General features: G+C 32.4%; 10 protein-coding genes across 21 annotated transcripts; 4 read left to right on the top strand and 6 right to left on the bottom strand.

Moving 5' to 3' along the window:
• Window positions 1-3,862: 3,862 nt before the first annotated feature.
• On the bottom strand, window positions 3,863-10,289 carry LOC140060074 (retinol dehydrogenase 8-like). Of its 2 annotated transcripts, none has more exons than XM_072106133.1 (6): window positions 10,068-10,289; window positions 8,342-8,445; window positions 7,168-7,336; window positions 6,015-6,194; window positions 5,522-5,615; window positions 3,863-5,321 (listed from the first exon to the last, which is right to left on the bottom strand). In XM_072106133.1, the coding sequence occupies exons 2-6, from the start codon at window positions 8,435-8,437 to the stop codon at window positions 4,994-4,996; spliced, it is 867 nt and encodes a 288-aa protein (XP_071962234.1). In that variant the 5' UTR covers window positions 8,438-8,445; window positions 10,068-10,289; the 3' UTR covers window positions 3,863-4,993. The 2 variants fall into 2 exon arrangements, with proteins under 2 accessions (XP_071962234.1, XP_071962233.1); XM_072106132.1 differs by lacking the exon at window positions 10,068-10,289 and adding an exon at window positions 9,633-9,878.
• Window positions 10,290-10,912: 623 nt separating this feature from the next.
• LOC140060721 (MAP/microtubule affinity-regulating kinase 3-like) lies at window positions 10,913-84,228 on the bottom strand. Of its 10 annotated transcripts, none has more exons than XM_072107051.1 (18): window positions 83,623-84,228; window positions 81,134-81,169; window positions 80,643-80,804; window positions 66,534-66,587; window positions 63,525-63,573; window positions 62,312-62,448; window positions 50,743-50,799; window positions 38,568-38,804; window positions 37,631-37,750; window positions 33,654-33,866; window positions 33,174-33,276; window positions 29,049-29,063; window positions 25,493-25,719; window positions 24,939-25,030; window positions 21,800-21,934; window positions 20,760-20,996; window positions 17,881-17,922; window positions 10,913-15,589 (listed from the first exon to the last, which is right to left on the bottom strand). In XM_072107051.1, the coding sequence occupies exons 1-18, from the start codon at window positions 83,692-83,694 to the stop codon at window positions 15,259-15,261; spliced, it is 2,319 nt and encodes a 772-aa protein (XP_071963152.1). In that variant the 5' UTR covers window positions 83,695-84,228; the 3' UTR covers window positions 10,913-15,258. The 10 variants fall into 10 exon arrangements, with proteins under 10 accessions (XP_071963152.1, XP_071963145.1, XP_071963149.1 ...); XM_072107044.1 differs by having other exon boundaries at window positions 33,099-33,276; XM_072107048.1 differs by lacking the exon at window positions 17,881-17,922 and adding an exon at window positions 19,620-19,634 and having other exon boundaries at window positions 33,099-33,276.
• On the top strand, window positions 68,231-70,487 carry LOC140060444 (uncharacterized). Its single transcript, XM_072106658.1, has 2 exons — window positions 68,231-68,897; window positions 69,258-70,487. The coding sequence occupies exons 1-2, from the start codon at window positions 68,651-68,653 to the stop codon at window positions 70,337-70,339; spliced, it is 1,329 nt and encodes a 442-aa protein (XP_071962759.1). The 5' UTR covers window positions 68,231-68,650; the 3' UTR covers window positions 70,340-70,487.
• On the bottom strand, window positions 70,699-73,467 carry LOC140060583 (uncharacterized). Its single transcript, XM_072106862.1, has 4 exons — window positions 72,188-73,467; window positions 71,880-72,062; window positions 71,629-71,763; window positions 70,699-71,529 (listed from the first exon to the last, which is right to left on the bottom strand). The coding sequence occupies exons 1-4, from the start codon at window positions 72,507-72,509 to the stop codon at window positions 71,111-71,113; spliced, it is 1,059 nt and encodes a 352-aa protein (XP_071962963.1). The 5' UTR covers window positions 72,510-73,467; the 3' UTR covers window positions 70,699-71,110.
• Window positions 84,229-99,793: 15,565 nt separating the features above from the next.
• On the top strand, window positions 99,794-100,282 carry LOC140061271 (transmembrane protein 229B-like). The gene has a single exon (XM_072107779.1). It carries the CDS (start codon window positions 99,794-99,796, stop codon window positions 100,280-100,282), a length of 489 nt encoding a protein of 162 aa, XP_071963880.1.
• Window positions 100,283-110,286: 10,004 nt separating this feature from the next.
• Window positions 110,287-177,070, bottom strand: LOC140060852 (uncharacterized). The gene is made up of 27 exons (XM_072107212.1): window positions 176,925-177,070; window positions 175,970-176,039; window positions 175,322-175,438; window positions 149,846-149,962; window positions 147,019-147,110; window positions 146,400-146,509; window positions 145,921-146,063; window positions 145,237-145,304; window positions 144,014-144,111; window positions 142,983-143,003; window positions 140,173-140,343; window positions 138,864-138,961; window positions 136,251-136,328; window positions 134,793-134,921; window positions 133,897-134,016; window positions 132,018-132,069; window positions 131,549-131,686; window positions 129,955-130,037; window positions 127,702-127,731; window positions 126,003-126,041; window positions 124,308-124,459; window positions 123,800-123,829; window positions 122,228-122,281; window positions 121,856-122,076; window positions 112,869-121,480; window positions 111,855-112,653; window positions 110,287-110,825 (listed from the first exon to the last, which is right to left on the bottom strand). The coding sequence occupies exons 1-27, from the start codon at window positions 176,969-176,971 to the stop codon at window positions 110,803-110,805; spliced, it is 11,712 nt and encodes a 3,903-aa protein (XP_071963313.1). The 5' UTR covers window positions 176,972-177,070; the 3' UTR covers window positions 110,287-110,802.
• Window positions 177,071-179,408: 2,338 nt separating this feature from the next.
• Window positions 179,409-187,843, bottom strand: LOC140060044 (lysophosphatidylserine lipase ABHD12-like). The gene is made up of 12 exons (XM_072106089.1): window positions 187,708-187,843; window positions 186,680-186,801; window positions 186,446-186,551; window positions 185,172-185,288; window positions 184,708-184,784; window positions 184,226-184,355; window positions 183,353-183,390; window positions 182,049-182,128; window positions 181,615-181,697; window positions 180,684-180,762; window positions 180,256-180,377; window positions 179,409-179,816 (listed from the first exon to the last, which is right to left on the bottom strand). Exons 1-12 carry the CDS (start codon window positions 187,794-187,796, stop codon window positions 179,801-179,803), a joined length of 1,059 nt encoding a protein of 352 aa, XP_071962190.1. The 5' UTR covers window positions 187,797-187,843; the 3' UTR covers window positions 179,409-179,800.
• Window positions 187,844-198,563: 10,720 nt separating this feature from the next.
• Window positions 198,564-208,553, bottom strand: LOC140060349 (monocarboxylate transporter 12-like). Its single transcript, XM_072106511.1, has 6 exons — window positions 208,483-208,553; window positions 204,802-204,880; window positions 203,742-203,971; window positions 202,999-203,142; window positions 200,381-201,274; window positions 198,564-199,751 (listed from the first exon to the last, which is right to left on the bottom strand). Exons 3-6 carry the CDS (start codon window positions 203,962-203,964, stop codon window positions 199,585-199,587), a joined length of 1,428 nt encoding a protein of 475 aa, XP_071962612.1. The 5' UTR covers window positions 203,965-203,971; window positions 204,802-204,880; window positions 208,483-208,553; the 3' UTR covers window positions 198,564-199,584.
• A 187-nt stretch (window positions 208,554-208,740) lies between these two features.
• On the top strand, window positions 208,741-227,590 carry LOC140060226 (vacuolar protein sorting-associated protein 54-like). Of its 2 annotated transcripts, XM_072106345.1 has the most exons (26): window positions 208,741-208,758; window positions 209,053-209,380; window positions 210,581-210,858; window positions 211,427-211,490; window positions 212,157-212,191; window positions 212,532-212,648; window positions 214,142-214,284; window positions 214,806-214,905; window positions 215,359-215,501; window positions 216,138-216,261; window positions 216,756-216,863; window positions 217,296-217,354; window positions 217,748-217,844; window positions 220,179-220,324; window positions 220,717-220,846; window positions 221,716-221,847; window positions 222,379-222,428; window positions 222,537-222,616; window positions 223,751-223,789; window positions 224,074-224,137; window positions 224,694-224,799; window positions 225,551-225,638; window positions 225,894-226,015; window positions 226,406-226,486; window positions 226,795-226,997; window positions 227,108-227,590. In XM_072106345.1, exons 2-26 carry the CDS (start codon window positions 209,053-209,055, stop codon window positions 227,205-227,207), a joined length of 2,937 nt encoding a protein of 978 aa, XP_071962446.1. In that variant the 5' UTR covers window positions 208,741-208,758; the 3' UTR covers window positions 227,208-227,590. The 2 variants fall into 2 exon arrangements, with proteins under 2 accessions (XP_071962446.1, XP_071962445.1); XM_072106344.1 differs by lacking the exon at window positions 208,741-208,758 and having other exon boundaries at window positions 208,771-209,380.
• A 2,328-nt stretch (window positions 227,591-229,918) lies between these two features.
• On the top strand, window positions 229,919-241,684 carry LOC140060744 (steroid hormone receptor ERR1-like). Its single transcript, XM_072107080.1, has 7 exons — window positions 229,919-230,181; window positions 231,049-231,480; window positions 231,713-231,829; window positions 234,057-234,164; window positions 235,925-236,092; window positions 238,511-238,786; window positions 239,402-241,684. Exons 2-7 carry the CDS (start codon window positions 231,069-231,071, stop codon window positions 239,656-239,658), a joined length of 1,338 nt encoding a protein of 445 aa, XP_071963181.1. The 5' UTR covers window positions 229,919-230,181; window positions 231,049-231,068; the 3' UTR covers window positions 239,659-241,684.
• Window positions 241,685-242,005: the final 321 nt, after the last annotated feature.

The raw sequence follows: 242,005 nt of genomic DNA on the forward strand, positions 1-242,005 counted from the left end.
ATGGCCCATTTTCGAAAATTTCCCTGTACTATAGTACAGGAAAATATTCATGCGCAGAACACAAATTCGACCCTTTTATTTTTCGATAAAACTGGTTTCTATAGCATAATTGACATGCGCAGAACCCAATATTCCACTCTGCCCATGTTTATTATGCTATAGTAACCATTTATGTCAAAATATAAAAGGGTCGTAAAATGGCCCATTTTCGAAAATTTCCCTGTACTATAGTACAGGAAAATATTCATGCGCAGAACACAAATTCGACCCTTTTATTTTTCGATAAAACAGGTTACTATAGCATAATTAACATGCGCAGAACCCAATATTCCACTCTGCGCATGTTTATTATGCTATAGTAACCATTTATGTCAAAATATAAAAGGGTCGTAAAATGGCCCATTTTCGAAAATTTCCCTGTACTATAGTACAGGAATTTTTTCCAAAAATGGCCAAATTTCAACCTTTTTATTTTTTCGAAAAAAATGGTTACTATAGCATAATTGACATGCGCAGAACCCAATTTTCGACTCTGCGCATGTTTATTATGCTATAGTAACCATTTATGTCAAACAATTAAAGGGTCGAAAAACGGCCCTTTTCCGAAAATTTCCATGTACTATAGTACAGGAAAATTTTCATGCGCAGAACACAAATTCGACCTTTTTATTTTTCAATAAAACTGGTTACTATAGCATAATTGACATGCCCAGAACCCAATATTCCACTCTGCACATGTTTATTATGCTATAGTAACCATTTACGTCAAAATATAAAAGGGTCGTAAAATGGCCCATTTTCGAAAATTTCCCTGTACTATAGTACAGGGATTTTTTCCAAAAATGGCCAAATTTCAATCTTTTTATTTTTCGAAAAAATGGTTACTATAGCATAATTGACATGCGCAGAACCCAATATTCGACTCTGCGCATGTTTATTATGCTATAGTAACCATTTATCTCAAAATATAAAAGGGTCGTAAAATGGCCCATTTTCGAAAATTTCACTGTACTATAGTACAGGAAAATATTCATGTGCAGAACACAAATTCGGCCTTTTTATTTTTCGATAAAACTGGTTTCTATAGCATAATTGACATGCGCAGAACCCAATATTCCACTCTGCCCATGTTTATTATGCTATAGTAACCATTTATGTCAAAATATAAAAGGGTCGTAAAATGGCCCATTTTCGAAAATTTCCCTGTACTATAGTACAGGAAAATATTCATGCGCAGAACACAAATTCGACCCTTTTATTTTTCGATAAAACTGGTTTCTATAGCATAATTGACATGCGCAAAACCCAATTTTCGACTCTGCGCATGTTTATTATGCTATAGTAACCATTTATGTCAAAATATAAAAGGGTCGTAAGATGGCCATTTTTGGAAAAAATCCCTGTACTATAGTACAGGAAAATATTCATGCGCAGAACACAAATTCGACCATTTTATTTTTCGATAAAACTGCTTTCTATAGCATAATTGACATGCGCAGAACCCAATATTCCACTCTGCACATGTTTATTATGCTATAGTAACCATTTATGTCAAAATATAAAAGGGTCGTAAAATGGCCCATTTTTGAAAATTTCCCTGTACTATAGTACAGGAAAATTTTCATGCGCAGAACACAAATTCGACCTTTTTATTTTTCGATAAAACTGGTTACTATAGCATAATTGACATGCGCAGAACCCAATATTCGACTCTGCGCATGTTTATTATGCTATAGTAACCATTTATGTCAAAATATAAAAGGGTCGTAAAATGGCCCATTTTCGAAAATTTCCCTGTACTATAGTACAGGGATTTTTTCCAAAAATGGCCAAATTTCAACCTTTTTATTTTTTCGAAAAAAATGGTTACTATAGCATAATTGACATGCGCAGAACCCAATTTTCGACTCTGCGCATGTTTATTATGCTATAGTAACCATTTATGTCAAAAAATTAAAGGGTCGAAAAACGGCCCTTTTCCGAAAATGTCCATGTACTATAGTACAGGAAAATTTTCATGCGCAGAACACAAATTCGACCTTTTTATTTTTCAATAAAACTGGTTACTATAGCATAATTGACATGCGCAGAACCCAATATTCCACTCTGCACATGTTTATTATGCTATAGTAACCATTTACGTCAAAATATAAAAGGGTCGTAAAATGGCCCATTTTCGAAAATTTCCCTGTACTATAGTACAAGGATTTTTTCCAAAAATGGCCAAATTTCAACCTTTTTATTTTTCGAAAAAATGGTTACTATAGCATAATTGACATGCGCAGAACCCAATATTCGACTCTGCGCATGTTTATTATGCTATAGTAACCATTTATGTCAAAAAATAAAAGGGTCGAAAAACGGCCCTTTTCCGAAAATTTCCCTGTACTAGTAACTAGTTACTATATCATAAATTGGCATGCGTAGACACACATAATGAGTTCAACGCATTTTACCTCAATACTATATGCATTTTTAAAAATGTCGATATTTGGCAAATTTTTGAACATTTTCCTGTACAGGAAAATTGTCAATTATGATATAGTAACCAGTTATGTCGAAAAATAAAAGGGTCAACATTTTAGGTAAAATGCGAAGAACACATTATGTGCGTCTGCGCATGCCAATATAGTAACCAGTTATGTCGAAAAATAGAAGGGTCTAAATGTTGCTATTTTTGTTTTTAAAAAAACCTGTGTACTCAATTGTACAGGGACATTTTTGAAAGATGGCAAAAATGTCAACCTTTCCATTTTTTTGGTACGTTTGTTACATTTTGTTATATTACGTTTGTTACATTTTGTTATATTACGTTTTTTACATTTTGTTATATTACGTTTGTTACATTTTCTTATATTACGTTTGTTACATTTTGTTATATTACGTTTGTTACATTTTGTTATATTACGTTTGTTACATTTTGTTATATTACGTTTGTTACATTTTGTTATATTACGTTTGTTACATTTTGTTATATTACGTTTGTTACATTTTGTTACATTACGTTTGTTACATTTTGTTATATTACGTTTGTTACATTTTGTTATATTACGTTTGTTAAATTTTGTTATGTTACGTTTGTTACATTTTGTTATATTACGTTTGTTAAATTTTGTTCTATTACGTTTGTTACATTTTGTTATATTTACGTTTGTAACATTTTTTTATATTACGTTCGTTACAATTTAATTTACGTTCGTTACAATTCAAGTTACGTTTGTTACACTTTAAGTTACGTTCGATACAATTTGTGTTACGTTCGTTACAGTTTGTGTTACGTTCGATACAATTTGTGTTACGTTCGTTACTGTTTGTGTTACGTTCGTTACAATTTAAGTTACGTCCGTTTACAATTTAAGTTACGTTTGTTACAATTTAGGTTACGTTCGATACAATTTGTGTTACCTTCGTTACAGTTTGTGTTACGTTCGATACAATTTGTGTTACGTTCGTTACAGTTTGTGTTACGTTCGATACAATTTGTGTTACGTTCGTTACAGTTTGTGTTACGTTCGTTACAATTTAATTTACGTTCGTTACAATTCAATTTACGTACGTTACAATTTGTGTTACGTTTGTTACAGTTTGTGTTACGTTCGTTACAATTTATGTTACGTTCGTTACAGTTTGTGTTACGTTCGTTACAGTTTGTGTTGCGTTCGTTACAATTTGTGTTACGTTCGTTACAGTTTGTGTTACGTTCGTTACAATTTGTGTTACGTTCGTTACAGTTTGTGTTACGTTCGTTACAATTGAAGTTACGTTCGTTACAGTTGTGTTACTTTAGTTACAGTTTGTATTCAATCTAAACTCGATAGACTAAAATGTAACTATAATATAATGTATTTCCATAGAACTAATATAATAATTTAGAGTTACAAAAGGGCTTTAAGTAGGCTAAACTAGACTGACCGACTACAGTAGTAAGTGAAAACAATACCAAGTACAGTATACAAATTAAACTCAGTAATGTTTCAGTTGCTATTCAATAGACAACATTCATTAATGAACTTTATTCCACAATACTTGCAGACTATATAATTATGCATTTCGTTTGACATATCTGATGATAAATGAAATAATCAAACTACAAACACATTATGTACTTATTGTACTGTTTGTAATCTTTTTATGTCATGTTTGTTTTGTAGCTGTATTTATTATTGGTTATCCGCACTTGGCGGATAACCCCTTGTTATTGTCAGGATCTTTTTTTTTTTTGTCTTGAATTTTATACCCAGGAAACCGCATATCATGTATGTATTTATATGACGATGAATAAAGAATCTTAAATCTTGAATCTTATGGGCCTGCTCAGAGTTAGTTAAGCGTGGTTCCCACTAGCGACGCAACACAAGGACGTAACGCAACGCAAGTGAATTGACCTATCACAAGCGATGGCTTATTCGCTTGTGATTGCTTACTGTATATAACTTCGCTTGTCATTGGTTAAAACGCTTGCGTTGCGTTTACGTCCTTGCGTTACGTTCTAGTGGGAACCAAGCTTTATTTACCCGGGTAAGTTGGTTCCTACCCGCCAATAACCAATAACTAACCTAGGCAGGTAAATAAGCCTGAACGGGACCCTTGGGACCTTTCTCGTCATGGGGATTTCGGAATGGCTCGGCAAGCATGTGGGGTACCTCAGAATTTGGCCTAATAGAAATACTAACATAATACTTACAATATTTACATTAAAAACAATATTATAAGAAAGAAAATAAAGTTATTGATAGTCGATGGTAGGTTCAACTTACTCAATACAGGGTACACATGAGGTAACGAAGATGACGTATGTGCTGCTATGTGTACAGTACCCAACCTCTCTTCAATCCCACCTTCAATTTAAAAGAGGTTATAAGCTTAATAATAATGAAAGTTTACTTTGGTAATGAATGTTTTGTATTTTGTTAAAAGCCTGACTCGAATTCTCCAATATTAAACAAAGTCTCCCCCATTCTTTATTTATATATTAATCTATCACTACGAGTGCCTAGCTTTTAAAATGTTTTTCCATTAAATTTAATGTTGAGTCCCCGGTGATATCAACAAACTTTTGAGTAGCAATTGACTCTTGGTATTTACTAGTCTGGTACCTCATGTGAGGTTTCTCGTCCGTGATTGCCTTTAGAATAACGTTGGTTATGTCTTCAGCCGGTTGTACAACTTCGTGAAACCGGGCTGTTATTGACGTCAGGTAACCTGTGAAGCGTTTTTTGGTTGCGTCGTCAATTTTGTCGGAGGCGATCGCTATTCGGTATTCGGCGGCTACCTTCTTGGAGAGGTCTGTCAGGACTGGACCGGGTTCAATTATGCTAAAACTAAATAGAAAAAAGGAACAAAATACTATGTCAAACAAGCATAGGATTGCAATTTTGATCATAAATTTAAAATGTTTCTTTAAAAAAAACCAGTAAAACATTCATGCGACTCCAAAACGTTATGACGGAGTGAAAGTTAAATAAATCGTTTGTTTAGCCTTATACGACGGATAGAAAACAACAAAAAATTAAAAACTCACTGAACATTATCGAGGCCCAGAACAGCAGCCTGACACTCGGCAAAACCTTCCATTCCAAATTTACTTGCAGAATAAATGTCGTGGTATGGCATTCCTAAAATGTTAAAACTTAGTTAGTTCAACTGAATGGGTCGTTTCAAGTTTGGTGCATTGCCTACAACTTTATTTTCAGTTACGGTGTCGTCACAAACAGAAAAAGGTGCGCAGTCAGTCAGTATGTACGTAAGTTGCTAGCTCCGTCTCGTATTGGATTGTCATAAATATTACATCACAAAAGTTTGACTACGGATGTTCAGATAATGTATTTAGGTCTATATTTTAAGCATGAACGGCACGACACAAATAAAAGTGGATGAAATGTCGGTACAGTACGGTATATTATTTGAATTTACGTTGATGTAACATACACTAATCTTTTTAGATGAGTACAAGATAATCTAAATATCATTATTGGAATAACACTAAAATCTTAAATAAAAGTTAGCCTACTCACCAATATAACCAGCTTGGCTTGATATTGCGATCAAATGGCCTGATTTTTGTTTTTGCATAATTGGTATAATAAGTTGTGAAAGCAATATCGGACCAATTACATTGGTATCAAAAACACTTCGTATTGCCGCCTCGGATAGGGATTCAAGCAACGTAATGCACGGGATACCGGCGTTGTGAACTAGTGGCGGTTGAAAAAGTATAACAGAATAAAATAGTATTAATACAGTAGCACAAATGATCTAATATATATTTATTCTGTGCACGATGTCGATACTGGTTCCCTGGAGAGCATTGTACATTGTCACCATTTTAGAGAAAGTCTCATATCATCGTTTTTTCGTTGGTCGGTCGGTAAACACAAACTCAAATTTGCGCACGCGATTGCAGCTAGCTACGTATAATAATGTTTAGTTCATGGTCAGACTGACACAATGTTATAATGATTTGCACTGGCCCGATACATTATATGACGTATACATAAGTATGTGTACACATTTAAGCCCTAAACAAATTAAGTATCCTCTATAATTGAAAAACCTGAATTATTGGGAATACAATTGTAAGCCTAATTAAGAATAGCACGCAGCACACAAACTATAATATAAAAGTGAATCCCGGATCTGGAATAGAAATCAATATCCTTTGGGGCACAGCGTTTTTGAAAAATCATAATTTAGCATTGTTATTCTAATTAACGACATACTAGTGGCGTCTATCTATGGCTTGCTAAGGAAGTTATTTAACAATAAATAGGTCAAGCTGAATAAAGAAGATATTTTTATATAATGCTAAATGAGAGTTACGCAAAGGTTAATTGTAAAACATAGGTAGCAAGCCCGTAGTTTAAGGGAGACTGGGGTGTAATATAGGGACTCTGGGACTCGGACAACATTGGAATGGGTGGCAGCCCCTTAAAAAATACAATCGATACAATACTACTGAAGAATGAGAAGATGAATATGTTACCTAATAACGACGAACAAAAAAAAACGTAAAAAATTGAAATCATTTAAGTTTTATTAGACAAGGTAAGTTGTGTTGATAAGGAATAATTACAGTAATGATGACGTAAAACTTTTCAGAAGAGACCCCTGAAAAACAACAATAACGAACTGTTAGGCTTTTTTTTATAATAATAACGAATAACTCACTAACTATATCGATTGTTCCCTCTACCTTGACGATTTCATCTACAACTGGTTCAAATGTAGATACTTTGCAAACATCCAGTTCCCGTATGAACAGGGTCTTGTTCAACGCGTCACCAGACTTGATTTCAAGATCTGCTTTCTTGGAAATGTTCCTCATAGTAGCGTAAACCTGCATAAAATAATTGTTTGTGTTTAACGATATTTTTTTAAAATTTGTTATTAATGTATGAGCAGGCCTAACGTAGACTAATTAAAACAGGGCCTACGCATGAAATAAAATGAAGTCTATCTTTTGCTGTAACTTTCTAATATAAATTTGAACCAGGGAGGTTTATACCTCTCTGTTTGAACACTGAAGTTTGAACATGCATTGCAATGCATACGTCTGAATTGTACTTAAGTAAAATATCATAAATTAAAATTCAATATAAATCAATCTAACCTAATATAATAAGTTAAGTAAATTGCATCATAGTTAAGTAAAACTAGTTTCATTTAAGATTCATGTACATTTACACAAGTACTTACAGTAAATAAAATCAAAATAAACTTATATGAAATGTATTCAACATAATTGAATTTTACTAAAGTAGAATGTACAATATTTTACTTAAGTACCTACATTAAGTAAAATGCATTCTAGTAAGTCAAAACAGATGTAACTTAAGTGGAGTGTATTCAACATAAGTAAAATAGGTTGGATAGAATGTACATCATTTTACTTAAGTACTTAGACGTAAGTAAAATTAATTCCAGAAAAAAAAATGGGATGTATTTAAGTAAAATTCATTTCAGATAAGTTGACTTTGTACAGTACAGTATTACTTAAGTAAAATGCATTATAGTTACCATGGTAACATAATTCTACTTGACTTGAATTAAATTTTACTTAAGTGGAATTTACAATATTTTACCTTCCAGAGGTAAAATGTTATAATATATTCTACCGGACCTGTTGATATTCTGTGACGTCGGCTAGATAATTTTTTTTTCGTTAACAAATTATATCCAAAAGCTGACACTAAAAGAAAGGTCAGAGACCCGTAACAGATTGCATTGTCATCATACAATATGTAGATTTGAACAGGTAGTATTAATAACAGGCAGTGCTGTGTTTTCACGTTCTGAATAAAGTGCCCTGTGTGTTTTATGCCTTTAATAATAATTGTAATACCTTGAATTTTGGTTCAGGTAAGGTTGCCAAGTGCAGGGCTGTCGTAAGGCCTATGCCTGATGAACATCCCGTGATAAGAACAGAACGAGTTGCCATATTGAAATCTATAATAAACAAACACACAATTCTTTGAATGAAGGTAATTATCAATCAATCTATCAATCAATACAATGTTATTTATAAATATGCCTATATGGATTAACAACCCTCATCGATGGAAAGCCAAACGGGCCTCACCACTTAGACCTACTAAAGACTTACCACTTGAAAAAGTGACAAGACCTGTTTGAATGTATGTTAAACAACATTATCAGTTATCAAGTCAGCAATATCAAACGTAGTAGGCAAAAAAAAATGAATATTTGTGTATAGTGCCAAGCAAAATGTGTGGAGTTTGTTCAACCACAAACTCGACAACACAGCCTCAAACACGGTGAGAAACGATACAGTAACTCATTGCTTGGTATATAAGGTCCAGTCAAATCTCGTGCAAATTTGACTACAGAAAACGCAATTATAGATAGGCATATTCGTCTTTGATTCAGCTCATATACCGCCATACGCTTTTTTTTCGCGTCACACGTAAACAGCAATTGCCGCACGCGACGTGCTGTGAGTAAACGTGATCTATAGAGGTAGTAGGGTGCCTTAAGGGAGAAAAAGGCCAGAATCGTTACACTGATGACAAAGTTTTCAAATTTTGCTTAATTTTCACTTGGGCATATAGACTCGAGAATCACTGTAGCCAAAATTCTTACCCTAAGGCATGACAATGACAATGACAATGATTCTTTATTTCTTTATCGACCCTTTTTCAGGGTATGAAAGAACATTCTTTCAATATAATACAAAAACAAACTAAACACTTTCAGACATAAATAGTTCTTATACATAAATGACATATCGAAAAGCAACATCTACTAAAACAAATACAAAATGTCATGAATTTAGCTAAGTTTGATAGCTTTTTTTGGATCTGGCATTAAGTAATTGGTGCCAAAACTGGCATAATTATGCTATCTGGCATTATTTGACTTATCTGGCATCTAGCATTTATGCTAGGCATCATTTTAGAAAATCTGGCATAATTTGGAAAAAAACAATTTTAGAAAATCTGGCATAATAATCTGAAAAACACAATTCTACAGCATAATTATTTTACCGCACCTTTCAGAAAAGAATCAATCGCATTATTTCAATCCTTTATATACGCTTGCTTTTATATATTTTATAAAACTAAATTCAACAATAAAACCAAAAAAAATCACAAAAATAGTATTACAGTACTTACCAATATTCTAAAGTGCAAAAAAATGAACATAAAACGTCAACACCAACCATAAATAAACGCTTAACAGGAAGGATAGGTGCGACTCTTTACGGAAGTACCACAAGAAAATATTGCGAGATATTTTGTACGTACGTCAGTGCAAACTGGGCGGCCCTGAATTCCCTCGTTAAATATTAAAGCTAATATTACCAACCACAGGTGGATTAAAATGGTACAGGTTACATAGCGATATCGATATGTATTATAGTTTGACAGTTATTCGTTCACAATACCACAACTTTCGAGGTCAGCAAAGTCGTATAAATTAATAGTGAATTGAGTATTTGTTGATGCGAATATTCCATTACTGGTTGTTGCAAGGGGCCTAAACAATAGGAAGAATACCCTATATGACCTTTAAAAGTAGGACAACACTGGTATTAGGCATACACCTACCTATGCAATTATCCAAACTTATCTGCGATTATCAGAACCTTTCAAAGAAACACTAAAGTAGCTTCTTCCTCGGTGTTAACTGCACTAGTAGTACTGCATTCGTTCGCTAGAGTCGACCAGTTTGTACGCATGTGCAGTGCGAGAGGGTACTTAGACTGGTAAGATCACTAAGGAAATTCACTTTTTGAACGCCTTCATAATAATCTCGGTTATAAAAAGAATTTAATAGTAGGTGCATGCGAACAACATCCTGTTTTGTTTCGTTTGATTTGTAAGCTTTCGGTTTCTACTCGGAAATCACGTTCGTTTTACTTTCGGAGTTTTAAAAAACCCATTCAATTGTATCGCCGCATAATTGATATATAATCGAATCGCAGGGAAATTACCGAACGATTAAGTTTTCAGATTTATTTACAGACATATTTTAGACGCAAACAAATGTTTCGGGTACGGGTACATGCTTTAAGCTTGGTTTGTAACGACATCGGCGCAAGGCAAGTGAGTTTACCAATCAAAAGCTACAGTTCGGATGATCCATCGTGTATTGATTACTTACAGCGTGCGACGATTATTACAATGTCCGACGTAACATACGTCCTTGCGTTGAGTCCAAGTGAGACCCAAGCGTTAGAAGGACGACGCACAATGCAAGTTTCTAATTGGTCAGAAGTTTTGCCGCACTGTTGCTCATTACAATTTGACCAATCACAAACAACAGTTCATAAGACCTCTCGCTTGTGATCGGCCAAATTCCATTTGCAAACTTTACCTAGACAGTGGTACACTGTTTTAATAGACATTGTTGACATTTAAACAATGTAATAAAACAATATTTTTAAATGTGGTATATTTTGTCTTCTTTAATCTGATCCTTCGGACACTAGTATATCTAAAACAGAGTGCCTTTTTAGCACAATTACAATGTTTGGAAGCAACCGCAGATTTGTGTTGCTGCACGAGGCATGGTTCGCACGGTTCTTACATTATAATCACCCATGTTAATAATGATACAGTTCATGCATGTAGAAAATGCACCAACAGTGCAAATAATATTATTAATATTTGTAATTAAAATCGACCATGGTACATAGTAAAACGTTACTTTTCATTGGTGTTTTGTCTTTGGCAAAAGACAAACTACAATATTGGTTTCGGATCAGCCACGCTCAGCTGTGACGACAGAGGGCGCTATTAAGCAATTTCCTAAAATCATTATTCGAACAGTGATGTGCAATTGAAAAAAATAAAATTTAGTGAATGCAATAATTATACGTTTTGTTTATAACGAAATAATAAAAGAACAAAATAAAAAGATAAAAAAACGTGATAAATAATAGTGGGAATAGGTAGATAACGATAAAATAACTAATAACTCGTTCCTTCATTACTGTTCTTCAGCGGTAAAACAAAAAAACCTGTGTGCATCAACTGTTGTTTGACGCCAGGGGCGCACCATGGCTGATCCAAAAACAATTGGACGTGCAAAATGCGTATTTTACACATATATTCATTTACTACCACTGTGATAAACCCTAATGTCACAAAGTAATAGATATACCAGTACACTAACTGGTCATTAATATATCAACATCTTTAGGTAACCGTGTCATTTACTGCAGTTACTGCAGTAATTGTTCAACAGTTACTGCAGTAGTAAGATTACCTAGTATCTTATAATTTAATTAAGATCCCACTATATCATGTTGTATAAATGTATTGTTATTAGCTACTAAACTTTCAAATATAACTGCAGTAACTGCAGTAACTGCATATATTGACACGGTTCTAATGGGTGGGGAGGTTTTGGACAATTGTTATTCATTTTTTTAGAAAATAACACAAATAAAATAATAGTAGACTAAATGCATTTCAACTCACAGTACATTATTTTGACTATGATGTAAATATACATGTTTTAGCAGTAAATTCTTAATAAAGCGGACTGTATGTACATATTGTTTACCTTCCCTTAAAAACAAAACAAAAAAACAGCAATATATATGATTTTTGTTTGTGACAAGCAGGAACGCTGTTCTACTATTTCCTAATCCCTGATAAAAAATACTAATTAGAAATTAGAAAATGGCCGAGGCGAACGGACGTAAAGTTCACACTACGTACGTACACACACGCAAACACAAGCATGTATTTGTATTTTACAGTTTATGCAATAGGTATTAACATAACTTGGTCCACTCACTTACAAATAAAACAATTGTGTGGTAGGGAGACAGACAGACAAGTATTTGGGTACCACCAACAGCATAAAACAAGTTAAAAAGACTAATTTATTAATTTTATATATTTAAACTTAATATTGCCTAAATAAAAATATAATAAGTGCAGTATTTCATTAAGGAATTAACTATGGTTGCCCAATCGCCAATCTATTTTAAACCCTTTAAACTAATCTTTGCCAAAATTTATTAACACTTGTTCAGGATTTAAAACTAATAAATAATGCAATTATTCTATACCACATTATTCAAATAACAAAAACTTACCTGAAAAAAGTGTTATTATTTGCTGGCAAGAAATTTTGGATTACATTAAAGGGATTTTTACTCAGGGAAACCATCTAATTTTGGAATAGAAAAGGGTATTGTTGTTTTCTTAAAATATGGGATAGTTTTATCCTAAACACAGCCCTTTAATACACAAACACCAATTAAAAAGATATTTTTAGAACCCCATATCTAAGTAGCATCATATCATTTACTCTTTATTTCTCATTGGAATATAGCAAACCTAAAATATTGCAGTTTGATTAACAGTCAATTTTTAATTGGGAAAGTCCACCAATGATTTGCTAATAGAACAAGCTCAAAATATATATTAGTCTATACTTTCAACAAATAAATAACTTTGTTAGATACATAAGCCAAACTGAAGTTTATAATTTAAAACACAGAAACTGTTCATACAACATAGATTGTAGGAAAATGGGTTTCACAGGTGTTCAAGTTACACCTGTACAGGTGACAGGTGTTCAAGATGAACCAGTACAGGTGTACGAGTTGCACCTGTACAGGTGTTAGAGTTGCACCAGTGAAGCTATTTGCGTTGCACCTGTACAGGTGGTAGGTGTTCAAGTTAAACCTGTACAGGTGACAGGTGTTCAAGATGAACCAGTACAGGTGTACGAGTTGCACCTGTACAGGTGAAAGCTACTCAAGTTGCACCTGTACAGGTGACAGGTACTTAAGTTGCACATGTACAGCTACTTAAGTTGCACATGTACAGTTGATATTCATAGTTTCATGTAAATGTTATTTGTGAAAAGTGACATCTGATCACAAGGAAGTGACAACTAATATCTGATAAACTCACAAACTGTGTTATTTGTACAAGTCACATTTGAACACATGTAACAAAATGTCATTTGCATGCAAGTGACAATCTGTTCAAATGAAGGTCACAGTCATAAATGCTACTTGTAAAAATGTAATTTATTCAAGTGTCATCTGACCAAATCACACGTCCGTCACAAATGCCACTTGCATACAAGTGACATCAATGTACAAGTGATCTTGTTGAAATGCATTGACACTGACAACAGTTGGAATAACATGCAAATGATGACAAACTGCATCAGTTCCATATGCCACTTGTACAAATCTCATTTGCATACAAGTGTCATCAATGCCAGTGACAAATTACATACCAAACTAGTGACATTTGTACCCCAAACATCTGTACTGAATTTGGATCAATTACACTAATACATGATAAACTTGTAATAGTGAAACCTGGAAAATTTACATAATATGTAAATTTACAAATGTACAAGTCACACCCTCAAAGTAACAAATGTTAAGTGACAACAGCAGTAGCTGTGTGTTGTTTTTCTATACAGGTGAAATTTTGTTTTGAAAATGTTGTTAGTAGATAAACATTGTGTTTTGCAACTCCTACCAAGGACCAGAAGAACAGTACTTATTTTCAATCAAATGTAGACTGTATTTCAATCCCCATAGACTAAAATGTAGATGCCATTCAATGGAACCTTAATATCATAGTCAGTACTACAATGTATTTTGTGAAACTAAAAACCTGTGCATTTTAAATAAATGATTTTATATACGAGCTTTCACGTTGGGTGTAAACAAGCTTGTTGAAATCTTCAAATATGTTTGTACTCATTACAATTGGAATCTATTAAACTCTGTAGCTTTTTTCTTGAAAAAATTGATATGTCCATATAAGGCAATAAAGTCTTTATATTGACTTAATATGGTTATATCATGACTTTATATGGGTATATTATAACTTTATATGGGTGTAAACCTGACTATATTATGGCATGAATGTATGTATTAATACCACACATGAACATATTATTACATGGACATATTACTGTATGACAATGGGGATATTATGGCTATATATGGACATATCAGTTATTTGTGTGGTAGAGTCACACAGAAATAAAACTTCATAATATTTTCATATAAAATTAAAACTAAACCCATCTGTTGTAATTAACTCATTAAGTTTAGTGATCGATACATTTTCTCTCGCTTCCATGCATTTTACAAAACAGAAATTTAACCGTAATTGTAATTCTGCTGATTTGAATAAAAAAAATAAATGATTTTGTTTAATCTCAAGGTAGCTTGCTAATCATGTTTTATTATATATTTACATATTGCAAATAGTTAGCATTGTCCATTTCCACCATATCCGAACAGAACTAAAATTAAGGAACTGTATTGTTAAAAATGGTAGCAGATTGGAGTATATCAATTGACGAGTCAAAACTTCTGTTTTGGAATTGATACTTGGCTTGGATTGGACAATCTGTTTAAGAATCATCCAATCACCACATAAAAAAGTATCTTACACATATATGCGAGATAATTACCGATACTCATGAAACACTAATGCAAAATAGAGGGCGACAAACAAGAAAATTATACAAAAAAAAAGTACAAAAAATGACATATAAGACTATTTGTATAGGAGATATCATATTAGGGTGTCAATACTATTGAAACTTATTTCTTCATTTGGATTCGTCAGATTAGCTCTTCTTAGTTGGCTGGTCTTCTTGATTGGAAGCCATCCCGCTGGACTGTTATCGTTGATAGATCACACATCCAAACTGATTATAACACCAGTTTATCAGTTGGGTAACTATAACCACTGTCCATACATACATACATACATACAACTGGTAATTGCAACAACTTTACAAGCACAATTCATTTGATATTTTTGATGCAATGTTTTTAAACGCAATAGACGTCCCCGATATCCGCTTGAAACGTACACCGTTGAGAGATAACCGGGGCAGTTTACACACCTCCATTTCCCATTGGATAAGGTTCTCACTCGAACCATCGCCATTAACGCAGAACACGAGAAATTTCTCTCGTTGTTCAAAGTCGATATTCAAATGTTCAAGAACTCGTTGAATTTCCATCATAATCTGTTCTGGGTCTTTTGAACTGGTTGTTTTCATACTAAACGTGAATCGTAAAGATCTTGGCTTGACAGCGTCCTCTAGCCTTTCACGCTCACTGAATGATCTACGCAACAAAGAATAGGCATGTATTATTGATACAGTATTATTCATATAAACAGTACTATCACCAACATTATGACTTCTACTCAATAACGTATTCCCAATAATAGTAAGCTTTTTTTGGAGACAGTAGACGAAAGAGCATGTAAATTGATGGACCATGACAAGTTGACTGTTCCACACCTATCATGGTCTATTAAATCACCATCTTCTCTGTCTACCATCCCAAAACGAAAGCTAACCAGTTACACTTGGTATTAATGTTAAAATTTCACTGCATAAATGTATGCATGCAAAATCTGTACCTACAGTAACTTTCAAAATTTATCAAGAATTTGGCACACCTAATCCTAATCAACTCCTTATCGTAAAAAAAATATCATCATTTAAATAATCAGGCTCAAAATTATAGATTTTACCTTTATTTCAAAAGTTTTTGTTCATAATTTTATTGTTTTCAAAAAATATATGCAATATCTAAACATAAATATGACTTTTTACATAGTAATTGAATATATTTATGAGCATTCTAGAGGAATAAAAAAGATTTGCAAACTGTTAAATTATCTAGCTATATTAGACAGACAAATACAATTATATTATTTTCTTTAAAAATTACATAATTGCATCTAAAGAATATTATATAAATTAACAGAGAATTATATTATTTATCTAAGTACTATTTCATAGATATACATATATATACACTCACGTTATTAAGACATTGTCCAGTAGCAGGAAAATAGCAGGAGAGATATAAAAATATAAAAAAAGAGAATGCAAATGGTAAAAATATACACTGAAAGCACACACATATATCATTAACTATAGCATGCGGTTAGTAGCAAATGTTGTTACATATTTCATAATCAGTTAAATAGCATTATGTGTGTAATTTATTGTATTATGGTTTAAAGACAGTGTTTGAAAAAAAATGAAATATAGTGTATATATTTATTAAGAATTGATATATTTTCTCATTTCAGTGTGCAAGTAAAACTAAATGGCTTTATCCGATTTAAGGGAAACTATTTTTCCATGGTCACACAACAAAAAGATTATAGAATAGTAAAATAGGGTTTTATAGTCATTTTATTGAGCAAGAAACTATTTTTACAGCAAAAGAATAAAATAGTAAAATAGTGTTTGTATTTATTAGGCAGTTAAATATTTTACAATTTTAGAAACAAAAAAGATTATAGAATAGTAAAATACTATGTTTAAAATATCAAAATCTATTTTGTCAATTTAGTTTTTGTTTTATTGTCTGATAAACACAATAGAAAGACTACAGAATAGTAAAATAGTGTATACTATTTAATAATAATTTATATTTTCTCATTTTATCAGCCATTCAGTATTAATTTTATTAATTGTCTTATAAACACAATAGAAAAACTACAGAATGGTAAAATTAATATAGTATTTTAGGAATTCATATGATTTTTTTTTTCAGTGCGTCAGTGCAACACATTTTCAAAGGGTATGGAAAAACAAAATTATTTATTATAACAATTTAATGCATTGATTATTTTTTAGTTTATCTTTATTTTATTGTGTATTTAGGACTGGATGTGTTATGTGTGTGTGTTGCCAATGTATTGTTAGTATTTATGCAATAGTTTTCATATTAATTGTTTTATGCTTGAATGAATATAAAAAGCATATATTGTAATTAATATGTTTATAATTAATGTTTAAATGGTGAATATTTATATTGAGTAGAACCCCTCCATTTGGCCCCCCCTTTTAAGGGGACACTTTCTTGTGAAATGGAAGGAGATGTCTCCTATTCAGGAGACATTTCTATTAAGTGAGTTCTTTGATGTCCAAAAGATGTCCCCATAAGAGGAGTTCTACAGTGTACCGATATGTGTTAAATGATGAGTTCTAAATAAAGAATGATAGAATTGAGTGTGTGATTATTACATGCATTGATGCTATACTGAAATGTCATTTTTATAATTTCTAAAATACTAAATACAACAAATATATTCATTAAAATAATTAGATATGATAAATATACATATAAAATGAAATTATGGCATTGCATGCAGTAGTTATCTTCATATTGTTAAATATGATAAAAAATCAAAGGATATTAGAACATACAGAAGCATATAAAGAAAAGAGAATTAATAAATGTGATTATTATTACACACTGCTATACACAAAACAAGTGATTCACAATTATAAAAATATATGATTAAACTGTGTCGAAGGTCATTCAAAAAAATGTAACTATTTTATAGTTATTATTATTTAAGATATGTAGTTGTATCTAACCTGGATCTCATGCCCGCCATTGGGGCCATAACGGTGTTGCTACTGTAATTTTACAGGAGTATGAAAAAAAAGCAGTTTGTAAAGTTATATATTTTTTTTTTCATAGGTAACTTTTAAAATTTAATATTAGATTATAACATTAAACAAGTTTTAATTTTAAAAAGTGTGATTATTAATAATTAAAATAATTTTTGAAAAACGTAAATATATAATTTTTTTTATGGTTTAAAATCATTATATAACACTTTTTCATTTTGTTTATTTTTCATTTTATTTACAATATCTGCTCCTTATACCCCTTTCACACCAAAAGCAAAACTCCGGAGACACTCCGGAGACACCCCGGAGTTGACGTCCCGCTGTTTGGTGTGAAAGGTAAAATCAAGCAACTCCGGAGTTTAAAACTGCGGGGTTGAACAGCTGAACATTCTCCGGAGAGCGAACTCCGGGGACACCCCGGAGTTTTGGTGTGAAAGGTACCAACATCAAACTCCGGAGTGTTTCGGGTCAAAAGGTCATCCTCACACGATCACTCATTGCTTTAGTTTTATTTCAAAATACTTTAAATATTTGTCAAAAATATATAGCGGGTCTAGAAAATAATAAGTAGTATCAATAAAATATTATATTACTTCTGAGACTTTTGAAAGTAATTATTAAATTAAACATATTATTAATTAAAATGATTCTAATGATCGTCGCTATGTAAACAAACAAAATAGAGGGCGACATTTACAATTTTATTTTATAAACCCCGGAGTTGCTAGGTTGGTGTGAAAGGGGTATCTCCGGAGTTTCTCGACGTTTTGAATGGTCATAAACCCCGGGGTGTCTCCGGAGACACTCCGGAGTTTTGGTGTGAAAGGGGTATTATTAGGCTTCGAGTTGTAAAAAAAAGAAGTTAAAATAGCCAAACCTGATGGTCTAGAGGCATAATCAATCGCCAAGAAGATCAATTTAAACAGAGAAAAATTTGTGATTTTGTTTGCAAGAATAATATTTAATAATGAATGTTTTCACTAAAAACAAAGATATAAAACACTTTTTAAATTTGACATGATAGCATTTAAATGACAAAACAGCTGACTAGACCAGATTGAAACAATTCTAGAACTGACATGGCCACCAATGTTAACATTAGCAGTACACTCATACAGGCCTTTGCACAAAAAATTTAAATTGGAGGTGCCTAAACTGCACAGTATATGATATCATAAGGTATGCTATATCCATTTTATTCACATTAACCAGTTTTAGTATTATATATTTATAATAACAAGCATAGGTGGATTGAATAATAATGGACAAATGTTGTTTAGTAAATATTTACATTTTTGAGAATTCTACAAATCCTATGGTGGGCTTTTGGGCAAGCATAAAATCCTCAGAACAGGCTTTCGGGCAAACATAAAATTCTCAGGATGGGTTTTTGGGCAATGCTAAAAAAACCTTTGTAATGGGCTTTTGGGCAACCTTAAAATCCTCAGAATGGGCTTAAAATTGTCAAAATCCTCAACTTCATTCTCGTTGCATAGACTTCATGAAAGCTGACAACAAAATGTTATTTATAGAACCAAGCATAACTGAGAACAACTTGGCGATTACAAAAGCGACAATCAAACAACATATAGCAGTTTTAAGAAAAGGCGTAATTTTTCAGAAGTGTGTAAAGGCCTGTAAATTTTACAACATTGCGTTTTCCGCTAAAGAATAAAATGTCCTGATATGGAATAATTTACCTCAGCATATTGCCACTGCTATCCAACATGGACACACAAAATAAAAAGGCAAAAATATGTTGAGATATTTCATTCAATTGGCAAACATGAATACACCAAATTCAAAAACACAATGTAAAGTTAATATGTAAAATAAAATAATCGCTTAAATGTAAAAAAAAATATAAAATAAACCACTTGCGTAACCCAAAGTGAATTAAAAACGTTCCAATTGTACGACACAAGAACTACAAAGCATTTGACATTAGAATTGTCTATGAATCAGTCAGGACTATAATTACAGTTCGTTTGTTTTTCTACAACAGGAAAAAAATAATCATGCTTTGTACCATCACTTTCGCAGATGGTCTCAAGGGCTCTTATTATAAAGGGGGTTGGTTCAAATCCTAAATTCCACTAGCTACGTGCTTGCCTACAACCCATTGGCATTGTGAAAGGCTCTTAACTGTGATGACCCCAAATTAGGAAATTGTTAAAATCGATAGGGAAGCTCTCATTCTTAAAACATGAAAACTTATGCAGACAATCACAACATTGCTTTGTAAGGTCGGGTGTCGTTCAATCAGAAAATCTCTATTGTAGGACCAGTATACGGTAATAAAGCAATGAAGTGAGACGCGACTTGAACACGAATAAAAGATGACAATACAACACATATGATGGATATTGACAAAAGCATGTACTATAAAACACACAAAAATATACATTGAATTATCAGAAATTTAACATGAAAATGATATGGAATTAGTGATTAATTAATTAATAATTTCAAGCTAATTATTTAGTAGTAATGTTGCAATTGCATCATTATTTAATTACAATTTTGAAAATGTTTAGCACCATTGCTAAAAAAATAAACTTATTATTCAACTAAAATATCATTTAAATTATGATGCTATGATGGTGTAAAATGGAATTCTAACAAGCGTAGTATTAAAAAATTTTAAAAATGCATTTCTTTGTTTTATTTAAAAACTAAAGTTTTAGTCAACTTCTTTATGAATCCTTTATGTGAGCTAAGATTAGAAATTATCAAATTCTAAAAAATTATTGCAGAAACTTTAAGATGTGGAAATTTATCAGGGAAAAATTCTTCATGCCAAATCACTATTAATGATAATAAAAAGTAAACATACATACCTTCTGCTAAATTTGGATGATAATTTGCTAAAGAAAGAAACATTTCTAGCCCTGTCCATGGTATTGGTATCATGCGCAGGCCCAGTAGGTGGACCGTTGTACATTTGTCTTTTATCACGTCCTTCCCTTCCGTGAAACGTGCGCCGATTTACATGAGCACGAGGAAAAGGAACGTTGCCGGGTTGTGCGTTGACAAGCGGTGACGGATAGAATGGATGCCTATTACCAGGAGCCGTACTGTAATTATTATTCAGAGAAATAACTTTTGTTATAAGAGTTCTAAAATAATAATTCAAAATAATTATGTCATAATTCATTTATCAAACATAGCCAATTTTTAAATGGCAGACACATCTGCCATACTATACTAAATCTTTCTAAAAACACAAAAACTTCTATACTAAATATGTTTTTGTATTTATTTATATAAAGCATGTAGAGTTAGTAAAGCTATTATGATTCCATTATTTTATATATATATTATATTTATTATTATTATTAATGTTAGTAAAAACTACATTTAAATTAAAAGCATTCAACTAACTGTAGTGTATGCAAAGATTATGATTATTTTATTGGGAAATAAGAGGAAGAGCCAGTCCCACAATGAATGTAAATACGTCTGAAGTTTATAGTTTATTCAGTATTTTAGATTTGCCCAACACGCCATACCACCACCTCGCCCATCCCAAACTCAGTAACTTTTTGTAAACAAACTATCTGCATCACTGCAACCAATAATGTAGTCACTCTCCCAAAATCGGAGACCATTTGGGCTGTGCCAAAATTCCTTTTTAGAACACATTTTAGTGCGTAAAACAAATGGCTCATTTGGAGGGCTCAGAAAAGTCTAATAATGAACGCATTGAGTCTAGTGTTCTGTATGGGGCAAAGTTGGGACAACTTAATCACAATTTATTTAATGTTTCCCCATAACAAAAAGACATACACACCTACATACCACAAGCAAACCCAGACAGCACCAGAATACCAAAAAAGGGCACAAAACAGTCAAAACAATTAGTACTAGACACGCTTACCTAGGCCTATCAAGCGGGTCATCGATAGGAGGAAAGGTAGTCTTGCCCGTTGGATGTCCGGAAGTGGACGCTGATTTCTGATGCCTATGACGAGTAGAGGAGGAGGAAGGTTGGGATGTTGGCGTCGTTTGCTCTCTGATTTTGGCAAGGGGTACGTACGTAGATAAAAAATGCGAAAGGAAAGAGCTAGTGTTAGACTTAGTATAGCAAGCATCATGCAATTCAATTAGTTATAAGTTTGTCAGTAGGTGAGTTTGTAGAAATACAACACATCAATAATGGTAGGTTCCAACTACCAATCAAGTGAAGAGGACCTGGTTCGAATCATTTGATGGGTCAGGGTCTAACTTGCTCGGCATAGTCAACAACATTAGTAAATTTTAGTAGCGCCGATCTAATTAGCTGATTTGTTGATCTAGAGTGGGAACTTATCATTAAAGATAGTTTGCAAATCCTCTAGGCTAAGTTTGTGAATGTTCAATATAATTACAACGTCTTGCTTAAAAATAAACTCTTTGATTTCAATTAAGCAAGTTAAAACAATGTGATGTTTAGCATTGTGTGTAATGAAATGAGCAAGTACAGAGAGAACAAGTGATTTGTATATTAATCACAAAGCTTGGAATAAAATGTTTAAATCAACAATAAATCTTCATTTGTATGTATTAGTATTGATGTTGATAAAATAATGGATTTAATATTAAATGTTAAAATACAGTCACTTAAAGATGTATTGTCCCCCTGAAAAAATATTTCTAAAAAAATTTTGTTGAATATTCCATTTTAATGTAACATAATAGTTATCCACTTTGACCAAAAATTAGATCGGAAAAAAATGTATTTACCTGAAAAAAATGTAATTTAAAGCAAAAAATGGTCAAATTGGCTGCCAGCCAATGGATTTTTGGTTGAATTTAACAGTTTATTTTGTCATTTTACAAGTGAAAACATAATTTTTTTTCGTTTTTTTTCTATGGAAATGATTAAATTTATTAAAACTACAAAATAACATATTCATAGTCTGATTTAATTAATCTTAATTGTTCATGTTTTTGGGGGACAATACTTTTTTTTTTTTGATTGAATTTATTTGATGCTCAACATTAAAATAACAAACAGACAAAAGACAAAATAACGAGCATCAGGAACACCCATTAGGCCGGAAAAACCAGCCCATTTCCAATGGGGTCCAAATTGCACATAACAAACAAGAGAAAATACAACATTAATAAAACTATAAATATATAAATATACATTAAAATAAAGCCCAGTAAAACAGAAAAATTAAAAGAGAAAGCAAACAAGAAATGAGAAAAATTGCACGTAATCAAGACCATTATAGTTATCAAAATTATTCTAAATATAAAATATTGCGTTCAAAATGTTTTTTAATATGAGATTTGAAGGTAGTTAAGTTGGAAATTAATTTTAAGTTTGATGGAAGAGCGTTCCAGTCTTTGATAGCAGAGAAGAAAAAAGTAGAATGAGACTGTTTATTTCCTTTAAGTAGAGGTAAAACCAGATTAACATTACGTTGGCGTGTGTTATGTGTGTGGATTGTGGATGTCCGTGAGAAATGTTCAGATAGATATGGAGCTGCATTGTTATTGACAATTTTATGAACATTACAAAGCCTGAGAAATTTTACTCTACTTTCCACCTTAAGCATGCCAATGTCTGATAACTCCTTCTGACCAATATGAGATCGTGGTCCGAAACCGTAAATAAAACGCACAAATTTGTTCTGAGTGGTCTGTAGTTTTTGCTTCAAAACTTTGTCAATACCTTCATACCAAGTCGAAGCACAGTAATCAAACAAGCATTGAATTAAGGCAGAGCATAACAGTTTTTTCGTGTTTTTGTCCAAGCAACTACAACTACATCTTTAACAAAATGTCTAACTATGAAGCATATAGCAAAATAATAAATATTGGTTCATGACACCAATGGCAATATGACGGCTACTACAACTATATCAATTGGGGTAGTTGCAGAAGCTATCACTATGCCATTGAGGTTGTAAGCATGTGTATTGTGAAGAATATTATTTTTGTTGCATTATTCTCTTTGGTTGCTCTTTCATTTTTCCATAAAATCCGAGAATAAAATCAAGAATGGAAAATGCCCATTGTGGATTGCTTCTTGTGCAATATAGAAAATTTGAGAATTTCACAGCAGTTATTGGCAATATTTGAATACGAAGGACGATTAAGGCCAATTTACACAGGCGAACCGTATTGAAAGTGGAAGACTGCATAGATTGCTCTAAATAGAATCTCTACCTATACTGAGCGGAAAACGCCCGTTCACTCCACGTTGTGTGTAAATGGTCATAAGGAATAACATAGATTCTACATGTTATTACTGTTACCGCTTGTCTGTGTAAATTTGCCTTTAGGAGTATTATATTTATTACGCGAACATCTCTACCAATGATTCCTCAAGGTGCAGAAAAAATAAATACCAGTTTAGTTTAATAAGTTGTAAAATAAAAAATTTATTTAAAAAAAATGTGGGTTCTATTTAGAGACCATGTCAAAGGTATTTTACTGCAGTAACTGCATTTTGTTTTCTCTTTAAATAATTTGTTTCCAATTATTTGGTAAGCCCCTTTTTGGTGGATCATAAACACTGTTTTATTTTGGTAAATTCTACATTAAAACAAACCTAAAAAATATGTTATTACAGTGAAAAATGTAGTTTCTGCAGTAACTGACATAATACCTTACAACACGATAATCAAAAGGCTGATAAGACCACAAACAAAAGTATAAACATTCTCTTTATGAAGAAAACTATTGTTTATTTAAAAGAAATTAAATAAATAGTTTTCTTTGCTTTTGTTTGTTTTTTTTTTAATTTTGTTTTTCAAAAAATTAATGTTTATATTCCTCTTTGTAGCAACCTTGGGGGAAAAATCATAGAAACCAGGTAAAACAAAAATAACCAAACCCAACCTATAATCCAATTAGATAACATAACAAACATTAAAATAAAAACAACCATTGTGGGATTATGTAGTTATGCATTTCTAAAACAATTCCTATAATCAAGCATTGTTATCAAATATTTATTAATGTTTCCTTTTTATAAAATTAACCTTAATAGCATCCCTACAAGAGAATTATTTTTAGCATACCTATCTGTTTTTCCATTGGTTGTTCTTGATGGTGAGGCATGCGCCTTCTCGCCCATAACGTATGTATTTCTCCTACTCATTTGTACATTGTTCTGTTTAAAAAAAATTGCGAAATAAAAGTTTTAAAACAAATTATATTTCAAAAATTGGTAAAAAGGACTGGTAGGTAAAACAATTACTTGGGAATCTCTCAGATTTAATTTTTCAAAACATAAAAAAATTATTATTTTGTCCATACCCAATTAATAACCCAATATTCTAGACTTAGTCTTCATTTTTTTCTTCGTAATTAAGGCATTACACTTTTCATTTGAAATTGCATCAATGAGTGAATATCTATTCATTTTAGATTTGGCCAAGTACAGTACTGTATATCCTCTAGTATAATCCCACCCATTTAGAACACAAAATTAGGCTGAATTTAGGGGTGGGACTATACCATGCATTTTTTAAAGTAAATCTCAACTCCAACATCATTCCATATGACCCAGCTACTGAGGTATTCCTGGCTGATTTCTAAACTGTTCATGGTGCATTGTGTTAATATAACTTACCTGTTGTTGTCTGGACTTCCTAGGTTCTGAATTGCTAGGATTAATAGCCTGGCCTATACCAGTAGTCGAGTGAGACGCTTTCGTTCCAGGGACAGGTGTAGAGCGAACAGGTTTCCTAGAGCCACTGCCATCTATTGTTGACGCACTGGATCGACTTGTTCTATCGTGTAAACCATTATCTATAGGATGTCTCTTATAGCCTGACGCGGAAGTTCCAATATGCTGACCTGTTATAAAGAAGAAAAGAAGAAAAAGAGAATATTTAAAAATTGGATTTTTATTTCTCATTTCCGAAAATCTGTTTAACCATAAAATATATTATAAAACAAAATAAGACCTTGCGCACTTTTTTCATTAAAAATACAAATATATCGTGTCACTGAACATTAAACATCAATTTTAAAATATATGATATACAGGAAGTTTCTGCATTGTTTTACATATTTATAGCAAAAACATTGGAAAAAAGCCTTAAATAAAAGTAAACTGTAATTAAATAGCTAAAAGTGATGTTATCATCACTACATTTTTTTGGCAAAACTTTTTCTCCGACATATTTAAGTTTGGTGGATAAATTTAAATTGATCTGATTTTGAATATGTATAGAATATACATTTATATTATATAAATATCGGCAGCCATACTGGAAGATGAAAAAAAAAACAAATATAAAATGTGTTATTTTTTTTTATCAATGAATTAATATAAAAAAGTCTGGCCTATGAATATAAAATCTTTGATTGATTGATTGATTGACTGTTAGTACTATATATTATATCTATAACCTTAAAATGTGATGTGGATCAGATGAAATCATAATATAATAGCAATAAAAAAAAATAAAATACTTTTTTCCCCTGAATGATATCCACAACAATTAATCTTAAAATTAAAAACATCATTAAACTTAGTAGATGGTTAATAAAGCGCTTTGAAACTAACATTCAATTTCAGAAATCTGACTGTTGCAAAACGTTATTTTTTTGTTAATAATCTGGATTTACACAACTCATTATCTTTAAGAAGCTGATTAAACGACTTCAGCCATTAGTTAATAGCAAGGTATGTTACTGAACATACCCTGGCTAGTTAGTTAGCCTGAGCTTTCGATTTGCCACAACTGATGACTGATGACTAAACTAGTTCATTGTACACATGCAAAATATTGGGAGGCGTGTACTCACTATTCGACACAGGTTCAATGGTTTCTATGTCCAGACACATTTGATTGACCAGACCTAATTGGTCATCGGTCATCACATTTTGAAAGCTCCCTCCCATGAGGAAGGCCTTTATGGGTTCCGGTATTATTTACAAATTAACCAACTTTATTATGAGTGATATAATTATTATGAAAAATAGCAAGCCCATATAAAAATTGTAATGAAAAGCTTAAATGCTCAGCAGAAAGCACTATTTTATAACCAAAAAATTTTTTAACACTGCTTCAAATGTATTATTGGTTAAAAAAACTTATTTATTTTGTCACAAAATCTAGTTAGTACTATCAACGGCTACAGTACACACACAGCACACTATCCATCCGAGAAGACAACAATTGACAAAGTATCGAAAAAGATGACCATAAAAGCGCAAGCTAACGGAAAGACTCCAGAAATGAAGCAGAAATTGATTGTCAGGCTTTAAAAGTAACAAAAATGGGTATGTGCATTCTGCCAACAGGAACAAATACACCATTGATAAAGCCAAATAAAATACCTGTTCCGTGCATCGACATGCTGGAAAATTGCCACATAAAATCTCTGGGCACCATGCACTCAGGGAGAACTTTTAATGAGATAAATAAAAATCAACATCTTATATAACCTTAGTCATCTCTGCATTATTGTAATCACAATAACCATTATCACAATTATGATCATTATCATCACAATATTGCCAATAACATGATCACAATCCCCATCACCATTATCCTTATCTCTACCAATACTATCACAATCGCAATGACTAACATAATGACCGCAATCACAATTATACTCTCAATCACAAGTATCAATGTCACCAACACCATTACATTCAGAATTACCATTACACAATAATTCACAACCGTGATTATTAACACAACCACTAATGTTACACACCCACTATTATCCAACTACAATCAGGATCACAATATCACCATGATTACATTATCACCATGATCACAATAACACCATAATCACAATATCACCATGATCACAATATCACCATGATCACAATATCACCATGATCACAATATCACCATGATCACAATATCACCATGATCACAATATCACCATGATCACAATATCAACATGATCACAATAACACCATGATCACAATATCACCATGATCACAATATCACCATGATCACAATAACACCATGATCACAATAACACCATGATCACAATAACACCATGATCACAATAACACCATGATCACTATTTACCATTATAGCCATCATGATTGCAATCACAACAATGATCACAATCGGCTTTATCACTATTACAATAAACCGTGATCACAACTACTCACCACAATGATCCCAATCATTATTATTACCTTCATACCTACAACAACTATGATCACAATCACCACCACAATCACCATTATCACAATGATCACAATTATTACAATGATCACCATTATCAAAATGATCATTATTACAATCATAATCACCATAATCACAATGATCACCATCATCACAATGATCGAAATCAAAAACAATCACAAAAACACACTATCACAACACTAAACATAACCACCATAACCAAATATCATCACAATAGCATCACCAATGACAACATAATATAGCTATACAATAATAGTTTGACAACATCCGGCTAGGTGGCATTTCAAACTGGCCGCATGATTTCAAATGGATTACATACATGGTGGTATATTTTTTTAAATAAAACTTTATCCAAAAAATTATCACAGCTTAATATTTGAAATAATAAATGAAACATTTAGTGGATTGTTATTATAATGTGGTGCATTGAAAATGACAATGTGCAATATAAATACATAGATTATTATTTTAAAAAATTTAAATAAATTGTTACATGGATCATATATTGGAAAAAAAAATCTTTTTAAATAATGAGGATAATTGAACATCTTAAATTATGATAGAAAGATAAATGAGAGAAACCTTGAACACTGTATAATATATCTCATTTTATTATATTCAATAAAAAAGTACCATACTCGCAAGAATAAGTACTCAATTTAAATATGCAAATGCTCCTGTTTGTTTGTTTGTGCATCCTCGTAATTACTGTAGGCCCATTTCAAACAAGCAATCTGTTAGATTGCTTACTGCAATATTGCAGCAACTGTGTGTGAAAGGGGCTCAAGTACCTAGTTGCTTATTCGTGAGAGTATGGTACAATTTTATGATGCATTTGCCTTTCTTTTAGGCAAACTTGTTGAATACCCTGAATTATGGCACATAAAAGCTTTGTTTGTGGGCGCTGTGAAAACAAAAATGGTATTAGGAAACATGCAAGCAGTTTAATATTGTTGAATCACTTCAAAATGAGATTGGTTAGTAAATAAAAACACAATGAATTACCTCGTTTGCGGACGCCTGTGGTTATCAGCATACAAGTATAAATAAAACGGGAAGAACAAGATAAACGAACATTGTATTAGATACAATTAAAAACTTATTTATACAATTACAACCCGATGGATAGAATTTAAAGCCCAACCTCACTAGACAAGGCATATTTATCCCCAGAGCAACTAATAATAACAACCATTTTTAAATAATTTTAATCAATTAAGGCAAAACAGAATAGAATTTTAGACATTGAAAGGGAAATAGGATATATACAAAGAATACAAGAATACAAAGGAAGAAAATAATAATTCATAATTAAACAAAATCATTATCACTAATTATATAAATAATAATATATAATATTTCTATTTTAATCAATATCATGCATATAATAAAATTACTATATAATTGTAATATAATTCATAACTATGCTACACAAGTGTACCATGTATATATTGTGTGAAATTAGGAAAGCAAGATGATGTTAAAAACAAAATTGGTAAATAAGGTTAAATGATGAAAGTAAATGATTTTTGAGATAAATAAATTATATTATATAATTATAATTTTGTGATTATTAGAAATAATTAAGAATGCTGACTCGATATTCACATCTTGTAGTGAAAAAATTCTGATGACTTTCTGTAAAAGGGTCAATAAAATTTGATTCAAATCAATCAATATTGCTATAAATTGTTGCATATATTTCTAAATTTTCTGTGATAATTTGAGAAAATTGTATCAATTTGTTTACAATAGGTTTAATTCCTTTACTTTGAGTAGTCTTCTGACTGCTCTGACTACTTTGGTAAGGTTTTAGGTGAAATCTTTCCAAGATGACCTATTTTATGCAATTTTGTTATGGTATAAAAGTTTTAAATTATAAATGTGTATAAAGCGACATAATGTTGGATTTCTTTTTCAAGTAATTTGTAAAGTATAAATTTGTTTATAAATTCAATAAAAATTAAATAAAAAATAAAAACTACTTCTGTAGCCTTAATTTCATTTAATTTTTTGGTGATGAAAAAATTACTACAGACAACTATTATTTCAACATGGTTTTCATTCAAAATTTAAATAGTGTTTTCTTTTTCTGTGCATCTATGACGGCCTAACACCCTATCCGAAGGATAAAGCATAAAGAGTAAGGCATCTTGCCTTAGGACACAAGATGGAAATGGTTAATCTCAGACCCACGCCTTCTCGTACCATTACATCAGCTTGTTTTCTTTAACAGCGATGTATATTACTATGTTGGCAGTGATCAGTGTTATGGCGATGATTATCAGAACATTACGTTTTAATGTGACTTTTTACAAATACCAATTAGATAAAAAAATAGATTAATGAATATTGATGAGAGATGATGAATATTCAAAATAAAAATGTTATTGTTAATATCCCAGTGCAAGTACCTCTAAACTAATTAATTATATTTAAACTGTTTACTAAGAAACAGTTTTGTGGGCCTACAGTAATCTCAATTTCTATTCTAATCACTGCAAAAGAGTTTTCATGCATGTGTCCGTAAACGCACACTCTGGCAACCTTTATTGTAACTATAAAGGGTAAACATTTTAATAAAATTTTTCTTTAATATCAAATTTATAATCATCATTATGGGCAATCTAATAATATATTCTATTATTATTTAATCTATTCATAAATTTCTTTCAATCTGTTAAAATTGGTTGGTTGATTGGTACAAACATAAATAGGTTTTAGTTTCAATATTATTTCAACTATTCTAAATAAAATTCTTCTATCTTTAAAAATCTTCATTAAATTTGTGAACATTTTTTATTATGTATATGCTAAATAATTTTTGTCAAAAATTATTTGAATAAAAAATACAGAGAAGACGATACAAATGAAGTAAAGAAAGAACCCAAATGAAAAACAGATAGAATGGAGTGCAGTAAAACAAAAAAGGAAACAGTCTAATATTAGTAATCTCTGAATGATAATTATGCCTTGTTTGCTCATAAACAGTGGAAAGGTAAGTTAGTAAAAATAGTGGTCCAATATTAAATATCCTAGAATGCAATGCAAGCAGTTATTGTTTGTTTAGTGATCAATGTTGGGATGAACAGAGATAGACAAGATGGGCAGAAGGAACAGAAAGGATAAAGAGTGAATTTCCAATGGTTTCGTGGAAAAGACGAAGCAGTCCAGATTGAAATGAAATAGAGAAATTAAAACAATTACAAATAATTAGCGAATATGAATGCAATGTCTTAAGAAAGCACAATTATGCTTTATTTAGATTTCACATTCAATATTACATAATACAGTTATACTGCTGAATCCCAACATAATGTTACGTCAGTTTTACATCAGTCAATTATTATGCCTTAAACATTCAAATTTTAAAGGCAAAGATTGTTATGGCGGCTGTTTACGAAAACATGCTGAATAAACCTATCAATTTGATTGGCTTGCTTGTATGAATTTGAATAGCTTACGCCTTTTTTGCCCCAAAAATGTAGAAATGCCCTTTAACGCTACAATGAAATAGAGATTTGATATAAATTTGTGAAAAGCAAAAAGCACATGCTTAAGCTTTAAAAAATTGCGAAAAATGTACAAATCTGAAGACGATGTATATTGAAAAGCAGTGGAAATTGTAAAATGTTTTATACATTAAAGATGTATTGTCCTCCAAAAACTCAAGATTTTGAATAGGTCATTTTTCAGTTTTAATAAAGTTAACCCAAAAAATAGTTCATTTATAAAGACAAAATAAACAGTTAAATTGAACCAAAAATCGATTGACTGGCACCCAATTTGACTATTGTTTTAAATTACAGTTTTTTCAGGTTTTTTTAAAAATCCAATTTCGATTTAATTTTTAGTTAAGTGAATAACTATGACGCGACAAAAAATGGCATATTCAACAAAAACAATCTTTCAGGGACAATATATCTTAATATCCTAAAGACAATTCTCGGTCAGCCAATTCTGTTCTCTAAAGTCTCATGGTGGGTTACTGTTCCTTTTGCCTCAAATTGTGATTAGTGTTAAATGTTAGTATACATGGAAAATGATGTTATACCTGTTCACATACTGTAGTGCTAAATTAATCAATTAACTATTCCTACATTGTACATATTAAAATAATGGGACAATGGTTGAAATATTTCCGCCTATAGCAATATAATTTAATGTTAATTCTCTTTCAGAGTAGGACTACTTTACTTTTCCGCTGTAAACTTTGACCTTCTTAAAGACTGTCTGAAATAGCCATAGATTGAGATATGTATGCACATCAAGCAAGTATTTATACCTATTAATTTTTGGGATCTAGTCAAAATTTTGTATATATTTTTGTAATGAGGTAAATTAAATTAATTTTTGTGCTAATTCAACCAGCTAATTAAATACATTATTTTATTAGGTCCAATTATTGTATTATTTCGATACAGTAATTCAAGTTGTATATATTTGCCAAGATTCATCCAAAATTATTATGATATATTAAAGAATAATAGTTAATTCTGAATGTCCCAGGGCTTGCAGAATAAAGATTTTTTTTTCCTGAGGACATCCAGTGTCTGAGATTTGGTTGCCCTCTCAATTCTCAAATTGTGACAGCCAAAAATGTCAAACATCTGATTGAGCAACTGTGTATACTGTAGTATTCCACAGCCAATGCAAAACATTGTATTTTACTTGGTTTCCCATTGGGACCGAACATTTTAGTTTTTAGTTTCCCTAGAGGGCAACCGATTCTGATAGTAAAGGCGAAGTAAAAATAATATTTATTTTTTACCATTTATTTATTTATGAATATAAGAATTTTGGACAGAACTGTTTGATTTAAATATTATTTTGATTTCTATGTGAACAGGTTTTGTATTATTACATTAGATTATTAATATTATTATAAATGTGTGTTATTAGTAGCTGTATATATTATTGTATATATAGTTTGAATTCAGTTGCAGGACAGTTGTTACAGCCTTTCCACACAGAGCAGGTGAGATGATGGGCTTTGAATGCTAGCCACACGAGGGCGCACAAATGCAAAATGGAAATGTACGACGGGAGACTGACCGAGATTTTCACCTCCATGACTAAAGCGCCTTTGTTTCTGATTGGATGATGTGGACACGCTTCGTTGTTTCTTACCATGCGTTACGGGTGATTGTTTGGCGCTGGAAGTAGATAGATCATTGACCCGATGTGTGGTTAGTGAAATGCTGCTACCTGGATTAGACTCTCCACCGTCAAGCTGAAATTAAATGCAAACAAAAAAAATGTTGAAGATAAGATCTTTTCATCATAATTAATTAATTGTGGAAATTCATATTCACAAAAATACATGAAAATTACCTATTAAGGGGACACCTTTGGGTCCCCAACAAAGTATCGATTTTACATATATTTTATATATTCTATTTTCACATTTTGATGAATACTAATTTTTTATATTCTTTGTATTATTCTTTTCTTTATTAGTACAGTAAACCTCTTATTTGGAACACCTCTATTTAGGTGACGCCACTATATTAGGAACAATCCTCATGGGGCACCCTAAAAGGGGACACTTTCCACTAAAAGAAACATAATGAGTTAAATGAGCTCAATTGTTTTCCTCTTAAGACAAACCTCTTTCTGTCTTCTACCCAATAGTAAGTACGTGGCAAATGCAGCGTCGTATTTCCTCGATTTTAGTGATTCCTCAATTTCTTCCCGACTGAACGTCATCCGCATCATCATTTCTATCCTTCGTTTGTCGCAAAAGTCTGTCTCAGGCTCTTTGTATGGCTTTAACTCATCCTCTTCAAAACCTAGATTGATCCATTTATCTCTCATTATTGCCTGCAAAAAACAAAACAAAATTTCAAATTAGTGATAGCAATATGGCATAATATGCCAATATTATTGGACTAGCATGTGAGAAGCATTGGTTCGAGACATGTCTATACTTGTATCCTTTGGCAAGATAATTTACTCCCTATGCCTAGTACTTTGGATAGGATGTAATGCTGTTGGTCCAGTGTACACAACACACAAAAGTAGGCGCACTTTTTGAAAGGTTGGAGGATCGTTTATTTCGAATCTGTCATGTCGCCTAGCTTCTACGTACGGGACCTACGTAAAACTAGGAGATTTGTATTAAACATGATTTTACACGAAAAGTATAAAATAAATGCCAGCACGTTCCTTTAAAAATATTGTCAATGCATATTTTTTGTTCCTGTATTTTGTATTTAATTCTTGACAATACAGTACAGTAAAAACCACCTTTTTTTCTGGCACCTATAGATCGTTTCGTTTTGTTTGTTATGCCCACAAAAAGAGCGAACCGAAAAAAAGGACCGATAGGATATGTGACGTCAAGTGGAAATGATCTATTGGGTTCTGAAGATGTCCCCTTAATAGATTTTGTACTGTATGTTGTATTCTCAACATAACACGTTTATTGTGAAGAATCCTAAAAAAACACTTCATTAGTGGCAGAATTTAATTACCAAGAATAAGCGGTAATTTTCAACTCATCTGAACAGGCCCTAATTGTTTTATCCAGGTTAAACATAATTAATATACCAATTTCTATTCTTCAGGTTTTAATTTATTAAAAGTTAATCAATCAACCAATGTTTTTTTTTTTCCAATTTCATCAATTCAGTAGTAGTGTACTTAAGTATATTACCCTTGATTCTCTCTTCATGCACCGAATCTAATCAGTAATTTACATTACCATTTAAAAGTGTGCTTTATTTGAAATTACAGTATTTTTCCACTTTCAAGAAACATAGCTGTTTACATCAAGGTCACTGCACTAACATTTGGGATGTTTATATTAAAGCCATGGATAATACATTAATGTTTTTCGCTGGCGTTCGTGTGTTAAATTCAGCCGACATCGCATGTTAAATTCGGCCAGAATCAACAAAGTTGCGTATTTGTTTTTTCCAGAAACTAAATTTACCGATATTGACAGTTGATTTGAAAACTAGGCTAGAATTGTAAGGAACGGTTAAATTAATTAATCAAACAATTTAATAATTTTAATGCATTTATTACAAATTTGAGGTCGGGTTAAAAAGGTATCGTAACAGTTGGCTTGGGTGTAATGGCAAAAATATTGACAAAGAGTTTAGGGTTAAAATACCTTATTTTTTAAAAGCATTAATTTATCCTACCAATACCACATCTAATTTTTTAACTCAATGTACAATTTCATCATTTAGCTAAATTCACATATCATAACAGTATCATTTAAAATGTCTAAAGCTTTTCAATCAGTATATAATACAAAACATTACTTCCTGAACATACAAAACCCAAAAACAAAACTTTCTAAGCTGATCCCTGAGGTTGCCTAGGAATATTAGAGTAGCTTGTACATTGCATCAGCAAGATGTATGTTACAAGTTAAGTTGGCGATTTAAAGTGCAATTTTGTTTTCATTTATTAAAAAAAAAACATCTTAAAAGATTTATTTTCCTAAAAAAAAATCCAAATACAAATTGCATACCTCAAATATTACTGATTTGGCAAATTTATAATTAAAATGTCAAAATCAAGAGAAAAAATATATGGCCATATAAAAGGGTGACTGTGATAATAGTGTCACCCACATGTCATAATGTTAGTGTTTACTCAAAATTGGTGGTCACGTACATAGCAATAGTTGGTTTTTTTTAAACAATATTTAGCCATTACCACTACACAAGTGGTGATATTTACCTGTCACCCAAGTGGTGATTTTCTAATATCCGAAATAATCAATTTTGTTGCCTGATAATAGAATAATTTCGCCAGTGTGAATTACCTTTTATACCATTTTAAATGCAATTTTTCCCAGAACAATTACAGTAAAGGCACTGGAAATTAAATTTAAATATTCCTATATTTTGATGAACTTGAACATTAATAAATGCAATTTGTAGTCGTTTTGTTTCAAAATCCGAATCCAAGTAAAATATTTTCAATTGACTTCCTTAATCTTATTTTCACAGACATAGATTTTATGTACTGGCTTTCTGTACGACACATTAACTGTAACAATTAAATCTCAATATGGTATATTAATTTATGTTTTAAAGGAGCATTGTTATGATTATTATGTATTTTTATAAAATGAAATAGTCTTGTGGACGAATAAAGTTATCTTATGTTATAACTTATTATTATTCATGTACTGTAATAATTCAAGAGTTTGTGTTTGCCCTCTTGGGTAGTTTTACTCAATTTGTTTAATAAATACTTAGAATCAGGGCTAGAAAAATAAAAAGAAATTGATTTTCCCCCCAATAGTAAACCTTTGCTAGTTGTAAAAAATCTAACAAAATGAGCCACCAAACTAGCAAGCCAGCAAATTTGTTGGTAAATTGATTCATTCTACAAAAAGTGGATATTTACAGAAATTAGAAGATCAAATATTTTTTTTTTCAAATTACAACCAGCTAACATTAGCTAGAAATTTACAAAACTTTCAAGAAATCATGAAAAGTCTACTAGAAAATTGATATTTGCTGAGTATAATAACATCATTCTCCGATTGTATAATTTTAATTCTTATTCTTGATTCAGATTAATCTTAATAATTGACATAAACTCACAGTGATGTTTATAATTTTCCTTTGGATTTATTCGCTAATTTACTACTAATTGCAAGTGGAAACTACAAATAAATTATTCTAATCATTTGTAAATATTACCTAGTTAGTATCACTGCAATGATCATAAATCCGTAAGGAACTCAAACTGCTCATTGATTTTGACAAAATCTGATTAGTCAAGCAAATGGTTAGCAGGCTGCTACAGCATGACCCATATACTCAACGACCAATCTTGAAAAATTCATGATGAATACCGAATATTACTTGTCACTCGTTGATAAAATACCTCGGCCTTGAACTCCCCGATACTCTAGCTATATCATCGACCATTATAATATGCTATTCGGTTTCATTAAATTATCCCCTGTTAATTCAATTACACACCGCGGCGAATCTTGAGGGATTTGGTCTTTCTAAGGTGCGCACCGTTACAGCGTTTGTTGGCCGTGTTTCCTGCTCATCGTTAATCGACGATGACAGCACGGGTGTATTGGCCAGATGGTCATGTCTACTAACGGATATTGAAATAACGTGTTCATTTGGTGTTGGTGGTAGCGATTACATTGTATTCGTGTAATAAAAATCAAAACCACAATCTATATTAGACAGAGCAATATGGCGTAATGGTGAGAGATACCCGACTAGCATGTGATAGAGGCATTGGTTCGAGATCTGTTTGTGCCATATTGCTTAAAATAGCCATAGTAATAGTCAAATTGTCTCATCTTTCGAATGGGACGTAAAGCTGTTGGTCCTGTACATTGCAAAAGTAGGGGATCATCTCATGTTGCACTGAAAATGACAACGTTATTATGTGGTTTGTGTAAGTATAACCAATTGTCTTTACCTTTTGAAGATCATAAACTCTTCTACAAATTCAATTTCAGTTAAAATAGCCAACCTACAAAAATGTTTTGCTGCCCAAATGTATTCTGCAGAACATCATTCTAGCGCACTAGTTATATCACATTTGTAATGATTTCAATAAACAATATTTCTATTCCTAATACTTACTTCTAAACTAGCCCTTTTGCCTGGATTCAACATCAAGAACCGTTTCAATAAATTTTCACAATCTGTTGACATATAAAATGGAATTCTATACTTTCCTCGTAAAACCCGCTCCCTCAATTCCTGGAAAAGACAAAATATGGAAAAAGATTATGAATAATCAATTTACTTTCTATAAATATTTATACTAGTATGTTTCAAATCAACCTTTGCAATTCTGTAACAAAAAAAAATCTCGAAAACACATAATACCATTTTTGTAATCTTTGTGCAGGAGAGAAATACAATCTCTAGGCTCTTTTAGACGACGAGACGATGCTTATTCATGTAATGCATTGTGGGAGTAACACATCGCAGAAATTTATGATATGGCAAAAGGGGATAGATAGGATACAGTGTTATAAGCAGCATGGATTCAATTAATGTTGAGCATACATTTAGAACAGTTTCAAGTATCTTGACAATTTGATAATTTCAATTAGTCGGCTGTACTAAGCTATACCAAACACAAACCAAACTAGAGTAGAGATTGGCGGTTGACATGCCTGCCTACACATTCCTCCAGTCCAGTGTCCAATCTTGACCTAGTGGCAAGGTTGGCGGTTGACATGCATGCCTACACATTCCTCCAGTCCAGTGTCCAATCTTGACCTAGTGGCAAGGTTGGCGGTTGACATGCATGCCTACACATTCCTCCAGTCCAGTGTCCAATCTTGACCTAGTGGCAAGGTTGTAACTCATGACTGTCTCCACTCCACTACCTGTTGCCGGAAGTCTTTCGCAGTGCAATTGACATACACATTGATACAGTAGTTTAACCAGTCTTCCGGTTATCATGTGTTGAAAATTCTCAAGGTTGACAGGTCTGCGTAATTAGTGAATTGCTTGCTGTTTGATGTGAATTGAAATAAAGTCTAGAAAACAAATTAATTCTACATACCTTAAGATTCTGACCATCAAATGGTAATGAACCACTGACTAAGGTATAAAGTATAACTCCTAAACTCCATACATCTACTTCCGGGCCGTCGTACTTCTTTCCCTGGAATAGCTCCGGAGCTGCGTACGGCGGACTTCCACAAAACGTATCTAGCTTTGTTCCTGGCGTAAATTCATTACTAAAACCAAAGTCTGCTATTTTTATATTTAAGTCTTTATCAAGAAGAAGATTTTCCGCCTGAGGATAACAAGAAAAAATTTAAAATAAGTGAATCGTCAATTTTTCATATAACAAAAGATTTGCTTCCTAATTTGGCAAAATATTGGAAGCAAGTTATATCTCGTAAAACACCAGAACAATTTAAGAGTAGGGGACTGACTCAAAAGTTAAGAAGATATAAAATGGCCATCATATTCAGAAATACAGTAATGAGTAATCATCATAAATAAGGATCTGTATAATCGGTAAATCAGCAAATATCCCAAAAGATTTTGAATCAGAATATCGTCTTTCATATATTGTTATTTTTTTGTTAATGAATTATTACATTTTTATAAATTTTTATAACAAATTTATAACAAAAAATCCTATAAAAGCCTTCAGTAAAGCCCCTCCTTTAGGAAACCCCTATGAAGGTGACACTTTCATGAGATATAAACTAGGAAAATATGGCCAATTCCTATTCAGGGTGAAACTTTGTTTGGGCTTTAACCCTTTCACTGCGTATACCCGGTACTACCGGGTATAAACAAACGTCGTTGAAGTGCGTATACCCGGTAATACCGGGTATGGGCAAAACAATGATTTAATCGTATTTGCCTATAATATATAGCACCCTCTATATTTGTTCGATGAACTTGAATATTTTTGCAAGTCATTAAAAAAATTTTCCAGCAAAAAAAACGACCCTCTATAGCTGTATTATTGTCTTGAAAATCATGCGCCCTCTATAGTTATATTATATATAGTATAGTGTATATAATAGTATTCTATTTTGGAAAGTTGTTTTGAGTAGCGTAATGGCGGCCATTTTGAAAGTAACCAAAATTTACCAGCCCCAATAGGGCAACATTGTGTTTATCACAACACGCAAAAAAAAAAAATTCTGAAACAATAGTTAGTTTTGTACTATAGTGAATTTTTGGGAAATGTCATTATTTTCACGATTTTGCCCCAAAACTTTGATTTGTGCATAATTTTTATAAAATAATAAAAATAATTCAATTTTTTTTTATATTTTTATTTGTTATACGTATCTTTATCAATATTCTGTTGGAAAAACGTATTCCATAAGAATTTCTTATAGAAAATATAGTTTTTATCATTGATTCGATAAAAAACACGAAATCCAAAATACCTGTAATGACGTCACATGACGTCATCAATATGCAAATTACATTTTTTTTTATACCTAACTGTAGACTAACCCTTTGCCCATCACACACCACAAAAATAATTACACAATTATCTCAATTAGTATTTTTTTGCAATTTTTTAAAATACCATATGTTTTTCTTAAATATACATTACGCACAGAGGTGGGAATAATGCTCCGCAGTGAAAGGGTTAAAAAGGAATCTGTTAAGGTACTGTTAATTGAAGATGCACCATAAGCAAAATATTATCATAAAAATCACTATGATGATAATAAATAATCAATAATCAATTGTCTTCCTGCTGCCAAACCAAGACAATGCTATTGTGATTGAGAATATCTTATTATATAATTTTGCAACACAGTCATGATCGAATCTTATATCTTAACATTGCTATTGTTATAATCTATAACATCATAATTCTATTCTCGATCTGATATTAACATCATTAGTATATTATTATTTTAAAAATCTTAATAAAATATCATGTACAATGATTTAATAATAACTGCATAATATAATCCACAGTACAAATTAAATTTAAATACATGGAGCAAACAAATTACAACAAATCGGTTCTCGTCATACTCTTCGTAAATTATATGTTGCGAACACATTTAAGTCAACTACGATAGAGTCTAGTCCTTGTAATCTATTAACATAAATGTCAGTGAATTTCATTTATTTGATTGTACTCAAGGTACAACCTATAAGTTTGATTCTAAATGTCAAATGGTCACGCGTTATGAAAGCGCAAGACAGTGATCAATACGACCAAGGCTAACTGTTAATTCTATTCTATCTATTGTGATTGATACTATCAGAAATTAGAAAGTGGTCATGTAACTAGCCCACAATGCCGTGTTTACGGGCTAGCAACTTCATTGATTTCACTTGACTATTGATACTACAGTTAGAAAGTGGCCATGTAACTAGCCAACAATGTCATGTTTACGGGCTAGCAATTCATTGATTTTACTGGCTATTGATAGCATCAGTTATTATTAGAAAGTGACCATGTAATAACTAGCCCACAATGCCGTGTTTACGGGCTAGCAACTTCATTGATTTCACTTGACTATTGATACTACAGTTAGAAAGTGGCCATGTAACTAGCCAACAATGTCATGTTTATGGGCTAGCAATTCATTGATTTTACTGGCTATTGATAGCATCAGTTATTATTAGAAAGTGACCATGTAATAACTAGCCCACAATGCCGTGTTTACGGGATAGAAACTTCATTGATTTCACTGGCTATTGATAGTATCAATTATTAGAAAGGTTGCCATTTAAGTAGCCCACAAAGTTTGTGGGCTACTTAAATAAAGTCATGTTTATTAGGGCTAGCAACTTCATTTATTTCACTGGCTATTGATAGCATCAGTTATTAGAAAGTTGCCATGTAACTTGCTCATAATGCCGACTGTTACTTAGAGCACATCATACTATGTGCATTGTTAGATGGTTAGATCATGAATTCTAACAAAACTGTTTGACCTATCATACTTAAAATATTACTGTACATTGTGAAACTATTATTAGTTATCCGCACTTGGCGGATAACTCCTTGTTATTGTATGGGATCAATATTTTTTTCTGTATTATTCTTCTTTCTTTCTCGCTATTTTTGTGTAGAGCGTTTCTCTAAAATGTGTAAACATAACATTTTATAACTTTGACAACATGTGGGCATTTACGTGAAGTTGTGCACCTCCTATTTTTGAATTACGTCAGAGTTGCGCAACGTGACTTACGCGCGATTTTATGATTTTTTATGATTGATCATAGATTAAAAACTAAAAGTGATTTTTAATTGACACTTTGTGAAAGTTTAATTTATATCATGCGCTAACTTTCTGTTTGAAAAAAATTGCGTGTTTTACACAAAGTTACGCGCGCACGCGCATTTAAAATTTCAAAATGCGCAAAAATAATTTCTAATCAACTTTCTACGCGTTTCATGTCATTTTAAGCATGTACAAAATTACCGCGCGCGCGAAAAATATTACGCGCACGGTGCGCATAGAGCATGAAAATCATGTTTTTTTCTCTTGAATTGTGATTTTCCAGCCTTTCCTAGTCATTTTCAAAAAGATTGACATCATTTCAAATTAAAATTACGTCATACGAACACGTTGATTTAGCCCATTTGCGCGCGTTTTAGTTGAAAAAGTTACAAAATGTTGTCAAAATTATGCCTATTTTGAATGTTTTATAGCTTCTCAGGATCAACGATTACCCCTAATTTTTTTAAATTAATATGTAAGCAGATATGTTGTAGATATGAATTCATGCAGAATTTTTACCTCACGGATGTTGTGACGTCATCATATGGCCACACGAATGTAAAATATAGGATTTTTTTGTCTTTCGTTATTGCTCATCACATTCAATGGAGCGCATCACGCTTATACGTATTTCTTTTTCTCCGAGATTTTAATATTGTCTAGGTCAATCAACTATCTTTCGCATGAGATAAAAATATTTTAATTTTTATGACGTCATCATGCCTAAAAATTTTAATTACGTGGGTCATTAATTTCATCTTTACAGTAAATTTTAATCTGTAATAGCCCGTCAAAATAAAATGTGATAATCACGATTAAAACATTTTCTGGAAGCTCTTGGATTGTAGATATGAAATCATGTGAACATTTTGCCAATCAGATGCTGTGACGTCATCATATTGCAAGTTAAATAAAAAAAGTCGTATTTTCATCTTTTGCATCATAGTTCATTATATTTAAAAGAGCGCGCATCAATATTAAACGTATTCAAATTTCTTCTACACGTTAATATGTTGTTGCTGAGATAATTTGCTTCCGAAATTGCTATCTTAGTGTTTCATCTTGATACCGTCGCCATGTTACAAATTTGAATAAATGGCGGGTCCCGTAATTTCACCTATTCTACACTGTATGTAACATGTATACAGATTATACTGTTTGCATGTATATACTATATGACACAAAATTGACAGAATTCAGCACTAACAACATATCATATTCTTCAGATCAGGTCATAATGCCATAATTTTTTCTGTGTGCAATATTCTAACGTATGACGTGCACGTGGCGTTTGTCGTGCGGATAACTAACTCGTCAAAGTGACGAGTTACATGTCTAGTTATAATTTATAGCTATTGCTAGCCTACCAATCATAAATTATGTGTGCATGAATGTATTATTTGTTGTTGTATAGAAAATAAATCCATTACATTTACATACATACAAATACAATTTTTAAGACTGTTAGATAAATACGCAACAAACTGACCGGCCTATCATATTTCATAAGTAACAAATATTAACAAGACTATTGGATAATCACAAGGTGTAATAGTCTATTCTAACAACAGTTAAATTCTAATTAATAATCGTACTTCAATTAATATTCGTGGTTATGAGTAAGAGTGCCTTCCTGTTTTTTTATAATTCTCTACTGATCTTGTTAATAGTGTTACATCATGTAGGTGAGACGATTTCCTGTAATAAGAGCACTGCTACAGACACAACTTGCTTATTTAAGACCTACGAACAAAACCCAAACTTAAACAAAACTAGACATGAAACTCGTCACTTTGACGAGTTAGTTATCCGCACCACGACAAACGCCACGTGCACGTCTTACGTTGGAATATTGCACACAGGTAAAGATTATGGCATTATGACAAGAACTGAAGAATATGATATGCTGTTAGTGCTGAATTCTGTCAATTTTGTGTCATATAGTATACATGCAAACAGTATAATCTGTATACATATTACATGCAGTGTAGAATAGGTGAAATTACGGGACCCGCCATTTATTCCAATTTTTAACATGGCGACGGTATCAAAATGAAACACTTAGATAGCAATTTCAGAAGGAAATTATCTCAGGAACAACATATTAACGTGTAGAAGAAATTTGAATACGTAAAATATAGATGCGCACCCTTTTAAATGTGATGAACTATTACGCAAAATATGAAAATACGACTTTTTTTATTCAACTGGCCATATGATGACGTCACAACATCCGATTGGCAAAATGTTTACATGAATTCGTATCTACAATCCAATAGCTTCCATAAAACGTTTTAATCGTGATTATCACATTTTATTCTTACGAGCTATTACAGATTAAAATTTACTGTAAAGATGAAATTAATGACCCACGTAATTAAAATTTTTTGGCATGATGACGTCATAAAAATTAAAATATTTTTATCTCATGCTAAAGAAAGTTGATTGACCTACACAATATATAAATGTAGGAGAAAAAGGAATACAGATAAGCGTGATGCGCTCCATTGAATGTGATGAGCAATAACGAAAGAGACAAAAATCCTATATTTTACATTCGTGTGGCCATACGATGACGTCACAATGTTTTTTTAGCCTTATCGATGCATGATCCGATATCTACAACTCATCAACTTCTAGATTTTGTAATAAAAATAAACGGTTCACGGTTTACTTTAGAAACTATGACTGTTTAAAAAAAGACATAATTTTGACGATTTTTTAAGCTTTTTCATAAAAAACGCGCATGAAATGTTTAATTCAACGTGTTCGTATGGCGTTATTTAAATTGGAAAAGGTCTAAATTGTTTTCAAAATTACTAGGAAAGGCTTGAAAAATATGATTCAAGGGAAAAAAATATGTTTTTAACGCTACGTGCGCACCGCGTGCGTAAAAAATTGCGCGCCCGTGGGAATTTTTGACATGCTCAAAATGACAAGAAACGCATAAAAAGTTGATTAGAAATTAATTTTGCGCATTTTGAAATTTTAAATGCGCGTGCGCGCGTAACTTCTTGTGAAACATGCCATTTTTAATCCGTAGAAAGTTTGCCCCTGATATGACTTAAATTTTGTCAAAGTGTCAATACTAAATGACTTTTAGTTTTTAATCTATGATCAATCATTGAAATTCATAAAATTGCGCGTAAGTTACGTTGCGCAACTATGACGTCATTCAAAAATAGGAGGTGCACAACTTCACGTAAATACCCATATGTTGTCAAAGTTATGAAATGTTATGTTTACACATTTTAGAGAAACGCGATCCACAAAAAAGAAGGATGGAAAGAAGAACTAGACATGAAACTCGTCACTTTGACGAGTTAGTTATCCGCTCGACAAACGCCACGTGCACGTCATACGTTAGAATATTGCACACAGAAAAATATTAAGGCATTATGACCTGAACTGAAGAATATGATTATGTTGTTATTTCTGAATTCTGTTATTTTGTGTCATATAGTATACACAGTACAATCTGTATACATATCACAAACAGTGTAAAATAGGTGAAATTACGGGACCGGTATTTTATTGTAATTTTTAACATCTTGACGGTTTCAAAATGAAATGCAAAAGTAGAAATTTCAGAATGAAATTATCTCAGCAACAACATATTAACGTGTAGAAGAAATTTGAATACGTGAAATATTGATGCGCGCTCTTTTAAATGTAATGAAATATAACGCAAAAGATGAAAATACGACTTTTTTTATTTAACTGGCCATATGATGATGTCGCAACATTCAATTGGCACAATTTTCACATGATTTTGTATCTACAATACAATAGCTTCCTGAAAACGTTTTAATCGTGATTATCACATTTTATTCTTACGAGCTATAACAGATTAAAATTTACTGTAAAGATGAAATTAATGACCAACGTAATTTAAATTTTTAGGCATGATGACGTTAAAAAAATTAAAAAAATTTTAATTCATGCAAAAGATAGTTGATTGACCTAGAATATATTAAAATCGGGGTGAAAATGGACAACGAATAAGTGGAGATGCGCTCTATTAAATGTGATGAGCTATGACGAAAGAGACAAAAATCCTATATTTTATATTCGCGTGGCCATACGATGACGTCACAATGTCCGGTTAGCCATATTGATTAATGATCCGATATCTACAGCTCATCACCTTCCAGAATATGTAAGTAAAAAAAAGTTCTCCACGTAGTTTAGAATCTATGATTGTTTAAAAAAAGGCATAATTTTGACGAATTTTTGAATATTTTCTTTAAAAACACGCACAAATTGTATAATTCGACGTGCTCGTATGACGTAATTTTTAGTCTAAATTGTTTTAAAATTTAATAAAATTACTATAAAAGGCTGGAAAGACATAATTCACGCAAAAAAAGATGTTTTTAGCGCTACGTGCGGACCACGCGCGTAAAATTGTTTGCGCGCGTGGGAATTTTTGACATGCTCAAAATGTCATGATCAGCGTAGAAAGTTGATTAGAAATTAATTTTGCGCATTTTAAATTTTAAATGCGCGTGCGCGCGTAACTTCGTTTAAAAAATGCCATTTTTAGTGCACAAAAAGTTAGCGCAAGATATAAATTAAACTTTTGCTAAGTTTCAACTTACATAGTTATATGGTTTTCAATCTATGTTGAATACGGGAAATTCATAAAATTACGCGTAAGTCACGTTACGCATTTCTGACGTCATTCACAATAGTAGGTGCACAACTTCACATGAATGCCCATATGTTGACAAAGTTATGAAATGTTATGTTTACACATTTTTTATATAAGTGAGACACAAAAATAGAGGAGAAATGCGCGTGCGCGCGTAATGTCTTGTAAAACATGGCATTTTTAATCCACAAAAAGTTTGCCCTTGATATGACTTAAATTTTCAGAAAGTGTCAAAATAAAATTATGCTTGGTTTTTAGCCTATGATCAATCATAAAAAATCATAAAATCGCACGTAAGTCACGTTGCGCAACTCTGACGTCATTCAAAATAGGAGGTGCACAACTTCACGTAAATGCCCATATGTTGACAAAGTTATGAAATGTTATGTTTACAAGTTTTTGAGATACGCGAGACACAAAAATGGAGGAGAAAGAAAGAAGAATAATATAAAGAAAAAAAAAAAGATCCAGGACGATTACAAGGAGTTATCCGCTACTAAGCGGATAACTAATAATACAGAAAAAAACTGTTGATCTCATACAATAACAAGGAGTTATCCGCTTGGTATACCAAGCGGATAACTAATAAATATTAAATTATATTTAGAAATGTACTATTACAGACCACAAGCTTTTTACCAGCCAAAAGCTTAATTAAAAGAATTGTTTTTTTCGCATTCATACGCTATCACATTCATATGCTCAACACGCCGTAATGCAGGTGTAATGGCGACTGCGTAGTGGGCGTGGCTTTAAACTGGAGTATATTGCTGCAGTCATATTGAGTGGTTTCTTTCCAATTACATAGTAATTACATAGTAAATAACTTTTTGAGCTGTGATTGTGTTGAGAAAACTTACCAAACAAAATACACTATAGTATTAGTCCTCAAGCTTTTTACCGAACTAAAATCCGTCCAAACAATCATCACTAGCCTATTCTGTCAATTGAAAGTTAACTTGACACAAGATAACCAGAATTTTTGTAAGGGGAGGGTCGAGGAAGTTCATCCCACAAAAGGGGGTAAACCGTCATGAGCTAGTATTGGCAAAGGCAAGGTATAGGTAACCCATCTGCCAATTACATAATTATGTGTTGTGACATTTGTACTTATCTGTTTTTGTACATGACAGTAATTATATTGTGTTCTAGTCTCAGAGCAACACAAGTTTTTATATATTTTATGCAAATACTTAAATAACTCTGGTTAAGTGTTAATATCTAAATTTAAAATGAATTTTGTCCTTCCACACGCAACAGTCATCCTTATCTATCAAGTAATTAAAATGATCAGTAGGTTTAACATTTATCAGACAAGGTAAATATACTTATTGATATCGTTGCCGATCAAAACCAAATAGTAGGTAGGTATACAGTAGTATAGGGGTACAAATTCCACTACAGTAATGTATTGTTAATATGTTGTACAAACATCTTCAGATACAATCTCATCCAAACTTACTATTTCAAGCAAATTCAACCTAACCGTCTCCACCCAAAGCAGTCCATAAAAAAACTCCCCAAAATTGTCTAATGGAAGAAAGGGAATTTGTAAAACTAATATATAGTTAGATAATTATAATTTGGTTACTAAACCTGCAATTAGTATACTACCAAGGTGCTTCCTAGAACAATGTTAGAAAAGCATAGCACGACTTCTTTGAGGACACTTATTTGCAAATAGTACCCTGGCAAAGTGATACTAAAATAATAAGCATATTTTTCGTTTTGGTAGACTAAAAATCAGGGAAAGAGGTCTAAAAAGTGGTGGGTATTTTAAGATGTTTTCAGTTTAGGGGAATACAGATCAAAAAGTTAAATTCAGCTTCCCTATAATTTTTAATAAATGTATTACTTTATAAATGTTAAACCAGAACATTCCTTGTGTAAATGTAAAAACATGCACACCTGGATCTCGGCTAGTTTGGAGGCTGTACTCAAAGCCTGGTAAGAGCAGTAAGGCATACAGAAGTTAGTATCATCAGCCCAAAAAAACGTTTGTTTGGGGAGAATCTGCCCTGAGGTTGGTAGTATTTGAAGGTGGGTGCACCAGCCTGCCCGCTACAATGATATTTTTCAGTATTTGTATTGAGTAATTGGTACAATTATGTCAGAGCTTGGAAAAACATCTGGCTAAAAGAAATGGATAGTTATCCTTTGACTTTTTAGAACATAAAACGACGCGTCATTGGTCTAAACCTGAAATAAGAAAATTGAAGGCCTCTAAGGTCAGACATCTTTATTCTGTTGCCAACAGCATGATAGGTATGGTAAAATATTCCTGAGGGGCTTCAGTCAAAGTTTCACCAACTAACGCAAAACCATGGCCGGAATCTCTGAAAACCAGAAATCAGACTTTTCTCGGGGTTCAAAATTCATTTTTACTATTAATAACACATTCCGAATACTAGATTTTTCAGACATTTTAGGCCAGTCTAAAGGTGCCTGATATTGGGAAAGTTTACTATAATGGTTAATTAACACTAATTAATGCAAGCTTGTTCATTAAGCATTTATGTTTGAATACTCCGTTATAACTAATTACTCGCCAGAAAAAAAAAACAATAATCAAAGTCCTCAATCATCAATTAGCTTTTAAAACATTCAGAGTGTTATTCATGCTAACATACAGTTGCTTTGACTTCATATAATTATTATTATCAAAAATTTCATAGAGTATAAATAAAGCACATGTCCATTCGCTTTTGTTGATGAAATAGATGATCATGATCAGTGTCGTCATGCTTTGGTCTTTCAACTAGAAATGTGTATATATTTTTATTGACCCTATGAGGACCATCAAGTTGAAATGGGAATTATTTGAAAATGTTTTAAGGAGGTGTAAAGGTGGATCGTATTTTCAAGCAACATCACCGTGTTGACATAATCAACCAAGAGAACTAGCTTAGGGGTTGTATCAAATTTATTATTACACTTAAGCGTGCTTCCCACTAGTAGGACACACCACGACGTATCAACGCAAACTGCTGTGTTGCATAATCAAAAGTGGGAACCGACAACGCTACAGGAAATCAAATAAGTTTGATTTCATGCAACAACCAAAAATAACAATGGAAAACATAGTACAATTCGTAGTCAAGTTCGCAGATTGAACCAGGTCAAAGTCTACGGCAACTAACATTGACACGCAGCTAGGCAGTTTCTCACAGGTGGGGAAAAACACAATTATTGGAAGGGCATTTTCTTATGTTGTGCTACGTGCTTTACTGCAGTAACATTTTGTTACTGCAATAATGTATGATTTCAGTTTGTTTTAATCTCAAAGAATATGAGTCAGTCACTGCAATAAACAGTATTGTACTGTAGGTGTGGTAACCGATAAAAAGTAAAGAAATAAAATGTAGTTACTGCAGTCTATGCTCACTCTACCCATTCACGTTTTCGTTTTGCGAAAATAATTTGTCCTTAAAAACTCAAACTTTGTCCGCTTGGCTTCAAATGTTAAAGTTTTATGTAAACCACAACGACTTCGCCGCCGCTGCCAGCCTATAATACGTGACAGCGATGTAGCGTTACTTGCTATCAATGACGTTTTTTTCGCGTCACTCGAACAAATTAAAACAAGTTTCCCGTTAGGAGGCTTATTAATTGTACAGGCGAGTAGTTGTAAATCGCGTTATCTGTAAATGTACACCCGACCAACTAAGGAGAATTTATTTTATGAATAGACATGCGCAACAATTGTAATTACGAACAAACAAGCAAACTGCGCATGTGTATAGATGAAAATATCGCGCAATAACAAACATGCTGCATGGACATTCCGTCGACGTCGTGTAGTTCGTTTGTGGTGTGTTACGATGTTTTCGCAAGTGAATAAGAAGCATATAAAACACAAACAAAAACTATTTATTATTTTATATTGTTTGTGATGAAAAACTTTATCCAGGCAGGCTGCATTGCCGATAATTGATAGAGGCCTGACGCCGATCATACATGACTTGGCTGTGGCATAGATAGTCAACCATTGAATAGGCCTCCTATAGGGAATATGGCCGTGGCGACTGGTATCACGTCAGGCCGGTTAGGCTGCAGTAGATAGGCCTAACATATTTTAATGCGGTCATGTTTTATTTGTATTTTAATCACAAATTTTGAATGAATAAAGATAAAAACAATACAAGACAACAATTATATATTTATTTGATGTATCTACCAACAAATTTAGCCATTTTCATGGTTTTTAAAATTTGCTAAAGAATTTTCACTTTTGCGGAAAAAAATCGGCGACCTTTCGCAAATTTTGCGAAAGAAAATTTGAACTTAGCGTGAGCGTAGGCAGTAACTGCAGTAGAACCATTTTTCAACATGAAGAATGCCATTTAAAAACTCACCTTCAAATCCCGATGTACAACACGTTTTTGATGACAGTACTGCACAGCTGATACAATCTATAAAACAAAATTTTGTTTAAAAGTTTAATATTAATACATCATAAAATATGCGATTCACAAAGTATGTCTTATACCCGAACCCAATTGTAATATATAAATCCTAAGGAAAATTACAGAAAAAATGACAACGCTGTGGGTATCAGTGGCTGGATCTCAATTGAAGATACCAGCAAAATAAGCAAATATCTATAAATCAAAACGATTAAGAAAAACAGCTTGAAAGTAAGATCAAAGCTTTCGGAAAACACCATTCCTTTGCCTGGGCTATTTTGTGGATATCCCAGGATAACCTTACGCTTTACATGCTATTCTGTCATGGTAATAAAATAATTTAATAAAAATGGCGTGTTAAAATCTAATACATTATAAATATACATTAAAAAATGGATTAAAAGGAAAATTCTTTATTGCGATCTAGCAATACCCCTTGCAATAATGCTGTTTTTTAAAGTATAAGAGACCATATGATTAACGTGTTCATTTTAAGAAAATGAAAGTGCAATCATATGATTTCAATATTTTCATAATCTCCTATATCTATGGACGCACGTGCTGGATGGAGGTAAAGTGACGTCCACTCCATAAAGCATTTTTTTACCTTCAACTAAGCCTACTATGGGTTTGTGGCAGGGCCATGGCTACTGTTTTCATGGAGGGCCTAACACAGTTTTAATGGCTAAAATACATGCAATTACATTTTTACATTAATTATAAATATTAACTATACACTTTTCCATATGATTTTCAGATATATATCGATAGACATAGATATTTTGTGTATTTTAAAATTATTGAATAAAATATATATTATAATTTATGTTTAAAATAAATGAATTGAATCCAGACGAAAAACATCTTTGGTGATCAAGTTCTCCGTGTTGAAATAAAGAATTTATTATTATCTTTTAAAAAACACAAATTTTATATTGAAAACAATAGCATATTGTTTATGTTTAAAAAAAAGATGAAATCAAAAACAGACAGTCACTGTTTTTTAAATTAAACATTTCAAAAGATTAGCATATGAATAGAACTGATGCTGAAGTCATTGACTAAACAGAATTGTAACAAGGGATAAATTATATTCATATCAAATGACATTTTTTAACTAATTATAATATAAGCGTAGGATATTTATGTTGCAATAAATTGTACTTTTATGTACAGCCTTGACTGATGTTGTTATAATATTATGCTGCAAAATCTTGTAAAGTGTATATGCTAATTATGTACGACCTCCGTTAATCAAAACTTACATTGTGAAATAGAAAGATCAATTAATTACATTAATCTTATGAACTTTAACATAATGTATGATATAATATTAATAATTAACATAATATAATATCAACAATTAAATACGATATTTAAATTATTATTCAATCTATAACACTCATTTGGGACACGCCTTAGGGGTGAACAATGTTTGTTTTTGCCAACCCATATTCATATTGATTTTTGAAAAAATTTATCTTAATTTTAATATTATTATGTTTTTTTCTGAGATGATATTTGTGTGTGTTTGTTTGTTAGCAGGACAAATTTAAACTACCGAAGACTCTATTCAGTGGGAAAGCCACTTCGCGTTTTGACCGTTAAATCGTGTAAAATCGACTTACTTCCGCATTAACGGTTTTGAAGCGCCACCTATCGTTGATAACTGAAACCACGATTTTCCGTCGCCTAGCAAATAAGTGCTGTTTTATTTTAAGCTCTCATGAATATTTAAGAACCGCCCAACATTACCTATTATGGTAAAAGCATTTCCTAATAAGTATAATTGAATAACCAATCGGTTTCCTTCAAAGAAACCGAAGCTAATACAATACATTCGGCGACTGAAGTCGGGACTCGTGAAATTTATAAATGTGGTACGATTTGACTACTATTTTGTTGTCCATTTTCTGAATAGTCGGAGGTGCATCCCAACAAATTAAAAAAATTATAATCAATTGTTTTATCAAGAATAATATTACCGTATATTTCGGTGTATAAGTCGCACCTGTGTATAAGACGCACCCCCAACTGAGAGTAAAATATCGGTATTTTTTATATCGTCGATGTATAAGACGCACCTTATATTTCATCAAAACAATGTTTTTTTAAATTGTAATCAATATTATTGTAATAATATATTTTGTTATATCTACAACGGCGTCCTTTATTTAGGTTTTTTCTTACCTAGGCTCGACCGCGCCCAGCCTCAACAAGTTCTTTCTAACTTGTTATTCATGAGTTTCGCCGCAACATCGAGTGCATGACCGTGTGTGTAACACGCACGTGTGTGGGCTAGCCTCGCTCGATCATTTCGAGAGGGCGCACGTTTTCATGGACAATCGTATTCGATTAGTATCTATGTATCTATGCGTGTGTACGCTAGGTCCATGCTATAATCACCTGGAGAATATACTAGTAGAATACCGTACACCATGTGCCACCAAAAGAAGGGCTTGCGCTTGGGGTACGGCGATCGTGCGTATAACTACTGTATAAATAAATACTATTCCAATCGTACGACGTAAACGTTTACAAATGAAATTTTATTGGAGCGCCATAATGAACAAATCTTTTCATCATATTTAGTATAACATCATGCTAAAATGACTTGAAAACTAGGCCTAGGCAGAAGCAGGTTGCCGTTACGTTAGTTAGTTACTGTAGCTAGGCCTAGCCTACTCAGGCCTAGCAAACGAGGTGACTATAGCCTAGGCGCCTATGTACAATCTGTGTGGTGAGGCATTTATGTTCGGTGTATAAGACGCACCCTTAATTTAGAGGTCAAATTTGCGTGTCAAAAGTGCGACTTATACACCGAAATATACGGTAGTTTAATCGAGTATGATATATTTCTATCCTGTTCAAAATTTGTTGGTGTATTCTCAGGCCTCGAAAGGTAGGTACATTTTCAAGCTGTGAGCGTGGTTTCGGCAACGCGAGACACGTGTGTCAGTATAGGCGATAGCGAGACGTGTGTTGTACTGTGTTGATGCTGATCCGATAGTCGTTAAGTTGTACTGATTACGAGTATCATTGGTCCTGGCCGGCCTAGCCTGGTGATCTGATCCCCCCCAAAAAATACTTTTTTTCAATCAGTATTAATATTATTATTTTATTTTTCATTTATTATTTGATTTATTAGGCTCAATAGATGCCTAGCTGGGCTACTAGTAGGCCTAGATTATTATAAATAATAATAGCAAATACAGTACTGTAATATTAATTAATAAAATACAGCTTCCATTTGACATTAAAATTTTTTTTAAATAATATTTATTATTTTTTCTGACACTTTCAGGAATCGTTGATGATGCAGAGTTCTTTCTCTTTGTGACTTCAAACTGAGAGTGAAGTGGATAAAAAGATGACACCGGTACCTACCGACATTGTCATACCCAAACTATAATTTAATTATTTAAAACAAAATGTTGAATTACAAATATGTTGCAGAGGATTTAGATGAATTACAATACAAATATTTATGTTGAATGCAAACCTACTACACTATACTCTGTAAATTATGTTATTGTCATGTGGTAGACCTTAAAAATTGAATATTTATTGTATGTTAGGCCTATTTTATATTTTATTAATACTGTATTAGTTTAATATTACTAGTATTAATTTATATTATAGAGTACTAGTTTGTACATGTTTTTACCCAAAAAAAATGAATAAATAATTTGTTATTCAATCTAATTGCTTGTTTGTTCATCAATAACAAAACAATTGTAAACAAGTATATAACAGTTCTTGTTAGCCGGTTATTTCAGGTCATATTATTAATATTAGCTAGGCCCGACGCGCCCGATCACAACGTCACTAAGTGACTTTCCGCCCCTGGAACAATCGCTCGCTAATAGGGCTAGGCCTCGGACTCGTATAAAAGCTATTATAATAGTTATGATAAATATTCCTCAACTAAAATGTATACTGTGATAAATAAACAAGTAATAATATACGTTGTATTGGAATGTATTTATTTATATGAATTCTTATACGCGGACAATTATAAACATCGCGTATATCGTTTGCTATAAATAAATTTATAAACACGATGACGATGTGTTTACAAAATGGCGGTTTCGCTAGTTTTCGATGGAACAAATAGTGGTACCTTTAGTTTGAATAGTCGGAGCTGCATCCCAACCACCGAATCTTGTATCTTAATATCGTATTCTGTAGATTATTAATTTTTCTAACAGGGATTTTAAATTCAGGACTGTTCAATTTTTCTAAATATTTTATTTTAACGATTTTCTAGGGTACAATTTTGGAAAAAAGACATTGGTTGATTTTGCCGTTAAATTACAGATTATCGTTTTGTTCAAATACATTTAATTTTACATGACAATATATTAACCATTTATGAATTTATTTCACTAACAATATTTTTCCGATAATCAGCTAAATTTACAAATATTGTGTTTTTCCAACACCCTAAAATTTAGCAATTTTGAACTAAATTAGAAAAGTAGTGCGCCCTCTCCGAGTCGAAATTTGACACGATTTGTCGACTGGCTGTCCCACTGTATTTAAGCTCTGTCTACACTATCAAACATTATGTGATGTGCCCATATACAGACATGATGTCCATATTTGGGAATATCACTATCATATTTGGGCATATCACTACCATATTTGGGCATATCACTACCATATTTGACACATCAAATTTGTTATTTTCAAACATTTAAAATTACTAAAATCAAATTATTGTTTCGAGTCTTCCATTATTTTTTTTCTAACAGTATTTTGTTGAAAAGCATTGTTGATACTAATAATGTTCATGAATTTGATCTCAACTGTATCAATTACTGAATCTACTTTCAAAATGCACTATTTACATAAATTATTTCTATTCACACAGTCTATGTATCATGTACTTCTCATTAATGACTTTACATAATATCACACAGTTTATAACTATGTCTGTATCATCCAATACTATATTGATCAAATAATCCAATGCTCAAGTAGTATTAAATCTCACCTTCAAATTTAGGCTAAAACTTTGGTAAATGTTATTATAATCCAAATATAATCCCACCTATAATTTTCCCCATTTGTCATACCCACGTCCTGTTGGGACTATACTCGGGTATTAAACGATAGATTTTTTTTATTGTTCAATGAAAACAGGAAGACTGAATTTTTCTGTGATGTAAACTATTATTTCATGAATTGGATTGTTATTTATTGTATTAGGTATCCCAATGAAAGCGCACAGAGGGGTATCACTTTTGAAATATTGACGAAATTCGAAAAAGTAGTATGACTTTGATATTAAATAAATCGTATTCAATCTTAATTAATACTTACAAAATGTATATTGTTTGAAAGTACTTGTTTTAATCTATGTATAAATGTGTTTATAATTAAAATTAATGAATTAGTTGCCGAGAAAATGCGATTTTAAAACGGTTCTAAAATCCCGTCGAGCCGATTTCCGCGCGTTGAAAACCTCATCGGAAAATCCCTATCAGTTTTCAAAACACGATCGCACGATTACCATTGGAGCTAGCGGATTAATTTTTGTTGTATGTTATCAGGCTTTAAATAAGCTTTAATTTGATGCGAAAATCGTCTTCTATAAATAGGTTTTTCGTAACGAAAAGTCAATTTTTGTGACAAAAATCCAATTTTGATTCACCGTTTATGGAAAAATATTATGGATTTTGGTATTAAATTATAGCTAAATCTACATTGAAATCGATAAAACATAGTTTACAAACGTATTGTGCATGGTAATTGTGCGAACTACATTTTAAAATGGTGCATGAGGCGTAAATCCCGTTCAAAATTTTAAAGATCCAACCATTATAATCCGGTGAATATTGTAGTGAGTAAAATATTGTACTCTAAAATACGCGTGTGTTTGTTGTGGCGTTTTCCGTTAAATACATTAATGCACCCTATCAGCGAATGGTACGTTCCATATTTTGAACACGTTGTTTAGTTTTCCACGCGAGATGTGTGACAGCAGCGATGTCGGAGATTGACATGTCCTTTTCCGTCGTAGAATATCTGGTTTTACACATTAATTTAACAACTTAAAATTGATGTAATGTGCGGAAGATTTATTATGCAAGTATACAATGCAAATGCGTTAGGTTAAAATGTACCGAAGAAATTTATTAAGCTAATTTACCAACGTTACATTTGACTCTGTATACGGCGGTGGAAAGTCATTAACTGCGACCGAAATACTTTAACGGGAGCGACTACTGATCGCGAGTAAGCCGTGACTTGGCCTAAACTTTAGCTCCGTATTTCAATTTAATAACGTAATAATACGAAAAGAAAACAATTTTTATAATGTTATATATACTATTCAGGTAAACAATTAATTGTTTTAATTAACATTGATTATTTTAAATGAGTTTATTTTGACCCATATTGTGCGTTTGCCTTAAAAGAGCATATCTTACTTAGCAGCCCGGCTTAGATTTGGTGTCATAATCATACGGGCCTAAAATCTTGTTTTACGTATTCAAAAGTTATATATAATAGTATTTATGATTGAAATTATAAATATAAAGTATAATAAAATATTCTAATAATTATACCGTATTTTCCGGAGTATAGGTCGAGACTTTGTGGGAAAATTTTAATTGCGAAATCGGGGGGTCGACTTATACTCTGACGATGCGATTTTTGAAAAAAATCAGGCCGAAAAAATATGTTCAAACGCCGTCAGCTGTCAAGGCCCAGCAAGGTCAGTGGCCTATCATCAATCACTCACAGAAGTTTTCAATTTAATACCTACATTATAAAAAATAATACAACTCCAACAAGTACTGGTCAATAAAATATTAATATATCACAATGACTCATTTTGATGTTAATATTACGCTTTTAAGATAATTAAGAATAAATAGTTTTCTTTATGCTTCTTATTCACTCTCGCGAAAACATCGTAACACACACCACAGACGTCGGAATGTCCATGCAGCGTGTTTGTTATTGCGCGATATTTTCATCTATACACATGCGCAGTTTGTTTGTTTGTTCGTAATTTCAATTACTTCGCATGTCTATTCATAAAATAAATTCTCCTTAGTCGGGCGCGTGTACATTTACAGATAACACGATTTACAACTACTCGCCTGTACAATTAATAAGCCTCCTATAAACGGAAAACTTGTTTTAATTTATTCGAGTGACGCGAAAAACATCGCTGATGGCAAGTAACGCTACATCGCTGTCATTTTATTTATTATAGGCTGGTGAAGACGGCGGCAAAGTCGTCGTCATTACGTCCGTCCGATATTGATTAGGCCTACACTTTAATAATATAAACAAATAACCACATTTCATACATTTCTAGCCCTCTTTGAACTTTAAAGTAAGTTGTGTTATTAGCCGATTTTGGGGGTCGACTTATATTCAGGTCATACCAAAATCGACGATATTCTAGGCCAAAGTTGGGGGTCGACTTATACTTGGGGTCGACCTATACTTGGGGTCGACCTATACTCCGGAAAATACGGTACTTACTGAAAATTAGTGTAAAAGAAAGGAAACAGTACACACCGTTTTTAACATACTTTTTCATTTTTTTTTTTATAATTTTAAATTTCACCATTAAAGAATTTTTTTTTTTTCATATACACATCTAAAATATATTTATTAATGAAATATACACTACATTCTAACAAGTACAAAAAAAATTAAATGAATTAGTACAGTAGTTCAAAAGTTACAGATCATTGAAAAATTGCAGTTTTTTCATTTTTTAGGGAATTCCAGCAAAAATGGGCGCTAAATGCTTTCCTACCACTTTGCGGACCAATAATTTTAAAAATAGGTTTCGTTGAGGCTCCAAAAAAAATAGAGTTGTACAACTCTGTGATATCTATAGGTTTAACAAAATTCAAAACTTTTAACTAATTATTGTAAAAGTTATATAACCTTTTAAAAATGCTTCCAATTTCAACTGCAAAAAACACCATTTTTAGGCAAAAAATCGTATATTTTTTTACCACTTTAAATAACCATAACTTTAGAACGGGTAATCGGATTTCAATCATTTAAATTGCAAAATGCTAATTACATTAAGTTTTTTATGGTTAACTGAAAGAAAAAATAAAAAAATTAATCTGAATTTTTTCATTGGGATACCTAATTGTATTCAACACATTTTACTAAAGGTATCTGCCCAGATTTTGAAATCTCATGTAGTTTAAAATCACATTAATTTGATGATAGCATCATTATAGTAGTAGTGAGATTCAATTAGAATTTGTAGTAGGATACATAGTTTCACACTGCGTTTTTGGCTAACTATTTTATAATAATGTTGATATGTGGTACTACACAACATATATTTACTGTAGGTCTGAAAAAAAGTTTCTTGACGTTTCAATCTTGTATACTTTGATCGTCCTCAGGAGTGATAATGCTGGAAATATAAGTGAAATTGGGTGGGACTGGACCAGGTGTGAAAGCTAAAACAATAGCAAGGTTCACATTGATAATGTATAGTTATTTAATGTGTACTGTAGCATTTAGTTATGTTACACTTGCAGTACTGTACTACTACTTTTCCTGGGAGGGGCAATAAACTAAACGCTGCTGGGATACATACAATGGCCAGGCCTACCTTTATAATTAATAGACAGTAGGACAGGCCTAGATGCACTCAATGACTCACCAAACTGACTTTGATCTCTCAATGATCATCAATACCAACATAGGCTATTGTTGAATACCAAGGTCAGACCTGTACACACAGGGTAAACACAACGCTTCAATGGTTTTACAGAAAAGAGCAGTTGGTAATACTATAAGAATACAAGAGCTGTGCATTAACATCGTAGGTGGTACTTATGTACAATTTTCATTGAATCAGTGATTTATAAATTTAAATCAGATAGTAAAATAAAAATTTAGTCTAGAACCTGTATTACTCAACAAATTGTTCCTTTAAGAGTGTCCCCTGAATAGAGGTTGGCCAGAGTGTTATTATTATATTGCCACTCGTTCATTTTTTAGATCTAATTTATAAGGTCACAAACAACGTTTAATGTAAAAATAAATACCTACATGGTTCTATTGCGATAACTTTTTTTGTCTTTATTAAACGGAAAAAAAATGTGAATAATAAGTCCGCTATAAATCCCAACATTGCGCGCATATTGCTATTCTTTTAATTCTTTTGTAATTCACAAACTTTTGCGATTGATCGTGAGGGCAAAACAAATGGAAGACTCGTTCAGTGAAAATACCAGGTTTTCCCCAATTTGCAACTAGACAATGTCAGGCTAGATCTATAGCTAGCATACGAAGTTTGAACGTTATTACTATTTCTAGATCAAGACACAACTTTGCGCTGATTACTAGCTGCATATTATATGGGAGTATGTTTCCATAGTTGTTTGATCAAGAATTGACTGGGGTAATAATGTTCAGCGCATTGAGAGCTTGCTTATATGCGTCATATAAGAATGAACTATTATTATTATTATTATTATTATTATTTACCAGCTAGGCCTACAAAACTAAGTCTAGCTTGGCTAGGTCTAAAAACCATCCACGAGAGGACATTCAGCGCAAGCTACAAGGTAGTGTATTGTTGTTTCTCTATGTTAGTAGAGTAGAAGAGGTGTTCTAAAGGCAACATAGATGAAGATTTTAAAAAGCCATGTTTTTGTCGTGTAAAGATGTTTTGCACATGCTCAGTTTACATTGGCCAAAGACCACCCATCTGTGTCCGCACAGGAAAGTTTGCACAGAAAGTTTCAACTGTAGATTGTTAAACCTGTCTACAAAAATAATTAGCTTTGTGTGGAATTTTTAATGTACAGTAGACTGTGCAGAGTCAGTACATTGGAATTTGAAGACAGTAGTTGAACTCACAAGGTACTATGGGGTTCAACTTTAAAACATAAGCTAAAAAGGAACAGTTTTAATCAGTTCAAATTAGAATCTTGATGAAATAGATGTCCATGTTGCCATGCTTTACCAGTAGAAACGTAAGTGGATGTGCTCTACGTTTAATGATTCACATACTCGAACTTAGACCAAAATTTATTTGAATACTTAAACTATCACAACAAAAACATTAAAACTTTAATATACAGTATCTCTGGGTCTGTTTCTGCTGAAAAAATGAAAATAATCGATTTTTTCCAGTCACCGCAAACCACAAAAATAATCGCGTTGCAATTGAAAATTGCTACGACTTTAATCGGTTATTCAGGTAATCGGTTTTTAAAATCACGTCATCATTCTCCCACAGCGCAGTTCAAGTTATGAAAGGCCGATGAGAGTTGGTTTGTTTATACCCTATCGCTGCCTAAAACTCTCACATGTAGGATTAAAAATTACTCTTACGTAAAGCTATATTATTTTTAAAATAAACATCTAGGCCTACTACCGTACCACATACAACAGAATAATGATGTTATATTAATAAGGACACGTCGGCGAAAAAAGTTCGTTTCGCCGTTCGTTGGTTCTACCTTCGGCCTGCTAGGCCTAGGCTATGCTATATATTTCTACCGAAACAAGTCAACAAACAGGCCTAAAAAATGACATGTAAAACATCGTTAGCCTGGACTGGTGGTATGTAACGGGTGTATTGTAACACAGAATCCTGGAGTCTCTCGGTATAATTCTTCCCCACAAAATAATAAAAATCAAATGTTTAACATTTGATTGTTATTCGGTCTACATAGCGATCGTGGTTTTGCTGATCGTCGTCGATATTGCGCAAATAAACAGCATGCTTTGTGACGTGAATAAGTTCGTCATACTGTAGAGGTCAAAGTGAGGTCAATAATCGCTATTTGTGTTGCAGCTCAAAACTGCTCCGCAATAATCGGTTAAAACAAGAAATAATCGATTAAAACACGCAATGGATTAAGTGTTTTTAATCGGTTATTTTTAATCGGTTATTTTATTTTGCGCCGTTTCTGCTGCCCAAAAATAATCGATTAAAAAAATAAACGGTTAATAATCGATTATTTCTGCTCAGCAGAAACAGGCCCTCTGTCTACAGATTGATATTCACAAAGTGAAAGTTTGATCATTTACTGTTAACATTTATTTGACCAAATTTCACAACAAAAATATAAAAAACTAGCTATATACAGTACAGTAGTATTAGTAATGACAATAGGTTAGTCAGTAGAATTGGGCTCATGTGCAGAAATTGGCAACTTAATCAGTCAATGCATTGACCTATTTTTTGGTGATCTTTGTCTGGACCTAGGATTTACAAAATCCAAAAGTAGTTGACATAAATTCCTTAAAAGGCACTGAAAGAAATGTCATATGATAATAACTTAAACTACAGACAGTACTATTCTGGTGGTTTCCAAGCCAAGAGGGGTTCGAAGGTTAGAACAAACCCCCTTTTCCCTCAATCAAACTAGAGCCCAACAACAGACGTGGTGGTAAACTACAGTGGTCTAGCGCATGATGATTTGCTCCCCTTTGTGGAAAAACGAACCCTCCTGGCTATGACTTGGTGTGCATCAACATTTCTCCAGTGTCTGTTACTCACCTGTCTAAATTTTGATCTAGCCTCTTTTTCTTTCATTCTACCATGTGCTACTAGGTAATCAAATACCTCTCCTCCGCTAGCGTACTCCATGATTAGGTATAACTTCTCTTCTGTTTCAATTACTTCAAATAATTTGACTGAAATTCATAAAGAATTATCAATTATATTGATATAATAATATTATTATTTTGTTAAATAAACGTGTTGATTTATTTTAACTACCTACCAAGAAGTAGCTTTGATTTGTAAAAAATACGTTTTCTCCGTTCGGGCAGCTTTTTTTTGGAAAGTATTTTCGGTTGGAGAATTGCTTTTTTTTTTTGCAAAGTGTTCTAGGTTTTCTAATTCACATAGATTGCCTTATCTTCCACCGTTTATATAATAATTAATTAATTTCAAGTATCATCGAGTAGTTTCTCTAGACCTGTTATTAATTTACATATGAATGCATTCATGCATATTGAGAATGTAAATCAACTCAAAAACAACATTCACCTGGCAAAAAAATATTACTAATTTGTTGTTGTGAATTTGAAGGTAAATTGTTCAAGTGTAAATCTCGAGGCTGTATTTCGGATTATAATCTTTCATTACCTTCAAACCGACAGTCTCCCAAGAGGTATAGATTAATAAATTACATCAAATTCACGATAAATATAGTTTAGAAACGCACCAAAAAAAAAATGGTGATAAGAGCAATCGTACATAAAATATTCCTTTATCCATAAAATATGTCCCTTCACACCAGGTGTGTTAAGTTCAAGATATAATGAAATATGCAATTTATTTCATCATGGCTGCCACCTTGAACATGGAATCGGGGAGGGAGGGGTCGTGTTAAGGGGATGAACTTACAGTTTAGGAATACAACTTACTGTAGTATCATTATCTACCTAAACATGAGCGGGGTAAGGGTCCAACAGTAGATCTAATTAAAGCCAGAATATTTTGAAAGACAGTTCTAATGGTGTGGATAACTAGTGGGCAAGGCTAGAGGACTAACCATGTCCAGATAAAACCCTCACTCAATTTAAACTTTGGCGGTACTTGTATTCTAATGGCCTCATTTTAGAAATTTTAAATAAGGGTATTCTGCCAACAGCCAAATTGTCAATAATAGTAAGCAGAGCTATTTCTGATGAAAAGACCTACGTCATGGCGTCGTACATTTAATATTCAATCTACACTTATGCATAAACATAGCAGCTCTTACCTATGTTAGGATGATCTAGTAACTTCATTATTCTGACTTCTCTGTATACCTAAAAAAAATTAATGAAATACTTTACATATTTTTATTGTTTCATGTTCAATCGATGTAAAATGTATGCTCAACGTAACTCTGAACATTAAGCATACCCTCAAAGTCACATGACTCACAACAATGTTTCAGTCTAAATGTTGCACTATAATCAAAATGTTGCATTCACTCTCAATTTATATTCAATCCAAATTTTACATCCACTCTCAATTAACATTTACTCCCAATTATACATTTACTCCTAATTTCACACTGTCAAATGTGAACAAGTTATTTGTTTTTTAATACAATGCTTTGTGACTTCTTTGGTTTGGGATGGAGTTTAAGGAATGACATTAAATCATTCCTACTGTAATCATTAACTAAATTTGTTTAATTACATTCATACTGATGGACTGATTAAGAAAATCGAAGAAGCTACCAAATCATTGTCAGAAATAAAACATTTGGCATATCCATATAGATTGAAGTTTTTGGGGTTTACCTACACTGGAGTACAGACGATTAAGAGCGGATATGATCCAAATCTTCAGAATTATATATGGTCTTGACGCTATAGAATGCAGAAAGTTTTTTACATTTGTTGATTGTCATGGAACTAGAGGTCATGAATACAAGCTATATAAAAACAAGTTTAGGCTTAATTCCAGGAAGTTTTCCTTCAGTTGTAGAGTTGTGGACTCGTGGAATAACTTACCATCTAATGTTGTAAAAGCTCCAAATTTAAATCTGTTCAAGTCACTCCTCAATGATCATTGGAAGTCCCTTGACTGCCAGTTTACTTTTTCACATTTATAAACACTTTGGAACATTATGTGTACACCTGGAGCCCGGAGTCATAAGAAGACAGGAAGGGTCATATAAGCTATATTTAGCTTTCTAACCGACCCATAACATCAAGCAAGTATCAAGCAAGTATACTGTTTGATTTTCATTTACTGTATTTCAATGCAAAAGTTGATTAAGTAGCAGTTAATGAAAAGTGTGTATGAATACCCAATTAATCTAACTAAATAATTGCATAAAACATGTTAAATGTTTGTTTAATGTTGACATGGTCCCTAACTGAATCTAACATTTATACAGAGATGGTCACATCTGAAAGCCATCTGCTTATAATATAATAGTAAAAAAAAAACGTAAACAATTAAAAAGTCGGAAATAAAAACCTTCGCTGAGTAGAAATATAAAATTACACAGAACCACAATAGACCAGTACACAGACAGTTTTTTAATGGTCATATATAAAATTATTATAATCTGTCTGTGCAATATTTCATAATCAATATTTCTACCAAGCTTGTGGTAGTTTGACAGTAAATCATTTTCAATAAATGTACAAAACATAGGACACATCAGAACAAACCAGTCACACAAAGGCTATGTTTACACTTATGGAGCTATGTCATATTACTGTAAAAACTGCAGAGAAAAACCAACACACAGCAATTCTTAATTGTTACAATTAGGAGGTTCATCATTCAGGATGCATTATCACGTTCTGATTGGGCTACTTAACCCGTCGCAATTTTACAGTGATCACAGGCAATACAGAAACCAATGTAGATAAAGGCCTACAATTGGTTTTGGTACCAGTACTGTAAAGCTCTGTCTACACTATCAAACTAGTTTGACAAAAAAAGTGTGATGTGCCCAAATATGGTAGTAAAATGACATCATCATGTCCATACTGTATATGAGCACATTACATTTTTTGTCGCATAACGTTTGGATAGTGTAGACTATTAGAACAATAAAGTAGAAGTATTAATTGCTGCCAACCTGACCTAATAAGGAAAAGATGTTTGAAGCACATGAGAATTTGGAATAAACAGAAAGGTGGGATGATGGTCCACACCTTAAACTTAGAATTCTTAATGGCACTGAAAAATTGTAATCTCTGTAATTAACATAAGGACAGTTGTCTTGGAAGTACCCACTCAAAGCACATTCTTATCTTGACCTATGTAATTACTACAGAGAAAGTACTGTGTCTTCGTGAATCTTCCGAAAAATAACACGGGAAAAAATACAATCCATAATGAATTTAATAAAGGGTGAAAACCCTAGAAAAAGACAGCACAAATAATGGAATAAACCTTGATAATATGAAAATAAATAGATAAAGAAAACCTGTAGAAGAAATGAGATTAGAAAACGGCATCGAGTACAGTAGTGAAGTTGAAGAGAAAGCCCTTCACACATAAAATTAGCAAATTTATTGATAGATGTTATTTCTGGTCTAGACCCTTTCACTCAGAAGGTATATTGTGGTCTTCACAGTTTCCTGTGTGAAAACAATCCTAGTGAAAGGTTCAAAATTGTTGACTGAATTTTATCAACTTTGACCTTTAGTTTACTAGGCTTTATTACATAACCCGATGAGCAGAACATACTGAATTCACCCAGACTTTTAAGCCTCCCCGAATTTGACTAGGTCCAAAATTAATGGAAGCCAGCAGTTAATTTTTTGAACCCATTTCGAAAAAAACAAATATTAAAGGTCGCATTATATATTATTTCCTAGAGGTTGCAACCACTTTTATTCGAGGGATATTTACAAATCGTTCACAAACCACAGTAAATTGTTGATGGTGTCATAACACCCATTGAACTAAACAATCAGGAATAAAACAATAAATCAATCAAATATTTCCATTGTTTGACTATAAAACAATACTACTGTATTACTTCTGGAGTGAACTACATTAGACCTTCAACATGACCTTTTGACCTTCAACTTGACCTTGAAGAGTGCACTGACAATTATCCAAGATTAGTCAATATTTTCCTTTTTAATACTCATTTCAAAACTAAATCTGCCCTCTATCAATATAAAATAATGGGAACTATGGTAGGGATGAATTATTGGAATTTATAAAATAAAAATGATTTTTGTTAAAAAATAGTCTAAAGATAGATAAATCATCTTTCTGTCAAAACATTCCAAATAATACATACCTTTTGTAAACTACTTGGATTTAGTTGCCCTTTATCAATTATCTTTATCGCAACCTGAAAAATAAAAAATAATTATTTTGTTAAAATATATGGTCTTCATCATTCACTTAAATCAAAATTTTACAAAACCGAAAAACTCCACTAAAACAACTTTTCTTTTAGGGTTACAGATGTCCCATAAAGTTTTCATCTTTTAAAATGAGGTAGTCTATTGTGGATGTCAACAAATTATGGTTGTGTTTTACATACAAAAAAATACAATTTTACTTCTATGTATCACTATCTAGAGTTTTCTCTACCTATCAGTTCAGAATTGAAAAAAATGAACAATGGCCAGCGATCGTCTCAATAACAGAAGGTATCTTCTGTCAGTGTCATTGAAGAAATGTGTTAACATTTCAACGTCTCAAAAAGAAATGGTGAAGGTATACATGGGCATAGGGCATCACCCACCTGAGGCCGTGGCTCATGGATGATACCACTGTCTTTTTTAGTTATATTATTTTCGATTTATAATGCCATTCCAACGATCATTGCTCATGGTGATGTGAAGTTAGTTATGTTTCAACAACATGTTTCTCCCCTAAGGGTCAAATCATCAAATCATCAAGTGCTGCCAGTTCTAGCGCTCTCCTCAATTTTGTTATCCCCTCGAAAGGGATACAGAGTATGTCAGTTTTATATCAAGGTAAGCTAGGAACGAAATAGACTATAGAAAATCCTTCTATCATACCAGTTAAAATATATGTCACTGCTGACCTACAGACATACTATCCTGCTATCAAAGCAGCACTAGACCAATTAAGACCCATGGCAGGTCAAGTGTATTCAGACATGTCTAATATGAAACAACTGGGATAGGAAACAAGTCAAGCTAAAATATGGAATTGAGTCAAGCAGAAATAGGACCTAATCAGGCATAATAAAAGAACACACAGTAAAGTGTGGCTGGTGTGACGGAATCCATTCAGTTAGTATTGTTACAGTAGATTTATAAAAATTGGTTGTTGTAGCCAACTTTGGCAAAACCAAAATGAAAGTTTCCCAAAACCACAATTCCATGGGTCAAAAAGGTCCTCATTCTTTTCATACTGCATTCTATCTGATTTACACAAAGACAACTGTATCTATAATAATTCATTCTTATATAGCGCATAAGCAAGCTCTCAGTCTCAATGCGCTTTACATTATTTCCCAGGTAATTTTTTGGATCAAACACCTATGTTGGAGTTAGATTTGAGCCACACGTCCTATTGTAAGTATTATAATTGCTCTACTCCGCAGCAGACAAGATGAAAGTGGTAGTCAAAAATCATCAGTTATTTAACTCGGTTTCTCCGTTGTTATAAATTAAACGGTCTATTCTAAAGCTTTGTCTACACAATCAAACTTTGACAAAAAAAGTGTGTTGTGCCCAAATATGGTAGTGATTATGCTTAAATATGATAATGATATTATATCATCATGTCCATATATGGGCACATCATATTTTTTTTGTCACTTAACGTTGATAGCGTAGACAGAGCTTTACAATTCAAATCCTTGTGTACAGTTAGTATACTGTAGAACTGTATAATTCTTGTTTATTTCACTTCACTTATAAATATATATTTCAATTCAATTCAATTCAATTGTAATTATTGTAAAACAGACTGATATTCCCAAACTGTTGTCCAGAAATGCACCTCTCATAAGCCTCATTCGCACTGGACTTAATTCAGTCAAACTAACCGACATGTATGTTAGTTTGACCGGAAAAAGTCCAGTGCGTACATCCCAGGAAGTCTCACTCCGTTAAACTTACCCTTTCACGGCGGTTAGTTTTCTGGAGTGAAATGTGCCCAGGAAAACTGACCGAGGGAGATTAACCGGCCTGAATAATCCAGTGCGAACAGCGGGAATCGGTTAAACCTACCGAGGTTACTGAGATTGCTTCTAATTGGTTGACCTTTATCGCTTTGTTGAACAATAACGCATGCGTACAATTCATATGACCTAAGACAGGAAAACAACAAATACGCGCGAGATTTCTGTACGTCTGTTGAATTTTCGATAATTTTATTATAACTTTTGATATTATTTTACTCTGTCGGTTAGTCGATTGCTTCCCCTGTAGAATGGTTGATATAAATTATATTTTGAACGATTTGTTACGCCTTGGTAGGCCTACTAGGCCAGACAATAACCCTCGGAGGAGGCCTGATCTGGACGGCGATGATGATGCAGCAGCTGACCGTGTTATAATCAGACGAAGAAATGACCAAGCAAGGCGGCGGTTTCGCTTGATCAAATCAATGGTTTGCGAACAACAACAAGCCCGATCTGAAACTATCATAAATATAGCAATTTTTATATCTGGAGTTCGTAAGTTACAGTATGATAATTTGTAAATGTATAAAAATATTAAGAAAATGAATGAAATAGAATAGGCTAGTACTAGTAGTAGTACTCTGTATGTAGCCTAGCCCAGGCCAGCTCTATAATAATATAGAATATGCTATGCCTACACTAGGCCTAGTATCACTGACACCAGTAATACTGTATGTACTATGGATCTGTAGTGGTAGCCCATACGGACGGAAAGAAGAGAAAATTCTATCACATACAGTAGTATGCTATTAAAAAAATAAAAATCCAATGAAAATAAACTAAAAGCTTATTCAATTTGTTATTATTAATATATATATAATTAATTTATAAGCAAATTTATCATTGTGTTTTTAGTGGCTGCATTGTGTGCACCTGCAGCATCAATTTGGAGTAGGAACCGCAGTACGCAGTGGTGGGATATTGACTGTCTGATGCAGTATGATGATCAACAGTGGTATGCAAACTTCCGGATGACCAGAGGCCCATTCCACCTACTCTGCAACCAGTTACACCCACACATTGTACGTATGGACACCCGGATGAGACGGCCTGTATCCGTCATAAAATTAGTTGCTATGACTTTGTACCGTTTGGCCACCGGTGAAAGTTTCAGAACAATAAGTAACCTATTTGGTGTGGGTATGACCACTGCCTATGAAGCATTTTGGGATGTATGTATTGCTTTATGTACAAACCTTAAACCCATGTATGTTAAGCGCCCCAAAGGTGACGAAGTTCAAAGAATGCTTCAAATTTTTGAACATAAATTTGGTTTTCCTATGTGTGGTGGGGCCATTGATGGGTCACACATTCCTATTATTGCACCCAAAAAATATCATACTGACTACTATAACAGGAAGGGTTGGTACAGTGTTGTTTTGCAAGGTCTTGTGGATCATGAATATAAGTTTATAGACTTTGATGTTGGCCATCCTGGTAAGTGCCACGATGCATATGTGTATGAATCTTCAAAACTATTCAAAAAGCTTACAGCCGGAACATTCTACCCCCCACTTACAAAAACAATTGATAATAAAGAAATTCCAATTGTATTACTTGGTGATTCTGCCTATCCACTATCAAAATTTCTTATGAAGCCGTATCCCGAGGGTTTAGCTAACCAATCCCAAAAACGTTTTAATGAAAGATTATCACGTACGCGCATAATAGTTGAGCATACATTTGGTAGGTTAAAGGGAAGGTGGCGATCAATTATGAAGCGAAATGATACCAATTCACAAAATATTCACATCGTCGTTACTGCCTGCATTGTCCTACATAATTTCTGTGAAATTTGGAACATGGACTATGAAGAGCATGTAGACAATGGGCTTGACCAACCAGCTGGTAATGAATACCATCCAGATGAGAATGCTGTCGATGAAAACCAAATTCGCTCAACCCTTACACAATATTTTATTAATCACCCATATTAGATTCATCAATAATTGTCTGATTTGGTTGCAAAATGTACCAGTACTATCCCACTAGATAAATTAGCAAATGCAATGTAATAAGAATGTTGTGTATATTAAATTTGGAGTAGGTTACAGGCTAATAAAACAATACAAAGTTGCTTTTAAATTGCAGTTTGTGTTTTTGTTTTCATACCCTTAATCATGAAGATGTGCCAACTCCTGAGCAACTGTAACAGACATTGTTCTTTAGTACAACTTGAATGATGCATAACAGAACATCAATAATAAAAACACAATACTTCTCAACACTGATAATTTTAATAACATTAATATAAAGAAAGACAATACAAGTTAGCACCAACACATGTTTTGTGATAAAAATGAAAGATCACTATGTTTGCATTCTGTCACACATACAGAAAATACCCTATTAAAATGTATTATTGTATTATAGATGTGAACTTTTGGCTAGAATAAAACAAGGCAAGGTGATATAATATATATATAAAATGTAAATACTGTAGTAAATGTACAATAAATGTAAAAATATAAAAAATTAAAATACAAATAAAATGTATTAGCACCAATAGTTGTTTTTAAACACAAACACAGATATGAACAATTTGACTTGCATATTGAAAATTTGTTATAGTTGGATTTGATTTTATTTACAAGTAAACTTTACAAGGTGTTTTTGCACTACAAAATATATTGGTTAGGGAACTGTTTAAATATTAAGGAACTTTGGTTTGAATTAATGGTAGTAATGGTAACAACATTTGTTAAACTTTACATGTTTCGGGGATCTTGCCAAAATGTAGGTGGTGTTTCATTGTTTGGTCCATAATTATTTGGGGCATAATTGTTTGGGGCATAATTGTTTGGAGGAAAGTGGTTGCCGCCAGTATTGCCTCCAGAATTGCTGCCAAAATTTTGCATTGCATTACCAAGAATACCTGCCAACTGCAACAGGAATTGATTGTTTTCTTGCCTGCGCCTTTCCTCCCTTTCTTCTCTCACTGCTTCATTTCGTTTTCTTTCTTCTTCTAAACTCTTCTCCCATTGGAGGCGTTCCCTTTCCATTTCCATTAGAGTATTTGTTGTTTGATTGTTCTGCGTTTGTTGATAGTCAATCAGTTTGGAAATTGACTTATCGAGGGCATCTTCCATTTGGGATTTCTTTCCTCTTCTCTTTCTAAAAACTGACCCTAATAAAAACAATACAACATAGATCACAGTAAAATCATGCTATGAAATTAGGGGATGTTCAGCCAATTTTTAAACAAATTAAAATACAACATAATTACCATCATGTTTTGCTTCAGTCTTGCGCTCTGTACTTTTAAGTTTTATTTTTTTTTTTGCGGGACCTTCATCGAGCGAGCCATCAAGCAGTGGGTTCTCATTTTCTGGCGGCGGAACTTCAAATGAAGTGTCAGAATCTGTTAAACAAATAAAAAGATCAGATTTGAACTTTTGATTCTAATTATTTTAAATACTCTTTTTATTTAGAACAAAATAAACTAGATATAAATTAAAAGCAATAGTTAGACCATACCTCTGTTCTCTTCATCCAGGCTTGTTGAATCCAGGCCTGTTAACTCCATCCCTGATGAACCAGGTTCAGCTTGGTTTGGTGGCTCTGAAACCTCCCCCACATGAACCGTAACCTCTTCATCTGACCCACTCAGATCGGCGTCCATGTGGTGGTAGGCCTTAACATTATTCATTGGTCTTCTCCCTGCGGTGAATGCAACATAAGTAATTCATATTTTACAATTACTGAACATTACTATATATAGGCCTAGGCCTATTAGTATTACTAGTTTACATATTTTCAATTTGTAAGTAGGCTTGATCACTTACCAAGAATCTCATCGATCTCGTTGTAAAACGGCGATGTCGTCCGTCCACGTCCGCTGCTATTGTTTAATTTTTTGGCGGCACGGTATTTTTTTTTTAGATATTCAATTCTATCCCGTACAGATTCCCATGTCTTGTATGGGCAATCTGGAAAGGCTTCCAGCAATTCTCGGGTGATACTGCCCCAAACCCTCGAATTGTACTTCATTCCCTCGAATCCTTCTTGATGGGATTTCTGGCCCCATATTTCAATAAGAGCATGCGTCTCCGCATGGCTCCAGTTTCTTTTTCTTATTTCAGTTTTCTTCTTCCTTTTGTCTGCCATCGTTATACGTTCTCTACAGCTAGCTTTGTTTCTCAAAATGGTTTACCGTTCGCGCGATTTTTGAGGTGACTACTTCTTCGCATGCAGCTAAAGTAAAATGACGTCACGTTAAAGCAGAGTACTGTATCCTGCATATTAAATGAAGTAAACTTGCTGAGCGTGTTTTCCACACCACGCGCGACGCGAGATTTATCGAAACTCGAGAGCCATCGACTGACGATCATGTTTTTAACAATTAAAATCACGGCATATACAACAAAATATAATTGTTTTCACTACTGCTGAGGATAATAAATAATATATTTAATTTTAACAGGAAAGCCTAGATACTTCCAGTGCGAATAAAGAATAATAACAATAATGTACAGTATTAGTACATTATGTATTTTCAGATGTTGGAAGACATGAGATCCGAAATAGGCTAGGTAGGCCTAGTGGCAGCGCAGTGCATACTAGCTAGGGTGGGAAGCGTAGTTAGCCGTGGCCGGCATCGTGCAGATGTACACTAACCCAGCATAGTATGCTGCACGATGCCACGCCGTAACGATGAAGGAGGATGGATATGGCCTGATAGTGTGTAGTGTACTAATATATTAATAAAGTACTACTCAAATACTGTATTTTACTTTAGTTAGGCCACTAGTGAGTAGGTAGTATCACAGAAAATCTTTCAAGGCATAGGCATCTATTAATTAAGCCAAATGAGTCAAATAAACAACTATATTTAATCTGCTTCTTTGTTATCGGGAACAATATCGGAATAATTTTATTTTCCGTACCACCGATCGCACCATCATTTATCACTGAAAACATTTTGTAAAATCAAAGATTGTATAGCTACGCGCTTATTTGGTAAAATCATGAGCGCGCAAGAGAGACGTGGTGACAAATATTCCTTTTGCATCATATGCGCGCAGACTCAAACGTGACGTCATTTTACTTTAGCTGCATGCGAAGAAGTAGTCACCGATTTTTGACAATGTGGAAGTAAAGGTCACGATGAAGGTCACAATATTGCGCCCTCAATAGTTACTTGTTTAGGCTGTTTTAATAGTTGAGGTTAAACTAACCAAGTGGAACAATCCAAGTGCGAATGATGGTAAGATTTTACCTTCGGAAACTTTACCGAGATCTCGGTAAAATCTGCCTATAATTTAATCAAGTGCGAATGAGGCTTTACAGTACAATGCTGCTGTAGTGTAAGTAATGGGCATTATTTCATTCATAAAGTACTCGCAATATTTTTTTTTAAATACAAGACTACAAAAATTACCATGGATACAATTTAAGTATGATAATGATTAGACTAATTTCTCAGTGACACTAAATCTACATGACAGCATGTCAACTAAGCCAAGTGCAGCGCCTCTAGATCATCGTATAAAATGAATGAGTCATATTTAAATGCAATATGTTACGAAACAGAATAAATAATCACCATGATGGCAATGGCATCACATTATTCAGTAACAATCATTTCTCTTATTAGTATTTTTAAATTATCATTTAAGTGCACAGGTATATATTTCAAATCCACTGGAATGGTCCATATTCATAGTTTAAGTTCAAATTTAAGTTTCAAACAACTAATCATGTACAATTTTTACATTTTTTTTTATCAAAATATTGCCCAGGCTAAACAAATTGATGTTGTTTATAGTATCAATCCACTTATCTGGATAAACCAAAATGCAATTTTTATACCATACAAATGTATTGAGAAACATCCGTATTGGATAATGGTACAGTCTCAAGTTGGAGCGTCCCAGTTCTTTTCCTTAATTATATTTCTTAGGAGAGGGCTATTTTCAGTTTACCCAGGTACATTAACCTATTGGAGGCACAAACTACAGGTAGACTTTTCTAATAAATTCAAGTTTCAAGCAATAGCTAATTGTTTAACATTTAAATTCAGCTAGCAATTAAAACAAATTTGAACAATTCATCCGAACTAATAGGCTACAATCATTATCCAATGTTTGTATCGACATTTCAATCAATGTATTAAAACACCTAATGTGATTTTAATATTAAAATCATTCCACTATCCACATAGGTTGCTTAATAATTACACTAAATTGTACTGAGAAAATTATATTCATTGTAAAGCAGGCCTTCTGTCAGTGTCAGAAATTCTCTAAACATGTACAGTACAGAATATTGGAATTGCAATTTCACCTACTGTAGCTTACAAAATGTATTTAGGCTTATTCCAGAAACTTATAAAGTATCATCATTCATAAACCATCAATGCAGAAATTCAAGTGATTCAGTCATATAATTAGCTGATAATTTGAACAAGCAGACTCCAAGGTCAACTCACACTCAACTATGCTAATTAATCAAGCTAATTAATTTAACAATACCTTGTTAAACAAAGATCTGTGATTTTATCACTGTGTACAGTATCAAAGAATACATTATAAACAATTCACTAAACTACTTAGGATATGATGGATAACTTAAGAGGAAAGATTGGGAGATTTAAAAGTTAGTCAGTTATAGTTAGTTAGTTATTAATTTGTTAATAATATTATGACTACAGTACCGGACAGAATTATTGCAGATTTTGAACGCATTCAACGCATTGTTAAAGTGTTGACAACGCGTTGAAACTGCGTTGTCCGTTGGCGTTGAAAGTGTTGAGTTCGTTGAACTGTTTATTCAACCAACACAATGTGTTGCGTTGAGTTTGCGTTGAAATAACGAACAATCGGATTCGTATGGTATTTACAGATTGCCAGTGTGTATTAGTAGTAGTAGTAATAGTATAAAATACAGTATTACAAATATTTAAGAAAACAAACATAATGTGTATTTTTCCGCGGAAACCTAGCTTAATATATTACACTAGGCTAGGCCTACTACTAACGAGTAGGCCCCGTGTGTATATGAGCCACGTCTGCCATCGCAGTTAAAAGTAGTGGTCATGTCCTTAATTACTGTGTGCCTATATTAACTGGAGTATTAAATACCAAAGTTAAGGCGGCGGTGAATCTTGGAGGCTAGATCACATCGTAATTAATTATTTCCAAACTAAAAACTTCGCAGTACTGTACTACATTTTTCTCGATTATTTATAAAAACAACGTAGCCTACACCCGCCGCCATGGAAGGCAACAATACACCACCAACATAGTCATAACGATCCAGCATGGTCGTCGTCTTTTTCACGCATGCTTTTCGTGACGTGAGGGACGAACTGATCGAAAGGTGAAGAGTTCATTCATTATGAAATAATTAAAAGGGAAAAAATCGTTTAGTTTTATTATTATCCATAAATATATCATTATCATGTATTATATTATAAATTAATTATTGTGATGCCTAACGTAACCCATGCAGAGAAAAGCGTTAAATATAATAACCAAGAAATAGGAATGACCAATTTGATGACAATAGGCAATTTTAGGCGTTTTCTTTAAAATCAAAACCTGTGCCATACCATATTATTCACGCCAAGGTGTAACCCACAAATATTTGAATAACCAAACAATTCAGAATAAAGAACCACTTTATTCTGATGCAAGACAATATATTATTACAGGCGAGGTTTAGGCGTTTTCTCTTTAACATACTATTGTTTTGTTTCTTAATATAATTATATTGGCCTCCTCCTGAAACTGTATGAATAGGATGGGAGTTGCGAGAATATGCGAGCGAACAGCCAACATTTTAATCAGTTTACAGTGTGATGCTTTTCAAAACGCGCAACGTTTTCAACGCGTTCAACGCTATGGGATTCAATTGTCTAACGTCGTCAATGAACGGTCAACGGGTTCAACACATTCAACACGCTCTATTGTTAACGTATTCAAAACGCTTTTTGTACTTAAAAATGTAATGTTGTTCGATTTATAAAGATTTAAATTGGTTCATGGGTGTCGGACACGTCAAATTTTTTAGTTCTTTCAAATTACATTACAACAAACAATGGGACAATTATAAAATAAAAACCAAAATAGAGAAACAATATTTTAACTTTATCTCTTGAATCTCGAACAGCTAAAAAATGTAGGTCTAAATAAAATTAATTACTTCGTCGTCATTAACGATCGTTAAATACGTCATAACACACGTGGTGTTTTTCTTGAGGAAACCAGGGTGGCGGCCTCGTGTGTTGATGTCAGTAATTTCCACGTTGTTTGATTTTACGACGTGAGATCGTGTTTTCCCCGGAAGGCCTACAGTACAGTGTTAACTGTTAGACTTGGCATCGACCTTATTATTCGATGTTTTCCTTCACTAAACACTGGGAAATATCACTGTGTGTTTTATTTGGTAACTGTCCGTTCAATACTTAAAAATATATCTAAGCTTCATATATATTTTATTTATATTAAAATATCTGGTAGTGACTGCCGATAGGTATTTTGCCTGTTGTTGTTACTGATCGTTCAGGCGTGCAATCGGCCAGTCTAGTGCTGCAGCAGCTAGCGTTGAAATAACTAATTGTTTACTTGACATGCTGATAATGACTTTCGTTGAATAAACAACTAAACGTTGAAAGCCGTTCAACGCAACGCAAACACAACGCAACGACAACGTGTTGAATGCGTTGGGATTTTTGCAATAATTCTGTCCTGTACTGTACTACTCAATCATTCCAATAAAGATCGAAACGTTGAATCATGACTTCCCTCTCATTACTATGTTTTAATCCTATGTATTACTACTATTGTACCAGATATCCGGGTCAATCAACTACAATTGAAATTTGTTGTATTTTTTGTGGCAACTTAAACAACGTGCCCGAATGGTCATAATTAAATTTTGAATTAAACTGATCAAATTACACAAATCAACAATGATGTTGGTAGACTGTAAATGCCGCTCATTACCTGGACAAACCAACATTAGCTCTTTACCATGATGTGAAAGAAAAAAATGAATTTTAATGGAACAGTCTGCTAACTGCGCCCTCTAATGGCAACATCTTAACGTACCATCATTTCTTTTCATACTGTATTGTTGTAAATTACGAATTTGAACAATAAAATTTGTTTACACTTTTTTACACTGATTATTCTTTTATCTTAACATTTTATTTTATTTTGTTTACTCAATGTTTAATTACCTGTAGCTATTTAATTTTTTTGGTAAAAACAAATTATTAAATGAATGAAACAAACTGAAATCATTAGAACAAATCACAACAAATATATTGAAAAAAAAAAATTATCGAAATAAAATGATAATGATCAAATAAAGATTGAAACGTCAAATCATGGCTTGCTTGTTATTTGGAGTCCGTTTTATACTATGTTATTTAAACATAATCAGTGCATGTATTGGTTTTTGATAATATGTACTGTACAGTATCATTTCTTTGCTCTGCTTTGACAACACTAATTACTTATTAAAACCTAGAACTCAAGAGAGCATGACAATATGCCTAATGTACATACAAATCACAAGATTTTTAATAGTATTTCAAATGTCAAGCCTGCGAGGTCACGGCCAATGTAAAGCAACTAAACTGCACAAAGCTACTGAAATTCTGTGAAAGACTTAAAAATCTGGATTTTAATATAGACAGTAACTTGTAAGCATTATATCAAGTTGATCTGACTCTTGGCTATAGCATTACCTGATGCAATATAATTTTACCATGTTTCACAATAGCAAAATATAATCCCAGCCACCCTACTAAATTTGGACACAAGGAGGAAAATTACATTATTTAATGAAACCAATCTGAGTAGTCTTTGTACAGTACTTTAAGCTACTGTACATTCAAACTGGACCTGGATTAAGTCTGGTGGCCTTAAAAAACTCCAGGCTACACATTTGAATCCTATACAAAATTCAGAAGTGAATGACTAAAGTGTGAAGATTTCTATACTTATATTAAGTATGACAATTTTAATACGTTCACGCTAATCTTGATTTTGAGTACGGTACAGTTGTTATTTAATCTAAATTGGTTCATTCTGTTTTAAGAGTACTGCTACTGGAACAGAACTATTTGAATACTTAGGCAATGTTTCAGCAGCCGAAAAAACAATTGTTAAAAAAAAAAATTGTAATAAATAAGTTAATTAAAATTTGTCCTTCAGGTCAAAGGTTAAACATTATCGCATTTATCTGATAATTATGCGATTTGAATTAGATAATTATCAGTTAATTTTTCTCAAGTGGAATTGGTAAAACCCCGTTTCCATAGGCAGTTTATCGATTAATTATCAGTTCATTTTTGGCTGCGCGAAACACAGCCTTAAGTTCAATTCACACAGATGAGCGTTAACAGTAAACAAACAAAATATAGAATCTATATTTCTTATGACCATTTACAGACAACGTGGACAGACAAGCGGTTTAAGGGGGAAACCACTCAAGATGTAGATACACATTCTACATGGGACAAGCACTATGGCTTTCTGCTTACCGTTAGCGCTCGTCTGTGTAAATTGGCCTTTAGGTTAAAACTAAATACCACATGGTACAGTAGTTAAGGAGAACTACAGTACTTTAATTGAAAAATCCTTTTAGTTATTTAAATACTAAAAGAACCACAAAGAACGAGGCAGATTTTGTTTAGATGTCAACATAACAAAAGGCAAATGTAAACGGCTGCAAGAAGTGGTTGGTGTGGTCATCACCCATAATGTTGATTTTGTTTAGATGTCAACATAACAAAAGGCAAATGTAAACGGCTGCAAGAAGTGGTTGGTGTGGTCATCACCCATAATGTTGATTTTGTTTAGATGTCAACATAACAAAAGGCAAATGTAAACGGCTGCAAGAAGTGGTTGGTGTGGTCATCACCCATAATGTTGATTTTGTTTAGATGTCAACATAACAAAAGGCAAATGTAAATGGCTACAAGAAGTGGTTGGTGTGGTCATCACCCATAATGTTGATATTGTTTAGATGTCAACATAACAAAAGGCAAATGTAAATGGCTGCAAGAAGTGGTTGGTGTGGTCATCACTCATGTTTGTTTTACTGTACTAAGCTAGGCCTAGCTCTTATTAAAGAGAGGACTAAACCTGACAATTGTCTTCCTTTACTCAACAAAATACATCTCAACAAACCAGGAAGCATAACATCTCTGTGGTTCAATAAACACAAGATGGCTGCCATAAGGCAAACTACATAATGTCATCAAAAACAAGAATGTTCAAGTAACATTAACAAAATAATAAATTTAATACAAAAATAAATAAATAAACAAATACAAAAATTTAAAATTAACAAAATTTGTGCCGTCTTAAAAAAGAAAAACACAACTCAATAAGAAGAAAGAAGACAACAAAAAAAGCAACAATGTATTTTACATTGTTGATGTTTACTGTAGGTCCAATATAGCACACAACCAGGATGTTCCAGGTATGAACCAACACGACTTTTTCATTTACCGGATTCAAATGTTGTTTACTAATCTATTGTTTTCTGTTTAAATGTTAAAAACATGCAATGTAAAACATTGTACAAACCATTTGTTTATTTATTTGGAATTTTATAAGCTACTGTATCACTCTAGGCAAAATCCTGCCCTGGAATTTCAGTTAAAATATGGCCCAAAAAAATTGGCATGGATATAATTATAATAATTTTAAATCTTCCACTAAGTCATTCTACTCAGCCTAATTTCAACACAAAATCCACCCAACACTCTTGATATCTGAATTTGCTGACCTAAAAAATTTGAGCTTGGCAGTCACAGCAATTTTATAAAAGTGTGTATTCTGTTTGGTTTCTCATTTTTTTTTTTTTATATTATTACAAAAACCTAAATGTAAATATTAATTAATACTCATACCAATGACTCTCAAATCTTGATAAATTGCACAAACCAAACAGTGGTGTTGGTAGTCTATGAGTGCCGCTTACTTGGATAAACCTACACTACAGTAGCCTTTCTCTCTAAAGAGAGAAATATATTTACTAAAAGAAAACCGAAGAGCACCCTTATCAGATAATGGTATCGTCCAAACCACGCCCTTTAATGGGAACCATCCCATGTACCATCGTCATCATATAGATTTAACTAGTAGAAAACAGGCTATACAGTAGACTGTTTACAGTGTATAAATCGGCATCCAATTACAAGAATACTGACTAAATTTAACAGTAGACATTCTTGAATATTATACAATACTAAAAATACACTTGAACATGAAAACCTACCTCTTTTCCTGTTGGTATATGCTTTGCCAACTTAACCTTGGCAAAGTTACCTTTTCCTAATGTTTTTAGAAGTCTGTATTTTCCAATATGTGGTCCGTCATCCGTCGCCCGTGGACGAGATGAACGACTAGATACATTGCCATCGTGGGAATCACCACCACCCTATAAAACAGATTGATAGAACAAATTAGAATTTCAGTTTCTGTTGAACCTGTCTTGTTACAGATTATTTGAAACAAACATTTAATTAACAAAAAAATGACGTTTTTTATTTTAATTCAGTCCATAATTAATTACACTCATCTTTGACCCAAATCGAATTAAAAGGCAAAATCAAATTTACAATACATACTATAGACTTACATTAGTAAAGCCCATTCAGACTTACTAAATGCTCTGAGAATAGGCTAAACTGAGGTACTCTATACCGTAAACCCCCTTAGAAATTATTTAAAAAACAATCAGAAATATTTTCTTGTAATTTTACTTACAGCATTATGAATTGACTTGGTTTTCACATTTCCTCCCTAAATTAAAATATAAAATAAAATATTGATTACAGTTTTTTGTTTTACATTCAATTCAAATATATTATGGTCCTGAAACAAAAATTTATAGTACAATAATTTAAATTGAGACTACAAAAGTGACAATAATAAGTGACAATATAAACAGTACATAGTACTACTGTACCGTAATGATTCAAATAAACGCCGTCCTCAAACCCCTTCCCACATCACAACGCCCCTTCCCTCCCCCAATCTTTCTCGAATAAACGCCCTACCACCTTTAAACAGTACACAATACTGTATTACTATACTGACGCATACTCGGGTATAAGCCCACTCTCGACTTTGACTTTTTTCATGAAAAATGAGGCATTTGGGTATAAGTCCACTCATTAATTCGAAGTATAGATGCCATAATACATTATTTTGTAACAGAATACATAGTCTAATTTAAATTAAAGTCTAAAATTATGCAGTTAACTGTTCTAAAATGTTCCAATGTACTGTAACTTGTAAGGCTATAATTGCCCCGATTGTCGCGTTCTGCACATGCTTTCATGTACATTCTTCCTTGTTTTTACTCTACTGCATGCTTGATAACCATATAAAAAGCAACACCCTTTTTACACCTTTACTTTACTCTACAGCTCACTATGTCGGTCGGTTGGATAGATGGTTGGTTGGATGGTCGGTCGGTAAACAATAACTCAAATTTGAGCATGTGACTGCAGCCATGTATATGGCCTTGTTAAAGTAGAAATCTGGGTGAAATCTATAACGATAGGCATATCATAGGTGTAAGAACAATTAGACCGCCTACAGTAGGCCTAGATGACCTGGCCGTCTAATTGTTTGGCCTACTGTACATTGGAAGATAGCTTTAGATAGCCTAGATCGTAGCCAGAAGAAGGATCGTCATTTTCAGTTCATCCACCGGGAAATCCCCGGGTATGTATAGTCCCACCTCCCAAACTCGGACAAATTTCATGTACAAGGAAGGTGGATTTATACCCGTATCAGTACGGTATAGCACATTTTCATTTTTATACAATTTTTTAATGTATTTTATCACTTCTTGTCATATTAATATTTGTGTTGGATTTTTCATATCTAATGATGACATAATACAGTAACCTTAAATATAACATTTTAAAAAGTTCATGGTTATGCAAATCATTGCTAGGTAATTTTATTCATTGTAAAGGTGAACTTTTCTCCTTCTATTCATACTGTACAGTTTATCCATGCATAATAATGCAATTGTTTCTACATGGTTACCTCAATACTGAATAGACTTGGCCAACATTTGTTTCCTAAGACTCGTATCAATAAATTAAATCGGTTTTCACACCATTTTGTACAGTAAAAGCAAATACAATAGCAAAGTCCTGAAATACCGGGTGACGCATGTAAGCTGTACAATATACAGTAAAAGATAGTTTGTGAAATATAATAAAAAAAATCTAAAAGTAAACCATGTTTAGGTGGTGTGGATGACAATTGGATCTTGCAGTACGATATGGGAAGAAATTTAAAGTATAGTTAATCGTATAATATTGCTTTTTTAATTCACAGTATCCGATTGGTTAATAGCCATGGCATACACTACAGTAGTTATTGCCATGCCCTGTATCTAGGCCTACATCAGTATATTTTTCAAGACTGTGCATGTCTGTGTTTCTCCTCAATTCAATGGGATCAATCTGTGCGTGTGGCAACGAATGTAGGCCTACAATGACTGAGCTGACGAAATACCTCGTTTAAACTTGCAGACGAATTCAAGACAATGTTCAGTGACCAGTTACAATACAAAGAAACAAACGCATGCCTTTGGAATATTTATTAGAAGCGACAAATTATAAAATTCTGGCCTTAATTATGTGCATGCTTTTCGTGGCAAAAGATCATCTGATACTTACCTATAGTCTTTTTATAGGGCCAAACAAATAAATAACTTTAAATAACAATTTTCTGCGAGTCAGTTTAATGGTTTAGGATGATGTTGGTCGCAATAAAAAAAAATTAAAATCCGATATTTTTAATTTTTATTAAGCATCGCTAAAGTAAAGAATGTAAAAATATCACTCTATTACAGGTAATAATGTACAGTATAAAATAAAAGTTGATAATTAATGGTAAAGTAAAACGATATGATTATGACTTCGATCGAGTAAAAGCAGCATTATTAATATTACTACCGAGCTACAGATTTAAAACGCATCCAAATTGTTAACACAACCGATATCTTATGTCACACACACAGGACTTTGAATAAACTTTATCATACGATCACTAGGCTAGGCCTTGGTGGACGGGCTAATTCAACCCTTTCTTGGCTAGTCAGAGAGACAGGTGATTCACTTAACTTGACATGGATGTAGCCTAGGCCTACCACTACTGATGCTGTATGAATTGGAGTAAATTATAAATGAGAAAATGTCATTATTATTAAATATGAACCAAAATCTTACCCTTGAGGTGGTCCGATGTGGTCGACCTTCAATTACAGTTGTCAGTGCTGGTGTTCTACTACTACTGGACATTTTGTGCAAGTTATCGAGGGATTGTTTTTTATGATCAAGTGAAGAAAGGTTAAAATTCTATTTTCGTTCCCCACACACAAACAATTTATTTTCAAAATCAACCGTTTAAAACAAATACTGTATAACGGATAAGTCTCCAGTTAAAATAAATTCCACATTAATTGGGTATAATATTTTCAGAATACATCTTCTTTACGTTTTAAGTTAAATTCCAAATAAGCTAATTTGGATGGTTTTGAAAACACATTGGGCCAACGCCTGGCTGTACGATGGTTGCCGATGATTGTTTTGCGAGACCGTACACGACGACCACACAACAGGCAGGAACAACCCAGCTGATCATGAAATGATCCTGGGTCTCAAACCCTTTATTTTACCAATAATTCCACCTATTTCCTCAAGATAAACCTTAGTTATTATTCTTCAAATACACACGTATTTCGTAGTTTTCTTTCAGCATATATCATCTTAAATTTCATCAATATTCCAATGGTATAAGTTCACAGAGCCCTAGTTCACATCCAAGATGGCTGACAAACGGATATCCCAGTATTCCATTGGTCGAGCAAACGTCGAGCCTTCCCTCTACAATGATCAATATGCAATCACTATTGGTCTATTCCCATATGACGTTTCCTTCTTTCCCTATCCTCTAAAAAAGAGTGCATGTTTAATTATTTATTTCATTATTATTTCTAATTTCTTTTTTCTTAACATTTATTTAAATTTAATGTCATTATTTTATTCTTTTTTCCCCTAAAATTCAATAGCGAAATTATACAGCCACCACCGAGTCAAAATGCTTTTGGCAAAAATCTCGACATTGCAGAGAGGTCGCTATTGCTGTTTTTGTTCTATTCAAACATAATGTTTGTTTTTTTATTAATATAATTTTATATTTAAATACTATAATGCATTATTGCTATTACTATAATTATTAGTACTTATTGCTAACGTGATTGTACAAAAACTGAACACGTACATATCAGGTCATAGGCTAATGTAGGAGGCTGAAATCCCTTTCAACAATTAAACAATTCATTTCTTCTTTCTGAACTACTACTCAGTTGGTAATTGTAAGTTATGCGTTATCTTTATCTTTTAAAATGTAACGACCGCTTGACGTGTTTTTTCTTTCAAGCTGATTGAAGTTTCTATAGACATCGTAATGATTTGACTATGGCTTGGTCCGGTGGATAAGTTCGGTTGGCACACATCTACAGATGTTGTGTCTTAGAAAAAAAAGAACGATGCGATAATAGGGCCCATAGTTCTTCAAACGCATACATATTTTTTTTAATGTATCATTACAAACAAAAAAGTACTATTTTTTATAACCTTTTCGGCACAAGCAATTGCGTGATTTAAAAAACCTAGGATAGGTGGTGGTGCGCGGCCGCATCTTTGTAAAAACTACTGAGCTACTAAGTCCTCAGAGATAGAACAGGGAGGTGAAAACCACCTCCCTGGATAGAACAGCGCGCAGATCTGAAACTCTTCCGAATGGAGGGAGTCTGTCGATAATTCCGGCTCTTCTGCTAATGTAATCATTCTCCTGATATTTTAGATAACAAACAAAATCTCCCGCTGTATAAATTTATAATTTATAATACTCTTCTGATATTGATAAGGGAATAGAAAACATATCAGTCCGTAAGATATTATAATGAATTCATGCGTTGTCCAAAAGTAAATTGGCACACCAGATATATTCATGTTTACAATAGATGCTAATATAACAGGTATAGTATGTAGTTGTTTTTTGATAACAGAGAGCTATCACTTATGCCATCCTCGTATATAATTAATTTCGTACGGAAATACATTTAATTGATAATATCATTAGGTAGAGTATCCTTCTTACAATTAATTATCAGTAATATATATAACTTTTTAAATGTTAGGGATATATTTTAAAATAACTATAAATAGATATATAATTACACAAACTCAAGATGTTCTTTTCTGCCTGAAACCTAGGCCCACCCTAGGCCTCCTCCTCTGTGCTCTCACCAAAGATCGTATAGCGCCACTTCGTGGCGCTATAGTATCTTTGGCTCTCACTTCGTTCGTTTTGCTACCTGATCCGTGCAGGCCTAGGCCTAGGCTAGACTGGATATTATGATTGCAAGCCAAAAAGGTAGATTTAGAAGCATATTTTATTGATTACCCATCATCAGTGTCACCCTTAACAGATAGTTAAGCTATATTTGTAGGTCATAGCTTATTTCAGACAATATTTTAGCCTCCAAAAAGGGCAGATTAGGCGGATGCTAGTCAAGTCGCCCCATCGCAAAGTCGCCCCATACAAAGTCGCCCCTTACACAGTCGCCCCATCGCAAAGTCGCCCCAAAACAAAGTCGCCCCGACACAGTCGCCCCATCGCAAAGTCGCCCCATCGTAAAGTCGCCCCATCGCAAAGTCGCCCCATTGCAAAGTCGCCCTATCACAAAGTCGCCCTATCGCAAAGTCGCCCCAAAACGTTAAAAAATAGTTTACAAGTGCGTAAAATGTCGCAATGATACACAAAATAACACGGAACGTGTAGGCATAAAAGGGGGAAGCCCCGCCATGTAGGCCCTAGTCTCACTCTCAGGTCACACGATCGGCACGCACACTCCCATCATCAGAGACGAAGCCCCCGACTAATCACTCCGCGGTCGCACTGCTAGCTTACCAGAGGAAAACCCCCGTAATTACTCCGCCGTTACAACGCACCATCTCAAGATGGGGAAACCCCGCCGGAGTTTTACGATGATATCAGTCGCGTTCGAAATCGGTTGCGTTTAATTTTGGTCGCGATAAAATGATGTTATACGATCTAGATCATTTTTACTTTGGTGAATATTTATTATTAATATTAGGCCTATATTAATAATATGTAAACATAGTTTAAGATTATAGTATTATCCAGCATAATGTCATTTAACAGTACATAATTATTAAAATGTGAAATATTTTATAGGAAACGTAGGCTACGTCTGTGTCTTTTATTTTATATGCAACAAATCACGTAAAACAATTTATTTATAAACATTCAGTTTACTATTATTATATACATATAACAATGAACATTGATTGTTTAGTTTAGTTTAGTTTAGTTATAATGGGAAAGTTTAGGCGATGTGCCTTTTTAAACCCCATATCAACTACATTGTGTCGATGCGATTCTTGATTGTAAGCCTGGAAAGGCAATCCCATCATTATATCCATTATAAAATTGCATCATATCACCACTATATGTCGTAAATGATGACGGGCGTGTGTGTATTCGTCGTACGTCCGTCGTGTACGTATTATTCCGTGCCTCTTCAGTGTCTTGTTTAATTTAAAATTAAATAAACACCCGATATGAGGATATTTATTAGGCATGATAATTAGAATGTTCTATAACCAAAAGGGTTGAAAAGAATTTCTTCAGTAAAATTATCATTGTGCTGTTGAATAAAAGGCGACTCGCCATCTGAAACATTCTCTGAAACCAATCGGAGCTGCGCCTTCTGGTATCTGTTTCCTCACAGCTGCTACGTCTTTCTGCTGACCGTCGGGGATTCCCCTTTTTAAAAAACACGCACACGATACTGTACGATGGTTTTTCCATGGTCAAAATGTAGCATTTTAATTTTACTAAAATACCTGCATGTAAAACAATCATATCGGCGATGAAATCCTTTTTTTTTATTTCTTCATTTTGAAAAGTCATTATAAAATTAAGACACATAACTTGTCAATAAATGCAAAATGATCAATAAGTAGCCTAACACTCATTGTCTCACAACACTGTTATTGTTTTAACTACTGTAAATCTATACGAAGGCCTACTACTAGTACTACACATTTATACATTTATTATATTATCCTAAAAAATTAGCTGGTATCCACGCGTAGGTTGAAGAAAGATTCGTAATAAATTGTGGCTCTGGTAACTAATTTTAAAATTATATTAAATTAACATTTTCGAAACTATAAATCAGGGATAATCTTTTTAGGAACTATTTTTTTTAATGATTTTTAAAAAGCACATCACTCCATTAAAACCTGTAAAATAAAAATTAAAACACAAATTATGTATATAATAGGATAAACATTATAATGTATACGACATTTAGCGCAACCAAAGTAACAACGCAATCGATATCAAACGCACCCAATATGATTAAAACCGTGGGCGACTTTGCAATGGGGCGACTTTGCGTTGGGGCGACTTTGCGATGGAGCGAATTTGCGTTGGGGCGACTTTGTAATGGGGCGACTTTGCGATGGGGCGACTGTGCCGGGGCGACTTTGTTTTGGGGCGACTTTGCAATGGGGCGACTTTGTATTGGGCGACTTTGTATGGGGCGACTTTGCGATGGGGCGACTTGACTGGATCCCGATTAGGCCTAGGCTAGGCCTAGCCTATTATTATAGCCTACTGTATAGGCCTAGGCCTAGCTAGAAAGAGGCTAGGCCTAGGCTAGCTAGGGCCTAGGCCTAGTTAGGCTAGCATCTCGCTACTCTAGCTAGTAGTTTAGGCCTAGGTAGGCCTAGTACTACTAGGCCTATAGCCTAGCTGGCCTACTAGTACTAGGGCTAGCCTAGTCTTGCTAGGCCTAGAAAGAAGTAGTAGGCCTAGCTAGGCTACTACGGATCCGCTACTACTACTAGCTAGGCTAGGCTACTAGGCCCACCTGGTTAGGGATCCCCTAGTTAGGCCCTACTAGGGAACTGGTAGGCTAGCTAGCTAGGCCTACTTACTAGCTAATAAATAAGTCTAGGCCTAGGCTGCCTAACTAGCTAGCTCTATGTATTCTAGTTAGGGCCTAGACTAGTTTATTAGGCCTTTGTTTAGGCTGATTAGGCCTGCCTAGTCCTAGTTAAATAAATAGGCATATAACCAGGCTCAGTCTAAACACTCTAGGCCTATCTATATGAGACCTGTGCTATTAATTATAGGACTAGACCTAGGGCCTTGCTAGCTAGCCAGCAGAATGGTCTAGAGAGGCATAGGCCTAGCTAGGGATAGGCTGGGGAGTCATAGACAGCCTATCTATATAAAATATTATTATTTCATTGCTAATGCCAAGGTATTATTTAGGCCTGTTTATTTTCAGGTTGAAAGCAATGGATAAAGAGAGATTCAATTCTACAACAAAAGTCAAACTCAAACTGATAATTAACAATGTTTCCAGTTAATTAATGTTAATTATTTTAATAGATTGTAGTGACCCTAACTACCTTACTGTTTGTGTATGGCTGTAATATTATATTAAATGTCATCACAATTAGTAAGGTTGTGAGGCTTCACAATTTCAAACAACTCTTCACTTCTTCATGTGGATGGATTAAAAAATACTGTGAGTATTGTACACTCTTTATATGAATATATCATCAATCACAATATCAAATATGATCAGTGTAGTCAAAATTTGATAACTTAGCATGAATCTTTTAATATCTACATCATCAATAATTAATATTAATATAAATCTACATCACAATGTTGGATATGATCTTTGTAGTCAAAATTTGATAACTGAGCACGCATCTTTTAATAACTACCTTATCAATAACTATTAATAATGTCCTATATCACAATGTACAGTAGGATATGATCAGTGTTAGTCATAATTTGATAACTGAGCACGCATCTTTTAATATCTACCTCATCAATAATTAATATTAATATCATATATCACATTGTTCGATATGATCAGTGAAGTCAGAATTTGATAACTGAGCACGCATCTTTTAATATATACCTTATCAATGACTATTAATAATATCCTATATCACAATGTTGGATATGATTAGTGATTAGATAAATGAGCACGCATCTTTCAATATCTATTTCATCAATAATTATTTGTATTTTGTATTTGTATTTTTGTATTTGTATTATAATAATTATTATTAATAATTTATATCACATTGTTCGATATGATCAGTGTAGTCATATTTGATAACTGAGCACGCCTCTTTCAATATCTATTTCATCAATAATTATTTGTATTTTGTATTTGTATTTTTGTATTTGTACTGTATTATAATAATTATTATTAATAATTTATATCACATTGTTCGATATGATCAGTGTAGTCATAATTTGATAACTGAGCACGCATCTTTCAATATCTATTTCATCAATAATTATTTGTATTTTGTATTTGTATTTTTGTATTTGTATTATAATAATTATTATTAATAATTTATATCACATTGTTCAATATGATCAGTGTAGTCATAATTTGATAACTGAGCACGCATCTTTCAATATCTATTTCATCAATAATTATTTGTATTTTGTATTTGTATTTTGGTATTTGTATTATAATAATTATTATTAATATTATATCACATTGTTGGATATGATCAGTGTAGTCATAATTTGATAACTGAGCACGCATCTTTCAATATCTATTTCATCAATAATTATTTGTATTTTGTATTTGTATTTTTGTATTTGTATTATAATAATTATTATTAATAATTTATATCACATTGTTCGATATGATCAGTGTAGTCATAATTTGATAACTGAGCACGCATCTTTCAATATCTATTTCATCAATAATTATTATTAATAATTTATATCACATTGCTGGATATGATCAGTGTAGTCATAATTTGATAACTGAGCATACATCTTTAAAAATCTACCTCATTAATAATTAATATTAATAATCTATATCACACTGTTGGATATGATCTGTTTAGTTTTTTAATATCTACCTTATCAATAACTATTAATAATATCCTATATCACAATGTTGGATATGATCAGTGTAGTCATAGTTTGATAACTGTGAGCATACATATTTTAATATCTACCTCATCAATAATTATTATTAATAATCTATATCACAATGTTGGATATGATTAGTGTAGTCATAATTTGATAACTGAGCACGCATCTTTCAATATCTATTTCATCAATAATTATTATTAATAATTTATATCACATTGTTGGATATGATCAGTGTAGTCATACAGTAATTTGATAACTGAGCAAAAATCTTTTAATATCTACCTCATCAATAATTAATATTAATAATCTATATCACATTGTTCGATATGATCAGTGTAGTCATAATTTGATAACTGAGCACGCATCTTTCAATATCTACCTCATCAATAATTAATATTAATATCATATATCACATTGTTCGATATGATCAGTGTAGTCATAATTTGATAACTGAGCACGCATCTTTTAAAATCTACCTCATCAATAATTAATATTAATAATCATATCGCATTGTTCAATATGATCAGTGTAGTCATAAATTGATAACTGAGCAAAAATCTTTTAATATCTGCATCATCAATTAATATTAATAATCTATATCAAACTGTTGGATATGATCTGTTTAGTTTTTTAATATCTACCTTTTCCAAAATAATATTCTATATCACAATGTTGGATATGATCAGTGTAATCATAGTTTGAACTACCTCAACAATAATTAATATTAATTGTCTATATACCAATATCAAATATCAGTGTAGGCCTAGTCATTTGATAACTGAGCATGCATCATTTTATATCTGCTTCAAATATTAATATTGTCCGAATATAATAAGTGGTTTGAAGGATTTTTGCAGATGGCCTTTTTTGCATTGTAAAGTTTACACTTTAAAATCTGTCAATTTATCCAAAAAGGTCAAACTTTGACCTATTTCAATAAAATCATTTCATAAGTTGTCTTCTTTTATAGTTTTAGTGATAATCAATATTAAGTGGTTTTTTACCCCAAAAAAGTCAAACCTAGAGCTATTTTAATAAAATTATTTCATAAATTGTCTTCTTTTATAGTTCTAGTAGTGATATAATCAATATTAAGTGGTTTGGATGATGTTTGTGGGGTGTTTTTTTAAAGTTTGCACAGTTTACATGGTAAAATGTGTCAATTTATTCCTAGAGCTATTTCAATAAAATTATTTCATAATCACCCCAAAAATGTCAAACCTAGAACTATTTTAATAAAATGATTTCATAAATTGTCTTCTTTTATAGTTCTAGTAGTGGTATAATCAGTATTCAATTGTTTGAATGATGTTTGTGGGGTATTTTTTAAAGTTTGCATTAAGTTTACGCAGTTTACATGGTAAAATCTATCAATTATCCAAAATTGACATTTTTCACCCTAAAAAATCAAACCTAGAGCTATTTCAATAAAATGATTTCATAAATTGTCCTCTTTTATAGTTCTAATAATGATATAATCAATATTAAGTGGTTTGAATGATGTTTGTGGGTGTTTTTTTAAAGTTTGCATTAAGTTTACGCAGTTGAAATGGTGAAATCTGTAAATTTATCCAAAATTGGCATTTTCACCCTAAAAAATCAAACTTAGAGCTATTTCTATTAAATTATTTTATAAATTGTCCTCTTTTATAGTTCTTGTAGTGCTATAATCAGTATTAAGTGGTTTGAATAATGTTTGTGGGGTGTTTTTTTTAAGTTGGCATTAAGTTTACGCAGTTTACGTGGTAAAATCTGTAAATTTATCCAAAATTGACATTTTTTACCCAAAAAATTCAAACCTAGAGCTATTTCAATAAAATTATTTCATAAATTGTCCTCTTTTATAGTTCTTGTAGTGGTATAATCAATATTAAGTGGTTTAGATGATGTTTGTGGGGTGTTTTTTTTAAAGTTTGCACAGTTCACATGGTAAAATCTGTCAATTTATCCAATATTGACGTTTTCACTCCAAAAAAGTCAAACCTAGAGCTATTTCAATAACATTATTTCATAAATTGTCTTCTTTTATAGTTCTAGTAGTGCTATAATCAGTATTCAATTGTTTGAATGATGTTTGTGGGGTATTTTTTAAAGTTTGCATTAAGTTTACGCAGTTTAAATGGTAAAATCTGTCAATTTATCCAAAAATTGATATTTTTCACCCGAAAAAATCAAACCTAGAGCTATTTCAATAAAATGATTTCATAAATTGTCCTCTTTTATAGTTCTTGTAGTGGTATAATCAATATTAAGTTGTTTGGATGATGTTTGTGGGTGTTTTTTTAAAGTTTGCATTACGTTTACGCAGTTTAAATGGTAAAATCTGTAAATTTATCCAAAATTGACATTTAAAAACACGAACTAGGTTGTAAAAAGTGAAGGAAGTCATTATATTTTATTATTGTTTGGTCTACCCATAGTTATAGCAGGGAAGAGTTAAATTTAACTCTTCCCTGGTTATAGGTAATAAAGGATGCCTATCATAGTCAAATGGCAATAACTGATTAGCCGAGACCAATGACATTTAAAACAACTCCTACTTAAAATTCCCTACTTATACAGTACAGCAGCTTTTTGATTGGCTGCAAGTTTAGTTTTCTGTTCGTTCATCAGAAATGGTATACATAATTATTAATCAATAAGATTACTGGATTTCTTTAGTATTTCTGACACATTTCCAATCTTAATTGAATTATTAATGTAATGGAAATTGGTCATAGGCCTATTATAGCAACATATCATTTCTGGAAGAGTATTACGGTCTGTATAGATCGATGTTAAAACACACGTCCTCATTTATCAAATAATTCATTCACTGCACATTTATTCTGTTAAGAAGAACTGGGACCCTCAATAGAAGCCAAAGCATGTCTCATGATGGCCTCTACAATACATATCAAACATAAAAAGATATGGAATATTTTTATTTTTACAGCGGCACACGTTCATCATAAACGATGCGTTCTTAAAAGTATAAATTTAAACAGCAAACGGATACAAATCAATAGGGTAATTAGGAACAAAAGAATAACACATTTTCAAAACCCATCGACTCGATCTCTTGTATACAGTAAATCTAACAAAATCACACTGATCATATCCAACATTAAGTATTAATAATTATTATTGATTAGGTAGATAATAAAAGATGCGTTATATCAATTTATGAATACACAGATCATATCCAACAATGTGATATAGATTATTAATAATAATTTTTAATGAGGTAGATATTTAAAGATGCGTGCTCAGTTATCAAATTATGACTACACTGATCATATCCAACAATGTGATATAAGACATTAATAAGAATTATTGATGAAATAGATATTTAAAGATGCGTGCTCAGTTATCAAATGACGACTACACTGATCATATCCAACAATGTGATATATGATATTAATATGAATTATTGATGCGGTAGATATTGAAAGATGCGTGCTCAGTTATCAAATTCTGACTACACTGATCATATCCAACAATGTGATATATGATATTAATATAAATTATTAATGAGGTAGATATTTAAAGATACGTGATCAGTTATCAAATTCTGACTACACTGATCATATCCAACAATGTGATATATGATATTAATATAAATTATTAATGAGGTAGATATTGAAAGATACGTGATCAGTTATCAAATGACGACTACACTGATCATATCCAACAATGTGATATAGATTATTAATATTAATTAATGATGTGGTAGATATTAAAAGATGCGTGCTCAGTTATCAAATTCTGACTATACTGATCATATCCAACAATGTGATATACGATATTAATATAAATTATTAATGAGGTAGATATTGACAGATACGTGATCAGTTATCAAATGACGACTACACTGATCATATCCAACAATGTGATATATGATATTAATATGAATTATTGATGCGGTAGATATTGAAAGACGCGTGCTCAGTTATCAAATTCTGACTACACAGATCATATCCAACAATGTGATATATGATATTAATATAAATTATTATTGAGGTAGATATTAAAAAATACGTGCTCAGTTATCAAATTATGACTACACTGATCATATCCAACAATGTGATATATGATATTAATATTAATTAATGATAAGGTAGATATTGAAAAATACGTGATCAGTTATCAAATGACGACTACACTGATCTTATCCAACAATGTGATATATGATATTAATATAAATTATTGATGACGTAGATATTAAAAGATGCGTGCTCAGTTATCAAATTCTGACTACACTGATCATATCCAACAATGTGATATATGATATTAATATAAATTATTAATGAGGTAGATATTAAAAGATGCGTGCTCAGTTATCAAATTCTGACTACACTGATCATATCCAACAATGTGATATATGATATTAATATAAATTATTAATGAGGTAGATATTGAAAGATGCGTGCTCAGTTATCAAATTCTGACTACACTGATCATATCCAACAATGTGATATATGATATTAATATAAATTATTATTGAGGTAGATATTAAAAGATACGTGCATGCTCAGTTATCAAATTCTGACTACACTGATCATATCCAACAATGTGATATATGATATTAATATAAATTATTAATGAGGTAGATATTGACAGATACGTGATCAGTTATCAAATGACGACTACACTGATCATATCCAACAATGTGATATATGATATTAATATGAATTATTGATGCGGTAGATATTGAAAGACGCGTGCTCAGTTATCAAATTCTGACTACAGAGATCATATCCAACAATGTGATATATGATATTAATATAAATTATTATTGAGGTAGATATTAAAAAATACGTGCTCAGTTATCAAATTATTACTACACTGATCATATCCAACAATGTGATATATGATATTAATATTAATTAATGATGAGGTAGATATTGAAAGATACGTGATCAGTTATCAAATGACGACTACACTGATCATATCCAACAATGTGATATATGATATTAATATAAATTATTATTGAGGTAGATATTAAAAGATACGTGCTCAGTTATCAAATTCTGACTACACTGATCATATCCAACAATGTGATATATGATATTAATATAAATTATTAATGAGGTAGATATTAAAAGATACGTGCTCAGTTATCAAATTCTGACTACACTGATCATATCCAACAATGTGATATATGATATTAATATAAATTATTAATGAGGTAGATATTTAAAGATGCGTGCTCAGTTATCAAATTACGACTACACTGATCATATCCAACAATGTGATATATGATATTAATATAAATTATTAATGAGGTAGATATTGAAAGATGCGTGCTCAGTTATCAAATTCTGACTACACTGATCATATCCAACAATGTGATATATGATATTAATATAAATTATTATTGAGGTAGATATTAAAAGATACGTGCTCAGTTATCAAATTCTGACTACACTGATCATATCCAACAATGTGATATATGATATTAATATAAATTATTAATGAGGTAGATATTTAAAGATGCGTGCTCAGTTATCAAATCACGACTACACTGATCATATCCAACAATGTGATATATGATATTAATATAAATTATTATTGAGGTAGATATTAAAAGATACGTGCTCAGTTATCAATTTCTGACTACACTGATCATATCCAACAATGTGATATATGATATTAATATAAATTATTAATGAGGTAGATATTTAAAGATGCGTGCTCAGTTATCAAATTACGACTACACTGATCATATCCAACAATGTGATATATGATATTAATATAAATTATAATTGAGGTAGATATTGAAAGATGCGTGCTCAGTTATCAAATTATGACTGCACTCATCATATTCAACAATGTGATATAGGATATTAATAATAATTCTTAATGAGGTAGATATTGAAAGATACGTCCTCAGTTATCAAATTCTGACTACACGGATCATATCCAACAATGTGATATATGATATTAATATAAATTATTAATGAGGTAGATATTGAAAGATGCGTGCTCAGTTATCAAATTCTGACTACACTGATCATATCCAACAATGTGATATATGATATTAATATAAATTATTAATGAGGTAGATATTGACAGATACGTGATCAGTTATCAAATGACGACTACACTGATCATATCCAACAATGTGATATATGATATTAATATAAATTATTAATGAGGTAGATATTGACAGATACGTGATCAGTTATCAAATGACGACTACACTGATCCTATCCAACAATGTGATATATGATATTAATATAAATTATTGATGACGTAGATATTAAAAGATGCGTGCTCAGTTATCAAATTCTGACTACACTGATCATATCCAACAATGTGATATATGATATTAATATAAATTATTAATGAGGTAGATATTAAAAGATGCGTGCTCAGTTATCAAATTCTGACTACACTGATCATATCCAACAATGTGATATATGATATTAATATAAATTATTAATGAGGTAGATATTGAAAGATGCGTGCTCAGTTATCAAATTCTGACTACACTGATCATATCCAACAATGTGATATATGATATTAATATAAATTATTAATGAGGTAGATATTAAAAGATGCGTGCTCAGTTATCAAATTCTGACTACACTGATCATATCCAACAATGTGATATATGATATTAATATAAATTATTATTGAGGTAGATATTAAAAGATACGTGCTCAGTTATCAAATTCTGACTACACTGATCATATCCAACAATGTGATATATGATATTAATATAAATTATTAATGAGGTAGATATTTAAAGATGCGTGCTCAGTTATCAAATTACGACTACACTGATCATATCATCAACAATGTGATATATGATATTAATATAAATTATTAATGAGGTAGATATTTAAAGATGCGTGCTCAGTTATCAAATTACGACTACACTGATCATATCATCAACAATGTGATATAGGATATTAATATAAATTATTAATGAGGTAGATATTAAAAGATGCGTGCTCAGTTATCAAATTCTGACTACACTGATCATATCCAACAATGTGATATATGATATTAATATAAATTATTATTGAGGTAGATATTAAAGGATACGTGCTCAGTTATCAAATTCTGACTACACTGATCATATCCAACAATGTGATATATGATATTAATATAAATTATTAATGAGGTAGATATTTAAAGATGCGTGCTCAGTTATCAAATTACGACTACACTGATCATATCCAACAATGTGATATAGATTATTTATATTAATTTTGATGCGGTAGATATTTAAAGATGCGTGCTCAGTTATCAAATGACGACTACACTGATCATATCCAACAATGTGATATAGATTATTAATAATAATTATTGATGATGTAGATATTAAAAGATACGTGCTCAGTTATCAAATTATGACTACACTGATCATATCCAACAATGTGATATATGATATTAATATTAAAATTGATGACGTAGATTCTAAAAGATGCGTGCTCAGTTATCAAATTATGACTACACTCATCATATTCAACAACGTGATATAGATTATTAATAATAATTATTGATGAGGTAGATGTGAGATGCGTGCTCAGTTATCAAATTGTAACTACACTGATCATAATACTGTACACATAGTCCTTATGCAATTAGACATTGATTTAGTAGTACTACATATCATTTGTTAAATTAAGAATGTTGTTTCTGTGTTATTAAAAAACTTATTGAAATTTTTTAAAGTAAAAATATCAGTATTGATACCTATAAATTTGTATATCATAATAACATGCTTGATATTATAATAATGTGTTCTTTATTACAACTAAGAAACAATTATGTACGAGGATTATACACACTGATAGCTCTCAGTTATCAAAAAACGACTACACAATATAGCTCAATATAAGTATATTGGTTTTCCTAGCGCCCTCTATGGTTTTATATAGTATTTAGCGGCTTCTATAGTTTCATAAAATCTCCCGATATTTCATTTTCCGTTTTATGCAAATTCACGAAGGGAGTTGCTAATCCAATTACAACATTCAATGCATCTCGACCTAATATATTTGGATATCAAAATGTCACCTGACCGGTTTTTATAATTTAGTTATGGCCATATTTTGTTTTTGCCTGTTCAGTGTTAATTATATTTTCCCATTGGACATTCATGGACAGTGAATTTATGATTTATATTATATTATATATTTTTTTAAATAATTCTAGTTCATAGATAGGCCTATTCATTTGTAATTAATAATTAATTTTTGTAACATATTTTTATAATGATAGTACGTGCTTCTTGTAATTTTGTGTGTATTTTTGACGTATTTATTAATTGTTTACGATGACCAAACGAATCTCATAGTTTAGGATAATATATATTATTATTATTGCCTTTCCGCTGAAAAGTCTGCCGACATTTCCGCTTGGGCTGCTCCGTAAATCTCTTTTACTAGTTTCTTCCAGTCTGATCTTTCATTGGCTAGTTCTTTAAGTTGTTTCATGTCTTTCTTTGTTTTCAATTGTCCGGGATACTTAATGTCTGTATTATGCTTATAAAGGGTGAGTAGGTCGTTGCTGAGAGTTATTGGTAGGGTGGTTCTCGGTCTTCCTCGAAATTTTATATTGGTAGTGTTGCTGACATAATAGGATAATATAGTTTTATTAAATTGAATAACATTGTATGCATTTTCATATTTTACCTTCAATGTATTTGTTTTATATGAAACTACATTTATTGAATTAGATGCAAATAGTATGGTAGCTAATTTACGCCATAATCTTGTTTTGCCATATATTGTACTGTAGTATAGGATTTAGTATAACCAAAATTTAAAGTTCTTTGATCCGATCAAAACTTTGTATGCTCTCTTATCATCGATCCTCCTCTTCTAAAACAGCTTTAGCGCCCTCACTTTTTTTATTGAACGACACCACGACACGTGGTGATGTTACGTCAACTCAATCAACCGTTCATTTTCATACTTTTTATGTAAACACAGACTCTTCTTTGTTGTCAATTTTGTTGACACTTGATACACAGACAGAAATTACCGTAGGCCTACATTGAACAAATTAATTTAAAAATGTAAGTATTATTTCTGAATTAAACATTTTTAAATGGTTTAAAAATTAAAAAACTAAGCTAGGCCTAGGCAGGCCTGTCTTTTTATTTATTATTAGGACTCAGGATAGGCTTACTTTAGCGACGAGGCCTAGTAGCATAGCTAGCTAGAGGCCTCCTACTGTACCTAGCTAATTGGATTGGGGCAAAGGATGCCTGATAGTTGATGATCTTTAATGATGAGCTGCAAAAGATCTAGGAGTGTTAATGATAATAATATTTATTTTCTATAGATTTTGACTTCATTTTTGCGAAGACATTTTTACAAGCTGCAGAAATTAAAAACATTATTAGTCCTGCCTGAAATAGCTTTTGACAACATGTTAGACAAAGGTGCTTTGTCTGTATGGGTTCGACTCTACATATACGCTATACACGGGTATTTTACTGAAATAATGTTCACAGCGGGCTGGGAGTTTGTCGTAAATATGAACCCAAAATTTCCTGGCGTTACAAGTGTGTGGTCCTTATTTATCTACGGTGTATCAAATTTGGTCATCGAGAGAATGTACGTTAATTTCAAAGATACCGTAAGCATACCAATACGGCTTGTCATCTACACGCTTTGGGTTTATATGTGGGAGTTTACAACTGGTTTGGTGCTACGACAGTTCGATGCTTGCCCATGGGATTACACGCCATTCGAGTGGGATTTTTTCGGGCTTGTCACTTTAGAGTATGCTCCTGCGTGGTTGATTGGCGTGTTTCTTTCTGAACAAGTTCTCATAAAGCAAACTTTACGCCTTTGTTTCTCTGATGGTAATGTTTTGGGGATAAACAATGGTGAAGTGAAAAGCAAGATGACTTAGACTTAGACTGCCAATACCTCATATCTTAAACCTTGCTGTTTGTTATACTTCCTTCAGGTTGGACTGAAAAATAGTAGTAAATGAGTAATTTAGTGTGAGTTTTATACACAGTATATTGTAAATTATAAGGCTAAAATTGTGTTAAAGAGTATTCCAGTATATTATTGTTATATCAAAGCTAATGTGGGATACAATTCATAGAATGCTGTTATATTCGGCTTTTGATATGGCAAGCTGACAAGCTCTATAAGAACTGCTGTAAAAATGTATTGATAAGCATAGATATGTGTGCTAAGTGTACAGGGTACCTCACCTAACGTGTTGCAGCCAATATCTTAATTTCAATTCGCTATTTGTTTTTATTTCAACACTCCTAACAACAAGCCAATTACTCGCAAATTAACGGATGGGATACAACAAATGCTTTCACAATAGTAAAACAGTCCTGTTACTAGATGACAGAGCTAGGATTTGAACCTAGGAACACGGATTAGTAAGCAAGCATGTTAACCACGAAACCTAGTATCACTTTCAAAAAGCCTTAGCTGCTGTAATTTGGACAAACAATGAACAACTGTTCACTACATTTTTAACATGAGAAGAATCTGTTTATCAGTGATGGATCTAGCCACAGAAGGTAGAAGTTCTAAACATTTTGAAAGGTAAACTTCAACCAGCATTGGATCCCAAATTTTGAAATAGGATGAGCTTCAAATTTTAAGATGAAGTGCTGAAAGTTAATTGCATTGCAATTTTCAAAAATTAGCAAGGCTGACTGATACAGGGGAATGGTATATTTTTTCAGAATTTGTTTACTGTATTAACATTAACCTTGCACAGTGGAACTGTCATCCCAGATTATTAGCCTATAAAATTCTCTTGGTGCAGACAAGAGAATACCAATGGTTTTTGGAGGGTAAACATTGCGCTGATGATCCACTGAAAAAAAAATAGCCCAGCCTAGGGTTTCCCCTTTATAACGCGCACACGCATGTCAATGTGTTTCCATCACAGTTAAGTTACGATTCGATACAAAACAGCCCGCCACCTCGGCCCCACCATGGCTGAGGTAAGAACATTTTATGATGAACCTGTAGGGTATCGCCCACTGTATTGTGCATCTATTGGTTTTAAAGGTTATGCAATCAATTATGTTCCCTTTTGAATTATGCATACCATGATATTTCAACATGCATTTCACATTAATATTATACTTACAACAATTATTAGACATTGCTTTGTAAAGGCATACAGTATAATGTTTCTTGATTGAAATACACAGATTTGGCATTCATTATTGCATTACACTGATTTATTCCCCATAATAAGATTTTACAATAATCAAACAGCATTCATTAAAGATATTCATTGAAAAAGATATTTTTAAAATGGCATTGCTCATTTTAAAGTATAATTGAAATTAATAACTTCAAATTAGACAATATTATTGATTTATTTAAGCACAATGCCAAGGTAAGCCAGTCAATAGCAATTTTGTATTCACTGTCCAAATGTATGTGACAATCCAAAGAACAAACAGACTTTTTTGGTTTTAAATTTGGATTCTAAAAACACTCTGGGTATTAAGCAAACAATTGGTACAGCACATCTTAAAACTGTTGTTTCAACTTTACGTGTAGAAACCAGAGGTCCATGGTTTAGGAACCCTAAGTGGCCCTCCAACGTTTTTTTTCCCTGTTTGGCCCCATAAACTCCAGGGCCCCTGGGTGTAGCCACTAGCAGTGATATGTTTTCCTCCCCAGACATTTCCATTGTATTAAGGAGGTTGCTCAGCCTCCCTCCTGTGAAAATAATATTGAAAATTATCATTTTATTTTATTAGTTTACCAGTTTCAGATGGAAAATTTATTCATACATGAATCTATAACAATTACCTTGACATTTTCCATTTTAAGTTAAATTTAAATGAATCTTTTGTCATTTTATGTGATTCCACATTTTACAGTTACCTTTCTTTGGAAGGAGGCTATCCTATAAAACTTGTAAAGTCTAAAACCCTTAAGGGTTTGTTGAGTCCTAATGTTGTCCCTTTCATAAGTACTGTATTTAATTTAGCTGCTTATGTTTGCAATATCAATATTATTTTAACTTGATTTATGTACTATAATTAGTACTGTAGTAATTATGAGACTTCATATTACAAATGTAACCTATATGCTCTTTCATTAGTAGAACAAGAATATTTTAATTATTACAAGTTATTTTTAACAACTGTACTCTATATAATATGGAGGAATTAGTTTAAAGCTCTGTTTACACTATCAAAGTGTATGTGACAAAAATGGTAGCGATGGCCAAATATGGTAGTAATATGACATCATCAAGTCTATATGTGGGCACATACATCACATTTTTTTGTCGCATAAAGTTTGATAGTGTAATAAACAACAAACGAAAATATTTTGACATAAATTTCAACCGAATGAATGACAAAACCAACCTTTCAAATTTAATTACACTATTGTGAAAGACGAGATAATATTTTCAAAATGAAACCCAGATCTTTATTTTTATGTTTTTGATTTAAATCAAAATTTTAATTTAATTTTATGTGTGTATGTTAATAATATCAATAATTAATATTTTCTTGCTCTATATATACAGCAGATACAGGGGCAGATCCAGGATTTTTTAAACAGGGAAGTGCTGACATATATTAATAATCTGTCAAAAATAGATTGCAAAAAGTAGTTCATCATAATTTTATTTTAGCTGTTGAAAGGGATGAAGCGTACGCCCGTAGTACAAACCCTGGATCTGCCCTAATATTTGCGCAAGAAACTGCATACAGAAAGAGAATTTTCGCTCTTCATTTGTTGGGAAATTAGTGCTATTCAAGCCCGTTGAGTTGGTTCTTAGCCCTTGCAAATGCCAGTCTTTACGTGTACACTTATTAGACTGTAATAATGGCAACTGTACCTAATTAATAATTATATTGCATTTATTAATATGGGTTGCATGCAGTAGAGCTTTGGTTTAGTATCTGAAAGATATGGTTGATTGATTTGTTCCGTGATTAATTGTTTGATCTACTCATGCGACATGCTTGGGTCTACTATCCATAAAGAGTGCAGTAGTTGAGATAAGTGTATGTTTCTTGTAAATCACTCTGACCTGGGGAAAAAACACATTTGAGATGTTTCAATGCATTTTACAAACTTCTCGCATTTAGCAATCTTACAAGCGCACACATTTTATTATTGACGTTAAATATTATTATTTTCTTCGTTATCTTGGGCGACCTCTTCAATACAAGGCTGTTCGTTCCAGTAGGGGACCATGATCACATGATCAGCATGCATCGAGGCATAATCCCATAATCTTGTCAAACCGTGTACTATCCATATGTGCAATGTACAGGTATGTACACAGGACCAATAAGCATAGTGTCCATACACAATATATAGCAGAGACAGATACCCAACCAATGCCTATTATAGTCCAATAGACCTTGCCATTATGCCATACCGCTCTCTGTATTCATTTTGCAAGATGGTTGGTTCCCACTAGGATGCAATGCAAATGTACACACAATGCAAGTAATTTAACCAATCACATGCAATGGCTTATCCAAAATCTGGCTTGTCATTGGTCAAAATTTGCGTTGTGTCCAAGTGGCCGAACCAATGCTTAATGAGAACATAGAGGAATGATGAGAATAACATTCGAAATTCACATCAAATAAAATGTTAACATGGTTAAATTTATGATTTTATTAATTAATTTATGCTGTATGTGTGTGACCCTGTATCTATAATTTGCAATAGCTATTTTGTTAAATGCATATTTTTGTGATTATATAATTTTGCAATTTAAATTTTTTTTACATTTATAACTAGTTTCATTCCAATACAGTAGCAATATTTTAATAATGTCGAGATTTCATTTTCGGATAGTATATGAAGGGAAGAACGATAAATTGACCAAGATACAGTCCTGAACGTGCGGATTCAGGAAGGTTGCACTTGGGGCGGCGCATGCACTCCTTCACCCCCCTTGACAGCTAAAATTGAATTATTGAACTATTTTTTGATATCTAAGTTTGACTAGTAAATGTTTTTAAATTATTGTTTATTCATTTGGCATTTGTGAATCGCAAAACCAAGAACCCACTGGAAGGATGTGTGGCTCCTTAAATGTTATGTTGGCACTCTTCTGTTAAAAAAATCTATGATTCACCCCTGTATACTGGGCTAATAGTATATACGCACAGATTATTCTTTTATAGATAATACTGTCTCCTCCTATATACCACAAAAATAAAATCATAAAAATCATATTTAGCGGAATTTGAGTTATTCCTCTGGTTTCCAACACATAATATTTACATAAAATATCCATAGATGAAGAGGCTTATTATGTCACATTATGCAATTCCAAACAGTGAATGATTTGGGAGGTAGTATTGAGTGCTCCACTGGTTTGTGACCATTATACATAATTTTAATTATTTATCAGTCCTTATTTAGTGCAATTTGTACAAAATATGTCATTAATTTGAGCTTTCTATAAATCCAAGTAATTATTCATGTGCTTGGTTGATTCAGGAAGGTTTTAAAATTTTAAAGCAATATTTATAACATTTCTTCCCATTTTAGTACAAAATATTAATGAATATCAATTATATGATTGTAATTTGTTTAGTTGAGTATAGATTTAAAGGCAATATTGTTAATTTTGTTTTATCTATTTAGAAACATAACAGTAATAATGTTTGCTAGTACTATATTATTTTAATATTCAAATATGTCTGGTCTATGCATTATTCTTAGTTAGCATAATGGTGTATTTATTGGTTATAAGAACATACAGTAAAACCCCTCCTATTCAGGTTACACCCTAGAAACAAGGGGAAATATAAGTTGTAAAACACTTGGGCCAATCATAAGTTTAGAGACACTTCTATTAAAGGAATACTTTATTGTCCTCTGAATAGGGGTTATACAATAAATAGTGCATTTTGACTAAAAACAAATAAATACCGTATAGTACAGTAGTAGCATCCTTTGGGTCACCCCTGTTTATAGGACAGCTCTATCAGGGGGATACTTTCCCATGAAACAATCAAGGATCATATATTTGTTACACTGCAGTCAACCTCTATTCATTCATTCATTCAGCTTTTATTCAATATTTCTCTTTGCAGTATATATAAAATAAAACTGAATTGCGAGAGATTTACATATAAAATTGGTACAAGCTTTCAAACATGAAAATTTACAACATTAAAAAGTTAAAAAAAGTATTTTAAAAAAGGAGATATTACACATGGAAAAAACTGATGAAAGTACTTATTACTTATTATTATTATTATTGTTGTTCTTATTCAAGGGACACCCCTATTGTTGAGGGCTTCTACTGTAACTTATATAATATGGTGCTAAGTAAATAGAATAAGCTTGAAACAGTACAAAATATAAACAATAATTAACATATAGTTTCCAATATGTTAGGCCCGACAGTATAGTTTGTATTCTGGGTTTAAAGTTGATATACAGGTCGTCAAAATCTGGTGTATTAAGACACAATATATTATATTATAATTTGATATACTGTATTGTATTGTATACAAATATTATGTTTAAATATGAATTTAATTTAGACAATATGAACAAATATTTTATTATGTTTATGCTATTAATGGGCACTATTATACTGTACATTGTATGAGTGCAATATCATTGTGTAAGGTCAAGAAAAAACTTGTATTCTTGAGTATTGAGTTCAATATGCCTAGTGGAATGGTGTTTGCATATGCATGAAACTTAGGTAATATAAAATACTGAATTTCCTTTTTTAAAAAAAGACATACCATGAATGATTTCACAATTTTGCAGATTCCCATTGCATCACAATGGTAAAGGTTGGGTCTTGGTCATTTGAAGTAGGTGCAGTAAAAAATGTTGAAGCTCAGGAAATGAACATTGAATGTTATAGGTAACTGAGCTTCAAAAGTTAATAGGGAGCTTTAGATTTGCGATGACCATGTCATGTTAATTGTGCGCTTGCGGAGAAGTTAGGACACGCTTCCTCGCTCTCTTGTCTTGATGGTTTCTTCTAGGTCCAGGTGACAACCAGCGACTCATCAATTGACCTGACTTACTTGTTTATACTGTATCTGTAGGTCATCGCAAATCGAGAGCTCCCTATTAGTTAACTTGTAAACCATGGTATAACAGTACCAAGACACTATGAAAAAAGGGTGCCCCTCATAAGCCAATTAGTACCCTAGTAAATAAAGGTATATACTAATTACTTACTAGTACCTGTGATTAGTAATAGAAAAGTGTGACTTATATAAACTCATAGTGACTTATAAATGCTACAATATTGTACAAAAAATAAATTGAATTGAAAATGTTAATTGATTTATTTCCATGATTTAGTAAGGCTTATAAATATAATGTACAAAATGTCTATCTTATTTCATACTGTTAAAAACATCACTAGAATAGAAATTTTTTAATTAAATCTTTTTAAATTTCCTCAGAGATAAGTATTCTTTAAAAAAAACGGAGAAACTTTCATTAAATTTGACATTTTTTTCCTGTTTATTTTGTCGCAAAGGTAGCAAAATTTGCTCACATTGCGACATAATAACAGTAAAATCAATCAAAGTAATTCCTAAATCGGAGAATATAAAATTACATACTAAGATCGGGAAAACTTCTTTTTTTAAATCAGTTGACACACCACAGAATCAGGTGACACAAAACAGAATCAGGTGACACAAAACAGAATCAGAAGACTTGGCAGGTCTGTGTAAACAAACAAAATTGGATGGCAATTAAAACCTTCTGTGACAATTCTAAAAAATAAACAAAATTAAACAAATAAAAAACTCACTTTGCAAATATATTTATTTTGTCAAATCTCATACAAACTGTACACCTGATATACATAATATATTCAATTGTAAATAAAATCATATTGTTTACCTTTTTTTTACCCTGGCACACACAACTTTAATTATGTACAAAAAATAACCATATAAAACCAACATAGCAATAGTTAATAAATTAAATTAATCAATCACAAATATTCTTATGAGATTTACCTAAACAAGATTTATAAAGGATACAGTGTATGATAATACACTCAGTGTACCTGTATAAATTACAGATTTACATTATTTTTTATATATTGTAAATAATAAAATATTTTGAACAATTCTTTTATTCATTAAATTATAATTTAAATAAACAATATACGATCATGGTTCATCACCGATCAGATTACTTGAGGCCTACAAAGAAGTTTTGATATTGGCAAATTATCATTTCATCCTCCATCACTATAACACAGCTATTGAGTCTAATAGTCATTCTGACATGCTCATATGTGTGCACAGAATGACTTTTTGACTCAACAGCTGCATAGTCACATGGAACATCATAAAAAGAAAATGTGTCATGAGAAAGATGGAGGATGGCTTACAGAGTAAACCTTCACTAAACACTTAATGAAGTTGATCTGATGGGAGCTTAGCATACTGTAGTGTATATTTTTATTTTAGTACATTTTTAAAATTAAACCCAATTTTCAAAGGCAGCTGCAGGAAAATGTACAGAGAATATTTAAATTATTTTTAACAGTAAAACATTTTTGTAAGCACACACATTTAACCAAGGTGGTGAGATGAGTAGAAGAGAAAAAAGTACCGGTGGGGATTGAAACCACACCGTATTATAACATTTTTGTGGATGAGAGTATCAACTTCTCTTGAATGGCATTGCCATTGACTGGAGGTAACTGTAGTGGATGAATATCAACTTCTCTTGAATGACATTGACATTCACTGCAGGTTACTAAGTGGATGAGAGTATCAACTTCTCTTGAATGACATTGACATTCACTGCAGGTTACTAAGTGGATGAGAGTATCAACTTCTCTTGAATGACATTGCCATTCACTGCAGGTTACTAAGTGGATGAGAGTATCAACTTCTCTTGAATGACATTGACATTCACTGCAGGTTACTAAGTGGATGAGAGTATCAACTTCTATTGAATGACATTGCCATTCACTGCAGGTTACTAAGTGGATGAGAGTATCAACTTCTCTTGAATGACATTGCCATTCACTGCAGGTTACTAAGTGGATGAGAGTATCAACTTCTCTTGAATGACATTGACATTCACTGCAGGTTACTAAGTGGATGAGAGTATCAACTTCTATTGAATGACATTGCCATTCACTGCAGGTTACTAAGTGGATGAGAGTATCAACTTCTCTTGAATGACATTGCCATTCACTGCAGGTTATTAAGTGGATGAGAGTATCAACTTCTCTTGAATGACATTGACATTCACTGCAGGTTACTAAGTGGATGAGAGTATCAACTTCTCTTGAATAACATTGACATTCACTGCAGGTTACTAAGTGGATGAGAGTCTCAACTTCTCTTGAATGACATTGCCATTCACTGCAGGTTATTAAGTGGATGAGAGTATCAACTTCTCTTGAATGACATTGACATTCACTGCAGGTTACTAAGTGGATGAGAGTCTCAACTTCTCTTGAATGACATTGACATTCACTGCAGGTTACTAAGTGGATGAGAGTATCAACTTCTTTTGAATGACATTGACATCCACGGCAGGTTACTATGTAAGTGGATGAGAGTATCAACTTCTCTCGAAGGACATTGTCATCCATTGAATGTTACTTCCAGCTTTACTCAACATTCGTATAAACTTACATCTAGGTGATGCACAAGAATACAAGAAACGTTGAAAGCAATCGAGAAGCCACAACACAAGTAGATGCAACTCCAAAGCAAACATAAAATTGTCATTTAAACAACAACTCTAAACTTCAGACACTTTTGTTTGAAAATATTCAATATATTAACAAAACATGCTAAATTATTTACACTAATTATAATCTAAAGTAAACCTCAAATACCGTCAAAAACATATTTCAATAAATTAGGAACATATACAATAATTTACATTTCAATCATAATTACAGTACTATAAAATTGCATGATTTTTTCCCAATTCAGAAAATGAACATCATGTTTTGGAGTAATTTACAAATTCTTCTCCGCTTGTCTCAAGCCGAGAATGAAATAGCACCTTAGATTCATATTTAATATCAATGTTATTAATTATCATCAAGATAATAAACTGGAATTAATCAATAATGATTTTTGACTAATACAGTAGTTATATTAAAATTAATTTTGTAATTTATTATATAAAATACCTGAACCTTTCTTAAAGCCTGATTAAAATACCAAGAAATTGGAGAGTATTATCTTTAAAGCCTCAAAGCTATTACCCGCCTTAAATATGTGCAAGGCATATGCTATGCTTTGCACACAAAAATGCTGATTGATTTATTATATTATATTAGTGGCCTACGCAAAATGTAAATAATAATCATCGGAAGAGCAAATCTTGGACTAAAAAATTACTGTATTCAGAAAGTAGTATTTCTGTCTCCTTGGCTTTGAATTGTCTATTTTAATCTGGGAGATCAATGGAAACCTAGTATTATTTGGAGCTGACAATATGGTTACGCTAATTGATAATAACTGAATGCTTATGATATAGAATAATGTGAAATTGATGCAGAAATCGTGTATAATTTGAAGATCCGACAACGTGATTGCATAATGTATCAAATGCCATGCATTATTTTCTGCTATTTCATCTGTTGTGTACTATTGCAGTCAACCTTTTGTACAACACACTAAGCTTGTGAATGATGCATCTATAACTACTTTAACCTATTGTCAGAGTGGCCTAGCTGTTAACGTTTTATTCAAGATGAAAGCAGAGGCATAATTGAATAAAAGTTTACTTTGGAACAGTAGTAATGTTTTGTATGCGTTTTAATTAGGAGAATAGTTTGACTGATTCGTGTTGAATATAACTCTTCAACTCTTGATAACATCTAAACTATTCATTATTTGTATACTATTGCTTAATGATATTTAGTGTTATACTGCTCTATTGATTAGAAATACAACAACACTACAGCATTTTCGGTGTAGTGCACAATGGATCACCGATCACACAGAAAAAATTTTAAAAACAGTATTCTTTCAATCGTAATACTGACTAGTTATTAATCACATTATCCATGTCTAATAAAGACAATTTAATCTCCCTACCCACGATATGTAATTCAATAATTAAAGCAGAAAACGAAAATTACAATTCCCACTGGAACTCAATCTATAAATAAATTTGGCGATTGTTGTGTACCATGTGCAAATTGTGTGGAAAATGACAAATTGCGCATTTAGAACAACATTCTTTTTAGTCAGCATTTTACCATAATACTAGTAGGTACATATTAATGCTCCTAAGGTATCAAAAGATATTTCTTTAACAAGTTGCAGATGGGCTGGCAAATGGCATCAAGGCTTTTTGTGTTCAAAGTATTCTTCAGGATGACATGATGGGTACAACCTCAGCCTCCATCTTAAAAATCTTTCTTGATCATTTGTATACATTTTTAAATGATGGTATTTGTTATCAACTTCTTCAAAACTCCCATTCAGAATCACCTAAAAACACAAACAACATTTAATGTTAGAATAATATAACCAAAAATGTGTCATGAATGTCTACACTGATGATGTCAGAGCACTTTCTGCTGTCAACAAGAAATCTCCCATTTTTCTATAGGAATGAAATCAGATGATATAATACCTTGATGGAACATTGTACATTAGCTGGCCTTTCCTTTGGACTCAATTATGTCATGAACACTATCTACATGGTAGATTTTGGATAGACATTTTTGCAGACTTGTTATATAGTATTTTATTCATTAGCCAATATGACAGTGACACCATTTACACAGTTAGCAAACTAAACCACATCCTATATGTATTGCCCTCTTGAAACTTTTGTTTACACTTCTATAATTTAACTTAGCTTCTATAATTTATTTATTATATATTTTTGATTTTATGTACCTTCACTTTTATATATAAATCCAAAGGCAAATTACTGAAAAAAATGACAATGCTGTGGGTATCAGTGGCTGGATCTCAATGGAGATACAAAAAAAAAGCGAAAAGCTAAATCAAAACGATAAAGTAAACAGCCAGAAAAGTTAGCAGAGCTTTCGGACAACACTAGCATTGTTACTATACTTATAGGCCTACGGGGGTCACGACTTAAAGTTCAGTGAACTTACTGTGATCTCCATCCACCCACATTTAATATATTTATACTCATGTTTGAGTCTATATCTATATAAGTGAGTGGAAAAATAAACGAAACGAAACACTGTTTATTAAAGTTAAATTAACTAAGTAAAGTTGTTAAATTGACAGAGTTAGCACTTATGTTGGAACCCATTTAATTTGGACTATTGATTTAAGGTATTTTGAAAAGTCAACTGATTGAGTAGTGTTATTTGGAAACATAACTGCATGTTGACAAGTTGTACTGGTCATCATAAAATTGAAACTGAACATCACTAGGTTTTAAGATCTTCTGAATAACTGATTTATATCATGAAATTGAAAGCTCCTTATATTATTCAGTTTAAAAATTAAAACATGTAGATGCTAATTGTTTCTTACCTGTTATCACTGGTGATGCAAAAGAAGAGTATCCCCTGTACCTGTGTCCATCTTCCACTGGATAGTTCCTGTAGTTGTAACTAGGTTCTGGTGATTGCTGGGACTCTTGTCTAACTCGTAAGATCTGTTCATCATATGTATGAGATCTTCTATGTGGTGTTTGTGTGCCCTCTACACTTCTTTGATGCCTTTTTCCATTATGATGATGCTCATGTTCTCTAGATCGCGGATGATGTCTGTCAGAATGACCATGAAGAGAGTTCCTAGATTTTTCATATCGTTTTATCCTTTCTAAAGACTCTTTATACCTTGCTTCAACTAACATAGGATCTGCCATCATCTTGATTTTGGCATTATTTAGAGTGTTAGTAGATATGTCAGCTTCACGGTAAGTTGCAGAGGACCGTGAAAACTCATAAGAAAATCTTGGAGAAATTTCCTCATCAGTAGAAAAAGAGGAATGGTAGAAATCAAAACGACTCCTATGAGAGATATTTGGGCTACCAGACTTTCCATCAGAAACCGGTGATCCACGGTAATTATCAGATCCTATGGACAAACTACTTCTTGTATGTGATCGATCAGTTGATGGTGGTGAGTAGCTGTATCCAGAAGATGCTATGGAGCTGTGGTCAGGAGAGAATGACTCTCTGCGTACAGCAGTCACATGGTTATTTGGAAGTGGTTGATCATAACCATGCCACGTTCTGTTGAGTCGAGTTTGATGGCCATAATCTCTAGACTTATTGCCATATCTTCTGGATTCACCATTTCTATGATTCACTGCCAACTCTACATTCTAATTAGAAAAAAAGAAGAGATGATATTTAATATCAACATAGTCACGGCTAGTAAAAATCCAAAGTACTGTATATCTCTTATAGTTTGGTCAATAATATCATAGTACCCTGAAATTGTGTTACAGGTTTTTATCTTTTTAAATAAACAGTTAATATGATCTTATGTACTAGATATAATAGAAAGTTTAATATTTGTCAGTCTAAATGATTTTACCTGTTCTGATGAAGTTCGCCTGTGGCTCCAATCTTTAATCCTCAGAAGTTGTCTCTCCTCCAAAAGGATTCGTTTTCTTTCATCTCTTATGCAATCTTCAGCTCTTACTCTTGCTTCTGATGTAAGATTTTCAATGTCCCGTAAATATTTCATTTCATCTTTTAATCTCTGCTTTTCTTTGTTTGTTTGTTGTTTAAGTTTTTCTTTAGCTTTTGAGATCTCCATTTGAGACTGCTCCCGCGTTCTTTGATACTCAGCTAAAAGCTCATCAATGCCACTATTCTCAGAAGCAGTCTCTGTCTGACTAGTTGCTTTCACAACATCTTTCCTGAGCTTCTGTAGGTATTCTAATTGGCGTGATGGCTGCCTTAAACTGCCAACTGGTGAGAGATCTAGTCCTGAATTGGCACTATTACTTCTTAAATGATTCCTTTCAGGAACAACTATAGAATAGTGTCCATTACTGGTGTGTGGTCTTTGTATATCCTTTCTATGTTTTTGATTGCTTGAATTGGGAGATTTTTCAAGATAAGTAGGTTTCTTTAAATGCGTCCAGTCATTAACAGAGTTGTCATTTTCTAAGAATCTGAGCCAAGCATCAGTTTCTCCTATACCATGCATCATCCTAGCTTCCATCAGTTCAACTGAAGTGTCATGTCGATCAAGCAAATTACCAGGGGAAGCTATTCCTATGTAATAATGGTCACCATCTGTACTATTTAAAGCCTGATCAACCTCTGTGCTTTCATCCTGGAAATCACTAGAAGCATTTTTACATGAAACATTGGTCTGAGTACTAGAATCAGCAGCATCAGAAACGTGTGAGGATCTATGACCATTTATTATACTTCTATGATGGTTATGACTTACACCATTAGACACTCTATCAGATATTGTCCTTGAATGTATTACTTTCTCACAATCTTCCAGCTCACGTATTTGTGTCTTTCTATGATGCACATTTTCAGTAGACTTTGAAAGTTCATCTTGAATGTCACTTAATATTTCTACATCTGTAACAGGTTCTAGTTGACTTGGTGATTTACATAAAAACTTAGTTGGAAGACCAGCCATTTCCTGAACATTTTCAACTGTCAGTGAGGCAGGATGCTTAATTTCAATATTATGCTTAGGAGTTGAAATTTCACTTTCAGATGGTGAAGGTTTTATATGGATAGCTGATCTTCCTGTAAATGTTAAAACATCTGAGTTTTCTTGTTCAATCATTTCTACAGACTTTACCCCATCAATTTCAAATGGTTCAGTGATAGTATACTTATGAGATAAGTTAAAAGTTTTATACTTTCCATTCTCCAAGACACTTTCTGTTAACCAATCTGGTCTCACTGGGGAAAGAGGTTTCAGATTAATCCTCATATTCTGAGGATCTAAACGTTGTCCATCCATCTCATTGTCATCATGTTTCCTAATATCAGATGATTGTAAAGGAAGTGAATTGCTAGACAATTTATAGCTCACAGGAACCTTAAGAGCATCATCACTTAACTGATCATCTGTAAGTGTTGGTGGATCCCGTTTTCTTTTAGCCAATTCAACTGATATATGATCATTTTCAATCTCATTCATAAGTGCAACAAGTTCTGGTTCCACAGCTGAGTCTTCCAAGTCAGAGTCTGGGCTTGAAGTCTCCTCAAGAATTCGTTCAACATCTGCATGTGATTTTCTTAAAGCTCTTAAATCTTCATCACTTTCATCAAGGTCAAAATTGACACCATAGTTTGGTAGATTGACGACAACTTTCTGGTCAACTGGAAATTGTGAGTATGACTGTTGATGCCGATTGCCATCCTTCAAGTAGAAATGATACCCATGAGTTGGAATGGTCTCTTGCTCATAATCAGATTCTTGGTCAGATTCTTCAATTTCCTGCATTCTATAATTTTGTTCATATTCAACTATTGGTGATGGCTCCTCAGCTTCAACTGGTGATTGGCTATCTGGTGTTGCATTGTTTTCACTATCATTCTTGGATGAAACACAGAGCTGTGAAGAAAATGGCTGAATGACATTGTTTTCATCTTTTGGTTCACTTTTGTCAGAAATCTCACTATGTTGTGATGAAGTATAGTTAGTTGGCAATTTCATAAACCCGTTTTGCATAATAGCATGAGAAATCACTTTACTAGTGTCAATTGTTTCACAAGCTAATTCTTCCTCTTTTATAGGATTCATATGGCATTTTGTACCTTCATCAGTTTCTTTATTTTCAGATAATGATGCAGCTGTTTCCTCTTCAAAATCCATACTGATATTTCCAGATGGTATGATTTGTAATTCATTTCTGAAACGTGTTATTTCATGATTGCCAACATCACCTTTATGTCTCGAGGTAACTTCTGCAGTGTCTGGCAGGCTTTCTATGCCTAATAAAAATTGCTTTTTATCTGACATTGATTTACTTAATTGTTCTTCCTCTTCTTGTTCTTCTTTCAATTGTTGATAAAATGATTTTACTTCAGAAAGAACCATGTTCTGTTGTACATATTGCTCACAAAGCATAAGTTTGAACTTTGCAAATTCTAGTGCAGCTGTGTCTGCATCCTTTTCTGAATTATCTAGTAGGATGTCATTAGTTTCCTGCAGATCTTCTATTTGGCATTCTGCACTTAATGATTTATCAACTTTCTTTCTTGATTTTCTATTTCCTTTATCACTTTCATCTTTATTAGAACATTGACCAATTGAATCTTCTAGTTGTTCACATTGTGATGGGATATCTATATTTGTTTTTGTTGCTGGTGTTAAAACGGACAAATTTCTTTCCAATAGTTCATTGTCAGTTATTATTAACTCTGGTAATTGTGTATATACAACTTGTTTATCCATTTTATTCAACCTTATAAAGCCCAGTTTAGAAACTTTAGTGTCTTCACCCTCTTTTGAACCTGTTTGAGGAATTTCAGAATCTGAATCTGTGATTCTTTCTTGTGCATCCATAAAACCAGTTTTTAATTCTTCATCTTCTTCAGGATTGTCTTCGGCAGAATGATCTAAGCTATCCATACTATCAGTCATATTGCTTTGTCTTAGATCTGATGTAAGCCTTTGAGCCCGGGAGGCAACTTGTTGAGCTTTCTCCTTCATTTCTTTAATTCTTTCAAGGAACATCAGATCATCATTTTCAAGAGATGCATCCTCTGATTTTATTGGTGAATCCTCAGAATCTCCCTCTAGTGGCTGATAGTCACTTGTGTTGTCTGATTCACCTCCAATAAATTCTTCCTCTGATTCACTTTCCGTCAAAGACTTTTTAACAGTTTGATCATTGATGTCTACATTAACTTCACTTGGAATTGGATCAGTCTGAATTTCTTGATCAATTAAATATGAAATGTCATTATTGGAAAGGTTTCCATTCTGATATGATGTACCAACACTTATTAAATCCTTCAAATCATCAACTTGAATCCCAGAATCAGAATATGTTGGTGTTTTTAAATCAATTTCATTTGATGGATTTAGTAATAGTAAACTCTTCTCCTCATATTGTAACATATTCTGATCATTATCTGTTTGTACACCCATTGATAGTTGGTGAATGCTTAAGCTATGCGGACTCTTTGATTCATCTAAAGGTGATGGCCCAGAAATATCTGTTTGACATACAGCACTTTGCTTTAAATCATTGTCAGTTTGTGTTGACATGGCAACAGATTCCTTTAATGGTAGAATGTCGTTTTCTTTACTTTCTGGCACCTTCTGTTGGATATTGGAGTCAACAGGTTTAAGTGATTGGTGTAAATTATCATTTGATCTATCAATATCTGGAACATGGTCTTCATTAGTCAAGACATGAACATCACCAGGTTGATCAATTGTTTCATATATTTCTGTACAATTTTGGAAACTGTTTTCATATTGTGTTTCTGCATCTTTCATTTGATTTTCTAGCAACATGTTTTCAAGACTCCTTGTATTTGCATATTTTTCTCTTGAATCATTAACAGAATCTGTAGAAGTTGATGTATCACAAACTGACTTTGAAGGCTGCTGCTGATACAAGTCATTACATTCTGTGAAAGAACCAATATGTTTTACATCATTGGAATTATCCATTGTTGTCAGTGTTGCAACTGACACCATCAATGGTAAAACATTTTTAATTCCTTTGTCACAAAGAGAATTCGAAGTTTTATCAATATCAGGAACTGAAATTCCAACTTTATTGTGAGTTAAGTCAGTTTGTATCTCAACAGAAACTCCTGGATCAGCAACATCCCTAATATCTGTCACAAATTCTGGAGGAGCATCAATTATATCTGTGGATTTGTCTACAGGTATAAGCTCTGTTTGTGTTCCATAGCTGGCTTTTATACCATAATCTATTTTTGATGGAATATTTTCTGGCAATTGCTTTTCATTGGCAGATGTACAAAGTCCTTGGAAGTTAGATTCCTCTTCAGTTTGTGTTCCTATTTCAAATGTTGATACTTTTGTGATTTTACTTGAATTTTCAGAATACACATCAACAGTTCCATCAGGAGGGAATCGTGTGCCATCTTTGCTGTCTTCCCAAATATTAAACGCTGGATCAAAGTTCTCAACTATGCCTGGTTGATCTTCTATGAAGTCTGGTTGTCCGCTATCTATCATGTCAGCTGAATTTATGACATCACCAATATTGTGCTCAACTGGAACAACATGCGACATCACAGGGTTCTGTGCAGTATCAATTGTAGAAATTAATGCGAGATTCTGAGGTAAATTATTAGCTTTGACAGTCTCAGCTTGCACAGCAGTTTCTGTAATATCATCAACAAAATCACCTTTGTACGGGTTATGGTTTTCTTTTAAGACAGCACTAATATTTTTTTCTGGTGGAGTTGGAACCCTACGAGGACTATCCATTCTCTCTGGTGATGATGACTCGTCAGAAGAATAGATGGTGCTTTTAGTACCAAGCAATAAAGAAATCATCTTTAATTGAGCATTTGCAATGGCATAGTTCTGGCCAATTAATCGAAATTCTATACATGGAAGTTCATCAACAGATTCAGACTCATTGCTTGAATTTTGAAGCCCAACCTGCAACAATTTCTTTTGCGGATTTAATACACTTGCATATTCAACATCCTCAGATGATTGGCCTGGTTCAAATACATCTTTCACAGGTTCTTTTGACATGGAACTATCATTTTCATTGAGTTGTAAATCATTTTGTGCTGGTGCATGTTCTGTATTTTGAAGGTTTAATGAGTCTTTCTTTTGATCATCAGTCGTGGAATTAAATTCTAATTCAGAAAGGGGCTCAATGGCTCCTTCTAATTTATTGACAATATCAAAATTGTTCTCGGCATCCAAAATGTGTTTTGGATTATTTTCCAAAGCATGGTGATTGTCTACAACACCAATTACCAGCTGTGCTTTATCGCTTTCAGTATCACAGTTTTTTTCAATTTCTGAGTCCACATTATTCTCAATTTCATTCTGTTCAGTTAGCAGTAAAGATGAAGTAACAATATTGGGTTGTTGATCAATAGCAGACGTTTGTTCAACAGGATCATTTTCAAAACAGTCTTCTTCCGTTGAAGAACTTTCAGTACTGTCGATATCCACACCTTCACTTATGAGAGATTCACTGGCATCAGTACTGGAACACTCTTTTACATCTATCCTCTTGTCATGTAAGTTGTATGTTTTGTTTTCATCTGGACTATCCTCATCAGCAGATGAAAACGGAGACGTGTCTGTTGTAGTATCTACAGTGTTGTCATTTTCTGATGACTGTACCTCCTCTTTGATATCTGCCAAAGGTCTATTAACTAGAACACCTGCATTAACATAATAATCTGCTCCTTCCATGGAATCTCCAGATGAACTATCAGAGTCGGAGTCCTCTGTATATTGGTCTTCACATGTATCAGCACCCTGCTTTTCTTGGATCATATTTACTACCAAAGATGGAGAATTTGTAAGTTTATTACATGTTTCTTCATTATCGTTTTTCTCCATGTTCTCATTTAGTTGTTCAGTGTCATGTGGTGTTTCTTTTGATGTCAAAACTGGTTTATCTTCATTAAGAGGTTGTATATCTTCTGATGACAATACATCTTTTGTCACCAACAGATCGCAATTAAAAGAGTCTGAAAGATGTCCACCAACACCAGATAGATTAAGAGATCCTTCTAGATCAGAGTGTATGCCAGTGTCCGAATGTTTAACAGATGTATCAGATGAAGATTCACTTGAGTTATCTTTTTCACCTTGAATTTCCATTTCTTTTTTAGTTAGTTTATTTAAATTTCGATCAAACCTCTCTTCATTTTCAGTGTCACTACTTTGACATGGTGACTCAGAACGTCTACATTTCTTCTGTCTCTTTCTTAACTTCTTTGCAGGCTGAGTATTTTCGCTAGTAGATTCATCATCAGATTCACTTCCGCCACAATGTTCTAATGATGATTTTCTTTTCAGGTCTTCATGAATAACCAGATCCATAGAAATATCTTCAATACCTACAGCATTATCTTGAATGGCATGATTCACAGAGTCAGGATGAATTAGTGCATTGTCTTGTGGAATGTCTAAAATAGCACCATTGATATCAAAATTGTTTTGGAATTCACATGGATCAACTGTTTTGATTTCTGGGCTTGTTAGATTAGAAGGAATTATTGTCACAATAGTATTATCCATTGGTAGAATAGTGTCTTCATTGTCTAAACTATCACAAGATATGTCTGACTCCATGCCATTAACCATCATATTTTCACCATTTAAATATTTTGATTCATTTCCATCATCATAAGAGAAAGCCTCTGTGTATGTATTGGCATCTGGTTCTTCGTACAATTCTTCATCGTTATCTAAAGAATCTGGAAAATCATCAACTACAGAAGATTCTCCCGAAGGAACGTTTTGTTCTTCTTTAAAATCGTGTTCATCACTTCCATCTGAATATGGTACTTGAAGTCCTTGAAGCGTAACATCTTCCATTGACTTGGAACAACCAATGGCTGGCTGTCTTTCTGTTTCAATGTAATCAGAACAGTCAACAGGATTAATCCCTTTTGGAATAGATTTTAACAATCGATCTTTCATTGAAACATAAAATGACTCTGAATGCTTCTTCTTTCTTGGTGTCATATTCAATGGAGTTATTGCTTTTGGTTTTGTAATCTTTGGTTTGACATAATCGACACAGACTTTTTTTGGAGGTGAGACAATAATTTGTTTCCGGCGTGTTTTACTTTCGGTTTTGAGTTCATTGTTTTTTGAAGAATCTACAGCGTTGGACGGACTAGTAATTGGGTTTCTTTCAGTGACTATATGTTTATTGCGGTCATCTTTTGAAGATTTAGAAAACTTTCTTGCATCATAAGAGGGTGAAGTTTTAGAGGAATGTTTATTTCTGGGTGTTCTTGGACTATTGCTACCAACCTTTGATGATGGAATTGATTTGCTGGTTGTTGATGTATTTTCTGATATTTTTGGTGGACAATTAAATTTTATTGGTGCACTATTAATTTCCGGAGTTCTTCGCTCAGGACTTAAAGACTGCCTACCTCCTACTGGCGATGGTGTTGTATTACTGGGAGGTAATCCTTTTCTTAGCTGTGACTGATGATACTCTTGAGACCTATCAGGTGGCTCTACCCAGTCACGGCCATATAATGGCCGGTCCTTTTTTTTAAGGTATTGAAATTTAGGCGTTTGTGATTTATAAAGTCTTGAAAATACACTGTCCTGTTTACCAGTTTTTGAATTATTTAAAGATTCATTTGATTTGCTCCGAGACATTGCAAGTTTTTCATTTGGTGTTGTAGACCTGATATTTTTTTTCTGAACATTTGGAGAAGTTCTCTTAATAGGTGGACTTGGACTCTTCCTATCATGGAGGGAAGATTTTAATCGTGCTGGACTTAATTTTCTAACATTGTCTTTTTTAACACCTGTAGCTAAATTCAACTTGTGAGAAATTTGTTGATCAGACTTTTTCAAAGTTCTGTTATTCTTTACTGGAGTACTTTGATTTTTAACTGGCATTCTTGCATTTCTTTCTGTTGTTTTAATGTTCTGTTTTTTATGGTATTTAGAGTTTTGACCAGGCGAACTGGTATGTTTCTCTTTTATTTTACTGTTTCCAGATGGAAGTGGTTTATTACTGTTGTTACAATTATTAACATTCAGTAAACTTCCACTGTTGCTGTCAGAATCACTTCTACCACCGATAGGACTGACACGATCCAGATTTGAACAAGAGCTTTCTCCAGAGAATGATCCAATTTCCTCAACTAAACTTTCAAGACTGTTTCTTGAAGAAAACCTCTGCCATGGAAATGTTATATTTTCAATGTCAGCTAATTTTGTCTCAGCACATGCAATAGCTTGACTTTGTTCATCCTGTTTTCGTTCTAAAGTTCTTTCTTTCTCATGTAATTGGGCAGCTGCTGCTTTTTGTGACTGCGTATATAAAAGTTCAAGTTGGGCAACTCTCTTTCTATCAACGTCAAGCTCTGTGAGATGTTGCGACATTTCTGAATCCATTGCAACAACTTTTGGCAACACACACGCATCAATAGCAGATGTCATTGCCTTTTTGGTAAGTTCATCTTTTAAGATTTGCAGTTCCTCTTTTAATTTTGCTTCTCCTGAAAATATAAACAAAAACCGAAAGTGATTACAATCTAATGACGTCGTATGTAAAACAATGTATTCAGATTAATAAATCCAAAGGAAAATACTGAAAAAATAACAATGCTGCTATGAATATCAGTGGCTGGATCTCAATGAAGATACAAATAAAATGAGCAAAAAAGCTAAATTAAAACGATAAAGTAAAACAGCCAGAAAGAAATTGCAGAGCTTTTGGATAACTATTATATTACTATGGACAATAAAATAATATCAGTAACACTTCAGTGCAAGTTCACAGATTTTACATATTTATATATATTTATAAAAACCAAATAAAACGATTTCCATATTAATAAACTAAATATAAAAAATAGAATCTAAAATATTACCTTTCGCTTTTTCTTCAAGAAGCATCTCTCTCATTCTTTTGAGATCTTTTTCAGCCTCTTCCTTCGCCTGTGCATGTTCAGATCTTAATCTTTCCAATGTTTTTTTTTGCTTTTCTATCATTTCTTGATGACTTTGATAAATACGTCTCATCTTTTCTTCTCTTTCTTGGTGTTCTTCTTCAGCCACTCTCTGTTTTTCTTGCAGTTCTGCTAATTTTTTTCTTTAAATAATAAAAATATACTACATGTTATATATTCAGTTCATGAGCTTGAGCCAGAAGCATCCATCTATAATAAACACTAACAAGATGATCTACTTTTTTTTAAACACAAAATACTGTAAATAAAGATAAATAAAATTAAAAGGTATACCTGGTTTCATCAAGCTTTTCAACTTCAATTTTATGCTGTCGTTCAAGTCCAAGACTAAAGAAAAAATGTATAATTAATATAATAAATGAGCTAAAACCTACATGAATATTCATTACAATCTAATCTAGCGTTTCAAATTCATTAGCTAACATCAACTAGTCGCGTTTAAATAAACCGAACAAGAAAACATAAGAATGAGTGGGTAGGTATAAGTATATTTTTGTCTTGTAAAGTTCTTTAAGACCAAGCTTTGTCAGCTAAAAATATATCGATTGTAAAACGCGAGATTACAACACAGGAAAAGCATGCAATTTGGAGAAACAATGAACATAAACAACAACTTTATTAAGTACGATTTTATAATTTGTATTTAAACAAAAGAGTCGGTCTGGGTAAAAATAAAAAACAAAGATCAGAATATTTTTATTTGGACGTGTATACAGAAGTGATGATGGTTTTCAATGATAAATTTGGGTGGAATTATTTTTCGCATAGAAATGGTCTTTCAGATTTTGTTGGCTAGTTCTCTATATTGGCTTGGGTTAACCACCCATTGAAATTCACACAGTTTGAACAATATGACATGCTTTAAAAAAAGCTTTATGAATAGAAAACTCATTTTCAAACTAATTTATTGGATTGTATGGACTTCATAATACTGTAAGAATAAAAGATATTTGGTTTAACTCTGAGGGGCCTCAATTTCCCTCAATTCTAAGCGTCTATTGTATCAACAAGTAAACAAGTGAAATTGTGAAAAAAGGTTACTTATTAATAAAAGCATTTACAATAAGTTGATTATACAAGATAAGCAAAATACAAAATGTGATAAATAAACGCTTGGAAGGCTTACATGTAGAATCAATACATAAGATGGTGCTATTAACAAAATAATGTGATACTGTACATGTTTACTGTATTAGGCCTACAAATGTAAATTGTGTTGGTTATATTAATTCACTTATAATAATTTGGTTTGATATGAATAGAACACGCATTTTCAAACTAATTTATTGGATCGTATGGACTTCATAATACTGTAAGAATAAAAGATATTTGGTTTAATATAGTTAATTTTTGGTTTAGATATATTTTCATGAAAGTGTAGGAACGTGTAAATGGGAAACATTTAGCTAAAGCTAAAAAAATGGATTGACTTTTTATTTGTTTTTAATTGTTTATAATATTAAATAAAACAGGTCAAACTTAAGATCCGCACATCGAAAGCTTATAGTGAACAACAAAATACTATAAAACTAAGAAATTGCAAATAATATACCATATATTATTATTTATTATATTTGACTGCGACTTAAACCCACAAGTTCCTCTTTTTGTATTCCTCTTATTGGATTATTTTTTTTTAATGTTTTTATTCGTAAATTTATAGTAGAAAACATTTTCTATAATCTTGCCTTTTTCCTGAAAGAAACAATTCTCCATCATAAAAAAAGTCCCCACTTCCCCCGCTCGACCCCTTTTCTAAAGTATGACCAACCAATTAACATAAACGTGTGAATTAAGCAAAATGGACACAATACACAGCGGACAGAATGCTAGCAATTAACTTACTTCTCATAAACCTCCATATACACATCATCACTGAGGCAAGTATCAAAAATATTAACAATATAATTTAATTTTAATTTAATAATGGAGTAAAGTTATTTTAATCAAGTAAAGTAATTATTAGTGTTACTATAGATCACTGTCACTTTATAGTTGCTTTTTTATCATAGTTAACATAAACAAAAAAACCAACATTACAGTCGGCTAAACTGGTGAGAACCATGAGAGACCATAGGTTTCCTTTGGTCCATGGTTCGAACCCATTGCCGCTCTCTGTGTGTTCCAACTTGCGGGTTGGACAACATTTACATGTATATGGCGCACCATCTTTCGTATGAGACGTTAAGCCCTTGGTTCTGTTAAAGAACGCAGTACACTTCCAGTGTTTTTCCAGTAATTCACCACCAGAAGGACCTCACAGGAAACAAGTCTACAGACTTAAATATACTAAATATATTAATCTCAATTAAAGGTTTAGAATTGGCATTTGTAATAATCAAAATATTCTTACCCTGAATTGTACATCATAATTGGAGACAATGCTGAATCAAAATTATTAAAAGAAGCATCGGCAGATGAGTTATGTTCTTTTTCTTCAATCAAGTTACCATCACGAGTAAAGGAGAATGACATAGACCGCTGCCGTGATTCTTCATTCAACGCCTATTACATTTATTTAACAAAATAATAAAAATAACATGTTACCTAATGTATGTATGGGTTACCAACTGTAACATGTAATCATTTTATTCCAATGTTTCAATATCTTAGGAACAGTACTTTACTTTCAAGGGACAGCACTAAAATACACAATATTTTAGTACAGCAACATCCAATTGCTGTTGTAGAGTCTCTTCTGGGGCCCCAATAAGAATTTTAGCAGTCTCAATTGTTTTTATTCATTTTAATAATTCAGAATTATCAGAATAAGGTACAGAAGAAATTCCATTCAAACTGCCCAGTAATATAGACTGAATGTAGTACAGTATGCTGTAAAGACAATTTTTTCTAAGTAAAAATGTCTCAAATTCTATTGTTAGAGATATACAGTACATAAATGATGGATCTTACAGTAGTGTCCCTTTAAATTAAAGTTTCCTAGCAACTGTAAACAATCAAATAAAACGTGCAATTTTCCCAATATGATACAATCTACAACTTACCTTAAATTAAGATTAATTGTAGGTTTTATCACCTACATTTGCACATCTATATCCAAATGAATTTTTCATCATTAAACTAATTATACCGCTTCTTACACTTACTTAATCAATATTATACTGTCCAAATAACAACTAGCAAGTGTCAGCCCACTCAATATGTGAACAAACATATCAATACGAGTTATTAACCAATAGTGGACCATACATGAACCAATCATTATTTTATTGGTAGCAGCTATTGTAGTGGTCAAAGGCTTGGAAATCATCATTACAAATGAACGAGTTCATTATTATAATTTTGCAGGTGTTTTAGATAACGCTTTTGATGTCACCCGATTATTCAATTTTATATTACATTCCAAAGTGGCAACATTTTTAAAACTTATAATAATTTTATATTGTAGGTTATAATACAAATTATTATTATTCATTAATTAAATATAATATCAAGAATATGAAAAAAACAATATTATTATGGTAGAGTAAGATGCATTTAAAGAAATAATAGGCACAGGCAACATGCTATAATTTTGCATATTATATTAAGTGTTAGCATTTTTTTAAAGTTGTTAGCTTTTTTTTGTGATGATGCAATACAGTATATTAGTTTACATTCCCAATAACAAAACAAAAATAGATATCTTATACCTCAATCAATAATAAACATCAATGTTTAAACAGGTTTATTTTAATAATCAGTTTGGTGGACAATTTAATATTTAATTATACATATACATAACTTACATTGTTGTTAAAGATATCTTTTTGTTTACTTCTAAAATAAATTTGCAGTTTTACAAAAAAAAATGTTAATTCACGCTTACAATTAGTACATTCAAGTACTGGCCGTTTTTAACTTAAATTTGAAAAATGTTGTTGGCAAAACCTTATTTTTCCAAGTGCCTTTTGTGTACTTTTACCAGAAGCATCCCTTCCTGTTTTTTTGTGGTATTATAAATATTTGAATGAAAATATTCAGAAGAAAAATTATTTGTAATTCCCGAAAACTATAAACCACGATTTATAACAGACACTTTACTTACGCTGGAAGGAACTTTGAGAGTGATGCTATTCTTTCGAGTCTGAAATGAATTAAATCCATGATGCAACATTCAAAATGGCTAATATCATGCTATTGTTATTTATAATAATCATGCTGACATTTAACACTATTATATAATACACAGAATTGTTTACACAAGACAACATAAAGAGTACATAATTCTATGGCACAGCTATTGTATTAATACAGTAACTGTTTTGGAGTTTTAAAACGTATTGATATTTTAGATGTTGCATATGATTATAGACATGATTTAAACTTGATATTAAATTGAAGACTGGCATGAAGGAGGATAGTTCGTTCGTTTGTTCGTTTTTATTTCACAATGCATCAAACTTAATATTTTTACATAATAAGTATTAAATAAAAAAATGCAAAGCCTGGAAAAGACCAAATAAGCTCAATATAGAGCTTTAAGCCTGGTTTCACCAGTACAAAATACACTAATAGTTGTATCAATTACAATAGACAATAATTAAATATTAATTAAAGTAGTAGAAATAATATTATATATATATATATATATATATATATTTTTTTATATTTTTTTTTTATACACAATTACGCTACAGGACAATACAAACACAACAAGAGGACCAACATAAAGGGTATAGTATATGTACTATCATATATACTTGCAGGAGGTAGTTGTGTTCACATTATAAAAAGTTAATCATGATGTAAATCATACTGTAGGCAAAGTTGGTTTTTATAAACTTGATAAACATGATAAAGCATCATGATTAAAAAAACGGAAGCCAAGATTAAACCAGGAGGGCCCTGGTAAAATGAATTCATAGATCGATTTTTTTACCAATTAGCAATTTATCAACATTGGTAATATGTACACTACATCAGCAAATAAAACTCATAGTGGCTTTTACATTTCTATTTATATTAATTTTGTTTTCACATTAAGATTCTGTTTTATATGAAGCTAATCTACTTGGAGTATAAAGATGAATTATCTAGTCATTATTGTTTTGCTTTCAATAACATAAAGTAAAAATATAATAATTTAAAACAATGGCAATAAAGCAAACAATCTTTTGAATGCAAATTAATTGATAGCAAAAAGGAAGAAATTTTCTTGAGAAAAAAAAATGCTTTGATAAATCATCATTGTCTTTCTTAAATGAAAATAAATTATGTGTAATAGGTAATTTCAATGTTTTATAGGAAAAAAAACAAAAAAAGTACAAACATAAGAGTTCAAATTACCTTGCCACATTGTTAAAATAACAATAGACAATTCTTTGGATAAAAATGCTGTTATAGTTATTACTATGAGTAGTGTAAACTTGCTCAAAATGTTCACTTTTGTTGTTCCCACAAAGAAAATAATCTAGATATTAATTCTATTAAGTGAAACATATTCGTCATCCTTATTGTACTGAGTTTGTATTGTTCAAGTACAACCCTCAGTGTACAGAAAGTGTTTATGAATATAGGACTTATCCAATGGATGGAAACTGTTTATTTTTGGCACGGTAATTTGTACTTTTAAGACACAAAAATATGCACACACTAAAATTGATTAAAGACTACAAAACATAACAAATAATTTAAGTAGCATGGAACAAATACAATGATTGCATAGCATAAATGGGAGATTTTTTTTAGCAGAAACAAAATAGAAAGATTTAGCTGACAATGCACAATGTAAAGTTATCACTTACAACTCGTTGCTCTGGGTTAGATTGTATAGACTATTAAGAAAAAAGAACCCATTAACCTTAGTGGTAACATTTTGTACACAAAATGATTTAAAACATTAAAAAAAACATTTAATCAATGCAGTAGAAAAGTGTTTAAAACCTGATAAAATATGTTGCACACAGAGAGTGGAATTGTGGCTTGGTGGTTATGATGTCCGGATTTTTTTCTAAGGACAAAATTACAACTCCACTCCCAAAGACTTGTAATAAGACTTTGTTTGTAGAGCATATTGTGTATATTTTTGTCTTGTGAATCTCTGAGGGTCCATAATGATCAGCAATTGCTGGATGGATCACCCTCATTAAATATGGTAAAAAAATGTAAGAAATAAATGTGACCAACCCATATGTGACTAATACTCAAATGAGGTTCTATACATTAAGGGAAGATAATGACAATGTGTACAGTAAGTGTGAAAATGACATTAATGATTGGCAATTATTATACCATTATCATTCAGGAACACCCCTATTGAGGGGACACTTTGTTGGGAACCGGGAAGGTGTCCCTTAATATTTAAGAGGTTCTTGTAGTGTATTGTGCTTAATTCATTTCATTAAATTGGGTTTCTGAAACTATGGTACCAATATCTACAAAATCAACTATTTAATGCAACTAATATTATATTTTAAATTAAATACCCAAAATGAAACATACAGTAGGATGAAAGGACATATATTATTTGCTACCATGAAAAAGGAATAATCTATATCTCTACCCAATATACCCAAAATGCACTGTATGTAAACAAAATTATATAAGGGACTATATCGAACAATCATTGAAATGCTATAAAACTATGCAACCTCTATATCCCAATACTTTAATAACACATAACACAACTTGTACTGTATTTGAGAAGGCTATCATAAACAAACCAAATATTTTCCCTTAAAAAAAAACTTGAATGTGCATGAATATAAAATAGTCTACTCTATCCATATTGTAATGTAAGATTCATAAATCATACTCTACCATCTGCTAACATATGGACTGTCCAAGAAACCATAAACATAAATAAAAATGTAAACAAAAACAACTTACATTAAACAACCATGTTGAAATGTTAACAAGAAGCTTGGCACCTAATTGTACTATTGTTATAAATCCTACTATGTTCACACTACTAAGTTTGACAACAAAATAGTAATCATTTGTGAGGTGCTTACCGGTCATGGTCTAGTTGGCACAGTAGTTTGCTATCACCATGGGAACCATTTATTTTTATAAAAGGACTTAACTGACTTGTAGGTCTACGACCCCAGGTAAAGACTAAACAATGAACAGTTGTAGGCCTACAATGTGTGACTATTTACATAAACAATAAGACACTAAAAGAATTTAACTCCTTAATGTACAGATTCAGTCAAATTAGTACAAATTCTTTTTTTTTTTGAACATTCATAAATCTGTCAAATTGCTGCAGGTGATTAGTTTGTAATTTACCATATTTAAAATTCAATAAACCACATGAGGACAAAAACTAACTACGGTAACTAACAATATGGTTGAGTGCCATGATCCATAGCCAATTCATTGACATAGGCTCGTAGCTTGCTTGCTTCATGCATGAGGTATACAATTTTATACCTCCATGCTTCATGTGGTCAACCCACTCTAACTCGTACTCTTTGAAAATAAAACTCTTCCAAAACACAAACTCTTTGGTCTCAAGGTTTAAAATTCTCACTCACTACTGTATTTAAAATAGATTCTGAAATTCAAACTTTAGGGGCCAACCTAATTATGTTTGATTTACCAGAGTTGACTATGGTTAATAATCTATTTTTAGACATAATTAAACTTATTGTGCTTTTACAAAGTGATTGGATAGGAGGTTAGTTAGGAGAATATATAATGTTGATGTTAGAGGGTCTGCAAAGCATTGTTGTGGTGGGATTAGGGGTGTAGCAGCATGCCTATTTAGTGGTACTTAGGTTTTATCAAGCCCGACTTACCAATTACATACACATAAAATAATTAATTCAGTAATATACAGTAGAACCACTTGGGGCACCTCTAGTTTTTAACACCCATTAAAAAAAACAACAACAAGGGGACATATATTTTAACACCCACCACGGCCAAACGCCTATTCAGAGGATACCCCTATTAAGGGGACACTTTGTTAGGTCCCAAATAGGGGTAATACTGTATAACTTTATTTCCTGGAACAGAGTGTAAGTATTGAATTGATTTAATTATGTACTTACAGCTCTTCTTTCCCTGAGTTTGGCCGCTTGAGCTGGATGGTTAAACCTGTACATGTTTGTCTTACCAAACAGTACCACAGCACCTAATAAAATAGTAAGTATAATAATATTTACAGGAAAATAGAATAAATTATTTTATTTATTTTTTAAAATTTAATCTTGTGCCCATTTCACTTCTCTTATTTTAAAACTATGAATCTGTCCTGACCAATGACAAGCGGCAGTTTGAATAATCCATCGCTTATGATTGGTAAAATTGCATTACGTGGTACTTGTGTTGCATCTCTAGTTGGAACCAAGCATAAGTGACTAGACATAAAACTTTTGTCTGTCTATTGGGGCCGCAACTGTAATAAAACTGTGCTGGGATTGTATGCGGTAGTCTGTTGTTCTAAATACCAGTGTCTTATCATAGAAAGAATTAGTTCTAGTTTTCATCCTAATTAAGCATTTTATCAAGTTCATTTTCAAAGTGTTTCTATTTAATACTCTACTTTAGTCAACAAGTGAAAAGAAATCATCTGTGAGGCTTCGTTGAAAATTTAAAACTAAACTAATATGTTTTTAAATAAGAAATAAATCATATTATATGCTTCAATGTGGTCTCTGAATGAATTCTTTTGAATAAACATATCCCTAATTATGTGCATTTATATAGTAAATGTAGGTAATCTATTATAAAAAAAATACTAAAATACTTTTAGGGCCTGTTTCTATAGAGCAGAGAATACGGTTTTGAATACCGTTCTTTTCAAGAACCGTTTTTTCTTGCCAGCAGAAATGGGTCCCCACAAAAAACCACAAAAAAGAACCGATCTTAAAAACGGTTTCAAAAACCCCAATTGATTGCGGTCTCGATCGCAAAGAACCGTTCTGAAACCGGTTTCCGCGGAGCAATTTTTAGCTGCAACACAATCGCGGTCTCAATTTGACCCCAAAAACTGAACTCTGCAGTCTGCTGCACTGGGATGATTGCGGTCAACTCGCAGTCAAACTCGCGCGATAGGACCTAGGCCTAAGTCATTTTTATTTCTCTAGATATTAGTGAGTATTTTATTTAACTAAAAAATGTTGACCGATGCCATTACGAGGTTCGTAAAAAATATGTGAAGTAAAGAAGATTAGGGGACTTGTCGGGAGTCGGAAGAAAGACTCACGTATTATAGGCCTACATGTTTTTAAGAATATTGTAAAGCGTGTGAAAAATAGACGAGTTCAACTTGACAATATCAGAGGGTGCGACGTACCTATACTTTAACCAAGGACCACAATAACGTTTCAGGTAATAATTCCCCCTTCTATGATGAAATGGATGCTATTTCTTGGGGATCGCGCTATGCGAAAAAAGTAAACATGACCTCGATCAAATCGCGCTTCCGCCTAACGAACTGCATTGTGGTGTATATAATGACGTCATTCATAACGAACGCACATGGACGGAACCGGTTTTATTGGAGTAAAAATTGAGCTGCAACGCGATCTTTATTTATAAACAACAGCCGAAACCGGTTTCTAAAAAACCGTTCTTTTTTTATTTTTCAATAGAAACAGGCCCTTAGAAGACGAAATTCAATGTATTTATTATTAGCCATACCTTGAGTTAGTTGAATTGGTTGATTTACATCAATTCCATTGACAGCACTGAGAGCGCCCTCACAAGGACACAATGTTACCGTTCCTCCATTATTTTCTATTGTACAATGTTTTTGCTCAATAGCAGGACCACATAGTACTAAAACAAAGACAATAAAAAACAAACCAAAGAAACATTAATATATAGGTAGTAAAATATAATATAAAATATTGATTTGAAAGTTTTAACAAATCTACCAGACCAATACAAGTATGGTATAAGCCCGCCATATTTTGATTAATTTTTATAGGCCTTTATTACCTCCTGCAGAGCTACTATAACTTTATAACTGCCAATTTTGAATAGCAGTTAATCCTACCATATGATTGTAATAAACAATACCATTATTTATTGCCTACTTCAATAAAATTCTATATTAAAGAGATGTTTGAAGATACAATTGTATAAATCCATTTTATTGTATACTTACCTATGTCTTGTTCCTCATCAGCATCTTCTCGTCCAATAGTGGTATTACCCTCCTAAAAGAAGAATAAAAAAAATCCCTATAAGCATTACAGTTTGAAGAGATTAAATACTGTAGTTCAATGATGTAGTTTAAAAGTACAAAAGAAAAAACAAAAATATAGGCCTACACACATGACCTTCCTGCGTCCCTTTACTGTTATGAAATTCATAGGGTACTGCACTGCCAAGGCAAATAAAAGAACAAGCCAGTTGTGGCCATAGTTGCTATTCACAGGGTCTACAGCCTAGGCCTAAGATGAGGCTTATCATCATTAAATGTGGCCATAGTTGCTGTTCACAGGGTCTGCAGCCTAGGCCTAAGATGAGGCTTATCATCATTAAATGTGGCCATAGTTGCTGTTCACAGGGTCTGCAGCCTAGGCCTAAGATGAGGCTTATCATCATTAAATGTGGCCATAGTTGCTGTTCACAGGGTCTGCAGCCTAGGCCTAAGATGAGGCTTATCATCATTAAATGTGGCCATAGTTGCTGTTCACAGGGTCTGCAGCCTAGGCCTAAGATGAGGCTCATCATCATTAAATGTGGCCATAGTTGCTGTTCACAGGGTCTGCAGCCTAGGCCTAATAAGATGAGGCTCATCATCATTAAATGTGGCCATAGTTGCTGTTCACAGGGTCTGCAGCCTAGGCCTAATAAGATGAGGCTCATCATCATTAAATGTGGCCATAGTTGCTGTTCACAGGGTCTGCAGCCTAGGCCTAAGATGAGGCTTATCATCATTAAATGTGGCCATAGTTGCTGTTCACAGGGTCTGCAGCCTAGGCCTAAGATGAGGCTCATCATCATTAAATGTGGCCATAGTTGCTGTTCACAGGGTCTGCAGCCTAGGCCTAAGATGAGGCTCATCATCATTGAATGTTGCCATAGTTGCTGTTCACAGGGTCTGCAGCCTAGGCCTAAGATGAGGCTCATCATCATTAAATGTGGCCATAGTTGCTGTTCACAGGGTCTGCAGCCTAGGCCTAAGATGAGCCTTATCATCATTAAATGTGGCCATAGTTGCTGTTCACAGGGTCTGCAGCCTAGGCCTAATAAGATGAGGCTCATCATCATTAAATGTGGCCATAGTTGCTGTTCACAGGGTCTGCAGCCTAGGCCTAAGATGAGCCTTATCATCATTAAATGTGGCCATAGTTGCTGTTCACAGGGTCTGCAGCCTAGGCCTAATAAGATGAGGCTCATCATCATTAAATGTGGCCATAGTTGCTGTTTACAGGGTCTGCAGCCTAGGCCTAAGATGAGGCTTATCATCATTGAATGTGGCCATAGTTGCTGTTCACAGGGTCTGCAGCCTAGGCCTAAGATGAGGCTCATCATCATTAAATGTGGCCATAGTTGCTGTTCACAGGGTCTGCAGCCTAGGCCTAAGATGAGGCTTATCATCATTAAATGTGGCCATAGTTGCTGTTCACAGGGTCTGCAGCCTAGGCCTAAGATGAGGCTTATCATCATTGAATGTGCAAATAAACATAACAGAAGACACATATTTAACATTCCTTTTTGTCTAAAGTCCTGATACAAAAGTTACTATTAAGGCCAACTAAGAGGGCACTGATGCATCGGCCTCAGTAAGATTTAAGGCCTGGGGTAGGAAGCAATGCAGCATAAAAAAACATCTGCACATACTAATCTGAATTGTGATAGCTTCTGCAACTATGACTTTTTTTCAGAATCACACAATCATATTAGGCTCTGTCTACACTATCAAAAAAATTGTTATGTGCCCAAGTCAAATGACATCATCATGTCCATATATGGGCACAACAAATTCTGTTGTCATATAAAGTTTGATATTGTAGACAGAGCTTTAGACAATGTACCTTAAGATGATATAAGATGATACCAGTGCTTAAGAGATCATCATCCATTCCAAGAAGGTGAGGTAAATCTGATTCAACAATAACTCCAACATTCTCACGTCGGATACCAACATTGCATTCCTATATGAATAATAAAAAAAAACATATTACATTTTGGTAGACTGTACGAAAATACTCAAATAATTAACTCTCTTCTCAACATACTCCAAGGTTTCACAAGATATCAGCATGGTTTCTTGAACTCCAGCTAACAATCTCTATTCTAATCAGTTATTCTCTCACAATTTGTACTACTGTCACCACCATGTATTAATTAAACCACCATCATTACCACCACACTACCAACATTGTCACCACACTACTATCTTTGTCACCACACCACCATCATTACCACCACACTACCAACATTGTCACCACACTACTATCTTTGTCACCAAACCACCATCATTACCACCACACTACCAACATTGTCACCACACTACCATCATTATCAACCCCCTACCATCATTATCACCACCTCCATAACTATAACTAGCTCCATCATCACTACCAACACCAAACACCACCATAAATACCACCACAACACTAACATTATCCTCATTATCTCTATCTCCAACAATGTCACCACTATTATCCTATCTGCCATCAGCTCCATTATACTACCAGCACACTACCATTTACCATTACCACTGCATTCATTACAACCAACACTAAAAAAACACCCCATAAATACCACAACACTAACATTATCCCCCATTATCACCACATTTAACATTGCCACCACCATTACTATAACTGCCACCACAATTATTATAACCGCCTCCATCATTACCACCACTGGTCAGATCTAGGCCTACGATTGCAATATATGCTCATTCAAGTTATACATACTGTACCTGCATAATTGATGCTGCTTCTCTCCACTTCTCTACCCAGGCTTCAGTCAGTCTATCCACCTTCTGCTCATTCTCATGCAGTATTTCATTGATGTTCTTGTCTTGGAAAAGAGATGCCTGTGAACTACTCTGTAAGTCAATAAAGCATAACAAGTAATTAGTACACTTTTTCCAGGGCACTAATAGAGAAATTATGCATTAAACCTAGTGCATGCACACTTTAAAATAAAACATCATAAATCTTATAAATATAGGTTTAGTATTATGAATTAATTTGGTTGAACTTAAACATACACTTTAACGAAATTGCAAAGATTGGAATTTGCAATTTTTATAAAGATAATTGATATTGCTTAATCGAGTGTTCAAAGCATTTTGCAGGTACCTGGGATTTATCTAAAGATTTTTTATTTCATTTATGCAATCTTTATTCAACCAAATGTACATTAAAAATTGTTTAAACAGAAATAAGCAACCAAGATGTCTAGAAATGACAAAACTTGAACTCAAAAGCCTATCAACCTAGTTATAAGAATTTACAGATAATATAAATGCTCTAATAACATAAACTATATATTTAGCTAAAAATATTAGTTTAAATATGAAAAAAGCACTATTATCTAACAAAGTACCATAATAATACATTTATAATAACATTTTGTTGCCATGATATTTTTAGAATTATGGCAACATATTAGCAGTCGAAAATGTCAGTAGAAAAAATTGCATGCATAATAACATTAGTCATATACAAGAGAATATCTTGACACGACCTAATCCAATCAATGCAGTACATTCTTATATAAATAAAATATAATAAGGTGATATGAATCTAGATATTGCTGAACATATTCAACTACAATTACATGGGAGAATATACATCCAGTATTCCAATAGATAAATGTAGTTTAACAAATTCCCAGTATAATTCCAATCATTTTGATACCTTGTATGTAGATGCACACAATAGAAAACAATTATTTAAAGGACAAATGTAGAAATGCAGCCTACAGTATGTGATGATCTTAATGTAACTAATTTTTAGTGGGCCTTCTATCACGTTTCTTTCATCTTCTTTAAATTTATTTTAATAATCCTTTTTGTGTAATGTCTATTGTTTTTTATGAGATGAATAAAGAGTTTGATTTGAGGTGGGGATTTCAGATGACATTTGGCAACCACCTCTCAGATCTAAGATGGCCAACAGAAAGTGTTCAAATGTAGTTAAAATGTTTCATTAAAATTCCATTCATTTTTATATACACAGTGTATGAATGTGTGTGTAGCAGACATTTGTAAATGAACAAATCTACAAACTCTTATAATATAGATAATAATTTTGTAAATAAAGACTCTCGATAAGTAACAAATAACTATTGAGAACAATATACTATAATTACTATCCTTATATAATTGTTTAAATAATTTATAATACTCTGCATTGTTTTATATACTTACAAGACTTGCACAACTCAGAAGGGCTTTCAATGAATCTATTTCGGCTCGTAACTCCCGTATTAGTCGAACGTTCTGATCCTAAATTCAAAACAAAATACAACCATTAAATTAATGAAAAGTTCCTTTAATTCAACTATATTTAACAGGTTAAATAAATAAATTAATGAGAAAAAAGATATATATATATAACATATGTTTATATTTTTGATTCAACTAAGCAGCATTTTATCAAGAAAAATATACCTCAGATGTCAAAAACCAAATATATAGAAAACCCATGCTAGTAATAAATAACATTAATAGTACAATTATTAACATTCTTGTTTCTTTGGTATAATTTTAAAATGTTACCTATTATACTACTATGTAAACAAACATTATTCATAATAGGGAGTTTAACGCAGAGTACAACAACCGACAACCAATATGTCATGTTAGTTCATGTATGCATTTGGAAACATTGGGACGTTTGTCCTCCGTCCTCGTTTCTTTGGTATAAACTGCTACTTATTATTATAACAGTACTATTAAGTATTATTTTAAAAATATGTAAACAAACAGTACTCATGATATCAAAATATTAACAATACTTCATTCTACTACTCAAACATAGCCTCGCCTGTTTGTGATAAAACCCCTAAATGTATGGTGAGGCCTATAAAAATTATATTTTCACAAACATTACTCAACAACAAACTCCATTAGTACTATACATAAAACTTGGCCCCTATCTTAAGGCATGTTGTTGTATGATAAACCACTAAATGTATGGTGAGGCCTAGGCTATCAAAATTATATTTTCATAAACATTACTCATGATATCAAAATATTAACAACAAACTCCATTTAGTACTATACATAAAACTTGGCCCCTATCTTAAGGCATGTTGTTGTATGATAAACCACTGAATGTATGGTGAGGCCTATCAAAATTATTTTTTCACATTCTTCTATACAGAGAAGATCTTCTAAGAAATTCATAATTCAGTACAACAAAAATCAATAATACTAAAATTTAAAAATCGTTAACTAGATTACATTGAATAAAATGGAAATACTGTATCATAAATAAACGGAAGAGATAAATCAATAAGTTTAACCTATCTGATGATTTTCAGAATTGCTGTATTACTGAGGCACATAATAATAATATCCTGGATTTATAAAGAGCCTAATGTTGTGAAACCTCAAGACACAAGAGAAAAAAAAAAGCTAAACCGAAGTATGGGGATATGCCCTTACACTAACCAGGGTTCGGTCTAAAATTGAACCCTGGTCAGCACCATGCTTGGGCGCCTCATACCCTTGGAAAAAAAATCTCAGTATCCATTAATCCATGTACATTATTACTAATATAAAACTAACACTACAGACAAAAAAACATCCTGATTTGTAAAAAAAAAATAATAACATAATTACCTATAAAACACCTTCAGTATAGTATATACCTAAGAATATGCTAATAAATTAATTACATTATGTTATTAAATTATATGACACTTTAATCAATATTCTAGCATTCTCCATTTTACACTAAATCAGTGTTGCACACTGTTGCACTGCCATGTGACGAACCAGTACAATATCTATATAGCCAATTGAATTCAACACTAGCACTCAGAAAATGAAGATTAGATTAATTTTCACTGATACTGTATGAGAATTGCATGTAAAATAGGAATTTTTTAGAGTTTATTATCATTGCATTATAACCACCACCTTCACAGTGTAATTAAACAACCTAAAAAGATACTAACCAATTTATGTTTATTAGTATGATATGAGCATGATTATATCTATGTATCTGATTCAAAATTTATTGAATATATTCTCTAAAATAATGAGATAAATAGGATCTGTGTAATCTTTAAGGTATTGGAAATAGTGTCAAATTAGGCCTTTGTAAGTTTGTGATGATACCCTTCTTTTAGTAGGCCTAAACAAAATTGTTGTGTCGGTGTAAAAAAGGCAACAATACTACAGGTATTAACATCTTTAACCTTAATCACACACACATGCTAAGACTAGAAAGGGATTTATAAATTAGTATTCATAACTTAATTATTCCAAGTGAAAATAATATATAAAACATAATAATAGAAACAACAGCTCTCTATTATCTTACTTATAGTGGGATATTATGTATAAAACATACATAATTCTTATAATTATTAAAATCCTCTTATCTAAAGCACTAACATTAATAACATCCCCTGGATGAATATCAACGCTTACTGTGTGATAACATGCATACAATATAACCACACATACAGAAAAAACACTATTCCTAATTAAACATATTAACATTATAATATTATTATTATTATTAGTATAAATATCTGGACATTTTCATAAAAATAAAAAACACAGGAAACAATATTCTATGTGTGAACAGGACTTAACAATTGTACAAGCAACAGCTTTACTGTGTGATAATATGCATACAACATTACTTATATTATATAAACATGAAGTATGTTATAGATTATACTGTTCTAATTATACAACAATCTGGACACTTTTATTAACAATTAAAAACACAGGAAATCTAAACAATATCATTTTATGTGAAAATAATGAAATAATCGTAGAAAGCAACACTCTACTACTCACCTCGTTCACCTTCGGTTTGTTGACAATATGCTTCGCTCGTCTTGCATATCGCAGTGTGCTCATTGTCTCGTTAAAATATGTACTTGACGGTGATACGGCTGCATATTTAAATCAAAGTGTTTAGACCAATAACTGATTGCTTACAGAGAGGTATAGTGAACTTTGTGTTACACATGGTTTACACAGCAGAGTCAGTTATATTACAATCATTTTTCGTTAGCTCTATTATTGATTACAATTTAGGTTAGCAAACATTGAATAGACGTTGGAAATTCAAATAAAAACAATTGTTAGAAACCAGATGTTAATAAAGTGTTGTTTTTATAGAGTAAATTTGAAAATAATTAACTTGTTTTTTCTCCTTAAAATCTGGTTACAATAAAAATACTGTAATAATTCCTATTTCATCCATAAAAACTAATATATCAAACAGTTTTATAGTACATATAATAAATATTAACAAATTTGATTTCATGATAAATAATTTGGTTGAAGAACATAAATAAAGGAAAAACATTGACATATTTATTTCATACACATCCAACAGCAAGTAAATCGCCAATTACAGGATGGATAAACATCATTTAAGGCTTACAGAATGGAGTATGGTAAAGATACAACCCTAAAATTTCATCAGGATTGAACCCTGGAACTTGGAATTAGAAGGCAAGCATGTTAACTTACAAGGTAAGCCTCTACTACATTTCAATGAATAAATTGTTATTTATCACATTTCTCGCCCTATTTCAATATCATCATTAGTCTTAACACCAAGGTAGATAACACCAATTAAGCTTCTTCATTTTTATATACACATGCTGTAACATTTGCCTTTGGATTTTTTTTTAATCTACAGCATACATCTAAAGGATCCTGTAATTGGCACATCGCTATTGGACTTAAGTGAAATAAAAACATAATATCAAAATATACTTGGCACATTGCTATTGGACTTAAGTGAAATAAAAACATAATATCAAAATGTACTTGGCACATCGCTATTGGACTTAAGTGAAATAAAAACATAATATCAAAATGTACTTGGTACATCACTATTGGACTTAAGTGAAATAAAAACATAATATCAAAATGTACGATAAGCAAAATGAAAATATATCAGTTTGTGTAATATTTTCTGATGTTAAATATTTCAATATAACACTAAAAATTATTGAACTAAAAATTTTCAATTAATGATCAATTTAGAAATCTGGGTCAAACATTGTATTTATTTGAATACAATACAGTAATGTTAATCAACACATAATTCATAATGTTATTTTAAACAATAAAGAACATATTCACTTACTTGATATCATAATAGTCTTTGAGTTACCACCCAAACTATCTTTCAGTAACCATGTCAACACAGAATTCCTATACGGTATATAACCAGGTTTCCTAGGCAACCCACTAGCAGTGTAGTTCTCTTCCGCCATCGCTAAGCTCTCCATACTGGCCGCAGACAATGAGTTTGAAGCTACGCAAATCAATAGAAGAGTAATGAATTAGAATTAATTACAACTTTGCATGCAAATGTCAAAATAATTAGCATAGGCAGGTGGTCAAATAAAAATTTATCTATCCATTCTATAAACGACATTGATGGATAATAATTGAACCCTTGAACTAAAAAGGATTACCTGTATAGATACATTTTAGGTCTTTTGCATACAAATGTAAAAAAAAATCAGCATAAGGCAGGTGGTCAAATAAAAAATTATTATTTACAAAATTTATAAACATTGATAATTATTGAAGCCTTGAACTAAAAAAAGATTACCGGTTTAGGGGTTTTGCATACAAATGTCAAACTAATTAGCATAGACAGGTGGTCAAATAAAAAATTATTATTTACAAAATTTATCTATCCATTTTATATAACAATATTGATGGATAAAATTGTAAAATTACCGGTATAGATCAATTTTAGGTCTAAGGCTGGCTGTACAGTATTTCCATAAAAAGGCAGGTGAAAAATAACTTTATAATTTTTTCAGGTTTAATAAAAACCTGGCATAAATTAAATCTTTTCTAATAAAAAATGTTAATATTGACAATAAATTAATAATAATTTCATGATTTTTGCTTTTGTGAAATACAGTACTATATATAGTTTTAAATATTATATAGTTTTTTTATATAACTACATTCATAGGAATCTTACTATATATTCCTCAATAATCATAAAAATATTAAACAGGGAGGGGAAAACAAAGTTTGGTTTGCAACTGAAATAATAGACGTAGACATTAATATTAATTTAAAAACAAGAAAATTTTTACATTGCAATCGACTATCTTTAGGATATGAACAAGTGATTAGGGGTTTTTGATGAGGTGGCAACCATTGCTAATATATAACAGCAAAGTTATGACTTTTATCCTTGATAATGTGACTTTGGTTATTGTACACCTTTTGTTGTGGTCGAGTCAGAACAAATATTTAAATAATTAAATCATACAATCTTGTTTGTATTTTTAATCTAAACACTTATTGGTCTTATTGAAGAGATTAGCAAATTACTGCAGAGCTGGACATAGGATTTTAAACTGGGTAGGTATGAGTTAAAAGTGAAGATTTTAAAGAAAAAACAACTTCAAACATAAATCCAATCAAAGTTTAATCTAAAGATCTGAATTTACTTCAAGGCAACATACGATACATTGAGGGGCCTGAAAAAGACACTTAAAGATGTATTGCCCCCCTGAAAAAAAAATTCTTACAATTTTTTTTTTAATATGCCATTTTAATGTAACATAATAGTTATCCACTTTGACCAAAAATTTGATTTTAAAACATTTATTTTAACTGAAAAAACTGTAATTTAAAGCAAAAAATTGTCAAATTGGCTGCCAGGTTTTTGGTTGAATTTAACTATTTATTTTGTCATTTATAAGTGAAAACATTATTTTTTCCATTTTTTTTTCTATGGAAGTGATTAACCTTATAAAAACAACAAAATAATATATTCAAAGTCTGATTTAATTAATTTTCATTTTTTATGTTTATGGGGGACAATACATCTTTAAGGAAAAGAGCATGTGCAATAACTCATGAATGTCCTGTAATATAACAATCTAGTGAATTATCCCATTTCTGTATATCCATATTATATGGACATACTTATGTCTTTCTACATAAAGCACCAGAAAAGTAGAACCGTTACAAATTAACAAAATGAGACTCCACAAATAAACACTGTGCTGTGATGAATAAAGTTATGTTGAAATCGATATAAGCCTATATTATTGACTTAAAAAAAAAAAATTTATGTTAAAAATGATGTTAGTGTAAGCCAACATTATTGACATGAGGAAACAAATGATGTTCATCATCATATCATCATTATCGTCTGTTTTTCTTGGTGAAACATTGTGTACACTATCATTTCCATGACTCGCTTTTGGTGGTCCAAAATTGATTTAATCTTTATTGAAATTTAAAAAGCCTTAACAATGCATCTCATAAAACGGAAAGCCCACACAAGTTTTATAACCTTAGGAGAACTGCAACAAAAAATACCCCTCTGAAAACCAGCAGTATGAAAAGCACTTTAGCAAAAGCAGTATCAAAATCTTTAAAGAAACACATTGTTTATTAAGTTTACTTCTATTATTAGTACCTAAACAGAAACATATAATAGAAAAAAATGAGAAGCAAACATTGCATGAAAGCCTAGAATCATTAATTAATACACACATTTAAATTTTCCCAAAATGTCAAAAAGTTCATTCATATTTTTCACATTTTCATATATAAAAATATTATTAATAGCTAATATGAAAGCAGACTGTAAATTTGTTTCCCAGGTTATCCACAGATTTCACTAGTCCACAAACCATTTTTCTAGCCCCTGTATCACCCATAATGTAAAAATCACATTAGTGGTTGATTGTTACATTAGTGGGTGAAGTATATATCCTCACCTATATAATACCACTTTTAATACAATATATTACAATCTACAATTCCCAAAAATATTTTGTCTGTGAACTGGAATTTTGAAAATGTTAGTGAAAGTGCTCTGAAAAGACAATTAAATTACAAAAAATGCGTGCAAATGGAAATTAATATAGAAAGCATTTGCTATGGTTAGGTAGCAAAGGCCAGCCTTACCTTTTAGGAGCTCATTGGACCCTGGGAAAAAATCAACAAACGGATGCAAAATGTATAAATAAAAATAAAAATCGATTCACAAAATCATTCAATAATATTTGTGATCAACATCTAGCAGTTATTAAAATTATTAAATAAATTTTTAGTAACTTGAACTACATTTTGTTTTCCCAGTTGCAAGAGAACAATTAAATATTTAAACTACCAAACAATAAGTACTTGATTTTATTGTATATTATTATTAACATACACATTAATACATTCTTATATTGTCATTTACAGGTTCATCATGTGAGACAAAAATAACAGTCAAGATCACAAACTTATCCCCTTACATCGCCCTCTGGAGGTTGATAATTCACTTTTTTTGCAAAGAATTTGACTTAACTACAGAATGAACTGTTATCACAGCTCAAAAAGTTACCATAGAGGATCATGGAATATGACTGCATCGACCAATCAAATGAAGCAGTTTGAAATTAAACCCCTTACTAGGTCATACTCCACTACGCCTATTTTGCAATGTGCTGGACAACACAAGAACGTATCATACCGAACAAAGTATCCCTTTAGTAAGGGTTGCGTAATGTTATTGCACTTCCTTCATTTCATAGGAAAGTTTTTCCTGAAATGTACACCTGAATATGGATTGGGGAGGTGGAGGTTGGGGAGAATTACTAATATATTAATTAATGTATTATTGAGATATAAATAATAATTACATAACATGTCTATCAATAATCGTATAACTTGGCCTTAACCCATCTGGTTCCTTACCCAACCAGCTACCTTGATCATAATACCTAAACTAAATTTACCAACTACTATTTATTTCTAAATGTTTTGCCCTATTGCACAATACTATTTTGTATCCTAAACGTGCTATTATTTCAATTCTATGTAAATCTCAAATATAAATTTCAATTATAAAACACCTCATACTTTCGGAATACAACTTATGCTGATAGTTGACAGACAAACTGTCGTCAATTAAGAAATTCTGGTTAATTAGAAGTGTGTTAATTACTTACCTAATGCTGAGATACAGTTTCCAAGGGTTACTAAAGACTTGTTAATGTTCGCACCCTCAGTCAGACGTCCTTTGCTGTAATTTGGGTCAGCTCGTTCACTGCCGAGATAAATATAATTATATTGTAAGTTCAATTTCATTATGAAGTGAATGAGTAATTCTTGAATTATTTTTTATAATAAAAAAAAACAGTCTCTATCCTTGCATTATAGGTAGGCTGTACATTGTATGGTTCTGTGCAGATTTGATTGCAGTGTGAGGACCCTGGATCCCGAAACCCATATCTGATTTAATAAGTGCCACATCTCTTTGACTACAGAATTGGTACCGTAAACTCCTCAGAATTCATCCGTTAATATACTAGTAGGCCTAGGCTAAAGTGAATATTTTAGGACCAAGGAACCATTAGTCTTGCATTTATGGTCATTTTTTTTTGCAGGGGTAAGCTGATAATACTATGCTAGGCTTGGGCTAGCTTAGAAGAGAGGCCTAGGTCTATGAACAGCAAGCATTTTGGCCAATGTAATATTACAGATAACATAATAAAAAATGAGATATCATCTTTTTAAAAAAAAAACATTTTATTATTTATATTTATAACATATCTCTCTGAATTTTATTCCCAGCAACCTATTTAAAGAAGCCTAATTCTTACTGTCCACAAATTCATGACAATTTACATGAATTAGGGATAAATAGCCTGAAATGAATAAGTCTACAAAAGCGTCCCTTAAGCATCATTCATAATTTAATGTAAGATTTATCAATAAATTCATGTTCGCTTCAGCTTTAAACCGTCTGTCAAATGTTCATTTCCTGATTCCAAAGGAAAGTGATTGGATTGTAGGATAATTCGTGGAACGTGGGTATACAGGTATGATTCATAAATGAATGGACATGTGACTCATCGGCAAGGTACCTGGCCAGTATTCTCAGGGTAATGGGATCAAATCTGCACAATCTAATCAATCGATACAAAGTTTATAACATAAAACATTTTGTTATCACCCTGATTGAAATAAGTTTAAATACCTGGAAACTTTAGTTGTTGTATAGAATACTTGTGAGAGTGCTATGGGAAAATGGTACGGGATCGGACTAGCATATGAGAGGCTTGGGTTTGAAGCTGTATATATTGCACACACTGTACTTAAATAAAGTCCAAAAGATAGGTAAGATAGGGATACTTTTATAGGCAAAAACCAAGTTTAAGAATAATGTTACCTTCCAGCTAAATCAACCAAGTTGATTTTACTGACTACTTCACTTGGCATGTTGTCTTTTAGTCTAGCCTGTGGAAACATACATTTTAAATATAAAATATTCCCATACTTGAAATATAATAATAAATAATGTATTGACCTATTTTAAAGAATATATAATGGAAACACAACATTGTATTTATATATTATCATTTAGGAAAATACATTTTAAAGGTGTTTCTCTTAGTGTGATGCTTAACTTAAGTGAAATAAGAAGGCAGAGTCACATGTGAATGGTGAATACACCCACTGAATGGTTTTTGTACGAGAACAGGACCATATCCGCAATAGCATTCATAGCGCTGTGGACTATAGATGTTACAAATTTTCAACAACGATTTTCTCTCCAAAAGGTTATGTCACCGGTTGCCAATTATGGCGCCCTTGCGTCTGTCCACGAGTTTACATCAGGGTAGCCCCCTACTCGTCTCAAAACTAGGTTCTTCAAAGTGCACACAAGCATTATTGTGGACCTCAGTTTACAAGAAGACTCATTCTACTACCAGAACCATGGAGAGAGTGAGCCTCAAACCGTTGCCATAAGGCAATAGATTACGATTCCACTGTCTTAAAGGCTCAACCACTTACTCACACAAAGGAGTGTAGAACAAGAAAGTGAATACTTATTGAATTTAAAACAACAAACCTGTGTGAAGTTGATGGTAAAGATAGCATGTGATCTGCTACTTGCATCGTGCATGTGAGTTGCTGCAGTAGTCCGGTTAACGTTGCCTCGTTCTATAAGATCACGTACAGAAGTGTGGTCTCCTACTAAATGCTTAGAAAGATCTAAAACATTTAAAAATATAAAAAGTATTAATGTTTATCAAATCATTGTTTTGAAAGCTGAAAACTTCTCAACAATTCCTGTGCTGAAAATATTAGTATTTCATTTTTTATAATAATACATAAATAATTTTTTCTCAGGTTGTTGCAATGGCCAATTATTGAATCATTTACATCTAACATGAAATCATTAAATGCTTATATGGCAAGAATTGACTTTAGACTGCACTTTTTTTCTTTCTTTCTTTAACTGACTTTATTAATAACTTCTGATGCCATGGACAACGACAGTTGAATGGTAATCAATTCATGCAATAGTGAGGAGCAACAAATCAATACCTTGTACGTAAGGTCCATCTTTTGGGTGTTCTCGTACTTTCAAAGTGTACTGTGAGAGGTCTTCAGGAGCCAACAGGTCGCGAACTCTTTCATTATAAATTTCAAGATAGCTGAAAAACATGATAGATAATACTTCAATGGTGTAATGTTAAAGAATATCAGACGAGTAATTGAGAGTCATGTTTTTTAAATCAATCGGTGCAATATTGCTTGTATTAGAGGCATGGTGCTTTAATATCTCACTGCCTCTTCCTCCAGATTGGACGTAAAATCATTGTATATATTGTGTATTGTGTACAAATATGTACAATAAAGAACTTGGTATACTAAGAGTAGGAAAGCTACTCCGGTGTGCTGGTCATGGTCCTGTACTAAGCCATCAGGAGAAGAGTCTCGTACTGGAGAGATTATCCAGAAAGAAGAAATAAATGAATCAAAATCCCTGTTATGCAAAATGGTTGAACCCATGATATTATTATTACTATTCTAATTGATCTCAAATTAAGTGTGAACAAGTAGTTAACTGTTATATCAAATATCAGATATTGTTTCTCATTATTCTAAAATGAAGTTGGCCTTGTGTATGCATATCTGGCCTTATTTGCTAATGTGTACCAACCTGACTTCAATCTGGCATGTAATATCTTCAGCAAAGTCATCGACACGGCTGCATAATCCATCACAAATACGGGGTATCAGGCCTAAATCATCCTGTAAGAAGAAAAAGGATCTCAAAATGTACAAAACATTATTGAATTTTTCTGATCATTTTCTATCCACGGGTGTCATAATTAATCAAATTTACTGCAAGTTGATGAAGAAGATGCATATTCAGTTAAAAACATCAAACATCGGATTTAGGCTAAATAAAAAATATGAAAAACCAAGAAATTCTTGCCTTTTTTTGGCTTTGTGTACTCTGGAATTTAGAAATACAGTAGGTAAATGGGAAAATTTCAACAATAAAATTTATTATAAATTTATTACACATACTTTACAGTTATTTAAATTTTATTACAATTCATATGATTGCTATGGTACAACATAATACAGTGTTGATGTTAGTTTCAATGCGCTGCATTTATTTATTACGGTACTAAAATCTATATATTTTTTTTTGTTATGTCTTGTATATACAGTAAATGTGAGATGTGCATTGATAATCGGATTTTCTAGAAATGTCAAGTACAGTATGTGTGTAAAATATTAAAACTGTTTTTGAACAAAGCTTAGCTAGTACTGACGATTAAGATTTAAAATATTAACTATAAATACACAAACATCTTCAAGCATCTCAATTATTAAAATTATTGTATTATGTATTCAACATTTATAAAAATTAAAGGAAAAACAAAAATTTGTATGAATTCAATGAAAACTTTTTTTATTTTTCGAGTTATACTGTATCGAGGAGAAAAGGCTATTGTTGGTTTATCTAGGTAAGCTAGGCACGAAATAGACACAAACATTTGTATTTTTTTCATTTGTGAAAAAATTCCTAAAACATTTTTTTCTAATTTTATACTTTACTTTTTAATTTCTTTCAGTCAATTCAATAACCACCAAGATATTCGTACATTTTGGGTTTCAAATTCATTTTGAAATAGATGACAAAATGTGGGATTTCTTTGACCCTTTGGCTTTCAAGTTTTTAATGATTTTAAGGGAGTTTAGTTATATGTTGCCTTATTGTTGTTTGCCACTTTTTTTTTTTCAAATAAAATTCAAACAAATTTCTTTATTCATCTCATCAAAACAAGAAAAAGGAGTAAAAATGTTTAAAGAAGATTAAAGGGATCTCCACCTACACCTGTTACAACATCCATCCCTCCAGATATCTGTCTCCTACTGTAGAGTATACTGTAGCCTCAGTGCAACTTTAAGTTTAGACAAGACAATCAGTTGATTAATGAGTCTAGATGTAATGTTGTTAGTGTACAAATCATCAGCTAATAAGCTAACACCATGACATAACTATGTAAGGTATATACTATTAAACACCAAGAAATTCAAGGCATGTCAAGCTCACATACTAATGGATAAGAGAGTCATTTTGGACAAGATGATGTTGGAAAAGATCAGCAAAAGTGCAGGGCCTAATATTGGAACTTCAATTATGATGCAGGTGTAATGTTCTCTCCAGGGTTAAACATATTCTCTCCCAAATCGACCACCCTCTTTATAATGAATACACTTTCCTCCCATCTAATATTCGTATCCGTCAACCTTGTAGTCGTACTAAACGATATAAGTCTTTCGTTCACCAACCGATTGCTACTTACTTATGTCTCAAGCTAATTTGCCTCTCACGGAGAAAACACCTGGATCATAATTTAAATATAATTTGTATAAATTTTGCCAAATTTGTTATTATATATACAAATTATTTTTTATAATTTTTAAATATTGCCTGTACTTTTCTATTATTTTAAACATTGTTCTTGTATTTTTTAAGATAGAAAATGCATATTATTGCACATATTATCAGCACACTTTTAATTGGAACAATGCTATTAAAAATAAATTGGCTTAAAATCTGTGTGAAAGCTGCTACTTCAACATTACAAAGTGCTATTAAATTCTTTCAACGTTATGATTTTGTTATTCTTAATTATTAAATATTAACAATCTATAGTCTTCAATCAATGCATGTTCCAGGCATACATTATGCAAATGAGCATCTTCATGCATTAGAATATGATATTGTAAATATTTTAATTAATATGTGAATTAAGGTTATAAGTATAGGATCTATAAATAATAAATTAATGATGGGTATCAAGTACAAATTATTCCACTGCAGTTACTGCAGTAACTACAATTTTTTGTTGTACAATAAAACACGATTTCAGTTTGTTTCAATGTATTAAGCAGTATTTTTATGAACATTGTCTATTATGCTATTAGATACCCAAAAAATGCTTCCTAAATAATTGCTTAAAAGAGTTTAAAGGTTAGAAACAAAATGTTACTGCAGTAACTGTAGCAGAATAATTTTATGATTATATCGATTCTTTTCATAATAAATTTTTTATATGATATTATCATGTTTTAATTAGCATACATGAATGTCATAAGTCCATAAATAATGTTTTCTAAATAATTGATTTTTATTAATAATATTATTATTTACAGATATTGATTTATAATAAATTAGTCTCAATTTTAGGATATATAATATAGTAGGTTATGAAAATTTATTATTTTAGTATACTGTATCATTGTTTAATTTTTTATGACAATCTAATATTTTCTGAACAATGTATGGTATTCTATTTGGAAGAAGATCATGAGAATTATGACTGAATATAAATTTTCAAAATTATAAATATGGTAATATTACTAACAATTTTTTTTATCCCAATATAGCAATTGTGTGTATTTAATTTTAAAAACTATTTTAAATAGAAAATATTATCTTTTCAGTTGTTCATGTTGGGACTTACCTTAGATCCCATCATGGTATACGTTTTACCAGATCCGGTTTGCCCATAGGCAAACAGGCAGGCATTATATCCCGCAAAAGATGCATCCAGGATTTCAGTACCAAGGTCTTGGTAAACCTGAAAAATATAAATAATAAATATACATCAATTACAAATATAAAGGACATACTTTTAACTTTGTGGCTGAGCGGTTTAGACAGTGAAACCATATCCAGCCTTATGGCAAGCATTCAAGGCTCGCTCGCTTCATGGTTCTGGTAGTAAATAAGGCTCGTGCATACAGTTGTACAGAAGGTTTCAAGTTCAAATCTCGGTTGGGGCAGCATTTCCTCACAGATTTCCTCATCATTGTACATTTCTAACTAAATTAATTGTTAGTATATCTAGGAGGTTGTTGTTTACTTTATCAAAAATAGAAATGTTATAAGAGAAAAATACTGAAAGACAACCTTTACAATAAGAGATCATAGCAAAAGTGTAAATGTTGTTTGTTATAAAAGTGAATTTAATCGTTAAACAAAAGTTCACTTGAAACTATATAACACCACTTGCTTGTAATTTTAGTATTTGACTTTAAATTAGAAATGTTAATGATGTTGTATGGAAACCTACAACAGCTAATAATCTAGGTTGTTTCCAAGACAACATAGTATAACAAAGACTTTCTGTTCAAGTTCCTATAAAATTATGTAATTAGTCACCCACATGTTGTTAATTAGAGATATATTTGGAAACGCATACAACGTGCTCTTCACTCTATTGATCATGTTCGTGCACCTGCTAAAAATAATTGAAGCAACGCTGCAATGTTTTCTTTATATAGATTTAATTAACAACCAATTGTATATATTGATAAAAATCAAATAATAATACAAGACATACTATAACAATAACAACAATATTCATTGTTACTATATAGTTAAAGTCTAATAACTTTTGGTTCTCTTCGTTGTATGTTTCTTTGTCTTCTGACATGAGAAAATTGCACTTCTCACCCTACAGTAAATGAGTTAAATGTTATCAATAAATCAAATATAGTATTCATACAATTTAATTCGGACCATAATGACAAAGGTACAAAAAAGTCTTTGTAAACTGTAGAATATTTGTATATAAATTTGGTTTTACCTCTTCCAACTCTTGCGTAAACAACTCTAATACTCATGATATAGTGTGTAAGTTTTATTTAGGGCAACTCTTTTTTCAATGCCATAGATTCTATCATCTTTTTAGATATATATATAAACAGACTTGCCTCTTTTATTAAATTTTATCTAATAACTAGTTAATGTATGATACAGTATGCACTGAAGGGCAACATACTTTAAGAATACGGAAAGCTCTTGAATAAATATGTATTTAAATATTCATTATTAATACATTTATAATAGATGTTTAAATAAACATTTAATGAGGAATGCATTATTAATACATTATAATTTGACTTCAGAAATAAAAAATGCAATAAAAAAATGAGCAATTTTTAATCTTAATCAGGTAAACATCTGCCCCAACAAAACTTGCAAAAAAATATTCAGGTTTTAGAAACAAACAAAATCAATGCAAAACAAGATGAAATTTATACTTCAAAGATTCTAAGCTATAAATGGGTGTTTCTAAGCTATAAATGGGTGTTTCTAAGCTATAAATGGGTGTTTCTAAGCTATAAATGGGTGTTTCTAAGCTATAAATGGGTGTTTCTAAGCTATAAATGGGTGTTTCTAACCTATAAATGGGTGTTTCTAAGCTATAAATGGGTGTTTCTTTTGAGAAATGGAAGAACATGAGTAAATAAATTTACCATCATTCTTGTGACAACAAAAATAGGTCCATTGAAATTTATTTTTCAAAAGGCATTACCAAAAAAAAATGTATGTTTTTGGCATTAAAAAAGAATGATAATTAACCATAAAAATATCTTGATGTTTTTTATCACTGCTAAAAAAAACATACAGTCCAAAGTCAAAATTACTGCAGTACCTATATTATGTTTTTCTGTTTAACAGTTTATGCATTTTTTTTTTTATTTTATTATTATTATTATTACACTGACTATCTCATTGTAGTGACAGTTTTTTTAATGTAGTGTCTGCAGTAACTACATTAGATTAATATTGAATTGATTCCTTACAAGTAGGTATGATGCAGTCATTAGAATCCATTAATTCGTGGAGGAAAGCAGTTTTAAAATAATATTATCAATAACTAATTAATAGTAACATAAATGAGGATAACAGGATTGAAATTCGTCATCTTATGCTATGGCATAATTATAATTACTGTAAACAGTGATTGAAACATTCTGTTTACTCAGGACGTTTAGTTACCTGCAGGTATTAGCTCAGTACAAACTGTTTAAATTTGTAATCAATCATAACGTAAGATACAAACAAAAGAAGTAATTTCAAACAAAAAGTTTATTTTCATAATTAAAGCTTAGAGCAAGTCAAGTGGATTCTGTCAAGCCAACAATTACGTTTTGACAGGATTTTAAAGATTATTGTCAGAAGTTAGAAAACATTGGATGTAAAAAAATGAAAAGATGGCAAAGAAAACAGGCTGGTAAATTGTAGTGAGCCCTCTAGAAGATTGACCTACAGCTCACCTCTTCTGAAAAATTATTTATATTTAAAAATTTATGTCAAAAGCATTTTCCATTCTATATATTTTTAGAAACAGATTAAATGTTTGGGTCTACCATGAAATTATACAGTGTTATTTTATATTTTAATATACAGTACTGGATTTTATAATAAACAAACATACTGCAGTGTTTGTTGGTAGACAATTTTAAATTGAGTGCTAAATAAATAATTAATTCAACTGAAATAAATTTTCTGGCACCACAATTGCTCTAACAATAGCATCTAGGGAAAAATAGCTGTGAAATTAAACTTATTAAAATTTAAACAATATTAAAATATTTAATATCAAAACAATGTTTTCTCTGTGAGCAAAGAAATGGTCACAAATGGACTCAAATGAGCGTAAAAGAGCTTTCTTTTAATTAAAAAAGGAGGATGTCTATATTCTAACATTCCAATTAACTGGGAAACATGAATCTTAAAATGGTGTTAAACAAGTGTTGTATGGCACGCTAGTTAACAAACTTAACTTGTGAAATGACCAAATAACTGGAAAGAGGGTCTTTATCTAGGTTGAGGTTTTTGTAACACTGTTAAATAGAGTGGAACGTATTATACAAAATACCAGTAAAGATATTGAGTGGAATTGATTTGATACAAAACAAGGCTGTCATGTTTGGTGTAGAGTATTATTATGTAGAAATGTACCCAACATCTGTTGATGGAATAAGTATAGTTTATCTATCAGTAACATCACGTGAAAAAAAAATGGTAGACCGGTACTAGCAATGAATGTTTTTTTTCTTTTTAGCATTCAATGTACTTTGTTTATTTGTGTAAGTGTAATTCATTTCATTAAAAACACCATACAAACAATTACAATTGAACATTTTTTTGTATTCTATTACTGTAGTTGATGTAATTCTCTGAACCGTGTGATTGTATTTGTCTTGATCAGCTCAGTTGAGCACTGGTACATCAATTTTTGTTATAAACCAAAAAACTGATTGGCAACCATATACATATATACAAAGGCCAACGTCGATTCATAACTGAATTTTGTACCAATGTTGCCCTAGCAATCTCTGCCGCATTTGTCACAGATGTAGATGGTTGAATAGATAATGGAGTACATCCGCAGATAGTTTAAAGTATGTTACACTATTAGTGATATTGGTATCTTTATGGTAAGGTTTTTATCATACGAGTTAAAATTAAACTATGGTATGCTGTCAAAATATCTATCTACTACAGATAAAGTTATCTTATCATTTTGTACTGAGGACCGACAAACACATTTGCATTCTTATCAAGTTTATCTACACTCATGTTGGGGTAAGGTGGTCATAAGAACATGACGACCTTGTAAACATACGTTATCTCATGGCGCCAAACGTGAGGTCAACTTGCACGACACTGTTTGCCTTTTAAAGTACGTTATCCCAGCACTCAACTTTAGATATAGTAAACATTCCCATTATAAATACGAGTCTCTACGGAGTAAGTTATTTCAAAATCGACAAAAATCCACTTTACCAAATATGGTAAAAATGAAGGTTGTATACTTTTACTTCTAAAAAATCTCTTTTATTATAAGATATTTAGAACAATCAGACAAAAACATATGGCCATGCGATCAATGATGCGATGTACGGCATTTTATCAATCACTTTAGGTGATAAAATAGGGTAATGAGAATATTGAGTCAAGGGATAATACGTTAATAGTAGTTAGCATTCTCAAATAGCATCGTTTGTAAACAATGACCCAACACTGACCTTCATTAGTCTTTTTCCCAGGGTAGTGTTTAGTAATTACACAATTCGTCTATCAGTTTCATATTATGAAAATATGTAATGTACTACGCATCCAACCAGAATCATAATGTACAAATTTGGAAAAGTGTACAGGATTAGTACAATATTACTACAACCTTTAATTACTTGAACAAGAACTATTATTTTATAACATTTATTGAAAAACGAAAACAACTTTAAAGTAAGAATATGTATGGCAAGAGAAAGTATAATCATAAGTATAATAATTAACATTTTTAAACATATTTATTCTAAAAGTTTGGCACTATCTAATTACTAACACTAAAAATCTTATTCGATTATTACATGATACAAAAATTGCCTGCAGCCACAGTATACAGTACTATCCAATATTGAAGGTTGTGAGTTACAGGGATATACATGTAGTGTACAACATACAGTACAATAACAATTACTGTGATATAATTGAAAATTTAAGAAAGGAATTTAAGACAAATACTCGTACATCTGTACATTTGGCATATCTGTGCTTAACTAAAAATCATTTCTTCTATTTGATTTGTTATCCTATGAAAATATTTTGCAAACTTGTTTCGTTGAGTATGTGTATTACTAAATATTAAAAATTTCGTTAAATAATCAAAGTAAGGTTACATTACGCAACAGAAAACAAATTGAATGTACGCTAAATACCAGGAAATCTTTTTGAATTTATAACATTCTTATCAAGTCACATCATATCAACATCAACTGCACTTTGACATCTCGTTTTGAATAAACATCCCTACCACCTAGGTGTCGTTGCTATGGCAAAGCGCTAACTTAATTGGAAATCGACTCAACTCAACTTAGCACTGCATGCACATTCTAAAATAATAACATTTCACTTCTTCTGAGTTGTTATCTCATATTGCGATCATGTTTATTATGCTAAACAGGCCTATATCCATAATTGATTCAGGTAAGCTCACAACCCCTCCCTCTCTCCTACCACACACTTTTTCTTTTTTTTTTATCTTCATATGCAAAACATAATATAAGTTTTTGGGAAAATACTGATGGTACCATCATTATGACTAAGCATTTGGAAAATACTATGATGGTGCATTATGACAAACAATACATGCCACACATCATTTTAAAGTTATGATGTGTAGGTCTAACATCTGTCTGAGCGTAGATAAGAAGGCCTATGGTATCTGTCAGAGGCAATGTACGATCTTGTGTAGGGTCACACTGCTGCAGGCTAAGCTAGCAGCGAGAATTCTACATTCTAGCTTTTTGTACTTCAATTCATTAACAAGGCAACGATGTTTAGACTACTAGTCAATGAGTGTCGTACTATCGAACCGGAAAAAGCCATTATAATTAATAGAACATATCGTCGTGTTTAGATTAATTGTAAATGATTGCCAAAACTATTAAACAAAAAAACATGTTACTATAAATTGTCAGCACAACCAATGTGCAATGGCTGTTGTCTATTGATGCGCTAATAACAGCAAATAACATCAATTAAAATACCAAACATATTTCTGTCTCATTATCGGCTACTACACAGGTCACTTTATAGGGGGCGTAATATGCACAAACTTGCTTTAGGGCTTTCTCCAGGGGTGTAAAAGAAAGTTTACACTATCAAATATCGGTCATCAACATTGACAAAAATAATTCATAGTTCAGGGGTATGATTTGTTTGTTGTGGTCTAGGAGTGGGTGATTCTATGCATGCTAAACAAGCAAATTGTTGAGTTTATCATACAGTACAGTTTAATAATAAAGATTGAATCGTGAATAAACGTGAGGTTTTATGTGGGTGGCTTGAGAGCTTGAGGTTAGGTTGATAGCGTGCTCCTCACGCCAGATACCTAAGAGTTGAAAAATTAACTGTACAGTATGTCAACAGTTTGGATAAGATGTACCAGTTTTAGCAAAAATGAACCCCTTAAAATATAAAATCTACAACAATGAGGGTTTATTAGTTCTGGGAGAGGGTCTTGTTGTGTACACAATACCATGAACCTATAAAATCGTTTTACTAGGCCTACTCTTGTCAATAAAGCAACTTTTCTTTTGTTACAAATATGTTGGACTGAAGCCAATACTGAAGAGTATAGCAAATAAGAATGACAAAGATACTGAGCAACCGTTGTTTCTATAAATCAACTCCAGAGATCAATAATAAGAATTGACATCATAAACTGATGCATCACCTAATGATAACAGTAATAAATGTTCAAACAGAACATTTACTGTGAATAATGAAGAGATGTTACATACAGTAAGTAGAATCCTTAATGAGACATCTTCAGGAACCATCAAAGTGTTCCTTTAATAATGTACCCTGAATAGCCACAATGATTTAACAATATTCTCCCTTGTTTCAGGATCTTCGACTTTTGATACACAACAGGCACAACATTTTACCAATATTCAAATAACAAATAGGCAAAAGAGAAAATAATAATATCCTGGATTTATAAAGCACCTAAGAATTAACAACATCAAATAAACAAAACCCTTGTTATTACTTTAATTTCTTTTGAATTTTAATAATATTAATTATAATTTCATCCTCATCTAACACAGCTTTTCAAACAAAGGCATGAACACTTATTTCAAGCATAGATGATGATTCACTAGTAGTTTGTATTGGAAAAAACCACTAGCTTATTGTAAAAGATCAATTAAATTGCTTGTATTGTTAAAACTACAATAGCTCTTTTATTTAAACTCTATAATTATCCTTGACCGAATTTCAATGTTATTATTATAATAATAATTTGATCGCCTACAGTATATTTCTTATTAATAATTTGATCGTATATTTCTTATACTGAAAGAATGAATGTTTTTCATACTACTACTAGTTATAATTTTCAAGGACAAAGTGCACACCTTTTGATAACAAATTTAATATTAATGACTATTATCACTATCAAGTATTCCAATAAATGTTTCTCTTTATTTTTTGATTTTCCTCCTTATAACAAAAGAATAAAGTTCATTGACACCATTGTATTTGTCCCATCTAAAAACAATACAGTATTGTAATTTTTCCCTTTAATTTAATGTTATATTTAGGATCAGGAAAACAAAGTGTAATTGTACTATAACTTTCAATCATAAATGTGAAATTTGCTATGATATGGTAATATATTATTAATATTATGTGTTTATGGACACACAATAAGAGCAACATATCAATTTTAAGTTCTACCTTGCTAAATGCTTGGAAATTGTACTTTCATCACAATTTTCCTAAAGTCTTTTTTAAGTATGGTACGCCTATTTTATTTGCATTATTTTTCTTTAAGTGGGTCTCTCGTTAATCCAACTCTAAGCTAGTTTGCTAATATCAATAGCCAGTGGCTACTCTATCACTATGTATACAGTTCATCAGTTACAATAATATTTTCATTTACTCAATGTAATAATATTTCTTGATCTTTCAGCTTTTGATAGATTCTCTTCCGACAAATTAAATTCCCTTGTTTGGGAAATGATAATCAAGTATCAAATCAATTTACAGGAATGGTGAAAAGGCACTTTTTGCTTTGAAAAAAGATGAAAAGTGCACCAAAGTTTAAATACTGGCCAATGTAGGGAAAGATGCAATTTTATTTTTACCATGGAGAATTTCTCAATGATGATTTGACACAGGATAATATTTATGTGGATGTTTATAAGAACAAAATGTTTGTTTTTCATCTTCTGATGAAGGTTGTCATTTATAAGTGATAACGATCTTTTATGTAAAGTTTCTGTTATACAGGTACTGTATCATATTTGAAGATACCTTGAATTATCTAATGGTTTGTGTATGTGCACATCAAGACCTGGGTTCAAGTCTCATTTGGAGAGATTATAACTCTCACAGACCATCTTATATGATTTTTTCATTTGACACAAAATTTAATATATCTTCCTTATATATACATCTAACTTTGTTAAAGACTATTCTTCAGTACTGTTATGTATAGATACTGTAAACAAAGTCAACCTCATCACACTCAGATCTGTAACCAGGTGTTACAATAGGAAGCAATAACATGATGTGATAAGCAATAGAATGCTTAATAAGTACAGGCCCAATAGATCAGCAATTTGCCAACGAAGCATTATGTAATTTATCATCATTCATTATAAAATTCATATGACATTAGGCATTGATCCAAATATTGCTAGAATAAAGCCCAAGGCATTTGTGATTTCAATCCTGGTAGCTCAATCCCATCATACCAGGGAGAACGAGATCACTTCCAACCGAGAATATAATCCTTGTGATAAAGATCAAGAGGACAGATTGTGATCCCAAAGCCAACGCATCCAAATAAAGTGACTCAATTTCTATTAAAATCTATAGATAAAATGAGTCTGAAGTTGACTTTGTTCTTATACTTGACTTGAATAGGTAAAAATATTGGTGGTGGCATTGCTATGTTTTGCTGGAGGCTGGGATGAGATTAAATATCATTCAGTTTCCTAATAATTCTGCATTAAGCTGCTGGGTCAAAATTCCATCGTTAAATTAGATCTCAAATGTATACAGACACACAAAGCATTTATGAAAACATCTCTGTTGTATTATTGAAGTTATTTCATGCACTACATAATATATTTGAAAATAGTTGGAATTTAATATTTAATATTTGGTATGATCATGGTACAGTATGAAATGTTTTTATAAACTAATACTGGTACACATCTGTAAAATTTTCATACAGTACATGAAAAAAACATGATGGTATAAAACAGGACCAAGTGAAAATCTCAAGAGGGTCATCTTTAGAGAATAGAGGGCTGCAATAATTGTTAGTTGGATGTTTCCAACTTTGATGTTTCTTTAATTACTGTAGTTTTCCTCATATGCAGGCAGGAGCAGACTTACAGTGTTCACAGACCAGGCTGATCACATTACCAGAATAGGTACAGAGGTAAAACCATAAGCAATTCTGTGCTTTGGTTCCATGTCCACCAAAGTCTACCAATGGCATTCCATTTCATTCTGACATTCATCCCATATTCTTTTAGCCATGTTGCTAGACTTTTCTCTTTCTTTTAAATATAAATAATGTATATCTTCATCATTAGTGTCATTGTCATAATTGCAATACTTTTTCCTTTATTAAATATTTATTACTTTATATCATTTGTACTTGAAGACTGAATAGGGATGCTACAGTACATTAACCAGGAACCCACGTGGAACGTGTAACACTTAAAAGATCAATACTCGATGAGCAATTGTTCCCGAGGACGATGAGATAACGTGCCAATGACCGTGATCATCATTAATAATGTCTGTTGAAGCCCAAGAAATAGGTGTAATAACATTGTGAATCTTGTACAATTTTGGACAACTGACTTACAATAAATTGTATTTGATAGTATTTGGACTATGGTCGAACAGTGCTAGTGTCTTGAAATAATTTAATTCAGGAATTTTCCGATACAGTACTAAATATATTTCATTATTATCTTATAAAATAGATTATCTTATAAATTAGTATAATATCATTTTAATATTTCTGCATTATTTAAAAAAGCAATTTACAGGTACCTCCTATTTAGGTACACGCAATAGATAAAATAACCATTTAAGACAGTCCCTGAGAATCTTATGTTTCAAATGCGCAAAGAGTTTATAATACTGTACAAATCATATTATTTTACATTTTTTATATTCTACTGATAGTGATCAATGGCACAGTCCGTCTGTAACAGACGATGGCGAAGATGCATCTACATTAGACACATATTGTGTGGTATACTGTATGTTTGTTGTGGTAATTAAACTCACATCATACTTTATTTGTAATATTGGTTCTTCTTTAGTAATGATGGTCGACTAAAAACAAATAAACAAATGAATATACTGTACTGTAGGATACAACAAATCAACAAGTTTAAATACAGTATTTACAGTGTACTGTACTGTATACAGTCATTCACTACAGTAAAACTAGCTTTCTTTATCAACAAATATAACATTGCTGGTATATATGTACGCTGACAATGAAGAGACAAGAAGAAGTCATTGATACCCCTTGAGAACATTTCATCAGTTAACAGATGCTAACATATTTCTACATACCTGGATATCATTTGGATCTTATCAATGCAAATACATAATTATAATATTGTATTACGGTACCGATTGTAAAGCAGCTACATATAAATTAAATATTTTGCCACCAGAGGTTCATTTAGAGGGGTTGTAAAGCTCTGTCTTTACTATCAAACTGATTTGACCAAAAAAGTATGATCTAAATATATTTGGTAGTGATATACCCAAATATGATAGTAATATGACATCATCATGTCCATATATGGGCACATTACATTTTGTTGTCACATAAAGCTTGATAGTGTAGACAGAGCTTTAGGGTGCTGTAGGAACTCCCCTTTGCTGGATACAGTATACACATATTATTAAACCAATTCTTGTGTAATACAGAGATTATTATTGAAAACCTAAAATATACTCAGATGGCATGGATACTATACTTTAAAAACACAGGGTTCTCAATTATTATGGAATGTCTTCGAAATTCAACCCTACAGTATTATGGATGTATCGGAGTGAAGATAAATAAAAATACATACAAACTGTATAATTATGATTTGGCCTTAAATTATAGAAATCAAGACCACACAATGAAGATTCAGTATTTCAAAAAACACTTTTAATACGAGGAATTAGAGATAGTATTCTAGTCATGCAAATGTTTATGAGTATATCATATCACAATACATTACAAAATGTAACTATTTTTAGAACACTGTTATCTGATGCCAAATAATATGGTTTTCCTGGACAGACAAAAAGACACTGTCTACTTGATTAGGGATGTTCTTAAAATTTTAAATAATTTTGTTATATTTTAATACACACTCAGTTTAAGTGTGTTCTATTTTATTCTACATTTTATAGAATTTTAAAAATGTATGCAGATTGCTAATTAGGCCTATGTTTGATTTTTTGTTCTGTGCTTCTCCCTATGTACAGTAGTATTGAAATAAATCAAATCAAGTGAAGTGTTTTGGCATCTGTTTTTAACATGTATTAAAATTGTCTTGGATTCATGTTGTCATCATGAATAAATGAGTTCTTGTTCCTCCTATAATAATATAAACAGTTTATTGTTTATGATGCAGAACTTTCTCAGCTATGAATTTAAAAAACAAAGGATAATGATGTTGCTGTAAACTGAATGTTGGTAAGCTGCCATTAGAATTTTTTTTCTTTATCATGAAATGTAATTTTAAATTGGTCGACTATACATGTTTAAATAAAGAATAAGTTTTTTGTTTGTATTTAAATAATTCCATCATTTTGCATTGAGCATGTATTGTAGGCGTAGTATACTTTATAGTACTATTATATTTTTAAGTATGTCAAGGAGGTGTAATTGTGTACACTATTGAAAATCATTAAAATAATAAGCTGGTGCCCTATTTGCCATATACTGTATTTTAGGCAGTCAGGTGGCATACTTGCTTCACACAAGTTAATAATTATTTTTATTTAACATATTTCTGTGCTTATTTGTTTAGTTCAACAAAACTAGGGCTAACTATCTCTTCTTCTGTATTCTTCCATATTATTAGATAAATAATTAATAAAAACCACCTCTGAAAAAAAAGTGGAATTATATTTTAAACTTCACTTGTTCATAAATATGAAAGACTAGAAAATAATATTTGATTATTAAAATTTAAAATTTATTTAATGTTGTTAAAATCAAAATGACTGAAAACAATTGACAATGCTATATCAGTGGCATGATTCTCTATTGGAGAAAGCAAAAAGCTGAACGATAAAATAAATAAAGTCAGACAGAAATTGCCGAGCTTTCGGGTAACAGTACTTTTACTGTAAATGTTCAACTGTAAATAAATACTACTCGGTCAAAATTTATAAGAACAACTGTAGCCCTGTAGCCTTATTCTTGAAGTGCCCTCTTCAAACTAGAGAGAAAATGAAATCTATTTCGTTTGTGTAACTACAGTACTGCACAGGCTATTTCGTCAAGTCTAGATGTTGCTATCAGGTTGTTGCTACTGTATTTTGTGGAAAAGCTCTATAAAAATGGGGGCCATGGGGCTTGAAGGAATTATGAGTTTGTACTACAAATACTCATCTATACTGTACACCTATCTATAGTACAGTAAACCATGGAGGTTGGAGGTTTACTCATTCAAAAGCCTTTGGTTATGTTGAATACTACAATACAATAGTACTGAATGGCTACCATCAAAACGGCGTAATAAACAACATCGTTCAAATATCTACAGTTCATTAGATACTAAAATCAATATACAATGTGAGATATTTCACAACACAATTTACACCAAAGATTATTTTCAGTAAAAATGTACACTACTATTCACAGTAGGCCTACAGTAAATACAGTAAGCATCATTGAAGGAATGTAACATTTATACTGGCAATTCTATTACTAATGTTTAATATTTTGGAGAATTTACTGTTGGACAGTATTGTATTATATATTAATAACAATGCAAAATTTCCCTACAGTAAAATCTATTACACTGTATTTAATATCTACAGTTGATTGAAATCAGCTATTTAATATTTATGGTGTCTTGATTTGATTATAATAAGTAATTCAATTTATTACCATGGCAACAAGGAACACATTGCTATAGTGACCTCTGTGAATAATATACTGTTGAAACAAACATTTTAACATGTAAAATAAGTACAGTATAAAATTGATTGTTGATCTTTAATGAACATTTATCATTTACAATTTTAATTTTTACAATGTTTCTTTTAAATGTAAGTTTTTAAAGGTGTGTTTAAGTGTGTTATTTAGTTAAATATACAGTAGTACCTCTCCTTTGGGACACGCTTTTAAAGAGATTACCCCTTCTAAATTTCCTATGAAATAAATAAGGGTAAATAATAACAGTATGGTCAACCAATATTCTGGAGACACTCCTATTAATGAGATACTTTGTTGAGTTGCGAAGGTGTATCCTTAATTAGGTTGTTACATAAAATCTTTTGATATTTTTGTTTACAAATTGAAATTCTATTTATTTAATATAAAAACAATTTGTAGTCAACGATAACAATATAATGCAACACTATATCAGCGATACCTGACAAAAGAGGCTACAATATCCAACCAATTCATGCCACCACAACACAGCATGTGGGAGTTGACTGTAACAACTCAAAAACATCGATCAATTTCAAGACCTCACAACTTTACACAAAGCAACGATTATTGTCATTTAGGTAACTTAACAAAGCTCTGACACTCAGTTACTGTAAAATAATATTCACTGTATAGTATTAGTGTGTGATTATTTCCATTCACCTTCAACAAACTTTTGTTATAAGTATGCGTTACTACAGTACTGTATTAGTATTAGTATACAAACAAATGCAGACATACAACTACATGGGTTTTAGGTTGGGTAAAGTTTCTAAAGGTACTGTATATCGATGATAATCTTTAATGAATAAATTAATTTTTAATGATTTTCAAGGTAAGATCAATTTCTAGATTATGTTTATGAAAGTAAACTTGATTCTTGTTTATACCATAAATGATGACATATCGTAAGCTCCTTTAGGGTATGTTCAGACTCATGGCTTGAAGGCAGCTGATTTTAAACGGCATACACTTTTATTTCCAAGCCTATAGCCAGGGTACTCATGGGGTTTGAATGTGCCCTTTAAAAGATACTAGCACTAAAAGTGCTAGTCCTAGGCCTACAGTAGCTCATAAAAACTTAAATCCTACCTACATTATTAATTAGTATGATCGATTGCAAATTGCATGACTAAATCTTACTGAAACTGTAATTAATAATAGTTAGAACAATTTACAATTTATGCTATTTTGATGATTTTTGTGTAGAACACAGTATATACTTTTTTTATGATGATTCATACATGATTCATGTACAGTAGGATGGATTACTAAAAAATATATGCCTTTATTTATACATTCATTTTTTTTTTCAAAAAATGATTATCCACCCACTGGAAATAGATAATGAATTTTAAGTGTTTGTTCAAAAGCATGCTTGGCATACTAATACAATCTAAGTATTCTTTTGTAAATACTGTATATCACAATGAAATGATGATATACTTGATGAACCAATTTATTGCCAAAATATTTCAAATTCATGTTTGTTCTTGACACTGTGGTTTTATTGGGTATTTTATACACAATTTTATTGAAACACATACAGTACTTCCTTCCTATACAGTATTTGAGAATCTTTTTTTTTTAAGAAAAAGACATTGTTACCGGTCAAACATGTATTTTAATTGTAAATCAATAGTTTGTCTATTCTTTTTTTAAATAAATGATGAGGTTACTGTAGTTTTTGTTATATTATTGTTGTTCTCATGTACAGAATGAAGGAATGGTTCTCAGACATTTTTTGGAGGGGTGTAAGGCCTACAGTATGTCAGCTACATTAGGCACAAAAATTGATATCCAGAGCTCAGCATCCTGTTGTTAGATTGCCTTGTTTAAACAATTTTTTTGAATAAATAATTTTCGTGTAGCTGACATACTGTAGGCCTTACACCCCTCCAAAAAATGTCTGAGAACCATTCCTTCAGGGTTTATCTGTGGCCGCGACACCATCAGTTCTACATCCCTTGCTGATACAGCGCACTGCGAAGAATATGAACATTGTACAGTACTGTTGGTATATGTTGCAGCCAGACATACAGTAATATAAGATCAAAGGACTGTTACGAGTTCTTATTTTGATCTTGGAAAGATCAGCTCAGTGTCTGTTGTTAGATTGCCTTGGTTTAAATATTATGGTTATGAGCTGTTAAGACAGCATTAATAAAATAAAGTTTCAAATAAAATCAAATTGTTAATAACTTTCTTACTACCTGTATAAGTATTGTCGAAATGCCCAGAGGTTTGTTGATATTTTTAGTTTGTGGTTGTCTTGAATTACAGGTCTGGGAGGTATGTATATTGGAAAAACCCCCCTTATTTACGGCAGTAAACTATCCTCAGGCAACAACAAACCTACAGTTTACGTAGTCTTTTATTAAGCAGTAAAAGGTATAACAAGAGCAATGAATATATTTCCTAGTTGTTTAACTGCAAATGAATTCTAAAATAGACATTTTGGCTCTGTGAAAATGAAAAGACAAATCAAGGTTACTACGATACCACAACATACACCCAATCTCTTGGGCAGCTGTCTACTGAAAACTTGACAATGAATTCCTCAGAGGAGTAACTTAAACTGATGAGAGCTCTGGTCTTTTGAATCTTGGAATTCACCAAGACAATGTGGAGGAGTGAAAGGAGTAAACAGATAACATTGAATTTGCATTGTGAATAGGTGTCAATACATGTGTTCTGTACTTGACTTACCTCTTCTAGTAGCCTGTCAATGGCTCTGCAATATTATATTTCAATCTCCCTGTTCGCAAATTTGTCTTTCAAAATCTTTACTCGATTTAGATGTTGTACAGGTACAGTAGTTACAGACCTGATATCTGGTTGAACCACAAATTGGGCCTGTTGATACTATAGCTGCACTGAACTACAGTACAGTATCCATAGTCCAAGTACTGTAAAAGACCTACCGTAAAAGTAAAACTGGAAGCTCAAAATGTCTTTATACACTTTGTTTCCATTTGGTAGCTGCACTAAACTATTGATATTAGAAGTTTAAATACAGTAAAAGACCTACAGTAGGCCAATACATATACACAGTAACTGGAAACTCTTCCAAATCCACAAAAGCAAAAAGTTCCTAATTCCTTTATACTCTTTGAAAAAACTTATTCTGAAAACTAAAGATTTATGCCAATTTTTTAAACAGACACCTTTTAAAGATGAGAAATTAGTGATCTATCATCACAGTACTATACAGTTAGTACTGAATTGCATACACATGGCTGCCAATTACCAAGTACTATTAAAGTGACTGAAACAATTAAGTAATCTTTCAAGGAAGTGTAAACAAATTAAGTGTTCATTGGCTAATTTCACCCTTCGTTTAATATACACATTATTAAAGCTGATACTGACTGTCATCAAGTAAGTTAGTTAAATCATGGAGAAATAAGTTAGGAACTTATTTCTCCATGGTTAAATCATAGAGATATGTATTATAGTGTTCACTATAATATCTCTATGGTTAAATCATGGTTAAATTAGTCTAAATAATATAATAAATGATAAACACTATATATATAAAAATCAAGTGTCTCAAAGGCCCTGAAATGGTATTACAGAACGTACAGTAATGTAAATCTGGTTTTTTTTAAAGAGTTTCAGCGATTATTTTCAGAGAGTTGACTAAATTGTTTTTTTCTTACTTATATAATAAATACTGTACATTACTGTAGGAAGGATGGTCACACACTACTTATTATAAGCTGTGCTTCAGATTCCCCTTTCCATTCTTTTGTTTTGTAATGATTATTTATGTATGTTTATGATTTTGTAAATGGAAATAAAGAAAAAAAAAAAAATAATTGTATTTTGCATCCACAATGTATAACTCAGAAAAAATGGTAATATATCATTAGACACACAGTGGTCTCTTCAAAAGTTTTTTTTTTTTGGGTTTTTTTTTTTATTTTATTTTTTTAAATTTTTTTTTTTTTAAATTAAATTACACACCTATGAATCTGGCAAAATATTGGGATAGTAAAAATTAAGTTTTTGTCATAATATTAAATTTGACTGTTAAATCGGCAGACTGAATTTAGAAACAAAACCTGATAATTAACCATTTATATTAACATACAGTATTAATTTTCTCAAACAAATCCAAACTTTAATTACTTTTGTGTTTATACCCATCACAGCTTTTGTTATACTGTAGTTATCTGTATTGACAAAATAAATGAAATGAAATGAACTACTAACTCAGGTCTCTCCAAAAGTTGGCAATCATTGTAATTTTATTTGAATTCAAGTCAAACAAAGGAAAAAACTCATTTATCCCCTGGTCACAAAAAATTACAATACATACAGTACACTATAACTATCACTATTATGCTTTTAATTTTTTGATTTAAAATATTTCGCTATTAAAACATTATAATCATCATCTGTATTTTTATGTGAACCTCTTTATTAATACAGTAGCTGTATTATTAAGCTATCAATCAGATGATGTGCTGTATAGGGATGTTTTATGATTATTTATTAACATATTGAAGAAGATGGATTTGTACTGGATTAATTTGCTAATCCTACATGGGATTAGCGGCTTTTAGTGCATTCATTACAGGTCAGAAAAGGGTCAACATTTACATGTAAACAATGCTATTTCAAATTGACGAATTCGTTGACCCGCAGTTTTAATTAATAATAAAACAAAAAACATCATCAAGATATTAACAGTAAACTTTTGTACAGTGATAAATGATAATGCACACAATAATTTACCATTCAAAGATCATAGGAACTTTTGGAAACAATAGTCAACCTCTAATGTGAGTGTCCCTTGAAAAGGGGTTTTCCCTGGTTCATTTAATGAGAAAGTGTCCCCTCAATAATGGTTGTCCCAAAGGAAGGGTTCTACTGTAGTTATATCTACAGTACAGTACTATGCTACAGTTTTTGCATACTGTAAAATAAAATTATAAAACCAAGAGAAACATTCAACATATCGGCTGTGTGTGTTATATAAAACAAGTAATAACACACAATATTATACTATATACTGTAGCAAATGCGTTGAATGTTTGAATATTCGATCATACATTATATATTCGTAGCATTGTCCAGCGAGGAACGACCTCTCTCATTCTCTGTGTTTTTAATATTTGACTATCCATGCATGACCTAAATTCAAGAAACTTGATGCCTTTCTTTGTTTAAAAAAATTAATTATACATTGAATATTTTAGGTTTTGAAGCATGGTCATACAGTGACATTTAAAGGAGGCTTGTCAATTGAAAAATAAAAGGAATAGCAGAGCCACAATACTACATTATACAGTACGGTAGAGCCTCATCTTTTGGAAAACCATATTCAAGGGACACTTATGATCAGCTTTGGCTGGAGGGACCACCCTCGTAAAATATTGTTGAAATAAATACATATACATACAGTAATGAATGTCTTGTCTTTATTTACCATCAATATGGTAACTATTAAAACATTGATTTAAACAGTCTTATATTTTGTTAACATTGATTATAAAATCAAGCACACACCACAAAGTCCCTTTTTTCAAAGCAAATAATAATATAGTAGTACAGTAAGAAAAGTATATTATACATACAGCACTATACATGTTATAAGATCACAACTCAGAAACACTTAAATTACGACGAAACAGATAAAGATTGGAATTAAAAATGTTAATATGGGGATGGGCCTGGACTAAACTATTACCGTACTGACGCGGGTATAAGCCCACCCCCCTTGAACATGAAATCACGTCAAGTTTGGGGGGTGGGCTTATACCCGAGGATCCAAAAATGCAGATTGTCAAAAACAGCACATGCACACTGTGTATTTCCACCATGCGAGCGAGCGAGCGCCCTCACGTGTACGACGTTGCCTCTAAATACACGAGGTGTAGAGTGTCGGAAAATTAAGCTTATAGTTCGTGTAATTTATCGTAGAATATCTTATTTTAAACATCAATTGAACAAGAATTTATCAAGCAGAAAAGCAAGTATACAATGTTCGTTAAATAGAAATGTACCAAAGAAATTTAATAAGCTTGTTTATGGCAGCCGATACCAAATAGTGGTTTTCCGTTTTGGCGGCTTGTATGTAGCGTCGTGTGTGAAGCAATCTTCGACCGCGATGGAGTGTAAACAAAACAGGACCGTTAGGCCTCATATGGCCTAGCGTATATTAGCCTAGCTTGGTTACTGTATGATCAAAGGTAGGTAGGTGTATTCGGTGTATGGACATCGCCAAATACAAAAATATGTATTACGACACACACTAGATCTTCGAATTAATGGGTGGGCTTATACCCGAGTGCCTCATTTTTCATGAAAATTAGTCAAAAGTCGGGGGTGGGCTTATACCCGAGTATTGGCTTATACCCGCGTCAGTACGGTATATAATAATATAAACTTAGTCTACTGATGTAACCATTTGTAAGAACATTGACTCTACTAAAGGGAACACAAAGGATATTGTTGTTCTTAAGTTACGGACGGGAACACGAATACCGAAATTGGAAATAAAGTTGCAGTCAAAAATTGAATGAAGACATTTAAAAAGAAAGGATATATTTTTTTATCATCATCACAATTATAAGGTTTGTTACATTTAAAAAGGTTATTCTGATTGTGGCTGATGTAGCGCAAAAATCTACAGTAGACTCAATACGTCAATACATGAGGCTTGGGTTTTGGAGATAGAATTGTAAATAACAGAACAAAAGTCTAAATTAGGTTGGATTAAGGCGATATATAGATAAACTTTTATAATTGCAGTACATTGTAGTAAAGATAATATGGGGTTTGAAAACACTTAAGAAATGCTCACTAGTATACAGCTACACTGTATGTGAAAATAACTGCATGACAACAAAATTACATATTAATTTGCATTTCTGAAGACACATCTGTGCATATATTTGAAATGGCTACTTTTATTTCTAATCTTAATTACAGAGACAAATGGAGAACTGCTTTTTCACAGCAAAATTAATATAAAAATTTTACGATATTGATCAATAAAATCTGAAAAAAAAGACAAAGAGCATTCCATCACAATAAAATCAAAACCAGGTTATATTTTCAGGAGTCAAAAAATATCACAAAAGTTTTCACAGTATTCTTGATGGCCAATAACATCAGAATAAAAACAGTAAAAGTTTGGTTCATTCTAGGACACAATGCAATGATGTACGAACAAGTAATTTGACCAATCACAGGCGACAGTTCAGATGATTTGTTGCTTATGATTGGTCACCTTTTTTTGCTTTACTGTAGGTATACAGTACGTCCTTGCTGGTATTCAACAATATCATTGTAAATTTTATATCTATAGCAAATAACATTATAGAACAAGATACGGTAATACACATTATTAAGAATACCAACAAGTTTCGAAATCCTATTTTACAGTCTGTATAGTGTAATTTGACAAAGATCACCAGTCAAGTGGTACAATACACCAAGTTGAAAAGAAAGACAATAAAGACAACTGACTGGTTTTGACAACAAGCTTTAGAAAAAAAGGCAAATAAACAGTTTACGGGTATTGCTAAACACCGCAAACCCCAGCAAACCTCCAAAAAAACATAGCAAACCCCACCAAACCAACATAAAAGTGATTGAATCATGTAGTGTACAACCCACTGGGTATATCCATGTAAAAAAAATATTACATTTTTACTGTTAACTACTTATTTTTGGGGTAAAACATCATTTTTTGGTAAAAAATGATTGCTAAACCCTGCAAACCTCCAAAAAAATATAACAAACCCCACCAAACCAACATAAAAGTGATTGAATCATGTAGTGTACAACCCACTGGGTATATCCATGTAAAAAAAAATATTACATTTTTACTGTTAACTACTTTTTTTTGGTCAAAAATGATTGCTAATTTTTAACCAAAAAATGATGTTTTATCCCAAAAATAAGTAGTTAACAGTAGAACTTTAATATTTTATATACCCAGTGGGTTGTACACTACATGATTCAATCACTTGTATGTTGGTTTGGTGGGGTTTGCTATGGTTTTTTGGAGGTTTGCGGGGTTTAGCAATCATTTTTGACCAAAAAATGATGTTTTACCCCAAAAATGAGTGGTTAACGGTAGAAATTAAATTTTTTTTTTACATTGATATACCGAGTGGGTCGTACAATACATGATTCAATCACTTTTATGTTGGTTCGGTGGGGTTTGCTATGTTTTTTTGGAGGTTTGCGGGGTTTAGCAATACCCCAGTTTACAAACAATTTGTATAAACTTGGAATCACCAATGCCAGAAGAATTCAGGATTAGGAAAATTGAACACAAAAAAATAATGTTTTGTACAGTACTGCAGTAAGTAATTGGTAGAATTTTTAGATCTGTAGGATTACAGTGGTAACGTCAAAAGAAATACAATCTGAACCAAAACAAGTTGTTAACAGTTTTGAATTATTTTTACAGTATTCTTGATATTGCCAGTAATCGTTAAATTAATATTCATGGTTTGAATAGAATGAACAAAACTGTGAAATCAAAATGGAGGTATCTTTTAAAAGCAATCTCTTCTTTTTACTGAACAATTAAAAACTTAATAATTCACAAGAGCTATTGCATTTGTAGGTTCAATAACTTGTTGATAATAGACACCAGTTCACTGTACTAATTAAATCGTAACTTATGATGATGTAAAAGGGTAGTAATCTATTGTCTCCATCACAATATTGATCAATAAAAGATTTGTTAATAGATGTTTGGGATATCAATACAATGAGATAGAGGTTGGGGTAGATTTTCAAGGCCTATTATCATGGCCATTACCAACAGACCTGGTGTAGTATCCGGGTACTATAAACCTGTAACTGTAAATTAGTACTGTAGATTCAGGATAAATACTAAAAAATCTAGATCTAGACAATTCTAGAGGGTTCAAGATATGGAAATCACCATTTCAATTTGTCTCAATTATTACTTCATGTTTACATTGAAATTGCAATGAATATGGCTGCTAATTTTTTTCCATGAAAAGGTTTAGGCCTATCAAAAATAATAATTAATAAACACAAAATTGTACAAAATTAACTTAATTGAGTAAATTCCTGATACTGTCTTATTTTTGTTTTTGCGATGTTTCTCTTCGATATAGGAAATCCTAATATTTTGACAAATAATAGTAAAGTTAACTGTATTATGTACCTGGTAGTTTGATCTCGTAACCAGTTTAGGTGGTTGGCTAGATAGACTACATATGACAGTGCAAATTCACATAGTGACCATACAAACATACTGTAGGCTCCCCTCAATTCGTTGCTAACAGATGATGCTAAAGGTCAATCTTACTACCAAACAGGGTCGATATAAGAACACCAAAACGTGGGATGCAAATATCACCAAAGACAAACATTCAAAGTATACATTGAACTTGCACTGTTAAACAATATGTATTTACCTGGGATAAATATTGAAACATGCTTAACACAATGAATATTACATTTTAGGCTGTGAATAATGTGTTGAAAGGATACTATTGAATTGAATCCAAGTAAAGGAGGACTCACGGTACAGTATACTTCTAACTGTTAGTGTTATGTTTTTATTTGCATCAATTCAAACAACATGGTGTTAATTGCTGTAATCAAAGAATCGTTGTTGACTGTACAGATCAAGAAAGATTTTTAAGGACACGCACCTGGAATTGAAGAGCTAAAGATTTTAATGTTCAGGGGCACATCAGAGAATATATGCACCCATTCATTTAAAGTATCTGATGCAATTTATTTGCCTTTTTGTTTATATTTTGTACCTTACTCTACCTACTTAGTTAGTTAGTAAATATAGAATTATGGTACAGGGGTGTTTTCTTTATTTTTCTTATCTGTAAGCCCTCCCTCTGGTGAGCACAGTCTATGTCGGTTTATCCAGGAAAGCTACTGCAGGCACGAAATAGACCAGTATTCACAACTATATACAGTAATAATGCGTTTGATAGACTAAAACCAAACACTACAAGAATAAAATGCACCAAACCCATGGATTGAATTTTTGTGGGTGGTGTTTGGTACTGTAGGGACATTCCAGTTGTAGCCTAAAGCATGGCTAAAGCTTAATTTAACCAAAGATCCCACTAAAAAATTTAAACTTCTATTTTCCTTATCTTACTGTAGGCAACAAACGGAGTCATTACATACAATGTAATCTTGAATTAAAAATACAAGCAGATTTTATAGGTTGAATTACTCTTTATAATCCTTGTAGTGTATTAGTCAATTAAAAGCAAGCTCTCTGATGTCTTTTGTATAGCATACTGTATTGTAGAATTCTACAATGCACTGATGCACAATCTAAAAAGGCTGGAATTAGAAATTAAAATCTACATCTATGAAATATGATCTTTAAACCTGGTTGTTTTATAATAAAAGGGTGATTTAAATTTTCTTACAAAATCAATCAATAATCTATTAAACTGCTAAACATAAAAAATTACTAATGCTTTAATACTGACATTCAATGCACACTCTACATATAATGCATTTTTTTTAAACTAAATGATTTTAATCATTTTTTATATGTAAACCTTTATCTTCACTATCAAACTAGTTAGACAAAAAAAAGTCACAGTGTGATGTGCCCAAATATGGTACAGTAGTCACAGTGATACAGTATGATATTGTGTCCATAAAGTTTGATATGTAGACAGAGCTTTTAATAGAAAGACAATCTGAAACACTCTGGACACCATTGAACCTACTGTACTACTGTAACAAATTAATAAGTCCTCTGCAAAAGAAAGTTCAACAATACGTAAGTGGTACAATACCTTGGGCTAGCATTTTGACTCCATAACGTACTGTACTGTATTTCTAAAAGATCACAATTGGTATTCCTGTATAATACCATTATGTTATCATACTATGCTAGTTTACAGACCATTAAATACAGTATTAAAGACAAATCTATAGTTTGAGTAAATACAGTAGTAGCGCATTTAATTACAATACTATCTCCGAACGATCGTCCTGATAACCAATTCAAATAATATTCTGGACACTTGATTCAAGTGGTCAAATACTGATATAAACAGTATGACCTGTATTGGTCATCGCTGTACAGTGTAGTTACAATCAAAATTGACTAATACTGTATGAAAAAATGTACAATTTGAAAACATTTTTAAAGTTATATTTCCAAATTAGTTATTGTTTTTTTATTTGTCTTTCAATTTTTAACCAGGTTTTCACCACACATCTTGCACCCCACCTCACCCTTCTGTACACATGCCTGGTTACAGGTAACAACTCAGTAGGGCAAACATACACACACACACACACTTTGTCATGGTAGTAGCTCTGTACCTCTGCAATAAATAATTTAGTTCAAATAATGTACTAAAAAATGTATTTATTTTTGGTTAACTGTACTGCGGTACATCTCAGTCTCAATTTGACGGATTGATTCTTACAATTGACAGTGACAGATGTCACTAGCTACTGTACATACAGCCCAATTCAATCAATACTATAGGGGCAATCATAATATCAGTTCCGCTGTTTTATTTACCTATCATCATATAATATTGACCTTTCTTTAATGAAAGAGTATGGATCATTGCCCAGGAGATGAAAAAACACACAAAGCATTCTAAACATAGAAATGACAATAAAGCAGTTGATCAATAAAGATGGTGAGTATGAATAGATAAGAAAATTAACTCAACTACTAGTACTAGTGGTTTTTTTTATGGGTCTGTTTGATTTGCAGGAGATATAGTATGTGACAAGTCATTCATAATCTTATTGATTTAACATTTCCTAACAGTATTTTGTTATTTTTGTACATACTGTACAGTATTGTCAAAATTGGCTGATACAGTACAGTATTGTCTACAGAATACGGACTAAAAATTATCAATTACTTTTAAAGCACAACTTTACCGCCAGTATCCACACAGTAGGGGTTATTGCTAAACCCCGCAAACCCCAGCAAACCTAAAAAAAAACATAGCAAACACCACGGAACCAACATAAAAGTGATTGATTGAGTGTACAACCCACTTGGTATATCCATGTAAAAAAAATATCAAATTTCTACTGTTTGGTTTGTGGGGTTTAGCAATCATTTTTGACCAAAAAATAATGTTTTACTCCAAAAATAAGTAGTTAACAGTAGAAATTTTAAATTTGTTTAACTTGGATATACCCAGTGGGTCGTACACTACATGATTCAATCACTTTTATGTTGGTTCGGTGGGATTTGCTATGTTTTTTTGGAGGTTTGCGGGGTTTAGCAATACCCCACAGTAGTTAGAGTACTGTAGCTTGTTATCAAATTTCCAATTTTCCCTACACGCAATCGCTGTACAGCCATCGATATGAATTGTTAGATATTTAAAGCACAGAGACAAAATAAAGACATTTCTTTTTAAATAAAAATTTAATTGATTTGACACTCACCAACTCTTGTGAGGCATAATCAGGCCGTGATTTATCCGCCGATAGATAACAATAATCAAATGTGAAGTTTCTAACACGTTGACGATTCCGGTCACCTTCTGTGGCTGGTCCATCAACCTGCAATCACATCAAATAATACTGTACTTTAGTTAGTTGGCAAAAATAAAATAACCAAACATATATTTTTTGTGGGTATTTCTTAAAATCTGAATGTATTTTTACACAATTCTTTTTGATTAAAGATTCATTGGAGCAGAGGGTACTGTACCATCCTTTCTCTAAAAGTCTTTCTTTAGGGTCTTTCACATATGCTCCAGTCTTCCACCGGCTCCAGTTTAGATTTGTGACAGATTGCGCATACTGTACAGCATGCATTTGGGACTTCTTATTATCAAGATGACCTACGCAGCTACGTGAATGGTAAGTACAAAAACTGGTGCATAGCCACATGAAGCATTGTGAAAAAGAACATTGTAAGATGCAATTTTATTTTTCGAACCCAAGCTAGGTGTGAAAGATGCTTAACTCCAGTCCAAAAACTGCAGTACATAAGGATGAATTCGCTTGTACACACTTAACCTATACCAGAATGTTCAGTAATTTTGTCTAATTATGTAATTTTACGTAAAAAAAAAATGAAAATTATACCTTCAAATTTACGATGCTTAAAACATTTTCATTAACATCCAAAATAAACGCCGCTTCGGTTTCCTCCTCTCTGTAATATCAGCAAATGATTTGTTATTTTAAAATAATACAGAATGAGGAAAGTATGCATTATGATGAAGGATGAAAATAGGAAATGTACTGTAAGTTATTATGCCATCAAATTGCACATACAGTAGGCCTACAGTACAATAAATTTTATTTATTCAATTGTTATGAGTGCAAGAGACTATTTTTGGTTTAGTTTTGATGGCATCTTAAAGTCAAAGTGGACTAACAGTACATGTTGACGACATCTGTTGATGTTTGCAGAAAGATAAAAGAGCAATTTGATGTTTGCAGAAAGATGAAAGAGCAAATCATTTTTCAGTCTCACTCATATTCTTATCTGTATTTTGAATACCATTATTATTTTTGGATAATTTAAAATGAGAATAAGCTTCTCATAAAAAAAAATAATAAAATTCAGAATAATGTTTTAAATATATAATTGAACTATACATTTAACATAAGTACAGTAGTACATTAATAGCCGTCAAGAAAGAAAGTTAAATCCATTATATTTTGACAGGCCAACAATGGTTAGCCCAGGGCCAATAATCTGAAAATCCCAGGGTATCTTTTATCAAACATGTCCCTTCTACCTCAATTATTAATTCAAAATCACACTCGTAAATATCTAAATTTAGATAACATTGTTTGAGTCTTCAATGCATAACAATGAACATAGATTATTACAGAGATAAAACATTGACTATGTACTGTAAAACCCTTCTGTACGGAATTACCTAGACAGGTACTGTACTGTACGTATCCCAGCCAGGTAAACCACACACACTGCAGCACCACGACGCCCACCACACGTAAGTTCCAATGCTTAGCTGCTTGGTAGAGGTAGAATTAAAAACTCAAGTACAGGCCTAATTATTACACTTACTTTTTACTCAAAGGTCGGACACGGACTGCAACTTTAACATTCGCCATAGCAAATGATGTAAGCACATATAAAATCCCATAATTATTTAGAAACCACCAAAGATGATGTTATTATCCTAGCCATATCCATCGCATTGTTTATTCCGCACTCACACAATTTCAACAATACAAATTTCGCGTCTTTGGCAGACGATATTTTTCTTCTAAATTGGTGGCGCTAGACATGATCAAAGAATAGTACCGTATATACAGGGATCCATATACAGTACTTTATACTGTAACTGATCAGAAGTTTTCAATACATTGTATTATTGTCCAACCTCAAATTTATTTATTTTCATAAATGTTAGCAAAAAACAAGCGAAGTATTTTTAAAAATTAATCAATAGTTAATAGAAAAATAACGCTTAAAAAAGTAACAGTTGCATTGATAAAGTTTATTTCAAACATTTTTAAGACAAATATTTCAGCAAATCTAACTACCTATACTAAAACTAAACAACATGGGAGTAGTATAAAGTAAAATCCAAGTAGTCAGATCTGCTTAAATGATATACAAATCAATAAATAATCCATTGAAATCCTTAATCCACAAAAAAGTTAGTATGCATTATCGAAAGTAAACATTTTGTTATATGTTTTAACTATCTACTAATAAAATTTATTTTTTAGAACTTTTTTTCCAACATTTGTATCACATGAATGTAAAACCTGACAGCAAACATTCCATCCTATTAATATAATAATATATGAATATTACACTGCAACAATTAAGGAATTAGTTTGAAAAAAGAGCATTGATTACTATACATAAAAAATATATAGAATAAAATTGATAGATAAAAAAATACATTAGAAATAATTTTGAACAAATGGAAATATTAATAGTTTATTTGGCAGAATTGCATTACATTTATAGCAGCATTGATTATTATAAATAAAATCGATTAAAAAATACATTAGAAATAATTGTGAACAAATGGAAATATAGAGTATAAACTACAACCCTATTCTTTAATATAATCACACAACAATATATACAATTTTTATGACATGATTTCAACATAGTTATGAATACTGAGAGTAGATTCCATCATGGCATAGACCACAAAATAAGAGAAAAGTCTCTCTCTCATACCAAATAATACAAGGAACTAACTTTCATTGAGTACAAACTTAATGGCAAAATAACTGTTTACTAAAAATTTAGAATGTAAAGTCAGCACTCAAAGTAAAAAAATATTGAATACACAAAATATCAATATGTCAAATGTTATTCTTACTTTATAATTCAACAATTAGATTTTAACTTATGTTATTGAATGACAAGAATTGAACTAAATTATAACCAATTATTATAACATGATTAATCTGTCCACATTTATAAAATTGCAATTTTAAAAGTTTTAGTTAAAACAATAGAAAACATCATTTACAATTCAATAATTAAAAATATTATATACATAGTAACATCACAATCAATTGTTGTACACTATAGAGCAGCGTTCCGCAACCATTTTTGACCGCAACCCCTTGATCCTATTTGGAAATTCTTGCGACCCAACATTGCATATTTGAGCTACAGGCCTCCATGGTAGGGCATGTGGCAAAGCGAATATTGAATGAAAGACACCCCTAGATGGCTGAAAATGGTACTCTAACACGTAAAAATCATGATAAATGGCACCTCTAGTTGGCTGGAAATGACACTCTAATAATAGCGCGCTTGCAATTGGCAAAATGATCGGAAGATCACATTTGCGTTCAATGCTAACGTCAAGGCGATCTCCTGAACCATAAAAAGTTCTCCTGGCTAGGGCCTGAACAACATCACTATGAGTGTAATTTGGGATGGGCCTGTTTATATTGTTCTAGGGCCTGAACAACATTGCTATGAGTGTAATTTGGGATGGGCCTGTTTATATTGTTCTTTCTATTATTCTAATGCTAATTGTAAAAGTTCCCACCGGCGGTACATTAAAGGTTGCAGTTTTTCAGTCAAGTTACACACTCATTTGCAAACTACAGAAAAATAGCGTCGTAGAACCAATTGGTAGATTATTAAATCCACGTCCTAAAAGGGGATTCCCCACTTGTATATTAACTATGCGTCAAAAGTGTCGTTGATTCCCAATTGTGTGTACGCTACAATTCTTGGCGCACGTCAACATAGGGAAAAAACTCTAGATGTAAAATGTAATCAGTGTTGTAGATTCTGCAAAACTGAGAACATTTCACATATAGATCAGTGTATAATTGATAAAAAGTTTCAGTATCGGAAACAATTTTGACACCCAAACATTGGGTGGTGACCCATAGGTTGCGGAACGGCGGTATAGAGTATCACAATGCTGATGTCACAATAGCATGCGTTTCCGAGTAACAAGGGATATCACATCATGTGACTGTAAAGTATATTATAACTCAATGATCAGAGGTAGCGACTATTAAATTGCATTGCATTGTAGGTAATAAATAGTACATTTAAGTATGCATAAAAGAAAATAAACTTTTAATGTGAATAATATTAAATTATGTTATCATTACAAACATGGATATACCTCTAATCTTATTATTAAAAGTACTGTAAATATTAGTAATTTAATCAAGGACAAGGTAACAACATAATACATAAGAAACCTTGCCAATGTTATGACTATGAATTACGGTTCCACTGTCTTAACCGCTCGGCCACTGACTTTCGGAAGTTTTTATGCCTTTTTAGTGGGTAAACAATTTCTTTTAAATATATATTAGTATTTTAATCAATCAATATTAATAGGTACCTCAGTAGTTAGTCATTGTGTCAAGATTATAATACAGAATTTAGTCAAGAATTTTCCAAAATCACGTCCCCTGTTTAAAATCAAAACCATCTCATTTCATGAAAGTTCTGAAATGAAAATTAACATGTTTGATAGATAAATACATCATATGTATATTAATAAAGGTTATTAAAGTTTATTCATTTAAAATCATTTTTGAAAAACTGTGTACGGTCCCTTCCGCATCAAAAAGTAAAAACCAGAGATACCCAGAGAAGGGATTTGGAAGATGGAATCATGAATACGCATGTGTGTAAGCTTTTGATCTAATTTCGTCAGTAGAAAACAGACTTTAAAGCTGTGCCTACACTATCAAACTTTATGTGACAAAAAAATGTGATGTGCCCATATATGGATATGATGATACTACTATATTTGGGCATATCACTACCATATTTGGGCACATCATACTTTTTTTTGTCAAACTAGTTTGATTGTGTAGACAGAGCTTAAGACTGTTTAACAATGACAGGTATCAAACTGGAAAAAACAAAAATAATTACTGACCTAATAATCTCCTTAAAGTTTGTTGCTTCACATATATACTTATGCCCATGTCCAAGGCTACCCTCTAGTGTATAAAATGTCACCTGGTCATCAGATCTTGTTGCCCTAATACTATTGTACAACTAAAGTAAAAACAAAACACTAATGAATAAAATCAGTTTAATTACATGACAATAGCTGTTTCAGACATTAAACAGGTGACAGTAATATATACAAAAGATTAATCCGTACATTATCGGGATAGTTTTGCTATTTTTTATTATCTTCATATTAAGACAGCTATAAAATTCAATGAAAAATTCAGTATACCATTTTAGGCTTATTTTAAACAATTTGTTATTGTCTTAAAAGTGATTTTCCATATCAACCCATCAACTACATAGGTTTTATTTTAAGTATTAAGTGTCCACAAAAGAATTGACACTTACAAATTTACCCAGCTTATATGGAACAATAACATCATCTTCAGCATGTAATATATGTATAGGACACTTTACATCTTGTAAACTGAAAAAAAAGAAAACATTAATCAGTTAATGCAAATACAAATAAAACCATTAAAAAATGCGCACTAAAAAACTGCATGGTGTGGACATATTGGTTGTACAGGGCTTGCAAAACAGTTTGATTGATTAATGTAGCTTTTTTTTTTATTGAAATGTTTCTTTAACTTAAGCCCCTTTTTAACGACATGGCTAGGGATAAGGTCTTTTGCTCTGGCTATTAAAGTAACAGTATTGAGGGCCTCCTAACCTAAAAACAAGCACGAATGTGCGATACTTGGGTACAGCAAAAGAAGCTGTAATGACGTCATAAGACGGGATGTGACGTCACATACACATCAATAACCTCGCTACAAAATATGGCTATACGGTACCATCTTCGAGATGTGATATGGCTGCATCCGGTTTGAAATTTAAAAATCCGGCTCTATAGCTTTAAAAACATGTCCCTGTTGTATATTCATGCCAAATCTCAGCTCAATACTACAACGAATAAGGGAGGAGTAGTACTTTATAAATCGCACTCAATAGTGTCGGATGGAAGAGAAGATGAGAGAGTCCCAGACTAATAAACCATCCCTCTAGGGAATGGTGAAAAAAATATGATGGGGAGTAAAAAAAAAAATAAGGGAAATAAAAAAAATAGGTACCGACAAGTTAAAGAAGCAGGGCTTCAACATCCTTAGTACGTACGTATCTCAAGACGTAACATTTTTTTTCATCAAAGTATAGTTCTGGCAATATATTACTAATGTATGTACTGTATGGATTTCTATCTGAACTCAGATTTAAACAAACTATTCACATCCAAAGATATGTTTGGATAAATACATACATACATTTGAAAAAAACTCACTTTTTATCGCTTTGGAAGTGTTGAGAAATTGGTCGGAAAGGATGGGTGAACAAAGAGTCAAAATAAGGAAAAATACGCCATGGCTGAAAAAAACAAAATCTTCTCATGAAATTATTGTTTGGTACATAGAGGACACACTTTACATTGAATGTTGTATAGGTTCTAATTGAGTCGAGCTTAGGCCTGACAAATTTGATACACTTAATTTGATACACTCTGTAGGTGGAATAATGTTAACAAGCTTATGCAGTGAAGCATTACATGTTTGACCTCTCATTGACCTCAAGAGTATAGTATTATTCATTTTGGGTGTTTTGCATTTCGGTCTTTATCTAAAAGTATATTTTATTGGGGGCTTATTTCAACCATTACAAAAGTAACTTCGTAACATTATATTTACAATTTTGATTGAAAAAGACTAATACTTTACTTACAATTGCAAATGGATGATGGAGGGCAGCATCATGTAAATTGTTGAAAGGCGACTCAAGGATCACAGCAGCAGGACAACTCCCTGAAACAAGACCAACGTCAATCAAAGTGTTATATGTTGTTTGATTGATTGGTTATGCTGGATGTGTGTTATACAATTAATGAATGTTTAGTATTGAATTGAAATATTTTATTTATACTGAGCGACCTCTTCAGTCAAAGGCTGGTCTCCTAGAGGGCCCAGTTATAATTAGTGGCTGTGATGTACACTGGGGTAACCCCCTACTTGTTTCGAAAGATGTACTAGGTTCATTGTGCACATGAACTAGATGTGTACACTGGACCTACAGGTTATAATCCTTATCCAAGAAGACTCGTTCTACTGCCAGAACCATGGAGCAAGTGAGCCTCGAACCCTTGCCGATGTTATGGCTATGTAATTACGGTCCCACTGTATAAACCGTTTGGCCACTTTATTGTTCAATGAAATAGAGGAATATTTGTATTCATTGATAGCCTGACTTGGTGTTCACCTCATTGAATAGAAAAGTCAACTTTTCATATAACATATGCTCCCATTAAACCCATAAACATTCAGTATTTGTATATTTATCTTGGTTCCCACTAGGACGTAATGCAAGGATGTAGAAAACGCAATTCAAGCGAATTGACCAATGACAAGCCAACAGTTTGAATCATTCATCAAATTACTTGTGTTGTGCTTACATACTTGCATTGCAAGCCTAGTTTTAAGTATTGCATCTTGATTGTGAGTGAGTGAGTGACCGAGCGGTTAAGACAGTGGAACCGTAATTACGTAGCCATAACATCGGCAGGGGTTCGATGCGGTTAAGACAGTGGAACCGTAATTACGTAGCCATAACATCGGCAGGGGTTCGATGCTCACTCACTCCATGATTCTGGTGGTAGAACGCGTCTTCTTGGATAAGGATTATAAACTGTAGGTCCAGTGTACACATCTAGCTCGTGTGCACTTTAAAGAACCTAGTACATCTTTCGAGACGATTAGGGGGTTACCTCGGTGTATTAGTACATCACAGCCACTGATCACCAACTGGGCCCTCTGGGAGACCAGTCTTTGACTGAAGAGGTCACCCAGTATAAAGATAAATTTCAATTCAATTCAATTCAATTAATATGGTTACTATAACAGTGTACATATTACTACCCATATATAGTGAAGGGCCACCTCATAGACAGTGTATATTTCTATACTGAGTTATTTCTATAGAATATACTAAATAACCAAAATTAACAAGCCCCTACAACCAAATTAATTACACACCTTTAAGACATAGTTTCTTTGCAGCTGCAGACGCAACTCTGATAAATAAAAACACAAAAAAAGAAAGATAATAATTATTGTGAAGTTATGATGTTTTGCCAAATTCTGACATAAACTTAATAAACAAAATACTCAGTACATTTCAAAATAAACAAGAAATATTTCTTACAAAAAACGCTGCTTGCTTATTGACGTAACAGTTTTAAAGATATATTGTCCCTCTGAAAAATATTTTTTATTTCAAATTTGTTTTTGAATGTGTCATTTTATTGTCACATAATAGTTATTTTGCCTGAAAAAATGTAATTAAAAGCAAAAAATACCTCAATTGTCTGTCAGACAATGTGGTTTTTGAGTTATAATAATTAAACGTTTCTTTTCTCTTTTTATAATGTGAATTTTGTTACAGAAGTGAATAACTTTGATATGAAACAGACTCAATTTAGTTTATTTTATTGCTAAGGTCAAGTCTGGGGGTCACTTCATCACGCCTTAGATACTTCAAGTGTGAAGTATCATATTACAAACAAAAACTTTCATGGACTGTTTTGATAATAATTCAATGATTATCTGACAGCGAAATACAGTATTGTCATGGGACTCATAATTACCAGAAATTCAGCTGGTACCTATAAATTATAGTCGAGTTTCCATTTTAGCAAAAATGTCAAAGTGTAGTACTATAACTGCTGCATGATTTCATCTAATAAATGAGTCATCTCGTGTGACGTTGCGGGCTAGAGCAGCAGCGTGAAAACAATTGTTCAGCATATCACTAGGCCCCTGCACAGAAGTACTCCAGGAGTTTTCCCTGTTGGGTAACCCAAATGAAATGATTTCTAAGCAAATACAAATAATCAGGTGCTTACTTACGCTGTGCCTAAAGAATGACCCCAAATATAAATTTTTGATTTGCCACTCCTTTGCTTGACCCAGTCCCAGGTAGTTACAGCATCTGCAATCACCCCCTCTGCTGATGGTGTTCCTGTTGAATCACCATACCCTAAAGAAGAAAGTCAAATTTATTTAATAATCCAATTAATTTAGGCTTGAGGTGACATTTTATAATTTTACACCACATCAACCCTTTCATTCTAGAACTATTCTAGAATAATCATTTTGTCTTTGATGAAAACAATATGTTCACAAGTCCAATCCAATGACGTCATGATGACAATAAAATCTTTGCATCGTCATGATATAAATTGCTCTTACTGATCATGAAATCATTTTGGATGGATTCTGAAAAAAACATTTTTGTTGTTGTTGTATAGTTTTCTGTCAATCGTTAGTGTCCTAGTGTAAATGGGCCTTAAACCTGTCATAAAGAAATGCCTAGAAAACAAATACAGTACCTCTATAATCTATTGCAATAACATGATGATCAAGATCTGATAAAATCTTATACAGTGAAACCCTGTGATACGTCAATCTATAAAACAAAACAAAGTTCATCAATGAAATACAGATTTTATATACCTAGGTCTGTTTTGGCTGAACATTTAAAAAAAATGGGTTTTAAGAAACCTGTTTTAGTTATTTACTCAAAATAAAATCGTTTTTTTTATCAGTTTGTCTTTGGTTGGTTGTGTAATGACATCATTATTATCCATAGAGAGTAGGCAAATGTTTGCACCAGTCAATAACCTTCTGAAATTAGGTCAAATTGAGACCAAAATTGTGTTGCAGCTAAAAATTGCTCAACACAAACCGTTTTAAAATGTTACTGAATTAGTCTAGACATTTACTGGAATGATTTACAGGCAAATCAATTCATACGATTTCATTATCCTTCAGGGCAATTTTAACATTTTCTTACCTGGTCCCTGAATTTCCATGAAGATAAATCACAACTGACTTATCATCACCTAGTGCATCACTGAACTGCTTGCTACTTGTTATACCTTTATTGCGAAGGCTTACTGGAAGAACTTGCCTGTTAAATTAATAATAATGTTGAATCAATTAGTATGTTTGTGTTGACATGTTACGAATATAAAAAAGTACAATTTGATTGATGAAAATGCAATTATAAATTAACACTCTAAATATATCCTATTTTGTATAATTTACACTTTATACTGGTGGGGCTTGGCTATATAATTCATTGATAGGAAACAGCCAAAATAATTTAGTACACTGAACCTAGAGTTGTATGACATGACATATTTAGCCAACAAACAATTGTAAACACAATAGATTTCTATAGAGTGTCATGATAGGAAAGTTATTTGTTGATTTTATTCATGTTCAAAAAAGGGTAAAATTATTCAATATTATTATTCATGGTAATGCACTTGTCAATTGTATGACTCACTATACGACCCCCGGGAGAGGTGCGTCATGGGTGCGTCATTTACAAATAATTACTGACGCAGGGGTGCGTCAAAAAACCTAGATGGTACGTCACATCAATGAACAAGGTGTGTCAATGTCCGTCACTTTACCACCCACCATATCATAAACAACATGGTCACAGTGCGTCAAAATGGGTGCGTCATGGTCACCTAAAGGTAAGTCACCTTTTTGACGCACGGGTGCGTCATGGTATTCAAAAGTATGACGCACATCGGACAAATGACGCACCTCTCCCGGGGGTCGTATAGTGAGTCATACAATTGACAAATGCATAACTAAATACATACATTTACAATATTTAAACGTTTCTACCTACAGTATATCAGTGTAATGCAAAGTGTTCATATGGAGTGAGTAAGTGGCCAATCGGTTAAGACAGTGGAACTGTAATTACGTAGCCATAACATCGGCAGGGGTTCGAGGCTCACTCACTCCATGGTTCTGGTGGTAGAACGAGTCTTCTTGGATAAGGACTATAAACCGTAGGTCCAGTGTACACATCTAGTTTGTGTGCACTTTAAAGAACCTAGTACATCTTTCGAGACGAGTATTAGTACATAACAGCCACTGATCACCAACTGGGCCCCTCTGGGAGACCAGTCCTTGACTGAAGAGGTTACCCAGTATAAATATATATTTCAATTCAATCAATTCAATTCAATAGAATTTAACTCCCTGGAAATAGTGTTTATAGTCCTTATTCGAGGTCATGTCTCATCAAAAGTCTTGACTTACCAGGTACCAATTTGCACATTATCAGTTGAATTCAACTTTAAATTATTAACTCCTTCTATGTCATACTTCGAAGGGTTATTGAAGTCCAATATAAGAGGATAATATACTAAAAACAGAAAGAAAAGTTAAAAGATTATATGAGCAGTCCTATTTGTATGTTGTGTAGAAAGACAAAACAACAACATCAGTATAACCTTTTGTTTAGGTCTTTATTTAATGTATAAATTTGATTACCTGACGATAAGAAAATAAGCTCTCGTGGAAGAATTGGCACATAGTGTAAAACAGCTGGAATAGATACATATAAAGCTATTAGGCCTACTGCAACATATTTTAAACATCGTGGAAGGGACGATCTGAAATAAATAGAAATTTGCATTGATTAAAAATGTAAAATTTAATTAATTAAATTAATTTATCTGTCTTTAAAAAGATGTTTGTTTGTGTCAACAAAGACTCTTTACTTAGTAAGGGTCATACTAATCTACGCGCGGTATTGCCTGGTAGGGTGAATGATAATGATTTAAATAAGTACATGCTAACATTAATTTAGTGTTATCGTGATATTTTAATTGTACATTTTATTTATACAATTTTAATGTATTAAAAAACTGTCAAAATACTGATTTAGGTTTAGGCCTATTCCAAAATTGAAGATTGCCCTTTTTTTGTGATGAGTGAAGCTAATGACGCATTTTAGAATGAATGAAAATATTTTAACACGTTTCTGGAAAAGAAATATATAGGCCTATACTTATAGGCCTCTAGGCCTATCTATATAGGCTAGCTAGCTAGACCTACCTACTAACTAGGCTTATTTAGGGCCTACGCTACAGTAGTAGGCCTACTAGGCCTTGAGGCAAAGCTTACTAGCCTAGTAGGCCTAGCCTAGGCATTACTCTATTATTAATTACCTAGCCTAGCCTTACTAGAGGGCTTATTAGAGGCCTACAGTAGCCTACTACTAGGCCTAGGCCTAGGCCTACCTTAAGCCTAGCCTAGGCCTAGTGCCTGAAAACTAACTAACCCTAACTAGGCCTAGGGCAGGTAGGGCCTACCTAGGCCTAGTGGATTCCGGCCTAGGCCTAGCCTACCTAGGCTAGTTAGGCTACTACTTACTAGGGCCTAGCCTAGCCTAGCCTACTCTACCTAGGCCTAGGCCGGCCTACTAGGTAGGCTCTAGGAGCCTAGGCCCTAGTAGGCTAGGCCTATAGATAGGTCTAGGCTAGGTGCGAAAGTACAGTACCGCAAAAATGTATTACCTGTATGGTTGATGGCTGGGTAAATGTGTTTCGCTCTGATTTTTTCTCTCATCGGTTGCAACAGTACTGTTTCCACTTCTCAAGCGCATTTTTACAAATTGTAGGCCCCCTAGCCTCCGCCTATTCCTATATCCTGTCTGCACTGCTGCGCTTCCGATCCCTCGCGCGCGAGCTGATCCTCATATCGATCGACTGTCGCCTATTGACAATAGTATTGTGTATGAAACGCCGTTATTGCCTTTTTCGTTTTTTCTTTTCGGTCCTTTTATCACATTCACCTTTTTACAATATGCACATCTTTTCACGCTGCTGCTTTAGCCAGCTAAATATATGAGGACTACTCATTCTGAAGCTATAAGCAAGCAGCAGTTATAGTTCTAGAGGCCGACGTTTTTGGTACTTTGTAAACTAGGACAGGTCATGCTAAAATTACAAACCCCAAAGCACGTCTGGGAGAAGAGAGTCTATGAAAAAAATAGCTGATAATACAGTATTATAGATGCATGTAGACTGTAATCTGTAAAATCTTGTTCAATAAATAATGACCAGTATCTATATATAAATTATGGTTAATTCTGACATAGGCGAGCACAATGCAAAAACTTCGGTACAAATCTCCGCCTTGGATACCTACCTTATCTATCTGAGATGTACCGCGAAACGTAGCTTTGGTAACATTAGTGTTCACATCGACGCTATTGTTCCATATTTCTATCTTAAGAAGATATTATAAAGAGTTTTATAACAAAATTTATGATTTCAACATTAGATTTTCATCTCAATTTCAATTCTTCCCGGTCAAAGTAATTTCCGGGTTTAAGATAAGTTCACCTTGCAACAACCTGGTTTCAAATATTTTTTCTCTTTTATACACAAGGGAGCAGTTAAAATAATAGATTTGACCCTAAAGGTGACTGGAAACAGGCACTTTCCATCAATCAATACAGTGTCCCTTTGGAAGACGAAAAAAAAATCAGATAGTAGGACTGGAGCTTAACTTGGCCATTAGTCATAGCCATTTCAGTGTTTTGTTTATTTTAAAACATACCGCGCGTGTGTAGTTAAATAATAGAAATTATACTGCAAATTAATAAAGATCAAATTAAATATACGCCATAAAGAATCAGAATATATTGTAGGGAATAGTATTATAAAATTACATAGGAAGATTTGATGATAAGACATTTTTCGAGTGAAATCCCGATAGCTGAGCCTTATTGAGTAAGCTTGCAGGAATAACTGTAGGCTATCTTCCTGTGTCCAGTTAGGACCGAGCTGCCCATGTTGCAAGCCGTAATGTCTTCTTTCTTGGGCCCACTCTGTCACGGCAGTTAGTTTCAAAAGATGATTAAAATAAATAATGTATTAATAATTATTAGGATGGTATTCATTTGAATAAACGCCTCTCCAATAAAACATCACTTTGAATAAACCCCCTCCCTCCCCCCCCCCCAACCCAACTATCTAATAAACGTTCATCCACATATTTATAATAACACAATTATACTATTTGTAGTAGAATTCACCGCACTGTTATCTACAATTTACCAAGCATTTGTTATTCTTTTTTGCCACTTTTCATATCTATTAGAGGATTTCATTTGATTATAAATGTTACCATATTATTAAAACTAAAAAATTTAACATATATCCCTCGAATAAGCACCTCCCTCAAATGACCTCCGCCTCCCCATAGGGTCCTACCAAACAATAAAAACTATACTTTAAAATGTTATTAATCATCTAAAACACTGTGAAACAAAGTAGTTTAGTTTTACGAATGTCAAGCATTTTCAATAATGGTAACCGACAGAAAACGTATAAAAAGGAGAACATTATCATTCCGAGAACCATCGTCTACACTTCATCTAAAACACTGTGAAACAAAGTAGTTTAGTTTTACGAATGTCAAGCATTTTCAATAATGGTAACCGACAGAAAACGTATAAGGAGAACATTATTATTCCGAGAACCATCGTCTACACTTCCTAGAGGGGGAGCGAGCGAAGAGAGCTCACCCTCTAATTATAATAATTCACTGTCAATCAAAACTTTATTTCTGGTATTTACAATGAGTCTTATTTGACTGTCAATCTAGACCGATATATATAATACTGTAATTCGCTGTCAGATAATCATTGAATTATTATCAAAACAGTCCATATACAGAGTAAAGTTTTTGGTTGTAATAGGATACAATTTGTTGACACTTGAAGCCTCTGATGAAGTGACCCCCAGACTTGTTAGCAATAAAATATAAACAGTGACAGAAATTGAGTCTGTTTAGTATAATAAAGTAATATTATTTAGACATCATTTTAATTTAAATTATTTAATAAGCACATTATCTTTTACAGATTCAGTATTTTTTATTTTTCAATTTCAATTGCACAATTATGACATATCGAAGTATGATTTCTTGTGGTATTTTACTTCAAATACAAAAGTTATTCACTTCTGTAACAAACAAAAATAATATTTATTCATGTATAAAAACAGAGAAGAAACGAAAATTATAACCCCAAAACCATTGTCTGACAGACAATTTAAGTATTTTTGGCTTTAAATTACATTTTTTCAGGTAAATAATTGTTTGGTTACTATTACTATTATGTGACAATAAAATTACACATTCAAAAACAAATTTGAAATAAAAAATAGGGGACAATATATCTTTAAAACTGTTACGTCAGTCGTCAGCAAGCGAGCAGCGTTTTTTGTAAGAAATATTTCTTGTTTAATGTTACTCTGCTATTGTTTCAGATTATTAGTCCAGCTGTGAGAAAACGAGCAGTCAGCAAAATGTCTGGGATTGTCAGATTGATATCACTAGTTCTTGAATGTGTACTTTGAGCTACAGAACGGAAAGTAAATATCTATATAGTAATATTAATCTATGACAATAAGATGTAAATCTGCCTGACATTTAAGTCGTCATAATCAAACAAGTTTATTTTCAATTCTTGGTCAGGATATGATTTGCTGTCTTTCTGTTGATCGTTGTTTTTTTCCTCCTTTTGCTGTCTTGTTATGTCCCTATCCATACGTCCTGTATTTTGAATTCTGTTATTTTTAATTTTAGTCCGTATTACCTGTGTCTGTATAAAATAGGCTGGCCCGCCACAAGATTTCTATCTTCTTGGCCACTGCCTACTTTCTTTTATTGATATCTGTATACTTTTTAATCATCAATTTTTTCATTCTTGACTGTTATTTATTTTATTAGAATTTATTATGTTTACCTCATTTTCTTGAAGGAAGGAATAAATATTTAGTTGAATTGAATTGAATTAGTGAAGGTACTATGTTTTTTGTATTCTTGTATTTAGTTTTTTAAGTGCTCCTTTGGTATCTAAATTAAATCCCGTGAATTTAATAGTTAATTATTTTAACATCTTTTGATGTGATATCAGTAACAGCTATTTTTCGTGGTCTGTTTGAGATTACACAGATGCTAGGATACGCAATTTTCCAAGTTTTTTTTCTTTGAAAAATTACTTTGTCAAAACAACCATTTTTATCAAATAATCTGACTCCAAATTGATCGGATATTATTATGTTTTCCTCTTTATCCACTGCCACACCACAAGGAAAACTAAATCCTTTGATTGCTATTTTTTTATTTTCACCAACAATTAGTACTTTGTTTTTTAGTGTATCACATGCAATCAGATGCCCATCTTTTCTAAAAGTTATATGACGTGGTTCTCTCATTTTAATTTCTTCTGAAGTAATCTTTCCTAACAGATCACCATTGTTAATATCAAATTTATAAACGCAGTGAGCATTACAATCAGATACATACAAGACTTCATTTTCCTTGTTAACTGTCAAACCAAATGGATATTTTAATGTTCCTTCACCAAATTTGCGCATTTCTTGAAACTTGTCATCACATAATACAACACAATTTGTATCATCACTAAATACCATTCTACCATCACTCATTTGATGCATTGTCCGTACATTTTGAGTCATCTCTTCTTTGCCTTTAAATGATCCTGATTGGTCAAATTTTAATAACTCTTTGCTCTCACTTGATACTAAAATACATCCATCCATGTCTACTGCAACATCCATGATTTTGTATTCATTTTGATGCTCTTTATACTGTGTAATGTTATCAATGGTATTCACAAGTCCAAGAGGTTCCACCTTAATATTCACTGGAGATCCTTTAACCTGATAATCTCCAGCCATTATCCTCATCTTCCAATCACCTTCAATATACAATTTACCCTTTATCATGTGCTCTCCTCCCTGATGGTTGAACTTAGTAGAAGATACTTGACCAGATGCAGAAATTAAACCAATAGTTAATTCACCTTCTTTAACACTTGATACGTTAACTTCAAATTGTTGTCCTGTTGCAACAGTCAATTGTTTGTCCGATTCTGAAATTTTGTAATTTGTATTAAAAATTAACACTTCACCGATGCCATCTTGGTTTATTGAATCATGTATTTGTGTAGATGGGATAAAGTTTGGTGAAACAGTTTTTCCACGAAATGATTGCTGAACACCACAAACCTTATCTTTAACATCAAGGATACTTGCCTTGTAGTTTTCAAGAGCGTTAGGTCCTTCTGCTTTGTCTCGTATTAACTTGACTGATTTAATTTCATCATTCACCTGATCTCTCTTTGCATCTAAATTATCAAATTGACCAGCAATATCTTCATCCATTGTTTTTTGTATTTCTTCAAGTTCAAAAATTAATTCCTTACTTTTTGCTTGAAACTTCTTGGATAACTTTCTTCTCCTGAGCCTCAATAGCTTTTTTGCAAAACTCTACCTGACCTTTAAAGTGAGATGAACGCTCACTAATCAAATAAAAGGTTTCCTCCAAATCCTTTTTAACTTCCTCAGCTATTTTAAGTACTTCAGTTGCCTCTTGGTTAAAAGTACAAATAGCATGTTTTTGTCGACAAGTTGAACAGAAGAAATGTTTAGAACCCATCTAAAAAAATACAAATACCTTATTTTTGTTTTTCATTTTTGATTATCAAATCAATTTTCTTGAAAATGAGTATACAAATGACAAATGTTTATGATTTGAATGATTATCATTTTCAACATTATTAATTTTCATAGATAAATACTAACAATTATTTAATAACACATCTACTGTTTTAAAGTAGATTCTTAGTTCAATTAATCCGCTGCTAGGCCACAACAACATGCCTGTGCCCTGGAGTAGACACTACAGGTTGTTCCCGTTTTTTAATCCTTACCTGGTAAATTAAAAGTTTAAAACAATTATCATTTATTTATTACGAATGGTGAAATGAAATCATAATAATATAGTTACATATTTATTGACATTTGGAATTATTGTTCATTGATAATTGCTGATGATCAAATAAAAATCGAAACGTTAGAATCATGGATTGCCTCCAGTTATTTAAAGTTTTAGTCTATACTATATTACTGACATTTTACATTGATAATTTTTTATATCTTACACTAGTATACAAAATTGTATCAGCTATTTCTAGTTTTTTAAACCCTTTCCCATCAACCCAGCTGGCTGCATACTCAGGTCTGATTACAGAAAAAAAAACATTACTTACATTTGCTGAATATGTTGTTCTCCAAATATTAAACAAGAGCTAATGACACAATCTCTGTTATAACCTGCTACAATTTTGTAATACTATCAGTAATCTTATCTTATTGATTAACGTTTCTGATTTATCATATTTCAATTGGTTAAATTGCATGGTAGTAATACTTTCAGACAAATCGGTCAGTTATACCTTTTTTTTTAACAGTTTAAGCCATTTGAAAATTGCATACAAATCTATTTCAGAAAAAATGACACTTTCAAATCAAGTTTGAAAAAAAATGTATTCATCATGGATATTTTTGTAGTTGTATTGAGCTAACTTTCACTTCTGCAGTAAAACTTAATTTATTTATTCCCGAAATAATCAACATTTAGCAGATGTTTTTCATTATGGTTGTAAGCCAGGAATCTAAACCAATATCAATCAAATACATTGGCATTGAGAGCGGAAAATGTCATGTTATGAAATATAAAATTTATCATTGTTATAATTTGACTGGAGGTGTATGTTTGCTGTGTTTCCTATCTGCGTAGTGATTTAAAAACTGGTAAATTATCAACATTTTATGTGTCTCACAATGTTTATTCAAAAGAAAAAAAAGAAACAAATAATTTCAAAGCAACAAAAGTTATATACCTACAAACTTTTCTAAATTGACTATCAAAAACTACCATTTCATAATTAAACATAGTATTCCCTAAATTTCAATCCCCATTTTTAATATCTGTAAACTAGCATAATCTGTTTTATATTATTAATAAACTGTTATAATGAACAAAAGCAATTTAATTACATACATTACGATTTGAAGAACTAAATATGAATATGAAACAAAATAATTGATTGACTGTTCTATTCATTGAGGTATAGCCGATTATTCAACAAGGTAAACATTTAACAAGGCTACAAATACTAATAGGCCTACACGAATCATCGGATGGAAACGTTGTGAGCTATAATGCTGACTTTCCTTGGAAAAATCAATAAAAGGCCAATTTAGTAGCACCTCAGGCCTCTGGCATTTTTCGCTCTTTTCGACATATTTCATTTCATTTTTTTTATATAATTTATTTTGTTAGCGAGGTGTTAATCACAGACGGTTCCTTTGTTCTGTATTTTCTCTCATGGAACATCGGTTTTTATATATATAAAAATTTAATCTCTAACTCTGACAGTGTTCTAGATGGCATATGATAAATAAATAAATGCCGATTCAAAATAAGCGGGCCTTCGAGTTGTTAATGAAGGCTTGTTTGACCATTCCAACATTATCTAGAACTTGTTTAAATAACGTGTTCGTATTTCTACCACGCTTCGAGCATTTGTCATCTTGGAAGAATATCTTTTTTGTCATCCGATCATTATCGGATCTAATTAGATGTGCAGCATAATTTCGTTGCTGGGTTTTGATGAATGTAGATAAATCACATATTGTGAATGTCGATGTTGGTGTAATACAGTTTATAACATTCATCACCTAAACTATTTTTCACCGGAATTAAACTGAAACTGAAACCAGTGTAGGCCTACACATTTTTCGAAAGTCATTTGAAGAATAGGAGGGACGTGAAGGAGTTCAGTGTATCTATATTTAGTCCAGCAGGAAGTAGATTAGACTCATTTAATAGTTAATTATTTTAACATCTTTTGATACACTATCAGTCACCGCTATCTTTCGTGGACTGTTTGACATTACACATATGCTTGGATAAGCTTGTTTACAAGTTAACTTTCTAATGTAGATGTCCTTCTTAAAACAACCATTTTTATCAAACAAGTTTATAACTTCAGCATTTGATATTATTATATTCTCCTCTTTATCCACTGCCACACCAAAAGGTCCTATGATCGTAAGTGTTCCTTTGAGTTTTCTTGCTATTTTTTCATTTTCATCAAAAATTAATACTCTGTTATTGTACCAGGCACAAACAATGAGATGGCCGTCTTTAGTCAAAGTTATATGACGTGGTTCTTTCATTTTAATTTCTTCTGAACCAAACTTCCCTAACAGATCACCATTATTGATATTGAACTTATAAACACAATTAGCTCCAGAATCTGATACATACAAGACTTCTATTTCCTTGTTAACTGCCAAGCCAAATGGATATGTTAATGTTCCATGACCAAATTTGCGAATTTCTTGAAAATTGTCATCACATAATGTAACACAAGTTGTATCATCAGTGAATACCATTCTACCATCACTCATCTGATGCATTGTTCTCACAGTTCGCCTCATCTCTTCTTTGCCTTTAAATTTACCTGATTGGTCAAATTTCAACAACTCTTTGCTCTCACTTGATACTAATATACATCCATCCATGTCTACTGCAACATCCATGATTTTGTATTCATTTTGATGGTCTTTATACTGTGCAATGTTATCAATGGTATTCACAAGTCCAAGAAGTTCCACCTTAATATTCACTGGAGATCCTTTAACCTGATAACCTCCAGCACTGAACTTCATCTGCCAATCACCTTCACTAGTACAACTAAATGTTATCATTTGCTCTCCATTTCCATTGTGTTTGATCTTGGAGACATATTCTTTACCAGATTCAGAAATCAACTCAGCTGTAATTACGCCCTCTTTGAAACTTGATACTTTAACTTCAAATGTACAACTCTTTATGACAGTAAATGGTTTGCCTGCTTCTGCAATTGTGTAATTTGTATTAACAATTGAAACTTTACCGATGCAATCTTGATTTATCAAATCATTTATATGTGTAGATGGAATAAAAGTAGGTGCAACACATATTTCATGAAGTGATTGATGAATACCACAAACCTTATCTTTAACATCAATGATATTTGTCTTATAGTTTGCAAGAGTGTTAGATCTATCTGGTTTGTTTAGTATCAATTTGACTGATTTAATTTCATCATTCACCTGATCTCTCTTTGCATCAAGATCTTCAAATTGACCAGTGGTGCCCTCCTCCATTTTTTTCTCCTTTTCTTCAAGTTCCAAAATTAATCTCTTACTTTTTTCTTTCAACGCTTGGATAAGTTTTTTCTCCTGAACCTCAATAGCTTTTCTGCATAACTCTGCCTGATCTTTGAAGTGAGATGAACGTTCAGTAATCAAATAAAAAGTGTCATCCAAATCCTTTTTTACTTCCTCAGCTATTTTAAGTACTTCAGTTGCCTCTTGGTTAAAATTATCAATAGCATACTTCATTTTAATCATTTCATGTTTTTGCTGACAATCCAGAAAATGTTCACATTCTGTGCAAGCAGCTTTCTTGCAAGTTGAACAGAAGAACTCTAATTCTAGATTATGAGTAGAACACATCTTACTGTTATAAGCCATCTAGAAAATCAAAATAACTACTGTTTATGCCTTGATTATCAAACCACACATTACATTTGTGTATTTAACTATGTACACGGATATCTAATTATGCCAAAACAATGTTATAAATTGTTACCAGAATTGACCATCAATCTTGCAATGTGTATGAACTAGTATTATGGCCAAATGTATTCCAATAAAAATGCATGTGAAGTTTTGGAAACTCAATTTTGTGCATCATATTTTAATAAATATAATAAAAATGTGAAAGTTCATGTCTTCCAATTCAACAAGTAGGAAGTCCTTTTCTTTCTCTCTAACTCCCCCTCCCCTCAAGATGCCTAGTTAGGAAAATTGTTTACTTACTTTTTTTGAATACTTTACACTCCAAATGTTGACAGAGATCTAAATGTTTATAGACACAACCTTGGCTATAACATATTACAAATTGAGATAACTGCCAACGTAAAAGGAAATACAATAATTCTTGGTTTTAAACAATATCCTTCTTGTTCACAAGTGTGACTAAACCATGTTTGTATTCGTTAAAGATGCATTGTCCCTTGAAACACAAAAAAATGAAGGTCAAAATATTATAAATTTAAATTGGCCATATCAAAGTAATATTAAAGTTATTCACTTTAAGTCGAAAATTCAAGCCAAAAGCAACAAGTTTACGTAATTAATAGGTAAATTAGTTTATTTGTTTGTTTCTTCTGGAAAATCGTTGCAAGCGAAAGTAAACAAAGATTTCAAACCACGAGTACGCATTATACATATGCTAATTACAATTGTTTACAACTCGTCACGGTTGAGAAGGTATTTTCACACAGATCGTGAGGAAGTTTTATGATTATGCATACAGAGTAGCCAAACAAGCGCGTTTCATTATGGGATATGTTTTCAAATAACTTTGACTTCCAGTCAAAGTTATTTTTTTAACAAAAAAACGTCTGTATTTCAGTTAATTTATTTTTTTTTGCGATAAATTTTTGGTGATAGTTAATAACTATTATGATACTTCAAAATGACCCACCTTTTTTCGAAGTCTGTTATTTTTTATTTTTTTGGAATTAGTCAAAGGGACAATACATCTTTAAATTGTATGTGGTTAGAAAAATCAATAACATAATTGTAAGGTATACCAGAGTATACACAATAGCATATGAGAGACATTGGTAGAGACCTGTCTGTGCATATTGCTTCCTTTAGCAAAATACTGTTAATCTCATTGCTTCGTCCATTTAAATGGGATGAAAACCATTTGTAACAATGAACTTTGTACACTATTTCAATTATTATTATCCATAAAAAATACAAAGTCTGAGATAACTTTGTCTCAGAAAATGAAGTTTAAAATATATAAATTATGAAATTTATATTTTAAAAAATATTATAAATAAATTTACTACTTTCCTAATTTCCACAACATAAGTCCAGACAATTGTGTCATACAACATATTCAATATGTTTGAAAAAGCACATTTTATCCTTGGAAATGAAAATGATACTTATAACAATATTATAATTTCCAAAATAGACTTTTTACTTTTGTAAATCATTAAGTAAAACACTGTGGAAAATCTTTATTGATTGATGACTCGATTCCATAAGTAAGTTTTGTATTGTGTTCTTTATAAGTTTAATCTTACAGTACATACTGTAATTAGTTTTTTGATTTATTTTTATTACTTTTTAGTTACTTTTGTATATTTATTGTCGTTTTAAAGTTTTGTTTTGATCTTGACTGCACCATTTGATAAGTGTGCCACCCTTATAAAGAAGTCATTATTCAAATAAAGATTATTATATATTATTATACCATAATTAATCTGAATTATTCACGATTTCTGCCCGAGTTTTTGTTTGTTTATTGCATATCATCGCAGCTGAAGCTTAATTATAAGACATTTACATTAAAATAAATAAAATCGAGGATAAAAAGTACCAAAAAAAACAACAACAACAACAACAGAAACAGAGAAACATATGGAATATACACAATACAATAGGTAAATATAGTACAAACACAAAGTTAGACAAGTTTTAAAAAAAATGCTTATACAGTATTGATAGTTATACATGGTATAGTAATAGAAACTTTGGAAATGTAGTGGAGCTGTAGCTTGATGGTTAACATGCTTGCCTTCCAATCTCAAGGTCCAGGGTTCAATCCTGACCTAGCGACAGGGTTTAGTAACTCATGACTCTTTCAACTCCACTCCCTAAACCTCAAATGAGACTTGGTTTATAAGCAAGATAAATTAAAATTTGTTTTGACGGTTTCTGAATCATTGGTTTGATATAAAGAATTTTATATACATTGTTAATTACAAACCAGATGAACATTTACAATCAAATTATAGAATAGTTTATCCATTCTGTAATTGGCAAGTTACTTGTTGGATGTGTATGATATAAAACATTTTAAAAATAAGATAGGAAATAAGTTAGCACTTCATACTTTTATACCCTCATCCCTAACCCCTCTAAACCACAATTCCAAAATCTTTGATGAAATGAAAATAAACAAATGTTCAGACTCGTGGCTTAACGGTACCTGCGCATAAAGTCAAAGGTCAGATTAAAAATATCTTCTTTGAATCTATCAGTAATTTTGACCAATAATTTCAACTTTTGTGAGTCTAAACGACCGTAGTCTACTTGATTGTCATTATCTCACGCTATTTGTCTTCGGTAGATACTCTCTTTCAGTGTGTATACTTTATTTTTGGTTGTTGATATTTCCTATCCAGGTAAATATTTGGTAAGCCAACAATTAAAAAAAAATAATAATAATGGTCTTATATAGCACCTAATGCAATGTTTCTAAGAACACAAAAATGATACATAAAATATCCTAAAATAACCAAAAAAGAAAGAAAAGCAGAGGAACCATTTACACACCGCTCCGTTGTCCAGCACTTAAAGCCTTACAAGGACTACAAAATATGTTGCATAAGTTAAAAAACAGATACAGTATCTCTGTGAAAACATGGTGAATTAAAATATACTTTCCACATCTAACTGACCCATTTTAATAGAATTTTGCCGTCTTTTTTTCACACTTATTCGATCGAGGCATTGAACAATGATGCTTGCACAGATGTGGGTACTGCCAGCAAAGTAAAAAGACACATCATAGTTGTTGGTATAATCATACAGCCAACCTTTGAAAAATGATACAATTGATTACACTACAATAATTCAATTACATTCGATTATATTACAGTAATTTTTATTACAGTAAGCAAATCGTCACCTAAATAGGTGCTTGTCATTTGATTGGATGATTAATCCCTTTGTGGACCCACGGCTTATTTAAAAACACCATTTTGTTTAAAATCTCATTCACACTGGACATTTTTTGGTCAAACTAAGCAACTGGTCAGTTTTCAAGCATGTTTTAGTTAGGTTTACAGTGAAATTCACTCAGGAAGAATGACCAAGTTATTTCAATGAGCTAAAAATCATATGCAACCATGTAGATCGGTTTAATTTACAGTAACAGCACAGCATTTTCTATAGTTGATTTTACAACTCTTGGTTAGTTAGGTGGTACCTTTATTTTTGGTAAAAACAATGCAATGTATATGACTGGAAGATTTAAATAGGCTGAACAAAACAGATTAAATTTACTGAATAAAGTCCAGTGAAAAAACCTCATTCACACTGGACCTTTCTTAGTCAGACTAACCAAGAGGTCTATCCACCTTCCTCAACATACTGTAGCTATACAGTTAGGCTTACAAAGTAAAGTCCAGTGTGAATAAAGATCTGGTTAGGAAATAATACTCACCACTAAAGATTCCAGCTATGGTAGCCGCTATACCTAATAAGGGAAAAGTGATACCAAGTGTGGCTGATAACATCTGATTGCCTACACATTCTCTTTCAAATGGAACAATGAGAGGGTTGTAGATTCCGTTTGCTAATCCAAATAGTATCGCAACAACTAAGAGCCATGAAAAAGAGTTTGAGACAGGACATAGAAGAGCGATAATGCCTCCTAAAAACAATGCAAAAGTCATTAAGGTATTTACGGAGAAGAACTTATCCACAAAAAATCCATGACAAATCCTTGAGAATAGACTTGCCATTCCTAATATGGACATCAACAAAGCTGTTTTCTTTTCTGTTATTCCTGAAACTGTGGCCATATAAGGAAAGTGGACAACCACTGGCAAACTTCCAAAGGCCATGAATACTTTCACCATGACAACCAGGATGCAGCAACTATCAGTAAAAACGTACCAGAACGTAGACTTCTTGATGTATCCTTTCAATAATGAAGAATAATTAGTTTTTTTATACTCAAAATTCTCTTTTTTCTGTTCCACGCTCATTAAAGATAAACTTATATCTTCTGCTTCATCCTTGATTTTACTGTCATATTTCTTATTGTCGCCTCTTTCATTAATTTCCTCATCTTTTTCAATTTCATTTTTATCTTTTAACTTAAGGGGGCGCATCAATCGGGCCACGACAGACATATTCAATGAAACCCCTCCTAGTATGAGAAACGTTCCTCGCCAAGTGTAGTTGTCGATTAAGACACGCAATAGAAGCGGTAAAACCACCATTCCGACTCCAGCACCAGAGAAAACAAGTCCGTTTGCGACTGCATAACGTTTTTTGAAATAGTAAATTGGCATGACAACAGTTGGCTGGAAGGCAAGTCCATATCCAATACCTGAAATTGTAAAAAAAAAAATTCCGTTTCATTATTTTCAAGTTTTACTTCAATTTATGTACAGTGCATTGAAAGTCTGCTTATGCACTATATAAGAATTAACTACTGAAATTTTCTATTTGCTATAGAAATTTTGTATCAGTTAAACTTTAAGACTGTACATATGATTGTAATAAATTACCAGTCCTTAACAATACAGTAACATCTAAGTATCTACATGAACATTCTAGAATAAGATATTTTGATTTAAGAAACCATGTATAATTAATATAAGAACAATCAGGAGAATCCCAGAAGTGCTATTAATAGAAACTATAATCCAATAGAATAAGAAGTATAAACGATCTAGAAGGATAGGAACATCTTGTATATAAAGGGATGTAAAACTATTGTAAGGTTGTTGGATATTCAATTGTAAAAGTTATTGTGAAGCTGTTGTTTAAAGTGCTTACTGGATTGTTGAAAGTTGAAGTTGATTGAAATTAAAGCTTTTTTTTTAGTTTTGTGTGTATACATTTATGTCACAAGGGAGTTCCTAAAGTATTTTCAACCGCTCGGAAGCATACGTAAAGGGAGTTCGTGACAATGATACATAATACAATTTAAATTTTTTTTTTTTTACCTTTTCACGCAAGCTGTTAAAGTGAGTGCGATGCATGTTGGGATTTATAGCGGGCTACTAAAATTATTAGAATCAACTTATTTACTTTAAAAATATTTTTAAATATCGCAATAGGTCCATGGATAGTAATGTGAGATAATATGAATGTGAATAAAAGTGGTGTTTGCGCCACAAAAGAGAAAAAAAAAAAAAATAAGGTCCATGGATAGTATTTGTTTTTACATAAAATTTAGTGTGACCTTATATTAAGTTAAAAAAATGTAGTTCTAGTGTCTTTAATGCACAAAGCCTCTAAATGCTTTCTGTTGCAGCCAGCCAGCAATCAGCTCAGTTGTGCCTGACCTATACCAATGTACTAGGTACCCATATTTATGCCTGTGTGTAGGCGTGCTTTTATAACTATACCTTTTGTTTGTTAACATGTTTGCTTGGCTGATTTGTTTTATTATGTAATTTAGTGATTGATATGTGTTATCCTTTGTTACAATTCTCTTCACCTGATGATGGGCTATACTGTATGCCTGAAACATGTCATGTTAATATTTATATTGAGGCGGTTAATTCAACTTGTTTGGGTGTATAAATATATATATATATATATAAATCAAAGAGCTGCATAGGCAGGATATAGAAAAAAATCAAGATCAAATAAGTTAAAACTGCCTCAATATAGATTTATTTTAACGACATGTTTCGGGCATAGCCCATCATCAGGTGAAAAGAATTGTAACAAAGGATAACATATATAAGTCACAAAATTACATAATAAAACAAATCAACCAATCAAAGATGTTAACAAACAAAAGGCATAGTTATAAAGGCACGCCTCCAAAAGCTATGGTGTACAAAGCAGGAATGGTTGCTTATAAAGCAGGAAATTTAAAACAAAGACAAAAGCTTCAAGTGTAAATAATTGTTAATATGAGAATATTTATTATATATATATATATATACAATTTATAATTATGTTTTTGCTTTTCATTATTCTGGTAAGAAAACTGTAAAAAGGTTGGAAAATCGAGACTATTTAATTCATTTATCAAGTTGAGAACATAAATAGGAATTAATATTCAATTCAGACGATGGCTATCCCATGACTCACCTGTAAGTAAACTGAACGAAAGATACAAATGGTAAATTTGTGTTGAAAAAGATGCCAATATACATCCAGCTGACGCAATTAATCCACCGAAAAACATTACAATACGCTCTCCATATCGTCTGCTTAAATATGATGCCAAAAAATCTAAAATTAAAATAAACTCCTATAACTTTATTTATTTCATTAAATTGTAATATTTGTGTCAGTATATTATATAGAAATTACAGTCATTGTACTGTGATTTAGGAAGCTTTTGATTTGCAACAATTGGCGACATAGGAAAAATTTACGTCATTTGATGTGTCATTGTTCATTGCATGGACCTAGAAGACACCAAAACTGTGTCGAGGTGGAAAGCAAGAAAGCATGTTCCTCACATGTACAATGAATTTATTACGTTGTTTGTTATCACAAAGCTTCATATATGAACTAGACACAACTAGCTTATGTACTCAGTACGTGCTAGATTTCTAGTCAAATGATAAGCCATCATTTAACTACATACATGCCAACACACATACTGTAGGCACCAAACGCGATACCGCTTGTGACGTCACATTGAGCTCCTTATCTCTCTCAATAATGGATTGAGGGTGCTGTTGACAAACCACCTCTCGTTTTTTTACCTTAACAGATTGACTGTATATAGGCCTATACAGATATAATTCCTTTTCTGTTTTTGTTATGGCTAATATAGAATAATAATAAAAGTAATTAGTAATTGAAATAAAACTGTAACTTACTTGTCATCAACACTATGGTGGGAAATAAGGAGATAGCACCTGCGACTATGGACGTACTCTGGCCTAGGTCATTCTTCCAGTTTGCCAGATAAATACCTGATCCGTTCATGAATCCAACTATCAGTATCATATTAAAGAAGGCGCCCATGACTACGATCCACCCCCATCCTCCATCAAGATTCTTAGAGGAAGAGCCATATTTTTCTTGACCTTCGACCTTCATTCCTATGCTGTGTATATGAATACAATAAACCAAGACAAGGTAGTTATATTGCCATTTATTTATCTGAAAATATTTGTTTCAAAACTACCACAGGACAAGACAAACAGAAAAGTAAGTCTTTAAATAATATGCTCATTTTATAGCAAAGGATTAGGCAATAACCATATCGTGAGAATATCTAATTATAATTAAAATTAATTGTTCTAAAAACAATATGATAATTGGAATAATTATGTATGCATAACTTATTAATAATTTAATAATTGGTTTAACATTTAAACTTGTCTGTCTGTAAATCATAATTATTTTGCATATTTAGTATAATATACACATTTCAACAATGGTTATCAAAATTCATTATTGTACCTGCATATAAAAAGGATAATTGTATCAATAGAACAAACATTACAGACAAATATGGATTATTAAAATGCTATTAATAATTATACAGGTACTGTAGAATATCAAACAGTAAGGGGCTTTGAGATCCAACCAAATGTCCCCTTAATAGAGGTGTCTCACCAAATGTCCCCTTAATAGAGGTGTCTCACCAAATGTCCCCTTAATAGAGGTGTCTCACCAAATGTCCCCTTAATAGGTGTCTCACCAAATGTCCCCTTAATAGAGGTGTCTCACCAAATGTCCCCTTAATAGAGGTGTCTCCTGAATAGGTTTTTTTTGTAGTGTTAAAACATACATTATATTCATTCTTATTCATTTCATAGGAAAGTGACCCCTGAATAGGTGTCCCAAATAAATCGGTTACTACTGTATTAGTCTAATGGAACACATGTTTGACTTAAATGAACAGACTTTCTAGATACATTTTTCCATTACCTGATGATATGGACTTCAACTCTGATTTTCTTCTTTTTTCCATCTTTACCATACTGTAACAATTACTGTACTTGATTTTCTTGTAGAAAAGTAAGGTACAAAATTTCAGGTCAGGTTATTTTTATTTCAAGTCTATGAACCAGGGGCGGACCCAGGGTTGTTGCCCTAGTGGCCCGGGCAACACCCTTAATTTCATACTAAATGTTGTTTTGCCACTAAATTAAAATTTCATCGTATACAATATCCATATTATTTATACGTTATAGAACTCCAGTCTGGAAGAGAATATTTGTAAATTAGCAGAATGCACATCAGACACCAATAGGCCAACTATACCGCGCAGATAGATACGTTTCTGAGCATGCGCAGAATGAATTTCTGATTGGCTAGTTGCTTGTTGTGCTCCTGATGATTGAGAGGTACGAAACGAGGCCAACACAAACTATGTTCTAGAGTACTAGACTTGCTCCAAGTCTGTATTTATGGTCTTTTTTATGTCATTCCACACGTCGTCGTTTTGATTTTTGTCTGAAAGTATCCAAACTCAAGTAATACACGTATGAAACGCCATATGTGCAAAAATATTTATATTTTTACTAATATTAAGACAAAACTCCGTCTGGAGCCCAGACTAACTGTGTTCGGAAAAAACCCGTCATATGGGTCGTTGATTTATACATAATTATTGCGTTTTTTCAAGCCAAATCATAATTTTGCGTATAGTTTTGTTTTCCGTGTAGTGCCCTATTTATCTTATTTCCGTACGTATACGTCCGTAATAATTAAGCCGAATGTTCGTAGTAACAGAGAATTATACCGGTACACTTACAGAGTTGTAGGGCATTTTATCATTGTTGATGTTAGCTTAATTGTTAAAATTGCTAAAAGAAGTAACGCTGGCGCCAACGAATTTAACGACCTTCACAACCAAAATATTTCTTTGTAACAAAATTTGTTTTTAAATGGAACGCTACAAAAATAATCCTCCTCTTCATCAGTGCATGAATATACCTAATTAATAACCAGACAAGAACGTATCTTTGTTACGTTTTACTATCAATCCATTCCATATCACGCATATATAAGTATAATATAATATATATATAATAATAACATTTTGATTGAATAGTGAGGGATTAGTTACAGTGTTGACCTTAAATAAACCATTGGTAATTTACTGAAAATCCAAAATGAACTTGTTGTTAGTCGTGTATGTTTTATTACCGGCGGAATAATATAGGCTACAATCCTCTGTTTGCTAGCGCACTATAGAGTGAGTGACATTTCCGGCGAACTAGAGGTGCAATTTATCATGAATTTTACGTGCGAGAATACCATTTGCGGCCATCTAGAGGTGTCATTTAATAATTTGCTTACTCAAATTCTCAGTGTCTACAGCCCTGTAGTCTTTGGGCAACCCTCTTTAAATAGTCCTGCGACCGCCCCTGTGAACACATACAATTACATATTATTGCTAGTTATTTATTAATGTTAGGAAGTTATGTCTTGCTCATAGTTCATAGGTCAAAGTTCACTCTCTCTCTCCTTCATAAAGCATTGAGCAATTGTATGTCAACAATCAATTTCCTCTTGCAGGAGAAACTAATTATTCAAACAGTTTTGCTTCTCGCCAGAAGTAAAAAAAAAGAAACAAGAATTATAATGGACAAAGATCAGTAAGAAAACGTACCCAGGTTTGTGGGAAAATGACTAATAATTTCAATATCAGTTGGAGAGTTCAAAAGTTAATAAGTTAATTTTCATTCTTTGTTTAAAGTTGGCAAAAAGGAAATTGTATTTGTACTGCTCCATCAACCATATGATATTTTTCTGACATAAACTGCAATAAGAAAATAAATAATTAAGAAATAAAAGTTGGACAAAGAAAAAGGAATGTTTAATAATTATAAAAATAGCAGAATTTAAATCTCTTATGATGGTGATCAAAACAATATAGACTTAGCCTGTCTACACTATCAAACAAGTTTGATAAAAAGTGTGCCCAAATATAGTAGTGACATCATGTCTATATATGGGCACATCACATTTCTTTGTCACATAAAGGTTGATGGTGTAGACAAAGCTTTAAGCTGATTTTCCACTAGGCGAATTTGTTCGCGCGAATCGAAAACGTCATGCTCTGCGCATGCGTATTCAAGTTTCTGTCTGTCATACTCCCTTCTGCGACGAATTCTAGTTCCTTGATTTTTCGCTGCAGCGAAATTTACTAGTTCGAATTGTTTCTACTTTTTGCGAAGCGAAATATTGCGCAACCAATCAGAGCTCAGTAAATGAGTTATGATGCTTTCATGAGCAGTCATGCGAATCGAAATGCTCAGCAACCACGCGAGGAACATGAACGTCGCAGCTATTCGCTTATGTAGTGGAAAGAGAGTAGGCGATTTTTTTCTCTTCGAAACGTTGGATTCGCGCGAACAAATTCGCCTAGTGGAAAATCAACTTTATGCTGAGTAGTCTTCTGGGCTACTTTGGTTTTGGATGAGACCTTTCCACAAAAACAATATAGAAAAAGTAAAAAAAAATGAAACTTTTATTTTCAAACTAAGGACATAATCTTATAGAGCTTATTTTTTTTACTAAGGCCTGCAAAAATGTATTAATTTGTACATTTAACCTACTGTCATACCTTTTGCATACATTGCAATTTGCGAAAGTCTATGCATGTAGTTTAGAAATTGAAACATCTATTTCAGTTTGTAGTACTGCCTTAAGCTCTATCAAACTAGTTTGACAAAAAAAGTGTGATGTGCCCAAATATGGTAGTGTCGGTGATATGCCCAAATAGTGGTGATATGACATCATCATTTCTATATATGGGCAGAGAGCTTTACAATCCATGCTCATCAGCATTATTATTGCAAAGTGTCTTTTCCTGGTCAGTTGCTGTTCTTTAGGAATGGCCTTCGATACTCCATCAGGAAAGCTGCTGAATCGCTCACTACATTCAAACAACTCCTCAAATCCCACCTTTTTAATTTGCACTTTCTTCAATAATCTTTTGCTTTAAAAAATGTTTTTCTGTTTATTGTTCAGCGCTTAGAAGTGCCCTACATTTTGCGCTGTATTAAATAACATTATTTTGTTGTAAGATAGTAGAATGGGAAATTTCATTTTGATGTGAATAAATAAAAGGGGTATTATGCAAACTTTGCCTGGTTAAAACTGAGGCCGGAAGTGTCACCCAAATTCATCGGAAAATAAATAGTACTACTTTGGAGGCATCAAAACCATAGTTTATTGCATTTTGAAGGAAAAAAACAATTTTCAATTTTTAAAATCATACTTTACTTTACTTGTATTTACTTTTGTTTCCCGTACGTACTTTCGTACTGATATGGATATGGTGTGGGTTTTATATTACCTCTCACTCTGTTTTAATCATATCATGAAGCTACTATATGTAGTTCTTTCAACCAATATGGTAAATGTTTGGTTCATATTTCATAATAATATCTACCAGAATTCTACCAGAACTAGTCTAGACTGGTGGCATGTATTGTAATTGTAATCACTCACCTCTTAGCTAATCAATAAATAAGGTAAGTATGATATTAAATAACTCCACTCATATTTAACAGATGATTATATAATAAATAATAATAAATAATTAAACGGGATCCAAATAAACTAACTATTTTAAGTACAAAAACAGAAACCTACCATTTAAATACCAATATGGATGGATGGACGTTTGTTTGATCCATGTTTTTATGTTGTACCAAAGATATTCTTTGGTTGTACGTATTCATCCAAGCATATCTCTTTACGAAAAAATCAAGTTGAGGGGGTAATTTCATTTTCTATTTTTGTCTTTTTGACACACTGCTTTTCAACATCTGTGCTGCCAACAGAGCAGTATAAAAAAGGCAGGAAGTCCCTGAGCCTAGCATTTATTTCTGAGGATAAAAAGTTACCAAATGTTTCTATTTGTGACTGGTATAGCCCTAGTAGAATTGTAGTTTTATTGGTTATTAATAACTAGTTTTTACTAACACATTTTGCGATTGTGGATTGAAAAACAGCACATTTTCGAAAGTGGTGTAGCCTACCCACTGTAAACCTGTGTAGTTAGTAGAGTACAGTATAGCCTAGCTAGCTAGGCCTAGAGTAGCCTGGGCTTGGCAAACAAACCAGAGAGAGGGAGTTGCTCCCTGGCCTAACTTAAGTTAAGTTAGTACTGTAGCCTAAGTAGTAGTAGGTAGGTACTACTGTTGAACTCATACTGCACAGATGCAACGGCGTACTGCAGGGGAGCATTTGTCGGCTGTCGTCCCTGCTGTAGGCTCTGGTCGACGAACTGAAAATAGACCTGACGTGAGGCCTACCATTGATAAGAACGAAACTACAAATCATTGGAGAACATGCGAGATATGTTCAATCCAATGGAAATCGCCTTCAGAATTTGCCCTCCATTTGCGCGAGAAACATTGTACGAAAGAGGGAGGGTCATTTGTTTGTCGGTACGGTACACATGGAATATGTCCCAGTCTCCCGTTGGAAGGTGTCAGCGATAAAGACTACGAATTTCATGTTGCTAGGGATCACGTAGCAGATGATGGTAAGCAGATTTTTTTTTTTTTGTAATGATTTTTTTTTTTGGTTTAGGTATTCCTGGCACAAGATTAACAATTTTTGGGTTGAGATTTTTTTGTGCATTATATTATAAATATGATTTCTTTCTCTCATCTTTCAGTACTTTTCATCGTTTACACATTGCTGTCAAATTTAGTTCATTTTAACATCTGATAATATACAATTTTGTTTATTTTTAAATATTTTTTTACCATATTTTATAATTTTTATATATTAAATATTACTGATTTCAGATCTAAAAAAAAATTAGTTGTTGAACCTGGCTGCGCAGTTTTAATATAACATTAGTTATTCATTTTGTTTGACCAAAAATTGGACTGAAGAAACTAATATTTAAAGCAAAAAAAAAAGTCAGCGAGAAACTCATTGTCTGGAAGTCAATGAATTTTTGGTGAATTTTAAACTTGATTTAAGCTACCTAAATTGCCTATTCAAAGTTGTTTGATGTATGTAAATAAGTAATCATAAAATGATGATATACTGTATCCCAATAAATTGTTTGGATAAAGTGCTTAACTCGCAAAGAGAGAGATTAATGTGAATAAAATTGAAACCATAGACTATTTATTATCTCTATCTAAACTTGTGAACTTTGTTTTGTATTCACAATTTATTTTGTGTTGCTATAGAGCCTGAATAATGTATGTGAAGTAAAACATACATTAATAACAGAACTATTGTACAAAGGTTTCTCATTTATTCTTAAGCTCTGTCTACACTATCAACCTTTAAGGTTATTTGACAACAAAAAATATCATGATGATGTTTATCACTACCATTTAGGCATATATCGCCACCATATTTGGGCATATTACATTTTTTTTTTTTTCAAACTAGTTTGATAGTGTAAACAGAGCTTTCTGCCTATTATTTGAGGTTTATACAATGTACATTGGGACCATGGCAACATTATTCTACTGCATTTACTGCAGTAAATACAGTACGTTTTACTGTAAGATTTTTATGCAATTATTTAACAAGCTTTTTGGGATAATTATACACATTATTTATTGCAGCGAAACTTCAAATTGAAAACATATGAACATTAAAACTAAAATCATATGTTTAATGGCAGTAACAAAATGTAGAATAATGCTGCCGTGATCCCTAAAATAAATACCACTACAATATTAAAGCATTTAAAATCTCTTCAAATCTTCTCTAGGATATACAAACAAAATCAATCCTTTAATGGCCAAGCAGACTCGATTGACCAATCAGGCCCCATCGATAGTCAGTGACCAACACAAGTGGACTGTGTATTCATCGAGTGTTAATCTACCAGCAGTTTTGAATGATCCTAGAAAATCACGACGTGAACACGATTTCTTTACAAAGACATGGGGAGAAGGTTTTATTGAGAACACTGTTATTCCACCTTCCCCTCATCTGCAGATAATAACCAAAGCAAACTTCGAAAAGTACTTGAACAAAACAGCAAGTGTAAGTATTGTAGGCCTAATAAAATATGTACAGTATTGACATTTTATTTTTGTTTTATATTCCTTAATTGTTTTATAGTAGACATATTGTACATACAGTAGCTACTAAAGGCAGGTAAACAGATGAAATGATGGTATGGATAATTTGGCCCAACATAAAAGAAGTTTATTTTTGTTTCTCTGTCTTTAAAAAAAAATGTTCAAAATCATCCAAAACCGAGTAACTTACCAATTACAGGATGGATAAACTATTTTATCATTTATCACACTTGTATAAAATAATTCTCATTTGAGGCTTAGGGAGTAGAGTTGAAAGAGTCGTGAGTTATTGTACAACATTGGCACTGTACTGTACTGTAGGTCAGGATTGAACCCTGGACCTTGGGATTGGAAGGCAAGCATGTTAACCACCAAGCTTCAGCTCTACTTCTGTTAATTAAAAATTTTCAAAAACATATCTTGCTGAAGGGCTTAGCTAGCTTACCATACACTTTATTACCTATATTTCAACAATAATTGAATGTCGTCATCATTGGTTTTTGATCATTAATTTTTTTTTGTTTCCATAGAAATTAAAATGCCACAAGGTCCAATCATCTCAGAAACAAGCTCCTAGGTTACCTGCTGTGACTGGTAGGTTTGCAAGTTTATTTTTTGTTTATATTATTTTTTATTATTTTTTAGTGGAACCAATTTGCCAAAGATGACATGGTATGTACAGCATTTGTACAAAACATCAAAGTATACTGCTAAATAGTTTTTTGAATTATTTATATTCTTGAACAAATTTTGACTATGGATTTGTAAATAAAATTTATTGTAGTGTATGTGTGACAGGTTGCTGCGATTATTATAAGGTGTGACCGTACAGTAGTAGTAGTAGTACTGTACAAACATACATTAAACTACACTTCGCTACTCAATGCTAATGTATTTGTATAGCACATTCCACAAACAATGTCCTCACAATGCACTGCTGATGTCACGTCGGTACTGGCAGGTGTGTGAGAACTAATACACTGGGGCAACCCCCTACTCGTCTTGAAACATGTACTAGGTTCTTTAAAGTGCACCAAGCATTTGGTGTACACTGGACCTATGGTTTATAGTCTAATCTGAGAAGACTCGTTCTACCACAAGAACCATGGAGAGAGTGAACTTCAAACCCTTAAAGAGTTCACTATCAAAAATGCTCTTGTTTCACCAACATTTATAATGAGCTAAATATTTATAAAAAGGTCAGATGTTAGTATACTATTCATGAATTTCTCATTTTTCATATGCTTTCATATTTTTTAGATAAAAGTCAAGCAGAATTACAGCAAATTCCAAAGGTAATTGTACTTTTAGTACTTTTTTTCTGTGAATTTTGAGTAAAAGCACAAATTATATTAAGTTACGGTTGTACAAAAAAAGGAAGTTTATTTGGTTCATCTGGAATCATTTAAGATAGGCATATGCTATACTTGTCAAGAGAACATCTGTTTATAATTGTACCATTTCCACAAAAACAGTCAACATTAATGTATGTACTCTCTAAATTTCTGTTCGTTTGACTTTTGAATTTTATTTTTGGAAGTGAAATGATATCTTTGGTTCTTTATATGATTTGGCAATACTTAAATAATTTTTTAAATCTTTATGAGAAGTTTTAAAATAAGTTGGTTTTTTTAGATGTTTTTTAGAGGCGATTTTGCACTTGAGAATCCAGAAACATTTCAAGCTGTGTTACCATGGTCACAGTTTAAAAGTCGAGGAGTTGGCCAATCTTCAAAACTCCTTCAAGAAAAAGTAAGGATAAACAGTTTCTTTGGTCCTTTTATTTAAAGTTTGATCAAAAAGCTGATTGGATTAATAAAAGGTTATTTTATTCACTAAAGGTCAATAGTTTTCTCATTCAAATTAGGTAGTTAAAAAGAGTATGAACGCCAGATTTCGTGGGTTCGAGTCCTGTACTTGATAAAAACTTGTGTTCTCAATATGTACTTAGCATAAAGTATGTCAGAGTAGTGAAAATGGTACCAAAATACTAGCATATTAACATATAATTTTCTAAACCATTGCATACTTATTGTATTTATCCGGCAGCAAGAAACATGGCAAATACAGGATTGATAAATTATAATTTAATAATATATCCTGCTTAAAACTAAGCCTCAGTTGAGTGGAGTAGAAAGAGTTACAACCCAAGCACTAGGTCAGGATCGAAGCCTGCACCTTGAGATTGGAAGGCAAGCAGGTTAACCACCAATACCTCTCCCTACTTCAACCAATACAGCCTGCACCTTGGGATTGGAAGGCAAGCAGGTTAACCACCAATACCACTCCCTACTTCAACCAATCCAGCCTGCACCTTGGGATTGGAAGGCAAGCAGGTTAACCACCAATACCTCTCCCTACTTCAACCAATACAGCCTGCACCTTGGGATTGGAAGGCAAGCAGGTTAACCACCAATACCTCTCCCTACTTCAACCAATACAGCCTGCACCTTGGTATTGGAAGGCAAGCAGGTTAACCACCAATACCTCTCCCTACTTCAACCAATACAGCCTGCACCTTGGGATTGGAAGGCAAGCAGGTTAACCACCAATACCTCTCCCTACTTCAACCAATACAGCCTGCACCTTGGGATTGGAAGGCAAGCAGGTTAACCACCAATACCTCTCCCTACTTCAACCAATACAGCCTGCACCTTGGGATTGGAAGGCAAGCAGGTTAACCACCAATACCTCTCCCTACTTCAACCAATACAGCCTGCACCTTGAGATTGGAAGGCAAGCAGGTTAACCACCAATACCTCTCCCTACTTCAACCAATACAGCCTGCATCTTGGGATTGGAAGGCAAGCAGGTTAACCACCAATACCTCTCCCTACTTCAACCAATACAGCCTGCATCTTGGGATTGGAAGGCAAGCAGGTTAACCACCAATACCTCTCCCTACTTCAACCAATACAGCCTGCACCTTGGGATTGGAAGGCAAGCAGGTTAACCACCAATACCTCTCCCTACTTCAACCAATACAGCCTGCACCTTGGGATTGGAAGGCAAGCAGGTTAACCACCAATACCTCTCCCTACTTCAACCAATACAGCCTGCACCTGGGGATTGGAAGGCAAGCAGGTTAACCACCAATACCTCTCCCTACTTCAACCAATACAGCCTGCACCTTGGGATTGGAAGGCAAGCAGGTTAACCACCAATACCTCTCCCTACTTCAACCAATACATACAGTACATTTTACAGTATACCTTAACTATGTTATACATTTTTTATCATCTTAGTTGAGTCATTACTTGGATTCAGTTGAGGTTGAACTTGCTCGTCAAATCTCACAAAGATCAACAGCGTTCTTCACGGCTATGGCGTCACATGACAAATTACAGGACAACCTTATTTCCACCTGCTCAGCTATTAAAGACTTACGGTAAGGATGATTATCAAAAAATTAAATATGCTAGGGTTCCTACTGATCAGCTTAAATATTGTTGAAATATATAAATATAATTAAATGAATATATTGGTGGGAGAGAAAGTGTTATGGGGGGTTCTCTGGCCACTTAAGAATAAAGATGTTACCATTATATAACATTTAATGACTCAGTTTATATTGAATGTACATTCCGCGACACGTACAAACCTTTTAATTAAAAAAAACAAGTGGTCAGACCACCCCTCATAACACTACTCCCTCTCAACTCCCCCCCCCCCCCCCACCAAATCTATTTATTTATATATTTCAACAATATTTAACGAAGATGGTGCAACCGAAGCTAACCCAAGTCCTAATGGATTGTTTCACCTGGGCAGACAATTTAATAAAGATAACCTCTACAAGAAACAGGTGTGAACAAACGACCTCCTTGACAGAGGTAATAAATACTTTTATGTTATTTAATGATGAAGTGTAATCTATACTTTGACAAACATGTTGTTTGATTTCTATAGGGAACGGATAACAGCAGTAGATGATGTGCTAGCTAAGAGATCGTTAGAAACATTAGGTTACAAAATCTCAAGAGTGAACCATGCAAAAGTCTTTAATAAGGTATGTCTGCTTAACAATTAATCTCTGTCTACACTATCAAACTTTATGTGACAAAAAAGTGTGATGTGCCCAAATATGGTAGTGATATGCCCAATATGAAAAAATATTTATTTAGTATATAAAAATATCGTTTTTAAACCAACATTTTCTTGATACAGTACAGTTTTTTTATTGTTTAAAATTTACTATACCGTAGTTAATCACAATAAGGTTGTAAGAAAATGTTTAGCATACGAGAGGCCGTTCTCGCGGTTGAATTATAAGAAACCATTCAAAACAATAGAATTGTATACCACTTTTTAATATTTATTTTGGGGTCAGCATATGTAGGAAAGAAATAATATTGAAATAGTTGTCATGTGTTGTCATGACACTATCTGACTGAAATGTTTAACATCCAATCAGTTGTAAAATCTAAATGAAACCATCAAATATCCTTTCTCGTCATTCTAGTTAAAACTGATGGCAACTGTTCATCAAACCCAGCCTACCATCCAGCTGTTACTGTCAACTTCAGAGTTTGTTGGCGCGCTTGACTTAATCTCAACAACACAAGAGGTTCTCACGCAGGAACTTTCCGGCATACAAAGTTTCAGGTAATATTACTATAATATTATGGATGCCATGAGAAAGTGAAGACTCAATTGTTACAGTACCATTACTATTACTTTGTGTATATATTAACCCACTACTACTGCTACTACTGACTAGTTTGTGTAATTTATTGCAATGTCTGTGGTATGTCAAAAAATATTGTGTACAATTAAAAGTTTCATTAATCTAAATGCCAACTTTATGTCAATGGCTACCAGATGTCTATGTAGATGATTACTAGTACCAGTACCACTAGACAGTTAACTAAAGGCCAACTTAGACACTGCGAAACCCTATACTATGCCTGACGCTATTTCAAGACAACTTGAAGAGCCATTCCAGGCTAGATTTTCGATTATGCAGCTTTTTTGATGGTCCATCACCATGGATGGACACTTTGTGAGCTGTGATTATGTTGAATTGACTCAGTAATCTCTACTTTCAACTTTTCAGTTAAATATGATAAATATAGAATTTAAAATTACATAAAACTGTCTATCCGATTTGATTGTATTGAAAGAAGGTACAGGAAACAGACATGTGCAGTTGTATAGTTCGAGGGCATGCCGGTATATAATAATAAATATTTTTTTTCTATACTGCTATTAATTTATAAATAATAAACTCCTTTTCTTTAGGCATCTTGGCTCACAGCTTATCGAGTTGGAAAAACTGATTGATAAAATGATGCATGAAGAGTTTGTTCGTTTTGCAAGTTCAGATTTAAACAGGCCGATCGACGACGACACAGGGCCAGACGAGGTGTGTTTCATTTATTACTAAAAGACGTCTATTTATTTTCTACTGTTGTATAGATTGGTGGTTAAAGGGTTTCTTAAAATCACATGGTCATATTTTGAATTTATTCGACCAATTTACAATACAATATAGAATCTATGGTTTTTCTTATGACAATTTATATAAAATGGACGGTTTCCAAAATATAGGGATTCTATGTGGGACAAGTTACGTGGTTTTCCGCTTACTTTTACCGCTTGTCTGTGAAAGTTGGCTTTTTATTTAGGAAGGGATTGTATGATTGTCATACTATACTACTACTTTGCAACAGAGTTATAATGCTAGGCCACCCTAAAACTTACTTTTGAGTTTTCTCAATGTACTGAGCATTCAGTACAATTAAGTCTGAATAAGGCTAGCAACCTATCTGACCTACAGTATATGCACAATAGTAATATATGCAGAGATTTTTTCTTTAAATAAACAAAAAAGTAACTTTAATTTTCATCTATTTACAGGAAAAGCTGTCCAGTATAATTCTCGGACTTCTTCGGCAACATAAATTTAGCTTTTTGGAAGACTACAAAAATGAAAGTACAACGTCTATAAAAACAATGGTTAAACAAGTAAGATTTGAGAAATTACTGTTTTTAGTTCTTAGAACATAACCATGTTAATAATTTCAACATTCATTGACTGATGTTATAGTTAATGTTAATGTTAATATATTTCTTTACAGTAGTTCATTCCACAAACAATTTCATCATCTATAGACTTTACACTTTTCAATTACATGCTTTTCTGCTATGTCGGTGCTGCCAACTACAGGGCTATTTCATCTGTCTATGACGACATGCGCACTGGGGGTAACGCCCTACTCATCTCGAAAGATGTACTAGGTTTGTGTACACTCATGGAAGTATGGTTTGTAGTCTGGATCCAAGACAACTTGTTCTACCACTAGAAAAATGGAGAGAATGAGTCTCGAATCCTTGCCATAAGGCTGTGGATTACGATTCCACTGTCTTAACCACTCGGCCATTCATTTTGTCTTCTAGACGGTGGTTGCTGCTGTCTCTGAAGCTGACAGTATCGATGTAGAGGGCAATTTGGGCAGGTAAGTTATTACAGGCATTTTGAAGATTGCATAATGATCTAGCTTCATGACATTTCGTTTGAAAAGATATTTCCGACCAATAAACAGTTAAGAAATGGAACCCTCATAGAATGTTAACACGTTTTTCCCGAATAATTTCCACGGAAACTATGTGTAAAGCTCTCTCTACACACACAAAATGTGATGTGCCCATATATGGACATGATGATGTCATATCACTAACATATTTGGACACACTTTTTTTGTCAAACTAGTTTGATAGTGTAGATAGAGCTTGAAAGTAGATGTTTTTTGGAAGGTACTGTACATTACCTTCACTACTGTTCTATTTTAGTAGGTATATATTTAATTGTTTTAATTACATGACTGTAATGGTATAAATCTTTCTTTTAGTCTAGCAGACCAGATGAGGTTGTTGAACTTTACCGAATGGCTTCAGATGTTCAAGATAGTTTTCATTAATTTAGCAAAGCTTCTTCATCGTGTTAAGGTAAGAAATCTTATTTTTACTATATATCACATTTTTCTATAAAGCTCTGTCTACACTATCAAACTTTATTTGACAAAATAGTGTGATGCAGGCCCGTATGCAGCATTTATAATGGGGGGGTGCGAGCGAAGCGAGCAACAATGACTGGGGGCCAGGGGGCCGCCAAGGGCCCCCGGTCAGGGTCCAGGGGCCGAAGGCCCTGGGAAAATTTGCGTTATTTGACGTTCTAAAGACTGATGTAAGACTCTCTGTTGTGGCTTGGGCTAGTTGAACGATGGACACCAGAACTTAACGCTTTCATGATGAGGCCAACTCAGCAGGGGTGGCGCCAGGATCTTCCCGACGCGGGGGCTACATTCCCCGACGAGGGGGCTATGCGAGCATCACTAGGCTGAGGGCCAGGGGCCGCCAAGGACCCCCGGTGGGGTCCAGGGGGGCGAAGCCCCCGGAAGCAACGCGTACTAGCGTCATTTGAGGTTTTTTTTAATCAGATTTAGGGTAGCCATTTTTTCCATTTTTTATAATGCATAAATAAAATACTGCGTGCAAAAAAACGATGCGCGATGACGGTTTCAATCCATATTTTTCAAGTTAAAAAATAAAAGTTCAAAGAAAATTTTGAAAAATAGAGTTGGAGGTCCTGGAAATTGGACTTATTTATACTTCAAAACATGAAAAAAAATATATAAGTCCCTATCATGGGTTGTGACTGAGCTAAGAAATGTTTGAAAAATAGAGATGTTAGGTCCCGGAAAATGTACTTCTTGTTCTTCGAAATATGACCAGCTTTATTGTTGGGGCTGAGCTAAGAAAATGTTTAAAACTAGAGCTGCAGGTCTTCAAAAAATTGCATTTTATACTTTGGAAACATCAGGCCTAGAGGCTTAAAAAACGCAAGCGTAGACCTTTTTCAGTCGGGGAAAAAAGTTTATTCCTCCCAGGTGTATGCATGCGTACCATCTGGACTTCCGAGTGGTGAGAAATTCATGACATACAGGATATTGAAAATGTAATAACTATAGCTATAATGTTGGCTAAGCGAAAATGGCATGTTTTTTTGTTTAGTAATGGATGAAAAATTTATTTTAGGTGCCCCACGGTACAGAAGGTTACTTGTAAATTAAAAAATTGGTGAACAAACGAACAATTAACATAATTCGTTTTTGCTGTAGTGTAGCGTACGTCGACGCAGTACACGACGTAACCGTCGGTAAACTTCGCCTGGAAAATAACACATTACACATTTTGGTCCCTGGATGAAACTTGATATCACGCGTCTCGACCCAACGTTGAACGATTCGTACAAAGGGATACCGCCAGACAAGTGCGTACCTAGCTATTGTTTAGTAGTAAGTTAGATCGCTGGCAATAATGAATGCATATAAAGTGCATAATATCACTCTGACGTACTCTCACGGTCAATGAAACGTCGCGGTTTTCTAGGCGCTGAAGCTAGCTACGAAGTGAACGCGAACGCTTTTTACTGTATATTATATTCCCCGACAAAAAGTACACGTGTTCCCTGACGTTAAGTTGTCTGTATTTCTCCAGCAAACACTTTACCGCGTACCGCGTACATGAAGCGCTAAGCTATTGCTTGTCGTCACATGATCGACTGCGCATGTTTTACATCGAGTTTGTAGTCAGTTCAGATTCCGTAATTTAATTACCGGTATTTTTTCATTTTATATTAGCATATTTTTGTTTGTATACCATTGATAATGTAAATTTTGTATATATATAATGATATTGTCTTTAGTTAAACAAGACAAGAAAAAATACCAACCGAGGAAATAGTGGACCTTTTGGGACTTGGGGGGGTGCGTCTGCACCCAACGCACCCCCCCTGGATACGGGCCTGTGATGTGCCCATATATGGAAATGATGTCATAGCACTACCATATTTGTGCAAATCATTTCTATATTTGGGCACATCACAATTTGTTTGTCAAAATAGTTTGATAGTGTAGACAGAGCTTTAACTGTAAGTAAATATGCTCTGCATTGACTAGATGTACGTTAATTTTCAAGTCTAAAAACTGAATACTTATATCCTGTGGAATTAGTACTTCCTTTTCCAATAGTACATTGTCAATCTATTTTAACTGCTGAAAGAATAAATGAAAACATACCTCAAAATAACATTGACTTTTGCCTTTCTTTTCTCTCTTTTCAAGTGAACCATTTTAAATGTTCCCTGACAAAGTCTTTATTAATGGCTCAAGACACAACCTGCCTGATATTACAGACATTCTGGCTACATCTGTTTTGCTCTCTTCAAGTGCTATTCTTTTAATAGTCCCTTGATAAACCTAATGTTTTATTTCTTCTCAGATGACCTGGATAATAATGTATAGACTGATTGACTTTGCTGTAGGAAAGAGCACATCATCTGCAGGTGACCTGGTGGAAGAAGAATCCGAAAACAATGCAGAAAGCTCACAAAGTGATGCACAGTCGGATCCTCAGAAAGATATAGCGTAAATATCGTATTTATTACCGTATTTACCATAGGTTGCGAAACGGCGATCTAGAGTCTACTGAAGTGATAGTAGACCTAACCAGCCAAGCTCATGACAATGTTTACCCTTTTGTAGGAAAAAAGGCTTCCTATTTATATAAAACTCCAGTAGCCGTATTCACCAATCACATTTAAATGAGATATTTCTCTTAAATATTAAGTATTTCACTTAATTCAATAGATATTTAAGTATTTCCTGTAAATTGTATTCATTTTTATAGGAGATATTTTTAATTTTAAGGGTAAGTGTGAATGGTGAATACGGCCAGTAATTAAGCCCCTAAATCTATTTGTAACATATCATAACTCTATTAAATACTTGTATAAAATGTTATTATTTTGACTTTATAGACCTGATGCAGATATCTTGATTGCACCTGTAGAACATCAGCGACTGAGTTCTGGTTTGAAAGAGATGCTGGTGATGTTATGCAACTATGCTCACGACCGAAGTCTTAAGCTTCTTATTGCAAGGGGAAAGGTATTGTAGTTATTGATAACATTATGAAAAATAAACGAAAAATAAAAAGTAGAGAAGAACCAAATTTCCATACTATGACATAATTGTACTGAATGTTTACATATTATAATTGTTAATGATAATAATAATTCAACATTTATTAATTTTATCATTATATTCTTTATGTACGCTGAAGTAACAACTAGTAAATTGTCTGTAGTTAAATATTACCCAGGGCTTACAATAAACTACTTCCAACTCGTCTGTTCCTATAGTTATAGTTGTAAAAGATATTGTTTTAGTTAAAATAGTGATAATCCTGTGGATGTCACAAAATAGTGATCAATTCTGTGGTTGTCTCAAAGTAATATGTGGTGGTTTTTCACAAAATGAGAACTACTATTTGTAAGCCAGCTAAAACTATGTCACTACTGTCTGTGTGATGTGTAATTGAATCAATTATGATTGCTATTTAAACAGCTGCTGCATTTATGTTACTTTATCTTGCTATCTTCATTCATTGAAACCTATTTGTAAATGACCTATCTAATAGTACACGGTAGTTAATCAAAATTATATTTTGTCTAGTTATTGTCCATATCATTATTATGATTTTCAGCAGTGTGTTTAAAGTGAAGATACTAAAACCTAATGTTGACATTTAGATTGAAAAGTGGATCACTAGTATCATCGCAGCACACCAACGCCCACCCCAACCCCCCTCCCATAACACACACACTCCCCTACCCTCCCCTGTCCCCATTTCTATCTATTTTATTACTAATTTGATTTAATTATTATTTAAACATGCTACTCTCCCAACAACTTTAGCCAATCAAAATATTATATTTAAAAAAAAGCATTATATTAAATTTTGTTTTCTTTTTTAGGATGGTTTTCTAGAGAAATTAAGTTCCAGTGAATTTGTGTCTTTATCCAGATCAATAGAGTCCTTTGTGACACAGTGTGAAACCGTTTGTGGAAAACGAAGTAGCTCTTTAAGAGGAGGGCTACAAAACCAGGTAAATAACTTGCCATAAACACTCTTAAGACGGTTTTTTTTTTGTTCAGACGTGTTGGTGAATAGGAGGTGTTAATTTAATTGGGGCAAGAGAAAATTTAGACCATCCGGTGAAAATACTCAAAGAACAAATTTCGACATAATAGAAATTTAAACTCTTTTTCTTGATATGCAGATGCTCCACCATTTTGATCACTGAGACTATACTTCTCTGGCTCAAGAAAATAAAATCAAACCTTAATGTTTCATTTACACAACACTCCACCCAACTATGCACCAATCAATATGCGCTTGACATGAAAACAAACATTAAAGTTTGATTTTATTTTCCGGATCCGGACCGGAGCCGATGTAAAAGATGTTTTACTCTTATCACTTGTGTACAGTATGGAGAGTGTAAGAGCAATCTAAAGTTGTCATTCCAATTAAATAAATAAATTCTACATCTGACATAAAATAATCCTTTTCTATTACAAGGTTTGCCAGATATATATGTTTCCATTACATTTCCTTGTATTTATTTTTAACCCAGGCAAACAAGTTTGTAAATAGATTTCATGAAGAAAGAAAAACCAAAATGAGGTTAGTATATAGACAGGTGTCCAATTGCTTTTTTGTTTGGTTTTTTTTTTGAGGAGAAAATTTCCTCTTGTTAACATTTTAAATAATTTGACTTTTAATTGTTTATAGTTTACTATTGGATAATGAGAGATGGAAACAGGCAGAGGTTCCAGCTAGTTTCCAAGATTTACTTAGTGCAATGGCTAAAGGTAATAAACACGTATTTAATACATCAGAAGTACCTTTGAGGGTTGTGTACCAATACAGTATTAATTCTCCATGGGGTATATGACTCTCAAATTGGGTATTACTTTCAATGTTGCAACATATATATACATATAACCAATTACAATTTTCCCTACCCATCCATAATCCACATAATGTGTTAGTTGTGTAAAGAGTCTTATACCTTTAAGCAAAGAACTTATAACACAAGAATCTCCTGTTCTTCAATTTGCATTCAAAACACAGTATCGGAAGTACATGGTTAAAAGGTCAAACTGGGCAACGCCATTTCACAGCATGGAGCAGCGCCCCCTCCAAACTAGGAAGTCAATTACTCTACCCCCCTAGAGTATTAGCAGATCCCCTCTATGATTTTGACTTTCTAATTTGATGCGGGCGCCCTACTCCTCAGTCAATTACTCTATTCCCCCTAGAGTATTAGCAGATCCCCTCTATAATTTTTACTTTCTAATTTGATGCGGGCGCCCTACTCCATGGCTCACAATGGCGCCACCCATTAGCTCTATTCTATCCCACAATGCCTTTTGAAATTGTTACGCGCTTCGGACGAACAGGCGATTCTTGTGTTATAAGTTCTTTGCTTTAAGGATCATGTCAAAATTATTCTACTGTTACTGCAGTAACTACCTTTTGTAATACTGCAATAATATATGATTTGAGGTATATGAGATTTTCACTTCAATAAATAATGTGTATGATTACCTAAATAAAACTTGATAAATAATTGTATAAATGGGTTACAGAGTAAACCAAATGTAGTTACTGCAGTAAATGCAGTAGAATGATTTTGACATGGTCTTTTACTTTTATGTTAAACCACTAGTACAGCAAGCAAGTGGCGAAAACTGAAATGATGATTACAAAAATTGTGTATTGTAAAATGTGTACCTGATTCTATTCAATAGCAATATATTGGTATTTCAGTTTGCATATTAAAACAGATGTTTTTGAAGACTGAAGAACAGCCAATGATATTGATTTGTCTGTATTTAATCAGTGTTCAATTAACTACATATGCTTAATAGTGCATTTAAATTAATTGTATATAACCTGTGTATAAGTATGACCTATGTTGTAAGAACCTATTTTTTTTACAGGTGAAATATCACTTGCCTTATTAGCAAGAATGGACCAAGGTATGTTGTAGAAATATACCTTAATTATATGTCCTCCAATTAAAGACCCATATTGATTTAGCAATGCAAACAATATATTACATGTCAAAATTGTCATGGGGCAAAAAAAAGTGGTTGGAATTTAGATAAACGCACTTTGCTTGTTTGATGTGACAAATTTGATGATAAATTGCACTTTATAATATATATAGTTTCAATAGCCAATATAAAATGTTTAAAATGTAAATATTTCTATTTCTTTGCTATATATATCAGTTTAAATATAATTCTTTTTTTTTGTTCAGGTAATGAAGAATGTAAAGCAGCTGAATATGTGGAAATAGACGGAAATAAATATGCTGTAGTAGGGTAGGTGTCCTGGAAAAAAGTGCTACCTATACCCGTATTTAGAATCCTGGGTAAGCCCATAGCCAGCGGAGTTTGTAGGGTTCGTAAAAACCCCCTCACTTTTAAATAAGCCTAACATATGAACATTTTTTTTCCTATACTACCTAGCATACAGATTACTTTCATCTACTAGACTAGGCCTACATTTGTTTTTCTTCAGTTGCTTGTACTTCCCATTTGTGAGGGAAAAAGGAACTTACTTGCAAAAATGTTTACAATTTTTGTTTAATTTCTGGTGTCCATATTTCGCAATATCAGGGATGCCTGCTGGCCTTAAAAATGAATGCATAGTGGCAAAACCTACACAACCCTAAAATAATTTTTATGTATTTCATATTCCACTAAAACTGAATATATGCATGCGTTGTACTTTAGCATCACTTGAAATGTCCAGTACTGTAGAACAGAAAGGTATCACATGGTATTACATTTTTACTCTATTTAAGAATATATTTCAGTTTTGTGTAAAACTAAATACAACACAATTCATAACAGCTCACGTTATTTTACTTTATAGAACGGTGCTAATGTTACTAAAGATGGTTGCTGAATATTGCCAGTGTGTTGAGGATATTCCGTCAGTAACGCTTGATATATTAACAAGACTAATTGAAATATTACAGGTAATGGTTAGGCACCATGTCAAAATTATTCAATCAATCAATTCATATTTATAATGCGCCAAATTCTTTCCAAGATAAGTTCTAAAGCGCAACGCCAGAACCGCTAGCACTCGTAAATTTGTTGGAATAAATATGATTTCAGATGCCTTTTAAACAAGTCTGTAGATTTTGATTTCCTGATAATAATTATTCTATTGCATTTACTGCAGTAAGTACATTTTGTGCCCTAATAATTTTAATAATGTAAAAAAAAAAATCTGATCATAATATTATTTATTTTTGTATGTGAACTTTTATTTAACTTGCCCTATTGTTGTGTTATGCTTTGTTGTCCTTTTCAAGTTGTATAATGTTTTTTATATATTTGATAAAAAGCGTTTTCCAGCCTTTTGGTAATTCTGTTTGTATGTTTTTATATACCAAAATAAATAAATGCTTTTTCTGGGTAATCAACTATACTGTTTATTGCACTGGCTGACTCATATAAAGTTCAACATTTAAACAAACTCAAATCGTATGTCATTGCTGTAAATAAAATTCTAGTTACTGCAGTAACTGCAGTATAATAATTTTGACATGATTACTTACTACTTTGGAAGTACATAATTGAAGAAAGTTATTATAAAAATAGAAACAATTTTAATAATCCTTAAAATTTTGTCAATATAATACAATTAATTTAATATCCTATTATTAAATGTGTACTAATTTTGTAATTTTTTCTCAACATTTTGTTTTTTTTTCTCAACAGAATTTTAACTCTCGTTCTTGTCAGCTTGTTTTGGGAGCAGGAGCCTTACAATTAGTAGGACTTAAAACAATAACTACCAAAAATTTAGGTAAAGTTCATTTTTAAAATTTATTTATTACTTATTAACTACATACTACTTGCATAAATGCCTCCTAAATTAAATAAAAAACACAATTAGTATCAAGTGGTAGAATACAGTAAAAAATGTATTAAAATGGATGATTGGAAGCTATGACTTTTACTACAAATAGAAATGTGCTATATATATATATAGAGAGGGAAAATTTACTTATACAGTACTTAAATTTTAGAAAACTAAAATGAAATCTTCATTATGTTCTAGGCTTAGCCTCTAGATGTCTTCAATTAATCAGTTTTTACATTCCAATTGTGAAGCAATTCTTTGCTGAGCGCCTGCTACCTCGCCAGATGACGGTGCTTCGTTCTTTTGACAAAATTCTCAAGGTTGGTAAAGTAAAACGTAAATAAAATGACTAGCAATTGTATCACTACCATCAAACTGCTCGCAATTTGCTTTTTTTAATTAAGCTGATTTTCTGTTAAAGACAAATGATTATGGTGCTGTGCTTAAAAACTACTACTATACAGTGGAGCGCTATTGAAAATTCATTCATGCATGCGATCAACTAAAAAATTACAATTACTGTACGTACAACGGATCAATCATACTAAACCTTATTAAAAGCTAATGATTATAGCTTTATTTATTCTTTATAATGAGGAGCCTGTGAGTAGTAGACTACTGTTCTCCCACAGTTTATCTTCACTTCATAATCTAAACATAAAATACTATACACATTCTGTAGCGGTTGTTTATTTTTTCATTCAATTTAGGACTATAATGATCATGTACAGGAAATCTCCAATAAACTAATTGCAATTATGGATGATACATTTAATCATTGTCTTTCAAAGGTAAGTGGCCTTTTGTCTTGGGAATATGTATTATTATTATTTTTAAACTAAAATGTATGTAGTTTTTGCTTTATGAAGAATAAATATTTCCCTTAAGTAACAACCACACTTAAGTGATATTTCCCAACATACTAAGTATTTCACTTAAGTCAATAAATATATATATATATATAAAGATTAAGTGGTTTTCACTGAGATATGAAAGAAGAATTTTAAGGGTGTTCTTTTTGGCCTAAGTATGTATGGTTGGTGGTGGTTGGTTGGTGGTATGTATTATTAGCTTATCTATGTTCTTGTCTGTGTTTCAGTGGGAAGTCAAAGCACCTGTTCCGTCACTTACTTTTCGTGAAATCTGTAAGAGAATTCGCAAGATACATGAAGCCGTAGTCGATATTCTACCACCAGAACAAATTAAAGATTTGTTTATACAAATGAACAATTCATTTAAAACACACCTTAATAAGCAGCTAATTATTTTGAATGTAACCAACGATGGTGGGCCTAAACATGGGTAAGTAATTCAGAAGTTTTCCAAATATATTGCCGATTCTTGTTACATTATGTAATACATTTGTTTTACATATTTGCCATTTTTAAATAATTTTAAAATTTTCTTTCCAGCCTAGTGACCTCTGAGCTAGTATTCTATACCGAGTGTGTGCAATTGACCAGTGGCCTTGATAAACTTGACAATATGAATGATATATGGGTCAGAAGGTAACAGTAACCTATCAACTTGAGAGAGTGCCCTCTTTTGCTTATTTTGCATTACACTTTCGTATGTTATGAATCTTCATGATATTGCTAATGTACTGTGTATAAGGCAGCCTATGTCCATTTTTTCCCTATGTAATACTTGTCGATAGAGGGCTGAACAATTAAGTTCTTATGCCATTTAGTGCCTCGGTAAATTGTTTTGTCAAAAAGGTTTATTGACAACAATTACTAAACAAATGAAATTTAATCTATTCAAGATAGGTCACTAAAAACAATATTTTTAGTGTGTGAAGTCTACCAAAAGATTTTAAATGTACGTTCTCTAGATTTATGTCCAGTGTGCTAGCTGAGACTGCAATGCAACCAAAAAAAAAAGATGTTACACACTTGGAGTTTTTTTTGGGTGGGTGGGCTGGGTTTTGCAAAACAAAGAAAAGCTCTATAAGTGTATATTCATTCTTTATAAGAGTGTATTCACTCTTTATAGGAGTGTATTCACTCTTTATAGGAGTGTATTCACTCTTTATAGGAGTGTATTCACTCTATATAAGAGTGTATTCACTCTATATAAGAGTGTATTCACTCTATATAAGAGTGTATTCACTCTATATAAGAGTGTATTCACTCTATATAAGAGTGTATTCACTCCAAGTAAGAGTGTATTCACTCTTTATAATAGTGTATTCACTCTATATAAGAGTGTATTCACTCTTTATAGGAGTGTATTCACTCTTTATAGAGTGTATTCACTCTATATAAGAGTGTATTCACTATAATAAGAGTGTATTCACTCTATATAAAAGTGTATTCACGCCAAGTAAGAGTGTATTCACTCTTTATAATAGTGTATTCACTCTATATAAGAGTGTATTCACTCTCTATAAGAGTGTATTCACTCCATGTATTAGTGAATTCACTTTACATAAGAGCATATTCACTCCATATATGAGTGTATTCAATATAAGAATGTATTTACTCGATAATAAGAGTGAATTCACTCTATCATTTATGTTATCTCCTACAATCATGTTTGACAATCTTAATATCAAATGAATTAGAATGGTTTAAATGAGAAGGGATTTAGACTTTTCATACTTTTTTAATTGGTGGTTTTTATATTAAAAATAATAATAATAATATATTTAATTATTTAATGTGCCAAGTTTGGATCTCAGTCATGTATTATATACAGTGAACATGGGGGTTGATTTTGTTTATTGTATCATATAATATAATTATGTAGTTTCAAATAATTGTTGAAGAAAATGTAAATATATTAAATATTCTACATTTATTTTATTATCTATAATTTATGACTATTTAAATGTTAAATGAAGTGGTTTTGTTTTTACATTAATTGTGAAAATAGTCACATGACAAGTTTTATTTATTGTTATTTGAGTTTCAATAGCAATGTGATAAATATTTCAGTTGTTAGGTGTATGTACAATTTATTTATTTATAAATTTTATATCTAAAAAGAAATAATGATGATCATCATTTGCCATCAATAGACCAATGAATTTTCAGAAAAGTGCTACAGTTTTGTATTGGACCAAAGTTGTGCTGTGGTTAGCATGTTTCACCATGTGTTATGCTACACAATTTTAATACATGAACTTAATTTTGATTAAAATGTATAATTTTTCCAAGGAGTCCTACAGTAGAGCCTTTCTAGAATGTCTTAATAGCAGTTTCATTAACGCAGAGGCCTAATGTGTCCTGGATTAGGGACCCTAACTGGCCATCCAACTCTGGATTTTCACCTGGCCCAGATGGGCTAGGCCAGCCCATCCTCTGGGTTTAGCCAGTGAGCACTCATAGCCGTTACGCCACTGCTTAAAGGCCCATTCACACTAGGACGATAACGATCGACGATAAATATATAATTTTTTTTAACATGTAACAGAAGAAATTAGAAAGGGTTTCGTTCTAGGACTATAGGATAATCATTTATGCTTTCTTTGATAAAAATAATATTTTTTAAATTCCAATCAAATGACGTCATGATTGATACATAAAAACAATAAAATCGTTGTATTGTCGCGATATTGTTGCTCTTAATAATCATGACGTCATTTGATTGGATGTGTGAAAATATAATTTTAATCAAAGGAAGCATAGATGGTTATTCTATAGTTCTAGAATGAAAAGGTTTTATATTTCTTTTATTTTATGTATGAAAAATGCAAATTATTGTCTATTATCGTCGATCGTTATCGTCCTATTGTGAATGGGCCTTTATAGGGGTGTCCCAGAGGGGTTTTACTGTAGACCATCAAAACACCCAAATACTGTAATAAGTACCCAAGTACCACAAACGATTTTATATGTGGTAATCATCATTATCATTTCTTTTTTCATTACCTATTAATTTATAAAAAAAAGAATTATATGAGGTACATTAAAATTGATTAATTTTTAATGAATATGTGCCAGATGAAGATATTCGCACATATTTATAAAAAAAGATTCACTATAATACTGTATTTAAAATTGTATTATGTTGGTTAAAAAACATATTAAAATAAAAAATTATTTTGTTTTTTTGTTTCAGTCATTTGTTGATATATTTCTTGGATTAATTTGCATATTTTAGTTTTACACCTGACAAATTTAAAGAAAATGTGTGTATGTATGTTCAGGGATATGTATGTTGTTGTATGTTGCTGCTTATCAGTAGTGAATGTAAGTTTTGTGTAGTTTATAAGCGTCAAGCCTAACCAACAAGATTAAAAATTAACCAAATAATACCGAATACTTGTACCATTAACAGTTCCAAATGTTATTCATTTCTCTAGTATAATTATTACTAAAACCCATATTTACTGGTACAACAATTATATTTCTCTGCATTTTGAAAATATGCAAATTATTAATTCATGCATGACCTCTCTCCTGTGAGATTTCCGGGTCAAATAAACATTGTGTACAAAAACAACCACCAAAAAGACACGACGTATCGTGATTTTATCAAGGTAAATACAGTGATTTTTCTTTATTAAATAACTAGTATGAAAATGAAAGGCCCATGCAACCTTAATATAGAATAACGTTTTTACGCACATTATTGTGATACGCCTCGGCCTTTAGCTAAAACAGTGTGGTTTGCAGTTGAAAAACACCTTGCCCTGGCTAGCTAGGCCAGGCCCAGGCCTGGTCACCAGGTCCTCGTTTCCTTCTTCTTGTTCGCACCTATAACTAAGCCATAGCCTAGGCCCTAATAAGCCTAGTGGCCTAGCCTAGGCCTGTTGGCATTTCTACCTGATGGAGCTACCAATCAATGATCAGGGTGCAAAAAGCTGACACTGTGTCTTTGTATGTTATACCTGCACAGAACATTCTCTCAAACTAATAGTAAAGTATGGTCTATCTAGCTTGACTAGTTATGCAAGAAGGTAGGCCTAGCTAGGCCTAACTAAACTTTTTAGGGTAGTTCTAATCGCACATAAACTTACTTTTGTTTTCTGCTTACCATTTACCGCTTACCGTTACCACTCGTCTATAATTAGCATTTAGGTTGGCTTTACTAATAATAACCATCGTCTTTACTCACCATTGCTTAAAGATGATGTTTTTTGGGGGTAAATACAGCCTCTGAAAGGAATGCTATGCAATGGGACCATATTCGTAATACTTTTGTACTATACTGCATTACTGGTGGTAGTGGTATGGCTGGTACTGTAATGAAAAATGACACAGTGTACAAGGATTTTGAGATTTGTGGAGCTGAATGTCCCAACTTATTCTGAACTTTCACGGAACAGAATTAGGTGGCATAAATCGTAAAGAATTAAACATCTGTGCAAACAATTTATTTGTCGTTTTCTTCTATTTTTAACTAGGAAGACTATGGTTGTTTTAAATGATGTCATCTTCTGTTGAGGTGTATAGCGAACTAATAAGTGCACGTTTAACTCTAAGTGATGAGAATTGCAATAGCTCGGCCTCAGGTGAAGATGAGGTGGAAAGATCAGTCAGAGGAGATGGTTTGTCCATAAACTATGATCACATAGGATCACCAGAAATAGGTTTCACACCAAAGACAGAAATGAACGACTTGTACCCTGTTTGTGAAGAAGGCTTAGACAGTTCGCACGCGTCCGAGCCATTGAAGAAGCTACGATCTCACACAAAAGCATCGTCGAAGAGCGTGCCCATTGATTCTGAGAATAAGAGAAGGTTGTGCGTTGTTTGTGGAGATTATGCTTCGGGATATCATTATGGGATAGCGTCATGCGAAGCATGTAAGGCGTTCTTTAAAAGGACTGTACAGGGTAAGAATCTATTTGATGTGCTTTCTAGTACAGAATCCCTAAAGGTACAGTACACCCACTTAAGTGTCCTCTTAATAGGGGTGTCCTTGACAAAATATATTACCCCTCGTTCATTTCACAGAAATGTGTTGTCCAAATGCCATTGATTCATTTTGTATTATGATAAAACATTTGTATTATAATATAATAAAATGTATTTAATTTTAATTGGATATAAACACATCTTTTACAGGAAGAATTGAATATGCTTGCCCATCCAATAATAACTGTGAAATCACAAAGAAGGGGCGAAAGACCTGCCAAGCATGTCGATACCAGAAGTGCATTGAGATGGGCATGTTGGTTGAGGGTAAGAGGCATTTCCTCACAAATAGTAGACTACAGTACTACATCAATTATTAAAAATTTAGTTTAATCAGTACAGTGGGCTTATCTTCAACATTCAAGTTCGCCCAGCATAAATAAAATATTTCAATCCAATGTTAGGTTATCAGTATTCAATTTAGATTTGGATAATGTTGTATGTATTGTTTATAAAGGCGGCATGTTTTTTTTTTGTCTCTAATTATCTATCACACTTAAATCAACAATGCCACTGATATGAACAGTGGTTAAATAGTACCATAGTGACTACAAATGTTATCAATCTTTGTAAAGATAAGAACAGTTATGAGTAATATTTAATAAATATACTAATCTAAGATCGGGTCATGTACTCTTAGTAGAAGTCCTACTATTATTAAAGTACAAGAATGGGAAATAGAGCTATTTGCTACTGTATCACAATACACATGTTGACATAACAAATTCTGATTCTGGCTTAAAAACACTCTGAATTAAAATCTCCCTCCATGGTACTGGTGGTAGAACACATGTTTGGGGTTAAGGGCCATAAACCAGTGTACGTGTTTGCCTCTTGTACCTGAGTACATCCTACAGTGTCCAGGATTTTGAAATAGGAGAGGGTGGAGAGCAGAGATGGCAACATTAAGTGCTGAACTTAAAAGTAGTGTCTTATCTTTTGCATTTCAATTTGGAAAATCACACTAATGTATGTAACTATTTACATTACAACTCATTTTAGATTTCATTAAATTTGATTTAAAGATGTATTGTCCCTTTGTCAAATTCCAAAAAAATAAAAAGATTTCGAAAAAAAGTGGGTCATTTTGAAGTATCATAATAGTTATTAACTTTCACCAAAAATTACTCGAAACAAAAATCATTTAACTGAAATACAGACGTTGTTTTGTTAAAATATCTTTGACTTCAAAGTTTTCAATCAAAACATATCTCATAATGCAATGCGCTTTAATATTTGGCTACTCTGTATGCATAATCATAAAACTTCCTCGCGATCTGTGTGAAAACACCTTCTCAACCATGACGAGTTGTAAACAATCCTAATTAGCATCATGCATAATGCGTACTCATGGTTTGAAATCTTTGTTTACATTCGCTCGCGAATATTTTTCAGACGAAATGTAATCAAATTAATTTAGCTGTTAATTACGTAAAATTGTTGTTTTTGGCTCGAATTTTTGACTTAAAGTGAATAACTTTAATATTACTTTGATATAGCCAATTAAAATTTTAGTATATTTTGACCTTCATTTTTTTGTTTTTCAAGGGACAATACATCTTTAAAAAGCTATAAAATACTGGTCAAAGGTCAATGAGCATACCAGAGAAATATAAATATGGTTATTGCAGACATGAATGTGTTATCTGCTTATTATATACAGTAGATAAATATTGTTTTGCTATTTTGAAATATGGAATTCTGTGTAAATAATCTTATTGTTAACCAAATGTCACAGTAGTCAAATAAGTAGTATTGTTTTATGATTACATAATAAGTCTAGAAAGTCTAGTCTAGAAACTTATATGACTAATATTATTACATACATTATATCTTTGCACAGTAGTACTAGTAGTAGTAGATTTATGGTCTTTAATCACATCTTAGATTACATAAGTTTGCCATAAACAATACTTACGGGTCAAAGTTCAATGTCATAGCTACATTGTTTTGAAAGTTATCTTTCTACAGTATCAAAAACAAATTGCATCATGTTTTTGACAATTTATTTCATTTTTTCATTGTATTATATATGACTAATATAAAGAATAATCATAATAATTTTATTTCAACTACAGGTCTGAATTCCTTAATGCTGTGGTGTATTCGGCAAACAATAGTTTTATCACCTTCAGGATTTGAAATATTTTTGTTTTACGAGGGCTTTACCATATCTACCATACATGCAACAAAAATATAAATGCTGAAGATGAGAATGATAGTAAAAACAAATCACCATAATATACACATGAACGTTTTACAAATGCAATGATGGAAAAATAAATTATATTTTTTTTAGCGGTCCTTTTATCTATTATTAAATAATTGTGTAGTCTTGTATTACTATTACTGGGCATAAATCTAAATTTTAAAATAGGGGCGCCATGGAAGACTCATGATGCATGCAATTTATTTTTAGGCCTATAATGAAGGCAAAAAAATAGTGTAAACTTACAATGTTTTTTGAAATAATTCTTTTCATGTCTTTCTTCAGGTGTTAGACCAAATAGAGTCCGAGGTGGCCGGCAAAAATACCGACGGAAACCGGAAGAAACCGATTTTGGACCATCACCCTCAAGTAAACGGGCAAAAACCAAAAAATGTAAGCTTACAATCGTCAATTAAATAAAAAAATATATATCCATATGTAAATTTGCCTTTTCTTTACAGAAACCACTAAAATTTAACTGTAAAGCATACCCTTAAAAACTCATAAAAGTACAATATAACAATTACCATAATATAATATAAAGTTGAACATATTTAAATTATTATTTATTGTTGATATAAATAAAGTTTGCAGTACAACACATATATTTAGTTCTGAAATGAACTGTTAAGCTTCTCGACATTTCAAACAATATGCTTCTATATATAAATTTACGTAAGGGCAAAATTCGGTAAATCGCGCGTTATTTCTAGAATGTTTACTCGATGGTATATAAAGTTGGTTCGTACTGTCGGTACTGATTTTAACCACCTGATGTAACCCTGTTTACTAATTAAATTGAGTTCGGTAATTAGTTATTGACGATTAAAACGAATTTAGGTTCAACGATTTGCCCCAAATAGGGGTGTTTTTCGATCGTGGTATACACTGTCTTATGGATGTCCGTCTTGAAAAATACCCGCAGACAATAATACGAAGATGCTTCGCATTTTCCTATCTCCTCCTACGATAATGGTTTTTAATAGCTGAAAACCGGTTGAACAGCTCGAGTACTGCATCATAATGTTGAAGACAGGCCAATTTTATTTAAAAAATACTATTTTGATAGATTTAATATACGTTTATACAAATGTATTGATTTGCGATGAATGGAACATTCCAATCTCTGTTCCACAAGTGTCTATTCCCTCAGGCGTCGTAAAGGCAAGTACTGTATACTCATAACAGAAATTCGATCCATTTTTTTTTCAATCTGTGCTGCAGAGGTTGGATATAAAATTTTTTTTAACGGATAATGAGCTAGCGTTTTCACTCGCCGTATATTATGTAGGCCCTACACATCTTTATTATTGCAGTTAAACCACCCACATCATCACCCTGGCATGAGTAGCGTTGTAAAACCAGTAGAGGATAGGCCTACGGTACATCACATGCCCTAAACGCAGAACAACTTTGGTGGGTAGGGTAGGAACCAACTTAAGTATGAATTGGCTCTAAGAAACAATTGAAAACCATTAGGCCTACTAATTAAGTTGAGTTAGATAATTTAATATTTATTGACGATTAAATCGAATTTATGATTTTCCCCGAATAGAGGTGGTTTTCACAAATTTTACATTATATAAACATATACACGTCGTGTAGTGATGTATCGTTACATGTACTGTACTATTTCAATCGACTATGACGGTGATAGTTTCAACAAAGTATTAAATCGCAATGTTTTACTGTGTTTATTGGTATATTATTTGTAAAACATGAAAACAATTAATATTTCGTTACTAAATGGATAAAGAATATATTTAAAAATTGTTCCTCTTTGCACCCATCCTCTTCCCCATCCCTCAACCCTAATGTTACATACAAAACACAAATTAAGTTTGTTTAAATTTGACTTAAACAATTGGTCTCATTTTGTGACAAGTTTCTCTTTCGGAAGTAATTCCCAGGGTACTAATTTTACAGTACATAAATCACAGTGTCTGTTTATTCTTTCCTGTAAACGACATGTATTATTGTCCTGCGGTACGTACATTTGAAATCGCCAGTTTTTTAACGCTGAAATTATTATGTATTCGAGAACCATTTGTGGGCACCACCTACCATCTAGTTTATAACAATTACCATAATATTTACAAAGTTAAACATATTTCAATTATTATTTATATATGTAAATATTTTATTTTTTTCAGTAAACGAATTGACTCAGTTATTGTTGCGGATAGATGCTCCAATAGTCAAATTAGATGTTGACCCTAACATAGATAGTAAGGACCCTACATATAGAGCTGTTAAAATTGTTGCCGATATTGCCGATAAAGATTTAAAATTTACAGTTAACTGGGCTAAGAAAATCCCAGGTAAGGCTCTAACGAGAAATGTATTTTTTCTAATGACAGTAAATAGGTGGTAACAACAGACATACTGACAACAAAATTACACGTTAATAATAAGTATCATGACTGTAGCGAACGAATCTCGCTATTACCAAAGTGCCCTTTCAAAGGTCAGCAGTAATAGCATGACGATTTTAATTTACTTGTGCGACCACAGTGTGTAGCTTTGTGCTTCAGGATGTTAATTCCACGACTTGCATTCAATTGCGTTGGAACTTGACATACAGATTAGCAGTATTTTTCTATTCTATCTTTCTATGAACGGTACAATAACAAATTAAATTCCATAAAATGGTTGTTTTGTAGTAAATATATAGAACAGAAAGCTAAAATCAAAATCGGCAAAAATGTGGTTAAATGTACCGTTGGCTGTTTGAAAATGTAGCATTGTATATAAAAACTTTTATTATAGAGTTTTATAGAGTATTTCGCAAATGTCATTTAATTGAAAATTACTTACATTTTGCATTAGAGGAGTGTTTTAGAATATGTGATTTGAGTCTATTAAACCGTAGTATGTTGAGTAGTGACGATCGGGATCATTATTACTCTGCAGTGCTCCTTTTTACCCAATAAATAGGATGAACGTAATATTTATTTATTATTCTCATACAGTACTTTGGTTGGGGTTCATTGGATGCGCACGTACAAGCCATATTTATTCCGCAGTTTGGCTTTTCACGAGTTTTTTTTTATTAGGGAGCTTTTGATGTACGACGACCGACGACTCATGTTAACTCATTGTATGCATACGAAAATATTGGGACCCACTGTCCGTATGCACGTACAAGCCATATTTATTCCGCAGTTTGGCTTTTCTCAAGTTTTTTTATTAGGGAGCTTTTGATGTACGACAACCGACGACTCATGTTAACTCATTGTATGCATACGAAAATATTGGGACCCACTGTCCGTATGCATGTACAAGCCATATTTATTCCGCAGTTTGGCTTTTCTCAAGTTTTTTTATTAGGGAGCTTTTGATGTACGACAACCGACGACTCATGTTAACTCATTGTATGCATACGGAAATATTGGGACCTATGTCCGTATGCACGTACAAGCCATATTTATTCCGCAGTTTGGCTTTTCACAAGTTTTTTTATTAGGGAGCTTTTGATGTACGACAACCGACGACTCATGTTAACTCATTGTATGCATACGGAAATATTGGGACCTATGTCCGTATGCACGTACAAGCCATATTTTTTCCGCAGTTTGGCTTTTCACGAGTTTTTTTATTAGGGAGCTTTTGATGTACGACGACCGACGACTCATGTTAACTCATTGTATGCATACGAAAATATTGGGACCCACTGTCCGTATGCACGTACAAGCCATATTTATTCCGCAGTTTGGCTTTTCTCAAGTTTTTTTATTAGGAAGCTTTTGATGTACGACAACCGACGACTCATGTTAACTCATTGTATGCATACGAAAATATTGGGACCCACTGTCCGTATGCACGTACAAGCCATATTTATTCCGCAGTTTGGCTTTTCTCAAGTTTTTTTATTAGGGAGCTTTTGATGTACGACAACCGACGACTCATGTTAACTCATTGTATGCATACGGAAATATTGGGACCTATGTCCGTATGCACGTACAAGCCATATTTATTCCGCAGTTTGGCTTTTCACAAGTTTTTTTATTAGGGAGCTTTTGATGTACGACAACCGACGACTCATGTTAACTCATTGTATGCATACGAAAATATTGGGACCCACTGTCCGTATGCACGTACAAGCCATATTTATTCCGCAGTTTGGCTTTTCACAAGTTTTTTTATTAGGGAGCTTTTGATGTACGACGACCGACGACTCATGTTAACTCATTGTATGCATACGAAAATATTGGGACCCACTGTCCGTATGCACGTACAAGCCATATTTATTCCGCAGTTTGGCTTTTCTCAAGTTTTTTTATTAGGGAGCTTTTGATGTACGACAACCGACGACTCATGTTAACTCATTGTATGCATACGGAAATATTGTGACCCATTTCCTTGCTCCTAACCTCGGGTTTGAGGGTTTACAGGTTCAGGAGGCGACCAATGACACATCAATTGACCTGACCTAGGTTGGTCTTTAGTCATTATTGTATGACACAGTTAAGGACATACCTACTTTACTTGAATTAATATAAGCCTTGTATATGACTTAATTTGAAATCTCACCTCGGGTTTAAAGGTTCCCAGGTGTAGATGGCGGCCGGCCGATGACACATCAATTGACCTGACCTAGGTTGTTCTTTAGTCATTATTGTATGACAGAGTTAAGGACATACCTACTTTACTATAATTAATATCAGCCTTGTATATGACTTAATTTGAAAAAAACAAAATTATCTTCTGTTAAATTAATTGTGTGTTCCTCTTCTAAGGTTTTAGACAATTACCTATGACAGATCAAATGAGTTTGCTGCAGGGAGCGTGGATGGAGATCTTGATAATTGGTCTTTTATATCGCTCCATACATCTCACGAATCCTGACAGAATCTTATTCACAGAGAATTTCATCATGTCACGAGCAGATTCCAAATTAAACGGTTTTGATTCTTTAGCCGATCGTTGTTTGTATCTCGTGAGGAGAATGCGAGAAATGGATATTCAAAAAGAAGAATACGTATTGTTAAAAGCAATAGCACTCGTCAATGCAGGTATGCCCTCTATTAAATTACAACAAATACTTTATATTATTTGCATGCTAGGTTGCGTTCAAATTTTGCATGGAATTTTTTGTAATCATGCATGTCACACAGACAAACATATTTAAAACTGTGGGCTTTTGCTTATTCATTTGTGAACAAATTTGAGTTCATATTTTGTTTATATTGCGGAAGAGATAATACATTTCTTGTGAACGTACAGTGTGTATGGCATAATCAGGCCAGATCAGTCAAAAATAGCGACAAGAGTGATTGGTAAAATCCAATTTCAGTTTTATATAAAATCTTTACATATACAGTAGCTCAATTAAGATTTTAAAAATTGTATTCTGCATACAATTTGTTAATAATACTCAATAGTATTCAATATTCATTATAAATGGCCATAAATAAGGTCCAGCCAAAGCCATGCACTGACTTTGCTCAAAAGAAAATGGCTGCCGTAATTTCTTAAACTCCATGTGTTACACAACAAAATATACATAAGATGTAAGCTTAGTATTTGTATGAATGTTGATGTACAGTAGGCAACAGCTTTAACTGTTTTCCCCTAAAGTTAAAAAAAAGAAGATTAATAATTTTTGTAAAATGTTTTTCTCTTTCCAGATGCAACTGATGTCGTTTGTACATCCGGTCTTGAACAATTAGAATTAAGAATTTATGACGCACTACATGAATTTATTCAAACGAACTATCCCGCCACTTGTGCACGGCGTGAAATGAAACTCATAACAATGCTTCCAGGATTTCGACAACTCTCAAACGATTCTATCAAACATTTCAGTAAAAACTTTGTGGAACGCAACGTACCAATGCGTGAACTGTTCAGAGAAATGATGGAGGCTAAGCATGATTGCATTTAAAAGATGTGTTTTCCCCTAAATTTGAAAAAATATTTATAAAAATTACATTTGAAATTAACTTGAAGTATCATAAAAATGTTACAATTTCAGATTAGACTATTATGCTGGAGAAAGCAATAACTAAAAAGACACCCAGTCAATGTATGGTTTTTTTTTCATATTATCTATTACGAAATTGGAAGAACTTTTAAAATACAGTAGAACTTCTACTAAGTGGATATTTTTTATACTTAGCAAAATGTCCTCTTAATAGGGTTGTCCCCTAATTAGGTTTTAACACACGGAAAGTTGTCCCCTGAGTAGTGGTGTCCAAAAAGAAAGGTGTACTAATTCTATATTTAGTTTGAACATTTTATGATATTCGAACTTTAATTTTTTATTAAATTTTTATATACATACATCTTTTAAAGTTCTTAAATGCTGGGTTACGATTTTATTGAATTTTACTTGGATATGCGTTTGCTTAGAGTACTATTTTGATGAATTTGAATTTGTGATTTGCATATTAGATGTCGAGTCAAGAAATCAAGGAATATATGTTAAAGAGAGCTGTTATTTTAGTGAGTTATCGTTTTGGAATTAAAATGAAGAATTGAAGACTTCTACAAATTCGTTGGTACCTTTGAGGTATTGTGGCGATACCATTTTGCTGCATTTGTTCAATCAGCTTTCGGTAATTGGAATGTGATACAGAACTTGCTACATATTACTTGTCAGCATTATTTTTATACAAAACGTATTGTAAGCAATAATTTTGAAGAATTTACAACACTCTCTGCTACTAATATCTACTATACACGTGATGTGTAAGAATACAATCAGGTGTATTGAAATAACAAATATATATATATATCATCTAGAGGCTTAACAGAAAGAGCTTACTAAACTATGAAAGCGCCAGTGGTTTAATGTTGGGTCATTCGAGAGTATTTTTGGCGATTCTTTTTTCTTTTCGTATACTTTTATTTATTTCACTATTGTTGCAGTTTAGGTTGTCTATTTTTCTGAAAGTCTGAAACTCCATTAGATGTATCCCAACTTTGTTTTAACTCAACTAAATAAGTTACAAAATGCATATCATAATCTTTATCAGTACCATGCTTATCATTCTTCATATCATCCATATCATCATTATCAAAATTTCTATCTTTATCAATACCATTAATTAGCATATTTATTAATATATTCTTATCTTTATCAATATCATTCTTACCATTATCGTTATGAATATTCTTTTTATCAATACTTTTTTCATCAATATCATCTTTATCAGTATCATATCATATTTTTATCGTCTGCTGTATCAGTAGCATTACCTTTATGAATGCATTCTATCTTTATCATTCTTATTATAAATTATTATCATCGTTATCAATATCATTATCTTTATCAATATCATTCTTATAGTCATTATCAATTGAACGAATCCAATTTGAAAATGGTCTTTACTGAACATTTTTTTTTTGTGAATGTAAATTCAAATATTTCGTTAAATATGTATATATTTTTAGAATTTTATGTATATATTAAGTTTTATTGATTTCATATTACGTATTCCGCATTTTAAATGTTAGATTATATAATGAATAAATATATAGATTATCACAAACGCAATAATGAATTGATAGCACAGTAATTGTTTAAAGAACAAAGGTTATTTAGTTTTAAAATCAAAGAATGTAACCATTCGGCATTCCATTTCGATTGTACATATCTGTGTAACCAAGGACATTTCACTTCCCTGGTGTAACTATGGATGTATACGGTATTAGGGATGCAACTAAATGTCAATGAATAGAATCACTTACAGAATACATATTTTTATATTCATAAAATCTTTATATTATTCTAATTATAAGAAATGTTTGATTTATATATTAATATTAAAATGAGCTTGAAAGTTTAATGAGTTTTCAGTGTGTTTCGTGTTGTAATTCCATAACTTGCAGTGGTAAAATCTTCATTAATCCTGAATCCTCGAAATCAATTTATCGTAAATTTGTACATTTTTTTAACAAACTCCGCCTAAGAACATATAAGAACATATTTGGCTTCTATAGGCTTTATGAGCTTACCTAATGAGGGTCGAATGGATGGACCAGCCCTATTAATATTGTTGAAATAAAATAAAAATTAAAAAAATCAGTAAGAAAATCGATGTTTAAAATACAGTAGCTAATACTAATAGATCCAGTTTATGTTATCTCTCAAAATGAATTACACTTTTGTATTTTAAGCCTATATTTTTAGTCTATATTGGTAAACATTTGTTTGAAAACCTTGACAAACTCCGCATCCAAAGTTTGCTAGTGTAGACCAACTTTAACAAACAGCAGAAAATAAGTTT

The sequence above is a fragment of the Antedon mediterranea genome, chromosome 10, assembly GCF_964355755.1.
Source record: "Antedon mediterranea chromosome 10, ecAntMedi1.1, whole genome shotgun sequence".
In the NCBI taxonomy this organism is placed as follows: domain Eukaryota; kingdom Metazoa; phylum Echinodermata; class Crinoidea; order Comatulida; family Antedonidae; genus Antedon; species Antedon mediterranea.

Coding starts and splice junctions, on each gene's coding strand:
- LOC140060074 (XM_072106133.1), bottom strand. CDS start 8,437: ATGGCAACTCGTTCTGTTCTTATCACGGGATGTTCATCAGGCATAGGC. Junction 7,337..8,341: donor TACCTGAACCAAAATTCAAG/GTATTACAATTA, acceptor TATTTTATGCAG/GTTTACGCTACTATGAGGAA. Junction 5,322..5,521: donor CTGGGCCTCGATAATGTTCA/GTGAGTTTTTAA, acceptor TTTTCTATTTAG/TTTTAGCATAATTGAACCCG.
- LOC140060444 (XM_072106658.1), top strand. CDS start 68,651: ATGGTTGATATAAATTATATTTTGAACGATTTGTTACGCCTTGGTAGG. Junction 68,898..69,257: donor AATTTTTATATCTGGAGTTC/GTAAGTTACAGT, acceptor TTGTGTTTTTAG/TGGCTGCATTGTGTGCACCT.
- LOC140060583 (XM_072106862.1), bottom strand. CDS start 72,509: ATGGCAGACAAAAGGAAGAAGAAAACTGAAATAAGAAAAAGAAACTGG. Junction 71,764..71,879: donor CCTGGATGAAGAGAACAGAG/GTATGGTCTAAC, acceptor TTTGTTTAACAG/ATTCTGACACTTCATTTGAA. Junction 71,530..71,628: donor GACTGAAGCAAAACATGATG/GTAATTATGTTG, acceptor TGTTTTTATTAG/GGTCAGTTTTTAGAAAGAGA.
- LOC140060721 (XM_072107044.1), bottom strand. CDS start 83,694: ATGTCCAGTAGTAGTAGAACACCAGCACTGACAACTGTAATTGAAGGT. Junction 25,031..25,492: donor GGAAGTCCAGACAACAACAG/GTAAGTTATATT, acceptor TTTTTTAAACAG/AACAATGTACAAATGAGTAG. Junction 17,923..20,759: donor TCATCCAAATTTAGCAGAAG/GTATGTATGTTT, acceptor GTAAAATTACAG/TAGCAACACCGTTATGGCCC.
- LOC140061271 (XM_072107779.1), top strand. CDS start 99,794: ATGTTAGACAAAGGTGCTTTGTCTGTATGGGTTCGACTCTACATATAC.
- LOC140060852 (XM_072107212.1), bottom strand. CDS start 176,971: ATGGCGAATGTTAAAGTTGCAGTCCGTGTCCGACCTTTGAGTAAAAA. Junction 145,305..145,920: donor TTACCATCAACTTCACACAG/GTTTGTTGTTTT, acceptor ATGTTTCCACAG/GCTAGACTAAAAGACAACAT. Junction 143,004..144,013: donor AAACTGTATCTCAGCATTAG/GTAAGTAATTAA, acceptor ATTTTTTCCCAG/GGTCCAATGAGCTCCTAAAA.
- LOC140060044 (XM_072106089.1), bottom strand. CDS start 187,796: ATGCGCTTGAGAAGTGGAAACAGTACTGTTGCAACCGATGAGAGAAAA. Junction 182,129..183,352: donor AAAGAAACTATGTCTTAAAG/GTGTGTAATTAA, acceptor GTCTTGTTTCAG/GGAGTTGTCCTGCTGCTGTG. Junction 180,763..181,614: donor CACTTCCAAAGCGATAAAAA/GTGAGTTTTTTT, acceptor CTTTTTTTTCAG/TTTACAAGATGTAAAGTGTC.
- LOC140060349 (XM_072106511.1), bottom strand. CDS start 203,964: ATGAAGGTCGAAGGTCAAGAAAAATATGGCTCTTCCTCTAAGAATCTT. Junction 203,143..203,741: donor CACCATAGTGTTGATGACAA/GTAAGTTACAGT, acceptor TTTTAATTTTAG/ATTTTTTGGCATCATATTTA. Junction 201,275..202,998: donor TTCGTTCAGTTTACTTACAG/GTGAGTCATGGG, acceptor TTACAATTTCAG/GTATTGGATATGGACTTGCC.
- LOC140060226 (XM_072106345.1), top strand. CDS start 209,053: ATGCAACGGCGTACTGCAGGGGAGCATTTGTCGGCTGTCGTCCCTGCT. Junction 215,502..216,137: donor TCCGGCATACAAAGTTTCAG/GTAATATTACTA, acceptor CCTTTTCTTTAG/GCATCTTGGCTCACAGCTTA. Junction 220,325..220,716: donor GATCCTCAGAAAGATATAGC/GTAAATATCGTA, acceptor TTGACTTTATAG/ACCTGATGCAGATATCTTGA.
- LOC140060744 (XM_072107080.1), top strand. CDS start 231,069: ATGATGTCATCTTCTGTTGAGGTGTATAGCGAACTAATAAGTGCACGT. Junction 236,093..238,510: donor CTGGGCTAAGAAAATCCCAG/GTAAGGCTCTAA, acceptor TCCTCTTCTAAG/GTTTTAGACAATTACCTATG. Junction 238,787..239,401: donor AATAGCACTCGTCAATGCAG/GTATGCCCTCTA, acceptor TTCTCTTTCCAG/ATGCAACTGATGTCGTTTGT.